The following is a 262,390-nucleotide window of genomic DNA, read 5'->3' as shown; positions in this document are numbered from 1 at the left end:
ACCTACCTACCAACCTACCTACCTACCTACCGTACCACGGAGAATGTGACGTGAACGTTTCAAGGTTTGCTTTGATGAACGGTGGTAAACGGTCTGAAAAAAGTGGAGAACTTCCGTCCTGAATATAAAAGCCGGACTTACGTTTTTCATCATCAGCGTGCACCAGAGATGCTGCTCGTGACAGAACATCCAAAGGTGTTTCCATCCTCCGAGAGACCCTGCTAAAAATAAAAAACAGGAAGCTTCAGAACCACAGCGTGTGCAGACGGTGTTAAGCTTAAAGCTCTGTGGCTTTTCCTCACAATCCAAAAGAACCACAACTGGGTCATCAAAGGATTACAGAGCTTATACCATAAAGTAAACACCACAAAGGCTCCTGGCTTTGTTCCTCTGAGAAACATTAAAGATTAAATGTAGAACTTCAGCTCAGAATCAAAAGCCACAAAGAAGTGCAAATCATCTAAATTATTTTCTCAGAGTTTTTATGCTCCCGTGGTGGAACTTGTTACTCATCTAAAAACAACCCTGAGTTTTTGGTTCCTAATCTGACTGAAGATCATAACAACACGTCACGATTTAGCCGTCCGTCCTGCCCACAATCTCACGTCCGTCTCGCACATGTTTATCAGACTTTCCTCTTTATGTCACATTCCAGACTCTCTTTAGGATTCCAGGCTCTGCATTTTTCCCAGCATTCCACATTCCTGAAATATCGGCGGTGTTTACACAGGAAAGCATGAGCACCATGGAACACATTTTCTACTCGTTTTAGAAACGAACGACCAGAGGAAACCTGCCGTTTCATTTCTGTAATCTGTGATTATACACTAGAATTATCTACACTAGTAAATCATAGATATATGGATGATCTAAACATATCAGATACACTATATGGCTAAAAGTATTTGGACACCTGACCATGAGCTTGTTGGATGTCCAATTACAAAATTTGTGCCCATTCTGTCAAACAATTACGGCATTTGTATGACTGGACAATGATGTCGGTCAAGAAAGCCTTGAGGCTGAGGTCAGGGCTCGGGAGTTTCTTTATACCGAGCTGTTTTTATAGAGCTTGTTTTTAAAAAATTAGAAGGTGTGTCCCAATACTTTTGTCCATATGTGTTTTACATACCTTAATAAAATATTTAATGTGCCATATTGTTGTACACACCCCCATTTTATGTTTCTACTATACTATTAAAGGTGGAGAATTTAGCAAATAAACAGTAACTGTGTGTTTATATCTGTAACATTTGGCTCCCTGTATATAATTTACTTATTATCACTTAGAACTATCACCAGCGTGTCCAAACTTACATAAGAACAGCATAAATAGATATTTATAATCTGTAAATAATGTGTGCAAATTGTTCTTGAAAAAAAATGCATGAATTTTAGGATTTCTTAATATTTACTGTGTCTGCAAATGCAAATCCACCTGCTGGAAGTCGTCTGAAGGAATCATACTGGAGGAAATCTGATCTGCCAGATGTGTTTACTTGCTTTTCAGTAGCAACAAATACCATGACACACTAAAATTCATGTAGTCTGTTATTAAAATTGTATAATATTGTATTCAATTGGAGAAAATGAAAAACAGGATCAATTTAACTAGCGGTCCTGGATCTTTTGAGCCCACTGTATATTTGTAGGTTTACATTTGTAGAATTTAAAAGACGCTTTTTTTATCCAAAGTGATTTATAATTGTGAATGAATACAATGCAAGCAATTGAGGGTTAAGGGCCTTGCTCAAGGGCCCAGCAGCAGCAACCTGGCAGTGGTGGGTCTTAAACAGGCAACGTTCTGATTATTAGTGAAGTACCTACAACTGCCTATGATACAGAAACAGTTCATATAGTTGGATTTAATCTAGTAAATATAAGTATAAATAACTTTAGGTGTGTTTATATATATTGTACATGTGTTATTGTTTAGAGGTCAGAACATTTAGATTTAGTCCAGATGTGGAGTTTATTCCAGTGTTTTTCTATTTAATCCTACAGAAACGAACAGCACAACCCGAACCTATAATCCCATCTAATCCACTAACTCACCACTTATCAGCGCCACTTTGGAAATCTCTCCAGATATCCAAACAGAGCAGAAAGAGTTCGGACGCGGTGATATTCCACAGCTGCTCCTGAATCCACGCAGATGTAGTGTAAGTGTAGGTGTAGGTGTCGCTCGGACTGCGCGCTGCTGTTCGGTTCGGCGCACACTGACGAAGAATGATCGGAATGAGGGAATTCTGTTCCTGGCAGGTGGCGCAAACACTCGATCCTGATTGGCTGAGAGCAGCTCGATGACATCAGAATATATTATGCGAAAGAAAAGCGGTGACGTCGCCGGCTGTAGTAGCAGCAAGTAGTAAGCAGGGAGTCGATTCAGTGAGTCGAATCTTTTTGATCGGTGCTTCGAAATGGTTTGAATCCTTGACTCACTGAATCGTTTAAATGAGAGTTTGTTTGTTTATAAGGATTATAACGTCATGTTTTACACTTTGGTTCCATTCATGACAGAAACGGAGGTTACTCATTACACAAGATTCATCAGTTCACAAATTCAATATCAAACACAGTCATGGACTGTGTAAGGAAACCCTCACAGACACGGGGAGAACATGCAAACTCCACACAGAAAGGACCCAGAATGCCCCAACTGGGGATCGAACCCAGGACCTTCTTGCTGTGAGGCGGCAGTGCTACCCACCGAGCCATCCCAAATCCATCAGTGTGTGTGTGTGTGTGTGTGTGTGTGACGGTAGGTGTAATGCAAATGAAAACAGCACAAAAGGGAGGAACTGGTTTACCTTGAATTCATATTTATTATTGTTATTATTTGTAGTATATATGCAAATTATCAGACTAATGACAAAACACAGTCTGAAAACTTTACACAAGACAAAAAGCCATGAGACGGAATGCCACCCTGTGTAGGATGTTCCTGCCTTGGGCCCAGTGTTTCCCCAGCAGAACTGGACTCAACAAGACCCTGACCAGGATATTTATTTATTTATATATTTATTAAGATTTTAACCTCATATTTTACACACTTTGGTTCCATTCATGACAGGACAGATAGTTACTGCTCACACAAGATTCACCAGTTCAAGTTTTTAAAATCAAACACAGTCATGGACAATTCTGTATCTCCGGTTCACCTCACTTGCATGTTTTTGGACTGCTGGAGGAAACCGGAGCGCCCGGAGGAAACCCACACAGACACGGGCAACCTGACCAGGACAAAAATATAATCGAATGAAAATAACACCCTCAATTTAAACTACAAACACCAAAACAATATGCAATATTTTTTCTTCTTCTCCCATATTTAGGGGTCACCACTCTGGATCTGGTCCTCATACCAGACTTGGCAAAGTTTTTTTTTTTTTTTTTTTTTTTTAATTTTTACCCCCCTTTTTTAGCGCATCCAATTGTTCAATTAGCATCGTGCTTCCTCTCTGTCTATGCCGAACCCTGCCCTGACGGAGGTGATTGAAGCTAACCCATATCCCCTCCGAAACACGAGCAGCAGCCAGATGCATCTTTGCCACCCACACATTGACGAGTTTGGCGCCACCTAGCGTTGCATGCGGAGAGACACACCCCCTCCCATCTCTGTGTAAGCGCCTCCAATCAGCCGGCAGAGAACGCAATCGCATTCTGACAGAGAGAGACCCACATCCGGTTCTTTGTCCCACCCCCCACATGAGCAACCGGCCAATCGTTGCTCATATAGCCACTCAGCTTCGAACCGGTAAAGCAAGGCTGGATTCGATACCACGCTCTCAGAATCCAGCCCTGGTTGCACTCGCGTTTCTTTTTACCGCTGCACCACCTGAGCGGCCTTGGCAAAGTTTTTAACGAAATAAAACAACAACGGTTTCATGTGTTAACAAGAGTTCAGCTAAAAATGTAACGTGACCCTATTACAGAAGTGTTTACATCATATATTGTTTAATACTGTTGGAATAAATAAAGAAATCATTGTTGACTAGTTCGTGGTGAGGTATTATAAGTATGACACTTAAACAAGTTTTAAAAAATCATATTTTATGAATATTTCATTCCACAAACAACAAAAAAACACAAAAAACTAAGAATAATAGCTCGGTGGACATGACAGAGTGTAAACAGGATGTACAGATCAGGTTTTCCTCCTCCAGCCTTTAAACATCTTCCTCAGCTTCTTAACGCTGTACGAGACCGTCTTCATCAGTCCTTCAGAAACAATCAAATCAGTTATTCACATCAAATAAACGATTTACATCAGACTTAGTCAGCTTAGGATGGTGGATGAAAAGGCCTGGCTGGCAAGCAGCATTCCAATTCATCCCAAAAGGTTGAGAACAGTGCCCTTTGTGCTCAAACTCATTAAATGGAACCATGCTGGGACAGGAAGAGGACCTTCCTCAAACTGTTGCCACAAAGTTTAGAGTAAACGACTAATGATTAGTGATATTATATATCCGTTAGGAAAGGGGGTGTGGCTCAAGTCCGAGAACTCATTAGGCTCATATACGTAGTGCTTAGAAGTGAATGTATATCTTTGCACCATACTTGAATACCTTCATTTCATTCATCAACCGTGTTATCCCGGTCAGGGCACCAGTGGGTCCAGTTTCACCAGGAAACACTGGGCACCAACAGAATTATGTCTGTGTAGACTCCTGGCTGGCTAATAGCACCGTTAAGATTCAAACCCAGATCTCTGAGAAGGTGGGCTAGTGTAATAAGCTGCTGCACCACTCGGCGCCTACTTAAATTCCAAATTTATTACAGATATTTAATTACTATTAATGTCCTATTAATGCATTAAATCTCTCACCTGCTGTGGCGATTCCTTTGGCACTTTGTGTTATGCTGGAGGTTTTCACTATTGATGAGATGCCTTTAAAATAAAGATAAATATTTATAGGGTATTAAACTGGTCATAAAACTCAACATAAAAGCACTGAGAACACCAGGAAGGACGAGAAAGGCTGGGTGAGGTTCCTGCAGGACTCAGCAGCCACATGGCCGTGCCCCGGAAAGCCGGTTTGTCAAGGCAAGACAAAGATACTAATCTTTTATTTCACAGCCCGCTGCAAAAACACTGAACGTTCGTTATTACGCTGTAAACAGTCGTACGTTTGGGCATGAGCAATAGCAGGTTTGGCAAATTTCATCAGGTGGCAGAAACACAGCCTGCTGAACCTTCAGGGTTTTAGGAGATTGGCACTCGGGCATCGGTACCTTGCTGTACGAGCAGGCCACAGTCTGGGTCGTGGGCGAGCTGTAGCAGGATCTCCTCCACGTCCCGGTTCTTCCCCGGAGGATCCACCAGTCGGGTGATGTGCTGCTGCAGAGTCCGGGGGAGAGCCATCAGCTGGGTGAACTGCCCCTCTGGACTCTTATCGACCTGCAGGAGGAACGACAGCAGAACGGCTGAAATCCAGACTCACGTTCTCAGAGCTGTTCGCATTACAACAATCAAACAACATGTTTAAAACCACGAGTGTTAATGTGAAGCTGCTGTACCAGCCTGTCACCAGATTTTGGAACAGTACTGAAACATTAGGACGCAAGAGCACTAGTAACGTCGAGCACTGGGGTTGAGTTATGAGGCCTGGCTCACAGTCAGCATTCCAATTTGGTCATTTCAAGCTCAATCAAGCTCTTTTACTCTTAAAAAAGGAAAAGAAAATGATCCAGGTACTCTGGTTTCCTCTCACTGCCCAAAAATATAGGTGAATTGGAATCCACTGTAAGTCCAAACCATTATTTTTCCTTTACCAATCCTTCGGACTGTCGGACGGTAAAGCGTGACCTCTTACTATAAAAAAAACTTATTTCCACTACTCCAGGGTCCACACCACCACTGCTGACACTTGGCATTGCGCATGGAAAACTTAGGCTTGAACAGTTTTTGTGATTCCAGAGGCAGTCTGGGACTCGGTAGTAAGTCCTATAAACAAGGACAAGTGTTACATGCAAGCACAAGCCATTCAATTTGTGTTTAGAGGACAAATTGGTGACCGTAATGCTTTATGTATGGCACTATTAGCCGTTAAAAAGGCGAAGCTGTTTTGAATAACTCACACTGCATATCATGGAGCTTTGCACTATATAGAATTCAAGTCCTCAGGCAAGGGGGGCGGTTATACAAATTCGATTAAATACAACATACTGAGGAACCTTCTGATACCTTTCATCTGCAGACACAAAGACGTGACCCCTGTGCTTTCATTCTTCTAAACCCAGATGTGTTTGGGCCCAGAGGCACCAGTTACCCGGCTGGCTTTGTCTGCAGCCCTACAGACCATTAAGCATCGCGGTGTGCAAACACACGGCTTTGTCCAGGTAAGAGCGCTCGGCGTAATTATGCTGAGCACCGGACGTGTCCAAACAGCTCTCTCGAGTTCTAAATGAAAGGAAATCTGCCTTGGAGAAGAGTCGCGAGCAGTCTTTTAAAGTCAGCGAGACAGAACCGCTCATGAAAAGCAGTAACGACAGGACACAGCGCTGCTCAGTCATGCTTTTGTCCATGAAAGGAAAGGTAAAAAGAAAAACGAGCTCCTAGATTTGCATAGTCGCAGGGGTGGCCGATATAGCCACACGTATTTATGGTATTTACGTTTTTCTTTATAAATAAGTACGGACGATCTGTTTATTTTGAAAAAATTCTCAGTTTAGAAAACTAGCAAGCAAGACAAGGCTGATTTACATTTACACACACTATATGACCAAAAAGATTTGGACACCTGATCATGAGCAGTATTAAAACAGAGTGACTTCTATGTGATCTTTTCAGCTTTTGTATAGCTGGGCACTGATGTCGGTCAAGAAAGTCTCAACTGATGTTCCGATTCATCCCAGAGCCATTGAGTCAGGCTGAGGTCAGGGCTCCGTGCAGGACACTGGAGTTTCTTGGTTTTTAAACCAGGCTTTACTTCATAGACCTTGCTTTGTGTCATGCTGGAACAGGAAGGGCCTTCCCTAAACTGTTGCTGCAAAGTTGGAAGCATAGAATTTCCTTTATATAACTGATTTAAAAGAATTCAGAAATTAGAAGGCATGTCCTAATACATTTATCCAAAGTGCATGCGATTTATGCTTTAAGTGGCAGTACCGGGACTTGAACCAGCAACCTTCTGATCAATAGTCCAGTACCTTATCTGGTTTCTTCAGAGTCCCTGTTCACCTTTCCTGTTAATTACACGTTCTAATCATTAATGAACAGATTCAGGACATAGGGTTTGTGGTCAGTGGCTCAGTGGTTAAGGTACTGGACTAGTAATTGAAAGGTCGCTGGTTCAAGCCCCACCACTGCCAGGTTGCCACTGTTGGGCCCTTGAGCAAGGCCTCTAACCCCCAACTGCTTAGACAGGATACTGTCACACTACTGTAAGTCGCTTAGTGCTGAAAATGTAAATGTAACTTGAGCGCCTCCTGATGGACAGTGAGTATAGTGCAGGAACTGAAATCTGACCCCACCTGATCTCACCTCTAGTCTCCCCTGCTGTGGTTTGTAAACGGCCTGTGGACATTCCTGCAGAATGTTGTTATATAGGATGCGAAAGTGCTCCATGTTGTCCCTCACAATGTTGGAAACTTTGGATTTGTCCTCGCCGATCACCATCCTGAAATCCCCTAAAACACATCAAAACAAAAAGCACTTAATGTAGTGATTAAACTCATAATAAACATAAAGCATCAGTCACAGGGAATCCTGATCCAACATTTCTCAGCCGTTTTTGCTCATAACGACACTAAATCTGTCAAGGGATTCATAGTTCCAGGGAAACGTTTACCAGCGTAGGAGAGTCCGGCGATGTTGAGGAAGAGTTCCTCCTCAGAGAAGCTCTCCGGCAGCATGAGGAAGGAGGCGGTCACGGCGCTCTTCAGATTCGACACCAGGGCGGCCCTCAGCCTCCCGTTCTCCTTCTGCATCAGAATCCGCACCTCAAAAAACCATCGGGACAAAATAAACATGATGGGACTGAAGAAAGGTGAGACATGTACGTACAAACGTTTCATTTCACATCGCAGCCCTCTGAAACTGTGCACAATTTTACGATTACACACAGAGCAACAAAGTTAAATGAAATAAAATAAATGATGACGTTGCAGTCTAATGCACTAGACCCGGGAGAGTCACAGCGGTGGTAACGACCTGATCGGTCGCTCTACTGACATAATTAGCCTTGTCTGAGGAAGAAACGGCCAAATGCAGAGTCACATCATTGGTCAAGGCCCTGGTATGAGCGATGGAGAAAAATCCGCCACTGACTGGTAAAAAGAAGCGGTCGGTGACTGCAAACGTGCCTGAGGTGGCAGGTGCAATTAAATCAGAGGGGGAAAATAGACATTTTTAACTATAGCTGGTTAAACTGCCAGGTTATAATCATGCAAACTTCAAGTACATTTGTGAATCTATATCAACACAGATGAACAGGATGAGACTTGAGGAGCACTTACAGGTTTGTGCAGTCTGCCTGCTACGTACATGGTTCTCCAGTGCAGCAGGTCGCCCATCAACACGTCCGTACTGATAACGCCGTACTTGATCAGCTGAGAGAAAATGTTCAGAGCTGTTTATTAAGTTCACAACTCTGTTCATCCACTCTGTTCTGGCAGCTCATTAATGTTTCTACATTGTTGCAGACGTACAATCACTGACTGTAGTCCTGCTGTTACTGATAGTCATGGTGTAGGAGGGTAATATACGTACTGGACAGAGCAACACCGGGGCTATGGTTAGTAAACCTTCTCCTCAGTAAACCTCTACTCAATGTACCTATAGAATATACAGTGTATCACAAAAGTGAGTACACCCCTCACATTTCTGCAGATATTTAAGTATATCTTTTCATGGGACAACACTGACAAAATGACACTTTGACACAATGAAAAGTAGTCTGTGTGCAGCTTATATAACAGTGTAAATTTATTCTTCCCTCAAAATAGCTCAATATACAGCCATTAATGTCTAAACCACCGGCAACAAAAGTGAGTACACCCCTTAGTGAAAGTTCCTGAAGTGTCAATATTTTGTGTGGCCACCATTATTTCCCAGAACTGCCTTAACTCTCCTGCGCATGGAGTTTACCAGAGCTTCACAGGTTGCCACTGGAATGCTTTTCCACTCCTCCATGACGACATCACGGAGCTGGCGGATATTTGAGACTTTGCGCTCCTCCACCTTCCGCTTGAGGATGCCCCAAAGATGTTCTATTGGGTTTAGGTCTGGAGACATGCTTGGCCAGTCCATCACCTTTACCCTCAGCCTCTTCAATAAAGCAGTGGTCGTCTTAGAGGTGTGTTTGGGGTCATTATCATGCTGGAACACTGCCCTGCGACCCAGTTTCCGGAGGGAGGGGATCATGCTCTGCTTCAGTATTTCACAGTACATATTGGAGTTCATGTGTCCCTCAATGAAATGTAACTCCCCAACACCTGCTGCACTCATGCAGCCCCAGACCATGGCATTCCCACCACCATGCTTGACTGTAGGCATGACACACTTATCTTTGTACTCCTCACCTGATTGCCGCCACACATGCTTGAGACCATCTGAACCAAACAAATTAATCTTGGTCTCATCAGACCATAGGACATGGTTCCAGTAATCCATGTCCTTTGTTGACATGTCTTCAGCAAACTGTTTGCGGGCTTTCTTGTGTAGAGACTTCTGAAGAGGCTTCCTTCTACGGTGACAGCCATGCAGACCAATTTGATGTAGTGTGCGGCGTATGGTCTGAGCACTGACAGGCTGACCCCCCACCTTTTCAATCTCTGCAGCAATGCTGACAGCACTCCTGCGCCTATCTTTCAAAGACAGCAATTGGATGTGACGCTGAGCACGTGCACTCAGCTCCTTTGGACGACCAACGCGAGGTCTGTTCTGAGTGGACCCTGCTCTTTTAAAACGCTGGATGATCTTGGCCACTGTGCTGCAGCTCAGTTTCAGGGTGTTGGCAATCTTCTTGTAGCCTTGGCCATCTTCATGTAGCGCAACAATTCGTCTTTTAAGATCCTCAGAGAGTTCTTTGCCATGAGGTGCCATGTTGGAACTTTCAGTGACCAGTATGAGAGAGTGTGAGAGCTGTACTACTAAATTGAACACACCTGCTCCCTATGCACACCTGAGACCTAGTAACACTAACAAATCACATGACATTTTGGAGGGAAAATGACAAGCAGTGCTCAATTTGGACATTTAGGGGTGTAGTCTCTTAGGGGTGTACTCACTTTTGTTGCCGGTGGTTTAGACATTAATGGCTGTATATTGAGTTATTTTGAGGGAAGAATAAATTTACACTGTTATATAAGCTGCACACAGACTACTTTTCATTGTGTCAAAGTGTCATTTTGTCAGTGTTGTCCCATGAAAAGATATACTTAAATATCTGCAGAAATGTGAGGGGTGTACTCACTTTTGTGATACACTGTATATACAAAAGTATGTGACCCCACGACCATGAGCTTGTGACTGAACACCAGTCAATCCCCCCTCAGACACAGCCAAGCATGTTTGTATGTCCAGCTGATAGCACAACTGGGTACTCGAACCCTGGATCCCAGCAGTAGTGGGCTAGTGTAATTTACCACGGCACCACCCCACAGCCCTTGCTGCACATTCAATTCCAAAAACATAGAGATCACACATCACCCCCTTGTGGCTATAACAGCCTCCACTTTTTATGGAAGGTGTGTGTCTGTGGGCATTTGTGCCCATACATACAGTAATCCATGTAGCGCATCTGCTCTGTATCGGCTCAGTTATGTTATAGAAATAGAAGAACGGGTGTAATTACTATAAGATGTTTCATTTAATATTCTTTGTTTTAATTTCGGCCACGTTTGGTTTGTGTGGAGTCTCAGCCAGCATTTTCAATAACTAGAATTAGGATTCACATACTTCTGACCATAAATAAACTGGCTTAATCAGAGAACAAAATATTGAAAATCGATCAAGACAGCCCCAAAACTCGAGTTCTGCTGGGTCTGGACACATGAACAAATAAAACCTGCCCATAGAACGACTCACTGACCCTTTCATCCAACGGCACTAGGGTGTTGTAGTACACCCCGGCTCCGTACTCATTCTGGATTCTGGCGATCTGATTCGGTCCCATATATTTCAGAAAAGAGTAGTGCTTTCTGTTTTCTATGAGGTTCATGGTGTGCCATGTAACAGGGTCGTCCACGGCAAAGACGAAGTCCAGCATGTTGCTCTAGAAATAATTATGAAAAGAAATAATCAGTTATTATTAGGATGCTGATGTTTTACAAGTAACCTTGTTTTAACAGTCAAAGCATAAACAAACATAAAAACATTTCTGGTTCTGTGAATACGTTTTGTATTATGAAATAGTATGGACTGGAAATAGTTTTAATGAATACAGAATGGTATTAGAACCCAACTGATGTGTTGGCTGGCTGATATTCAGCAAATGTATGCATTTTTCAGCCAGGCTCTGAGACTGGGCGCAGTTAGTGCCCCCTTTCCATGGCACATTATGTCCTTATGTCTGTGGATGAGCACCCTGTGAGGTGTTCTGACCCTTCGGCATACACACTGGTCACTTTAAAATGCCCTTAGCTTCAGGTGTGAGTGACTACATTCATGAGTCAGTGATTCCCTGCATTGGATATGTCCAAGATGTGCTTTTATGCTCACTGGTGGCAGGGTGGAACCAAACCCACAGCAACCCTGACCAGGACAAAGCAGGTCGTAAAAAATATGAATAATAAATGCTGAAAATGAGAAATAAATAAGCATGAACATGGGTGCAGTTTAGGATGTAATGAGTAGCAAATCAATTGACGGATTAAACTGTACGGATTACTGTTAACACTAACAGTACAGCGAGACAGTCAGTAAATATTGGGGATTATATTTAGCTTGACTGGTCAAAACTCAACAAATCAGAGCTTAAAATGTATGTAAGACTCTTCTTCAGAGATTTAAGCCGCTAGTCAAACTTCTGTCCTGTCACACTGAAAGAAATGTAGAGAATTATTAAGCATGTACGGAACACTGTGAATGATGTTGCCTGATCTTCTGGCAACTGTGTGTGTGTTTAAAAGAGATCAGAGAAAACTAATACGGCACAAAAACATCAAAAATAATGCATATTTAATTGAAAGACACAAGTAATAATAAAACATAACCTATTCCTTACCCTCATCTGACCTTGAGTAGTACCAGCTTGTTTAAATACACCTGATCCATAAGCAAATGCTAAGCTAGTGTCCTGAGGAAACTGAGATAAAATCCTCCTATAAAACACACCGCTGTTCTGCAAAGCTGCAAGCGCCATTATAAATATAAATAGAATTTACAATGTACATCTACATCTCTATTTGCAATAATGTAATGTCAGTCATGGTTTATTGATAAATATGTAATATTGTAGCTAGCATGTGTTAGCATGAAGGCTGTGTTGCTACTGCTGCTGCTTCAGTAACGTTGTTCAGTTTCAGTAGTTCGGTTCAGGATTCATCACTGCCATCTAACGAACTGGAGTGTGGAGTTCAGCTCTCATTCATTCATTCATTCATTTATTTATCCATTCATTCATTCATTAATTTTCACCAACTGCTCCTCCCTGACTAGAGTTCTGGAGGGCTGAAAGGAATCTAGAAACACTGGGTGCCGGGTGGGAAACACACCCTGGACAGGGTGATTTAACTCACATGAAAGATAAGATTCAGATAAGATAAGATCCCTTTATTGATCCCCATGGGGGAAATTCGAGAAATTTAGTGAAATCTCTTTTTCTTAGAGTGGCCAATCTACCTTCTGCATGATTTTAGGTGGTAGGAGGAAGTTTAAGTATCTGTAGGACATTCTTATAGACAAACAAGAAGCAAGAATTGAAATCAAGTCAGGACCCACGTTGTTAACACGACCTGCATTAGTATTTCATTGTCATGTTTTACCACCTCTTTATCCTGGTCAGGGTCGCAGTGGGTCTGGTTTCCAAGGAATCACCAAGTGCAATGCATTAACAATCCACCATGGGGCTACAGCCATGCATCTTCCATCAGACACAACCAATAATGTCTGTATTTAGATGCCCAACTGGCTGGGATTCGAACCCTGGATCCCAGCGTTAGTAGTGGCACTCACTCATTTACTCACATCCACCTAGGGTGACCCTGTTCTGAGAGCAGCCAATTCAACCTCTGCATGATTTTAGGAGCTGGGAGGAACTCGGAGTACCCTGCAAAACAGCAAGAACATGCAAAACTCCTAACAGACAATCACCAGACACGAGGATCAAACCCAAGTCCTCAGTATCCATGATGCCCACATACATTCAGATTCATGTATTTTCACTAAGCACTTAATCCTGGTCACTGCATTTAATGTGGTGATATTGCCTCCTAAGTCCTAATGGTGTGTGAATAATTATAATCATATGGCTGGGGACTTCCCTGTGCCCATATAATCTGGGCTGGTTTGACTGCACCCTTTGCAAATGATATTAAATCATGAAATATGACAAAATGTCGAAGGGTTTTTAAATGATCATAATAATAAATCATTTCTGCAGGACTTGAGATCTTGAGTCTGTTTTCTCTGGTTTGTGCTCTAAATTAATACAATTGAGGTAAATTCGAGAATCGAACTAGATCTGTTAAAAGGTCTAAATGTGATATTTATTTATAAAATGATAAATAAAACTATAGGTGACAGTACTGGAGTTGTTACTGTTATGTGTGGGGGGGGCGGATGCAGAACTGTTCTTCACCACTTGAGGGCACGAACACTTTTAATTAAAAAAATGAAGCTGCAGTTTATTAATCCGTTTATTAATCCATTATTATCATTAGTTGAGAGAATATGTTGGTGTTGAAGTTAATCAGCCTGCATAATTACAGTGTTTTTTATATACAGCCATTTGTTTAAATCGATTTTTAAATGCTGTGGGCTTTATAGACTTATGATCAGTTCTACAGTAACATCACTGTATTCACTACACTGTATGGTTTTCAGGATTATACTGCCTAAATAAACTAGATTTTGAGCAGTTTGTAAAACCCCAAATAAACTATATAAATATATAAATAATTAAACAGAAGCACTGGAATTTCTGTGTATACATCCAGGACATAATTCTGCCCTGCATCCAGGTTGCTGTGTTTCTTGGCTCCAAATCCACCTCTCATATAAATAAAGTGGTTAATAAATATAAAAAAATAAAAACATGATAATTTTCAGCTTTCTGTTACAATTCAGCTTTTTAAAAATATTTTGGATATTCATACCGAATCACACCAAGAAAAAGTGAAGGCACATGTAAGACACCAATCATTTAAAACGACGGCTCGTTTTTGTCAGATCCCTCCTGTAACATCCCACCTGACATGAAATTAATGTTCCATAAAATTAATGGAACGAATTTGAAATATATTGATCTGCAGTGGAGCTGAAGATGGGATTGAGTGAGGAGACTGAATGTGAGTCCTGCACTCTCCATCACCACTACGGTGCAGGAAAGAAGAGAGATGCTCATGCTTTGGAGGCTGTTGCCATGGTGACGTTCTTCTAATCAGTGTTTAGAGTATCGAGAGCTCTACAACCGCAGCACACTTCACACTTACTCCTGCATCCATTCACTGCTGAAACATCACCGAAATACCAACACAACACCACAGTGGCATCACAGAAATACCACCTGTCTTAAGCATTATGGGGGTGGGGGGGCTATTTAGAAAGAGGCAGACACAAGAGAGAACACTGAGTTTTACAGTGATTGAACACTGGAATTAACACCAGGATTTGAGGACTCATGTTGCTGGGCAGCACACATTCTGCTAGCTAAACACCACAGTAACACCACAGTAACATAACAGAAATAATATCAACACAACAGCACAACACAGGCAACACCACAAAAGCATCACAGGAACATAACAGAAACATCACAGGAACACCACAGAAACACCACAGAAACACCACTAAAACACCCCAGGAAACACCACAGAAACACCACAAAAACATCACAGAAACACCACAAAAACATCACAGAAACACCACAAAAACACCACAGAAACACCACAAAAACATCACAGGAACACCACAGAAACACCACTAAAACACCCCAGGAAACACCACAAAAACACCACAGAAACACCACAAAAACACCACAGGAACACCACAAAAACACCACAGGAACACCACAAAAACACCACAGGAACACCACAAAAACACCACAGAAACACCACAAAAACATCACAGGAACACCACAGAAACACCACTAAAACACCCCAGGAAACACCACAAAAACATCACAGAAACACCACAAAAACACCACAGAAACACCACAGAAACACCACAGAAACACCACAAAAACATCACAGGAACACCACAGAAACACCACTAAAACACCCCAGGAAACACCACAAAAACATCACAGGAACACCACAAAAACACCACAGAAACACCACAAAAGCACCACAGAAACACCACTAAAACACCCCAGGAAACACCACAAAAACATCACAGGAACACCACAAAAACACCACAGAAACACCACAAAAACACCACAGGAACACCACAAAAACATCACAGGAACACCACAGAAACACCACAAAAACACCACAGGAACACCACAAAAACACCACAGGAACACGACAAAAACACCACAGGAACACCACAAAAACATCACAGGAACACCACAAAAACACCACAGGAACACCACAAAAACACCACAGGAACACCACAGGAACACCACAAAAACACCACAGAAACACCACAAAAACACCACAGAAACACCACAAAAACATCACAGGAACACCACAAAAACACCACAGGAACACCACAAAAACATCACAGGAACACCACAAAAACACCACAGAAACACCACAAAAACACCACAGGAACACCACAAAAACACCACAGGAACACCACAGGAACACCACAAAAACACCACAGAAAAACCACAAAAACACCACAGAAACACCACAAAAACACCACAGAAACACCACAGGAACACCACTGAAACTCCACAAAAACACCACAAAAACACCACAGAAACACCACAAAAACACCACAGAAACACCACAGGAACACCACTGAAACTCCACAAAAACACCACAAAAACACCACAGAAGCATCACAGAAGCATCACAGGAACACCACAAAAACACCACAGAAACACCACAAAAGAAACGCCACAGAAACATCACAATAAAACCACAAAACACAACAGAAACATCACAGGAGCATCACTAGCATTGCGCTTTGTGCCACTGTGTTGAATACCATGGTAACACTCACACCTTGTTCGTGACAGTTCACACCCCTGAGTGTGTGAGGGACGCAGCGTGCTGTTGTGCTATTTCTGCTCTGTTATTAAAAATTCAGAGCAGGAGAAGGTTGGTAAGTCAGCGTGGCAACAAACATAACACACACTGACGTAACTGCAACGCCATCAACACCAGCGACGCTCTAAACACCGTAAACACTTCTACAGTCAACACCCTTAATCACGAGGGTGTTTGTATAACATCACTCAAATATACAAACACCACAGTGGCATCACAGAAACACCATGAAAACATCATAGAAACATACAAACATCACAGAAACATACCAACACCACTGAAACACCACAGAAACACCACGAAAACACCACACAAATATACAAACATCACAGTGACATCACAAAACACCATGAAAACATCACAGAAACATACCAACACCACTGAAACACCACAGAAACACCACGAAAACATCACACAAATATACAAACATCACAGTGACATCACAAAACACCATGAAAACAACACAGAAACATACCAACACCACTGCAACACCACAGGAACACCACGAAAACATCACACAAATATACAAACACCACAGTGATATCACAAAACACCATGAAAACATCACAGAAACACCACAAAAACACCACACAAATATACAAACACCACAGTGACATCACAGAAACACCACGAAAACATCACACAAATATACAAACACCACAGTGGCATCACAGAAACACCACGAAAACATCACACAAATATACAAACACCACAGTGACATCACAGGAACACCACGAAAACACCACACAAATATACAAACATCACAGTGACATCACAAAACACCATGAAAACATCACAGAAACACCACGAAAACACCACACAAATATACAAACACCACAGTGACATCACAGAAACACCACAAAAACATCACACAAATATACAAACACCACAGTGACATCACAAAACACCATGAAAACATCACAGAAACACCACAAAAACATCACACAAATATACAAACACCACAGTGACATCACAGAAACACCACGAAAACATCACACAAATATACAAACACCACAGTGGCATCACAGAAACACCACGAAAACATCACACAAATATACAAACACCACAGTGACATCACAGGAACGCCACGAAAACACCACACAAATATACAAACATCACAGTGACATCACAAAACATCATGAAAACATCACAGAAACATACCAACACCACTGAAACACCACAGGAACATTACAAAAACACCACACAAATATACAAACACCACAGTGACATCACAAAACACCATGAAAACATCACAGAAACACCACGAAAACACCACACAAATATATAAACACCACAGTGACATCACAGAAACACCACGAAAACACCACACAAATATATAAACATCACAGTGACATCACAGAAACACCACGAAAACATCACACAAATATATAAACACCACAGTGACATCACAGAAACACCACGAAAACATCACACAAATATACAAACACCACAGTGACATCACAGGAACACCACGAAAACACCACACAAATATACAAACACCACAGTGACATCACAGGAACACCACGAAAACACCACACAAATATATAAACATCACAGAAACATACCAACACCACTGAAACACCACAGGAAAACTACAAAAACACCACACAAATATACAAACACCACAGTGACATCACAGAAACACCACGAAAACATCACACAAATATACAAACACCACAGTGACATCACAGGAACACCACGAAAACATCACACAAATATATAAACATCACAGAAACATACCAACACCACTGCAACACCACAGGAACACTACAAAACACCACACAGATATACAAACACCACAGTGACATCACAAAACACCATGAAAACACCACAGAAACATACAAAATACCACCACATCACAGGAACACCACAAAGACACCACACAAATATACAAACACTGCAGTGACATCACAATAACATACATACACCACAGAAACACCACAATAACATCATAGAAGTACCATAACAACACCATGGTAACATCACAATAACATCACAGAAACATCACACAAATATACAAACACCACAGTGACATCACAATAACATACATGCACCACAGGAACACCTCAGTAACATCACAGAAACACCACAGTAACATCATGTCCAGAAGCATGTCTGGGGTGTTTCCTGTCTTGTGTTCAGGGATTCAGACCCACCGTGACCCTGACCAGGATGAAATGGTGGTAAAACAGACACTGAATGAATGAATGAATGAATGTTATTTTAGGTATTAAACACTGTAAATACCCGGACATTTCTCAGCTCGACTGCAGAGTCTCAGACAGAATCTATAAACCTGGTGTAAAATATTAAAACTTAATAATATTTGTAAGATAAATGTTTTCTTTTAAAGGTTTAAATAATGTAAAAGTCGGCGGGATAAAAAATATTACAACGTTTTTATCGCTGCTTTTATTGAGAAAAATGTTTCACTGCTGAAATGTGACACGATCGTTTTTCATGTTACAATCAGCAACCGAAACCAGGCTGAAACTTTTCATCACTGAGTACAAACTCATTCATCACAATATTATAATATAAACGCTTTTCATAACCCGTTAATATTTATTATAATCTCAGCTGTTTGAAATGATTAATACTGAAGTAAAATGTGGTCACATGAGCTTCACTCCTCAAAGGAGCCTTTAATTTTAATTCATTTTAAATTTTTAACCAAAAAACATGCAGGATGTGAACTGACCCCTGTAAACTCCCCTAAATGTGAATGAATGAGTGAGTGAGTGAGTGGGTTGTGATACCCTGCAGTGGACTGGAACCCAACATGTTCAGGTGGCACCAAGTCCATCACAACCCTGACCAGGATAAAGTGTTTAGTACAAATATATAGACAAGTTTAGTTTGCTGGACGTCTCATTAAAATCTCCTTCACCTTTGTAGCAATATTTTGGAGAGTGACTGTGAGAATTTGTGCTCATTTTTGAGAAACAGGTTTTTTTTTTAGGTTGGGCACTGAATCACAGTCAGTGTTCCTATTCATCCCACAGGCTCCTGTAGGCAAATCGAGGTCCGTAAAGACGTGCTTTGGTCCAACCAGAGCAACATTGGGAACATCGACGTCCAGGGTTGTTATTTGTTGGAGGCTTTGCATGAGACACACTATAAAGCCAAAAGTATGTAGACACATTTCATCTTCCTAATTTTTACAGCAGCAGTTTGGGGAAGGCCCTTTCCTGCTCAAGCATGAATGTCCTTCAATCCATAAAGACCATAAATCCAACGGCCTGACCTCAACTTGACCTTTTAATACCTTTGGGGTGCATTTGAACATTGATTGTGAGCCAAGCCTTTTTGACCAGCATCAGCCCCTGAGCTTACAAATACTCCTGGAACTGAATGGGTACAAAATCTCCAGGCAAACCTTACTCAAAATGTGAAGGCTGTTATGAAGTGGGGAAATCTAAGTTACATTCAATGTCCAGCTAACGGTTTTGGAATGGAATGTCTGAAAGGCTCATGGTCGGGTGTCCGTATACTTTTGGCTATACATTGTGTTTTGCAATATGAGAAGAACTGTTGGATCTTATATTTTGACTAGCAGAGAATTGTTGAGGTCAGAACTCCATCATGTTTTTATAAGCCCTGGTTTGCATACATGGGCACAGTTATGTGTCCATATACTTTTGTCCATATAATGTATATAATAATTATAATAATAATAATAATAATAATAATAATATATTAATAAACAGTACAATTGTTTTTATTTAGCTTGAAACGCCTGAAGGTGACACAGCATCGGTGCTCCAGCATCACTGAGTCTCACTTTACCCATGAGAACTGAGGAGGAGGCTGCGAGTACGAGGGACGAAGCGGAAGAACCAGGAAGCCACGCCCAGTTTTCCCTGCGCTCGGCCGCCCGCGGGTCTCCCGTAGGTAAGGCTGAGGAATAAAAGGGGAGAAAACGAGGAGAAGGGGGCGGCTGGAGGGGAGCGCACGTTTTTATATGTGTATTAATCGGAAACTCCTGTTCACGACTGCGGTATAACACTGCTACGTAGGTCGTGACGGATGAGGGGGAGGGGGAGCGAGTGTAAAGAGAGAGAGAAGAAAAAGAGAGAGAGCGCGAGAGAGTGAGAGAGAGGTTGAGGCAGAGCTTTTTGAATTGAATTGAGTGAGAGAGAGAGAGAGAGAGAGAGAGAGAGAGAGAGAGAGAGAGAGAGAGAGAGAGAGAGAGAGAGAGAGCGAAAGAGACAGCGCGAGCGAGAGAAAGTGAGAGAAAGCAGGGGAAAGAGAGAGAGAGAGAGCAAGCAAAAGCAAAAGAGAGGGAGAGCCAGAGAGAGAGATAGTGCGAGAGAGAGAGAGTGAAAGAGAGAGAGAGCAGGGGAAAGAGAGAGAGGGAAAGAGCAAGCGAAAGCAAAAGAGAGGCAGAGCCAGAGAGAGAGATAGTGCGAGAGAGAGAGAGTGCGAGAGAGGGAGAGGTTGAGCATCTCTGGATCAGGCGGAGACTGAGGAGGAGAAACAGCAGAGCATCGTTCAGTCCAGCTCCTCAGGAGATCCATCTCGGTCAGCAGCGACCAGCGAGCGTCAGCGTCTCCGTCCTCCATCTCCATCGAGCTTCGACCCGCAGCCATGAACTTCCTGCGCCGTCGCCTCTCCGACAGCAGCTTCATCGCCAACCTGCCGAACGGCTACATGACCGACCTGCAGAGACCAGATCCTCCTCCACCTCCTCCTCCCAGCGCCTCCTCGGCCCAGGCTCCGTCCTCCACCACTCCGGGTCAGGCCACGTCCCCTGCTCCTCCTCCTCCCGCCGCATCTGCTGCTCCCGCTGCCCCCGCTGCTGCTCCCGCCGTGCCTCCGTCTGCCTCTCCGGTCCCCGAGCGCCGTCCCCAGGCCGCTCCGACCGGCTCGGGCTTTTTCAGCTCCATCACCAACGTGGTGAAGCAGACGGCAGCCTCGGCGGGTCTGGTGGACCACAGCAGCGTTCCCACCTCCAAGAAGTTCAAGGTGCTCCTGGTGATCGACGAGCCTACGCAGGAATGGTCAGTACACCCTCTGCATGCTTACTTTCCTTTCGCTTCATCTTTTGACCTTGTCAGGAGAAGGTGGTGCTGACCTTGTTTAGGAGAAGCTTCTGGTTGAGATGGTTGATGATGTTGATGATGGTTGAGTTCCTGTTGGGTTTTCTCAGTAGATCATATCGCCAAACGTATGCGCACACCCGTACTAATGACTGAGCTCAGGTCGATTTAGCCACACTCAGGTGCTTCTAACTTTTTTGGCAACAATTTGGGGAAGGCCCTTTCCTCTTTTAGCATGACTGCGCTCCTGTAGGCAAACCGAGGTCCGTAAAGACGTGCTTTGGTCCAACCAGAGCAACATTGGGAACATTGGCTTCCAGGGTTGTTATTCGTTGGAGGCTTTGCATGAGCTACACCATGAAGCCAAAAGTATGTAGACGCCTGTTCTACTTTTTAAGCTGAGGTAATTTATGCTTCTAACTTTTACAGCAGTAGTTTGGGGAAGGCCCTTCCCTGCTCAAGCAGATGTCCTGACCTCAGCGTGACCTTTTAATACCTTTGGGGTGCATTTGAACATTGATTGGAAGTCAAGCCTTTTTGACCAGCATCAGCCCCTGAGCTTACAAATACTCCTGGAACTGAATGGGTACAAATTCCCACACTCTTAAAAATCTCCAGGCAAACCTTACTCAAAATGTAAAGGCTGTTATGAAGTGGGGAAATCTTAGTTACATTCAACGTCCAGCTATCGGTTTTGGAATGGAATGTGTGACAAGCTTATGATCAGGTGTCCATATACTTTTGGCTATACATTGTGTTTTGCAATATAAGAAGAACTGTTGGATCTTATATTTTGACTCACAGTTTTATGCCTATTTTAGTCTCTCTCTTTTGGGTTGGTTTGGATGTTTCATGACGTGGTTTGTGGTTCTGGTTGAGATTAAAGATTTTGGAATCACACAGTGATTAAAACGGCCTCCTATCTTCTGGAGGAGCTTCCACACAGTTCTAAAGTGTGTCTGTGGTAATTTGTGCCTATTTAATCAAACGAGTATTTGTGAGCTCAAGCACTGATGTGGGCGCAAAAGCCCGGCTCGCAATTGTCCTTCCATTCCAATTCATCCCAAAAATATAACATGGGATTGATGCCAGAGCTCTGCTGTGCAGGCCACTGAAGTTCCTGTAGGCCAAATCAAGGTCCAAGAACCTCACTTAGTGCAGAGAGGCACAACCATGCTGAAACAAGGAAGGACCTTCCCCAAACTGTTGTTGCAAAATATAGAGGTCAGAGATCTTTGCAGGCCACTGAAGTTCATTTAGTATGAAGGCCACTGAAGGTCTGGTCCTTTAGATGGACCTTGCTTAGAGCACAGTGGCACAATCATGCTGAAACAAGGAAGGACCTTCCCCAAACTGTTCTCACAAAAGCTAGAGATCAAAGGTCTTTGCAGGCCACTAAAGTTCCTTTAGTCTGAAGCCCTCGGAAGGTCTAATCTTTTAGATGTTGTCCCAAAAGCTAGAGGCTGAAGGACCATCTGTGTAGCTTGAAAAGCTGCTGGTGGCTTCATATGTCTACGAGGAAGCACGTGCTAGCCCCTACCATCCAGGTCTACACAGGGAACCAGTTAGTAGATCAGAACTGACCATTGCAACATGAGGTGGCTTTTGGTTCCTATCAGGGTTTTTTTTTTTGGCTATGCTTGATCTTCTTGATCTTCTGATCTTCGTGGCATCTTCCTGCTTTGCTTGAAGGGTTTACTTGTGATTAAAGGATCAAGGGTTTGCAAAGCCAGTGTTCCAAGATGGTTTATCAATTATTGTGATTAGCTCAATGAAGCTGCTGTTAAAAACAGGCTGTAGCATCACGTCTTTCCAAGAAAGCTCATGCTAGACCCAGATGAAGGGTAAGAACAGACAGTTTGGGTTCATATCAAGCTTTATTGGTTTTGTTTGTGTGATTCTTGGTTTGGTGAACATCACATCTTTTTGATCTTCTGATCTTTGCAGAATAAGCTTAGGGTTTCTGTTAGGTTTTCCTGGCTTTGTTTACAAGCTGGGGTTCATACAGGAGCAACCGTCTCCCATATCTCATTCTGGATGAATCGGAGTGACTTGACAGCTACAGATGCTGTAGCACCTTTAAATAAGATGGAGTTCCTCCAGGCTCTTTCTGTGCTGCTCGTAAACTACTTTTAGGGTCGTTTTATTTGTGGGAGAAGAAAAACGACCCCAGAGAGGGTTCTCCTGATGCCAGATGCTAAATGCCAGCGGGGCGGTAAAATGCCTGCTTGTTTGATGGCTGGTAGGTCTCCGAGCTGAAGCGGGAGGAGATTCAGACTTGCATCAGCACCACATAAACAAACAAACAAACACTTGTGTTATTTGGGGGGTCACCACAGTGGATCCTTCTGGTTCACATACCAGATCCGGTACAGTTTTTATCCCTTCCTGACGCCGCCATCATTATTGTATCCAGGCTTGGGACCTGCACTGGGAGTGTACCAACAAGTGCACCTCCTAATGACCAGGCTGTTTGGATACCCAGTGCTGACCTGTGGCAGTGTGCCAGCATATAGGACTACTGTACCACCCAAACTTTTGGGTTTGCAGCTGACCGCTTCAAAGCTCCCCCAGTGAGACAAACTGTTTGATATGAGGCGGTAAAAGCAACATAAACAAATGCAGATTCGTCTCATATTCACACTTTGATGACGTTTTACCACTCAAGCCGAGCGCTGAACGAAACGGCGATTCGCGCCAAAGCTGCAGAAGTGCTGGCTGTCTGATGAACACCACAGTGTGAACAGAAAATCATTTGAGAATTTGAAACCAGCACCACTTACTGACCTTTAGCCATGGAGAGTTATTGTTGCTGGAATGCGATGGGTCAGCCGTAATTCTCTTGGCCGTATTTCTCTGTTTATTTGGCGGGTGAATCTAAGAGCCCTTAGACCTCGGAACAACCGCAACCTGTCCATCTTCCTCCCCTCAGACCATTAGCTTTATTAGTAAAGAGTTTTCCTCCATAACCACTCCGCCACACTGCCCTGCTAATGCGCCGATGCAGCTCTATCACTGTTACCACACTGTCCAAAAATAACTGCTCACTGCCGCGCCCACGCCGGCATTTTAGCTGTACGTGCACTGTACGGCCGAAGATACTCGGACACATAAACAAAACCTTGTTGGACATCACGTTCCAAGAAGAACAAACCAAAAAGTTGGGACAGGAGCAGATTTAATAATCATTTAAAGTGGCTTGGTGTGATTATTTTGAAATAAACATGGACACCCATGAAACAGACATCGTCCTCTGAAGAGGGCGACATGTGTTCTTCCAAAAGGTCCAAAATGTGGAATGTTTGTTACAGATGGTCAGATTGGTATCACTTTAATAAGACACAGCAGCACTGCTGGAGTTTTTAAACACCTCACTGTCACTGCTGGACTGAGAATAGTCCACCAACCAAAAATATCCAGCCAACAGCGCCCCGTTGGCAGCGTCCTGTGACCACTGATGAAGGTCTAGAAGGTCAGTAATTGTAGAACTACAAAGTGCTTCTATATGGTAAGTGGAGCTGATAAAATGGACAGTGAGTGTAGAAACAAGGAGGTGGTTTTAATGTTATGGCTGATCAGTGTTATTCACATTTTTTATAAGTCTGGACTGTTTAAGTTTAAGAAGTTGTAATAAAAAAACAATTTTGTTGTCACTATAATGTATATTTTTACATGAAGCGGCTTCTCAGAGGTTAATTACAGTACAGTGTTTAAATAAATGCATCTTTTTAGCCACTTACATGGCGCAGCAGTCAAATACTCTTCGCCAGCGGCTACGTTTTTATGACTTACACTAATAACACGCTCAGGTTGCTATTAACTCCTCACCCTGTAGCTGTGAATAATTATTTTATGAGTATTTAACATAAATAGTATTTTCATATAGAACTGAGTCGCCGCTCTTCTCTTAACCGCTTATCCAGTCAGAGTCATGGGGAGTGCTGGAGCCTATCCCAGCTTTTCAATGGGCGCAAGGCACACAGTAACACCCTGGGTGGGGCGCCTGTTCATTACAGGGCAAACACACACACACACACATTCACCTATAGGGCAATTCAGTGTCTCCAATTAACCTGACTGCATGTTTTTGGACTGTGGGAGAAAACCCAAGCAGACACGGGGAGAACATGCAAACTCTGCCCTGTCTGGAGATCAAACCCAGGACCTTCTTGCTGTGAGGCGACAGTGCTACCCACCGAGCCACCGTGCTGCTACATACGTACAGTATAATGAATAAAGAGTGCAGGGTCAGGGATTGTACAGCGCCCCTGGAGTCAGGAGGGTTAAGGGTCTTGCTCAAGGGCCCAACAGTGGCTGAGTAGCAGAAAGGGATTTAAACTCTCAACCTTTTGGTTGATAGCCCAAGGCTACCGCTGTCCCACTACAATCCATATTCTGTTTTCTTCTGCTGGCTTTTATTTCTTCTATTCTGTGAGATTCTTTAAACTGATTCTTTAATCTGATGTTTAAATTTACAACATTAATTTCTGTATTTTTTTTTCAGCAGAACGATAAGACGATACAGAAAACAGGTTCAACATAAACTGTTGTTTACTGTAACTGTAAATAAACAACCTGTTTCAAGCCCTACCACTGCCAGGTTGCCACTGTTGGGCCCTTGAGAAAGGCCCTTAACCCTCAATTGTTTAGACTGTACACTGTCACAGTGCTGTAAGTCGATTTGGATAAAAGCATCTGCTAAATGCTGATATTGTAAAACGTTTAACCAGATCTGCTTCATGAATAATCGATACACACCCGACAGCCAATCAGAAAGCAGGAATTTCCATGTCCAGCGTAGATCAATTAAATATAAATGACATAATTTTCATATACTTGCAGCCCTTCTTAAATCACACCCCATGTATAAAAGTATTAGTCTGCTTGGATTGTTCTCAGGCCGCCGGTTAAACGAGCCGTCCAGTCCAGCAGTCCCCACACTGACAGGTCAAGCTAATGATCCAGAATCTCTGTACGATAATAAACCAGACCTCAGACCCGCCTGAGCACAGATCAGATCGACTCCAGCCAGGATTCCGGCTCGGAGGAGTGAGCCGACACCGGTTTCCTTTATCTGTATGGATTTAGATTTCTTTATGCGGGGTAGTGCAGACCTTCCAGCGTATCGACCCAGATCTCTGGCTCACGCTCGCCTACAGTCGTCTTCACTAAATCAATAAAGGATCCATGTTTATGTTCTAATTCCTTCCATTTGGGAGATGACGGTGTGTGTGTGTGTGCGTGTGTGTGTGTGTGTGTGTATATTGTTCTGCTTTTAATTACACAGACGTGTAAAGATGATTTCATTTTTACTTTTATTTACTTTTTCAGCATTTAGGCAACACTTTTATCCAAAGTGACTTACAGAACAGTGACAGTGTTAAATCTAACCATCTGAGTGTTAAGGGCCCGACAGTGACAACCTGGCAGTGGTGAGGTTTGAACCAGCAACCTTCCGATTACTAATCCAGTACCTTTACTGCTAGGCTACAACTGTAGACCCACTGATACGTCTAATGACACTGAATTACCATATTTTGATTCAGTAAAGCATTTATTAATTCATTCATTGTCTGTTTTACCACCGTTTTATCCTGGTCAGGGTCGCGGTGGGTACAATTCACTGGGCGAAAGGCAGGAAACACCCCTGACAGGTTGCCAGTCCATCACAGGGCACACACACACACACACACACTCCCAGAACCTCACTTGTATGTGAATTGGTTTACTGATTAAGGTACTGAACTAGTAATCAGTAGGTCACTGGTTCAAGTCCCACCACTGCCAGGTTGCTGCTGCTTGGCCCTTGAGCAAGGCTCTTAACCCTCAATTGCTCAGACTGTATACTGTAACTGTAATGTAAGTCGCTTTGGATAAAGGTGTCTGCTAAATGCTGAAAATGTAAATGTTATGGTTTGCCCTCCTGACCTTGGATTAGATCTCTGTAATAGGGCAGTAGTAGCCTAGCTGTTAAGGTACTGAATGAGTATTTAAAAAAGCTTAGACTGTATGCTGTCACAGTACTGCAAGTCGCTTTGGATAAAAGCGTCCGCTAAATGCTGAAGACGTCAATGTAAATGCTGAGGCTGAGTGTCCCAGGGTTTTCCTGATTAAAATATCTCGAATCTTTAATGTGCAGGCTGGCGATGCCACGTTTATGTGAATATTATTCTAACGCCATCTCAGAAAGACATGAAAGGTTTTCAGGTTTTACTGGAATACCCTTGAGAAGCACCTCTGTGGAGATCTGGTGAAGGACGGCTCTCTGAAGGCCCGATCACGTGACTGTGGGATAAAACGGGACGTGATGAATCATGGCTCGGCGCGGGGAGGGGTCGCATCTGTGCCGAGCGTGTGACGTGTGGGTGGATAGATGCGCTCGTGACTGTGTGTGTGAGTGTGTGTGTGTTCAGAGCCTGTACATGCGCTGTACGTTAAACGGTGGTGTTTGTGTGTGTTTGGTTCAGACTTCCTCACTGTCTGTGTTTGTAAGAGCGTGTTGACTGCCGGGGGAGCAGGTGCCGGGGCGGGGCTCGAGTCTCCCCACGCGTCCACACCGAAGCCATGACGTCCGTCTGACGTCCATCAAGACACACACAGTGGAGATCATCACACACACACGCACAATTTTATTTGACTACTACTTACATATAGTACCATTATAATTTTTTTGATGTTACTATTCGCACTGCTATTGTTGTTGGTATTTTAAAATGTTTTTTTCTATATTTTTAAAATTTTATTATTATTATTTCTATTCTTATTATTATTATTATAAAGATTTTTATTAATTTTATTATTATTTTTATTATTTTTATTAATGTTATTAGTATTACTATTATTTTTTATTATTATCATTATTATTACTATTTCTATTTTTCTTATTATTAGTATTATTATTCTTTTTTATTATTAGTAGTAGTTTTTTTTAGATATTATCATTATTACTATTACAATTATTATTATTATATTATTGTTATTATTATTCATTTTCATTTTCATTTTCAGCATTTAGCAGACGCTTTTATCCAAAGCGACTTACACAATGAGCAATTGAGGGTTAAGGGCCTTGCTCAGGGACCCAACAGTGGCAACTTGGTGGTGGCGGGGCTTGAACCGGCAACCTTCTGTTTACTAGTCCAGTACCTTAACCACTGAGCTATCACTGGCCCTATTATTATTATTATTATATTATTATTATTTCTATTTTTCTTCTTTTTCTTCTTTTTATTACTATTATTATATTAGTATTATTATTATTATTATTATATTATTATTATTATATTTTTAATCTGTTTCTTAAACCCTTAACCGAGCTTTTGCAATATGAGCAAATTAAATCATTTTAAAGCTGTTTTTGGGCAAGGAAGCATATAATTCAGTTCATGCCCTACAGTCGTCAGACTGCCACTGGTGGGCCCCTGAGCAAGGCCCCTATACCTGTTATATTTGTTCACAATCATAGGTTGTACCTTAAGCACTGAATGTGAATGTACAGCAGCTGAGATCCAGAGTAAATAAAAAGCTGCTGGAACTTGGGTGACACTGCCCACAGTCAAGCAAGCGTTACATTAACATGACTTTCCATAATAAAGCTTGCTTGACTATGGGCAGTGTCACCCATGTTTTGCCAGCTTTTAATTAACTGCAGACCTGTTTTATTTCCCAGAGTCATTTCTTTTCAGCGTGAGGTGACGGTTTGGGGTCTCGTTCTCAGGATTAAAGATCCTCTCCACCCTCGCGTCTCCACCCTAACGGCTCCGGCTGCGCTCAGAGGTGCTGTAAAGCTCTCAGTAAGCATGACGACCGATTGGACCCTTAGGAATAAACACTGTGCATATGGGACTCCCAACCCCCCTAACAACACACCAGAAAATCAGTGAAGTCCAGTTACAGTTTGTCAGGGGGTCAGTATTTAAATCATGGATCTTTAATCTAATCAGAGCGGCACAGAACTGCGTTTGGCATTTTTATTTATTTATTGATAATAAAAGTGAGTTCTTTTATTACAGGTTTTTTGCTGGATTAAACTTCGTGGCAATGCCTCAGTTTTCAGGGGTGCGGGTGGCAGCAGTGACAAAAAAATATACTTCAATTGCTCAACTGTACTGGGTGCAAAATGAGAAGCAAAAGGCTTAAAAATAAATAAATAAAAAAAATAAAAAATAAACCAACCGAGCATCCTGATTGGATTAGAAGTCACTTTCTTGCCATTGAAACAGCGCCTCCTACTGTCTGGCCAAGAGAAACGGCTTTATATTAATGTTACATAAATATAGATTTACATTTTCAGCATTCAGCAGACTCCTATATCCAAAGCGACGTACAATCAATGCTGTATACATTGCAAGCAATTGAGGGTTGAGGGCCTTGATCAATGGCCCAACAGTGGCAAGCCAAGCTGGCAGATGTGCTGCTTGAACCAGCGACCTTCTGATTACTAAGCCTCTACCTTAACCGTTGAACTATATGACGGCTTTAGTTCTGCAGAACTTTCAGTTTGAAACGATCTGTGCAGTCAGACGTGGGATGTAACGTGTGTATCGGCTGTGTTCCGAAACACAGCGCTTTGTCTCTGTGTGCTCTTTGTGCAGTCTTTGCAGGATTTTTTGCAAGATCGCCGTGCGTTGGTGTAATTCACTTCAGTCGCTCCATCATCCGTGATAAATGAGCCACAGTAAAAGCTTTTACTCCACACAGCGCTGAGAGGGAATCAGACTCGGTGCACTCTTCACTCTCAGTAAACACCACACGGCCAAAAGTATTCGGACACCCGACCATGAGCCTGTTAGTCTGACGTCCCATTTCGAAAACAAACAGTATTACAACAGAGTGTCAACTAGAATAACAGCCGCTCTTTTGCTAAGGCTTCTCACAACCTGAGACTTTGAAGTACGTCTGTGGGGATTTGTGCCTGTTCAGTCAAAAGATGTCAGCATTCCGATTCGGGTTCATTCCAGAGATCAGGGGTCTGTGTAGTCATGCCTTTCCTAAACTTAGGACCTTCCCTAAACTACATATAAAGTGTATAAAAACACTGAATTATATAAAACATCAGGTGCATTTAGGTGAGTGTGGTGTGAGAGTTAGCGCCGGATTCATTTTGTACCCGTTCAGCAGCTTTATTAAGATTTAAATGGGAAGAAAACCATAAACCCGCCTCATTAATTTAAATCTAATCCTGTTAACCTTCAGCGTCGATGGTCTGGATATTGATTCTGTATTGAACTGAGTTTTTAGCCTCACTGACCTCAGTGCACGGAGGGTCAGACCCTGATGAAGAAGAAGCCTCGTTTAGAAGACCTTCAGATCCGAGGTTGATCCGGTTAATAGAATCAAGTCTATTCATTACACGTTCGTTTATTATGGGTACACCTACATTCAGCAGCGTGCATTTATAACCATAAAACCCTTAAACTGTTGTAACAGGACAGAATCCAGACCTAATTGCAGCTTATTAAATCGTTTCCAGACTCGTTTGACCCTTGGAGTTGTGTTGTAATAACACAACACAGACATCATTTTCAGACACTTTAACTGGTAATGCCTAGTTCACACTACACGATTTTTGGCCAGATTTCGCTCGGCGACTGGTCGGCGATTGATTTTCCGGGTCGGGAGCAACTCAGCGTTCGCTCGGCGATCAAAACTCGGCTCTCAGTCGCTATGTGTGAACTATCCAACAACTCGACCCAACCGGCTCGCCGAGCGCTCGGCGACTGGATCGAGTTTTCTAGCAAGCCAGATATCTGATCTCAGATGTACGACTGGAAATGAGTGACATGTCGAACAGCCAATGAGAACGCAGGATACAGCGTGAGGGGAAATGCAGGAGAGGATATAGTTTATATCAGGATACACCGGCACACACACGCGTTTTACAGTATTTCTGATTTGATCCTCTACAAAACATAACACCCACGCTGCATTACAAAATTATTAATTAACCTCCAACTTACTACAGAACCATCTATACTGTTTGTGTTGCCAAATCCACTCAGATTCATTTATTTTCCTCTTTGATTTTACGCTGCACATCAGCTCACAAACTTTGATCACTCGCTACTTGTTGACGTGCATTTTTGGACGTGGTATCATTAAACCCCTCGTCACTTCTCGCGTTTGTTCTCGTGACTAAACGTAGAGAAGCTCACCTGCGATTCCAGTTGGTGATGGATCGTGTAGTGTGAAACCCCCGATCGCCGATCAGTCGTGTAGTGTGAAATATACACTGACTGAAAGACTCCCGAGTGCAAAAGATTCAGTCGTGTAGTGTGAACTGTACAGCGACCTGACGACTGGGAAAGTCGTGTAGTGTGAACTTGGCATAACGTGAAACATAAAATAATAACCAAAAACAAAATTCTCCTCTTCCAGAACCAATCCTTTACAGCTGGCACTCAGTGTGCACTGTTCTTTGGGAAGCTGCAAAACCTGGAATCATAATTCAGGGTCGTAGGTTCCAGAGAACACATTCCCACCACTCCAGAGTATAACAGGAGTGTTCTTTATACCAGCGCTTCCCAACCTTTTTTGCACCATGGACCGGTTTCATATAAAATATAATTCCACAGACCGGTGGGAGGAAAATTTTAAATAGAATACCTACACTGCTCACACATGAGCTTTTTTCACTTCAACGAGACGCTGCTTCCACCTGGGGGTGATATGAGATGATAAACACCCGTGTGTTGGAAATAAAAGCAGCGTTTTAATGGCTGATGTAGCAGCTCTAATTATTTATTCTTTCTTTTTATTTATTATAAATGACCCATGGACTGGTACCGGTCCGCCGTTGGGGACGTCTGCTTTATACCACCCCATCCAATCCGTTCTAGACTTTCTGAGCTAACGTATAACGTAGGACAAACTGTCGCTGTTGAGCAAAAATAACAATAAATAAAATAACAAATATAATAAAACACTGTAATTTAGAAGATCTACACACGTTAGTCCACATGATGAGTGTTTTGTCTGTATTGGACGTGACATTAACATTAATTCTGTATTTTAACAGTAGAAACGTTCAGTCCTGGCAGTGAGGAACGATCTGTAATGACTGGATTTGACAGGAGCTCATAAATCACGTCGATCTAATCGTGTCTGAGAGGCTCTTATGAAAACCTGATGTGAGGAAGCCTGTGAATTGTGCAGCGTGCTGATTCTGTTCGGGGCGATAACATTCAGAGACGGCAAACACACATTCACTTTGTTTTGTTCAACGTCAGAGCTGTTCAGCGTCAGGCCGCTTTAATAAAAAACACGTCGTCCAGCCGGTCAGTCACGTCCTGCAGGTACAGTGGCTCTGAACTGTGAAACTAAATTATTTAAAAATAATCAAAACAACCAATCATTATGTTTTTTCTATTTATTTATGCATTTTTCTCCCGATTTAGCGTGGTCAGTCTGTCTTCCGCTGCTGTGGATCCCTGATTGCATTCGAGGAGGGTTATACTGCTGCTCATGTGCCCTCCGACGCATGCTCAGTCCTAGCAGACCCCTTCTTTATACCCATGCATTCTGCACAGGCGCCTTTATCTGCTAACCAGGGTCCTTACACAGCGTTTGAAGACCCCACCCACTTGGTCCGGTCATTTTCCCACCCAGCAAACACGGTTGCCAATTGTGCCCGCTAGATGCCGCCCAGGCGACCGGTAGCAGAGCCGAGATCGAACCGGGGTGTTCAATATCCCACTGCGCCACCCGGGCACCATTAGTATGGGTTTTTATGTTGTTTATTGTTTTTTTTATTTATTACTTATTATTTGTTGTTGTTGTTTATAGTTTTTTTATTTATTACTTATTATTATTTATACTTATTATTATTACATATTTATTACATGTTATTATTTAAGGTAGATTAGCCTATTAAGCTGCTACGCCAGGGCATCCTTCATCCTCTTCATTCTTCCAGTTTAAACCAGATGTGTTTTGGATTTTTAATGCTGATCTGTGGTTGGCATGTTCACCAGCATTACTAATGCACTTAAAAGCAAATAACGCAAATTTAGATGATTATTTATCGTATTAAAATGATCTGACCTTTGCAGAGTGATTAACCCGAGTGTCCTGTAAGATTTTGCTGATTAACTGGCGCACGGTTGGCACGTCAGTGTCGGTCCCAAATGAGCCGCTCTGACTCAGCGCTACGTGACTCCGGGCTGCCTGTTAATAACCCACAAGACACCCAAACATTATGTGTGCTGCCCCCGCCGGGCCCTCGTGGGCTCTACATGTGTTCATCTCAGCCCACAGTGCCCCCTGACACCCCCCAAACGTTCCCACCCCCCGTTTATCTGGGCCAAACTTAACACTGTTTTGTCTTTAATCACATTTGTGTTGCTGGTTATGTTAGATTAGATTTTTGTTTACTTTGTTTACTAGGTTTTTGTTTACTAGAGAATGTAAAGAATCTTTAGGTTTATATCAGACAGGGGACTGAACCTGGTTCTGACCAACTATAGTGAAACAGGTTAAATATAAATTGATTATTAAAATCTATTAAAATAAAAAATTATTGGTTTAAAGGGAATTGAATGGACGAGGGCGGCACAACAAGAGGGTTTGGGTCCTTTCTGTTTGGAGTTTGCATGTTCTCCCTGTGTCCATGTGGGTTTCCTCCGTGTGCTCCGGTTTCCTCCCACAGTTTTAAAGACATGCAGTCAGGCCGACTGGAGATACTAGAAATAACCGTAAGTGTGGATGTGTGTGTGAATGTGTGTGTGTTTCCTACCTTTCATCTAATGAATCAGACCCACTGCGACCCTGACCAGGATAAAGAGGTGCTAATACAGACAATGAATGACTTAATGAACGGACATGTAGTGTGTTCCGATTCCCTCAGTTTTCCGCTGCTCTGCGTTCATGTTGGTCCTCGCTGCGTCCTGAGGCCTCGTCACGATGTCAGAGTCTGTCAGCATGGCTTCACATCAGCACATAATCCAGGTCACGCGTGTCCTCGGCATGTCCTCGCCGTGTCCTCACCATGTCCTCGCGGTGTCCTCAGGCTACGTTACAGCTGTTTTCTTCAGTCACGTCCTGCTAGGAAAAGCTGAAATGATTCACCACAGGGTTCACTTTACTGCCTCCAACATTTTCTTTTCTAATGATGCTATTAATTCTTACAAAATCTCAGTGGTTTTTGCTTCTAAATGCTTCTAAGGCTTCTTTAGTTTTAAAATCAGCTGTGCTATCGACCTACCTGGGCGCTCAACAGACACAACTGGCCGTGTCTGAGGTAGCGAGGACGACCGGGTTCCTCATCACTGCTGCAGTCGCGACCTCTGGTGGCTGGTCGAGGCTCCTGCACAAAGGAGTGTGGACTCCACCTCCTGGCGGGTGAAAAGAAGTGACGGTTTTATATTTAATATTAATTTTATATGGGGTCCAAATACTTTAGGCCATGTAGTGCATGAAACTCATGTTGCACATCCTGTAAAGAAAACACAGCACAAACAAAATCACAACAAACGCTGAGCGCTAGTTCACGCTGCCAAAATAGAAATAACGAAAAAACACACTGGCATTGGTTCGAGGAGATCGCCATGGCAACACACTTCAGAATTAGTGTGTGTTTGCATACGAGACTCGTTTAACGTTGAATAACGGCGCTGGTTTATTGCACTATTTCAGTCGTGAGGGGAAACGCACTCACTAATCTCACTAATTACAGTCAGTGATCTTTTATCGACGCCTCCGCAGTTCACCTCCACATTTTATCCTCCGTTCCACATCCTCTCCACCTCCCCTCCACCAACAACGACTGAAATACGAAGGTTAAAATAAACCGGTCCGTCTGGTTAGACTGGTAATCGTGGACACAGGGAGAGACACCGGTGATGGATGGACGACACGTGAGCGCTCGTCCATCAGCGATTATATCGAAATAAAAACACCGACACCAGCGTGTGAGGCGCATCTGCTGCAAAAAACATCTGCATCTGTGTCGCAGAACATCTGCAGCTCTGTGACAGCAGGTTCTTCATCCCCAACCATGCAGCGCTGACAGAACATCATAGAAGATCATCAGCTGAATCTAAAAATGAAGTCAAGCTACTGAATATACTGTCAAACATCACAAGAGAAGCTTTTATTAAAAACATGACGTGATAAACAGCCCACAGAGCTAAAAAAAATAATAAAGACGCCAGTTTCGGTTCCTCAATCAGGGCCAAAAAGAACCAGGTTTGTTTTGTGAGGCCGTTAGAGTATAGAGTATCATTTCAGATTATCAGATTTTTTTTTTAGAAAAGCCTTGTCTATTTTGGGGGGGGGGGGGGGGGTGAAGAGCACTTAAAGAAAACCCACATGTTGGAAAACATGCTAAACCTCTTATGGAGTGTGGGGCTTTGTGGGTTCAACTCTTGACTACTCACTTTTATAATATAATAATTACAATAAGGTAATAATTCATCATCATTAAATGTTATTACTTTTTATAAATAAAATCATTTGGGTCACATTACACGCCAGGAATCAAGACATCGTGTAATAATACTCTTGTGCCCCAGAATCTACCAGAGTACATCCTTGGAAAGCGCGAAGATAGAGGTTATTGTAACGCTGCAGAAATAGCTCGACTGATGAACTATTTTATTTGTTGTTATTATAGTTTAGGACTAAACGCTGAATTAGAATTATTAAGATTATCTGACGATAAATGCATTTGTTATGAAGTAGCTGTTTATTTATTAAAGTTTATCAGCATAGTTGGATGGTTATTGATGCATTTGTCAGATATTTAAACCCTGATTTTGCCAAAATATGGTCACCATAATTCATACCACTGCTGTGAGAAATGCTGAAAATTTTACAGCTCCACATTTTACACGACTGAAAATAATTGGACATTTGGACTGCGGTGCTTGCAGTCACTCAGCCGTGATTCATCAACTCATTATTTGTCACACAAAGTCCAGACTTAATGTCAGATCACTGAACACAGAAAAGCCGCACATGGCGATCAAACCGCAGTGATTTTCGTGGTGCATTGATTTCCTTTTCCTGCTGGATAAATAATTCCGATTTCAGAGTGCCGTTCGGCCTCTGTACTGTCACCACAGGCGAAGGTGTGAGGCAGCAGATTGGGCATCGATCCGAAACAAACAGAGAGAAGAAGGAGCTTTTGTTGTGGCAGGAGGTGAGAGGTCTGGTGGGCAGTGATGTGGCACATGGGCTCGCTCATCCTGACCAAATGTCACGTACCGGGTCCAGCAGGACAAGCAGGAGGGCTCTGGATCTGCCGAAATGCAGGGCAGTGAATCACAAAAGTGAGTCTGGCCACTTTTTGGACCGCTTTTCCTTCATAAGGAGCTGTAATATTTGGGTTTTGGAATCAGTCGTGCAGCTGGTGGAGTGGGTGCCACACAGCAGCATGGGTCCTGGTGATCTAGGTTCGAATCATGCCTTCCAAATTGCTTTTCTGGCTTGCCACTGACATTGTAACATCAAGTCAGGTCTTTTCGTCCCATATCAGTCACTGAACGGGCACAAATTCCCACAGACATAGGTCAAAACGTCACAATAAGCCTGGGTAGTAGGTGGGAAGTTCCCCACTGATGCCCACAGTTTGTGGTTATTGAAACTGGATGTCCAACTAACTCATGATCAGGTGTCTTGTAGTTTTGAGTTGTTGTAAATTGCCTTTTTGAATTGCCACTGACATTGTAACATCAAGTCAGGTCTTTTCAACCCATATTACTCCCTGGACGGGCACAAATTCCCACAGACACAGGTCAAACCATCACAAAAGCCCTCCTAGTAGGGTGGAAGCTCCACACTGATGCTCCTCTTTATTATTCTTTAAAAGAATACTCTTGAGACATGTCCACATACTTTTGGCTGTATACGTGAACGAACGTGTCTTGCTTTGGCGCAGGGTTCAGTCACGACGCGGTGCGAGCAGACGGCTTTTACTGGCAGAGCAGCTTATCTTGGCCGATGCTCCTTACAGAACCAGGGAAGCTGCATGAGAAATGAGATCCGTCCTTCTCCTCCCCAGGAGCCGCTGCCAGTGTGCTTCTAAAGATGGCATCTGATTGATTTCTGGGCTCGTCGTTATGCCGTTCTGACTGGCGTGGAAAATAACCAGAGCAAAACAAATGCGGTACCGCAGTAGACCTGCTTCTCTCCAGGATTTAGTGTTGGTTCTTTATTAAAGACTCTAAATTTGGCAGAATTTATTGGGGTTTTACTGCCAGTTGGATTCCTGCCAGGTCTGAGATAAACAATAAACTTACTCATTTCCTCTTAGGGAATAATCAGCAGCTCTTTTGTTTATAGACACTTTAACTGACTTTAAATTAAAGTCAGAGGCAGGAGGATGGTCATACAATATTGTGTCCGAGGCCAGGGGCGCAGGAACCAGGGGGGGGCGCGGGGGTCTGGGGGTGGGACCACATACTAACGGCCATAGTTCCAGAATAGGATGATTAATAAACCCATAGTAAGGTGTCCACAAACTTCATGGACCACTTCTGCTAAAATGGAAATGCATGTTTTACTCATTAAATCAAACTTTATGTACAAAAGTATGTAGACGCCCGACCGTGAGCCTGTTGGCGTTAACAGGCAGCATTAACAGCCTCCAGTTTTTGGAAAGGCCGTCCACAAAATTTGTAAGCGTCTCGTTGGGCGTGGAGAGAGAATTTGTCAGGTCAGGCACTGATGCTAAAACAGAAACGCTGCAAAATCGTCCATAAAATCACCTTAATTTACACATAACATACACACTGGGTCTGTCTAAAAATCTACTGAGCTGCCTTGCTGCCTACTGCCTACCTAGAGAGGATTCTAATAAGACATGGAGCTCATACGGCAGATTATTTAGACACTCTACTTATACAGAGATTACATCACTGCGGTTTTAGCTTACTAAGCTAACACAGTTAGCCTCAGGATGCTCAAATCGCCGTCCTCCGTGTACCAAAAACGCTTAAACTGTCCCTGACGAGCCTGAATCTACAAATAAACCACACTCGTATAATTACACCTTTATACAGATTAAACATCAATGACAATTTATTTACATTTGAAAGGAACTCTGTTGGTTGCTCCGCATTATATTCGTCCGGCACGTTTGTAGTTTTTGGTGAGAAAAGTCGTGCCGATTATGGCCTTACGACGGCTGAACTTCCTCGGTAAACAGCGTGACGTTATTATAACGTGTCTCTTCAAATTAAAGACGCTCACCAGACGAGACTGATTGGACGTGTCTGATCAGATGAGCTTCCGCCGGAGAGGCTGTCCTGACACGTCACGCACAATTAGTTTTAATAAATGTTAATGTTCTGATAGCGGCCAGTCGGATTCAACGAGATTCCATCAATCCCGTGTCTAGATGATTTTATGCTGTGTGCTGCTGATGGAACATTTTACACAAACGCTCACGGGTCAGGAGGATGTTGGCACATTGTGTTTGAGTCTGGGGGTGGTACCACATACTAAAGTTGACGTTTGTGTCCACAGTGATGGACAGTGGTCGATGAAAATGGACGCTTGTTTTACAGCAGCGTTCTCTGCTTTTTTTCATTTGTTTGTTTGTTTGAATAAGTAATGTTGACCGAATCCTTATGGATATTTAAGCAGCTTTTAAAAGCTAAGTCGGTGTTTGTTTGGATGCCGGTACATTAGCAGGTGATTGCACTCTTTGCTTTTTGCTATTAGATAAGTGCCAACACTGGTGCCAACACTGGTGCCAACATGTGCATCTTCTCTGTGATTCTACATTTATTTCAAACTAAAATTCCACCAGGTTTATTTCACCAAGTCCATTTCTCCAGGTCCATTTCACCAGGTCCATTTTACCTGATCCCTTCCATCAGGTCCATTTCACCAGGTCTCTTTTACCAGGTCCATTTTACCTGATCCCTTCCATCAGGTCCATTCCACCAGGTCTCTTTTACCAGGTCCAATCCTCCAGATCCATTCCACCAGGTCCATTCCTCCAGGTCCATTCCACCAGGTCTCTTTTACCAGGTCCAATCCTCCAGATCCATTCCACCAGGTCCATTCCTCCAGGTCCATTCCACCAGGTCCATTTCACCTAATCCCTTCCATCAGGTTCATTTCTCCAGGTCTCTTTTACCAGGTCCATTCCACCAGGTCCATTCTACCAGGTCCATTCTACCAGGTCCTTTTCACCGGGTCATTCCATCAGGTCTATTCCATCAGGTCCATTCCACCAGGTCTCTTTTACCAGGTCCATTCCACCTGGTCCATTCTACCAGGTCCATTTCACCAGGTCTATTTCTCCAGGTCAATTTCACCAGGTCCATTTCATCAGGTCCATTTTACCAGGTCTATTCCACCAAATCTATTTTCTCCAGGTCCCTTCCACCAGGTGATGGTTCTACGTTCTACAGCAGCACCACAGGGTGCAGATCTTACTACACAGCTCACATTTAGCTCTGCCAGAATCCACTAAACTTTTATTCTCCCCTGCTGATCTCCATGCAGGTTCGTGCCCTCCGGTGCCAAGGAAGCATTATATTTATGTAACAGTGAACAGACAGGTCAGGCACAGACGAGATAAAAAAAAATTTCTCCTCTGCTCAGAAACAGAGCGAGAGACGTGATGCAGAAATAAATAAACAGAGCTGAGAATTAAATGTAATAATATTTAATATCACACACTACATAATGTTTATTTTATCTAAACCTTCATCCTCATCAGGTCTGAGGGTTTCATATTTATAAAAATGTAAAACATGCACTGAGCCCTGACTTAAGCCCAGCTGAATCATTCTGGGATGAATATGAATGTTGATCATGATCCAGGAATTGTGCGAGGTATAGCGAGCTTCTCAGAAGAGCAAAGACTCATTATTAATGCCCATGATTTTGGAATTAGAAGCCCACCACACTCATGCTCAGGTGTCCACATACTTCTGGTAACTTACATTATCTGAACACCAACACTTAATAGTCAGATCTTCATCCTTTCACCAGGAGACCAAACCAACACATCGGAAAATCTGTTGGGTTTAAGTTATTAATGCCAGGAGGGGCGGATGGACCCCTTCTCCCCACCCCCCACTTTAATTTCCATCTCATCACCAGTATAAATCTGCTCATGGAAACCAGTAAATGTTTTCCAGTAGACGTGTTTGCAGTCTGATGATCCCCTGAGGTTCTAATATGCTAAAACTTAATTACACCCACTGTTCCACTCAGGGTGGATGATCCACTCTCCCTGTATTCGATTTTATATTTTGCCCTTGACAGTCGGCTCCTGCCCTGCAGTGAAAGTGCACTTAATGGCCAAATATATATGGACACCCATTTTAACTATTCAGTGTATAATAAACAGCTATATTAAATAATGTGCTTTAGAATGGATGGCAACAGTTTAGGGAATGCACTTTCATGTTTAATGAGGTCCAAAAGAACATAGCCTAGCGGTTAAGGTACTGGATTAGTAATCATAAGGTTGCTGGTTCAAAGCCCATCACTGCCATGTTGCCACTGTTGGGCCCTTAACCCTCAATTGCTTAAAAACTGCATCCACCACTAAATGCTTGAAATGAAAATGTCCACTCTTAAAGTTAATGCTGCTCTCACTGTGAATGCCAGCGGGCATAGAGACGTGTCAAATTCCGCTGCTAGACTGTCCCTCCACCCACGACTGCACCGCCACACACACATCCTTTAATGATCCCTGAGAAGTGTCCGGAACAAGCCGTGAAGTCCAAGGAACTGTCGCCGTTTCTCTGCGTGTCCTCAATAATTTTAAAACAGAGGAAGGTTGGCACAACCTCAAACCCTCCTGGAGCTTTTTGTTCTGCCAGATTGGACATCCAGGCAGAGAAAAAACACTGGTCAGGGAGGTAAGATGAACCCATTGTTCAGTATGAAAGATTATAAACATCTTGAGAGGTTCTGCATGGTTCCAGACTTCAGCTGCTCAACAGTCCGGCGGCATCTTTGACTTCTTCTCTTCTTGACGGTCTATACATTTTTAATAGGAGACGGAGCTTGACTTCAGACAGACTGGTTGTTTATTTTCTCTCAGAAAACAAGCTGGAACGTGGATTCATCTGTCCTCTGTGATCTCAGGCTCAGTCCATTCGGCGGCATTTCTCTATCGCATAACAGAGTTTCAGGTTGTGTTTCCTGATGCAGCGGCGTACCGTGTTAAATGACAACTGTTTTTCCGAAATACTCCCGAGCCCACGTGGCTCAAATTTAGCGCAGTAGCATGACGGTTTATAATGCAATGCCAACTGGATTTGTTAGTGCCTTCTTCTGTCCCCCTAAACTGCATTTAGAAAAGATTTGGTAGCTGGTAGCTGGAACATGTCTTTAAGAAAGCACGTGTTGTTCCCATATGCAGCAATTACAGACCACAGCACCCCTGGAGTACAGTTCTAGAGCTAGAGATCATCAACCACTGCATGAGGTTTAGAAGATCATAAGGATATGATAAATGTCATGGTTCCTACCTACTGTCCCAACTTTTGGGAATTTGGGTTTGTTGACGCTCTACTGATCAACATGAGTAGCAATTCATTCATTCATTCATCCATTCATTCAGTGTCTGTTTATCCCGGCTTTATCCTAGTCAAGGTTGTGGAAACATCATGAATACACAGGAAATACACAAACTCCACCCAGGCCCTCCTTACCAAGGCGTACTGCTACCTATTAACATGGCTTTGGGGCTTGAGCTTTGGTCTATCAATTGAAAGCTTGAGAGTTCACATCCCAGCCCTGCCATGCAGGCACTGTTGGACCCTTGAGCAAGGCCCCTGACCCTGCACTCTGACCACAGCTTCCAGACAAGCTGGAATATGAGAAGAACGAATTTCGTCGTACTGAACACGTGTAGACAAGTAGATGATAAATAAAGGCGTTCCGTTCCATAACATCTCACCTCACTGGCACTGAAGCCTCCAGACTTTCACTCACTCACGTCGGATCGTTTGTTCTACGCAGCTTCATGAAGTTCCCCACAGGAGAGAAACGACTTTTCACGCCTCAGTGCAGGACTGCACGTACAAACGCTTCATTCTCTTCATATCACACTTCTCTCAAACTGGATACGAACGTGGGAGGCGAACGCTGTAGCGGCTCGGTGGTTCTGCGTCTCCGCTTCATTCGGTCCTGGTACTTAATAATACCGGGTTGAAAAAAAGTTAGTTGGCGGGTTTTCTCAAAACACATCAGCCTGGTTCTTCCGTGACCTTCTGAGATGATCTGATTTTGGCGCAGGGACTCTCTGTTTGTACGTTTTGTTTACATTCAATTGGCTAATAAAAGATCTACAGGAGGAAGAGAATCCCAGTTAATGCAGAACAGCGGAGTGAACATTAGCAACGATGTGGTAACTATCAATAGGAATTGAAAATTGACCAGAGTGCTACATGCTTTATCTCCGCCACTGTGAGGCGCTATGCTGTTTTTGGTTCCTAGATAATCGTTCCTACTAGAGATGGAAGAGAAACTCATCATAGTGTCAATTAGTTTCACTAATAGATGTAGTGATTGCAAAGAACAAACACAGTGTACTAGTCATATTAATGCACAGACAGTGATTGACTACACAGCGATGAGATTTACGGAGTACATGTCTGTCTTAAGCCATTGCAAAATGTTGTTAGCACATAAGGACCAACAGTTACTACAGAATGGTTGGTTCCAAAGGCTTACACCCAAACTTAAGAGGAAGTGCTGAAACTGGTACGTGACTAGAGCAGTATGAAGGGTGGCCCACAGTTCTGTTCTTGGTTCTTCAGCTAATATACAGCTGTAAGAACCAACAATTGTGTTTTAATAAATCTTCTTCACTCCAGTCCGTTGGTACTGTTTGACTTCTCGACCACATTTTTCCATACGCAATGATGACACTGCCAGTGTGAACACAGGGCGATCAGCAGTTTGGCCGGAAAATCGCTGCCGTCACATTTATTCAGTCCAGGGCCGTCCAGAAAGACCGGACACGAGGCTAGACGGGGCAGCAATCCATCACAATCCTGTCCGGAGTGTTCCTGCCTTATGCCCAGCGTTTCCCAGTGGAACCAGACAGACCTGCTTTAGCTCAGTGGTTAAGATACTGAAGTGGTAATCAGAAGGTGGCTGGTTCTGTCTCCGCCACCGCCAAGTAGACACTGTTGGGCTCCTGAGCGAGAACCTGAACCCTCCATTATGTGGATGGTCTTCGGTCACGAAAGTGATGAAAGTGTCTCCTAAACGCTGTAAATGTAAATGTGACTGTAGTGAACATATTCCTGACTCAGCTTCAGCGAGAGTTCTTTAGAAATGTTTCATCCTTCTGGTCTCCACGGGAGATAAATGAATTTTTCTCCTTCAGTGCTCGAATGCATGTCGAGCTTTTTTAACACACCGGCTGTGTAACACCCGACACACACAATCATGTAGTGGAGGAACGTACAAAATAGCTGCACTTTATCACACGTACATTTTATCTTCATCGAAAACTACACGTCCAGAGCACTCAGCTCGTAAAATAGTAGAGGGAAAGTTTAGAATTTTTTTATAGAATAGAATAGAATCTTTATTGTCACTATACACAGGTACAATTAAATTCTGTATAGCATCTCTCCAGTAGAGGTAGTACCAGCAGCAGAGAAAAATAGTAGAGGTAAAAATCACAAAAAATATTTATACTCTGGAACATAAAAATAAAACATTTCATTTTTTAAATTAATTAAATTATTTTTTATTATTTTATTTTATTTTTTAATTTGTACAATTGTATTTTTAAATTTGTACAGTTTTATTTTAAAAAGTGTATTTGATTTTATTTATTATTTTATTGTTTAATTAAAATTTTTTAAATTGTATTTTATTTATTTTGTTATTTTATTATAATTTTTTTTTATTTGTATTTTTTTCCATTGTTTTATTTTTTTTTATTATTTCATTTTATTAAAAAAAAATTTTTTTTTTTTTTTTTTTTTACGTTTTTTTATTTAATTTTTTTTAATTTTTTTTAATTTATTTTTTTTTCAATTAGATTTTCCTCCTGATCAAGTCATATCCAGTTCCCCGATCGTATTTCACCACTGCTGCTGCAGATCTCCACTCCTGACTGAGAAGTGTGCTGTACGTGTGCAGGATCCGACTGCTTCTTTTCATACGGAGATCCGTATCGCGCACAGAGAGTCTGTGTTAGTCACGGCCCTCCTCAGTCAGTAGTTAAGGTCAAAAGAAAAAGTAGAAGAGATACAACTGGGTAATTTGATATGACTAGGTTGGGATGGGGGACATGGGGGGAATGCATAAATAGAATTAAAATACGTAAAAATGGATCATGAATGATGTGACACCAGTTTGCAGTCTTGATTTCTATTCTAAGTTAATTATTAAAGATGTTTGCAGTGATAAATAAAGCACCGACAGCACCGTTTCATTACTAACACGTTCACAAAGCACTCACACCACAGACAACAATAATAATATAGAAAATAATCTTTTCCTCATTTGAAACAGAAATAAATAATAAAACGTCGCCCTGGAAAGTGAACGGCTTTATTTTCCCGTCTGTGTCAGAGCCTAAACGGTGGATCGGATCGAACACATTAGTCATTAGTGCGACTCTTTCTCTCCCTGCGAGTGAATATGAGCCTCAATCAGGCAAGAAAAACAATGACACTGTAGAGCGATCAATCTCACCGCTCGTGTGTCTGAGGGATCTGGAATCGGCTGCACCCGTCGTACTCTCCTGCGATTCATCTACACTGAGCGTGGCCTTTACGGCGCGTTAGCACCCCGGTCACGAACGCCATGCACTGGAGATGTGGCGGTGAGTGGTGATTGAAGTGCTTCAGAAACAGACTCCACACACGGTGGAGCTCGAGCTGATCACTCTCTGTTCTCTCTGTTCTCTTGGTGCGGCCGACATTTTTGACAAGCTTTCGGAACTCAGATCTGACAGATGTCAAACTGCCACGGTGTGACGTGCCTCCTTAATACGGCGTGTTTATACCTAACAGGCGTACAGAATCATCTCAGGGAATCATTTCAGGGACAGTTTGCCTCCTTTAGCATCTCAGGCCGGTCTGAAATCATTTCTTCACAGATACGCCTGCGGTTTTGGTTCTGTATCGTCCAGTACAGTCCAGTGTCAGGCTATCAATTGAAAAATTAATAATTTTTGAGTCAGTCTTGTGTGAGAACAATCTAAGTGTCTCGTTTGAGGGATCGACATTGTTTAAAGTCCAGGTTAGTCAATATTCCTGGACGGAAGAACGTCAATAATATCGGTCATAACAGCTCAATACAAGATGATGAAACTGACGTCTGCAGGAGCGGCTCTCATTATTTCTTTCTCTTTGACCCCCCCATGTTAAAACCCTTGACACGGGTTATTATATTATTCTCATGCTTTCAGCAAGGATGACTAAAGGTTTTGTGATCTACATCGACAACTAAATCAGAATCTGTATCCACGAACCTATATCCACATTCTGGCGACACAAACAATGCACAAAACACAAAACTAAATATACTTCATTAATTAAAATAGTGACAATCTGGTCCCACTGTGGTTTACAAGATGTAAACTAAAGCCTCCACAATGGGGAGCACATTTTATTTACATTTGCGGCATTATCCAAGGCACACAGATGTGTTTTTAATGATTTGCTTTTCTTTTTCCCTCTCAGGGCGAAGCTGTTCCGGGGGAAAAAGATCCAGGGAGAATACGACATCCGAGTCGAGCAGGTAAACACATTATCGTTTATTTTAATCATTTCAGACAAATAATCAGTAAATCAGGGTTCTGATCATTATTATAACTTTTATGTAAATGGAAAACTGAACAGCAGAGGCACAGTGGGTAGTGCTGTCATCTCACAGCCAGAAGGGTTTGGGTTTGATTCCCTGGCTGGGCGACCAGGGTCCTTTTTATGTGGAGTTTGCATGTCCAAAGACCCACAGTCAGGCCAACAGGAGCTACTTACAATTGATAAAACAGACACTGACTAACTGACTGACTGAATGATTGAATGAATGAACTAGTAATCAGAAGGTCACTGGTTCAAGCCCCACAACTGGCAGGTTGCTGCTGTTGGGCCCTTGAGCAAGGCCCTTAACCCTCAATTGCTTACACTGTACACTGTCACAGTCCTGTAAGCCACTTTGGATAAAAGTGTCTACTAAATGCTGTAAATGTAAATAAATGAATGACTGAATAAATGACTGTATGAATGAATGAATGAATGAATGAATGAATGAATAAATGAATGACTGTATGAATGAATGAATGATTGGATAAAAGAGTAAATGAATGAATACATGAATGAATGAATGACTGAATGGATGAATAAATTAATAAATTAATGACTGACTGTATAAATGAATGACTGACTGTATGAATGAATGAATAAATGAATGACTGACTGTATGAATGAATGACTGAATGAATGAATGACACAGATAGAATATATTACTAGAGATATCAGCAGTGTTTTCCTGCAGGACTCTCCACAGCACCACACCGCAGCTGAACCCAGTATAACCAGTATAATAAACCACATGAAGAGTTCCAGAACGTGGGCGGCACATTCAGCTTTAATTACCAATCAGATTCATCATGATGCACAATCAGACCCTTAGACTGTAACGGCGTCACCGCGAGACCTTGTGTTTCTGAGGATGAGGAGATGAGAGGATGAGGAGATGAGGAGATGAAAGGATGAGGAGATGAGGAGATGAGGAGATGATGAGTGGAGGGTTTGATTGTGGAGCTGCTGCTGACTCCAGCTCACGTTTTATAAAAAGAACAACGAGCGTTTTTATCAGGACTGAGACGCACGTTTAGATTTTAAGGATAAAATCTTAGACACAGCGGCATATTTTACTATCTTAGATAAAATAGCTTCTTATATTTTTGTTCTGTGGGCTACAAGATGCTGTATAGTAATGCAGTCTAGGTGGCGCTGTAGTCTTACATCAAGAAGGGCCTTGGTTTGATTCCAAGTGCACCTTTTGTGCAGGTCACAAGCCCGAATGAACAGGAGGGGTGCGTCAGGTCAGGCATCTGGCATAAAAACTGTGCCAAATCAAATATGCAGTTGAATGATCCTCTGTGGCGCCCCCTAATGGAAGCAGCCAAAATGAATCTCCATCACAAAGAAGGTGAAAATACCTTATAATGTTTCAGCCACAATTATATAAAATAATATTTATAAAATACGATAAATAAACACGTGGTCTGATGAGTTTGGTGTGCAGAAGCTTCCCTGACCTCAACCTTGCTGAACACCACTGAGATGAACTGGAATGTAGACTGTCAGCCAGGCTTTGTTGTACATCAGATATCAGTGCCTGATCTCACACATGCACACATTCTGAGACTGTTATAGCTGCAAATAGGGGGGGTGGAGAGGGAGCTCAATTTTAATACTCATGGTTTCAGAAGGAGGTAAAACGAGCTGGTCGGGTGTCCTATGGTGTCCTATGGCGCATTTGTAATGTATAGATACTATATGGGCAAAAGTATTGGGACACCATCTGTGCAGCCAACCATCACAAAGTGACGATGAGACGTGACGAACAGTTTAAATGATCTGGGATCATGATGAAGCACCAGGCATTTTTATTATGAAGCAGAATGTGCGCTTGTCTAAACTGCTTCCTGTTCAATTGAGCAAAATTGATGGTGGTTCGTGTTCAGAGTGAATTCCAGGCCGCTCAGATGTTCCACCCCCTTTATTCACGACGGCTGAGCGTCCGCGGGCGTCGATTATCATCACAGGTGCCCGTCGTAATTATCTCAGAGCTGGATTTACTCAACCGACTGCACGTCTGTATGTGCTCTGTTTCTCCCACATCACAGTTTTATGAACCGTGAGGTTAATACAACACTAAAACTAAAACAACCCGGTATTAATAGTGCTTATTATTCCTGTTCAGCCATAATTAACACGACTAATTAACTTTTTCAGTGTTTGTTTGAGGAGAGAAGCTGTTTTAATTAAACGTGGTCACTGGTGAAATTTCTACACTGTGGGAATAAATAATTACCTCAAAACAAATTCACTGCACATCCACGTCTGTACGTCACATTTTAAAAGTCATGGAAGACGACAGAGACATTTTTATATCTCGTTTACATGAATATGGTGGGCAGCGAAGTGGCCTCACAGCGAGAAGGTCCTGGGTTCGATACCAGGGCGTGGTCTGGGCGTGTTGGTGTTTGACATTGATGAATTATAGGTAATCTGTAACTACCTGTCCTACATAATTATGGAATATTTCATTAACTGCCTGACAGCAAGAAGGTCCTGGTTTCGACTCTCTGGCCCGGGCAACCAGGGTCCTTTCTGTGTGGAGTTTGTATGTTCTCCCTTTGTCCGTGTAGCCTTTCGCCCAATGAATCAGGCCTACTGCGACCCTGAATATCGCACTATCATATTCCAAGTATATTCAGTGAATAGTGCGTGTGTGTGTCCACCTTGTGTCCAGTGTTTCTGGGACAGGGTCCGGACCCACCGTGAACCACCGTGAACCCAATCAAGATGAAGAAATGATTTAAATCCTAACCATCATTATTTTTCCTTCTTGCTTCCTTTCTCCATCCCGTCCACAACATCCCATCTTATATTCCGACGGCGGATCGTTCCTGTCTGTCTGGTGCCACACTTTCTCTTTTAAGTCCTCGACTTTATGTGAAATACGATGGGGGAACTGGATACAACTAGATTGGGTAGAAACTGGTGTTTCTGTGGTACAGCGAAAAATGTGTAACCAACAAGCTCATACTCAGGCGTCCGAATACTTTTAGCCATATAGTGTTATTAAACTGTAATGTGTGAATTGTTTGTCGTGTTTCAGGCTGAATTCTCGGAGATTAACCTGGTGGCCCACACCAACGGAACGTGCAACGTGGACATGCAGGTCATACGCAACGGAACTAAAGTCGTTCGGTAGGTCAAACTGTAACATTTTATTAAATATTATTTATTATTTATTTATTTTGCTCTTATGAATCAAAAGGATTCTAAGACTTTTTATTAACAGTGAAATGAACAGAAGTGATAAACACGCATCAGCAGTGCTTTCAGATGTTTCAGCAAGAAGGTCTTGGGTTCGATTCTCCTGTGTGGAGTTTGTATGTTCTTCTAGCATCCATGAGGGTTTCCTACAGAGCTCCGGTTTCCTTCCACAAGTCCAAAAACAGCTACTAGACATTACCCTTAATGTGTGTGTGTGTGTGTGTGTCGGACTGGCAACCTGTCTGGGCGGTTTGCTACCTTTTTGCCCAATGAATCAGACCCACTGTGACCCTGACCAGGATAAAGCGGTGATAAAACAAACAAGATATGAATTAATATGAGTTGATAGAAATCTCAGTTGTGTTGTTTGATTTTGGAATGCGTCTGTGAGAATTTGTGCCAATTAAGTCATTAGTCAGTGAGTCACTGAGGTCAGGTAGTGATGTTGGAGGAGAGGGTTTGGCTTGTTCAGTTGGGTTTCATATGGAGATCCGTATCACGCACAGAGAGGCAGGCACCGATCTCCACTATCCCCCGTCTCTGTGCTGTGCCATCGAACAGCCAGCAGAGCCACATGACTGATTAATGCCGTCATTTTAGGTGGGAAGATTGGTATGTTCTCTTTATATCCTCAAAAAGCTGCTCCAGCTCTGCACAGTGAAAAAGAAAACGGCTTAGAAACCTGCAGCTCCTAAATCTAGAGACGCCACGTCGTGCGTTTCCTCTGAAGCTTCATTAGAATTCTGTGTGCGCCGAGGTTTTCAAACAGTGTTTCATTCCCACTCATCCACCGGCACAAAAGAGAAAGCAAAAGCGCTCGTCTCACACAGCCGTCGTCAGCTCGGTGACCTGAGGAGACCTCGCTCTCCATTTCACCGCTTTTCTCAACTCCGGCGGCCGATTTTCAGTTTCTCCGCCCGCTTTAAACCCTCTTACGTTCCTCGTTCCTGAATCAGCTTTACATCTTTTATGTATCTCATCTGGTATTAAAAAGAGACGCTATATTTTCAACAGTATGTGGGTACCTGAGCATGCTCTTGTTAAGCTTCAATATTTATCAGCCCCACTTTGCACCCAAAACAGCATCCGAGCATCTAGACTGCACCTGTGGGAATCTGTGCCTATTCATTCACAGGAGCTTGGACCAAAGTTTCTGTGCAGGCCAGGTCCTTCACACCTTGACACGCTTGTCAAACTTCAAAAAGCCATTTTTCTTTAGGAACTCATCCTGAAACCAGGAAAGAGCCTTCCCTAAACTGTTGCTGCAATGTGAAAGGCAAATGTTTAAAAAAATATCAGATTCTGGGCCGCTCAGGTGGCGCAGTGGTAAAAACACACGCTGGAACCAGAGCTGGATCTCGAATACATCGTATCGAATCTTGGCTCTGCCTGCTGTCTGAGGCTGAGCGGCCACATGAACAACGATTGGCCTGTTGTTCAGATATGGACGGGACTAAGCCGGATGGCGTCTCTCTCTCATGACTGGTGCAATTACGACCTCTGCTGGCTGATTGATGGTGCCTGCACAGAGATGAGAAAAGAGTGCTCTCAGGGTGTGTCTCTCCGTACACAACGCTGAGCTGCACTGCACTTGTCAAAGTGTAGGTGATAAGATGCATACGGCTGCTGCCCACGTGTCTCCTTGGTGGAGAGGAAGTATGACGCAATCGGGCAATTGGACACACTAAAAGAAGAAAAAGGGAGAAAATGCATAAAACAAATATATAAAAATATCTGATTGTGAACATCTCTGAGCAGTAGCTGTGGCTGAAACATCAGACGTATTTCCATACAGCTTAATCCAAGGGGCACAGTTATGCTGGAACAGGAAAGGGCCTTCCCTAAACTGTTGGTGCAAAGTTGGAAGCATGGAATTCCTTTATATCAGTGATTTATTACACACGTTAGCAATTGTTGCATATAGTAATATTATATACAGTATATTTTGAACCATATATGAGGGATTGAGGCAGTTTTTCCCTACAGTATTAAAACACATGACTGTTAAACTGACGCTAATTAATCAGGGTTCTTTTTTCTACAGGTCCTTTAAACCGGACTTTGTGGTGGTCAGACAGCACGCGTATAGCATGGCTCAGAACGAGGACTTCCGCAACCTGATCATCGGCCTGCAGTACGCCGGGATTCCCAGCGTCAACTCACTCGAGTCCATCTACAACCTCTGCGACAAGCCCTGGGCGGTGAGTTCCCTCTCTGTGAAGATTCAAGTGATGAGGGTGTATTTAGTGCTGCAGTTACGACCTCTGCTGGCTGATTGATGGTGCTGCACAGAGAAGAGACGGGGGATAATGGAGAATGTTGTGTGACTCTCCGTGCGCGATACGGATCTCCTTATGAACCCACCTGGTGCAGGTAAAAAGAAGCGGTGGAGCGGTGCACATGTGTCGAAAGCGGCGTGTGTTAGTCACGACCCTCCTTGGTAAGAAGTGGAGGTCTGCAGCAATTGAAGGATGATTCTGTTTAAATTGGCACTACAAATAACTTATAAGACCCCACGTAGCACCAATAATAAATTAGAAAAGTTGCAGGACAGTGAAGGGGGCGCCAGAGAGAATCATTCGTCCACATATTTGATTTGGCACAGTTTTTATGCCCGATGCCCTTCCTGGGGGCAACACTCCTATGGGACCGGGGCTATGGGTGCAGTGATATGTCCCCATCATGGCTAGGTTCACGTAACGGCATGCAGCTTCTCTATTTGTGAGCCCAGCCCGGTATTTGAACCCCTAGAACATTAACAGCAGCCACAGCAGCTCGTCCATGACAATGACAATAATTAAATATTATTTTTTAACATCTATTTAATTATTGTTTCTAAGTAAAAGGTTTTTTTTTGGCTCTGAGATCTCGTGTTTGATTAAATCTGTTTTTTTATCCACAGTTTGCTCAGCTGCTCAACACCTACAAGAAGCTGGGACCTGAGAAATTCCCCCTCATCGAGCAAACCTTTTACCCCAACTACAAGGACATGGTACGCTAAAATCACACCAATATTCTTTATTTTAGGAGCTTTTAAGCAGGAACAGAACTTTCAGAACAACAGAGGTTCACTGGTTTTTGTGCTCTACATCATTTTGTGGATAAATGTTATAGAGAAATGATAATAATAATAACAATAATAATAATAATAATAAATCACGGTGGCTCGGTGGGTAGCACTGTTGCCTCACAGCAAGAAGGTCCTGGGTTCGATCCCCAGGCGGGGCGGTCCGGGTCCTTTCTGCTCCGGTTTCCTCCCACAGTCCAAAAACATGCAATCAGGTTAATTGGAGACACTGAATTGCCCTATAGGTGAATGAGTGTGTGTGTGTGTGTGTGTGTGTGTCTGCCCTGCGATGGACTGGCGCCCCATCCAGGGTGTTACTGTGTGCCTTGCGCCCATTGAAAAGCTGGGATAGGCTCCAGCACCCCCCCACAATCAGCAGCACGGTTTAGTTACACCGGCTCGATTCATTACAGTGTATTATTAAATATGTACGCCACTTTCAAAAATATGTGGACATCATGAAGAATTAAAGCTGGTTTTGTGAAACCAGGGTAGAAGCTGCTCGTAAGGATAAGGATTAACAAAGTTAGAAGTTATTGTGGGGTGAAAACGTCATTTAGATGCTCAGGGGTCCAGGTAATGTAAGCCTTACACCATCTGCCTTTAATACCAAAGGTATTTTTAGTTGTTAGGTCACTCGGGTGGCGCAGATATACGACGCACTAAAACCGGACAATGCTTGGCTTGTCTATGGGAGGGACTGCTGGATGGGATTCCTCATAACTGCTGCGATTACGACCTCTGCTGGCGGATCGATGCCGCTGCACAGAGACGGGGGATAATGGAGATCAGTGCGCATTACGGATCTCCGTATGAACCCGTCTGGTGCAGGTGAAAAGAAGCATGTTAGTGTTAGTTACGGCCCTCCTCGGTCCTGGGTCTGGAGGTCTGCAGCTGCAGAGGAGGCGAAATATGAATCGGGTAATTGGATATGACTAAATTAGGAGAAAATCAGGGAATAAATGTATAAATAAAGCAAAAGAAATGTTGGTTATACAGCGGCGATTCTTTTATTCGACCGTTTCACATCTGAAATAAAGATTAAACATCAGAGTGCTGCGTTACTGCTGACTTTCAGGGGTCTGCGACAACTTTTACATGATCCAGCCGCATGAACCGTTAGCGTGTTTAGTGCACACGCCGAAGACCGTCTGCTCGCTGTACGGATGCCACACACACTTGTTTTTGGTGGCACGGCAGTGATGTTCGTAACAGCTGGAAATCTGAAACCACGAAGAAGAAGAAAATAAGATGTTAAAATAAGCTGTTTTATGAGAACGAGCACTTCTGTAGATGCAACAAATAATGACGGGTCATAATTCCTTCAAATGGTTTAATAAAATGATCAGACAGACAGGCGTCTCACCTCACACTCGCAGCCTTTCTGGTATCTGTGGAGGTTCTTCCTCTGTGCCAGTGGGAGCTCGTCCCAGGGCTCAACGATGCCACACAGTTCAACTTCCACTTTCCCTTGGTTAAACAAAGATCCTGTGAATAAACAAGCAAGCAAATGAATCACTAACATTAAGACATTAATAAAGACGTTTTAATTTATCGATTTTACCATCAGTGTGACATCAGATAAAGTAAAACAACCAGTAAAACGTTCACATCGTCCTGAAATAATATACGAGAGGAACAGTGGGTGAAGACGCCCGTGTTCCTTCTCAAATGATGCTCAGACACAATTTTATTCTAATTCTACTCTTCCTGCTGGTACGAATTTCTTATACACCATAAGGACAAAAGTATCTGGACACCTTTTTAATTACTGAATTCACATGTTCCAGCGACTGTTAACAGGCTTAATAAATCAATTATATTGAGGAAATTATATGCAGTTGTAGCCTAGCAGTTAAGGTACTGGAATAGTAATCAGAGAGTTGCTGGTTCAAGCCCCACCACTGCCAGGTTTCCACTGTTGGGCCCTTAAACAAGGCCCTTAACCCTCAACTGCTTAGATTGTATACTGTCATAGTACTGTAAGTCGCTTTGGATAAAAGCATCTGCTTTTAAATACAAAAAAATATACTCTTTGCAGCAACAGTTTAGGGAAGGCCCTTTCCCGTTCAAGTATGACTGCGCCCCCCTGTGCACAAACCAAGCTCTATAATATAAATACTTTCTTAACCGCTTATCCAATCAGGGTCGCGGGGGGATGCTGGAGCCTATCCCAGCTTTTCAATGGGCGCAAGGCACACAGTAACACCCTGGATGAGGCGCCAGTCCATCACAGGGCAGATACACACACACACATTCACCAAAGGACAATTCAGTGTCTCCAATTAACCTGACTGCATGTTTTTGGACTGTGGGAGGAAACCGGAGAACATGCAAACTCCACCTGGGGATCGAACCCAGGACCTTCTTGCTGTGAGGTGACAGTGCTAGCCACCGTGCCGCCCACCATAAGATTTGTTTTGGTAAAATTAAATGTAGAGAAATCCAGGCTCCGGGGTCCAGCGGGTGAATGCTTACACCTTAAGGTCTTTACCTGAAAGCAAATATTGAACCTTGTTCTTGGCGTCCAGCCTAACGCCACACAGAGATTCATGGACTGAGGTGTAGACGTACGTCAGGTTATCCACCTTGTCGAAGCCTTTAAACATCTGCGGGAGATAAAAATAATAGTTATAAACTTAATATTTATTTTTTAGGATTTTAACGTCATGTTTTACACTTTTGGTTACATTCATGACAGGAACGGTAGTTACTCATTACACAAGATTCATCAGTTCAGGTTTTAATATCAAACACAGTCACAGAGAATTTTGTATCTCCAGTGAACCTCACTGCATGTTTTTGTACTGTGGGAGGAAACCGGAGCTCATGCGGGGAGAACATGCAAACTCCACACAGAAAGGACCCGAACGGCTCCACCTTGGAATCGAACCCAGGACCTTCTTGCTCACCTTGATAAGTTTGATCTTGTATTCGATCATCTCCTCGCCGTGTAAGCTGTCTGTGGGGAATACGGTCTGCTCTCCAATCACCTTCGCTCGGATCACTAAAAAACATAAACTTTTATTATAAAGACAGAAATTAGGACCAGATCGATAGGTCACAGCGTGGTGCCTCGTCCTAACCGTGCATCGTCGCATAAAAAACTCAATCTGCATATGCAATATGCATTAAATCAGGGGTGTCCAAATTGCGTCCGTTACCATTTTTGAAATGGCTCGCGAGATATTTTAGAAATAAAATTAAAGCTAAACCAGCTATTGATGAGGTTTTAAACAAACTGCTTGAACTGTTTGACCCCTCTAAATCAGATCTAAACCTCTCCCCGTCTTCTTTCCCCCGACTCAAAACGTTAACGTCACACCTACATTAACCTTCCCCAGTTTTTGGATAAACGCAGCAACTCCAGAGAAACCAAAACTGGACGCAGAACGCAGAAGATTTTAGATGCGCTGAGAGTTCAGAGGGAAGTGGGTATGTTTAATATAAAGAAGTATAATAATCTTCCCGTTATGATTATAAACTGGTGAGTGAAATCACGGCACTGTGGATGATAGATCATTAATCACTCAGATAAACAGGAAGTGGAATTGTTATTAATCAGGAGCTCTTATTATTATATTTTTATTTCTTTATTTCTTTTTATTTCATTACTAAAGACTGTGTCCCCCTGGTTGTGTACTTTTAACCCAATTTTGCCCCAACAAGTAAAAGTTGGACACCCCTGGGTTGTAGGACATCAGAGTTAAAAGCTGTGACCATTAATATGAAGTCGACGTGTCCTGTGCAGCTCTTTACGGCCGTTAATACTCGACTGTTGGAATTCGTGGAAGACGAATGCTGGACATGAAGGTCTGGTTTGCATTTAATGTTTGTTGCCCCTGTCAAATCATGTCTGATTTTATGCATCTATAGGCAGTACATGTGTCTGAAATGACATTTTTAATAAGTAGAAGAGGCGTCCACATACTTCTGGCCACATTGTGCACGTCTTTTAAAGGTGTATGTAAACTTTCGACATTTTTACACACCATGTTAGACCACAGCAGACCTTCTGTGTAAACGCATTGTGTTTAGTAAGTGATCGAGTTTTATTAAACTCAAACAAATTCTTTCCTCTGAATTTAAACCAGCGCCTCTCAGCGTGGCGCGGCGCTCGGGTCACTTCTTATGTAACTACGGACACGTGGTGAATCTGGCCGGGTTTCCTAGTAAACGATGTTGAGGCAGGAAGAACCAGAAGCTTCATCGTTCCTCATGAACAAGTCTCAGCTCGTTTCGGCAGCCAGAAGCTTCAGGAATGGAAATTATGAATTTCTGGTATTTTGCAGTAAAGAGGAGATCGGGCTTTAAATCTGAGTCGTGCTATCGGCCATCGGGGCGTCTACGCAGGCAGAATTTGCCCTGTCTGAGGGGGGAACGGATGGCCAAAGCCCTGTGACGGATTGGCACCCTGTCCAGGGTATCCCTGCCTTGCGCCCGGTGTTTTCTGGTCGAACCCTGACCAGGATGAAACAGTTGATAGAAATGAAATAAATATGTTACATTTATATTTTTTAGTTTAAAAGTCGCTTTTATATCTTATTAAACTTTTATATTTAATATTTTGTTGTAATACTTTGTCAGTTTGTTTGTTTATTAGGATTTTAACGTCATGTTTTACACTTTTGGTTACATTCATGACAGGAACGGTAGTTACTCATTACACAAGATTCATCAGTTCACAGGGTTATATTAAACACAGTCATGGATAATTTAGTATCTCCAGTTCACCTCACTTGCACGTCTTTGGACTGTGGGAGGAAACCGGAGCTCCCGGAGGAAACCCACGCAGACACGGGGAGAACATGCAAACTCCACACAGAAAGGACCCGGACCGCCCCACCTGGGGATCGAACCCAGGACCTTTGCTGTGAGGCGACAGTGCTACCCACTTAGCCACCGTGCCGCCCTAACCATAACCGTCAGTTACAGGTTTTAAATGTCTTTATCCTGGTCAGGGTCGCGGTGGGTCTGATTTATTGGGAAATAGACCAAAAACACCCCAGACAGGTCACCAGTCCGTCACACACATACACACTGGGTAATTTTTAGTAGCTCCAGTTGGCCTGACTACAGATCTTTGGACTGTGTGAGAAAACCGGAGCACCCGGAGAAAACCCACACAGACACGGGGAGAACAACTCCACACAGAAAAGACCCTGGCTGCTGGAATAGAACCTTGCTTGCTGTGAGGCGACAGCGCTACCCACCGAGCCACCGCACCCAAAAATAGACCTAATGAATGTTATTATATATCTAAAACATTATATATCGCACCTCAATTACTCAAGTATGTTTTAATATTTACGCTCACTATTATAAATACAGTAAAAACATCTGAAACACAGAACGAAAACGATTGTGATTAAAACACGTGTCTCATGAGGCCAAGCCCTAAAGCACAGAGAGCGGTGCTGGCATGTTTACATTCCTGTTACTGACATGCCCAAAAAGAACACATCACTTCACCACTAATAAAACCAGGACGAGTACGACGGCACTGTTAGAGCTGCGAAAAACACAGTCTGCACTTGTAATTCAGCTTCTGACCACTAGAGGCAAAATTATACCCAACTGCTATCATTTAGAGCCTGAAAAATAGATATTCTCTATTTTTTATATTCACTTTAATAAATCACATCTAAATAAAATAGAAAAGTAGTAAGAAAATATTTGTCTGTGTAGAAAAAAAATTAATTTCCAAAAATCCAAATAATTAAAATTCTGATTTTTCTTACAGCAGAACAACATTCTGTCCTCTTGGCTTTGCTATGCAGTGTGTGTGTGTGTGTGTGTGTGTGTGTGTGTGTGTGTGTGTGTGTGTGTGTGGTACATACCTATGTCAGAGTAGCAGAAATGCTGTTGCAGATGTGCTTGTGCACAGCTGCATCCCTCTACTCCAGGTTCTGTGATCCACAGCGCCAGAATCAGGAGCAAAATTCCCGTCTGGAATGTAGCCATCGTGCCCGAGAAAGAACCGACGCTCTTTTACTGACACTTATATAACACACACACACACCGAGCTTCCTTCCTCCCTTCACGTTGCCTCACTGTGTTTTATAGGCCACGGTGGCTTCTGCTCCTCCTACACACTGCTCACTGCTCTGAGAGGTCTGCAAGCATTAAAATAAATAAATAAAAAAAGTAATAAAACCCACCGGATAACTCGTTTATCTATTATTTACACTCAATTAGCTGCAACAAACTCTTACAAGTTTATTATGATTTTCATTCCGTTCATTTCATGATTCTTTAGGGACAGTGGTTGCCTAGTGTGTAGAGCTTTGGGCTATTAATTCTTCTCTGAAGCCACTGTTGGGCCCTTGAGCAAGGCCCTTAACCCTGTCTGCTCCAGTAAGCAGTACAATCCCTGACCCTGCGCTCTGACCCCAACTTTCAAAACAATCTGGGATATGCAGAAAAAGAACTTCATTGTACTGCACACGTGTATCTGTATTTATGACACATAAATGCATTCATTATTCATGCATTCTTTTAAGGTCCAGGCTTTTTTAATTCGATTAAATTCCCAGTAAAGACTCGACCCATCTAAAAATCCGAGTACGTCTCACATGGTTCGAATTACAAGGGGTCTGACCCTCCTAATTAATACTTGGGGGGTTGTTAGTTAGCTAACATAATGTATTGTCACGGTTTGATTTGCACTGTTTATTTAGATCCCAGTAAAATGAGCAATAAACCAAGATGTCACACTGTCAGTGATGCAAAGCACAAGTGTGACGCATAAACTACGAAATTATCAGCGATTAGATTAATATGCACTATATGACCAAAAACAAGCTGAAACTTGACTGCAGGCTTGTTGGACGTACCAAAACGTGCCAAAACAATGCATGGTAATATGGAGCTGTGGTTAAGTTTTAAGTTTATTTGTCATTTGAACAAATGTTTGCAGCTGTTGTACATTGAAATGTGTGTTTGGAGGTTTAGGATCTCTACAAATGTGTAAATGAAATTAGAGAAAGACAAAAAGGGAGAACAGAGAGGATAAAATGAGGGGTAGGGTCATTTAAAATAATAAAAAGTAAAACATAAATGTGTATATATACATATATATTTAAACATTGGAAAGTGCAGAGATGATCATTATTACATGTAAACGATGAAGATTAAACAGATATTTGTGCAACAGGTTCTAGTGCAACTGATGAATAATACTGAACAGGTTTTTAGTCCAGCTGAGGTGATAATCTGAGCTGATATGATGGTGTTATTGCACATGCCCAGTGTGTGTGTGTGTGTGTGTGTGTGTGTGAGTGTGAGTAGTGGTGGAATGAGTGAATAGGAGGGTGAGTTACATAATGTTCAGCATTCTAATTCGTTGTCATAAACTAGTCTGGTGGTGCATTGGGTGGAGCTGTCGCCTCCCAGCAGGAAAGACCTGGGTTCGATTTGGAGATTGTATGTTCTCCCTGTGTCCGTGCTCCGGTTTCATCCCACAAGTCCAAAGACATGCAGTCAGGTTAATTGGAGCTTCCACAATGCCCCAAGTGTGTGTGTGTGATGGACTGGAGACCTGTCCAAAGTGTTTCCTGCCTTTTACCCACTGAATCAGACCTGCAGAGTTCAGTTTTTAATCCTCATTAATGGTTTTAAATCCCTTTCTCTGTGTAATTGATCACTGATTTCTGGCAGCACATTTGTCATCTTCTTTTCATAAACGAGAGAGTAAATGAATTCATGGACGTTCTCTGATTGTGTTTCAGATCTCCATGCCTACGTTCCCTGTGGTGGTGAAGATCGGACACGCCCACTCTGGCATGGGGAAGGTGGGACAGCATGTTTAGTGAATGTGTTGGACTTATAATGAGATTGGAAATGGTGCTCATGTGAATACTTCCACTTTATCAATGGCTAAGTTTATCTATAAATCGATACTGTTTTTGTTGATGTTAGCTTAGCAAATACGACACTCATTTATCTTATTACAGCCCCCTCTAACTGCAAATCATTTTACTGTATTTATATAATAATGAATTGTCATTTAAGTAATTTAATGCAGGCAGGCTTGTGCTAATTTGTGCTAATTTAAACTCATTATGATTAATGATTAAAAATTATTCATCAAGAAATTACCATAATCACTCTGGTAAAACTTGCTATGAATGAATTAATAAATGCTCTGAAATGGTTGCAGGTTAAAGTTGACAATCACAGCGACTTCCAAGACATTGCCAGTGTGGTCGCCATCACGCAGACCTACTCGACTACAGAACCTTTTATCGACGCCAAGTACGACATCAGGGTCCAGAAGATCGGAAACAACTATAAAGCCTATATGTAAGTGTGAGAGTCTATAAGATGAGACTGTTGATATTATTTACGGTAATGTTGTACGTACTGGCATCATACGTATGTTCTGTAGGAACTACTTTTAATAGTTTTGCAAACGTAACTGTACTGAAATTCAATCTAAAATCAACTACATCTACTCCGACTACGTCCACACTAGCAGTGTGATGAGTTGTACAAAAGAGCTGTGACTTCTAACCCTATGTTAAAACCAGCAGCAATTTTTGCCCCAAAATTAACAGTTACAGAAATTACTAAAATCCTTGTAGTAGAGTGCCATACAAGCCTCTGATGAACAAAGGTAAACGTTACATTTCTGTCCAGACCTTCTACAGATCCTGTGGCTGGACGACCTTCTGTATTAAACTGAACTGTTCCAGTGTTGTTTCACATTTACTCGTCCTGGCTCCTAATTATACATCCATGAGTTCGTACATCAACTTCACCTTCAATATAATGCGTTTCATGTGTTTTTTAAGGTCTGGCAGAGTCACTGATGTTCTGAATAAACTGCTGTATTGTATTTAATTCAATCAAACTTTATTGTGTCACAGGAGAACGTCCATTTCTGGCAACTGGAAGTCAAACACTGGCTCAGCCATGTTGGAGCAAATAGCCATGACAGACAAGTGAGTACAGTTTCTGTCTTTTAGTTCTCCCACATCTAAATCTGTTAGCATTTTGAAACAGGCAAGTTTAAGTCAGGTTATAGAACTAACATCAACTCCTGGATCATACAGCAGAAAAAAAAGTGCTCACTTTAATGTCTGTAAGCTTTCTGTGGCCTGGAACTGGTCAGGCGATGCTGGTCAGTCCCGAGCATCTATAAACACGGGGCGGAGGGGTCCTGCCATTCTAAAACACTCGTATCATAATAACTGATGGGAACACTGACGGATCCTAACATTACCCAAAACTAGTGAGTGGAATATGTCTATCATTTTCACAGCAGTATTTGGTGGGTGTGACTACACATGTCTTGGAGGAAGCAGGTGTAAGCCATCCTCTGAAACTGTTGACTGTTGTGTAATGATGAGACTCGAACACGATCATGATTTTCCTTTGATGTCTTACAAATGCCAAAAAGGACACACAGTCCCTGTAATACCAGATTTTATGTATTCTTTATAGATTATCATATATTATTATTATTATCAGAGTCACTACTCCACTTTTTAAATACTCCCCATAAGTCCTCTGACTTCTCCTGCCCTTCTTTTTTTTAACATCACTGCTTTTAATTTGTGCAGTTTGGGATCAGTTCTGCTTTACACGTTTTACAAGGGGTAAAATACCCAACAGTCCACACATTTCCACAAATTCTCATCTCGTGACTTCCAGACTAGTGTGTTTTTAGCTGAATAACCTGTCGCCTTGACACACGGGGCTGATCTGTTCCCTGCAGGTACAAGATGTGGGTCGACATCAGTTCGGAAATCTTCGGAGGCCTGGACATCTGCGCGGTAAAAGCCATACATGGGAAGGATGGGAGGGATTACATCACTGAGGTGAGACCACACCCAAATTACAAGTCAATGATCTATACATTTCAAGGAACAGACCCTGTTTTCCTGGAAGTACCTCTGTGGTTTACTGAACTCCAGGGCTCTGCTGTCTGTGGTGATTTACTTCTAAAATAAAATATTCTGGGCTGAACATCACAACTGTGAAATACTGTAAAATCAAACTTTAAATAGATCAAAGAAAGACATAATAAAGACGTAGGGTTATGAGAGGCTACACATGGAGTTAGCTGACATATCCTGGCTGATCTTCTGAATACTCAGTGGGTGTAGACCATGTGGGCTGCAGTAGGAGCATGGTCCAAAAAAAGGTCAAGAGCAGAGGGCGTCTGACATCATTGATTTTTGGAATGTAAATTGGCTGCTTATAATAATAATAAACCATGTCTGGCTCCTGCGCCACCAATGAGGTTCAAAAATCCTAGATCCCATTTTGGATCTTTTTCTGAGCAGTGCTGGTTCTGGAACCAACCCCCTTGATAAGAGGTATTTTGTGCCATAAATTATAGACATCATTCATAATGCTCTTCATGGCAGACACATATCTTGAATTTGTCCCAGAATTTAAGAAGACGGCCTCAAATTGAAGCAACGTAGACGGTTGTTGTTTACATTTACCTAAAATGGTGCCGTTTAAATTGTGCTTTATTAGTCTGGTGACATCTGCTGGTGGAGCAGGTTCACTTTTTACAACACAACCAATTAAAACACTCAGGCAACCAGAACTAATGGCTTCCTAACACTCGGTCGCATGTTTGATTGCATGCTTAATTAGTTTAAACAGGTTGTCAAAATAATTCATATAATAATGTTCAACCTGAAGTAGCCAGTGTTCCAGCACCAGTAAAAAACAGGCTGATGGCATCATCTGTGCCATTTCTCACCTGGAAAGTGTCAAGAATCCTTTTTTATCTGCACATTTATGTAAATACTCGCTGCACAGCCTGCTCTGCTCTGCTCTGCTGGCAGATTTCTCATAGATCACAAACATTGTGGTTCATGAATGTTCTCCAACGTCCGAGTGCACACTAGATCTAAGTAAGCTGAGGTTCTGCAGCTGGTTTCAGAAACGCACATGGAAAAATGACATTTACAATGCAAAACTGTTCTTTTAAATATGCATAAGCAGAAACAAAAATTGAGAGGCCAAGAAGCATGTTAACACTACTGAAATGTCATATTTGCATAGAAATAATAAAGAAATTTCATCATAAAAGACTTTGCCATTGGTTGGATGTTTCGTGCATCAAGAAGCAGTCATGGTGAAGGTAAAGGAGACAAAATTAAATGATACATCAATGCTAAAAGCTTCAGTTAAAGCAAAACACATAAAACCATCCTGTCAGTACAATTGATTTGAGAATCCCTGACCTGACCCCCACCCCATCATCTTTGGAAGGAAAAGGGACATCAGAAACATGCCAGTAAGTGGATACAAACTGTCCCTGGATGTAAACAAATTCTGAGTGTGATGCCTTGTGATCAATCATCCACCCTGCACCTAAGCTCCAATTAAACACGACTGGATTGGGCAAAAAAAGTAGAAAAATAATAAGCATTTATTTCTTTAGGTGGTGGGTTCCTCCATACAGCTGATCGGCGAGCACCAGACCGAGGACAGGCAGATGATAGCCGATGTGGTTCTGGCAAAAATGAACCAAGTGCCAACTCGAGGACCTGTTCGAACTCAGAGGGCACAATCCCTGGTCGAACAACCACAGGTTACAACACTTGGTATTCTTGATCAACATCAGTGCCCAGTCATACAAATGCTGTCATCTTTTGACTAAATGGGCACAAATTCCCACAGACATACTTCAACAAAGTTTTGTGAGAAGCCTTTTTAAAAGAGTGGCTGTTGCTCTAGCTTAAAAGATCAGTTAGAAATGTTTTTACTGTGTTTACTTTGTGTGTATTTACAGAGCTCTGTCTCAAAGGAAGGCCATGCTGACCCCAACAAGCCTCTATCCCAGCGTGTACCTCCCCAAGGTGATTAGGTTTTAAGATCTTGCTTGTGACGGTCTGTGTTAAGTAACAATGGTTTTACGAAATACTCAGTATTACAGTAGCGTGACGATTCATCCTGCAAAGCCATCCGAGCGCTCGAAGGTCTCACAAATTCAACAGTGGTGTCCAACATGTCACTACATGAATCGAGATTCCACTAGATTTCCTGAATCTTTTCACAATATTATGCATAGTAGATGGTGAAAGGTGTACTTTTTTTGCAATTTTGCTTTGAGAAATGTTCTTTTTGAACTGAGGGGTAATTCAATGTTTGGCTCAAAGTGGTGACCAACAACCCATCTTTACCTGCAAAGGCTGATCCTTTGGTGGACTCACCTGGTTATTTGATTTAATTAAAAATGGGAATGACAACAGGTATAATTATTATACTTGGTATAATAAAAATACTTTTGTTTAGTGCAGCCTAAAGAAAACCTGTCCTGTTGCTGAGAATGAATTTTGCACTGCTGTAATTATGTACTTTTTTATTTCTAGGTGCACCAGCAAAACCTATGGAGCCAAAACCTAGGAATCAAGAGCCTAAACCCAAAAATCAAGAGCCTCCATCCAAGTCGACTTCCAGTGCTCCTGCTCCGGATCCCAAACCTAAATCAGCTCCGTCTGCAACTCCTCCACCCACAACCCAGCAGCCTAAAGCCAACACTCAAGCTTCACCGGCTCCAGCACCAGGAAAACCGACTGAGCTGCCCCCAAAGCCTCAGCCTCCAAAACCACTGCCACCAAAACCTGTGCCTCCGGTGCGGAGAAACTCTAAGCCTCAGCTCCAGCCCAAGCCCCAGACCCCACCTCCGGTCAAGGCTCCGGGTAAGGTCCAACCTGAGGCAGCGGATCAGGGACAAACCCAGTCGGATTCAGCTCCGGGACAGGTCCAGTCCTCGACAAAGGTCTCTGCTAAATCTCAGTCTCCCACTAAACCCCAGGTCCAAACCAAACCTGTGCCTAAAGAGCAAGCTCAGGCCGAAGTCCCGGCTCAACCCATGGCTTCATCTGAGTCAACACCCCCAGCTCCTGCACCGTCAGCTGTGGAGGAACAGCCTGGACCACAACAGAAGTCATCACATCCTTTCTTGAAGTAATTTTTATTTTTAAGATTTAAGATTTAAGATTTCTTATGTGCGCTAGTAATGCATTTTGCTAGGGTGTTGTGCTACAAATTACATTTAAAAACTAGCTTATCCATGCACGAAGCTGTTATGTATTTCTTGTTCATTCCATTGAAAAAATCTACATGAAAAACCACATCAAAGCAAAAAACTAAGATCACAAGCTATATTTTATATTAGCTATTCAATGCAGTAACACCCCTATCATGCACTTAGCTATGATTGCTTATCAATGAATGTTAGGTTTTAGCCAAACACATATTTGCCTTGCTTTACATGCTTTTGGACAATCTTCTCATTCTATGATGTGTCCTTTTTTCCCAGTAAATCCCAGTCCCTGACCAATGCCTTCAATGCCTTTGGAGAGACCTTCCGTTCCAGTAACGAAGACGAGGCCAAGGCGGAGACCATCCGAAACCTGAGAAAGTCTTTCGCCAGCCTGTTCTCCGACTAATGACAAGTCTGTTGGCTGTGGACTTGATTGAGAAAAAGTGTGTCCTGGTCCGAGGTTAACTCTGTGTAGCTGTACTACATCATACCCTCCTCCCAACTCTGCTTTAAATGTTCGAATGTCAATAAACAAGTGAAGCGTGACGTACAGTGATTGTCCTGGCAAGCTGTAATGTGAGATTTGCACTGGACTAAAAAAAACACACACCATTGTCATGCATATAATGGGGAGGCCATTAATGTTCAGATGCATGGTTGTGACTAAATGGATGTCTAAGGCAATCAAGTGCAAAGAGCCAGACGAGTTCTGATGTTGTCTGTTACATTATCCCTCGATGTTGTAGCCTTATTGTGGAAGTGTGTTTCAGTTGCCCAAAGACAAAATATTTGTGAGTAGTTTCCCCTCGTCTCGCCCATGCAGTGTGTATATCTAGCTAATCTGTTGTAACATGAGATATTAGTTTGACAATACCTCGACTGGACATTTATACAAGCACTTTCCGATCCAAGTTTCCGACCATATGCAGTGCTTGGACGGGTCTGATTTTAATGCAGTAGTGACGTTTCAGTGGAATGCCTGGTGTTTTTTAGGTGTGGCTTGAGTTCCTCACGTATCACCATGTTAGACTGCTCATCAGTGCCATGTAGTAACTTTACATATTGTGTTGTATTGTATGTTCGGCATCTCAGGAGGTTCGTTTATTTCTGGTGTCATATAGTGTTCATGTTGTGTTTTCTTTGGTCAAAGTATTACTTGCTTTGCATGACCAAGTGACGGTTGTTTTTCTGTACAGATGTCAATAAATATGTGGCACTTTATTCCTCTAATTTAGTGCTGAACCCTTTGTTCATTAATATACATTGTAGTGTCAATACATTATTTGTATTCATTTCACAAATTTGATTAGACAATATGTCAGTATTCTGTACTAACTTTTTCTCAAGACGTAGGATGTTCCAGATTATGAAAAAGCATTAGAGATGTGGGCTGTAATTGTACCTCACCCTAAGGAAAAAGCACTTAATGTAAACCATGACCCAATGAAAACAGAATTCAGAGCTTAGGAGAAGCATTGCAGAGATGCTAAAAGAGCTACAAAGACATGGGTATCAATTCGTTTAGAATAAACTTCACTACTACTCTTGCTACTCCTGGATTGGGTATTCTGCAAACATCACAACAAGAGCACAATGAGCTTTGCTAAACAGGACCGTTTGGTGGTGAGGACGACAGAGAAAGGCTCACCACCAGACTGATTCTGGTCCTATGTGAAAGAAACTGGACAGAATCATGCCGAATAAGGGAGCTTTTTAAATAACAGTGCATGAAAATATGTATATAAATGCATAGGTAAGAATCATGGGACACTAAATTTAACGTAACACAGTCAAAACGACTCTAAAATTAGCGGTAACTCAATCTTAACCAACTAGCAGTTTAATATAGCGAGAAAAAGATTCACTGAATCGACTCTCATCGTGATTCTCTCGCCGAAGTCACGACAGCTCATGGAAGAAAGCGCCAAGTGGAACCGCGACCACAGCCAGCCAACTAGTTACTCGGTCCACCAGTCGACCGACATGCATGTCATCGTTCTCATGTATGAAAATTCCCTATGCTTCTCATCCAAATCTAGACTATAAAAGAAATGAAACGAGAGAAGAAACGAAAACAAGGAGTCAGTTCGTGGAACCGATACAGCAATGAGTCAAATGCTTGTTTCAGAGATGGCTACCAGTACATTGAAATTAGCTCAGTGTGTGCAAAGCATTCGTCTGGTCGATAAAAACAGATTAAGGGAGTAACACACACCGGCAGATTACTTTACTAACTGAGAAATATAACTTAGTACAGGGCGATCGTCCGGGGTTCTTTTAAACAACCCCAAAATCAGATGGTAATTGTTAGCTCTCATTAGCGCTACAGCTCCTGGGATTTGTAGTCAGATTTGGACTACAACATGTCGAGCTGATCTTCCTAGGCGTTTTGTGGACAAGTTAAGGTTAATTCTTTATCCTGTCAGTAAATCATGGTGGAACAATGAATTCTAAATGATACTACTACATTTTACTAGAGAATATCTGGTTACTGGTTCATTACCCGAAGCTTAACTGAAGACGAATTATGTTATATCAAGTCAAGACTAGCTAACTAGGACATGCAAAAACAAAAAATAGTGGTGCACAATTGCTTTTCATGATTACACACGTCAAACAAACAGCTAGAGAAAACATCATTGCTCCTAAAGGAGGTTCAACCTGTTATGTACATGGGTTCACATACTTTTTCACTCTGGACTGTAAATGCTAATTGATTTGACTTATGACTTGGATAAACATCAGACCACATTTTATAAGAAATGCAGAAATCCATTTATTCATTGATTCACTGTCTGTTTTAACACTGCTTTATCCTGGTCATGGTCGTAGTGGGTAAGTAGCAGTCATGTCAAGTATTAAATAAAACATCAGTACAAATGGATTGATGACTCCAGTTAAAGTAAGCACTTAAATCCATCCTGGTTTAATAATACAAAGGTGAAAACTTCACAAAGCCACAGATTTTCGCTGGACTGGTGCACCATTCAGGATTTCACCACATGCTCCCAGACTAACGATGAGGAAAGTAAAAGAGAATACATCAGTTGTTTATTATGAAGAACAGAAAGCAAACAGAACTAAACTAAAGCACTGTGGAAATTTAGCTTCTGCTGTGATGAATTAGAGCGCCTTCCAGCCCTCCATCTGGCCCAAAAGAGGCCTGGTGTTGTTGATCTTGCTTATGTAACCACTCTCAACGTGACTGGGAGTGGTTTTGATTTCCTGCCCTCAGCAGCTGGGAGCTTTAAACTTGAACAAGATGAGAATTATAAAAAGATCCTTTTTTTACTGTCAGAGGGCAGATTTTGGATGTTGTGCTCTCCCATCCGATCCGTCTCAAGGATTTTAGGTTTGGCCACACGTTGCACATGCCACTCCCAGTCACTGTTATAGATGAGAGTGTTTAGTAATCTGTGTTAGTTCAGGGCCAGGTCCACTTTTGGCCATACAGTGTATCTCATGTAAATGTTAAAGGCTTTAAATAAATACAAAACAGGTTTTACATTAAATGCATTTATTATGCATCTTATGTTTTTATTCTTTTTAGTTCAGGGCAGACTCACTAAACAGAGCAACACACACCCTGCGGTTCAGGACAGAACATTCTCGTGGACGTCTCATCACACGTGTCCACTTGAAGTACAACAAACGGAGTGTATAGTAATGAGAGAAAGTGCACTTGCTTATCAGCAACAACGATAGCTGAATCTTTTTGGTTGTTTGGTTTGTTTTCTTTAAACTACATACATATGGACATCAAGCTATACAGAGAATACATGACACAGTTTGCAAGCAAGCTGACAATAAAAAAAAACATCACATCAGCCATCGTGGTGGGGCATTTGGCTAAATGAAGCCCACTTTGCCATGGAAATACATTTTATTGCTTCTTTTCCGTAATTTCTGATTGAAGTGTACACGAGTGTTGAATTCAGACATGAGGTTTTTGTCAGTGTTCTCTCCATCACCACTTCCTCCTGCGCTACTTTCCCTGTTCCCACTTGTTTCAGACTCCTGAATCACATCATTCTCATGCGGGTCATGTGTGTCTGTAAACCACTGACATGAACCACTGACACCTCTCATGCAAACATGCTGGCTGGTTTGATCTCTGTATGGATCGCTCGTCCACATACATTCGCTTTCTGAAGGAGCGCTACAGGAGCTGCTGTAACATCTGGAAATCTGTAAAGTAAGAGCACAGAAGCACAGAGATCAAAGTTTAGATCTAAAATTAGTCATTTATTTTTAGCTGTTAATACATCACACAGTGACCAGGATGCATTATCCTGCAAAAATTCATTTCTACTGTTTTAACGGCAGATGGAGCCAGAATTCAAGTCCACTGTATGGCCAAAAGTATTCGGACACCTGACCATGAGCTTGATAAACATTCCATTTGGATTATGTCTGTGGGAAGCTGTGCCCATTCAGTTTAGTCAAAAGATGACAGCATTTGTATGACTGGGCGCTGATGTTGATCAGGAAAGCCTCAGTCGATGTTCCAGTTCATTCCAGAGCTGTTGATTGAGGCTGAGCTCAGGGCTCTGTGCAGGACGCTGGCGTTTCTTTCAACCGAGCTTTTTTTCATGTCTTTATATTATTGAGTTGCTTTGTGATGCTGAAACAGGAAAAAGCCTTCCCTAAACTGTTGCTTCAAAATATAAAGCATATCATTTCCTTTATATAATCGATTTATTACACCTGTTAGCAATTACTGTGGCTGAAACACTTAAATTCAGTCATCAAAAGGAGTGTCCCAATATTTTTGCCCATATAGTGTATATGATGTGCTGTATTGTGAAGAACGTACCGTGCATTCACATCCTTTCTGATATCTGAATTTCAGACTCTCTGTCTGAGCTGACGAGAGTTGATCCCACGGAACCACGATGCCACACAGTAAAACTTCCACTGTTTCACCGTCCCTCATACGACCTGTTAAACAACAAACAGAAACAAAACCAGGACTGTAAACTTTATAACAAGAGAAACCGAAGTCGCTTGTCTTCAGTTACACCAGGTTTTAATTTACTAAAAGAAAAGCACTGTACCTGAAAGCAGGTATTCAGCATTGTTCTTGGTGTTCAGTTTAACACCACACAGAGAATCGTAGGGTGGGGTGTAGACGTACTGAATATCATCCACTTTATCAAAGCCTTTAAACATCTGCAATATAAAAATATAAGTATTAGTATGTTTGTGGAGGCGGCACGGAGGCATAGTGGGTAGTGCCTAGCCGGGCAGCCAGGGCCTGTTCTATGCGGAGTTTGCATGTTCTCCCTGTGTCCATGTGGGTTTCCTCTGGGTGCTCCATTTTCCTCCCACACATCCGAAGACATGCAGTCAGGTTAATTGTGATGGACTGGTGACCTGTCAGAGGTGTTTTGCTCAGTGAATCCGACCCATCGTGACCCTGACCAGGATGAAGTGGTGGTAAACACACATTCTTACACACACTCACACCTAGTTACATTTCAGTAGCTCCGATTGGTCTGACTGCATGTTTTTGGACTTGTGGGAGGAAACCGGAGCACCAGAAGGAAACCCACACAGACACAAAGAGAACATGCCAAACTCCACACAGAAAAGACCCTGGCCACTGTGGCGACCATTTTCACATATTTGAGTTCTTTTATGACTGTAGTTATTGTTTTTTTAGTGATTATGATTTATTTACTACAGCTGGTGACTTTGTGTCCAAATTGATGTAAAGATAACCTGCACCCATTAAAAATGAGATGGAAAAGTGGTGTCCTGCCAAGGTCGAAAAAAAAAACAGCAACGTTAAGCTTTAATTGGAAATTCATCTGGATGTTCGGCAGCAATCCAAGAACTACAAAAAAGCAGCCATGTCCGGAATAAACCAGAAGCTGCTAAAACAGACAGGTCACACTGTTCCCGGTCCTGCACGGCTAACCCTGTTTACACTGCCTATATAAAATCATCTTATTCAGTCAAGATTGTTACGCATTGTTAAATTACACACAGCTGTTTTACACCTTATAAACCTTATAACACAAACTAAATGTCTAAGACAACATCCACACAAGTGCTCACCTTAATTAATTTAATTTTATACTGAATCCTCTCGAAGCTGGACCATGGAACCATTTTCTCTTCAATGATCTTTGCCCGGAACACTAAAAACAACAAGTTTAGTTGTAGAGACACAAAGTAGAAGAAAGCTCCTAAATATCAGCTGAACGAGTCTCACTGTATAATAATAATGAGAGATGAAAGGCTGGGTGGGTTTAAACCCCGTCTGCACACCAACAGCACCTCCTACTGGCTGCTTATGGTGCCGGGGAATGCGTGGCGAGGAAATACTCGAGGAAATATAACGTGTTCCTCTGCAAGTATTACGGCTCTGTGTAGGAATCTGCCTCTGGTTGGTGAAAAGAAGAGGCCGGCATTGATGATGCAATGTGAGGAGTCTGAGGTTAAAGAGGACCCGCACTAAGAGTGGCCTTTCTGTATCGGACATTAGTCCGTCATGTGTACGCAGACGCCCGACTGGTCGATAGCACTGCTGAGGTTCGAACTCTGGATCACCAGAACTCAGCAGTAGGGGGCGAGTGTACTGTAGTTTACCACTGCTCCACCTGAGCGCCCAGGTCTCTTTATAAATACAGCCCTTGTATTTGTATGATAGAGTTCAAGAGGTTATTAAAAATAAATCATAATCAGACAGATCTATATTTCATCTGTAATAATAATCCATTTCACAGAGTGACCACCTGATCTTGACCCGGCTGGTACCTGTGCGTGTGGTACGTACCTAAGTCAGCGTAGCAGAAACGTCTCTGAAAATGTGAACGTAAACACATGCATCCTTCGACCTCCGGCTCCGTTATCCACAACGCTAAAAGGATCAGCACCAACGGTTCCACTTTTACCCCCATCATAGCTTCTGTAAGTCGTAAAAAAGGTCTTTTAAATAAAAAATATATCAAATAGAAAACACTGCTGTCCGAGACTCGACTGTGATGTTTTACTCAGAGCTTCTTTCTGACTCCTCTCTGCCTCTTTCTCTCTTATAGTCCCCCTGCTCCTCCTACATCGTCACTATGGTTGCTCGATGGTGGAAGAAGGAGGGGAAGCTCTGGGTACCAAGAATGAAATGTTTCCCGCCCATTTCTTTGCCGCTGAATTCCTCCACGTTCTTAAATAAATTCTAAATGGATCTGGTCCCGAACCTCAGGCTTGAAAGTTAACGCCGCACCAGGAGTCACTCCTGGGGTTAATGAGACCCGAGTAAGTTCCAAGTTTCTCAGCATCGATCCCTTCGAGAACCTGACGTGTACAGACCACGTGACCACGGCAATCAAGCAGGCCTAGCGACTTCCCCCCGAGAATGAGGAAATCTGAGCTCCCCCTGCGCCCTCTCGATAACTTCTACCACATTGCCGCCGAGGGCGTCCTGACGAGAAACATCACTGCCTAAAACGGGAAACTGCTATGACCAGGCGCTGTGAAGGGGTGGTGCGGTCAGGCGAGTGTACCATTGGTGGAGGGGCTCTCCCACGCCCGCACTGATGACCGCAATCCTCCTGACCACAGCCTCGCCTCGAGAAGAGCTTCGTCCGTTCTGTATGAGGTCACTACACACTAAAATATATCGGGACACCCCTCAATTTTTCCATTCATGTGTTTCAGACAGTGGCAACAGTTTAGGGAAGGCCCTTTCCTGTTCCAGCATGTGTCCCTGTGCTCTATAATATTAAGACATGAAGAAAAGCTCACTTTAAAGAAACTCCAGTGAACTCTCAGCTCCACCGAACAGCTCTGTAATGAACCGGAACATCAACACAAATCCTCTTTTGACTGAATGGGTACAGATTCCCACAGACATACTACAAAGTTTCGAAAGGCAGAGGTCTGAACAAAGCTACCAGTCAGCGATGCCAGTGTGAGTCAGGTTTGTAAACAGTAGCTTGTGTAAATATTTAACTCCAAAAATATTTACATTGGCGCTTCATTTCCTCCAATCACGTATAATAACACGGTTCCAAAAACAGGTCAGTGAATTGATTTAATTGAGAGGGGGGGTTGGTGTTTTTGGTTACGTAAGCATCCCTTCTTTCTTCAAACATAATCCGAGCTGAATTATTAATAAACATTTTTATCTGAGCTTCGTTCTGCAAATCGGTGCCCACTTGTGTCCACCTGTTACAAAAACTAATATCATTTATTAAAAATAATGAACTTTTCTTTTTTAGTTGCAGGTTTATGGATCTTCATAGCGCTGTCGCCTCATAGCAAGAAGCAAGAGGGTCCTTTCTGTGTGGAGTTTGCATGTTCTCCATGCCCTGTGTCTGGTTGGGTTTCCTACGGGCGCTCCGGTTTCCTTTCAAAGTCCAAGTACGAGGGATCTTCAAAAAGTTTCCTCACTTTTATATTTAGGTTATAAGCGGTGAGGCTGTAGTAGGAGGAGTATTCGGTCGTGTCTGAGAGACTGAGAGACGCTTATAGTCCGGATTTAGCTCCGTCTGATTTGCACTTTTTTGGACGCTCAAGGAAGCTTTAAGAGGAAGAAGATTATCATGTGATGATGATGTGAAATCAACGGCGCGTCAGTGACTCAACCAAAAACGTTTTTTTGCTGATGGCATTAAAAAGTTGGTACGACGCTGGTGGGAAAAATGCATTGGAAGGTGACGATGTAGAAATGTGATGTGATGTACAGTAGTTTGTTTTTGTTATTGTTAATAAATAGAGTTTTTTAAAAGTGAGGAAACTTTTTGAAGAATTCTCGTACATGCAGTCAGGCTAATTGGAGCTACTAAAATTGTGTGGGTGGGGTGTTTCCTGCCTTTTGCTCTAAGAATCGGTCCCTGACCAGAATAAAATGGTGATAAAACAGACAATAAATGAATGAACGTTCACAGATCCTTGTATTTTTTCCCCCCCTTTTTCTCCCACTTCAGCGCATCCAATTTCTGCCCGTCAATCATCCTCTCACTAATGCTGGTCCCCGCTCCTTATTGGGGAGGACGAGGCCGCTCCACACCCCCTCCGACACGTGCACATCAATCGAACATCTTTATCACCTACACTTGACGAGTGCAGTGCAGTACAGCGCTGTGTACGGAGAGCCACATCCTCTACCGCACTCCTTTCCCATCTCCATGCTGGTGACACCAACCAGCCAGCAGAGGTCGTAATCGCACTAGTCTGAGAGAGAGTCTCCCATCCGGCTTAATCCCACCCCTATTTGAACAACAGGCCAATCGTTGTTCATGTGGCGGCTCAGCCTTACCCGGCAGGCAGAGCCGAGATTCGATGCGATGTATTCGAGATCTCAGCTCTGGTTCCAGCGTGTGTTTTAGCGCTGTGCCACCTGAGCGGCGATCCTTGTATTTTTTTATGAGAGTGAGGGCAGCAGTTTTATTCTTTTTATAATGGTATAAACCATAAAGTATAAATAATAAATTCTACACAGTTTATGTTTAATCGTTTATATTTAGTTCAGGTGTATTTTATTTGACTTTATTTAACTTAATAAAAAATAAATGAACGTTTTATCCTGCAGCTCTTAATGATTTCTCAGAAATTGCTCATATTTAATGAGTAGGTTTGAGCTAATTACGGCGTGCATGACGGATGATAAATAACGAGCCTCAGTACGTCTGTGTACAGTAGCATAAAACAGCGGCCGCCGGGACATGAAAAGCAAACCGCCGCTGTTACATAATCACTACAGTAAACACACTGGAGTTGTGCAACACCTTACTGGAACACTCGGCCCTCGCTATTCCTTTTTCCCTGACAGAGTGAATCAGAACTCTGAATGTTTTACAGATGTGTTTCTGTTCCTCTTCCTGTCTAACATTCCTGCGGCGGAGGGGGTTTGGCGCGCCCACTCTGGCGTATCTGAGACTCGCTTGAGGTCGTTGCACTACACGTGGAATGCTCACGTGCACCAATAAGTCAAAAATGTTGTAAATGTGCCATAATAAATGTTTTTTTTCTTCTGCTTTTTTTAGATTGTGCAGGCAGGGTCATGCTGAAGGCAGAAAGTACTTCCCTAAACTGTTTCAACAAATTTGGAAGCTTATAACTTACTTAATATTACGGTATTACACGTATTATACGTATTTCTAATAGACGTAGCTGAAACACGCTATACATTTTATGGACAAAAGTATTAAATTCATGTGAATTCTGTCAGCCACGACAGCTGCTAACAGGTGTAATAACTCAGCCATATAAAGAAAACGATATGCTTCCATCCTGGCAGCAACAGTTTAGGGAAGGCCGTTTCCTGTACACAAAGCAAGCTCTATAAAGACATAAAGAAAAACACAGAGCCCTGACCTCAGCCCCACTCAACAGCTCTGGGATGAACCGGAACCCTACAAACACAGTCATCTTTTGACTAAATGGGCACAAATTCCCACACACGGACATACTTCATGTCACTGGGTAGCATGATGGCTCGGTGGGTAGCACTGTCACCTTACAACAAGAAGGTCCTGGCTTCGATTACCAAATGGAGTGGTTCGGGTCCTTCCTGTGTGGAGTTTGCATGTTCTCCTCGTGTCTGTGTGGGTTTCCTCCGGGAGCTCCGGTTTCCTCCTACAGTACAAGTGCATGCAGTCAGGTTAACTGGAGATTAACTAAAGTTTCTCTACATGTAAATGTGTGTGTGTTTGCTGTGTGATGGACTGGCGACCTGTCCTGGGCATCTGTCCTTGTTTTTCTCCCAGTAAATTGTACCCACTGCAACCCTGACCAGGATAAAGCGGCGGTAAAACAGACGATGAATGAATGAATGAATTTCTGTCTCTGTGTCTCCCTGAATGAACCAACGATCCTTTTTATATAAGAAAAAAATAAAAGCAGGCAGTCGTTCTTTTGCTGACGTCTGTCTGCGTTCTTTACTGGTTAGATGATTTTATACTGGCTCCTGCTGACCAAAAAACATCCCAGTCTGGCTAAAACTGGTCTGTAAAAACCCACCGGTCCTTTTTTAGTCGGTCGCGGGTTTCCTCGGCTCGCTCGCCAAGTATGTGTCCTTTTTTGGTCCGTATAAAATGTGATGTCTTGTGCCTCCAAAATATTTAGACAAGGCGTCTTCGTGGCACGACGAAAGCTGGTATTTATTTTATTCAGACTGAAACCACAACCAGTCAGAACAGAATAAATTCTCTGGGAAGTGAAATTCCAGGACCGGCTCTCTGCTACACTGGAAGTTTACTGAAATCATTTTTGTTCTGTCCTCATTTTGAAGACGTTTTGTGCAATGAATGCGAGCGAGAGTCCTGTTTGTTTTTGCGAGGCCTGTTTGCAAAGCAACTCCTCCAAACATCTTGGTCAATTTCCAGCATCACCATTCAGACGTGCAGGCTGGAGTCAACGGTAGGAGACTGCTAATCACATCCTGGAGAAACTCAAACAAACCGGCATTATTAAGAGGAAACCTCTGAAAGGATTCAGACCCCTTGATGTGGCGCCTCAAGAAGTGCTCATGTTCCTCCTGTTTGAGATGTGTCAAGAACTCACCTGGATAAGACATGCAAAATATGGCCAGAAGTATTTGGACACCTGAGCATTGACATTTGCAGCATTTAGCAGACACTTTAATTCAAAGCGACTTACAATTGTGACTGAATACAATTCAAGAGACTGAGGATTAAGAGCTTTGCTCAGAGGCCCAACAGTGGCAGCTTGGTGGTGGTGAGGCTTGAACCTGGCAACCCTCTGATTACTAGTCCAGTCTGATTACCTTAACTGCTGAGCTACTGATGCTATGAGCTTTGCTGATGTTTGCTGGCTGTCCAGTTTCAAAAATAACTGGTATTAAAAAGGCTTCTTGTAAGATTTTGAAGTACGTCTGTGGGAATTTGTGCCTGTTCAGTTAAAAAATGACGGCTGGGCGCTGGTTTATTCCAGAACTGTTGAGTTCAGGGCTCTGTGCAGGTCACTGGAGTTTCTTTAAACCAGGCCTTCCCTAAACTGTTACTGCCAAGTTAAAAGCACGTAATTTTTTTGTTATATAATAGATTTATTTCATCTGGTAGCAACTGTTGTGGCTGAACGCATTCATTCAAAAATAAGAAGCTGTGTCCCAATACTTTTGTCCATATGGTGTAGTTTGGATAAACACACAGCGGGTCTGTAAAGGACCACAGTTTACACCCCTGTCAGGACAAAAAACCAAGCAGTGCGGTCCAAGAAACTGTCTGCGGGACTCCACGATCAAACATGTAAACAAATCTGAGGCTTTGAATGTTCCCAGGACCACGGCAGTCTTAATCATTTCAACCTGAAAGAAGCTTCTCACAACCTTTAACCCTCCAAGAGTGGGCTGTCAGGTCAGACCGGGCATTTGGCCAAATACAGGAACGTCCTTAAAGAAAACCTCCTGCAGAGGGCCCACGGCGTCAGACTGGAGACAGAGTCTGAATGTCTTTGTGTGGACCAGCCAAAGGCCAGATTCAAACCAGTATGACATCGCTCGAGGGGATCTGCCATGAAAAACGGGATAAACTGACTAAAGCCACGTGGGCAAAGCTTATAGATACAAATCTGAAGAGTTTATTTGTTTGTTTATTAGGATTTTAACGTCATGTTTTACACTTTTACATTCATGACAAAAGCGGTAGTTACTCATTACACAAGATTCATCAGTTCACAAGTTTATATCGAACACAGTCATGGACAATTTAGCATCTCCAATTCACCTCACTTGCATGTCTTTGGACTGTGGGAGGAAACTGGAGCAGCCGGAGTAAACCCATGCAGACACGGGGAGAACATGCAAACTCCACACAGAAAGGACCCGGACCGCCCCACCTGGGGATCGAACCCAGGACCTTCTTGCTGTGAGGCGACAGTGCTACCCACTTAGCCAACGTGCCGCCCAATCTGAGGAGACTTGCTGCTGTAAATGCTTCTACCAAACAAATAAAGGGTCTAAATAAGAGATTCAGTTTTTAATTTTTAATTTATTTTCACTTCTTCTTTTATTCATTCATTATTTTATCCTGGTCAGGGTCACGGTGGGTCTGATTAATCGGGCGAAAGGCAGTAAACACCCTAGACAGGTTGCCAGTCCAATTAACCTAACTGCATGTCTTTGGACTTGCAGTGGGAGGAAACCTGAGCACCCGGAGGAAACCCACACAGACACAGGGAGAACATGCAAACTCCACACAGAAAGGAATCGAATCCAGGCCCTTCTTACTGTGAGGTAACAATGCTACCCACAGTGCTGCTTCAAAGTCCAGGCATCTTTTTTCTGGTATGACCGAGGGTCCTTAGACTACATCTGACCATCCATGTACACTTACTTGCCCTTTTAGTCCCAGCACCCCTGGGCTCAGAGCACGGCATAGGCTTATTATTAACGTTTAATATTTATTTAGAGAACATTAGTACCTGACCTAACTAAAGCTCCCTTAATTGAATGGGCACAAATTCACATAGGCACACTCTAAGATTTAGTTTAAAGCCTTAAGGGGGTGTATGGATTTGTTCCTTTTGGAATGGGATGCCCAACAAGCTCACGGTCAGGTGTTCACATATTTTTGCTTATATTGTGTATTTTTCTTTTGTTTTTATCTCGATCCTAGGTGTCCTGGAGCTGTGTGGCACTACAATCACCTGATTCTTTCCAGAATTATTTTAAAAAGACAAAACACATAAAAAATGTCTTAGAAGCAACAGATAAATACAAACTAGTGTTATGAATGTAATTCACCGCTAGATGGCAGCACCTGATTTACAGTTAGATATCTGAGCTCTAAACGCTGCAGGTTTGAATCCCAAACTGGCAGCAGCTTCAATTCACCTGATAAACTCTTCAATAACTTAAAACCAGGACCAGCTGATTAAGGAATTAGGGATTACCTCCAGCTCCTGCTTGCTTTATATTAAAACATGCAGCCAAACCCAGATCTTCATATATATGAAGTGTAATCCAGAAATCTTGGCAGGGTGAAGCAGCAGATAGACCGGGTTCTAGACTGCTTCCTAAAAACATGCAGAAGGTGGGTTGGCTGTTCTATATTGCTCCTGGGTGGAGTGAGCGTGTGTTGCACTGTGATGAATTGGCACCCTGTCTCCTGGTGGCACCAGACCCTCTGTGACCATGATGGAGATGAAGTGGTTGACAATCATGCCATTCTCTGAAGACACTCAATCTATTTATTACTTTTCTCCAACAGTTCAGGTTTGGACATTCACACCATGACATGTCTGGACTGTGGAATGCAAAATGCATAAAATAATTTATTTATTTGTTTGTTTAATAGTTTTTCAGCAATTTCATTAACTTTGACATAGAAATGCATGTTGATTGTTGGTCGGTTACTTTTATTTCAGTGCATTACATCTGTTAATTACTGTGTTCAGGTGCTTTAGTCAGACCTGTACTAGCCGTTGTATCTCATGGTGTTTGGAATATAAGTATTATTGCTCTGATCTTGTGGTAGTAGTTTGGTGAAGGCCCTGTCCTGGTTCAGCATGACTGAGTCCCTGTGCACAACCTGTTTCATTCATAAAGACCTTGGTGTGGAGGGACTGCATTGGTCGGTCCAGAGCTCTGAATTCAGCCAAAATGAACTTTGTGGATAAACTATAGTGTTTATTGCATGTCAGGTCTTCAAAAAGTAGACACAAATGTTCACAGATATACTGCAGAGCCTTTCCAGTAGAGTGGAGGCTGCTATAGCTGCAAGAGGGGAAGCCAACTCTGTATTAATGACCATGTTTGTGCAATGTGATGTCCAGCAAAGAGCCACAAGCTTCATTCATTCAGCATCAATCATCAATCATTCATTTTCACTTACCGCTTTATCCTGGTCAGGGTTGCAGAGGGTCTAACTAACATTTACTTTGTCACTTTCACCTAGGGGCAATTTATGTAAATTCATGTAAATGACCGAACTTCTAGCAGACAGTAAAGTGGGAAGAGAGTCAAACCCACCTTTCTGTGTGGCACCCCACCCGGGTCTGCACACCAATACATGCAGCAGGTGTATTGGCTACTCTAGCTGTAACTCTAGCTGAGAGACACACTATGGAGTAAATGTGTGGTGCTCAGTCCAGGGCATATACTCAGTGTTTGTGAGGGTGGGGGCATTGCTGTACCCACTGTGACCCCGATAACCTGACTGGAATGAACCTAAATAAATGAATGAATATATGAATGTTGTACAGTATATACAGAATATATTTGAACCCTTGTAGTGGACCCCTGCGCTACCATTTAATTTGCCCTCATTTGTGTGTTGAAAGGTTTATCAGCTGGGTGAGGTGTGTTAGAGCAGGGAAACCCAAAAATGTTTCACTAAAAACACTGGAACTGGTGACACTGATCCACATGAACTGTTTTAACCTTAACAGCATTGCTTCACATTAGGGTGGAGAAAGGACGGGGTTGCCAGATTGGTATTTTCACTCCCGTTTGGCATATTTTAAGGGAAAACAGTCAAATTTGGCAGCTTTTATATACGATTTAAGTCATGCAGCCCAGAAAGCTGCACAAATACCCTCAATGTGTCTGTATGAAGCACAGACCTTTATTTCCTACATTAATTTACAGTCTTACAATTTACAATTGCTGCCACGCTGAATCTTGAGAGGCGAGTCTGAGACTGTTCTCAGTTTGTGTTTCAGACACAGTGATGTGATCGGTCCAGTTTTCTCTGGCCATCAATCAAAAATAACTGGAATAAAAATAATGCATTTATTAAAGAATGATAATTAGCTTTTTGTGATAATAAAAAAGCTTTCCAATTAAATTCCATGTTTTAGTTCCATCTGAGGTAAACCAGCTAGCCTAAAGTGATGTAGTTCTGTACTAGCTAACCGAAATTTAAGGCATTATACAAATATTTTGGCTGCTAGAACAAATATGTTTGCACCACAAAAATGCTAAATAATATTGTTTCTTTATTCTCTTATCACCTGTAATTACACTCCTTTTTTCTTGAGTGTTAAACTAAATTTCCTGGTGAAAACAACAACAACAACAAAACAGTAGCATTAGCTGGCTGCTCAACTAGGTTAGTTTCTGATCTCTTGCTGGTTGAACTGGGAAGTGCTGGTTTTACACTGGATTCACTGGTAACAGAGCACTGGTTTGTGAACCGTATCTATGTGACTATTTTATAATGGTTCTTTGAGGCGCCAACCAGTATTAGCAGCGTTTTCAATGGTGTTTATGATGGTTTTGGTTGCTTTTTTACCACGTTTATGATGACTTTGTGATTTGATGACTTTAATACCTTTTGTTATGCCATATTTTTTTTATTTTATCTGGTTTAGGAAAACAGTTATCGATTATATTATGTTTTATTGTTTAAGAAAAGATTTAATGGTTTCACCTAAAATGTTCCTTCATGCATTATAACAATAGCTGGGAAATATTGTTTTGGCAAACAGTAACCAGCCATTGCAAATTTTCATGACAGACTATAAACACCCCTGGTTTCACAACACGAGGACGAGCTGGACGTTGAAGTGGAACAAATTCAGCACAAACAAAACAGCAATCAAAATAGAAATAAAATAAACAAATACATTAAATTAAATCATGCAGAAGGTGGATTGGCTGCTCTAGCTGGGAGTAAATGAGTACGTGTGTACTGGCACCCTGTCTAAGGTGTATTCCTGATTTGTGCTCAGTATTTTCAGGCGCTGCAGTGACCCACCTTGACCCTGATCAGGACGAAGGTAATAATTTATTAGTAGTAGTGGTTGTGGCAGTGTTTGTATTTCATTCACGCACAGGTTCGTATCTTACTTCTGACCACTTTCTTTTCTCCCCAGTGTATCTGTTGGTTTGGCGCCTAGAATCCACCGCGACCCTGACCATGACGCTTCATTCCACTGGTAAAAACCGTGTCCAGTGCTAAGTGTGTAGACAAGTCGCTCGGCCACGTGGTTTGGATCGGTGGGCAGGCTGTAATAGCTCTTGAGGGTGTAAATAGTGGACTCAATCTGGCAACCCTCAGTCAAGCAGTCCTGTGGCGAGCATCAGCGCATCGGCAGCACCTGCCACCGGTCACACACGACTCCAACCACTTCATGCGAGCGAGTTCGGAGAAGTTGGCGCAGATTTTGGCGCAAACACGGACTGTTACGGCGCTGCGGGAGGGGCAGGAGGAACAGTGGACGCAACCGGAGCGGAGAACCAAGAGCAAAGAGAAAGTGACAGACGCACAAGCTCAGGTAAGAAGATCATCCACGAATTCAGGTGCGCATCTCATTCAGCGTTAATTCAGCATAGCAGTGAAGTGCAGACGCGTTCATACTGAGCTCTGGTTCATAATAAATTAATGTCAAACCACCAGACTGATCCAGAAAATACTCAATTCAATCTCGGTTCGAACTTCAGATTAACTTTGTGAATTTTACGCACAGCATTAACAGAAGCGTTCTGCATCATAAACATGAGCTCCTGATATTCAGACTTTAGTATTCTCTCCTCTCTTCATTGGTTGGTGTAATTAAACCTGCTGTCGGTTCGAATCTCTTTGGCTCGAGGTCTGGACTGGACTCCGGGGTTCAGGTTGGGAATGTGGCGCAAACAAACACCTGCAAGCAGGAAAAGTTGCATGTCAAGGAGTTTGCACATGACTCAGCATTAAAGCAGAGCTGTAAAAGAGACGCAGTCAGTCATTCATCAATCATTCATCCATCAGCAAAGCAAAGGGCAAAAGAGTTCAGATCAGCATGTGCAATCCATAAAGCAGACGATCCTTACAGCACCACACAGGTTCTGAGAGACAAAATATGCAAATCTGAGGCTCTAAATCACTTTACAACTATTCGAACCATGTGAAGATTTCCTGAGGAGCTCAAACTATTCACAGAAATCAACTTTTCTTTGCTTTGACACTTACATGTTTTGCTCAGAATGTATTTTGTGTGCACAATGTGTTTGGATTCTGATGCACAGCGACAACCATCCAAAAAATTCACATGGAACCATTTCAGTGTAGAAATAGAAGCTGCATGTTCAGTGTGATTGTTGGCTTGTTTAATTTGATGCATTGGAAGTAAATGAAACCTGAAACGTGTTCTCTAAGGGCAAAATGGAGCAATATTCAATATCATCAATTCAGCAATTAAACTGTGCACTGCATGCACCTTATTTTAGGAAAGAACAAAGGTGTCAGAAGATTTGCATAACATGCTTGTGCACAGAGAAGCTGAAAGCGTTCATTTCCGTGCACAGTGCATCTGTGTATCACATCAACAACAGAACTTATGTAGAGCTGCAAAAGACTTTGACCACCCAAACCAATTAGAGAAAAAAGGCCTAAAGAAGCTGAACATGTTGTGATTACAAGCAGGAGCTGAAAATCTGGTGTGGCTTTAAAAAGCACTTTTATTTTCTGTATTTGTAATAAATAATCGATAGCAGGTCTTGTATCCATGCAGATAACTCCTGAGGAATCGTTAGGTTCAGTATTTACAGGCAAGAATGACAAATACAACAGGCTTTAAATTAAAGAGAATATAAATAACATTATTATTATTATTATTATTATTTATTTAGTATCACTGTATTTTAGGGGCAAAAAAATAAGAGCAACATCATTATAATAAACATATATAACAACAACAACAAAAACAATTAACAAACAAAAAAATGGACTAAACAGTTTGAGGCGCAAAGAACAATTTAGTGCGGCATCTTTTATTAATTTTAATAATGCACAGTAATAGTAGTTTAGTAGCTACTGTAGTCACCATGCAGTTACATATTTTTACACGCCTTAAGAACATTTAAATATACTATATATCCATACTATTTCTATTTTATTACATTTCTATCATAATACATTCTATTTTTATTTTTATTTTATTGTATTTAACTTTTATTATATTTTATTTAGCTTGCTTTAAACTGTGCTTATGTTGTGTTTATGTGTGTGAGCAACTAAAAGGTTCTAATTTACCTTCATGGATTAATGAAGTGTTATTTAATATTAATATACATTAATACATACAGCAAGGCTGAAGGTTCACATTATTGTACACATTATTTAAAGGTGCCTATTTATATATAGTATATATAAATGTTAAATATTCAAACATTTAGACCATCCAGAACCTCTGAGGAAGCCTTGATATTTAATATTTACAGAAATATTTCCATCGTTCAGAATAAACACGTCATTCAGAGGTGGATAATATGTTCAAAAATATAATATAGCACTGTTAGCCAGCCGATGGAAGCCTCCTCATGTTATCTCAAGACAGCAATGGATTTTGTTTACACTGGACATTATTGCTTTGGAACTCTCGGTTGCCCGTGTACATGAAGCTCAGTTAAGAACTGTCGATGCTTGGAAGAAGGCGCTCCAATCAGTGGAGTCCTTACTAGGCTCTCGCTAGAGCTGTTATTTATTTGCCATTTTTATTTGTATTTTGTGTCTCTGGTATTTTTATGAAGCTAGTGTTCTTATGTGTACGCTTTGCAAATGAATCACGCTGTGACTTTTATTACACTTATAATTAATAATAATTTGGAGCAGCAAGGAACTTAGGAAAATATTCTTTAATTAATCTTGGATGGATATATAGTAGATATATAACTGACCTCACACATCTTTTCTATCTTTCTTCTTATCTTTTTCGTTAAATGCATCAATCTCAGTTTTGTAGCACCACATAGATGTTAATGAGTCCACCGCTGGACAGACGCTCAACAATCTGAACTGCAAATACAGAGAAAAAAATATTTGGGGTTGTTAACACTGGCAGGATGGTTAAACTCCATCGTTTTGGGTGGATTGGCTTTCGCCTCGTCAGTGTTTCATTCACTACATGCTAAATATTATGAGGTAAAAATGAATTTGTTGGTACAAGTTTTTTTACTTAGTGTGTAATAATAACTATAACGTATATATAAACTATAATTTGGCCCATCATAGCAGTATCATTTTGTTCTCCCAGTCCTGGCATCTCTGGGTTGAAATCAGCCTGGCATAAGGTCTGTGATCATTAATTGTTCTTCTACACCAATTAAATCACATTTGTGGGTAAAATGCAGTCATGTTGTTGTCAAGAAGGTCAAATTCTAACGATTGTTTAATGTTTGATGCTTCTTTGTTAATAAAATAGTTTTGATTTTAGAAGATTTAGAAGAAAGGACTTGACATAATGCAGAGATCTTTTATTTGGTTTGTGAAGCTCTTCGTTTCTTCTCGTAACGCCTGTTGGTGTTGCATTAACTGTTTGTTTTTATCCAATACTAAGTCTGTCAGACCGAAAATCATCATTGAGTCGTACTTTCAGAACTTTTCACCGTGTGTAAGGATATTTTTGGTTAATTCTAGACTGCACATTCACTTCTGAATATAATTCTGCGTCTCAGAAAAGCCTTTACTGGCAGCAGCCAGACAGAGCGAGTATCAGTTTGACCGAGCTGTCTGATAGTTCAGCCGACCTCAGCAGGGCTGATTTTATAGGAAACAGAGACGTCAGCAGTCCTGAATTACAGCTGATGACTGTACGCTTAGAAATCTGCTTAGAAATCTATAATAATCATAAATACACAACATAAATCTCAACATAAATAAAATTAATCATGTAAAGAGTGAAATGTAAAAGTGTTTTTACCGTCCGTACTTATTCATACACAGATAATACATTTAGTCAGGTACAGTTCAAATTTGGCATGATTTGAGGTGTAAAAGTTAAGCCTCTAATGCTGGGATCGAGGGGTTCGAATCCGCAGCGGTGCTATCAGCCGGTCGGGCGGCTACGCACAGACATGATTGACTGTGTCTGGGGTGTGTTACTGCATCGTGTTCAGTGATTTCAGCGAAACCGGACTTGCGGTCGTGAGGTTTAGCTTAGAAACATGCGCTGAATTAAACATTTATCATTTAAATCTATATACAGATTTCCAAATTACAACATTTTCTATAAATAGATAAACTATATGGTCAAAAGTATTCGGACACCAGGCTGTGAGCTTGTCGGACGTCTCATTTTGAAAACAAACGCTATTCAAAATCGAGCGACCTTTATGTGATCCTTTCAGCTAGAACTACAGCCGCTCTTTTGAGAAGGCTTCTTAGAGAAATTTGAAGTAGGTCTGTGGGAATTTGTGCCTGTTCAGTCAAGAAATGGCAGAATTTGTACGGCTCGCAGTTCAATGACGAACGTGACTCAGAGCTTAACAAGATCATCTTTTAGATAATTAGATAAACTAATTGGATGATTTAATAATTAAAAAAAGATAACACTGGTGATTAACATCTCTAAATGACTGAAAAAAAATTGCTCCAGCTATAGTTCAGTGGAGTCCTACTGACTTTAAATTACACTGTATGGCCAAAAGTGTTTGGACACCCGATCATAAGCGTGTCGGACGTCCCATTTCAAAACCATATGCTATTAAATCAGAGCTAGAACTCTTCTGAGTAGGCTTCTTACAAGAACTTGAGGTATGTCTGTGGGAATTTGTGCCCATTCAGTCGGGAATTGACAGCGTTTGTATGGCTGGGCCTCAATTGATGTTGCAGTTTAAGCTTTTCTTCACGCCAGGAACAGAATTAGTTTGTTTATTAGGATTTTAACATCATGTTTTATACTTTGGTTACATTCATGACAGGAACGGTAGTTACTCAATACACAAGATTCATCAGTTCATAAGGTTATATCAAACACAGTCATGGATAATTTTGTATCTCCTATTCACCTCACTTGCGCTTCTTTGGACTGTGAGATGAAACCGGAGCACCCGGAGGAAACCCGATCCGGCGAGAACACGATCAAACCCAGGGCCTTCTTGCTGTGAGGCGACAGTGCTACCCACCGAGCCACCGTGCCACCCCAGGAACAGAAAAAAACATATAATTGATTTATTTCACCTGTTAGCAGTTGTTGTAACTCTAAAATTACAAGTGATAGCTCAGTGGTTAAGGTACTGGACTAGTAAACAGAAGGTTGCCGGTTCAAGCCCCGCCACCACCAAGTTGCCACTGTTGGGTCCCTGAGCAAGGCCCTTAACCCTCAATTGCTCATTGTGTTCCGCTCAGTGTGTAAGTCGCTTTGGATAAAAGCGTCTGCTAAATGCTGAAAATGTAAATGTAAATGTAAAATTAGATCAGATGTTGTTCGTACAGCGTACTGTTAATGCAGCGAGGACTCTGTTGAAAGTCCAGTCGGGATTTGCAGCGTGAGGTAAACGTATCAGACTCTGATTATCAGGATCTGATTGTGAGATGAGATCACGGTAGGCGTGCAGCGAAGGGCGTGAAGGTGCAAATCACAGCAGAACTACAGTCACACTCTTGTGACACTAACAGGACTGAAGTTGAAGCGCCTGTCAGAGCTATTTAAAGTCATTTCTGAATAACGTGTGACGTCTGATTGTGAAACCGCTGACTGATGGAGAAGTTCATGCTATAGAACAATATGGATGTATCACACGTCATGTTCGGATAAAGCTTCAATATTTTATCTTTCTGAAGACACAAGGGAACAAAATAATTAAAACCATTTGATTAAAGCAGGTAAATCCCAGCACTGAGAAGTGAGCACCTTGCTTGTTTACATTCCTCCTGCCAGTCGTGTTATTGATGTTCCCTCAAGAGCTTTTCACCCATCTCCCAACTGCTTCCTAACAAAAACAGTGCTCGTTTAACTGATCGGGCACAAATTCTCACAGACACACCATGAAATCTTATGAACAGCCTTTCAGAACAGGAGGCTGTTATAGCTGCGACAAGGGCGTCACTGTATTATTAGCCGTGTTTTATAAACCATATCGTGCAGTTCTCATGTTCTTATAAATAAAACAGAGGTTTGTTTCATGTTTTTTTGTGGCTTTATACTGTATGATCGCTGTACTTTCCCACGTCAGGTAAATGTATGAAAGTTGTACCACCGAGGGTGATACCACAGCGCCAACAATGGGTACATCTCAGTGTGTGTGTTTTTATTTTTGTGCCCGTGAGCATAACTAGTTTTATTATTGTGTATGTGTGTGTGTGTGTGTGTTTTAAGCATACAGCATGTTGTTAAATGTAATTACTGGTATTTATATTTAAGTATACACAGTGGCGTGTGTGTGTGTGTGTTTTAGCATATAGCGTATTGTTTTATGGGAGTGCTGTTTTATATTATAGCATACACACGGGATAGTGTGTGTTTGTTGATCTGTATTGTGTGTGTTTTGTTTATCATGTAGCATGTTAAATGTGATTTCAGATTTTATATGTTAGCATACACAGTGTGTGTGTAAGTGTGTGTGTGTGTGTTTTAGCCTATAGCATGCTGTTAAATGGGATTACTAGTTTTATATTAGAGTATACATGATACAGTGTGTGTGTGTGTGTGTGTTTAGCATATATCATATTGTTGTATGTGATTACTGTTTGTTATATGATAGTATACACAGTACAGTGTGTGTGTGTGTGTGTGTTTGTGTTTTAGCATATAGCATGTTGCTGTATGTGAGTACTGTTTTTTATGTGATAGCGAGTGTGTGTGTTTAGCATGTAGCATGTAGCATGCTGTTAAATGTGATAACTGGTTTTTATTTACGCACATACACATGGTACAGTGTGTGTGTTTGTGTGTGTTTAGCATATAGCATGCTGTTAAATACACACAGTACAGCGTGTGTGTGTGTGGTGTGTGTGTAGGTGTATTTAGCATATTGTTGTATGTGATAACTGTTTGTTATATGATAGTATACACACAGTACAGTGTGTGTGTGTGTGTGTGTGTTTAGCATGTAGCATGCTGTTAAAAGAGTGAGATATGCTTGTACAGTGGATGTACCGTGTGTGTGTGGTGTGTGTGTGGTGTGTGGTGTGTGTGTAGGTGTATTTAGCATATTGTTGTATGTGATAACTGTTTGTTATATGATAGTATACACACAGTACAGTGTGTGTGTGTGTGTGTGTTTTGCATGTAGCATGCTGTTAAAAGAGTGAGATATGCTTGTACAGTGGATGTACCGTGTGTGTGTGTGCAGATATGCTTGTACAGTGGATGTACCGTGTGATGGACTTTGCTCTGTAGTTATGAATGAGCTGCGCTGTGTGAAACGTGTAACGTCGTTTGTATTTGGTGCAAATCTGAAGGTCTGAGTGTTGGATTAGGACGAGACCGGAGGGTCATGCTGTGTTTTTTTTTTACTTGGAAGTAGAATAAACGGCTGTAAGTGAGAGTGTGTGACTTCCGGGTGTGAATTTGTCTTGAATGATGGGATTAAATGTGTGATTTATTTAATCTGAAGGTTAATTTGTTGATTTGTTGATGCAGCTGATCGAGCCTGTTTCATTGTAGGAACAGATTTGAATCAACTGTACGTCTTAAAGAGGAACAGGTACATTCGGTTCACGTTTCATCAATGTAGGTCACCAAATTCAAGTCAAAAGGCTTATTGATTGTGTCAGATGAAGAAGTGCATGAGAAACATGTTGAGCTATTTTTTGTGCAGATTTAACTGCATATTGGTTAAACAACAGCAAGTTCATGTGACTCACTTTTGTGATTAACATGATGAGGTTATGGTGCTCCGATTCAAATATGAAACCCTGTTTGGCTTCCGAAACACCAGCAGGATCAAACTTACACGTTCTACTGGTGGAACTTGCAAAAATTGATGCCCTACAATAAGATCTGCACCCATATGAAGCAACCCAGACTAGTTATAACACCATGTGACACATTTATAATGTTTATGGTTTATATCTAAACCTAGAATCCAGAACTACCTAGAATAATGATATAGATAGATAGATAGATAGATAGATAGACAGACAGACAGACAGACAGACAGACAGACAGACAGACAGATAAATAAATATACCAATAGATAGATAGATAGATAGATAGATAGATAGATAGATAGATAGATAGATAGATAGATAGATAGATAAATAAATATACCAATAGATAGATAGATAGATAGATAGATAGATAGATAGATAGATAGATAGATAGATAGATAGATAGATAGATAGATAGATCTATCTCCAGTTTGCGTTGTGAGTTACAAATTACTCAAGTATTTTAAATAATAATTTTCAGAAAGTGTGAGAAATCATCACTAGACAAAATAACAGTTATTAATTAATTAATTAATCTCAATTAAAATTTTTAATCACGTGACAGCCCTAATATAATATATATATATATATATATATATATATATATATATATATATATATATATATATATATATATATTAAGTTATCTGAAATATCTGGACGCCCTCCTCAGTTTAGCGAGTTGCACCACCTTCAGCAGCATCGAGTGCAACCAAACACTTCCTATAATCCGCTATCAGTCTGTCACGTCTCTGCGGAGGAGTTTTTTAACCACGCTTTTCTCTGCAGAGTTCAATTCAGACACTGTTTTTTGGTTCAGACTCATTTGTTTCGACCGCTCGTTATACCTACATCATCTTGCTTAGGGTTCAGCTCAGGACGTCACCTAGAATTCTCCAGAATCTGAGTCGTTTCATTTCAGAGTATCGACGTTCCTCTGGGTTAAAAATGCTTTCCTCCGTTTGATGCCATTTCCATTTTCTTCTTTTGTTAATTGTTTTACAAATTATTTGTGTGTTTACTCAAGTTCAGTCTGTGTAATATTGTTATGTTTAATATTTTATGAGCTGGAATCATTCAGTGGGACAGATATAGAATAAGAGAGGCGAGCAGAAAGGGGGCGATTAGTTTCTGACTTTAGTGTATATAGGGGTGTATGGTGCGGCATCTTTAGGGACCCAGTTACTTCTGGTATTGTCCTAATGCTCTCCTGATGTCCATGAGGGGTTCCTTCAGGTACCACAGGGTGCTCAGTATGTTTTGGGGATTGTGTTTTATTTATTTTTCTTTTAAACACTTTATTTACGATGATTGGATCTGACGTGTTAAAGCCAGTCGCGTCCCGATTATCACTTCCGTAAGACATTGTGATATTCAGGGCTTGATACTCTTCTGCAGAGGACAATCGAAATTACCGTCAGCGTCCCTGCCTTTCAGTCGGGAGGAGACTGTCTAGGTAGGCACAGCTTTTTTTGTGTGTGCTGCTTTTGTCCTCCTGAGACAAAGTCTGTCTGTCTCGTTTTGAATGCACAACAACGAGACACGTCTGTCACACGTCTGTGTCCTCCAGGCTCCATTCATGTTAGACGGATGTGAATCGAAGCTGCATGTGTGCTTTACCATAATTTGATAAAAAGAACGTTTGTAAACAAAAATAAAAGATGGTAGACAGAAGTTTCTGGTTCAAACGGCAGCACATGAGGACAGGTACAGGTAAGAGTGTACTGGTTTCCTTCTGCTAATCTTTACTGGTTTTAATATCTGTGTAGGCATGCGAACACTAAACCCGTGCAGGAATTCTGGTTTAATTGCTGTACGGCAAGTCCTGACATTTGAGGAAGTTTTTGATAAGTGATGTTATAAAGTCTGCACATGTTTAATGATTTAATTCCACCAGCTAGAAGAGAAGCTTCAAACTCATTTAAAGTGAGTTTTATTTTTAAGTTAGTGTTTTTAGGTTGTGTGTAGATGTTTAGATTTCTGTCTGAAAGATCGTGAGCCATTTTCGTAGTAGTGGTCTCAGCAGTGTTCTCGTAATGACTGTTCTGTACTGTGACTCGATTCTTACATCGTCACCTAATCACAGTTAATATTAGTCAATCGTTATTAACAAAAATTCACATACAGTGTCATTTTTATTACTAATGGCTTTATTAATATGACGTGTATTCATTTTAATCATCATTGTAAGTCGTAACCTTCTGATCTGCAGACGGTTTTCAGTGGTGTTTAACCTCAGTATGTATTTTTTATAGTTTACAAAGACACTAGGTGAGATTTTATCTTCAGATAAAATGATATAATCAGGACTGGCATCATTGTACCATAATAAAACATGTAAGTCTGGCAAGACCACAGTAACCTGCTCCCGACACGGGTGAGTGTTTTGCACAGATTCTGGTATTGAGTGAAGTTGAAACATTTACACTAAAATCAAATAAGCATATTGAAATATATGTATATTAAAAATACACACGTGTACACGTGATGGTTGCATATTTACAGCATCGTGGGCCTTTTCATGGCACTTTTCGTCTCCTCTTTTGTGTAGCGTGTAATTACTTAATAGATTGGGTGATTAATAGTGACCGGTCTGACCTGTCTGATCCACTGTCTGACTTTGTTTAGGCACTTTATTTGGGCAATACTTTTATTAATTTTCACTGTGTGTTCTTGTTAGGAATTTGAGGTGTGATTTGTAATATTAACCTGCAGATTTGCTTAATATCATGATTTACACTTTTGTTTCCTGGCTATTTATGTGTGCAGGAATATAATTAGTGCTTTATTTTAGTCCTATTAATGATTTCTATATAATTTACTCACACTGATGATTATTTAAGCATGTCATGATCATGGATCATGAATCAAGGTGTTGAGTTCTCTGCACAAACTGCACTTATTGATAAAGTAAAAACATTAACATCGTCTACAGTGAATGAATGTAAATGTGTACAACAGAGATTGTGCATTAGTATGTACAGAAGTTTGTTCCCTGTAGATTAAGATTGATTTATGAACATGGATTTTAGCCAGGAGTGTCCACACTTTTGCATAAGAGCAGAAAACTACACATACAATGAAATAAATATAATATCAGAAATGATAAAATCAGATTATTCTTTATCTCAATGTTTAAGCCACAAATGTTGAATATAAACCTTCATACTTTATTAACAAAAGCTCAGCAGAACCAAATATTCTGATTTCTAATGTATATTTTTATTAGTTTCTGGATCTTTGTTGGTTTTGGTTAAAAAACTACATGTTTTTGTTTATGTATTTATTTATTTGAATGTGCTTTATTATAATTCTGCAATAATAATGTAACTACAGCTGAAAAACCGCTGATGATAAAAATGACATTAATAATTCTTAAAGTTCATTAAAGCAGTAAATGTTGATTTTAAAAAAAGGTTTTTTTTCCACTTTAGTAAAATATTGACTGTTTATACAGAAATATCAGCTGGTATTTTATCTTTGTTTAATAAATGAGAGCAGTTTTTTATTTAGCAAATAAAATAAATGCATAACGAGCATGAGCATGAATTTCTCATTTCTATAATAATTCAGTAATTATTAATGATATCGTAGAAAACCTGCTGAATTAAATGTATTTATAGTATTAATTTATGTATTTACATTTGTTTTTATAATCAAAAATATTACTAGAAGAAAATGCAGAACCATAAATAAAGTAAACGTTTGATTAAAAACATTTATTATTTATTTTAGGTTGTTGTTTTTTGGCAATTTGTATTTTGAGCCTCAGTAAAACAAGTATTTTTAATAATAATAATGATAATAATAATAATTATTATTATTATTATTATTTTGCTTTTATAACTCAGGAACTAAGAAGTAAAAATACATGTAAAATGACTGACAATTAATATACATATATACATTTTATTTATGCCATAGATAAATATACATTTTATTTTGTTAGGAAAACTGAGTAATCATGTGTATTAGATGTATTTTATAAATGTATTTATCTCAGAATGTTTACTAAATATGAACTGCAGGGTTCGACATCTCTGCTTTGGTGCTGCAACAGTCGAATCGTAAACTCAGGATCTCACTATAGATATTTCATTTAATTTAATTAATACAATATTTGCATTGAACTTAAGCGTTTACAGCTGAATCACGTAAAACACCAACATTTAGTTTCCTTCTAATAATCAAGTAGTTAAAATAATTCATAATGATTCATAATAATTAATGACACCAACAATTAAATCAAACTTTGATTTTTCTTAACATGAAAATGTCGAATCACAAGTGCGGGATTAGTGACAGACAGGAGTGATTGATGTTGGAGACTCGGAGGTGCTGGGGTGTCGTGAAGAGCGCTGATGTGCCTCAGTGTGTTTGTGGTGTGTGGTTTCCATTCAGCGTTTGAATTTTTCACTCGGTTCAGTTTTGGGTTTTTGTAGCGTGATGAAGACAGACGAGTATCAGAGGAGCGTCGTCTACAATCACACACACACACACACAAACAGGTGAACCATCATTAGTCGAGTGTGATGCGTTGGTGCTTGCGGTGGATTGTGAGTGTGTGTGTGTGTGTGTAAGTGTGTGTGTGTGTGTGTGTAAGTGTGTGTGTGTGTGTGTTTGTGAGTTGAAACATGCTGTTAGAAAATTTGTGATAAGATTAATAAAACATAACGTGACTGACTCAGGGATTAGATTAGTGGGGAAACTCCTTAGAGTCGCATTACAATTCTACAAAAATAAAATTGGTTTTATGTGTTTTAGTCACACACACACACACACACACACACACACACATTAGTAAAACTTTAAGATAATAACAGCTCTTATGTTCAGTTCAGTTCATTTCAACAACAGACAAGCGAGCGTTTATAGCTGCAATGCTGATCGGTGGTGTATTGAAGTATTAAATTCTAGTCATTTGTTAAACTGTGGTAGCAGGTTGTAAAAAAACAGCAGTATGTGGAGCTTTTTGTCTACTAATTAGCAAATTACACGTTAAGATACCAAGATACCAAATATGATGTAAAACTCCCAAACTGTCACTTAACGAGAGAAAAAATTGGAAGATTGTTGCACGTTGGTTGAGCGTCCTGCACACTGGGTTTGTCTTTAGTTATCGCAGATGTCTGGGGGAGAGAAGGCCAGACGGTGAGAAGACAGATCGTGTTCGTGAACCTTCACGTGTTTTAAATCTCTGTTGGAAAGACACACCCACCAACATTGCAGAGGTGTCCACTGGATTTGGGGTCAGGGCCCTGTGCAGGTCACTGGGGTGTCTTTATGGACCTGGTGTGGTTTAAGCACGTGAGCTTAATCATTAGAAGCGGTGCTATAGTGCGGTGGAGATACTAAATTGTCCATGACTGTGTTTGACATTAAACTTAAACTGATGAATCTTGTGTAAGCAGTGTAAACCTTGTGTTAACATGATGTTAAAATCCTGATAAATAAATAAATAAATAAGCCGCGTCCACATACTTTAGCTATATAGTGTACATACATGCAGCAGGCTGAGTAAGGAGCCTCGGTTGACTGTTAGTGATTCAGTGGACTTAACTGGACGTTTTTTAAACCGAGCTTTTCTTCATCTCTTCATAGATCTTGCTTTGCAAGGAACAGGAAAGGCCCTTCCCTAAACTGTCACTGCAAATTTGGAAGTTGATTTATTACACCTGTTAGGAACTGTTGTGTCTGAAACACATGAATTTCATAGAAGGGGGCGTCCCAATACTTTTGTCCAAATAAACTCAGCGAGCAGAAACTTCCAGTGACCCCAAATAAAATCCGAGGGTTTAAACTGGGGGCCCGCGGAGACCCTCCCAAAGACTCGATTTTTGATGCATAACATTTCAATCGTCCTGACTTTTGCACAGAATTGTCGGAAATGATAGTAAACACTCTTTGAGGGCACGGGGAACGTCGTTCGGCCGGATGACCTCTCTCAGAGCGTTTCGTACAGGAACAGCCCGGCCGCATGGCTCCGGTCAGAGATGTGAATTCCCCCTCCTGAGCGTCCCTCCTTTTTCCTGTCCACCTCGAGGAATGAGGGAAGAGCCCCTCTTCTCCTTCACTGCGTCCGAGGCCGTGCTGACTCGCATCGAGCTCCTTCCTCATCCGCCGAGGGAGCCGAGGAAGCGGGCGAAGGCTCGGGGGACGCGCCAGCCCTCCGCTCGTTCCTAATAAAAGCAATTAGGGGAGAGTTCATGTCCTCAGATGTTGCGCAAGAGTGAATTCCAGAGGAGCTGCACAATAAAGATCCCATAGATCAAAACGCACGGCGGAGAAGTGCTGTTAGGTCCTGTGAGGAGGGTCAGGTGAGGATCTCCCCTCAGCGTCCACCCTCGGGTGTGTTATTGTGTTTAATGTCCAGGGCTTTACGTTCATGTTGCTCATGTGCTGGAGCCACAAAGGAGTACACAGTGACCTTCATGATGCTTAGTGGGGGTGTAAAGTATTTGGACACTTAAGCATGAGCTTGTTGGACGTCCCGGTTTAAAAACAAACTCTGTGTGATCTTTTCAGCTAGAACAACAGACACTCTGTAAGTCTGTGGGAATTTGTGCCTGTTTAGTCCAAATATGACAGCGTTTGTATGGCTGGGCCTCAATTGATGTTCCAGTTTATTTCAGAGCTTTTCTTTGGAGCTGCACACTGGAGTTTCCTTAAACTGAGCTTTCCTTTACGTCTTTATAGAGCTTGCTCCAAGCTGGAAAAGGAAAGGGCCTTCCCTAAACTGTTGCTGTTGGAGCATATAATTGATTTATTACACCTGTTAGCAACTGTCGTGTCTGAAACACATGAATTCTGTAATTAGAAGGGGCGTCCCAATAGTTTAGTCCATATAGACCTGAAGTGGTTTATCAAGGTGTAGCTAAAGTATGTAGACTTCAATATGCTTCCAACTCATCAACAGTTTTGGGAAGTTCCTCTTCCTGTGTGACTGGGGTCCATTAAGACTTAAGGTCAGTGGCCTGCACACAGGCCACTGGGATGAATTAGAACGTCAACTGTGAGCCAAGCCTGACCTTACAAATGCTCTTTTGACTCAAAGTTCCAGGAGACACACCCAAAAGCTTTTCTGGAGGAGTGTAGCCTGTTAACGTGGCATTAATGCATGTGGTTTTGGAACGGGATATTCAACAGGCTCATGCTCTCACAGTCAGGTGTCCACATACTTTTGACCATAAATTGTCATTTTAAAGATCTTGGTTGTGGCTCCGATTGCCGAATCCACTGTTAGCTGGACTGTCCACAGTTGGCGACACGGGATGTGTAGCTTCACCCGTTATTGGCACATGATGGACGTACGTCATGCATTCACGGATTATAAAATTAGACGGTTATTAATAAACCTGCGTTGGCGTGTCACCCACGTGACTTATCAAACTCATGATCGAACCTTTGACCTTTGTGCCACACATCCCAAAAAAAACCTTAAACTCGTGCCAACCCCTCCACTTACGGTCAGTTACGTCCGTCCACTACGAGCATCATTATTCATAGGAGGAAAGTTCACGCACTCATCGATGATGAGCGTCGGCGTGTAGCGAAAGCGGTGGATTACGTCAGAATCGCTGGATTTAAAGCGCCGCGCTGGAAGGAAGAAGCGATTCCACCAGCTTTCGGTAAAGAGAAGTGGAAAGCAGGAAGGCAGCGGGTGAAGCAACAGGAAGTCATCTGGCTAGCCGAACACTTTGCAGCGCGACCACATGATGGTTAGCTGGCAGCGCTTCTGCTGAGGTGTGAAAAAGTGAGGGGGAAAATGTTAGTTCCTGTTTAGTTTGGTGTAACCACAGAAATAGCCGCTCGCTCGCCCAGTCGCTGAATTCAGTCTCAGCGAGGAACTCCAGCAACGGGCTTCTGGTTCAGGGTTCAGGTTCGAGGGTGAGTGAAGATTTTATGTCTGTCAGATTCAGGTTTATTCGATTTTACATTCAATTTACATTCATTATGGAGTTTATGCACTTTTGGGGGGGGGGGGGGGCAGTACATGACTAGAATAAATAAATAAATAAATAAATAAATAAATACATAAGGTGCATGTGGGTGCTTGGGTGGTACAACATTAGCTCCGTGGGTCGAATCTCAAGGGTGCTATCTGCCGGTCGTGCATTTACACAGACGTGATTGTCTACTTCGGAAGTGGTGGTGTCCAGAAGTAGTCATTGGGAGGTGCACTTGTCAGTGCGCTCCAGTGCAGGTCCCAAGCCCAGATATAATAAGAATCAGTTGCATCAGGGGGATTCGGCGTAAAAACTGTGCCGGATCAGGTGTGAGGACCTGATCTGGTGTGGTGGTGGGTAATGTGGAAGCTTGGCCTCGTCATTCGCTTGGTACCTGGGTTGTGGCTGTGGCTGTTGATGATCAGTTGCATCAATATCAGGAGTTTATCAGGAATTCTGACGCCTCTATTCCAAAATGATCAGAAACATGAAAAATAAATTTAGAACGACGTGTTGTTATTATTTCATTAACTGTCCTGCTGTCTCAGTGTTTTTTAGTATTGTTCGATTTTTTATTGATCCACTTCATCCTGGGCTGCTGCACTTTAAATAAATTCTGCAGCTTGATCATGATTTTGTGTCTCAGACGTGTTTCATCCTGAATGCCAGGCTGAGATTAACAGAATTATTTATGACGTGATTATAAATGCGAATCAGCTCGTCGTTACGCTCTGTATTCTTCACCGCTTCACACATTAAACACGAGTCACAAAAAAATCTGGTTTGATTTCACTCGTCCCAGACTGAGATGCTTTCAGATGGAGGCGCGTTTACAGAAATGAAGAGTTCCTGCTTCCTTATTCTGATCCTCCAGACTCAGACGTGATCTAAAGTCTAAAACTGCATCCTGTCAGTTTCTGTTCTAGAAGTTGTTTTTTTCTTCATGTAGTTAAATGTTAAGCTTTTACAATTCTCACCTCAAATTCTTATTATTTTCTAACCAGACACAATTTTATATTATAAAGAACTATAATACAAATACTGCATTTACTTATCTAAGTTTATCCAGCCTCAACACCCCAATACTGAGCAAAACACTCAATATATATTCAAAAATTCTGCACTATATAGCAACATTAAATAAAATGCACCTCCTGGATGCTATACACACCACACACTGCTGTCTGTATATATCAAAATATTGTGTAGATTCTTCCCAGTACTGTATAGACACTTGTGTTTATTGTAGGTCTGTGTATTTATTACACTGTTTTTAATCTGCACTGTGTATATTGGTCCCGGTCCTGGTCCTGGTCCTGGTCCTGGTTTCATTTCAGTTTGTATTTGTTTGCAGATGAAGTGACAGATGAAGTAAATCCTCTTGAATCTCAAATCTCCTCTCACAGTTTCTTTATCGTACCTTTATTGTTTCTTTGCTGTACACTCATGCTCATGCATATATAAACGTCCCGTTAACTCAGCGCCTTTAAGTGGTCGAGCAGCTTGTTTGTTTATATTCCTTCCTACTGTAAAATATGGACTTTTGTCGTGTTTGAATGGTGTAGAAACTTGATTGACGTACTGTAGAGAAGAGTAGATCCTGAGCTTGAAAGTCACACAATCTCTTTATTTAAATAAATAAATAATTAAGTAAATAAATAGAAGTGATAAATAAAAAATGTTTTACGTACATACAACCTCAACACTCGAAAACGCAATGATTAATAATGATTAATAATGTAAGTAAATAAATGTGTTTGATTTTAAAGGGTCATTTTCAGGTCAGCAGCGGTGTGATCACTTTAATTCATTTGTTCATTAATTCTACTTTCATTGATAAATTAATTTTTTATCTGGCTTATATTAAATTTCTAAATATTTAAATGTATTGTGTGTGTAATCATGTGCACAATATTAATATTTTTCCATGCTGAGTGAAATATGGCTTAATGAAAAATTCTGTACATGTGCATACTACTATTTATTATTTATTATTATTTATGAAGTGATATTATAATATTATATTAAAATAAAATTTGTGATGTAACTAGAAGCTAAAGTGGAGATTTTTAGCCTGAAATCGTGACCTCAGGTGCTAGGATGTGACTAATACCCCTCCGTTTGCTCGTATATATAAGAATAGTGATTAATTTTGGACCGTCGGCTCTGTGGAGATCGAGAGATGAAAGGAAATCAGGAGGCTTTTTTTCCTGACAGCGTGTTGATGAGACGGACCGTAAAGGTGAGACGGTCACGAAGGATTTCCCCACCAAGAGAGTCTGACAGAAATCAGAGTTCACGTGTGCCACATCCATGCCAGACAGATTGTGGTTTCTTACTATAATCGCTGCTCTAAAGTGAAAAGTGGCGCTTAGTAAGCTGTGTAGTAGCCGTGTGGGTGGCGGGACAGCTTTATTGTCTGGGTTCGATCTCAAAGCGAGAGGGCACGGAGCAGACATGGGCACGCATGTAGGCGAGAGTTTTTTTCTTTTTACCACTCGCGCTGCCACTGATGACAGGAAGTGCCATTTCTCTTTCTGTAGTGCTAGAACAAAGCCTGGAGGTCATGGCCTTTACTGATGAAAGTTACTCACCGGAGGAGCAGCGTACTCGTAAACACTCGCCGAATTTCTCAGAAACCTCACGTTTTTTTCTTTGATTCAAAGAATAAAAAAGTGCTTTAAGGGTTAGTGTGGAACAATAATGACCTGTGTACATATAAACACAATACACAGAGGTGTACAGGAGGTAGAAAAATCACCCCAATTCACCCAAACACTGTGAAAACAACCGAGAAATGGATTTATTACACAGAAAAAATTAAAAACAACACAATTAGCAAAATCTTAAAACTTTAAAACTTAAAATTATTCACTAAAACAAACAAATCAATGTGAAAATAACACGACAAATTCTAGAAAAAATACAAATAACAACAAACCCAAACAACAAAAAGCAATCGGGAATAAAAAATAAAGAAAGAAAAAATAAATCTGATGTAAATAAAATAAAACAAAATAAACTCAAGACAAAAATTACAAATCTTGGGCAAAGTTTTAATTGAAAATTGTTTTTTAAAACAAATTAAAAATAAATAAATTAAAGTAAGTTTTAATTGGAAAAAAAAATTGAAATTTTTTTTTTAAATAAATACATTAAATACATCTAAATTAACAAAAGAAAGAAATGACAAATAGAAATATATAATACAGAAAGATCAAATGTATTTTACGAATAAAAAGCTCACTGCGACATTCTGATTTAATTCATAAAATCTTATAAAAAGCAAAACGTAAAACATTAATATTATTTTTAATACTGTGAAAATTTCTGTACTGTGTTTCCAGTCAATGCAAACAATAAAAAACACATTATTCTTTGTAAATGTTCATGTGAAGTTACTTAATATTAATGCACATACACACATGAACAAACAGTATTTGTGGCGTAGGCAAAAGTTTAAACACTCCACTGAGTTCATACTACTTTTAACCCCCCTCCCAAACCATCTTTGTCCCCCCAGGCAGGCGCGTATCACAGTGTACGTATATTTTTGCAGCAACTACTTTTGCCCGCTCTGCTCTTCTTTGCTGAAGGTTTCTGTTTTTGAGAGATTTCGGGGCCGTCCTGCATGTGCATCATGTTTCAGATCTAACCACAGATTTTTAGAGATGCTTGAGGCAGGGAGCCGTGATCCCCGTTCTAAAATCTTATGTGTGTGTTTTTAAGTAGTTCAGGGTAGATTTTGTGGTAGGTTTTGAATCATTGTTGTTTAGCTTTAGGTTCATCTTTTCTTTCTGTATCAAAATATTCTGATGCTTTAATATTTACTGATATTTAGTGGAACACACTTTTCTAAGTGCTTAACTTTATACTTTATCTTTTCTTTTAGTTGTTATTCTTCATGTACAGCGTTTTATCTCTCTGGTTTTAATTTCATGTTCGTTTAATTGTAACTATATTTGCAAAAAGCCTTTCTGAGGTTCTAGATCTCAGGAATGTTTTATGAAAGGTGCTATACAAATAAACTTGCCATTCCTAAGTATCTATTTAATGTTTCTAGTGATACTGGATGCCACACAACCCCAAAGCATAATGGATTCACTCTATGATTAACATTTTTTCTCCTAACAAACTTTTGGTGCTTCTAAATGTTTGTTTGCGTCCTCTTTAGTGATGCTTTTGTGATGAGATTTCTTATTTCTATTTCTTTATATCCATCCAGTCGAAGGGGATACATAAACACTTTTATTTACTCGCTCGTTCACACCCGTGCTCAGTTTTTGTGCTCGTGATTGTGAATTTTGAATCAGAAGAGCTTATCACTCGGCCGGACTCTCTGATGAAGGTGTAGATGTAGATGAATGTCGTCCGGCAGGTTCTTCTTGCACGTTCTCGAACGCTCTATGTGCAAAACTCCTTGACACGTTTGCTTAGTCATCCAGTTATGAGACGCTTACGTTCGGTGAGTGACTTGTTCTTTAATTTTGATGTTTATTGATTTATTGTCGACAGGCTGGATGAGAAATTCTCTATATGTGATGCAGTAAAAGTAGTCATGTGACGGGTGCATCAGAATACCAGATATTAAATGTACTGGATTTTTTATAAATTTTAGTCAGCCTGCTCACATCAGGTAGTTTGTGTGTAAAATTCTTTAAATTTCTTTTAATAAGATTTACAGTGAAAAGCAGACTCTGAATAGAAGTGAATAGAATTTAGCAGATAAACTGGGTGTAATTCCATGCTGAGTTTGACTTGTTGTTCATTTACCTCTGTGAGCTCGGTTGACTTCTGAAGGTGCGATTTTTTGGTTGATACTCATTCCATCCAAAATGATTGAGGTGCCTAAAACTTGATCTAAAGCTGAGATTTAGTACAACATCATGCATCCAAGTAAAAATATGTTTTAAATAACATTAAAGTGACATGAACGGCTGAATTAAATGTGTAAAAAACTCTCGTATTTAGAATCCTTCCTCAGTTTAATTGTGGAATTTCTCTGCATCAGACTGGAATGAAGGCGTGACAAGCGTATTGTTGGAAACGTTACGTCCTCGGGTCATGAGGCTCATATTTGTCTTCTGTTTTGTTTTGAATGCTCTTTAAAGACTCCTTGACACTTCAGTTCTGAGAATTATTTGTGAATAGAGAAACAGATATGGAACAATCTGAGCCTAAAATGACTGATTATTTGTTTTGACAGAAGTAAAATAATCATTTATTGATTTTTGAAACTTGCTTTATGATATTAAAGTGTAATTGAGACAGAGATGTTCACAAGTCCGAGTCAAGTCACGAGTCTTTAGGCTAGAGTCCAAGTCTCTCGTCACGAGTCAATATAATCTACACAAAACATATATTGGAAATGTAGCGTAGAAATAAACAAATAATCTGTAAATTTAGATAAAAAACAACAACAGATTAGCGAGTGTATTTAGCCGTTTTACTTCGTGCCTTTACTTTCCTAGGTACCAGTTAAAAGCTTAAACTGACGTTTTGTTTTCATTGCAAATTACGGCACAGCGACCAAAATCCCAAACACGGCAAAATATCCATAACCGCTGCTTACCTTAGCTTCTGTTCTTCCAGATGCTATTACATTTATAAGCGTGCGTCCCATCAGGAATAGAATCCGTTATTTTGTAAATGTGCTTATAATTAAAAACCTCCAAACTTTTCCCGGTTGTGAAGTAAAACACGAACTCGTTAGAAAGCCGATCGAGCGTTTCATTACCACGTCATCTGTGTGACGCAAACTGAATAAATGCAAATAACAGCATTTCTTACTAACAATTACAATCAGAAGCTCTGATTGGTTCAGAAAGCGGTTCTTACAATTATTAGCGCCAATTCTGTAGGAGCGTTTCATTCACATTATCTGTTCCTGTGAAGTGCACTACGTAGGGTATGCCACCATTTTAAGTAGGGAGCGACGCTTCATCACTACGCCGGAAGCTGGAACATTTAGCCATTGCGTGTGTTGTGGGTTAAGACGGCCGGAGTGTTATTATTATTATTAGAGAGCAGGAAATGACACGATCAGAATGATGTCGGATCATATATATATATATATATATATATATATATATATATATATATGCACGTCACACGTAACTAATGTTGCTGACTTTTGTTGTGCACAAGTCTTTTTTTGCGAGTCACGAGTCGAGTCCGAGTCATTTGAAACGAGTCCGAGTCGAGTCTGAAGTCGCTGTGTGTCCCCATCTCTGAATTGAGAATCAGCTGGTTTGGTGTTTGATGCCCACACTAAGCAAACTATGGCTTAATAAAAAGCATAAATTAAAAACTCATGCATATATACAGTATATATATACGTATATATATATCTATATATCGAATGAATTATGGAGCTGCTGATGTACCGGTGGAGTTTGAGAGCTTGTTAATACAAATCGTACTGAATAGAAGCAGAAAGCTCTAGAAAATACCGCAGTATTGAGTTCCATCATCAGCCCAGAAACAAACCAGTGTGTGATGGGTGTAGGAGGACCAGAGCCACGACTAAACACACAGACTAGGCCAGAAACACTGGAAGAACCACGGCTTAACACCAGCGTCCCACTATTACTCACAAGTACTACACACATTACTCACTAAATACTCACTATCAGACTGGAGTCTACAAACAGCAGTCTAAAGTATTTTATTAACTATATACCTATATATATATAACCTTTACATTTACCCTTTGTATTCAGGTGCTACATCGAAAGCTTACAGTTATATTGTTTACCAGACGCTTTAATTCATGTTTTTATATTATTACAGGTGAATAATAAAGGGTCGATGATGCGCATGCATCTGATGGGGCGTGTGTCAGGCGAATATACCCTCCTCAGATGGGATCAGGATCCCCAGCATTGGAAAACTAATTGGCTTTGCTAAATTGGGAGAAAAAGAAAGAAAATGCATCAGTAAAATAGTAAAAAAAAAAAATGAAAAAGTTACACACAGGCCTCCGATGTGAATAAATCTGCATTTATAAAAACTAAATCTCAGTTTGTTGTGTTCTGATGAGATATTGTGGACACGGACGGACTCCTCTGATGTCATGAGTTAGTGGTGAGCGCTCGGTCATCGTGGCTGTTAGGAAACATTAATGGAAAACATGATGTTCTTGTTGCAACAGCGTCCCTGTGGAAGGGATTTCACATCGCAGTGTGAGCAACTTTTTTCCATCACTTTCTCACGTGAACAGAAGCGAGAGAGAATCCTCCATGGCTTCACTGTCAGAAACAGTGCACATGTACAAAAGTATGTGGACACCTCTGCTAATCGTTGAGCTCGGGTGGTTCAGACACATGGGGGTATCAGTGACTGTACCAAGCCTGTACTGTGACCTCTACAGCTTTGTGATGAATTGGATCATCGGTGCCTGACCTGACCTCTTTTCACTAAACGGAAATTTCTACAGACGCACTTAAAAGCTTTTACAGAACAGACTGTACAGATACACGTGTACAGTACAATGAAGTGCTTTTTCAGCATTTATGTGGGATATCTTTATTGTACGGCGCCCCAGAACCGAGAGGGTTCAGATCCCAATCATGACTGCATGGCAGAGCCAGCAGTTTGCAAACGTCCAACCCTCCAGTTGATAACCCACAGATCTATCCACTAGAACACCACTGTTTCATTACGAGGGTATAGGAGGGCAACTCCATATTAATTATGGTCAGATGCCCCACTCATGAGTCTCATGTGAACATAAAGCAACACAGATGATACTGCAGTAGTGTAGAAAGTTCCCAAATATAATTTAAGTATGTAGTATGACCCCCTCATTCCTCATTAGTGATTATGATTGATTACAGATGAGGATTTGTTTCAGTGCTTATAGAAACAGGCCTCGTCTGACTGGACTTAATTTTAAATAAAAGTATGTATAACTGTGGTCTCCTGCCAAGAAAACCCAAACTGTCACCCCATGCTGGGAGTAAATACGCCTGTATTGTTAGATTTAATCCCCAAAATCCTAAAGAACAGACGGACACGAATAAGAAGCTGCACGAGAGACTAACGAGATGATACGTTGATGATAATCAGGTGATAAATGATGTTGGACGTGTTTAGAGTAGGTAAAGAAGGTTAGTTTAGTTTGCGGTTAATTACATTACATTTACATTTGACATTTTCTGCATTTAGCAGACGCCTTTATCCAAAGCAACTTACATTACAGTATACAGTCTGAGCAATTGAGGGTTAAGGGCCTTGCTCAAGGGCCCAGCAGCAGCAACCTAGCAGTGGTGGGGCTTGAACCAGCGACCTTCTGGTTACTAGTCCATTACCTTAACCACTAGGCTATGGCTTGCCCTAAAGAGGCCCTGCTTATTACTGCTTATTGCCCTGCTTATTACTAAGCAGCGTTTGTAGGGACCCTGCAGGGTCAGGCCTGACTATGACGTATCCGTTTCCATCCAGAGTTGAACCACATGCAGTTTGGCGTCCTTTGTTTGTTTGTGCAGTACGAACTTTGATTGTTATGTATTGTCGGTCATGTTATGCTGATGTCACCTCGATGCCTACAGACTCGTACAGACAGCGTTGTGATATGATGAATCTATGATCTCTTTATGTAGGAATAATTCTACTTTAGCTTTGGAAAGTTCTGGTTTATATATATATATATATCTACAGTGTATCACAAAAGTGAATACACCCCTCACATTTCTGCAAATATTTCATTATATCTTTTCATGGGACAACACTATAGAAATGAAACTTGGATATAACTTAGAGTAGTCAGTGTACAATTGTATAGCAGTGTAGATTTACTGTCTTCTGAAAATAACTCAACACACAGCCATTAATGTCTAAATAGCTGCAACATAAGTGAGTACACCCCACAGTGAACATGTCCAAATTGTGCCCAAATGTGTCGTTGTCCCTCCCTGGTGTCGTGTGTCAAGGTCCCAGGTGTGAATGGGGAGCAGGGCTGTTAAATTTGGTGTTTTGGGTACAATTCTCTCATACTGGCCACTGGATATTCAACATGGCACCTCATGGCAAAGAACTCTCTGAGGATGTGAGAAATAGAATTGTTGCTCTCCACAAAGATGGCCTGGGCTATAAGAAGATTGCTAACACCCTGAAACTGAGCTACAGCATGGTGGCCAAGGTCATACAGCGGTTTTCCAGGACAGGTTCCACTCGGAACAGGCTTCGCCAGGGTCGACCAAAGAAGTCGAGTCCACGTGTTCGGCGTCATATCCAGAGGTTGGCTTCAAAAAATAGACACATGAGTGCTGCCAGCATTGCTGCAGAGGTTGAAGACGTGGGAGGTCAGCCTGTCAGTGCTCAGACCATACGCCGCACACTGCATCAACTCGGTCTGCATGGTCGTCATCCCAGAAGAAAGCTGACGCACAAGAAAGCCAGCAAACAGTTTGCTGAAGACAAGCAGTCCAAGAACATGGATTACTGGAATGCCCTGTGGTCTGACGAGACGAAGAAAAACTTGTTTGGCTCAGATGGTGTCCAGCATGTGTGGCGGCGCCCTGGTGAGAAGTACCAAGACAACTGTATCTTGCCTACAGTCAAGCATGGTGGTGGTAGCATCATGGTCTTGGGCTGCATGAGTGTTGCTGGCACTGGGGAGCTGCAGTTCATTGAGGGAAACATGAATTCCAACATGTACTGTGACATTCTGAAACAGAGCATGATCCCCTCCCTTCGAAAACTGGGCCTCATGGCAGTTTTCCAACAGGATAACGACCCCAAACACAACCTCCAAGATGACAACTGCCTTGCTGAGGAAGCTGAAGGTAAAGGTGATGGACTAAACCCAATTGAGCACCTGTGGCGCATCCTCAAGTGGAAGGTGGAGGAGTTCAAGGTGTCTAACATCCACCAGCTCCGTGATGTCATCATGGAGGAGTGGAAGAGGATTCCAGTAGCAACCTGTGCAGCTCTGGTGAATTCCATGCCCAGGAGGGTTAAGGCAGTGCTGGATAATAATGGTGGTCACACAAAATATTGACACTTTGGGCACAATTTGGACATGTTCACTGTGGGGTGTACTCACTTATGTTGCAGCTATTTAGACATTAATGGCTGTGTGTTGAGTTATTTTCAGAAGACAGTAAATCTACACTGCTATACAAGTTGTACACTGACTACTCTAAGTTATATCCAAGTTTTATTTCTATAGTGTTGTCCCATGAAAAGATATAATAAAATATTTGCAGAAATGTATATATGTATATATATATTATTTATATGTATTAAATTATATTTAATTACTAATTATATATATAAATTTAATACAGATAAAATGGTATTTTAATAATTAATTAGTTATTATGTGCTTTAATATAATAAAAAAAAGGAATATAATAAATTAATTAGTGTATTATATTCCTTTTTTTATTATATTAAAGCACATAATAATTACATGAGCAATTATTTAAAATACCATTTGTTCTATATTAATTATATACATTTATTAAATTATATATATATGTATATATATATATATACAGTGTATCACAAAAGTGAGTACACCCCTCACATTTCTGCAAATATTTCATTATATCTTTTCATGGGACAACACTATAGACATGAAACTTGGATATAACTTAGAGTAGTCAGTGTACAACTTGTATAGCAGTGTAGATTTACTGTCTTCTGAAAATAACTCAACACACAGCCATTAATGTCTAAATAGCTGGCAACATAAGTGAGTACACCCCACAGTGAACATGTCCAAATTGTGCCCAAATGTGTCGTTGTCCATCCCTGGTGTCATGTGTCAAGGTCCCAGGTGTGAATGGGGAGCAGGGCTGTTAAATTTGGTGTTTTGGGTACAATTCTCTCATACTGGCCACTGGATATTCAACATGGCACCTCATGGCAAAGAACTCTCTGAGGATGTGAGAAATAGAATTGTTGCTCTCCACAAAGATGGCCTGGGCTATAAGAAGATTGCTAACACCCTGAAACTGAGCTACAGCATGGTGGCCAAGGTCATACAGTGGTTTTCCAGGACAGGTTCCACTCGGAACAGGCTTCGCCAGGGTCGACCAAAGAAGTTGAGTCCACGTGTTCGGCGTCATATCCAGAGGTTGGCTTTAAAAAATAGACACATGAGTGCTGCCAGCATTGCTGCAGAGGTTGAAGACGTGGGAGGTCAGCCTGTCAGTGCTCAGACCATACGCCGCACACTGCATCAACTCGGTCTGCATGGTCGTCATCCCAGAAGGAAGCTGACGCACAAGAAAGCCCGCAAACAGTTTGCTGAAGACAAGCAGTCCAAGAACATGGATTACTGGAATGCCCTGTGGTCTGACGAGACCAAGATAAACTTGTTTGGCTCAGATGGTGTCCAGCATGTGTGGCGGCGCCCTGGTGAGAAGTACCAAGACAACTGTATCTTGCCTACAGTCAAGCATAGTGGTGGTAGCATCATGGTCTTGGGCTGCATGAGTGTTGCTGGCACTGGGGAGCTGCAGTTCATTGAGGAAAACATGAATTCCAACATGTACTGGGACATTCTGAAACAGAGCATGATCCCCTCCCTTCGAAAACTGGGCCTCATGGCAGTTTTCCAACAGGATAACGACCCCAAACACAACCTCCAAAATGACAACTGCCTTGCTGAGGAAGCTGAAGGTAAAGGTGATGGACTAAACCCAATTGAGCACCTGTGGCGCATCCTCAAGTGGAAGGTGGAGGAGTTCAAGGTGTCTAACATCCACCAGCTCCGTGATGTCATCATGGAGGAGTGGAAGAGGATTCCAGTAGCAACCTGTGCAGCTCTGGTGAATTCCATGCCCAGGAGGGTTAAGGCAGTGCTGGATAATAATGGTGGTCACACAAAATATTGACACTTTGGGCACAATTTGGACATGTTCACTGTGGGGTGTACTCACTTATGTTGCAGCTATTTAGACATTAATGGCTGTGTGTTGAGTTATTTTCAGAAGACAGTAAATCTACACTGCTATACAAGTTGTACACTGACTACTCTAAGTTATATCCAAGTTTTATTTCTATAGTGTTGTCCCATGAAAAGATATAATAAAATATTTGCAGAAATGTATATATGTATATATATATTATTTATATGTATTAAATTATATTTAATTACTAATTATATATATAAATTTAATACAGATAAAATGGTATTTTAATAATTAATTAGTTATTATGTGCTTTAATATAATAAAAAAAAGGAATATAATAAATTAATTAGTGTATTATATTCCTTTTTTTATTATATTAAAGCACATAATAATTACATGAGCAATTATTTAAAATACCATTTGTTCTATATTAATTATATACATTTATTAAATTATATATATATATATATGTATATATATATATATACAGTGTATCACAAAAGTGAGTACACCCCTCACATTTCTGCAAATATTTCATTATATCTTTTCATGGGACAACACTATAGACATGAAACTTGGATATAACTTAGAGTAGTCAGTGTACAGCTTGTATAGCAGTGTAGATTTACTGTCTTCTGAAAATAACTCAACACACAGCCATTAATGTCTAAATAGCTGGCAACATAAGTGAGTACACCCCACAGTGAACATGTCCAAATTGTGCCCAAATGTGTCGTTGTCCATCCCTGGTGTCATGTGTCAAGGTCCCAGGTGTGAATGGGGAGCAGGGCTGTTAAATTTGGTGTTTTGGGTACAATTCTCTCATACTGGCCACTGGATATTCAACATGGCACCTCATGGCAAAGAACTCTCTGAGGATGTGAGAAATAGAATTGTTGCTCTCCACAAAGATGGCCTGGGCTATAAGAAGATTGCTAACACCCTGAAACTGAGCTACAGCATGGTGGCCAAGGTCATACAGTGGTTTTCCAGGACAGGTTCCACTCGGAACAGGCTTCGCCAGGGTCGACCAAAGAAGTTGAGTCCACGTGTTCGGCGTCATATCCAGAGGTTGGCTTTAAAAAATAGACACATGAGTGCTGCCAGCATTGCTGCAGAGGTTGAAGACGTGGGAGGTCAGCCTGTCAGTGCTCAGACCATACGCCGCACACTGCATCAACTCGGTCTGCATGGTCGTCATCCCAGAAGGAAGCTGACGCACAAGAAAGCCCGCAAACAGTTTGCTGAAGACAAGCAGTCCAAGAACATGGATTACTGGAATGCCCTGTGGTCTGACGAGACCAAGATAAACTTGTTTGGCTCAGATGGTGTCCAGCATGTGTGGCGGCGCCCTGGTGAGAAGTACCAAGACAACTGTATCTTGCCTACAGTCAAGCATAGTGGTGGTAGCATCATGGTCTTGGGCTGCATGAGTGTTGCTGGCACTGGGGAGCTGCAGTTCATTGAGGAAAACATGAATTCCAACATGTACTGGGACATTCTGAAACAGAGCATGATCCCCTCCCTTCGAAAACTGGGCCTCATGGCAGTTTTCCAACAGGATAACGACCCCAAACACAACCTCCAAAATGACAACTGCCTTGCTGAGGAAGCTGAAGGTAAAGGTGATGGACTAAACCCAATTGAGCACCTGTGGCGCATCCTCAAGTGGAAGGTGGAGGAGTTCAAGGTGTCTAACATCCACCAGCTCCGTGATGTCATCATGGAGGAGTGGAAGAGGATTCCAGTAGCAACCTGTGCAGCTCTGGTGAATTCCATGCCCAGGAGGGTTAAGGCAGTGCTGGATAATAATGGTGGTCACACAAAATATTGACACTTTGGGCACAATTTGGACATGTTCACTGTGGGGTGTACTCACTTATGTTGCCAGCCATTTAGACATTAATGGCTGTGTGTTGAGTTATTTTCAGAAGACAGTAAATCTACACTGCTATACAAGTTGTACACTGACTACTCTAAGTTATATCCAAGTTTCATGTCTATAGTGTTGTCCCATGAAAAGATATAATGAAATATTTGCAGAAATGTGAGGGGTGTACTCACTTTTGTGATACACTGTATATAATAAATTATACAAATTTAATTTAATATATATAATAATTAATTAGTGTATTATATTCCTTTTTTTATTATATTAAAGCACATAATAATTACATGAACAATTATTTAAAATACCATTTGTTCTATATTAATTATATACATTTATTAAATTATATATATATATATATATGTATATATATATATATATATATATATATATATATATATATATAATACATTATAAAAATTTAATTTAATATATATAATAATTAATTAGTTTATTATATTCATTTTTGTATTATATTAAAGCACTATTATTTTATCCGTTAATTATATACATTTATTAAATTATATTTAATTTAATATTTATATATATCTATCTATCTAATATATATATATATATATATATATATATATATATATATATATATATATATATATATATATATCAGTGGCGATTTCTCTAAGACTGTAAGTGAAGCTCAGCTTCCCCTAAAATGTCAAAAATTAAATGGTCAAATATGTACAGTTGTGTTAACATTTCATTGACTACAAATGCGTTAGAACACGTTCATCTCGAAGACGAGTTCGTTCAGAATCAGCTACTTATCACAAATCGACTGACTCGATTTTGTTAACTTCTCATACATTCCTGTAGCGTCGATGCATTTGCCCGCAGAAGCTGAGCGTCTATTCACTTCAACGGGGCTGCATGGAACGTTCGTTTTTTTCATTGCTTCGAAACTCGCCGGTCATTGGATAAATGCCACGATTTTGTCCCGCCCCCGGACGCTGAGCGTCTCTGGGGGTGAACGGAGCTGTGGGCGGGTCTGGACACGGAGCTTCTGCAAGATGATTGGAGGATCAGTCGAAAGGCTGAATCCCGTTTTGATTGACAGCTATTTTGAGATCTACACCATCACTTAATCACTGGGAGCTTCAGTCCCATCGCGGATTTTGCGAGTGAAGTCGAAGGACAAACTGTAACCCACTTCAGGCCATTTTCTTGAAAAGGAACGGAGGGCAGAATTTATATATAAATAAATTGACAAATTTTATGATGTAAGCCAACAATGAGCTTCCCCTCTTTGAAAGACCAGCAGTTGCCACTGATATATACTGTATATAATATATAATAATTAATTAATTGATTATATTCATTTTTTTATTATATTAAAGCAGATAATAATTACAAAAACAATTATTTTGGATTTTTTTTTCCAGCAGTTCAGACAAATGTCTGTTTAAAACAAGAAAGATATTTATTTTTAATGAAATATTAAAGTAATACATTCTAAATATATAGCACTGTGTTAACAGATAATATAATAATATAAATATTAAAACGTCTACACAGGTAGAACTAGAGTAACTGAAGGTTAATTAAGGTCATGTTGTTTGTTGTAACACTCATATAACACTGTGTAGGTGTTTGCTGGTGTAATGTGAGTAAATACTGAAGGAACATCTGTTACTCTGAAGTTTCTTCTAACCAAATTCATGAACCGTGTCTTTATTAATGTGGTTTGTGCACAAGGAAACATTTTACACTCCTGTTTGCAATGGATGTAGCTAATTAGTCGAGGTGTCCATATATTTTTGCCACATAGCCATGACTTAGACAGTGTGCATGCCCAGTATTGGGTTCTCATATATTTCTAATTTAGGAAACTAAGAGCGCAGCTGTGGCCCAGATATTTTTTTAAAAAGCATACCCCACTAGCGCTGAGGTCTGCGGATTCTGGGTTTCAATCTGAGCGGTGCTATCAGCCGGTCTAGCATCTAAACAGACATGATTGGCTAATATCGTGCCAGTCCCAAGCTGGAATGAAATAAGACAGTCCGTCAAGAAACTGTGCCAGTCTGGTATTCGGACCAGATTTGCTGTGCCAGCCAAAAAGGTTGTTTTGTTCTTTTTTGTTCTTTCAGCCCTAAAATAAAGTCTCGTATCTGTCATCACATGAGAACTCAGTGGTTTCCACCCGAATGTGATGACTGTACACGTCCAGCACTGAGAAATCAGGGAGGCGGCGTATCACCAAGCCAAGCATCTGACCCCAGATCGTCCCTGTTTTTCCTCCAACTGGTGCAAAAGTCCCACAAGGAACATGTTTACCGCTTTATGTTTACGGGCAGGTTTAAGAACAGAAAACCGAAGCTCAGCTAAAAATAGACGCCCATCACTGCCCAGCGTTTCCACAAAGGGTCGGCGTAAGCGTGCCCAGGTATTCCAGTCGATCTGTCTATTCATTCGTTCACATTCCATTCAGGTGAGAAGGGAAAAAATAAGTCGTTGAACAGAGGATGTTTTTCCGTGTTGGGGTATTTTGGGAATGCCTCTGGGAAGCGCTTCAACAATTTGGCTATTTTTGAACCGTTGGAGGATCCAGTGGGCACCGGCTGAGTGGTTTGACACCTGGAAGCTTCGCACGTCTTTTGTTAGCTGTTGGACTCGGAAATTGAATTGCCGTGTGGATTAAATAGAATTCAGGTGGAAGGTTGATGGAGCCTGCATTAACACACACACACACACACACGCACCAAGTGAAGCTCGGACAAATGAGTGCAGATGATTCAGGGGTCACCTTATGTTTACATTTTCCACATTTAGCGGACGCATTTATCCAAAGTGACTTACAGTATACAGTTTTTAAGCAACTCAGGGTCAAGGGCCTTGCTCAAGGGCCCAACAGTGGCAACTTGCAAGTGGTGGGGTTTGAACCAGCGACCTTATGATTACTAATGAAGTACCTTAACCAATAGACTACAGCACAGTTTTGTTTCCACTTTCAGACTGACCACCTGATCAACATGATTAAACGTTTTTATGTTGGTAGCGGAAGGTGGCACAGCTGGTACAGTCGGTGTTATGCAGCAGCATAGCTCCTGATGACCTGATTTTGATTCATAACTTGGACTGTCTGAGGAGTTTAGCATGTTCCACTCATGTCCGTGTGTTTATTTTTTAATAGGGCAGGTGTAACCTAGTGGTAAAGGACTAGTAATCAAAGGGTTACTGGTTCAAACCCCACCACGGCCAGGTTGCCCCTGTTGGGCCCTTGAGCAAGGCCCTTAACCCTCAACTGCTTAGATAGTATACTGTCCCAGTACTGTTAGTCGGTTTGGATAAAAGCGTCCGCTAAATGCATAAAATGTAAATGTTTTAATCTACTTCATGAAAAACATGCAGAAGGTGGATTGCCCCTACGTGTACGTGAATGAATGAGTGAGAGTGTCGTGCCCTGTGATTGGCTGGCACCAGGTCCAGGGTATGAACATAAACCAATGTTGTATTTCAGTCTGACACTTCGTCAGCATTTCACACAATCACACCTCACACACGCACACACACACACAAGCTAAGCTAACTCGTACTGACTGACATTTACGAAGACTTTATTAATCACAGACCTTTATCATTCTAATCAGTCTTATTGATCCTCCTAACTGACTGTAAACAGGCACATTTTCACAGAATATTAAACACTTGCCTGTTTTTGTTTGTTGTTTCTTGTTGTCTCTAAGCTAGCATGAGAAACAAGAATGCTAAATGCTAAGCTAAGTACTGTAGCTTGAGAAATATCAGATTGCAGTTCTGCTCATTGCTAGGAAGTATTTCAGAATAAGTGCGCTGTAAATAATAAATAATTGGTTTTGTTTTTGTTTTGTCGTCTCTTAGCTGTGCGACTGGAATGTTAGCTTTGTAGCATTGCGCACACGTAGCATCAGAAACAAGCGAACAAGCGATGACTCAAAGCTGCCTGGGAAATTTTTTGACACGCCAGGCTAATCCCGTCGGTCCGCTTGGCCTTTCCCCTCGTTGCCTTTCGCCTGGTTCTAACCCCACGTGTGTTTCTCTCGGGCAGATATGGTGGACACGCAGACGTTCTCCTGGCCCGTGGGATTCGGCCTGAGCGCTCTGGAACTGGAGGAACTGGACGACAGCTCGCACTCCCTGGACCTGAAGCCCTTCTCCACGCTGGACTACGCCACCATCTCCGGCGTGGAGTACGCGCCCAGTCCCGGCCAGAGCGAAAGCACGCACATGATGGACCTGACGCACGTGTACAACCAGAGAGCTCACGAGAACAGCTACAGAGGCCACGAGAACAGCTACAGAGCTCACGAGAACAGTTACAGAGCTCACGAGAACAGCTACAGAGCTCACGAGAACAGTTACAGGCCGCAGGAGAACGGCTACAGAGCCGAGGACAACGGCTACAGAGCCGAGGAGAACGGCTACAGAGCACAGGAGAACGGTTATAGAGCACAAATGAGCATCTATAGAGCACAAGAGAATGGCTACAGAACTCAGGAAAACAACTACAGAATTCCAGAAAACCAAAGTACGCACCAAATCTCATTAAACACCACAAAACAGTCAACTTAAATTTATATTAAATTATTGTTTATTACACACAGTGCTAAATTTAATTCTTTTGTGCTAATATATATTCCAATATCTATTTAATGCTGGTCAATATGAGCTATTTCCTTGGACAATCATTTTAGAACGTCCTTCTATACTGAAAAAAGAAAGCGCTTTTTTTATCCAAAGCAACCTACAGTACTGTGACAGTATCCTGTCTAAGCAACTGAGGGTTAAGGGCCTTGCTCAAGGGCCCTACAGTGGCAACCTGGCAGTGGTGGGGCTTGAACCAGTAACCTTTTGATTACTAGTCCGGCACCTTAACCACTAGGCTACAACTGCCCTGTTTTTACACGGTTTTGCAACCCGTGATATATACAGAAGTAGCCGAAAGAAATAAAAATACATTCTTGTTTTAATAGTGTTTTTCTAAACAAATTTCTGAACTTGTTTAGTCATTTCCAGTTCCCTATTACAAAGGTGGTGCAGCTGTAAAAACACACGCTGGAACCAGAGCTGGATCTGGAATACATCGTATCGAATCTCAGCTCTGCCTGCCGGCTAAGGCTGAGTGGCCACAAGAACAACGATTGGCCTGTTGTTCAGATATGGGCGGGACTAAGGCGGATGGGGTCTCTCTCTCATAACTGGTGCAATTCTCTGCTGGCTGATTGATGGCGCCTGCACAAAGATGAGAAAAGAGTGCTCTCAGGGTGTGTCTCTTCGTACACAACGCTGAGCTGCACGGCACTCGTCAAAGTATAGGTGATAAGATGCATACGGCTGCTGCCCACGTGTCGGAGCGGGGACCGGCATTGGTGGAGAGGAAGCGTGATGCAATCGGGCAATTGGACGCGTTAAAAAGGAGAAAATGCATAAATAAATAAATAAAAAAGCATGGTCACAGGCTAGCACACGCCTAGCACACGCCTGGTGGGGCTTGAACCAGTGACCTTCTGATTACTAGTCCAGCACCTTAATCGCTAGGCTACAACTCCCCTACTGTCAGGCTGTCAGGTGTCCAAATACTTTTGGCCATATAGTTTGTTGTGTTCTATTCTATTTAATAAATTGCTAGTTCTCTCTAGAAAAGAAAGCGATCACATCACATGTTTCTACACATTCATAGATCAAACACACCTAATGGCATGTTAAAACGTTCCATAATAAAAACGCTTTCTGTTTCATCCATGCAGGTTCCATTAAGCTTGAGCCCGAGTCTCCTCCGCTGTACGCAGAGAACAGCGTGGCGTTCCCCAAACAGCCGGAAGACTCGACGCCCTCGGTTTTAAACATAGAGTGTCGTGTCTGCGGTGACCGAGCCTCGGGTTTCCATTACGGCGTCCACGCCTGTGAAGGGTGCAAGGTAGGCATCACTATCTGTATTCATGTTTGTAAGGAAACGAGTCGCGCCTCGCCACTGATGCGCCAAGCGAAGCCCCCGCACCTGCACGAACTGAAAATGAGCCCGATTTGCAGGAGGCTTGACCAAGGTTGAATAAAACTGGGACACAAATGAAAAGGGGTACAGGGAGATTAAGAGGGGTGGCCAAAATATCAGAAACATTTGCAGTCCACAACGGAGAAAGTGGAAAGAAAAGTGAAAGTGCAGAAATGAAAGCTAGCAAGGTCTCAGAAAGAAAGGAAACCCAGAAGAAGCAGGTGGACAGCAGTGCACAAGCAGCACCCCAAACTAGTGTGGGTCCAAAGTTGGTGCTCGTCCCGAAAAAGGGCCACCACACCTCCTCGACACCGACTGAGTTACCTGTAAGACACAAAGAACCGGACTAGCGATCCCTGCTCTGATTGAGGAGAACGAAGCTAACACACTGCCCGACACGTGGGCAGCAGCCGTATGCATCTCATCATCTACACTTTGACGGGTGCAGTGCAGCTCAGCGTTGTGTACGGAGAGACACACCCTGACAGCACTCTTTTCTCATCTCTGTGCAGGCGCCATCGATCAGCCAGCAGAGTCATGAGAGAGAGAGACCCCATCCGGCTTAGTCCCGCCCATATCTGAACAACAGGCCAATCGTTGTCCATGTGGCCGCTCAGCCTAGCCGGCAGGCAGAGCTGGGATGCGATACGATGTATTCCAGATCCAGCTCTGGTTCCAGCATGTGATTTTACCGCCGTGCCACCTGAGCGGCCCAGAATCACGGTTTTAAGAAAATAACAGGTTGCCAACAGAGGAGCTCAGTCATGATCACTTTTTATTGTTTATAGGAACGATTATGGTGCTCGGGTGGCACAGCGGGCTAATATGCTTGCCCAAATTTGCCAAAACTCAGCTAGCTGGGCACTGGAGACAGGCCTGATGGGGAGCAGTCCTCAATCAGCACAATACAAAACCGTGTTTCATTTTATGTATTTTTTTAATAATAAAAGTAGGTTTTCTTTTCCCTTTTTAATAAATATTAGTAGAAGAACATAGTACAGATTTCATTCTGTTAAATATAATTGATGGGGGGTGATGGTGTGTTTCCCCACCCACCAGGATCTACACCCACATTGAAAACTCTTGAACCTGGTGTTGATCGCTGGGTAATTCCACCTCGACTCAACTCCTGAAACCCCGCTGAACCTTTTCGGGTTTCCAGAGGTGTACCTTTAAAAACCACCCACCCAGCTGCCTGCCTACCCTCACCTGCTCCTTCTGTTCAGGGCGAGGAACGGAAACGCAGTGAAGCACGGAGGCCGTCTGGCTCACCCACTCGCATGATTATATTTATTCAGACGCAGCTCATCTCTGCCCATACGTGTGTGTTTTTTCTAAGTGGAAACTTGCAGTGGGGGGTTTTGTGGTTTATGTGAAAGACACCGAGGGAGAGATAGCCTGACACCATTTGACCTCGTCTGCATGTCTGGAACGCATGCTTAATTTATCTAAATAAAGAGAAATGAAGGTGTTTTTGGGCTGCATGCTGTGGTTACAGGTCTGTGCAGTTACAGGACGTGCATCTACTGTTCAGCATCACCTCTAAGCATCCCATCCCATTTCAGAATATCGTATCTGTATCACTCCGCTGACCACAGGGTGCTAAGTAATGCCAACGACCCATGAAACTTCAGCAACCGATTTAAATATCAGTTTAGAAACTGAATCCTTGGTATTAAAGTGTGGACAGTAAAACTGACTTGACTTGGCAGTGCCATCCTGATAAAGAGAATCTGACATTGGGGCGCTCGGGTGGTGCAGGGGTACATCACCCGTGCCACTGGTGCTAAGATCTCGAGCTCGAGCTGCTTTCGGACGGCCGAGTACCTATACAGACGCACAGCCACGATTAGCTAACATGACCTCTGCTGGCTGGTCGGTGGTGTTGCACAGGCTGAAACCTGCCGGCCAAAAGTATGTAGACACCAGACATCCCTTTCTAATCCATGGCCTTTAATACTAAGCTGCCAACTCTTTGTATCAGTGAGATCAGACCTGTATGTTGGACGAGAAGGCCTGACTCACACTCCACATTCCGATTCATCCCAGATTTGCTTAACAGGAGGCGTGACGGCTCATCACATCATGTCATTATGGACCTCGTTTAGCGCAAATGGGCACAGTCATGCTTTTCCATGCTCTCTTTTACACTGTTGACCAAAGATAACGTGGGCACAAGCTCACCCAATCAGAGTGAGCAGCAATCCAGCTCATAAAGTGTCGTAACATGAGCGTATCTTAGCGTTTATCTGGATCACCTGACTCAGGTGTTGGCTTGACGCTATATTAACAGAATCTGAAAGCTGACGACTGGAACGTTTATTCAGGTGCACTTGTGTCTCTTTAACCATGGTGTATTTCTGGTCAGGGTCGCAGTGGGTCTGATTCATTGGGCGAAAGGCAGAAAACCCAGGACAGGTCTCTAGTCCATCACAAGGCACACACACACACACACTTAGGGCAGTTTTAGCAGTTCCAATTAACCTGACTGCATGTCTTTGTATTGTGGGAGAAAACCGGAGAACCCATGTTGACACGGGGAGAACATGCAAACTCCATACAGAAAGGACCCTGGAAACCTGACCAGGGAATTGAACTCAGGCCCTTCTTGCTCTTTATTAAAATCACAGAGCTTGAAAAAAACTGCTGTTAAACCCGGTACTGATCAGAATTGAATGAAAGCGGATCTATATGGCAGCGTATGGCCTTTGCAATGATCCTTCTATATTTATGCTCATACCGGCTGTCTGGAAGCGCTCACGTATACGGTCGACTCTCTCAAGTAAAGTTCGTCCGAGCTTTTATCGGAAGCCGAGTGATTGGCGTGAGGAGAAAGTTTGTATTGATACAGGTCACGCTGATATAATCGTCAGCTCATCAGCCAACAATGGCCGAGTGAGGTTCAGCCAAGCAGGTTAACACATGAATTGTTCTGTAATATAATGCACGAGCCATTTTTGGGTGGAGTGTGAGTCAGTCAAGCTTCCTCTTTCTATTTATAGTCCTAAATGCTGCTAAAAATAGCAGTGAAATCGTTCTACGGGACTGAAGGTTCTCTGCAAACATCCTCTCGCGTTTGTGATGTTTTCTGCATGTGCGCCCGCTTCATGAAGGCAGCAGAGTTCAAATATATAATAATTACCTGTGAATCAGAAGGGCATTTATTTTTCACACCTCTCAGCTGGTACTTTAAAACATGAAAGATAATCTGTATGATATAATACTGTAAAACAATCAAATTAATATGTCGCTGTTACAGATCAGTCATTTTAGTAACAGATCTATTCAGTAACAGGGTTTAAATCTCAGCAGTGCTAGCAGCCAATTGGGCGTCCCAATGGATATAAGGGGCGTGGCCGAAACAGCCCCACATGTCAGTGCGCTCTAAGTGCCGGTCCCAAGCCTGGATAGAAATAGGAGGCTTGCATCAGCATCAGGCAGGGTAACTGGTAAAAAAAAACTGTGCCCAGTCTGTAACCCAGTTGTAGCCTAGTGGTGAAGGACCTGGACTAGGCTCTAGCCCCCACCACTGCCAGGTTGTCACCTTTGGGCCCTTGAGCACGGCCCCTAACCCTCAATTGCTTAGACAGTATATTGTCCCAGTACTGTAAATGTAAATGTAAAGTCTGGTATGTGGATCAGATCTGCTGTGCCGACGCCCAAATACAGGAGCAGCCAGAAAAAATATTAGCACTCGCCCAGTTAGTGTTTGTTTAGATATCAAAGTCTCTATTTACACCAGCATATCTCTAGTGATTTATTTAACAGCCCGTTATTTTACTAATGAGTGTATAATCACAAATACGTTTACATTCTCAGCATTTAGCGGACGCTTTTATCCAAAGCAACTTACACTACTGTGACAGTAAACTGTCTAAGCAATTGAGGGTTAAGTGCCTTGCTCAAGGGCCCAATTGTCACAGCCTGGCAGTTGTGGGGCTTGTACCAGCAACCTTTGGATTACTAATCCATTATCTTAACCACTAGGCCACAACGATCAGTTCATCTGGATACAAAGTTTGGTGGCCCTCTGTTTGGACCTTTCTACAAATTCCTCACAACTAAAGCACCCAAAACAGAAGAGCCACGCTCCCCACAACAAACCACCACAATGTCCGTGCAGCGCACCCGATACGCAGAATAAAACCTACAGAAAAAACATGAAACATTATAAACATTAAGCAATAAACCACCCTGGCCCCACTGTCATTATACAGCCTCCACCGGAATGAGATCAGACTTCAGTGTAGATTTCTTAGTTTTTATTGATAATTCACTCTGGAGACACGGTGCTGCAGTCCGGGTCCAAAAAACTAGAAGAAACATGAAAAAACTAGAAGATTGACACCCTGACCAAAGTCCAGTCGAGGCGGTTCTGCCGTGGGTTAATGGTGGACTGGACAGATAAATATTGCGGTGTGGTGTGATTACATTTATGTGAATAATGACTCTGCAGTTCACTGGAGTGCCGTTACTGAGTGCTGAGCTCTAACTGTAGGACTGAGACCTTGTCCAGACTTGGATTATAATTATAATTCTAATAAAAACATGCCATTTCTTTACAGTTCTTGGATCACATTTGACCATCCAGGGAAATGTTCTGTCAGCATAAAATGGCAGTTTGGATTTTCTTTCCAACCTTAGTAAGAGACCACTGTTCCATGTGCTTTCTAATTGATGCATTTAAAATAGATAGACGAAGACGTAGTTAAACAATCACCAGCCAGAATAAAAGGCCAGAATAATATCGGAATGAGGTTTAAGTACACAAAATAATCTAAAGTTGGTGGCTGCTCAGGTGGCGCAGCGGTAAAACACACGCTGGAACCAGAGCTGGATCTCGTATACATCGTATCGCATCTCAGCTCTGCCTGCCGGCTAAGGCTGAGCGGCCACATGAACAACGATTGGCCTGTTGTTCAGATATGGGCGGGATGGGGTCTCTCTCTCATGACTGGTGCAATTACGACCTCTGCTGGCTGATTGATGGCGCCTGCACAGAGATGAGAAAAGAGTGCTGTCAGAGTGTGTCTCTCCATACACGACGCTGAGCTGCACTGCACTCGTCAAAGTGTAGGTGATAAGATGCATACGGCATGCTGCCTACATGTCGGAGGGGGCGTGTGTTAGCTTCGTTCTCCTCAATCAGAGCGGGGATCGGCATTGGTGGAGAGGAAGCGTGACGCAATCGGGCAATTGGAGGTGCTAAAAAGGGATTTTTAAAATATTCTTAATATTTAGAACAGATTGCTATTTTATTCAGTAATCAGTGCTAAATTAATGTGACTCTGTATTAGATGGCCGTGAGTTTAACACCCTTGTGATGTCTTGGTTGTGTTTACAGGGTTTCTTTCGGCGCACCATTCGGCTAAAGTTAGTGTACGATCACTGTGACCTGCACTGCCGCATCCACAAGAAAAGTCGCAACAAGTGCCAGTACTGCCGCTTCCAGAAGTGCCTGATGGTCGGGATGTCGCACAACGGTGAGTCTTCGACGGTTGTGAAATGAGCGAGTGCAGAGCAGTCAGCAGTTACAGCTGCAGGTCTTCTTGGGTACACACTTTGCACACCTGTATTTAGGCAGTTTATCCCATTTTTCATGGCACATCCCTTGAACTGCCATCTGTAGGTCTTTCCAGAGGTAATTAATGGGGTTAAGTTGGCTTTGACTGGACCACTCGAGGCCACTCTGCCATCAAGGCCTGATATCATGGAGACTTGCAGACATGCGCTTGATTGGCTGTTGTTCAGGGCGGGTGTCAGAGGGGTATTCCTCTTAACTGATGTAATTACAACCTCTGCTGGCTGATCGATGGTGCTGCACAGAGGCGGGGAATAATGCGGATCAGGGTGTGTCTCACATATGAACTCACCACGTGAAGTCGGCTACTGCACACGTGTCGGAGGGGGCGTGTGTTAGTCAAGGCTCTCCTCAGTCAGGGTGAAGGAAGCGGGTAATTGGATACACAAGTGCTAATCACTCTCTCGCCGGTTCCTCTAATGCTAACACCCGAGGGCTGCTTGAAAGACGAGGTTTCCGGCAAAGCTGCTAAAACGCGTAAATTCTACACGTTAGCTTGTGTTAACAGCGAGGCTTTAGCATTAGCAGTGAAGCAGCAGCGCGTTGGCCTGCACACTTTGTTGCTTCCTCTTTGTGGTCTGCAGCTGCACGGCTGCGGCTTTTGCTCTCAGAGTGTGCAGCGTTCAGGCGTGCACCACCACACAACGACGCAAACGTAGCTTCTCGTGTCGCGTCCTCGTCCCTCTGCAACCCAATGATTTCGGATTCACCGAATCTGTTAAGGTAGCGGATTAGCAACGAGGCGTCCGGATGCTGATTTTTTGCTTTGTTTCTGAGCTGAATGGTTTCCGTAGTTTGTAATGAGTTAGTCAGCGGTATGTGGCGGCTGTGAGACAAATCACAACGTGATGCCACGTGATAGCGGGTTTTCCACCAGCGTCCAGCAGTTCAGCACATTCTTAAATGTGAGGAACGTTTCAGGAATGTCGCTTGAATCCATTTCTAAGTAACTTCAGGTGTACAAACAGCTAAACTGAGGAAGAAAACCACACCTTAGTAGTAAAAAAGTGTGGATAAATCACCTAAATCTAATTATGCGGTGCACATTTACATTTTGGGCATTTAGCGGACGCTTTTATACAAAGCGACTTACAGTTGTGACAGTATACAGTCCAATTGAGGGTTAAGGGCCTTGCTCAAGGGCCCAACAGTGGCAACCTGGCAAAGGTGGGGCGTGAACCAGCGACCTTTCGATTACTAGGCCAGTACCTTAACCACTAACTACAACTGCCCCTAATCTTGTTCCGAGATTACTTTAGGCTGGCATAGATGCAAAGATGACCATCTTTATCACTGCATGTGGTTTTGTGTGGGTAGCACTGTTGCCGCACAGCAAAAAGGTCCTGTGTTCGATTCCCAGGTGGAGCAGTCCGGGTCCTTTCTGTGTGAATTTTGCATGTTCTCCCTGTGTATATGTGGGTTTCCGTCCACATTCCAAAGATGTGCAAGTGAGGTGAATTAGAGATACCAGATTGTCCTTGACTGTCCATAAACCCAGCAAGCTCATGATCAGGTGTCCGTATATTTTTGTTCACATGTACGTTGTATAAACTGAAGCTCTCGTGTGTTTCAGTGCCAGGATGTGTTTTTGTATGAATGCTGAATGTGAAGATCAGGTGTAGCTCTGAGTTTATCACCGTTTGTGCTTATCGGTTTGTTTTCCCTGCGCCGGCGTTGCGTGCTCGACCCGCCCTCCTTCGCTTTCACGCTGGTTGGGCGAAATCTCGCCTGGCATTTCTTTGTCTTTTATCAATGATTGATGAAGGGCCCGGCCTGGAAATGCGCCGTGTCACCCCCGCTGGCTCGCTGCCCTCGTGTACGGCGCAGGGGAGGCCTGTGCACATTACCGAAAGGTGCCAGGCGACTCGATTAATCTTAAAAGTCTCAACAAGTCGGGGCAGACGGAAAATAAAACACGACGTCAGCTTCCTGCTCTTAAAAATGTTAGATAAGTATAAGCCACTGGTTTGTCGGCTTAAATGCGCCGGTGCTTCAGACGTCATCCTTTCAAACGCTTTCTAGCCTCCAGACAAATAGCTGCGTGTGGATCAGAAGACAAATTACAGGCTTTACATGAAGCGTCTGCGTTTCTACCAAAACCAAACCGAGAAACGTTTAAACAAATAAACTTTATTCCTGCTAATCAGTACTGATAGTAACTGTCTCGCTACAACTGAGAAATACAGTATATATATACACTGATCAGCCATAACATTAAAACCACCTCCTTGTTTCTGCACTCACTGTCCATTTTATCAGCTCCACTTACCATATAGAAGCACTTTGTAGTTCTACAATTACTGACTGTAGTCCATCTGTTTCTCTGCATGCTTTGTTACCCCCTTTCACCCTGTTCTTCAATAGTCAGGACCCCCACGGGACCACCACAGAGCAGGTATTATTTAGGTGGTGGATGATTCTCAGCACTGCAGTGACACTGACATGGTGGTGGTGTGTTAGTGTGTTGTGTGCTGGTATGAGTGGATCAGACACAACAGCGCTGCTGGAGTTTTTAAACACCGTGTCCACTCACTGTCCACTCTATTAGACAACTCTACCTAGTTGGTCCACCTTGTAGATGTAAAGTCAGAGACGATTGCTCATCTATTGCTGCTGTTTGAGTCATCTTCTAGACCTTCATCAGTGGTCACAGGACACTGCCCACGGGGTGCTGTTGGCTGGATATTTTTGGTTGGTGGACTATTCTCAGTCCAGCAGTGACAGTGAGGTGTTTAAAAACTCCAGCAGCGCTGCTGTGTCTGATCCAGAGAGATTTTAAGCTTTAAAACAATACATTTTGTGTCTATATGCAACCTAAAGATCGTCAGATGTACACTTTTTTCCCAAAAGTATTTGGACACCCGACCGTGAGCTTGTTGCACTTGTTTGAAGTATGTCTGTGGGAATTTGTGCGACAGCATTTGTATGGCTGGACACTGATGTTGATGTTCCAGTTCATTCCAGAGCTGGGGCGGCACGGTGGGTAGCACTGTCACCTCACAGCAACAAGGTCCTGGGTCCAGTTCTCAGGTGATGTGGTCCGGGTCCTTTCTGTGTGGAGTTTGCATGTTCTCCCCGTGTCTGTGTGGGTTTCCTCCCACAGTACAAAAACATGCAGTCAGGTTAACTGGAGATACTAAATGTGATATTAAACTAGAACTGATGAATCTTGTGTAAGCAGTAATTATATGTAGTGCTTGTATGTACACAGTAAGAATCCTTTCAGGATTTTGCTGAGCCTGGTTGCTAACATATACACGACTGTAAACGTGCGTTAGGATGCGCAAAAATAACCTAAAAACCTCAATTATTTAGGCAAACTGCCTAATATAAAATCTGTTATTATAAATATGTTTAGGCATTGTACGCCTCGCCTACATCTGAGCTGATGTACATTTGCATCATCGTCCTCAGCTCTGTATGTTACATAAGTAAGTAACTGTGACCAAAAATTGACCTTTTTTTCTCAGCTCCTGAGAAATGTTGGTACTGCCACAGAACAAAGTGCAGATTAGGCAGGTATTAGTGAGGTATTGATGTGGTGTGGCTGGTAAATTAAAGGCTGTGTACGCTCATACTTTAATCAAATCATTTCAGTCACGTTGCATCATTTCAGAACTAAATCACCCAGTGAATTGCACCCACCACGACCCTGACCAGGACAGTGTGGTGGTAGTGGTAAAACAGACAATGAATGAATGTTTTGCAAGTAATTTTTTTATTCCTAATGGGCCACGTTTTCAGTGGGAGTCAATCAGTGGGAGTCTGGTTGTCTGGTTAGTGGGAGTGGGGTCAGTGGGAGTTGAGTCAGTGGGAGTCTGGTTAGTGGGACTCTCATTAGGAGTATGGTTAGTAGGAGTGGAGTTAGTGGGAGTCAAGTCAGTGGGAGTCAAGTCAGTGGGAGTCTGGTTAGTGGAAGTCTTTTTAGTGGTAGTGGGGTCTATGGAAGTCTGGTTAGTGGGAGTCGAGTCAGTGGGAGTCTGGTTATTGGGAGTGGGGTCAGTGGGAGTCTGGTTATTGGGAGTGGGGTCAGTGGGAGTCTGGTTATTGGGAGTGGGGTCAGTGGGAGTCTGGTTATTGGGTTATCACCCTCATACGCAAAAATAACCTAAAAAAATCAATAATTTGGGCAAACTGTGCCTGCAATATGATTATATCTTGATATTTATTTAAAATCTGTTATTAAATACCACTATACTGTTAATATCATTCAGAATTAAGTATGCCCTCAAAGGTGGGCACTAATTCACCCTCATATAATGACTTTCTGTAACTAACTGGATGGTATGAGGATGTGAGGCAGCATGGATCCTTCATCAAACAAATGAAACTCAGGACACAAACTCCTGGATCAGGTCACCCTGACATTCCCGAACATGCCCAAACAAACTCCCTGTATCTTTTCCACTGATCCCTGGCGTGACCCCCGTTAGAACCTTCGCTGGACTTGGGATATTCGGGGGAGTTTTGTTTGAAAATTTTTTTGGCCTGTTTGTCTTTTTCCCAGCCATTCGATTTGGCCGCATGCCCCAGGCCGAGAAGGAGAAGCTCTTGGCCGAGTTTTCCACCGATCTGGAGCACATGCACCCGGAGGCGGCCGACATGAAGACCCTCGCCAAGCATCTTTATGAGAGCTATCTGAAGAACTTCCCTCTGACCAAAGCCAAGGCCAGGGCCATCCTCTCGGGGAAGACCAGCGACAACGCTGTGAGTTTTACATCTTCTTTTAATAATAATAATCCAGACATGGCGCTTTCAGACCAGCGTGAGCACAAAAAATCAGCGATTACAATCTGAACTGTTGTATTCATTTAAAACGAGGTTCCTCAATTATTTTTGAGGTTTGATGGCAGGAATTACAGCAAAGCTCTCACGCCTCTGCCTTATGTAAACAGCAGGTACTAGTCTCATAAAATGTAATGCAAATGTAAATCAGCTGTAGAATAAGTTCCCAGCCTCAGTCCTCCTGAAATCTGAAGCAACCTTCCTAAATCCTGGAACTAAAGGTGCTTTTTTAAACTGTCCATCAAGGACGTTTGGAGGAAAGAAATGTAACCAAAACAAATAAAAAAACAATATTTAGGGTGCAGGATGGGACTTTATTATTTGCTGCGTATTTAGAACTATACACTTTATAAATAGCTTTATGAAATCCAAAAATGTCGAGTCAGCAAAATGCAACAGCACAGGAGCTCCATTCTGGTTTCAGATTTCAGATAATCGGGGGTCATGTACCAAGTTTATCACAGTGTCAGTCTAGAACGGCATGTTTTGGCAGAGGAAATGTGGATATTCAGGTTTTTAACTGTAATGAAGATGCCGTTCTAGATCGATATCTGTGAGATGATTAGATATATACATGATCACATGACCACTTACCAGACAGTATCTGAAATCTTATACCAGAATCTTCAAATACACTTTATTTATTTTCACTAGCCAATTCATTCAGGTAAGGGTCATGGTGGATCTGGTTCCACCCTAAAACACTGGTAGCAAGGTGGAAATGTAACAGTGCGGGTTGCCAGATATAGACCTGCAAGGTCGCAAAATACGAACCGAGTTGCAAGTAGAGCAAAACTGTGGCTAAAGAGCCACAAAAAGGTGAAACGGTGATAGTTAAACCAGTGGCCAAAACCAACATAACCAGTGCCCAAAATAACAGAAACTAGAAACAAAAGGAAACTAAATAAAAATATGCAGCCCGAAGCAGAAAGATGAACAATTAATATATTCTTAATTAATATATACTAATAATATATTATGTATTTATTATTTAATTACAATACAATAATTAATAGATTGTTAATAAGTGAGTGCGCTCGCCCAGAAGAGTCAAAAGTTTATACACACACCCACAATCCTGTAATTTCCACTGATCATGTCTGTCTAGATGTCTGACAGGCTGATAGCACCTCTGAGATTCGAACCTCAGACTTTAGCGTGAGTGGACTAGCGTGTTTGACTGCTGTACCACCCGAGCACCTTTATTAATGGATAGAGCTAATATTGATAGATTGTGGGTTTCAATCCCGAGCCCTTAAGCAAGGACCTTAATGCAGTCTGCTCCAGGGGCGCTGTACCACCTCTGTGGCAAAATAATTATGTTATACTGTACACGTGTATCTGTATATATGACAAATAAAGGCGTTCTATTCCATTCTAAATGATGAAATACATGTATTAAATTAATTGGCTAAATTAACGAATGTATATTTTTGACCAGATTTTCCAAAAACCCACATTAAATGTATGAAGAAACTGAAATGTATGGATTATTTTGAAGTAAGAAGTCTTGCGTTCTTTACACGTTCTTCACGTGTGCGTATAGCTTCGAGTTTAAACAAACGACATAAATAAGAAATAAAAACATTGCTGCAGCTCAGCCGAGAAGAGATACGAGCAAGGCTGTTGGGTGCTTGTTTTGACTGGCGAGAGCGACTTTACGGGCCGAATGATACCGAACATCTGCTGGCGCGGAGAATGCGGAAATATTTATGAAGGCCCGGGCTGCACATTAGCACCAACATAAACTTCGACGAGCCAAAAACACATCGAACAGTAGGCTCGGCTCTTAAAACAAATATATATATAAATGTACGGATCATAGCAGGCTCGGTCGTAAATCCGCTTCAGAACGATTCCTAATTCCTAATTCTGTTTTATTAGCGTTCTATAACGTACACAGACACGTCCACTCCTGCAGGGCAAGGTCACGCAGAGGTGCTTCACCTCAGGAGAATCGTTTCACCTTGGGATCTCAGACAATCCGAATATTTATAAGAGTAAACACCTCGGGGATGATTTGTCTAGATTCCCAGACAGCATTTAAACAACTAATCCCCGCCTTGAATGTGAGCGTCTGCGTCAGATTCAGGTAATTTGGTAAGCGACGACAAACGGAGGACAAAAAGGACAATAACACGCCCCGAGTGAAATCCAGTCCTGCTATTCAGTACGTGTTTATACCTTTCATCTTACGAAACAAAACCCAGGGCTGCTCAGAGATCTGAACCATGTCATTCACCTGCCAATAATAATTTAACATCGTGTTAAAGATATTAAAATACGCCACACATTCAAATAAATAAATAAATAAAACTATTATATAATTACAAGCTTAATATCTGAAATAAATACATTTTACGACTTAGTTTAACCTCACGCTCGTGAGAATATTGTGAAATAGGGACGTGTGTGTACAAGGTGGAGCAGAGACATCCAGAGGGGTCGATAACGAGGCATTAATATGCGTACGATTCTGAATATACACTACATAACCGAAAGTATTAGGACGCCTGACTGTGACGTCCTATTTCAAAAACAATAGATCACAATATTACAATAGAGTGATTTCTGTGTGATCTTTCCAGCTAGAACAACAGCCACTTTTCTGAGAAGTCTTCTCACCAGACTTTGAAGCATGTCTGTGGGAATTTGTGCCCATTCAGGTGACAAAAAATGACAGTATTTGTTTGCTGGATTGTTGCGTGGGGCTAAGGTCAGGGCGGATAAAACGGATCACGGTCAGACCTAGGATCTTTAGATCTTGCTTTATTAAAAATATAAAATTAATAATACTTTTAATATCGTTTTAACTGTACTAATTATATTTAACATAGTATAGTATAAAGGAAGCTTTGTTTTAAGTTGTTTACTTTATAATGAAATAATCATTAATGAGACGTTAATTCCTGAATTCATTTCATTTGGCATGACTGTTGTTTTTATCCTTTATTGTGTCATTATATAAAATAAATGATAAAATAATACGTGAACCTTTAACGTTGCGTTCTGTTTTTTGGCCGACAGCTCTTTGTTATTTCTAGCGCCTCATTACAAAGTAAAATTTTGATTTATTTCTCAATTGTTAAAGACCCGACGGAATAAACAACCTTTTCTCTCTCTCACCCTTCCCCCCCACGCAGCCGTTTGTTATCCACGACATGAAGTCTCTTCTAGAGGGCGAGCAGTTCATAAACTGCCGCCAGATCCCGCGTCAGGATCACCTCGGCCGTCCGAGGGTCGGCGCCGTGCAGTCGGACCTGCAGCGCGAGGTGGAGCTGCGCTTCTTCCACAGCTGCCAGTCGCGCTCGGCCGAGGCGGTCAGCGAGGTCACCGAGTTCGCCAAGAGCATCCCGGGCTTCCTGAACCTGGACCTGAACGACCAGGTGACGCTGCTCAAGTACGCCGTCATCGAGGTGCTCATCATCATGATGGCGCCGCTGATGAACAAGGACGGCACGCTGATCTCCTACGGCCAGATCTTCATGACGCGCGAGTTCCTCAAGAGTCTGCGCAAGCCCTTCGGGGAGATGATGGAGCCCAAGTTTGAGTTCTCCGTCAGGTTCAACACGCTGGAGCTGGACGACAGCGACATGGCGCTCTTCCTGGCCGTCATCATCCTCAGTGGAGGTGAGCCAAACGGGAATCAGGGCCAAATCCAAGGGGAGGTTTGGGGTTTCGACATCACAACGAATCTGCTGTCAGCCGGCCGGGCGCCTACACAGACACTGATAGGTGTATGTAAACTGTTGACCTGACACAGCTAGCTTTAGAGCTTCAGGATAAGAAGCAGTGTTTTAAGCCGAATTGTTTTCTAACCACCACATGAGTGTGTCGTATCTTCCTGACCTTCAATCAGACCCTAGATTTGCTGATCAAGCTCATCGCAGATTATTAACCGCAGCCCGAGACGTTTATTGGTCAATTTTGTACGGCTGTTAACTGCTGGACTTTGATGTTTCTGATTTACATGAGTGAAGTAATAAGCATGAGGACGAACGTGACTCAATAACACGTGTTATCAGAGCTTCCACAAAGATGAAACCACAAAGATAATCGTTTTAATCTTTTAATGCACTAATTAGCTGATTTTATTGTCCAAGAAAACAATAACTCTGGCGATAAACGTCTCTACTTGACCACTCCTGGGGAGATTCACAATAGTTCCTAGTTTTTCTCCATTTGGAGGAAATCGTTCCAGCTATAACTCCGTGGAGTCCTACTGACTTCGAAATACAGTACATGGTCAAAAGTATTTGGACACCAGACCATGAGCGTGTTGGATATCCATTTTCACTAGACTTTGAAGTACGTCTGTGGGAATTTGTGCCCTTTCAGTCAAAAGATGACAGCATTTGTGTGGCTGGGTGCTCATGTTAATGTTCCGGTTCATCCCCGAGCTGTTGAGTGGGGCTGAGTTCAGGGCTCTGTGCAGGCTTTTCTTCATGCATTGCTTAAATAGTAACCGATTTATCACGCCTGTTAGCAACTGTTGTAGCTGGAACAAATGCATTCAAAAATATGACATGGTGTCCCAATACTTATGCACATATAGTGACTGAATACAATGCATGAGGGTCGAGGGCCTTGCTCATAGGTCCAGTGGTGACAGCTTGCCAGTGGTGAGCTTTACCCAGCAACCTTCTGATCACTAGTCCAGCGCTTTGATCACTGAGCTGCCACCGCCGTCCTAATCATAAAGGGGGGCACTTACTTTTTCCACATGTACGAACAGTGAAGATTAGTGAAGTCTGATCGACCTCGTCTGATTTGTCCGTACAGATCGTCCGGGTCTGCTGAACGTGAAGCCGATCGAAGACCTGCAGGAGAACGTGCTGCATTCGCTGGAGCTCCACCTGAAGGCGAACCACCCCGACTCGCTCCACCTTTTCGCCAAAGTGCTCCAGAAGATGACGGACCTGAGGCAGCTGGTGGCCGACCACGTCCACCTGATCGAGCTGCTCAAGGAGTCCGAGGTTAACATGTGTTTACATCCACTGCTGCAGGAGATCATGAAGGACTTGTACTAGTGTGGGGTTTGTGTGTTTTTTACTGCTGATGTTTTATTTGTGTGTGTGAGGAAGCTGTAAGAGGAGAAGAGGCATCATACGAGGCTGTGTTCACACTAGCTGGTTTTGTGTTAATAAGAAAGTCAAAGTCTGTTTATTTTGTTCTTAACAATACTTATAAGAAGAACTGAATCCCTTCCCCTAAACCAGACATGCATATATGAACCATTACAGTCAAGTTACATAAATTAATTATGTTGTCTTGTGGTTAGCCCCCATCTTCCCAATATACACAGGGCTTGGAGTTCATCATTTTTATTTCATTTTTTTTATTCTCCTTATTTTCCTCCCGATTTAGCGACTCAATTTTGTCTTCTGTTGCTACCAGAGATACCAGATTGCATCCGAGGAGAGCACATCGATGTACACGCCTCTTTCAACAGGTGTACAGCCCTCCGCTTCTCTTCTTCCGCCAATCAGGGTCCTTACACAGCGTATGAAGACCCACCCACACCCACACATAGTCCGACCCCCACCCTGCAGATACGGTGGCCAGTTAGGTTCTGCAGCAGGCACTGCCAATTATGCCTGCCAGATGGCGCCCAGCCGACCGGAGGCAACACCGAGTTTCGAACCGGGGAGTTCAGAATCTCGGTGCTGGGGTGCAAGCGGAATATCCCGCCGTGCCACCTGGGCACCAGGAGTTCATCATTTTTACATTATTTTTTAATGCAGCTAGTAAACGTGAAATTCTTCCTGTCCAGAACGCTGTCCTGTGTTTTTTTTCTAATGCATGGCACAAAGAGGCGAGACAACTAGTGAGCATTTTATTACGTAGCCTGATCAAGACACAAGAAGACGAATAAACATAAAACGAATCCAGAATCGTTAGTCAGTAACAGGCACATCAAAAAGCAAGGTTCCTAAAGGGCTTAAATACAAAATATGGAGGGGAAGAGTTCAACAGGTGAGACACATTAGGTCGTAATTCCACCCATAAACAAACAAAAGCAAAATAAACCGAACTAATCCTGAGACTGACACCAGGAGCCGCGGCGCCAAGCAGAGAGACTGAAATCATCACATAGTGGCTAATTATGTGTCATTAATAATGAATAAACGCTGAACCATAGTTGTGTTTAGCTAAAGGAAGAGTGATTCATTGATTTCACAACTCTGTACCATCCTAACATACGTACAAACCTTTATTTAAAACGTGCGTATAATTCAAAACCAAACGTCTAATGTCAGCATAAATGTTAAAAGTTTGGTCACGTATTTGACATTTCCATCATTTAGGAGTCACTTTTATCTGAAGATCTGAGGGTTAAGGGCCTTGCTCGGGCTTGAACCAGCAACCTTCTGATTGATAGTCTAGTACCTTGACTGCTGATCATGTTTTATTAGTGTGATTGCAGTAAGGCAATCACACTATTGTTATTCGATAGTCATATTATTAGTGTGATTGCTATAGACAATATATTGTATACAGGTTTTCGATTCGCCCGTTCGCCTGCCACACCCGTTTTTCAGACATTTTTTTCCCATAGACTTCCATTCATTTTTGAAAAATTTTGAGATATCGACGCCGTTCCAACTCGAAATCGTCCGGCCCGTTATTGACATCACTTCTTGAAGAAAGCTCTTTGATCCGCCCGCCCGTTTGCTTTAACCCTATTCACTTCCATTCATTTTTTGACAGTTTGAGATATCAATGCCGTTCCAACTCTAAATCGTAAAGCCCACTGATGTAACCCCAACTTGGATAAGGCATTGGGATACGCGCACCTGCTTACGCGCTGCACTGCAATCACACTCGCATTTTCTGCAGGAAATGCACATCTCTAGTTATATTACCAATTCTAACATAACAGGTCCTCCCTCATCTGTTAGGACAGTTGTAGCCTAGTGGTTAAGGTGCTGGACTAGAAATCAGAAGGTCGCTGGTTTAAGCCCCACCACTGCCAGTTTGCCAATGTTGGGCCCTTAAGCAAGGCCCTTAACCCCCAATTGCTGAGACTGTGTAGTGTCAGAGTAGTGTAAGTCGCTTTGAGTAAAAGCGTCCGCTAAATGCTGAAAATGTAAACGTCATCAGGAATCTATTCTGACTATGTATGACCAGAGGGGTGTCCAAACGTTTAAACCCGCCACAAATACTGTTTTTGAAGTTTTACCCAAAATGCATAGTGTGAACACAGCCCTTCTGTCTCGATGCCCATAAAATTGTGAACTGTTGACGGGAATGCAAAAGCATTCGAGGCTTTATTGGGTTTATTAACCAGCGCTGAGACATCAAGCTCACGAGTTCAAATCTCAGCTCTGCTACCGGCCACCCGGGCGCCTACACAGGCTGGGTTGGAGGGCCGAACAGATTCCACGTCACTGCTGCAATTGTGGCCTCTGCTGGCCGGTCGAAGCGCCGCACAGTGACAGTGAATAACAGAGAGCAGTGCGTGATTCTCCGTACGCGATACTGATCCCTGTGTACAGGTGAAAAGAAGCGGTTGGCAACTGCACACGGCCCTCCACGGTCAGGGTCGGGGGCTACATCAGTAAAGGAGAGATATACCAGGGGAATTGGTTACGACTAGATTGGGAGAAAAGGATCAAATGCATGAATAGAATTCTTTTTAATGTGACGCACATTTATTTATGAAGCTGCGCATAGATGTTTAATAAGAATTTTAAGAAGCTGCAGCTTTCAAGTGTTGAAGAGTTGAAATAGTGAATAAAAATGTAATCGCTGAACCCAGAATGATGCCAAATAATCACCAAATATTTTGTAATCGATTCTTTAATGACATGAACAACATTTTGTACATAAGAGCGTTTTTTCATTGTAATTCTATATAAAAGTTAATTCCTCTGTAAATATATGAGATTTTTATCTGCAGCCTTGGTGGAGGCTTGTCGTGTGTTTTGCATTGAAGCTGGTTTATAAAAATGCTTGAATTTTAAATGTGTAAATAAATATTTTCAACACACACACACACACCTTGTTTCTGACCTTGACTGGCACCCGTGCAGGACGGAGCATGTCACCTTCTCACTTTCATTTGTTTGAAATGGTTTCCTCACAAGTCGCATGACCTGCAGGCTCACTTACACGCGAGGTCGTTTTTTTTTTCAGGCGTTACGTCAGTGTTTTATTGTGTGTCTCTAAACATGCCCTGCCCAGATTGCAAAATCCGAATTCCACCGCTCCCTGTGACCGATCCATCCGTCTGCAGCTCCAACCTATCATTTTCAGCTGCTGTGCAACCGCCACACGATTTGTTTGTGAAATTCATTTTATTGATTTCGAAACGCAACAGTCACGCCATAAACTGGAATTCAGCTTTTATTGTTTTTAGAAAAACTTAAATGTGACCTGCAGTGATTCATTTCTTTTTATTTCTCCTTAAGGGAATGAAATTTACATAATTAATGAACAAAAGTTATGCACGTATGCACTTGATCAGCTGTGACATGTTGAATGAAGCTTGTTTCTAGTTTTTTACACTGGAATTAAAAATCTGATACACAAAATAAGGAAGAGTATAGAGACAAAAAGAAAATATACCTAAACTTCTCTGCAGAGCTCGATTTTGCTTTAAATGACACTTTTATTAGTTAAAAGATGCAACAAGTGAAGAATGAATATAAATGATGTATTTTAGAGCAGTGGTCCCCAACCGCCGGGGATCCGCGGGTCATTTATTACCGGGCCGCACAGAAAGAATAAATAATTAGAGACGCTAGAAGAGCAATTACATTTCCAATACTATTCAGGTGTTATTGTCCCCAATCACCACTAGGTGGAAACAGCATCTCAATAGGCTATTGGAATATAGGAGATTTCTTGTGATATAGATCATATAGATCTATTATAAAGTGCCTATAGCCTATTTTGGGTCTTCCGATTGGGATTCCAATTGAGTTGTTGATGTATATCACATAACCTTTTGTCATCCTTGCTGAAAGCGTTAGAATAATCCCATAACCTGTGTCAAGAGGGTCCTAGAAAGGTGTTTGGAACACAGGGGGGTGTAATAGAAAAAAAAGGTTGAGAACCGCTGAAGAATAAATGAATCAATAAATCAATAATGATTTTAGTGATTGGTTAACAGGACCTAATGAGCTATATATGAGTGTTTTGGGGATATAAACATCCTGCAGAGTAGAAATATTGTGTGAGATGAATTCTCAGTTCCATCTCCCCTAAGCCGTTGTAAACGTGTAATTAATAAGATCGTTAGTTGAGTTCACACTGGGGTTACATCTGCACCAAACGTATTTCTCTTGCGTAACACCGAAACTGTTTCAGTCTGAGTGATAAAACGTCCAGCGTATCCTCCGCGGACCATGTGGGAACGCACGAGGAACAAACGGGGCTGCAGAACGTTCTGGAGCGAGACCCATGGCCTGTTTTGATGATGATGATTTAATGTGTTTTTTTGTGTTGTCAGCATATCCTCACTTTGTTACTACCGAGTCTCTGATGACCGAGTCCTGCCAAGATCCTCCGCACATGCTGCCAAAACGTAAAAAAAATCCTTTCCTCGCTTTAAAAATCCTTGAAGGAACTCGGCCAACGATAGCACTCGGTGTAGGAAGCAGCATGTCGGTACATTTGTGGTCGGCTTTCATCGCTTCTCTGTTTTTAAAGCTTGCAGAAGAATCTGAACGTGTTAGTGTGATGATTGAGACCGAACACCTGCAGCTATACAGACCTGTTCTATAGTCAGAGCTAAATCATACAACCAAGACGAACCGGGCTCACTTACAGCGTTTAAATTCATTCAATCATTTTCACTTGACGCTTTAGTCTGGTCAGGGTCATGGTGAATCCAGGATCACCTGGAAACACCGGGCTCAAGCCTGTTTGTGCTACTGCCACGTGACTGGACGGTTGTATAGTTACACAAATAATCCAAGTTCCTAATAAGTGTTCCTAATACCATGTAAAAAATAGCAAAAAGTTTGTGCACCCCCGGTCAAAATCCATATGAACGTGTTCTCGTGTGCACAATTACTGTTTACTCACTGAGTTTAACACATCCGAGGATAGAAACTATCATTCATTCATTCATTGTTTTATTACTGTATTATCCTGGTCAGGGTTGCAGTGGGCTGATTAAATAGGCGAAAGACAGTAAACACCCCGGATAGGTCGCCAGTCCATCACAGGGCAAACTACTATATGACAGTTTTATGGCTATATCAATATTTGGCTACATTAATTTATGACTATATGAATGTTTTATTACCGCGTGTGCCATGTGCCCAGTGTTTCCAGGTGATCCTGGATTTACCATGACCCTGATCAGACTAAAGCGTTAAGTGAAAACGATTAAATGAATTAAAACAAACACTGTAAGTGAGCCCGGTTAGTCTTGGTTGTATGATTTAGCTCTGACTATAGAACAGGTCTGTATAGCTGCAGGTGTTCAGTCTCAATCATCACACTAAGACGTTCAGATTCAACCTGGGAATCAAACCCAGGACCTTCTTGCTGTGAGGTGACAGTGCTACCCACCACTCCAATAAATAAATTCAAACTGTGCAGTTACTGGTATATTACTGGTTTATGTGGGGTCGTTCCATGTAGATAATGTGTTAACTGGTATTCACAGGTGTGAGTGTGTAATAATACCCCATCCTGTTCTGGGTGGTTCTAGACTCACTGCAGCCCTGATCAGAATGAAACAGTCACTGAATGAATAAATAAACATGAAACTGCATTTGCTTGCTTGCTTGCTTATTTCATTTGATTCTATTTAGTAATAAACTGGTGGCTTTGCGTACAGCAACCTGCCGATCTAACACAAACACCTCTAATGCTGTTGTTTCAGAAAACAAGTTTTTATATAACACAGTTAATTTTTGGGAGGAAACTGAGACTGAGAGTCACCACGTTCATCTGCATAAACACGTCGATTTTGGAATTGTCTCCTTTTGCAGCACGTCTTTCCACAACTGATTGTTCATAACCACACAGTGGTTTCACACTAAACTACTCAAGCTAAAAGAGTAACCACAATGGAAAGAAAGTGCTGTTTAAAGACAAGCAGATGAGTTGTTCGCGTTAACATCATCAGATCTTCGTGCAACACCCACATGAAACCAGCACGGGACCAGGACGGCTCTTATGTGTTACTGCTGATGTGTTAAAGTTTTAGTGCAGAGGCTTCATGCTGTACCAGACCTGTATATCACTGCTGATTAGAGTCAACAAGGATTCAGGAAATGGTCACTCCACTACATCATAATTATTTAGAGAAGCTTTTTAGTGGATTCAGCTATTTTAGTCACACTCATTGCTTAGAGGTGCATAAAATCAATTACACAGCCATGCAAAGACCGAAGACCTGAAGGCTCAGTGACTTTATTTTATTATTATTTACATTTTAAAATACAGTAAAAAAAAAAGAATCTGTGATTTGTTCATTCTTTATTTATCTGATAAAACGAGAAAGAAAAGATGTTTTTATGGATCAACATTTAAAATCTGACATCTGCAACAACCTTGGGAAAAAAGTTGGGACAGAGGCGTGTTTACCTGTGTGTTCCATTAGTTTTCCTTTTAATGAGGCTTTTTAATGCTTTAGGAACTGGGGACACTAATGGTCGGAATTTTTTTCCAGTCTTGCCCAACATGAGACTACAGCTGTTCATCAGTCGTGGTTGTTGTCGTCTAATTCTCCTCTTTCTGATGCACCATACATGAACTGCAGGCAGGCCAGTCAAGCAAACACACTCTGCATGTACGAAACAACAAAATGTCTTGCTGATTAAACCATGGACTTCCTGAAAAAAAAAAACATCACTGATGGCAACATGTGTCTCTCTAGAATCCATGTATTTGCCTCTGTATCAATGGTCATCTGGGTCATTTTTCCCAACCCATCCCACCCTGACCCGGGTAAAGCAGTCATTAAATTCAAGTAAATGATCAATCCCTATCTTATACACAAAACTCAGATACTTTAGTCATTGTTAAAACATTTAGATGGAAGTGATGGACCTCACTTCTGTGTAAAATAAGCTAAATGGAACATTTCATATGGCCTGTGCCATGTATACATGGTGCCCAAACAGCTTCAGAAGTGCCTGTGAAGGAACACATTGGTAAAGAATGGTAAAGAATACCCCCTGCTGGCTGGAGCACAAACTCCATTGGCTGAGGAAAATTAAATTAAATAATTAAACAAGTTGCTTTTTCCAGTTTATTTTTATCTGGGGTTCTGTGGAAAAACTGCCACCGTGTTCTACTTCACTTAAAGTTAAACTTGCTAATCGTTGCTAAACGCTTGTAAAAAAAAAGCGACATTGCCCTAACAAGTCCCGCCTTCTAATTTATGATTGGCTAAAACTCTGTTTACTTGATTAGACCCACTTGTTTTCAGGTAAGCCCCGCCTTCCTAGCGAGGATTGGCTAATAGTTAATACCTCCCTAATATGATTGGCTAGTATGTCCAGAAAAAATAATACTAGCCAATCGTAGCATAGGATCCACTTGCGGATAACGGGTGGAAAATAAACAGGCAAATCCGATGCATTCTTTACCTCGATAGGGACCAAAATGTATATATTTTTTCATGCAGATGTAGTGAATTAAAAATGGAAGCGATATTTCACGCTCCAAAACGGAGACCAAGGGTTTACGAAGCTTTTGAAGCACCTCTTCCTGTCCCGTTCGGTACAGACTCTGGTTTAGAGCGGGTTGAAATATATAAAGCTGAAATTATTAATCAGCATGTGATAGTCAGAGACAGCGAACACATTCAGGCTCTGTATGGAAGGGTAAGATCATGCTTATTATCTTTAATTAGGTTATTACAGATGAGCACGTGTGTGTTAATTCACCACGTGTGTGTCAGAATAACCTGGTACATGTATTTCAATCTCATGTTTCTGTTTATTTCAGTTTTGTGTTTAAAGGACGAGGTTTTAGCGTCTGTGTTTTTATATTTATACCTTTTTGGGGGCTAAAGGGGCTTGTACATGCATACATTCGAGTCGCAGGTGCGCATGCTCTAGCTGCACGTGCGCACTGACTTCCACATGCATGTAGGTAATAAATATGCGCATGCGCTCCCGTTGCACATGCAAACATCGCGTCATCGTAGTTCTACAATTACTGACTGTAGTCCATCTGTTTCTCTAGATACTTTAACCTGCTTTCACCCTGTTCTTCAATGGTCAGGACCACCACAGAGCAGGTATTATTTAGGTGGTGGATGATTCTCAGCAGCGCTGCTGGAGTTTTTAAATACCGTGTCCACTCTTATTAGATAATTCTACGTAGTCGGTCCACCTTGTAGATGTAAAGTCAGAGACGATCGCTCATCTATTGCTGCTGTTTGAGTCGGTCATCTTCTAGACCTTCATCAGTGGTCTAGGAGGACAGGACGCTGCCCACGGGGCACTGTTGGCTGGATATTTTTGGTTGGTGGACTATTCTCAGTCCAGCAGTGACAGTGAGGTGTTTAAAAACTCCAGCAGCGCTGCTGTGTCTGATCCACTCATACCAGCACAACACACACTAACACACCACCACCATGTCAGTGTCACTGCAGTGCTGAGAATCATCCACCACCTAAATAATACCTGCTCTGTGGGGGTCCTGACCATTGAAGAACAGGGTGAAAGGGGGTAACGAAGCATGCAGAGAAACAGATAGACTACAGTCAGTAATTGTAGAACTACAAAGTGCTTCTATATGGTAAGTTGAGCTGATAAAATGGACAGTGAGTGTAGAAACAAGGAGGTGGTTTTAATGTTACACTCCAATGTCTATTTGAAAGGCTTCCCAGAGAAGGAAAGAGGGAGCGATTCACTAGAAACACTCATGGTTTTGGAATGGGACGTCTGACAAGCTCATGGTCAGGTGTCCCAATACTTTTGATTATATAGTGTATTAAAGTGCTTTTTGCTGGAGCTCCTTTATATCTGATATATCTTGTTAATTAACGTTAAACATGTATTACTACTTTTCATGCATTCTGTTTGTCATTTTAGGGTTATTTTGGGAAAGGAGTTCTGTCCAGAAGTAGACCAGCACACAGTTTATCCAAACGGTGGGAATGTACGTACCTATCACAAAAATATATGGTTCCTTGTTAAAATTAAAATAAAACAGTAACAAACGCAAACCACTGGTTCTTTATTATTTCTCTTTTATTTAGACGTAAGTGACAAATGTTTACCTGTCATCTCCTTAGAGAAGTAAGTCGTTTAAAGCATATTGATTGTTATTGTATTTGTTGGTTTTTACTGTACACCTCATGCTTTTAACGTTAACATTATTTGAACAGTTTGATTGTAGTGAATTATTTGGAATTTGAGTTTCAGGCAGCCAGTAACACGGCCATTCCTTTTCCACAGATACCAGAAGCATGTGAGGTGGGCGCGCTCTGCTCTCCTGGCTCAGGGATTGGATGAAGATGTTATCAGTCAGGTCCTAAGTGAGCTCACACACCCCATACAGCCAGATTTACAAGAACACCACGGTGAGGTCAGCTCTGAGGAAATTCAAGAACCGGGAGCATCTCGGGCACCGTCTTCACATCAGGACCACCCGATGGAGGATGCTTTTACTGAACAAGACTGTGAGGACTCCGAACCTTCTAAAGCTAAGAGACCTCGCCGACAGGGAGATCATCGGTACGATCCTCTAGCTGAGCTCTATCCTGAAGAACCTGAACAGTTGGACCCGAACGTACTGGCCAGGATTAAATGTAAACGTCACGATGACTGGATCGTTCACTGTGGCTGTCGTGTGGATGAGAGTGAATTAATACGTGGTGCATCAGTGTCGGCTTCGCAAGCCTGTGCTGCATCCATCGCTCATGGATATGTTCTGGTGGAGGAACCTGATGAAGATGATGATGATGGAGAATCTGATCAGAATGTAAATATGTACACATCAGTATGATCTCTGTCTCAGTGATTTTACAGCTTATGTAGTGTCCAAATATTTCTGTAATGTTAAGAACAGTTGAAGTTTTGCACGAGGGCCGCGTCGAAGGGCCAAACTGTGGCAGCTTAGTCATTCTACGTTTTTGATGGCTGCAACATGTTCCAAAAAAGCTGGGACAGGAACATGTTTACCACCGTGTTCTGTCACTTTATCTCTAAACTTCACTTTTGTCTCTGCCTGCCAAAAATTGAGGCCCATGAACAACGATTGGCCTGTTGTTCAGATATGTGCGGGACTAAGCCGGATGAGGTCTCTCTCTCCCATGGCTGGTGCAATTACGACCTCTGCTGGCTGATTGATGGCGCCTGCACAGAGATGAGAAAAGAGTGCTGTCAGGGTGTGTCTCTCCGTACACAACGCTGAGCTGCACTTGGCATTAAATTCCTGTAAAAGTCAGTTTACAGAACATTGTTTCCCATTTTTATTTGCATTTTACCTGCTGTCCCATCTTTTAAATCCATGCATCCTTTATTTCTTTTGTGTGTAAAGGACAGGAAGTGCAGGCTGGTTTGCAGAATCAACCCGTTCAGCATGATCGAGTATCTGCAGCTCAGTTATGAAGAGGTGAGAGAATTAAGCCGGTACCGAGATGGGAGGTGCTGCGTTCTGTCTTTTTAATGTTTGCACCATAAGGTGCACCTGATCATGTAAAGTGGGCTTATTTCTGTTGGTCATGCTGTCGTACTCAATGCTAGACAGCTGACGTTGGCAACTGGGCAATTTTATACATTTACATTTTCAGCGTTTAGCAGACGCCTTTATACAAAGCGACTTACAGTACAGTTACAGTAAACAGTCTGAGCTACTGAGGGTTAAAGGCCTTGCTCAAGGACCCAATAGCAGCAACCTGACAGTAGTGGGGCTTGAACCAGCAACCTTCTGATTACTAGTCTTGTACTTTAACCACTAGGCTATGGCTTGCCCATTGCTTATCCAAAGCAGTGTACAATTGTGAACTAATAGGATGGTTAAGGGCCTCGCTTTAGGGCCCAAAAATTGAGGCAGTGATTGAGGCACGTTCCTTTTTTGGAAGTGATACACCTGCAGTCTGGGGACCCATTAATTGACTTCTTTGAAGCTCTGTTAGTTGCCTCATGCTGCTTTAAAACTTACATGCACTATATGGCCAAAGTATGTGGACACACGGCCTAATGATAAAAGTAATTGTGTGTGCCACATCCATTCCTAACAGGTGTGTAAAATGGTGGCAACAGTTTAGGGAATCCCCCTTTCCCTTTCAGCATGATTACACCCCAGAGCACAAAGCAAACTCTTCAAAGACGTGTTTTGTCTAGTTGGGTGCAAAGGAGCTCCAGTTTAGTCTCAACACTTTTGGGATGAATTGAACTTGGACAGTGCGCCAGGCCTTCTCTTCTCTTTCAATATCAGTGCCTGGTTTCCAACAAGCTCATGGTCAGGTGTCCCAATACTTTTGACCACATAATGTAATAGTCTGTGATAGCAATACAGCGATGTATTTTTTCTGTGAAGGTGGAGATGATCAAAATAATAATAATAAATAATATTAAGTTGTATTATCACAGCTGGATGTGATGGGTGTGAACCAGAACTCTGATCCAGTAGAAACAATTAAAGAAGCCTCCCTGATGGCGACACCCACCGACATTAATATTTTAGTCCATTAATGTAGATAAATCTCATTTATCATGAGCTGCTTTTACCCGGGAGTGTTATTACAGAGTCGTAATGTGAGCGTGAGCAGTTTTATTAGTCGTTATTTACGACTCGTGCTGCAGTTTTTCATCTTTTGGTGTTGATTAAAGTCAAAAGCCGTCGCCGGGTTAGACCTCACGCTTCACGATGCTCAGAAATCCTCAAGAGAACCGGTTTCCTCCCAATAATTCTTGTGGAATTTTAAATATTCAAGTTTTTTAATATTGATTTCTGATTTACAGGCTTTCTTCCTGCTTTATGCACTTGGATGCTTGTCGGTTTACTCTGACGGGGTAAGTTTTCCTATACGCCAGTGCCAAATACAGGCAAAATGTGTTTAATACTTCACTAAGTTTAAGACGTCACTTTACTGTATTGATTTAAACAACAGCTCTAGTTTATTTAACAGTTTGGAGGAAACAGTTTCATTTACAGTTAAAGGACGTGTGCTTTGGTTTGAGCTCGTGTCTGTGAGGGAAGGATGCACAGGGTTTCTCTTCTCTGCTGCTGTGAGGCACCTGCACGAACAGGTATCCATGTCGAGGAAGGTCATGGTCAGGTGCCCACATGCATCAACAAAATAGATGTTTGAAATAATCAAACTTTAACATAATTTGATCAGAAACAAGCGGTAATGCATGCTAACCCACTAGTGCTGACATCTCAAGCCTGCAAGTTCGAATCTCCACTCTGCTACCGGCCAGCCGGACGCCTACACAGACAGAGATTGGCCGATCTGAGGGTGGAAGGGCTCATAACTGCTGAAGTCACGCCCTCTGCTGGCTGATTGATGGCGCTGCACAGAGACAGGGAACAATGGAGGTCGGTGCATGACTCTCTGTGTATGATACGGATCTCCATATGAATTCGTCTCGCGCAGGTGAAAAGAAGCGGTCGGCTAATGCACACGTGTTGGAGGGGGTGGGTGTTAGTTACGACCTTCCTGGTCAGGAGTGGATGTCTGCAGCAGTAGAGATGAACTACAATCTGGGAAGTGGATATGACTAGATTGGGAGGAAAAGTAATTGAAAAAATACGTAAAATAATTTTTTATGCTTTTGCTATTAGTAGTGTTAGTGTGTTGAGTATTTTTATGAAACGTGAAGCTTGTACAGAAACAGCACCTACATCCACCCTGCTGGTGTAGGCTGATCTGGACCTGTTCACGCAGTCGTTCAGTGCTGTTCTTTGTTTTGTCTGTGTTTTTCAGAAACATCTGACCATTCTTCAGGTTTGGGAGTTGTTTCGGTCGACGCAGCCCAGCTTCGACACCACGTACGCGGCCTATCATTACTTTCGCAGTAAAGGATGGGTGCCAAAGTCTGGCGTTAAATACGGCTCAGATTTTGGTAAGAAACCCTGACTGAAGCTATTACTGAAAACTACAGACTTGTTAGGAATTTAAAAAGTGTTAAAATGTTAGAAGAGAAGCTCCAGCCGGTGTTATGTACAGACAGGCTGGTCTGGGCAGCGAGTGAATTATTCAGTTAGACTAAGCATTGCTTTCATTGATTCCATTACCGCCTCGTCTGCTGTGTGAAAGTTCGGAGACCTGACCCTGGACCCTGGTCACCTTACCTGGAGTGTGAGATTGGAATCTTGGCCTCTTATTGGCTGCGTTTCTGACACATGACGCTGAAGTTTGAGACGGTATAGAGTTACTGTTTGTTCCATTTGTTCTAGCGATACTGAGATTTTCCTGTGTGTGTGTGTGTGTGTGTGTGTGTGTGTGTTTTGCAGTGCTCTATTGGAAAGGGCCGCCATTTTATCATGCAAGGTTCGTACTGGTTTAATAACTGCTGCTGTATTTGTATTAAGATGAGATCTGGATCATGTCCTGTGGTGGCTTGGCGCCTTGTTCAACCACCATGGCTTTAATTGGGATAAAATTAAGATAAATGACTTATTATTTTTATATTACATTAAAAACGCAACAGCTATGCTTTAACAAGCATATCAGACCTATTAGATAAGGTCCTTAGTGCAGGTTGATATTTTAAATAGCTTGTTATAGGGTGCGTTGGTGGTTCCACAGCAGCATGTGTCCCAGAAACCCGGGTTTGAGCCTTGCCTCCTCTCTCCTTCTCTAAATTTGCAAGAGTGTCCATTCTGGTTACCTCCCAAAAACGTGCAGAAGGTGAACTGGCGTCTCTAAATTACCCCTGGTGGTGATGAATTAATGAGTGGATAAAGTTTGGGGAGTTTCGAGGTCTGACGGTGTTTGTGCATGTGGTGTGTAGTTACTCGGTGGCCGTGGAGCGAGTAAACGAATCGTACCAGGGTGCCGGACTGAGACCGTTCAGCTGGAGATCTCTGGCTGCTCTGAGTAGAACCACCGCTAACGTCTCGAAGGTAAAAATACTCACCTTCATCTTCCTCAGCTTCATCAGTAATAATGTAAGCATGGTGGGGGTCTGTAATCTGTTTGTGTTCCTGTGCAGGAGCTGATGCTTTGTTACGTCATCGTCCCGTCTGACGTGCAGCCTTTATCATCACCGGAGCTCCTGAGGCAGGTCAAAGTCCAGGTCAGATGCGGTTCAGTTTGGGCTAACGCTAAGAGGTGTTGTTTTTTAGCCACGTGTGTTTTATAAACTGTGTGTGGTTTGATTACAGGAGATCATCGTGAGCAGGTGGATTTCTTCACGAGAGCGAGCAGAACAGGAGGACATTTAGAAATTCAGCTTCTGTCCTACAGTGAAATGTACCAACCAGCTCTTTAATAAACTCCTCCTCACCAGTGAGCCTTGATATCAGCTCTGTGGTCACCAGTCAAAACAAAGCTACAGTAAAGAAGAGAAAGAAGGGCGCCGGGGTAGCGCAGCAGTAAACTACGCTAACCCAGTGCTGCTGAGATCTAGGGATCCAGGGTTTGAATCTCAACGGTGCTATCGGCCAGACGGGCGTCTACATGGACGTGATTGGCTAATGTCTGGGGGGGAAATGTGCACTCTCAGTGCCGATCCCAAGGCTGGATAAAAAATAGGAGGGTCAGGAAGGGCATCCAGAGTAAAAACAGCACCAGGTCTGGTATTAGGACCAGATCTGCAGTGGCGACGCCTAAATACAGGAGCAGCTGAAAGAAAAATATAAAATATAGGCAGTATTTCACTTGAATCTTAATTTTTCTGCTTTAAATAGTGTACGCAGCAGTCAAAAGAAATTTTACAGCCTGATCAGGGTCACGGTGGGTCCGGTTTGCCTAGAATTACTGTGCGCCAACATAGCCAATCACGTCTGTATGTAGACACCCGACCAGCCGACAGCACCACCCGGGATTCGATCCCTGAACACTGCTGGGGAGTTGCGCTACAGTGGGCAAACCAGACCCACCGTGACCCTGACCGGGCTGTAAATTTTTTTTGACTCCTGCTTACACCACCTGAAGCTCTGAAATTTTATTCTGTAATATTATGTTTAGTTAAATATACAGACAGAACGGGAAGGAAGGGGGCGAATACTTTTTCACACTCCTGTATAACACGAGATGTCATGTTAGCGCAGTGCTTGATCCTCACAGCGATGCTAAGAATCGAGGTTGGTTTTAGGACACTTGTCCACCCCGTGACTCTCCTCTCCGCCTGTCCGTGATGTAGAAGTGATGTTTGCTGATCTCCTGACACAGTGCGCTGTATTTTGAAGCTCTCTTGACCCGCGGCAGGACGAACGTCTGGGTGAACTCGTCCTTGCCGAGGGCTTTCTTGGTCTGGGTGGCCAGGACGCAGTTGATGAACGTCAGTGTGAAGGTGTAGCAGTTATGATCCTCCTCGTTAAAGCTGCAGAGGAACCACGGAAATAATCAGAGTCTGAATAAACCTGGCCAAAAGTATGTGGACGTACCTCTGAATTATTAACTTCAAATGTTTTAGGCTAATTTTATGTGAACGGGGGTTTATAGAACTGATTATATTAATTTATATGCTTTGATTGTTGTGACAACAGTTTGGGGAAGGCTGTTATCTGTTATACCATGATTATACCCCTGTGCATGAAGCAAGGACCTTCACAGAGCCCTGACCTCGACCATACTGAACACCTTTGGATTGAATCAGGCCAGAATTCCCACAGTTACACTTTAAAATCTTGTAGAAAGACTCATAATAATGTGGTTTTAAAATAGAATGTCCAACAAACTTATGGTCAAACTTACACACCCCCATTTTTTCCCTCCAATTTAGTCATGTCCAATTCCCCAGTCAGACCCCAGCTGCTTTGTTTCACCTGCCAGAGGGTGGAGTCTCACAGAGAGCCTGTATTGCATAGAGTCACGGACTGCTGTCTGTGAATGAACCATCTCTCGTGCAGGGACCTTGACCAGCCAGCAGAGACCGTAATTGCAGTAGAAATGGAACCCAGTCATCCCACTCCATCAGGTGCCTGCTGGATGCCCAGCCAGGTCGATAGTACAGCTGAGGTTCGAGCAGTCGCATTAGCCTTACTAAGAGATGATTATACAATACAGTACAGTAGCCAATGGTTGGTGTGAGGTGTCTCATTTTCACACACTGATTTAATCACGCGTACCTCTTCCAGACTGGATCCCACATCTGATTGGAGGAGAATTTCTCCAGATACTGATCCCACTGATTTATCAGGTTGTACATGTCAGGTTGAACCAACGGGATGCTGATGCAGCGCTCCCAGCCCTGTCGGTCCCTCCTCACGCCCTCCTTCGTATAGTTATATACCGCACCTTTAATAATACAAATACACACACTGTACCTTTAATAATACACACTCACACACACACTACACCTTTAACAATAACAAACACACACACAGTTTTATACACCGCACCTTTAATAACACACACACACACACACACTGTACCTTCAATAACATACACACACACACTACACTGAACCTTTAATAACACACACACACACACACTACACCTTCAATAACACAAACACACACACACTACACCTTCAATAACACACACTACACCTTCAATAACACAAACACACACACCACCTTAATAACACAAACACACACACACTACACCTTTAACAATAACAAACACACACACAGTTTTATACACCGCACCTTTAATAACACACACACACACACTACACCTAAAATAATACACACTACACCTTTAATAACACAAACACACACACACTACCTTCAATAACATACACACACACACTACACTGAACCTTTAATAACACACACACACACTACACCTTCAATAACACAAACACACACACCACCTTAATAACACAAACACACACACACTACACCTTCAATAACACAAACACACCACCTTAATAACACAAACACACACACACCACCTTCAATAACACACACACGTACACTGAACCTTTAATAACACACACACTACACCTTAATAACACAAACACACACACACTACACCTTCAATAACACAAACACACAGTACACCTTTAATAATAACAAACACACACACTGCTTTACACGCAGCACCTTCAATAACACACACACACACTGTACCTTTACTAACACACACACACACACTGTACACACACACACTGTACTTTTACTAACACGCACACTGCACCTTTAATAATAAAAAACACAGTTTTATACACTGCACCATTAATAACACACACACCGTACTGTTAATAACACACACATTACACCTTTAATAACCCAAACACACACAGTTTTATACACCGCACCATTAATAACACACACACACCGTACTGTTAATAACACACACACTACACCTTTAATAATAACACACACAGTTTTATACACTGCACCATTAATCACACACACACACACACATTGCACCTTTAATAATAACAAACTCATACACTGAACCTTTAATAACACTCACAATGCATCTATAATAATAACACAAACACACACACTACACCTTCAATAACACAAACTCACACACACTGCTTTATACATCACACCTTTAATAACACACGCATCTTAATCTTAAATTAATTTACACACCGGTAGTGTCGGTGATTCCAGTGTGCAGATCCGATCCACCATCAAATTCCCTAAAAAATACGTCCACATTTATTTGCAGTGAGTAACTGGTTCCAGATGTGTTTGCATCAGGACCTGATGTGAGTTTTACCTGAGGATGTTCTCCTCTGCTGGGGCGATCAGGAAGGCACATGGTACCTTATGGCCGTTGGTGAAGGGGTTTGGGATGCTGACGGGTGCCTCCTCCAGCCTCCTCCCGCTGAAGCTCACCCCACACTCGGGACATTCCTCCGGTACAAAGAAACAGAAGATGTCCTTGTCACAGTGACTGATTTTAATCACGCTCCTATCCATGAAGGACGAGCTCGGGCCGCCTGTGGACACGCCGTGGTCTCCAGCACCTTCTGCTTCATTCTTGTCACCTAGATGCTGAAGAAATGGAGGCCAGCAGGTGTGTTTCTGCAGTCTGACGTGTACTGTTCATTTGTAATGTTCCTATCAGGTTACAGCTAACCCTAAACCTATAGAACAGTGGTGTCTGTTTGCACCTGAGCTTCCTTTAATGCTCATTTACATGCAGGCTGTAACACAAACTGCTCGCCGCCGGACACGTGCGAGGAAGAAAAGGTTTGTGAAGCCTGTAGTGTGACCTGGATGGATTGGTGTCCTGTCAGGGGTGTGTTACTGCATTGTGCCCAGCGATTCAGGGTAAACTGGACCCAGTGCATCATCTGACCAGAATAAAGTGGTGGTAAATCATAAACAATAACTAATATTTATGTTCTAGTTTGTTTCTAATTTACTGATTGATTTTTGGTTCCTGTCTGCTCCTCTTCATCGGTTCCAACATGTTTTGTGCTATTTAAACAAAATAAAATTAAAATTCATGGCATTAATTTTCTTATATAGAGAGCTTGCAAGAAGTGAATGTAAATATTAATGCTTAGTTTAACGATTACTAACGATTTAGAGCGGTCAGTAAACTTTTGACTTGATCTACTTTAGAGCTGCAATGATATAAATGACCACACACCTACCAGCCAATCAGAAACAAGCATTTATTGTAATTGATATATTTACATTTTCAGCATTTAGCAGACGCTATTATCCAAAGCGACTTACAGTACTGTTATAATATACAGTCTGAGCAATTGAGGGTTAAGGGCCTTGCTCAAGGGCCCAACAGCAGCAACTTGGTGGGGATTGAACCAGCGGCCTTCTGATTACTAGTCCAGTACCTTAACCACTAGGCTACGGCTTGCCCCTATATATATTTTTGAAAGCTAACAATTTGCTGAAGATCTTATGGAGGAAGATGACAACCACTGAGCAAGTGTGTGAGATGGCCAGAACAGAAAAGGAGCTCCTGAATCATTATGACAGGTGGTATTAGAGCAAGCTGATCCATCTGTGCAGCAAATCATCACAAAGCAATGAAGATGTACCGACGTGACCTCAGGCAACATGGATTATTAACACTTTAGCACTTATTTCTCAACAACGTAAAATCCATTTTGTGAGATTTTCTCGTACACCCTGATGTACATGGAGGCCTGGTTCATTCGGGGTAAGATATGCTGACCGGTGAACTGGTTTCTGCTCAGAGATGGTTTATTGTCCAGCGATCTCATGTGATTTATGAACGTTAGTGCAAATCCATAGCAGCACGATCCAGACTCTCTTTCCTCGTCAAATCTGGAAGAACAAAAACATCAGAATCATTAAAACATTTTCTGCTAGACATGCGTCTTCACGTTTAGAATTTGTTTTTTTGTTTATGCATTTCTCTCCACTTTTTTTAACGCGTCCAATTGCCCGATTGCGTCACGCTTCCTCTCCACCAATGCTGATCCCCGCTCTGATTGAGGAGAACGAAGCTAACCCACGCCCCCCTCCGACACGTGGGCAGCAGCCGTATGCATCTTATCACCTACACTTTGACGCGTGCAGTGCAGCTCAGCGTTGTGTACGGAGAGACACACCCTGAGAGCACTCTTTTCTCATCTCTGTGCAGGCACCATCAATCAGCCAGCAGAAGTCATAACTGCACCAGTCATGAGGGAGAGACCCCATCCGGCTTAGTCCCGCCCATATCTGAACAACAGGCCAATCATTGTTCATGTGGCCGCTCAGCTTTAGCCGGCAGGCAGAGCCGAGATTCGATACGATGTATTCGAGATCCCAGCTCTGGTTCCAGCGTGTGTTTTTACCGCTGTGACACCTAAGCGGCACTAAGTTTAGTATTTGTAATTGCAAAATATGTTTTAAAGTATATGGACACCCTAATATCACATAAATATTTGTCTTTTTAACGTCTTATATCAATAACATGGAGCCTGTGCCTGTATTTTCTTCCTTCTTCTGGAAAATGTTCCACTAGAAATATTTACTTCCATTTAACCACAAGAGACGTTTGCAGTCTCTGATGGATGGAGTTCAGGTCAGACGTGTATGAAGCTTCGTTGTGCATGGGAGCTTTGCCATACTGAAACAGAAAGGGCATTCCCCAAACTGTTTTACAAGTATAAAAACTCCAAACTCTCTGGAATGACAGCGTATGCTGTAGCATTAAGACTTTCCTGTACTTGATCCACAACAGTCCCTGATTCTGAGACTGTAGCCAACTGTAGTGTTCTCATGGCCTTCACTAACCCCAAATTCGACAATAATAAAATGGAATTAATTACTCTGGGGAGCTGTGAGCAGTTCATTATGACCCCATAAAGTCCATTGTTTAGTCTCTAGACATATAAAGGACTGTTTGGTAGGAATGGTCTGGAGGAAACAAGTTTTAGGGGGTGTCTATTAATCATTTTCCATGTTGTTTAACTAGACAGAACATCTGAAAAACGGTCCAGTACCTCTCTCGTGTCCAAGCTGGCAGAGATGAGAAGGTTTTCAGTTCTTTATCCCATAATTCTGTAAGGTCGTGTCTCAGTGGTGGAACCAGACTGATGCACACACACTGTTCCCATCCACGCTCGTCCTTCTGTACCCCTGCCAGTGTGTAGTTATACACCAAGCCTAACAGACAACGTTTAATTTGGATTACAAAGACATTACGTTAAAAAGACCGTAGTTCACCGTAGTGAAGAAAAGTAAGTGCCCCCTTTTGTGGTTGCCTCTATTATTGCATACAGTATTTGTCACATGATGTTTACCAAAGTGTGTTTTCGGGACAGCAAGGTGAACCTTGGGGACTTGGAGCTGTGCCACCTACATTTTATTTACATGTTTATGTTGGTTCTTTTGTTTACTCATTATGGCTTAAATGGCTATAATACAATTAGCAGTGTGGCACAGGACCCGAGTTCGATCCTCACCTCCAGTCACTCTCCTCGTGTTTGTATTAGTTTCCCATCAGTATCCCAGTTCCCTGCCACCATCGTAAATCATGCAGAGGGTGGTTTGGCTACCTTGAATTGCCCCATGGTGTGACAATCAGTGGATGTGTGGCACCCAGTAAATGTCTTGCACCCAGTGTTCTCAGGTGGTACCAAACCCACTGTAACCCTGACCTGGGTTTAATGAAACTCATTAGTTGTGACGAAAGCAATAACAAAGGCAATTTAAAATGGGGCCATTACTTTTTTACACCACTGTATTTAGTGCATATGAATTGAGATGATGAAATCTGGGTTTACCTTTTGAGTCGGACAAGCCAACATGTAACTCAGTGTCGCTCCATTCTCTAACAAACAAACAAACAAACAAAACACCATATGTGTAGTAATTGTATAGTATAGTATATATAGTGTGTAATAAGTATGTAGTAAATAGTGTATAATCATTAAAATGAGAACAGCCATGTTGGGCTGATCAGAAAAGGCTTTCTAACACTAGGGAAAATTGGACCAATGACATCACTGTGCCTTCAGTAAAAAGGGTAAAAATTCAGCTCTATTTTCCAGACTACATCTTCATTTGTAATTGTGTACTGTTCTGTCCATGCTTCTTACAAATCCAGTCATGTAACAGGTCCAGGTTTTAAGCAAACAATAATCCAAACCTCTAGAAACAGTCTGTTCTGGTGTTAAAATGTACAAAATGTGACTGTTCGTATTTAAAAGTATAATATAATAAAATGAGAGGTTTATTCCTCACCCTATAGTCCAGACTCCACTGTTCGCTCCTATGAGAAACGCACACGGAGCTCTGTGTCCGTCACTGAAGGGACAGGGAAGGGCTACAGGTGCGTCCAAAAGTCCCAGGTGAAGAGGGTTACAGCATACAGGACACACATTACTATCGTTATAACCTTCTCTCTGTTCATCTAATAAACTACATGAGACATTTGGCTCTGAGAATCTGTAAATATCCTTCCCACAGTGCCTGAATCTGATCACTGTTTTGTTCATGTCGGAGCTCAGGTGAGCAGAGAGAAGCAGCTCAGGTAACTCTGGTGTTTGTTGTGTCCCGGCCGCCCCCTTGTGGACATGCAGAGCATTACATACAGTCAAAGTCGAACGTCATAGGGAACGTGTAAATTACGTGTACAATTAAAATAACTAAAACGAGTAAGTTCTCGAATCTTAGAATTAACTTAGAAAATATCTAATTGTGAGTTTTGGAAGAAGTGTGTTACAATTACTCACTTACAGAAAAGAATATTTGCAGAATATACTAAAATGCTAAGTCTTACGTGACACTGGAGAAGAATTAATGCCTTTCTAGTACAAATATCTACTACAACGTACACAGAGAATGTTTTTACTTTGTAAATATAAACAAAAATGATATATTTAAAAGCATTAACAAAGCTATTTTATTTAAAAAGCAAATCGTTATCCTCAAAACCGACAACAGCTTGAAAACGAATTGCTAATTACTTTTCCTCCATTATTTTATACACATACTCTAATATTTTTTACATGTATGTGCAAAGAAAAAAGTGTATGCTTTAGAAATATATCAAATAATAAAAACAAAAGTGATTAAATACTTTGAGTTTGTGTTTGACGGCGCGGAACTAATCATTACAGAGTGTGCTGTGCAGTCGGCGGAAGTTAAAGGTTGCGCAGTAACGCAACTGAACGGGAACAAAAATATATAGTGCGTATGTGTGAGGTGAAAGATGTCAACAAAACAGGTCACCTGCAGGTAACACGCGTTTAATTCTAATGATATGGGACTAAACCTTTATAATTAGATAAACTATACTGTATCATACGATAATGGAGACGGTTTGACTTAGAAGTTATGCTGAAATGCTGTCGCGTAAGCGGTGTTAGCAATCTGGTTAGCTACATGCTAACATGCTGAATTACCCGCGTTACAGTCTTACAGGTCACATCACTACGTTGTCAAAACGTGATGAGTTTATTTAGCTGTTTTCACCACATCATGTACTAACAGGTCCATAAAATGAAGCTGCAGGCAGGTAGACAAACACTGACAGTACAATACAGTTATGGGGAAAATAAAACATCTTATTATTATTTCCCACCTGGATTCTCAATGTCAAGTTAAATAAATAAATATGGTCTCAAAGCAACTGGACAGGAATCCATGTCCAAAACCCTTAATGAGAAGCCAATGGTGACAGTGACAGGGTAATAAATATTATAAATAGGAACCAGGCTCAACAGGGAGTTCCAGACTTCTTGGATTGGAATAAAACATAGAATTTAATAGAATTTAACTGTAGGAGGTTGTGCTTTCTTTCCCCCATGATTGACCTTCAACATGGCACCATCATAGGATTCATCCATTCCAGCCAATCAGTTTGTTAAATTTCTGCAAAATCATGATATTGAAAACATTAAATTGAAGCCTTCAGGATAAACAACAGCTCAGCTGTGAAGCTTTGCACATCGCCCCAAACTGCCTCTGAAAATATCAGTATTAAGACTGTTCATTGAAAGCTGCTCATAAGCTTCATTGTGATATGATCATGTTTCTTTTTTGTAGGTATTTTGTTCATGGTGTGTGTCGAGAGGGGAGCAGGTGCATGTTCTCGCATGATCTGGCGACTAGCAAACCTTCCACAATATGTAAATTCTATCAGAAAGGCATGTGTGCTTACGGCGATCGGTGCAGGTAAGATTGTCAATCATTCTCTTTTTCATTTTGATTGTCGCATCCGACAGTTGATCAGTGTGGATTTGGCTTTATGACTGGGGAGGTGAAGGTTTATATATTTTTAGTGGCTGTAATCATTTACTTATCATTTTAGAGATGATCGTACAGCCCCAATTTGTATAAAGCTGCCTTTTGTTTTAGATATGACCACATCAAACCAGGCGGTCGTGGAGGTGGAGCGCCGGCTGATCACACAAACAGAGACAGCATGACGGGAGCCTCTGTTCCGGGACCTGGACCGCCACCAAGTGCCCCCAGAAACACTAAGAAACCGCTAGTGCTGAGAGACAGAGGTACACTGAGGTCTTATTTTAATAGTGGGTGCCTTACTTAGAGACTGCGTCTTTCAAAAATGTGCAGAATTATATTTATTAAGCTGCAGTCAGTTGACACAGTTTATTATATAATATTAATGCTGAAGGGCCCAACAGCGGCAGAAGAGAGGCTTGAACCAGCAATATTCTGACTTTCCGATTACTAGTTTAGTACCTTAACCACCGAGCTCCTGTCTCACTACACTACAATACAATAGTAACAATAAAGTTTTACAAAAGGCTCAGCAGTTAAGGTAATCAGAAGGTCACTAGTTCAAGCCCCTCCACTGCCAGGTTGCCACTGATGGGCCCATTACGTTTTATTAGGTTCAAAAAAGTCCTTAGAACGTCCATGTGCGCTGATTGAGGAGGATCCTCATCAGAACGAGTGCGTCGGGATCATGCACCACTCCTCGGTTAGGCCGGTTTGTGTCTCTCTAACCCTCCTCTCTCTCTCTGTGTGTAGTTCTACGCAGCGACTGTCGAGCACCGCCGTACAGCGCAGAAAGCGCGGAGGTTCTGGACAGCTGGGATTACACGGACGCCATCTCTCAGGCCAAACCTCACAGCTACCTGGACGCCATTCGTGCTGGACTGGAGGGTTCGGCTGCAGCGAGCTCGTATCCTGATGCCTCCCATCAGCCCCTGCTTTGCCCTTACGCCGCGGCTGGTCAGTGCAACTTCGGCGATACGTGCCCGTATCTACATGGTGACATGTGTGAGATCTGCAGGTTGCAGGTTTTGCACCCGTATGACCCTGAGCAGAGGGCGGCACATGAAAAGGTGAGCGAAGGTGCCTAAGTATGTGGACACTTGACCTTGAGTTTGTTGGACGTCCTGTTCCAAAACTGTTGATTTTAATGTGCAGTTGTACCACCCATCTATCCCAGCAGCTGTAACTGTTTTCACTCTTGTGTGATGACTTTCTTAAAGATTAGGGAGTGTATCTGAGGGGATTTGTGCCCATTTAGTCAGTAGACCATTTATGAGGTCAGGCACTGATAAAATGTGGATGCAGGCTTTCAGGTGGCACAGCTAGCCCACCAAAGCTGAGATTCGAGCCTGCTATCGCCCAGCCAGGCGTCTACACAGACATGATTGATGTTTGTAGGGGTGGGTGAAGCCCTTCGCTGGATTGGCGCGCTGTTGTTTGTGCACAGTTTTCCGGTGTAACCAGACCCACTGCGACCGTGACCAGAAATGAAACCATGCTACACTACATCAGCAGGTATCTTCGCTCCTCAGGTGTGTATGGTTGCGTTCGAGAAGGACATGGAGCAGGCGTTCGCGGTGCAGCAGAGTCAGGACAAAGTCTGCAGTATTTGTATGGAGGTGGTTTACGACAAGGCGTCTCCGTCCGAGCGGCGCTTCGGCATCCTGTCCAGCTGCTGCCACACCTACTGCCTCGCCTGCATCCGCCAGTGGCGCTGTGCCAAGCAGTTCGAAAACAAGATCATCAAGTGAGTAGCAGCTTATTATAGCGGTGAACTGTTGGGACGGAGGTGCTGATGATGGTAAATAAAACAAAAGCAAGAGAATAGGATGATGCTGGAATAGATGTAATGCGTGTTTACATGTGCAGGTCGTGTCCAGAATGCCGTGTGGTGTCGGAGTTTGTGATTCCCAGCATGTACTGGGTGGAGGATCAGGAGGAAAAGAACCGTCTCATCGAGGAGTTTAAATCTGGTGTAAGGTAGGATTAATAATCATGACATTTCATTTTTACTTAGCAATAAGAGGCGGGTCGGTGGGTAACACTGTCGCCTCGCAGCACGAAGGTCCTGGGTTCGATCCCCAGGTGGAGCAGTCGGGGTCCTTTCTGTGTGAATAATAAATGAATAAATACATTGCAATATGAGGTTTAACTGATCTGTAGCTCAGTTACACTGACCAGTCTGGCCATTGGGAGGTGCACTTGTCAGGGTGCTCTCAGTGCCAGTCCCAAGCCCGGATAAAAGTAATAAAACTGAAATGTGAAGACACTGCTCCCAAACACAGGAGCAGCTGAGCTAATTGATTCTAGATGTTATGAGTAATGCTAGACTCTTTATTTTATTTTAAAAAAGCTTTATTTAAAATGCTCGTTTGTTGTGTTTTGCAGTAAGAAGCCCTGCAAGTATTTTGATCAGGGTAGAGGAACTTGTCCGTTTGGAGGAAAATGTTTCTACATGCACGCCTACCCGGATGGAACCCGGGCCGAACCGGATAAACCCAGAAAGCAGCTCAGCTCAGAGGGAAACGTCCGGGTAACTCTGTCCAAACTGTTCAACACTACAAACTGCTCAGAGGCTAGTAGTTAGACTGGAGCTACAATACTAATGAAATAAAGAAAATAGAACATATGTGTTTAGTTTACTTAAACCGATGAGCCAGATTATTAAAACTACGACCCAGAAGAGCAGCAGTCCTGCAAGTGACAGTCAGGCAGATAATAAATGTTGTGGCCGTATAGAAGTATCTCCGAAACAGCAGGGGCCGTCACAGTAAGCCGTCTCGAGTACCAACTGACAGGTTTGAGGAGGGATGACTTAGTCGGTGCTTGCTTATAAAGTTTAAGCTACTCTATCCACATTTTATAATATTTGTAATATACATATACAGTGGGGGCCAAAAAATGTTGATACACTTCAATAGATCTTATCTATAGACTTTTTAAGTTGAGTGGAAATAGCAGTGTGTAGCACGAAGTTCAAAGCTGATTTACTCATCCCTTGATGTCTAAAATTTAGTATTACAGCAAACTTTTATGCAGCTTTTCTAACTTTTCTTGGCCTCTTCTGTATATGATTAAAAAATGCTGGGGATGTTACTGCACACTGAGGTTCTGACATGTTTTATTCTATTAGGCAGCATTTTAGACTCAGTTTAAATCGAATCTGACTAGTTTACACAGGCAAAATAAATCTAAATAAACATAACTATACATTTATGCAGTTCCTGAACTCCGTGCGGCTGTGGGACTTCATCGAGGAACGCGAGCACCGGGGTGTTCCGCAGTTCGAGGATGAGATGAATGAACTGGGAGAACTGTTTATGCAGCTGTCCGGAGCTGGAGAGGAGAGTGGTACATCGGCATCGCACTGATCCATCTATCCGTGCGTCGGTCCTTCAGAGCCGTACGCCCAGCCTGCTCTGCCTGGGTAACTGTGTACGCTGACGAGGCAATAAAAATGTACTCACTGGTAATTCTGTTTGTAGTTTGAGGTGATTTTCTAGCTAGAAAAAAAGAACTGTTTACCTGTGGTACATTTTTGTGAACGACACTATTTATCAGTAGTAAATGTATTGTTTCTGTAAGCTGCTATATTTTCCTGATGTGTATTAGTACGACATCCAAAGAAAAATATATCAAGAAAATCATGAACCGGTATTGTGTATTAAAATAAGGTATTTGTTGCACTTCGATCAGTTTACAAATACACATGGACTGTAACATTTTTTAGAAGAAAAGGTGTTTTATTGTAACCACTCCTTATTTATGAATGATTAAGACCTTATTTAAATACCACCATACATTTATAAAAGTTAATAAACCTTATAAGGCACGTCTACACTTGGATTTAAGGACGTCAGACTTCATTACCAAGAACTGTTTATCAAATGTTTATACAATGTTTTACAGGTTGTATATTTAATGCAGTATTTTATCTTTAATATTGAAAGAAAACTCCGGATCCAGACTTAATAATCTAAACATTCTAAAAATCAAGTTTTTATTGAGAATCGGTTCACTGATAGTCACCAGCAGTTCTTGGTAACTCATTTTCAGATCGACAGCATTATTCCATGCTACAGTTTGTCTTGTTGATTGACAATGAACTGACACTAATAAAGAAAAGGTCTGATTCTTTCCTCACACTAAACTACATCTTAATATTGCATGGTTCTCTCATCTCTGCTGGGAAACCACGTTTATAAAACATGCACAGTGAAGCTGCATCGCAAACGTTTGCTTTAGCACGACATTAAAAGGAAAACGGACAGTTTTCCCAGTTAAGAGAGAAACACTATTCATGATGGTGAATTCCAGTTGTCCTCTTGTTTCCTTTCCTTCATTCCCAACTCCTTTCAGGACGCGAGTAAGAGAAGCAAGAAAAGGAAACGAGGACGCAGGAATCAAGGTTGAATGTATTTGTTATATTGCTGATGAAACCTTGAAACCGACGTCACTTATTGTCGACGTGTTACCAACCGTGTCACAACACTGGCATCAGTCAAAATAAATGAAGCATTATTAAATACAAATCAAGTGTTAGACTCTACTTTGTTCGTCCCGGCGATCACGTGCTGATCGCTTCGTTGCAGATGTGTGGAAGGGGGCTGAAGGATGTCGGACCTACTGATGTGTCCTCGCATTTAGAAAGCCTTCTAGTTTCCTGATTTCTTGGAACGCATTTAGAAAAATGAGATAGTACAGATGGCAGATTGGCAGAAGGACGTAGGAGCAAGAAATCGGAGGCATCAGTTAGTGTTAAAACACATTAGTCAAGTAATAGAGGTGGAACCGTTTGGCTGATTCAGATGGTGCAGGTTTTTCCTGACTTCTAGATTTCACATCATTTATAGACCCGTCAGCATTCTGTGTAAATAGATGAGTGCACCAGAAGGCTCATCTGCAAGTTGCTTACAGTAATGTATCTTCATCAAGGACTCGATAACTTGTCAATGAAATGCACTCACTGCCCGGTGCTCTGACATAACCATGGAGTCACATCTGCATTTAGCAGACACTTTTATTTAAAGTGACTTACAGCACTCTGACAGTATACTTTCTAGGCAATTGAAAGTTAAGAGCCTTGTTTAAGGTGGGGCTTGAACCCATGACCCTTCGCTTACTAGTCCAGCACCTTAACCACTAGGCTACAACTGCCATAAAAGCTCGGTTTAACATTTTCCGCATTTAGCGGACGTCTTTAATCCAAAGCGACTTACAGTACTGTGACTATACAGTGTAAGCAATTGAAGGTTAAGGGCCTTGCTCAGGGGTCCAACAGTTACAACCTGGCAGTGATGGGGTTTGAACAGGTGACTTTTCGATTACCAGTCCAGCACCTTAACTGCTGACTGAACTGATGAAGAGAATTCAGACATGAGGCAAAACACGATCTGACTGTAAATCAATACGGCAAAACGAGTGCATCCAAACTTTTGCCACTTTTATTAAAATAAAAGGAAAATCCATCACACAGTCTTTGAAGTGCACAAGGTAGTCATCACTGACAAACAAGAACATCAAAATATATCACAAAAATGCCATAATTATACAAATATTCATTAATGCGAAGGCTCTTTCAGATCCTAAAAAAATAAGTACAACCCTAGACAAACAAAATCAAATGGATATTTGTACAGTACCTGATGCTGTACCTGCAGAGGTGCGAGGATATTTTGTGGATCTGTAATCTGTACACTCACGTCACTACCATCCTCACCTACCTACTAACAGACTGGAGGAGGGGATAATAAACAGTGCTGGATCGTCCCGTTAGTTTTAGCACGCGTGAGGAATTCCAGATCAGCGGGTGCTGCACAACAACACAGGTCCTTTAGAAATAAAAACATTGTGCCAGGAATGAACTAGCACTTGTGCCCAGATAGAAAGTGATCACCTGAAGTGTAGCTTATGAGCAGCACATTTACTAGCATGCTGTATCTCACAGCACAGACTTCAAAGCAGGAAGAATAAAAAAAAAAGGTGTTTTTTTTTTTAAAAACAAAGTGCCTTGTGGACGTGTCCATGGTCCGCTCATGTGGTATTTCTGTAGGCTTTTCAAACTAGACGTTCAGTGAAAGATCAAATGTATGGTTTTCCCGTTACTCCAAATGTACTCGATGTGCAGTGTAGTGTTGCTGTAATGCTAACAAAGCTAAAAAATAATGGAAGTTTATTGTATTAAAATGTTTTTTAGAACTTCATGGCAAACTCAAGCCAGTGCCGGGTAATGCCAGACGAACCTGGTGGTGGGACAGTGTTTCTCAGCTGCTTTCTACTTGTGGATGATTACAAAGAACTAAAATTAAAAAATAAAAGCATACTGCTTAAATAAAATAAGCAGTACTACTGGCGGCGCTCGGCCGTCCATTCCACTAGCCTGCAATCGCCGAGATCCTGATTTGAATCTTGGTGGTGCTACTGCCAGGCGTCCACACAGCTTTGATTGGCTGTGTCTAAGGGCTGGATGGATTGCGCTAAGTGTTCCCAGTGGAACCGGACCCATCACGACCCTGACCAGGATAAAGCGGTTGATAGAAATGAAATCTCTAAACCCTTTAAGCTTAATTCTGATGTCATTTTATTGATAATGAACCTTGATGAGCACACACACAACAGAACTGTAGCAGGAAGTTAGAAGTTACTGTATGTACAGATCATAAACATGTCTGTAAACTCTAGAATTTACCACTATGTCAAGTATTTCTGACACTACCTGGTGACTTCTCTGTGCCCATATATACATATGGCTTGTTTGGCTGCACCCAATTAAAAAAAACACATGGAACAGTGGTCTTTTTTTTTTTGCCAAAGTCAGGAGTAAAACTTTACAGAACAGCAACAGGTCTTCCACGAATCAGAAGCTGGAACACGGAACACTTTTCACAGTCGAGCAAGCTTTAGGTTTACCAAGCAGCTGTGCAAAAAAAAGAAGCTTCTTGGTTTTTTAAGTTTTACTTTAGTTAAATTGTTTTAATAATTCTGTTTCACTGTGCCACCAGATATTTCCAGCTTATTTGCAAGAGTAAAATATGGACCAGTCCACCTTAAAAAATGAGATTCTGGAATGTATATATATGAGAAATAGTTTTACTGATTATGTTGAAGAAGCTAATTTAAAAACAATTACATTTGGAGTAAAGGGAAAACTATAAACATCGTCACCAAACTTTTCCTGTAATAATTAAAGCAATGCCCAAATTCCCTCGTTTACTACCTCCATCACCGAACACTGCAGGATTCTACCCTGCCTTTTCCACAGCAGCGCTCCTTGTGCTCAGAGATTTAAAAACAGTCAGTGTGCTTAGCTGGAACAAGTCTCTTTCCAGTAAAAGTCCTAGCAACGACGCTTTCAATGCTTTGAACGGTGTCCAGTTTAGAAGACAGGCATCCTGGTGGAGGTGATGGTGCAGATGTTGATGTCGTCCGTGTGAGAAGCTCGGTGGAGTGACGGCTCGGATGCGCTGCGGTTGATCTTGGGTAGCGAGTGCTGTAGCAGCTCCACGGAGGCCAGAATCTACAGAACACAGAAACAGTCGCAGTGAAAGATTTCCCCTTGCGGTATTCAGCGTGGCTCAACACAGTGGTATTGGTTTTTTGAAAATTACTTAATTTATCTGGATTTTAGAGCTATATAAACAAGCTTTACTGTTAGGCTACGATTCGGTATATTATTGCTTTATAATGACGAAGATGAGACGGCTTTAAGACAAATGAAATGCGTGTTTAATGTTAAATACAGAACAGAGCAGGGACGCGCGTCTTTTCTCTATTAAAAAAGGTTTAAATTTAGCTTCTAGCCTGGGCTAGATATACACTGTGAAACAAAAAAAGTGTTTAGGCTAAATATTTTAAATGCACATCTAATCAAAATAGAATTAAAAAAAATAGAATAAAGAATAAAGTCTGTAAGACCTTAAACCTGCGTTATCATGCGCGCTAGAAGAACCAACATGTTCACCTGATGTGGTTCCAGAGAGGATCCGAGTGGGGTAGCGATGTTCCCGGCGGCACTAACAGTCTCTCTGATGGTGCTCGTTACACTAATACACACGTGTACTGTACCTGCATGCGACTTTAGAGAGCCCGGTTATTAATGCGCCACTATTAACCATCTATTTAGTAGGTATAATTAACATAACAATATAAACTACATTTCAAGTTATTATTCGTTTCAATACATTTTTATTCAACGAAAAAATACATCTAAATCATTCCAGCAAGCCAGTAAGAGAATATTTGCAGGCTGCAATGCCATATTAACCGTCATTAAGTGCTTTAGTACGCCGAGGCTGTTTGAATATAGTCTAAATTACAAGTATTTATTGTGTGTGAACTCAATTTGATCATTAATAAACTTGCCTATAATTCCTGTTGCCATCGTTTCCATTTTAAAACACAAACTCTGACACTCAGCAGCAACGCATGAGAACAGGTTGTGGGAAAATGATGCTCTTAGCTCAATTTCATTATGAACTTATTTAACATTTATTACGCCCGAATGTAAGCGTATAAAACAAGATGGAACCTGCAACAAGAAAGAAAGAAAGAAAGAAAAAAAGAAAGAAAGAAAGAAAGAAAGAAAAAACATGAACATGGCGGTGTTGCGGTTGCTTGGCATGCCCTGCGGTTGGCTGATCTATACCGCTGTATTTCAAAACTGCGGTTAGTGCGACAGCCACACACGCAAGTCCCTCAAAAAAGTGAAGAATAAAGAATTCAAATGACAGGAGATCCAACCGTCATTCCCCGTTACATGCCAAAACCTGACCCAGTGATCCTGTTAGTTAACAAACTGGTCACACCCTAGATAAGACACCAATACATGAAAGATGTACGTTGTCATTAGGTCATGTAATGACACTGATTCACCCAAAATATCCTGTTATGGCAGTGTAACTACAGGTTCCTTTTCAAATCCACTCAGTGTGTCTCCTATTAATCAAAAATATATGAAGTGAAGGCACTCGGCGTTGGTGAACTAGTGCTCAAGACCGAAGCACCACCTGTGATTTAAAGCTCTTAACTTGACCAGGCGATCAGCAGGCACAACTGGATATACACGAGGAAAGGAGGTTCGACAGGATTCCACGTTGCTGCTACATATGTGATCGTCTGAGGACGAAATTTCTAAATATCCACCAGGCAGGAACTACATCTGAAATAACTTGATTTGATGACAAAGATGACCTGATCTGTGTGTATCTCCTGCCTGGTCAGTATAAAAACCTGCAGCCACACTCCATGTATGTGGAAGAGCAACCTGGACTGTCCACGGCTGTGAGGTAAAGCTAACGTTATTCACATTAGAAATGAGAAAAAAAAGATTCAGTTACTTGAAGGAACAGTGGTCTGTCGTCTTTGGACTTTTTGATGCAGTCGGCGACGAGTCTCTTCATGGCTTTAGGGCAGCTTTTATACAGCTTACTGAGGTCTGGAGACAGGTACCCTCTTCCTACCCTGTAGATGATCTACCACAGAGAGGAGAACGTGACTTCATTATACGTTTACGTACATCATTTAGCAGACGGCTTTATCCGAAGTGACTTACAATTCTAGCCAATTACAATGACAATTGGTGGTGGCATGAATGGTATCTTACAGAGTACTAACAGTTCTCATAATATGACATACTGATCTACTAGAGTATGATGTTTCGTTATAAATGATTGTGGTGATGGTTCCGGTAGGTACCTGGTCTCTGTCTGCAGTCATGGCGTAGGGAAGTTCTCCGGTCATTAGCTCGTACAGCACAATGCCATAGGAATAAACATCCGACTGGAAACTGTAGGGGTTCGGATCCTGCATGCGGATCACCTCCGGAGCCTGGAGCACGGGACATTGCGTTTACCGAGGTTAAATAGACTTGTAGGCGCTCATTACTGTGTAACGTAGTGTACTAATGTATGTATTACGACACCACTGTGTCCGTTCAATTAAATAGGAGGTTAACTTCGATAAACTTCGTTATTATACGTGCATATGTGATCAACCAGACCAGGATGACACAATACCTGTAGGCCAGTGTGTCCCAAAATCAGCGTGGCTTCGTTTAACTCTACAGACTAGCAAGAAAAACACGGGTCCTGGATTCCGTCCACGTACTGTTTTTCTTCCACTTCCAAAAAACATGCTGTACTTGGGCTGCCTGCTTTAACCCCCCCTCAGGTGTGTGTGTGTGCAAGCATTTGGGTGTCTGTTGCCCCTGTCCAAGTGTTTCTGGGTGGCTCCATTAAGGCAGTAGGTGAAAATAAATGCGTCGGTGCACTCAGCATGTTTTTGGACCTACCATCCAGAGGATGGATCCTGAGGGCTTCTCGTCTTCATTGGATCCGCTCCACCTCGCCTTCACTGTTGCTAAACCAAAGTCTCCGATCTTCACCGTTAAACCTTCATGAAGGAAAATGTCTGGAGACAGGATTTAAGGATGATGTCTGGAGACAATGTGTCATGAAGGTTTTGTTCTAGGGATGCATCACACCTCTGTTGTTGATTATTTTATATATGACGGCCTATTCCTCATGCTTTATTCTCTAATTATAAAAACGCTTGTTAATAGCCAATTATCAGCACAGTCGAAAACAAACAGAAAATCAGAAAACGTTTCTTTATGTAAAGGATACTGTTTGACTTCATGTCCCGGTGGATGATATTTTTGGCATGCAAATAGCTAGAAGAAAGAAAAGATTGTTGTCAATGTGATACAAAACACACTATACACACTATACACACTGCTTAGTGTCTCCATTTTTGCACAGTGCAGCATAACTGGCCAACTCATCTCCGTCTTTAGCCTGAAGTGCAGAAAATCCCTCCATGTTTTCATATAAACACGACTACGCCAAGCTACAGTGAACTCAGGTCATTACTAAAAATAAATGCATTTACTTGTTGTAGAGGTGGAAAAAGTCCAAATTTAACCTGCTGCGTTGAACACAAAAGCTGCTGTTGAAGCTGCTGACTGTTGAAAATGCCTCTGAGCCTCATTAACCACAGCACACACGCTTCCCTAAGTCACACAACAACCCTCAACACGTGCTGATGAATATACGAGCCTAACGTACTACAGTGTCGTGAAAAAGCAGTTGCGCCCTTCTCGAATCTTTATGTTAATATTTATTATATTCATGGGTTTTTTTTCCAGATGAACAGATACTTGGACAGTATGACAGAATGGCATTAATGCAGAATTACCGAATAAAGTGTCTATCAATAAAAGCTGGAATTCTCTGTTGGCATTACAAACTCACTCCATGCCTTGTGCGGTCTGTCTGGCGATGTCGATCAGCTGGAACATCTGCAGTGTGTTCTCCTGGACATGCAAATGTTTGTACAGGCTGCTTCCTTCACACCACTGGGTTACAATGGCCAGGTTATCTTTGGTCATGTAGCCCATGAATAATACGATGTTGACATGCCGTGTCTTCCTGTAGCAGACATTTACATACAGAGAAATATCAAAAGCATAAATTACTACCACCCACTTTAACTACACACACACACACACACAGATGTCACAGAGATACACATCAGTGCTCCCTTTAGTTGCGGTCCTATGCCCGGATATATTAAGTCTGGCATAAAAACTGTGTCGACCCAAATAATAGGCTATAGTGAGTGAACCCTAATGAGAGCTGCGAAAATGAATCATTGATTCACTGCATTTCCCACCTCAGTACTGCCACCTCATTGCGAAAGGCCTGAAACTGCTCCGGCGTTGGATTCTTCACCTTTAAAATCTTCACTGCAACATCACCTAAGAGAGAAACGTACAGAGAAACAAGTTGCTTTACCAACTCTTCAGCATGGCGATTAAAGACAAGATCGGAGTGGTGATACCTACCGTGCCACTTCCCTTTGAATACTGTGCCAAAAGATCCTGATCCAATGCAGGTGTGCAGAACCACTTCACTGGCATCGATCTCCCAGTAGTAACTGGAATCTCTCTTCTCCCTCGGCCACTAAGGCAGAGCAAAAGGTCATTTTCTTCATTTATGACAAAACACTTTTTCCTTCATTCATTTCACTAGTCCCTTCATCCTCGTCAGGGACAGGGTGAATCCGGTGCCACCCGGAAATAGCAGGCACGGGGCAGGGTTTAAAAGGTTGAAGAAAACCAGATTAGCCAGAGGAAAGCAGTGTACACATGTACCATAGACTGTGACCTAAAGCAAGGATCAAATCCAGGTCACATGCACTGTCCCTGAATTGAATACGTTGCTAAGTATTTAAGAATAATGTTCTTTTTTCAATAACATGGTTCATTCACTTCATCCTGATCCAGTTCTTTGTAAGTATGGACAAGGGGGTTAAAAGAAAAGGGCGGGGTAAATGTGACCAGCCGATACTTACGATTCTGTTTTTATCCTGAGTGTTTGCTGTCGGGGATTTCTCTCTGTGAATGAGGTTGTTGGACTGGGACCAGCCTGTGGGACTGAGATTTGGAGCTTTTCCTGTGTGGGGGTCATAAAGTAAAAGATACACAAACACACAGACATGACAACCAGTCTTTATGCCAGGAGATACAACTAGGTAATACTAGGATACGACTAGATTGGGCTAGATGTATTTAAAATGCATAAATTAAAAAATACATATCTTACCTGTGTCCTGACCTTTTAAAGCATCCTGTTGGCGAAATAGAACAGGATGGGATGTTTGGTTAAATATAATAGCTTAAAAAAAAAAACTGTTGACCCGTACAGTGATGTTACAGTTTTGTTTAATTACACATTTGGAAATGCTGTTAATCCAAATTTATTGACCAAAATAATACAGTCCCATATTGTTGTTGCGATTGTTATTGTTTACAGTTACAGTGGCGTATGTGGTCTCATCAGAGAATGCCAACACACGTGACTGTAATACTTTAGTGATGTGAAAGTTTGATCGTATTACCTCGAACGGAAGGGAGCCTGCAGGCAGGGTGCTGCTGATCATGTGGACGTTAGGAGTGGAGGTGGAGCGCTGTTTCTGAGAGAGCGAGCCACTGGAGGGGGGCAACGGTTCTATATAGTTAAAGGCGTGAGGCGTGGAATGTCTGTAATGAGAACTGAAAAAAACAAGTGGGGAAAAAATTAGCTAAATTGCCTGAATACGAGTACTGGTTACACCTTTTAATTTACGCGATTGCCCTGAGCATTCTGGTGATCCCTGTCGCTTGGATGCCGTCCTCGCTGGCTCGAAAAGGGCCGCAGACTAGCACGGATCTCTTTCGACACGTGTGAAGCCGCTGGCCTGGCCACTCCTTTACAGATTCTTAAGATGAGCCTTAATATATGTAGGAACTGGCTATCTGGCCTTTCCTCCCTCAAACATGCCTATTTGTACATGTTGAGTGTCCAACTTTTCAACCAGCCTGGTGGCATCACTGAGACTTAACTTGGATCTTCACAGTGGTGGGATAGCACTGCAGTATGCATTTTGGGTTTAAGTCCTGCCTCTAGTCACTTAGGACTCTATATACACGTGTCCTATAAAAATAGAATTCCTTTAGGAACTCCAAAACATTGCAAAAGGTGAATTGGCTGCTTCTAAATTGCCCTCCGAGGTGCATTTCAGCTTTCAGCCTAGTTTTTAATAAACACAGTAAACAAAATCTGTTTGAATGCAGCACAAGATCACAGCATGTAGGAATACAATCGCAACAGCACTAATGCATGTATAGATTTTATCTCTGTGTCTTCTGGGTTTCAGCTTCAGCATTATCCTAAACCAACTATTCGCACAAGCCCCAAAGCACTATGTGAAATATTTTTAAAACAATGACTGAGCATCTACTGTGCCATAGTGAAGCTAATGCATTCGTGGCAGGAATGCGATACAAACCTGGCAGGCGCTCTGGAATGCTTCCATCGAGGTGGTAGTGATGGAGCGCCACCCTCTCCAGGTGTGGGGAACAAACTAGGAGAGGACAACAAACAAAACAAACATAAAACATACAATGTACCACCTCAGCTTACTAATACACACATTATAATAATGCTTTATGTATGCAGTGCTTTTTACAATCTTACGGTCACTTTACAACAAAACTACAGCAGATGACGGTAATTACCCGAAGAAAGAGAGAAAAAACTATATGATAGAAGAAGGACAGAAGTACTGATCGAGAAGTTCCAGAGTTTAGGGGCTGCAGCACTGAAAGATCTGCCGCCCAATGAGGAGAGTCTAGTACATGGAACAGTGAGAGACCTGCGAGGAGGAATGTTGGGATGCAGGAGCTCCACAAAAGTCCCTCACAAGATAAACTTACAGAAGCTGTCGAATGTTGCTCCAGTCGACACACATGGTGGGAACTTTGGTGCTGCAATGCTCGTGGAACTTGTACCCGCACGTCTGACATCGGAAGCCGTGCAAGAGAAACTTCTTGCACGTGTCACAGAAGGCCAGCCTCAAAAAGGTTTTTCGTACCTGTTAAGTGTTGAGGAAAAAAAATGATCGGTCAAAATATATCAGGCTCATAGGATCATAGTGCAAATACAAATCGATTAAACCCACACGGACATAGGTAGAACATGCAAACTGGCCGCCCAGCTTGGAAATCAAACCAGTTCCTACTTGATGTGAAGCGACAGTGCTACCCGTTGCTTCACTGTGCCACCAAAAGAGCTTTTATCTTTGCAGCATGGCCACATATTTACTCCCAATTCCTCAAAATAGGGCTATTTGACACCCACTAAAAATGTGTCCTCACTGCCCAAAATTATCTGCTAAAGCTCGCTCGACGGTAAAAAATGACATGACAGACCCACGCCTTTGGTGGTCCTTGTGCTAAACGAATGGACCATTCAGGCGTCTCTGAAAGCAACTTACAAAATTATGCGTGGTCAGGGGGACGTGATCTAAGACTTCAACCAGCAGCTCCTCTCCGATGAGCGAGGTAGAATCCGTGTTCCAGTCCATACGGGATGCTTTGCTATAATCAGATGAAGAAAGACTGAGCATGTTGAAAGATATTTTGTTTAGTATTCTGTCCAATCACTGCTGCGCCGAGAATGATTCAGCTGATAACTGTCCGCTCAGCGATGGTCCTGTGGTGGTCGCTGAATATCACAGGCTATTAATCTTTTTGGTTAGTTGCCTTACTTTAAAGATCAAAAGATCGATACCATTTATGACTTTAACACAACCCCATTTCCAAGATTAAACACCTATGTACTGAAAAGGTTCCAGCCATCAACAACACTATATCTGATTAGTTGAAATATTAATAACAAGCATAATTCTGCAGTATTATACATTTATCAGTATGAATACACCTCCAAACATGTTTTACCTCCTGGGCTGTTCTGGTCGGAGTCTGAACACAGCGCAGCACTCGGGCTGAAGGCCTCGTACTTTAAGTGCTTTAATAAGGCAGTTATGCAGGGTCATGCCTGGACGCACGTTTACCTAACGGAACACAAAACAACACTGAAGTAGCTCAGCACTCAGCAGGGCATGCACAAGAGTCAGAAAACATTCAGATAATTACTGTATTACAGCACAAGCATCACAAAATCCAGCGTACGGAAATATTTCAACAAAAGACGAGAGAGTTTCAGAGACACATAAAACAGGAAGTTCACTTTCCAACTAACCACAGTGCGCTGATGGTTGGGCAGATAGACTCGAATAGTGTTTGCCTTGGATGCGTCTGGGATTTTCCCGTCGTCTGATGAGCGTCTGCGATATGGAAAGCTCTTGTTGATGGGGGGAGACATGCATGAATCTTCGAACACGGAGTCTCTGAATCCGAACCCATTACCGAGGGTCTTCAGCGCGCCTTGAAGTTGCTCCATCACGCTGGACAGTGACGATCTACAACGAGCAAAGACGAGCAAGACGTGACAATCACTCGATTTCACTGCTGCGGTCAGCACAGATTAGGAGGATCAGAGCTGCTGAAATTATAAAATAAATACATACATACATTTTTTTTGCTACCTTAGAGGCTAACTTTGCTGGCTATTCAACAACCAACACACACACACACACACACATACACTTGCTCTATTGCCTTTTTAAGGGCAGATTAAATATTCTGTATACAGATACATGCTAAATATAGTTCCACAGTACTGTTTTTAAATGGAAAATTGGTCCAAATGTACCAGAATCAGCATTTAATCATCACAGAAACAGCTACAGCATTACAATGTGAAGAAACCACACAAAAAGCAAAGTCCTGCAGCTTATAAAGTCACAATATTTCAGTGGTTCTACCAGATTTACCACACAGAACTTGCATTAAACTTGTGTGACATTACATTTGCACTTTAACCTATGTGGCACGTTTCTTTGCACTCACCCATTAGTAAAACCAAAAGGAATGCAAGAGCTGAATCATCAGATGAGAAATGTAGCTCTACTGATTATCATCAAGTCAAAATAATTAGCATGTCACACAAAACACACCGTGTACACTATACTAGTTCAGGACGAACCGTTCCTTTTTTTTTTAGGTCACTTTGTGCACAGGAAAGGACCTTCTAAAAACTGGCATTTTTCGCACTGCATGCTGTGGTATGTGTGCTTCTCCTGCTCTAGCATCCAGTGGTGGTGACCTTACACCACTTCAGCCAGTGCTCGCCATTGCAAATGGTTAATTTGGTTTTGCATAAGACAGCTCGGGGGTGGAAACCCTGAAACCATGAAGCTAAATATTAACACATCTTGTGATGTCGCATGCAGAAACAGTTTGGTGTTGCAACCAAGAAACAGACAATATTCTATGTGGTTTCACACTCAGCCTTTCTATTGTGTGGCTCCTACACAATGTCACTTCACAATAACAGCACTTTCAGTTAACTGGGGCAGCTCTAGCAGAGCAAGAATTTGAGGAAGTCATTGTTGGAAAGGTGGCAGCCTATGACATGACTATGACATGACAGTGCACTGTTAAAAGTCTCTGAGCTCCTACGTATAAAACAATCTATTGGCACTGTACTTGTATATGTAGATTGCATAGCTCTATTATTATATGCAAATGGTACGGCTGAAGGAGCAGAACCCACTGTTAAATATGCAGCAACATGACGTGTAGTGTAAATATGTAAAACATCTGTAAGAAATTCGTGTTTATGAGGAGTCACCATGGTACGATAGTTTCAGTATCAGTTCCTTTGAGCTTAAGTTCTCTTTACCAATCTGTATACATGTAAGCACAGATAGGCATGACTACCAGAGAAATCACAAATGTCATCAATGATCAATATCCCCCTAATCCAATCCCCTAATCAGGTCATTCAAATAAAAAATAAAAAAATGCACATTTCTATAACACACATCATTTAGAGGAATGGAACTTTATCTTTTGCTTCAAGATGAGTGAAATAAAAATGTCTTTTGCATGACTTGCTCAGCTATCATTTCATATGCATGAACCACTTTATCCTGGTCAGGGTCGCAACAGGTCTGTGTAGATCATGTATGTGTAGACTCCTGGCCGGCTGATAGCATCACTAAGATTCGAACCCTAGTGGTGGGCAGTCATAATAGGCCAGAAGGCCTCTAAGCTCCCAGCCTAGCTGTAAAAGACAAATTTTAAGTGACAAAATAGTCATCTGCAGCTCATATTTTAAAGCACCGAGATGTACATCAACAATGTGCACGCAGCAGAACAAAAATAGTACAGATGAAACAAAACTTCTGCTCGTCACGTTTAGAGGGAAAAAAAGCACATGACCCCAAGAACTCCGAACCCACGGATGTATGTGGGTATGAAGTTAGAAGCATCATAGGAAACTGCTTATCCAAAAATAGAACTTTTACATCACATGCAATTAAAGGAAGCATAAAAGGGACACATTAGAGAAGTATTAAGTGTTGGTCAAGAAAAGAAATCTGGACGTTTCCACAAGTCAATAACCTCTAACAATGCTAAAAGTCAAGGGTTGTTAAGTGTTATCTTATCTTATAAAGAAGGTAAAAGAGCTTGTATGGCATGGCCGATTTTCTGACTTTAATCGTGCAGTAAATTTATAACGAGATTTAAAAGTAGCAAGGCTTTATGGGAACTAAAGATTAATTTTGTTTCTTCTAAACATAAGCATCTATGCTTATTGGCAGATATTTCTTAAGTATCTAAGAGAAGGTTATTAAAGAACACAAAAGTGGTTGAATAATTCTTTGCCCTTGCAGTGTAAGGCAGTGACACACCCCTACCCACCCACCAATCTGTGTAACCGAGCCTCCCGTCCCCACCCTCCATCATAATGACTACTCATTCATTTTTCTGCCGAGTACTCAATCTATCAAAGTGCCCAAAAGCCCGTCCCTATTATACAGCTGGAATTGTTAGAGAATGCTGTACCAGGCTTGCTCTTGCAGAGCCCTGTGGGTGACATTTATAATGTCTTCAAAGTTAAAGTTTTACTAAAAGCTTCATAATTTATTTAAGCGTCAGGCCACTATTATCAAACAGGTGCATGTACTTTTCACTTATCTCAATCAAGCTTGCAGAGCCACAAAAGTGCAACTCTCAGACACGACAAACTTGTTGAGCTGGTCGGCGCACTCGCACAAAAAAGAGGAAAAAAAGAAGGAAAAAAAATGCAGAGTTGCAATGTTGATCTTTCCATCAGCATGTGGTTGCACTGCAAGTCAGGATTTTACCCACACCAACCTGATCCAGCAGACCAGCGTGTAAAAATAGCATATAGGAACGGAAACTGGAATGTCAAACTATTTTAGAGAAATAAAACCATTAATCACACTAGTTAGTGATGGGATCTTACAGTGAGCACGTCACTCACTGCATCACTGCACTCTCAATTAGAATCATGCGGCAGTTAAATGTTAAACTACAAACAATTAAATAAATTCATTGACTATCAGTTAAAAAAATAATAATTTTGATGGGGTCGTCCTACTTTTGGCCATAACTAGGTGGTTGATGATTTTCTTTTTCAGGTCTAAGCAGTGAGACAATATGATTCCATCACTCCTCTTGAAGCCTGCAGAACTGTATGGACAGACAATACAACCTGTTTACTACCAAATCACTTGTTTAGGGCACTGATAAACCATGAAAGCTGCAGTTTATTCGAGACAGTATAAACCAAGCTTATGAATTTAGAGCAGTCTGAAACAACAATGCTGAGGATTAAGGTCACTTACACATCTAAATAAATACTTCACGCTACCCGCTCTCTGTAAACAAGTAGATAATGAGCCAGTCCATACACAACAGGGGGGTAATATTTCATGCACTGACAAAAACTAAATGCACTTTTAGATCTTTATCTCAGCTCAAGCTAAGGTGCAATTACACTGTGAATTTAGCTTTCCAGTAATGCATGAACAGAATTATACCAGGGATCATGTGAGAATCTATTATTTAGAACAATAGTGGAATAAAGCCGACTGCACAAAGGAGAAAAAAAAATCAATGGACAAATTTGCTTATTCACGTGATCACTTGACAGAAATGATCAGAACCAGTTTTGCAGCTCTTGCGTCACAAATTTAAACATTAGAGTCTAGGTCTAGTACTAAAACAACTTGTGCTACTTTCTTGCAGCTAAATGAATGCTGCTTCATACTAACTTCCTAAGAAACAAGATGAAAAATAATCACTTAAACTTTTGTATAACTTTAAAACACACATTGCACCCAAAACACCTGAAGTATATGCTGTTCTAATTAATAGATAAGACGTACATACAGAAATGCATTATCTATTTTAACTTATCAGCACGAAGGAAATATTTTCAATAGTCAATGTTTTCTTTCTGCTTTTTCTATCCTTTTGATTTGGTGAATTAATTCCACAGTTAACCACAGAGCATTACGATTTCTTCAGTATTGAGCAGTGGAGTGTTTAGATAACAAAACAATCTGATAACAACCTGCAAATCATCAGATGCTGGAAATAATCTGATCAACCTATTTACAACAATTTTTGCAAGTCAATCATGGAAACTCAAAATCTACAATGTCATTTCCAGGAAAGTTGGGACAGAATGTAAATTGCAAAAAAAAAAAAAGAGCAGTGATTTGTATTCGACCTGTTTTTCTAATCAACTTTATTTGTAAACACTGTTTTATAAAATTGATGTTTTTAAAAAAGTGAAGATAAGAACTTAAACACATGATGCAATCACACATTTATGAGAAAGGAAATCCAGGAAAGACCAAACGTATTTAGTCCTGTATGAGCAAGGATGGGTTTAAGCTCACTAAAAATGTACAAGCGAGTAATCTAACAGTTAAAGAAAAAGAGTTGCTTAACAATTGATTGCAAAAAAGTATTTTACCCACTACAGGGCATATCAGCCTCAAGGACAAGCCATTTAATAATAAATAATAAAAAAAAGAATTCTGTTGTGAATTAGCTGCTGCAAAGAAACTTTCAGAAGTCTTTGTGAAGCCATTGCTGCACCAGTTCCTGTAAAATTGACTTTTTTTTTCTTTGGTCATCATTGAACCTAAAAGTTTTTACAAATCGGCATGCAGGTGGTATTTTTATGACCCCATCTGTGGGATTTTTCAAAGTGTGTGTCTGTGCGGGTTTCCTCCGGGAGGTCCGGTTAGTAAGTGACATAAATTGGAGATACAGAATTGCCCATGAAGGCGCTTGACATTAAACTTGATCATGAATCAGGGGTAACCTGTATCTACCTGTCCTGTCATGAATGGAACCAAAGTGTGAATCATCACCTTCAAATCCTTGTAAAACAGACAAACACTATTCATTGCTCAGGTGTCCAGGTTATGTGCTCTTTACACCAAGTAATATATTAAATGATTATTTGAATGCCAGGAGTCTAATTTTCTATCAGCTTTTGTTTTGATTGGCTGAGAAGTGTTCATTTAACTTTGTTAGTAAACTTATAATGATGTAAAATACTGATTAGTTATTAATTTATAACAAATCACGTTAAGTGTTTGTTATTGTGATCAAATTAATGAGCTTTCCAATGTTTTCTCCACCAGCTTCCAAATATATCAAAGATGTTGTTAGATCATTCTTAGCACAAAAACATACTTAATAAATTGCTATTCTGTATAACTATTAAAAATTCTTTAAATATTACCTGGGTGTTGGTATTTTATCGATGCATTTAAGCTGATATTGTATTATTGATCGTGTTATTTAGTATAACAGACGACCGGTGACCGTTTTAACCGTTACTGTTTAAATTTGTGACCGTTAATTTTAAATAACGATTTGATCTGGTATCAACTGAATCAAACTCGGGCGACTCGACTCACTTTTCTGATTCGATTCCTCTAAAACAAATATGTTGATTGACGAATCAAATGCGTATAATGATTCGAAATCACTAATTGATTCACCAATCAGAAGAATTGTTTGGAGGATTCGAATCCGTAAAGGGATTCTAATGAACATCACTAGGAAACATGTACGCAAAGTAAACACCATTTTTTCCCAAGTTGTCTTTCCAAACGTCAGTGTTGCTCTAAAAATATAAACATTATCAAACACTGCCGCATAAAATGCTCTTTTTATTCCAGAAAAACGCACAACGCTACATGGCAGCTGATTTGATCTGAGCAACATCCATTATTGCACAATTTGCACTATACAATCCGCTGCATCTCTTCAACGCATCCGCGTTTGTTTAAGCACGTCTGCAAGTTTGCACTTACATGTTAAAAGTTCTAAAACAGTTTAAAGTGCTTTTTAATAAGACCAGCGTGTCAGAAACAAGAAAATTGAACTACTCACCAGGAAAAAGTTGGAGAAATGTCGCTGCACTTTTTCCCCCACCCGTATTCCGATAAAGAACGCCTCCTGCGCTGTGATTGGCCTTCCGGCTCCGAGAGCCGCACGTGAGAACTAAGTAACAGCCAATCGGAGCTGAGGAGGCGGGCTTTGTTGCTTTTGAGGATCACGCCTTTTTGGAATCATTTGGCACACGCACCAATCCATCTTTCATTTACCCTCTCACATATACAGCCAATCCACCTTCTGCATAGTTTTGGGAGCACAGTACCACGAAAAAACCCTGAGGTCCTTACAAAGTGACTGATGTGCGGCAGCCACACTACTAGCTGTGTCACCTCTCGAGAACATGTGGAAGGTGGATTGGCTATTCTTAATTGCACCTGATTTGTGCCTAAGTGAATGGATGGGTGAGTGTGGTGTCCAGCGAGGAATTGGTGCCTGTCCAGTGTACGCAGTGTTTACAGGCGACTCATTTTACATTTACATTTTGGCATTCTAAGCAGGTATGGGTTAAGGGCCCTGCTCAAGGGCCCCAAAGTGGCAAGCTGGCAGCGGTGGGGCTCGAACCAGCAACATTATGCTTACTAGTCCAGTACTTTAACCACTAGGCTACAGATACCCCTGTCTCTCTACACCAATGACCAGGACTGACCACTAGTACCTAAATATTGTTAGTAATGTATAAATGTTAAGTTTTTATCATATTAGTATGTGGATACTGAGGTTGCCAGCTGTTCGAGGTTGACAGTAGTTCTCTGGTGATGAGCCTCTTAATTAATTTATTTTTACTGACCTTTTGTATGTTTTAAGCGTTTAAGTGTTAGGGTGTAGCAGCGTTGTTAGGAGGTGCATGTTCAGTACAAAAATACAGCAGTAATATATTACAGCACCCATAATAAAACAGTCCAGTGTGTTTAAAGTGACCACATATCATCCTGTTCTACTGAACTTTTAATTTTAGCGTTTAAGGTTGACGGCTAACAGATTAAAGAACTACTGGACTGAACGTTATGTACTTTGTAGGTCATCTAGTTCTGCCTCTGAGCTAGCAGTAGAAATGAGCTTTATTAGGATTCATCCTACGCCTGAATAAACTAGATCGACTAAATCATTTACATTTCATTTTTATTCATTGCTTTATCATGGTCAGGGTTGTGGCGAGTCCATTTCCTCTAGGAAATACTGGACACAGGGCAGGAATGCCCTGGACAGAGCTCCAATCCATCACAGGGCTAGACTGTGTATTACATTAATAGAACAATTAAATATAAAGTCACATTAATTAAAATACTGAATAAACTAAAATCTTTTTTGACGAACATGCTGACACAAGAATTTATATTTTAGCATGTAAATCATTTAATAAATCAAATCACAAGGAACTGATTAATTTGTAGTTGGTGAATCGTAAAACCACTTAAACCAGAAGTTCTATCTTATTATCAATCATCATATTAAAGATTCATTTTTAGATCCAGACATTAGAGAGTGAAATGCAATACCATACATGCTTTAGTGCTTTTCATTGACAGATGTTTAGTTTACATCATTTTACACACAGAAGAAGATTCTAGTAACAAGAAGCAAGGAAACAAGTCAACAATTTAATATAAAAATAAAGAACCTAAATAAAATGAGGGAAAAAGAAAGTGCTTTTAGAAGCAAGTTTCTGCTTAAATATGAAAACTCCACTTACCAGAATCATTCCAGAAAATCAGCCCATCTTAACAACCAGTCCATCTCAGAAACACCCAAGAACCCACACGGCTCGGATCTTCTCTTTTACATCCCACAATCTGTAAAGACCTGATTGAATAAAGCAGTGAATGCATCCATGGTTTAGCCAATATTTCAGATCATTTCTACAAAAAAAGTATTTTCTTTAGTCATGAAGGTTCACTGAAAGCCTGAAACTCTCTAGTCATTACAGGCTCTTTCTCTCAGTGTAAATCCCAGGGCATCACTAATGCACCCGGCTCACATGGCAGGAGGGAGCAGCCCGAGGAGGAGCCATCAGTTCCTTACCAGAGAGGTTTAAGGTTCTCCCTCAGGCTTGCATCATCTGAAAAGCAAGCTAGGAAATGCTCAGATGAAGGGAATACATAGATACTGGGGATTAAAGTAACATGGAGCCTGTGATCTTAAACCATTTAAAATGCTTTACGGCTCATTACTACTAAATATACCATCAATACCAGAATCCCACTTCTAATTGCTAAGGATTTATTTTATTATTGTCTTATTTACATTTACATTTATTGTGTCTTTGAAAACTTAAACTTACATACTTTGTGGAGTTTAAATCCAGGCTCTGCAAAGCAGTCACAGTTGAGCCCTTGAGCAAGGCCATCAACCCTTTTGGCGCCCTGTAATTGGCTGACCCTGCGCTCTGACCCCAGCTCAATCAAGCTGGAAAACAGTATCTGTATACAGGTAATGTAAATGTTCATGCATTTTATACATTCTACAGCTGCACTGCTGCATGACTGTCAGTAGACAGTGAGGTGAAAGCACTGATGTGCAAAACCACCTTAAGAGTGAGAGATGAGGAGCTGAGTGCAGTATTGATTTGGTGTTTAGTGAGAGAGACGGTGATGAACACACATTGCATCTGTAAGATGATTCCTCTCTCTCTCTCTCTCACACACACACACTATTTTAAGTGCTTCATGTTCTTATTAAGAACACACATGTGTAGAAGTATCATACTGAAATATTCTAGAATGTTTTAATACATGGAGCTAACGTAGGGTATGACCACAATTTAAATCTCGAAACACTTTCATCACACTGGGAAAGTCCTGAATGGTTTGTGGTGGTATACTGGAGCACTATTGTATCGTGCACCAGAATTTCCTATAAAATCTCAATGGACTTGACTTCATCCTGGTTTTTTTTTCAAACCACACAACAATAACAATACATGCCATCCTTATCATCATGGAATATAGAACATTGTCTTATCCTTGCCTCCTGAATGTGGATCTTAAAGAAACAGCTGTGATTCATACAGGTGTTCCAAAAAGCAGACTAACTAGTATTTCTAACTAATTTAAATCACCTGGAGAACTAAATGAAATGGTAAGCCTATAGGGATTTTTTTTCCAAGATTTCTGTTGGTTGTGTAAGTTGTATTTGTTATTTTATGTTGAGGATCAAGCTTGTCTGACAGTAAACGGTGCAGATTTGAGAAGGCCTTGCTGCGGTTGTTTTTGTTTTGTCTTGTTTTTTTTCCCCTCCACTGCTGTTCATAGCCAAATATTGTAAGAACTTTTTCCAGAAATAATCTATTTAGAACCTTTTAAAACAAAAGGCAACTAATATCTTATTTTTACCAGATATAAGTGAAGCTGTATGTTCACAGATATTCTCTGAATTGTTTCCAGCAAACAAAATATACAGCACTCATTATTTATTTAAGTATGCCATGTTCAGAAACTATGTGCTGCATTTATTATGAATAATTTAGCTTGAGGCAAAAACCACACAGAAACCAGGTACAAAAGTGAATGTTTTCATGGAAATGTGATACCACTGGCCAGATGTGACTCTTGGACAAATTTCATTTGTCTCTCTACAGATGGTTATAGCCGAGTACTAATACAGTTACGGTAATTAGAATGAATAGAATGCCTTTATTTGTCATATATACACATACAAGTGTACAATACAACGAAATTCTTTCTTCGCATATCCCAGCTTGTTTGGAAGTTGGGGTCAGAGCGCAGGTCCAGCGATTGTACAGCCCCTGGAGCAGAGAGGGTTAAGGGCCTTGCTCAAGGGTCCAACAGTGGCTGCATTCAAACTCTCAACCTTTCAGTTGTTGGCTCAAAGCTCCACCCATTAGGCTACCACTGTTCTTATTAAAGGTGGATATTCTCAACACGTTCATGTATACATGTTCTCTCTTAAATGTATTTATTACCTGTTTTTAAAGGAATTGCTGTTGTTGGAATAGTTTAATAAGTGGTATTTTTAAGGAAAATGTACATGGGACCAAATTAATAATGAATATTATGGTTCTGAACATGTTGTGCTTATGTACACTGAAGCAAAGTGAAACGCTGCAAATATATATATATATATATATATATATATATAATAAAGTGTTCTATTACAACTTTTTCAAATACATTAACACAACATTGCAAATGTTAAAACTGGCCATCGTACCAACGTCTCCAGCATGTAGTTGTTTGCTTGGTACTGTCATAATAAAATCCCCTTGAGAGTTGCTGTTTTATTTAGTACAGTAGGACGCAAATCAAAAAGAATGCGACGATTATGGTTGTAACTATAATAAAATAATTAACAGGGAATTAATATGATTAAATCTATTAAAATGAACAGTATATGAGAGGTTTGGTTTGTTTACATGGAGGTGTGATGGACTCCACCGTTAGTGTGCGCGTGTGCGCGGAATGGCTGCTGGTGAGCCGTGTGCAGTGCTGTACAGTGTTGCCAGATTGAGCGTAAATCCTCTGGTAAGTGTCCTTCATCATACTCATCCCCCCTTACAACTGCCTGGTTGCCAGGTCCGTGACAAAGGATATATTCAGAGTTTATTACACTAGCCCACCACCACTGAGACCCAGGTTTGAATCTCAGCGGTGTCGGACCCACCGTGACTCTGACCAGGAGAAAGCGGTTGATGAAAATTATTAAATGAAAATAATTAGTTTAGTCAGTAAGGCAAAAAAAAAAAAAAAAGCAGTGAGAGGATTTATCACGTTAGGGATGAATTGCTTTTTACAGGGGTGAGATGGGTGTCAGTGCCAGACCCACTGCAACCCTGACCAGGATGAAATGGCAATTACGTTTGCAGGTTTTTGCAGACTCCTTTATCCAAAATGACTTACATTACATATTATGATTAAATACAATGCAAGTACTTGCTCAGGGGCCCAATAAAGTGTCTATCTATCTATCTATCTATCTATCTATCTATCTATCTATCTATCTATCTATCTATCTATCTATCTATCTATCTATCTATCTATCTATCTATCTATCTATCTATCTATCTATCTATCTATCTATCTATCTATCTATCTATCTATCTATCTATCTATCTATCTATCTATCTATCTATCTATCTATCTATCTTTAGCAGAGGTGGGGTTTAAACCGGCAACCTTCTGACTGCTAGACCAGTACCTTAGGCACGGAGCTATCCTTGTCCATAATGTTTATGGGTGAGGGACCCACCGCAGCCCTGATCAAGAGGATGCGCTTAGTAACTACTGACTTAGTGACTAGGAGAAAATTATTACATGAAAATTAATAGTTAGTTCAGTGGGTGAAGCAGAACTGCTTTTTCACAGGGGTGAGATGAATGTCAGTGCCAGACCCACTGCAACCCTGACCAGGTTGAAGTGCTAATTAAAGATGAAACAGTGGGGTTATTAATTTTAATGTCTCTTATGTGTAGGTGAGTAAGTGTGTGCTGTCCTGAGATGGTTCAGCACCTTGATCATGCTGTATTTCTGACTGGCTTCCAGCGTTTCTGGGTGGAGGACCCACCGCAGCCCTGATTAAGAAGATGCGGTCAGTGAAAATCGTTAAAGAAAACCAATCTGGCAACATTCGTAAAATAAGCATTTGACCAGGCTGTGTCGAGGAAGCACAATGAAGCGGTTACTAAAAATACTTTAAAAACCTCAATCTGGCAACATTTGTGAAACGGGTTTCTGCCTATCTGGGTGGAATGAATCGATCACTGATGAAGACACGAGGTCCACCAATCTGGCAACCTGTATGAAATGAGTCATTGCCAATCTGGCAACCCTGGTGCTGTGAGTGCCGTGTGCAGCAGCGCAGAGGGAGGAGGAGAATCCAAACACAAACCTACAGTACAGCGATTCACCGAGGTGAGTGTGTTTTTATACTCAAAACAGACAAAATAATCAACGTAGAACACAACAGACACCCTGTGAAACACCACAGCACTGTTTCAGAGGCTCACAGCGCCAAATAACAGCTTATAAAGGCTGCACGGAACGGTGTTTTGGCCAGAAGTGCTGAAGTGAATGTGAACGTTGGTTGGGTTGCCATGTTTTTATCAGACGGCCTACTGGGCCGTGCTCAGCGCGGGATTCTATTCTGTCTACAACTATCTATAATTAAACCTTCATTAAATCCACATTGCTGCTGCTGGCGGGGTACTTGGCGTTTTTCCGGGGCAGAATTAGTTTGCTGAGGGCTGTTGTGGGGGTAAAAGTGGTGAATAGTGGGGCTGAAGGCTCTTCTCGGTGGGGACGGTACTTTGACTGTCTGTGTTTATAGAAGGCGGCGTGGCGCAGCTCCATGCGGTCAGTCAGACAGAAGGCAAAAATGAGCCAAAAACAAGGTTATTACTACATATATTTAATGTTTAAAAGGTAAATAAGACTTTTAAAGACATTATTAAATTCTATGAATGAATTAAAATCTAGGTCTGACTTGGAAATTCGTGGTATTGTAGCCACCAAACTCGGTGCACCTTAAAACTTTGTTTCAAATGGCCCAAAAGTCATTATTTTAATCAGATTTATACATTGCAAATGAGTAATTGATTAATTAAATGTAAGAAAGACACCTGACCCTGAAACAGACTGATTTGCTTCCTATTTTGTCCTCATCAATATTATTCTTGATTGGGATGCAGTAGGGCTGGGCGGTATGACGGTACATTCGGTATACCGGGTTTAATTCCTTATACCGTATAGATATTTTAAATACTGCCATACCGTATCATAGTTAATACAACAGCAAATCATATCATATTCCTCTATAGACAGTCGAGAAAGAATTGAATTTGTTCTAATGGGAGCACAAATAATAATTCTTAATGTGTGACATTATGGTTTATCTGAGCAATATTCGTTATTCATATGTGCAATAATAATAATAATAATAATGTAAGTATTTTAATTATGTGTGATAACTTTTTAACTTTATTTGCACATTTTTCTTCTTTTTTCTTTGTTTTAAATGATTAGAGTGTTTATTCTTCTACATAAATGGGTGCTACTGTAAGAACTGCAATTTCCCTCTGGGATCAATAAAGTATTTCTGATCTGATCTGATCAAATAGCTTTAATGATATTCTGTGCATTTTTTTAATTGTTGCTCTAATACAGTCCTGTGACACGAAATATAAACAGATATTAGTTTGGCATGTTCTTATGTCTGATTTCTTTTGATGGCACAGAACATCAGCAGCTTCTCTACGTTTGCATCCAGGCTTCAGTCTTTCTAAGTTGTTGTAAGGCGTTTTGATTCAGCCGTCAGTAGGAGTTGCCGTATGAAGCTCATTTTAACCCTTTTCGAAGACCTGACGGGTTAAAACGCCCCCCAGTTCTCAGACGGCGTCTTTATTTGTTTCACTATGCTAATCTGTTTTAAAGTCGAGTGTGTGGTCGAGCTTGGGTGATTTGGTCATGCACCAGTGGGAAGTTAGTGCCCAGGAGTATTTTAATAACGACTTATCAGCAGTTTATGGTTATTCTGGTCAAAACAAAAGCTTGGCGGGATTTGGTGTGTTGATGGAGTAAGAAATTGCCGCTCTGAAAGCTGATCAGTGTGTTTTACGGCGAGTCTGAAACCGTAAGCTTCACCCCCGAGCTGCTTGGAATTCGTGATCATTTGCATGTTGGACTCGATTGGGCGACACGTGTCCCCTGAACGTCTGGGTGTTAGCCAGGTTCTAAAATTATACTCGAGTGGGATTTCTTCCTGGAAATCAGTTGAGTAAATCTTTATGACTGGAAGGGCAGCGGTAGTGTAGTGGCAGCAATCGAGTCGTTCAATTCCCGTCACAGCCAAGTTGGCACTGTTGGGCCCTTGAGCGAGGACTTTATGTTTAGCGTCTTCACCAAGTGTGGAACTTTAATAGCAGTGGTAGCTCAGCGTTTGAGTTGATGGACTATTGATCGAAAGCCAAGTTGTCACTATCAGACCCACGAATAAAATTGCTGATAAGTTGCTTTAGCATCTGCTAAAAAATTAAAGATGAATTAAATAGTACTTACAGCATTTTAATACCAATCCGTTGGGTACGATATTTATTTTTGCTGGGTTTCTGACAGCAGACCAACGGTGCCACATTAAAACGTCTAAACAGTTCAAGGAATTTAAGGTTATAACATGTAAAAAGAAACGTCACGATACTGAAACACATCCTGACTTTACAGATCGATACTAAATGGTCAAAAGTGTGCAGACACCTAAACGGAAGCTTGTTGGGCGTCCCATTCCAAATGAATGCATTAATATAAATTAAATAACAGACTTTACTCTTCCTTCAGTGTTTTTTTTACAAGGTTTTGGCGTTAGTCTGGTGGAATCTGTGCTCATTCAGTTGAAAGAGCATGAACGACAAGGACTTTCTAGTAGTCGAGGTTCCAAATGTTCCCACCAAACTGGTTAGCCATGGGTGTGGCTGAAACACCTAAATTTAGTAATTGAGGTAGGGTAGTCCAGATACTTTTGACAGTATAGTATATATCAGCCCAGCCCTGGTTATTCCACGTGTTCCTCAGCTCTTGAGTCATTTTTGTTTACATTTTATTTAACAGAAATTTCCCCTTTTGATTTAACAGTGTCGGCTGAAATTGGAGAAGATGAGCAGCAATGAGTGCTTCGGTTGCGGCCGCACTGGTCACTGGATCAAGAACTGCCCCAACGCCGGGCGTGGCCGCGGCAAAGGTCGTGGAAGAGGAAAAGGTGAACGTTTTTCCTGTTTACCGCTGTGTTGATATTTTCGAGCTGTTTTGCATGTCAGTTAATCATTTTTCTTTGGGCTTTTTAATGCAGATCTGTTCTGCTACCGGTGTGGTGAGCCGGGTCATGTGGCAAGAGATTGTGAAAGAACTGAAGATGGTAAGGCTTATGGTGTAGTATAAGGGTTGGGGATGCAAGGTCCGGGGTTCAAATCTCGGCTGTGCTTTTGGCCAACCGAGGGTTTAAACAGACATGATGGGCTGTGCTTGGCTTAATTTGGGAAGGGGGGAGTTTTGGCATCCAGGTTGTTCCTGTTTTGCTCTCAGGGCTTATTGTGAGCCTGATCGGGGTAAATTCTGAAATTCCCTATTACATTTACATTTTCAGCGTTTAGCAGACGCTTTTATCCAAAGCGACTTACACAGTGAGCGGAACACAATGAGCAATTGAGGGTTAAGGGCCTTGCTCAAGGACCCAAAAGTGGCAACTTGGTGGTGGCGGGGCTTGAACCGGCAATCTTCTGTTTACTAGTGCAGTACCTTAACCACTGAGCTATCACTGGCCCTATTGCACTGGTGACCTCCGCCACATGCAAAATGACCACGCCACTGTTAGTGAGCCTCACTGCAAGGCTCATTTTGAATCCTGCCCTTGTTTTATTTCTAAATTCCTTCATTTTTCTTTAATTAACATCTTGCACTGAATCTCGTGCAGCCTGTTACAACTGTGGCAGGAGCGGCCACATCTCCAGGGACTGCAAGGAGCCCAAGAAGGAGAGGGAGCAGGTCTGCTACAACTGTGGCAAAGCCGGACACGTGGCCCGAGACTGCGACCACGCCAACGAGCAGAAGTGCTACTCCTGCGGCGGATTCGGGCACATCCAGAAGGGCTGCGAGAAGGTCAAGTGCTACAGGTAAACGTAATAGTCACGCTAGGGAATTAAAAAAAGCCAGGAGCCATTTTCAGCATTTTTCGGTAGCAACCTGGCAGTGGTAGGGCTTGAACCAGCGACCTTTTGATTACTAGCTTCGTACCTTACCTGCTAGACTACAACTGCCCTAACGATATGATATGATCTGGATATCCTTTAGTAATGCCTAATGTAGACAGGAGAGGGAATTTGTGATTCAGCAGCGGTTGCTTGGTGGTTAAAGTACTGGAATAGTGATCGGAAGGTTGCTGGTTCAAGCTGATGTTGGACCCCTGAGCGAGTCTCTTCACCCCCAGTTGGTTGCATTGTTTTTAGTAAATTTAGAAATTTACACGCATCATTTGCGGATCTTTAATGGCAGCGGTAGCTCAGCATTTAGGTGCCAGGCTGTTGATTGGAAGGTCACCGGTTCAAGCCCCACCACTGCCACTTTTGGGCCCCTGTGCAATTCCTTAAAACATCAATTACTGACATTGCTTTGAATAAAAGTGTCTGCTAAATGGCAGCAATGTAAATTAACCAGTAAACATACTCATGGTTTACTATAAGCTCTATTAAACCGTAGCCTTTTTTGGCTGTAATACACTTGTGGTTAGAATGTGAAGAATTACAGTCAGTACCGATCACTCAGGCAAAAACAAGGTCCGTGTAATTAAGCACATTTTCCTGTGAATTTAGTAGGGCTCTGACTATAAGTCTTGCCTCGTCTGTATGGTCATTTCCTTCTGTCGTCTGTGCAGGTGTGGCGAGATCGGCCACGTGGCCGTCCAGTGCAGCAAGGCGAGCGAAGTCAACTGCTACAACTGCGGCAAATCCGGGCACCTGGCGAAGGAGTGCACCATCGAGGCCACGGCTTAGTCCCGTTTCTCTGGTCGCCCCTCCTTTTTCTGATTGATGGTTGTATTATTTTCTCTGAATCCTCTTCACTGGCCAAAGGTTGGCAGATAGAGGCTAGTCCCAGGCCAGTGAGCTCTTGACACGTTAAAAGAAGGAAAGGGGTGGAAAAATCAAACGGATTTCCACTTTCTGCATTTAATACAAAAAAGTTTATGTTTAGTTTGGTAGAGGTGTAATGTATAATGCTTTGTTAAAGAACCCCCTTTCCATGCCACTGGTGAACAGGGATGAGTGAGTTTGGTGGGAGTACGCAGCTAGGGAATGATGTCGAGTCGCGACGGCCTCTCCGGGCCTCGGCGGACGCAGCCTCGGCGAGAGATCGGTAGCGAAATAATCGAGGAAATGTGAACTTCCGGGTATGATTTGCTTTTTTGAAATTTTTTTTTGGTTTGCTTTATCGGTGGGGCGTGCTGAGGGTGTTTAAGCTGGTAAAGCAGTACAGGACTCTGGTCAGAATCTTCCGGGCCCGACCAGCAGCGCGTGAAGAAACCAGAGATGAAGTGACAAGCAGATTTACAGCACATGAAACAATTTATTCTTTGGAACATTATTCTTCATGAGGTGCAGGTCTAGCAGAGCAGTTTAGAAAAGTAAAAAAAAACCCAACATGATGAGTGTGGAATCCAACTTTTGCAGGTCATTTTACTCAAGATGGGAAATAATAAAAATGTAGTGGAATCGTGGTGGGTGAGATCAAACGATTTGGAGTCAGGAGGAAGGTGAACGTTTTCACAGAAATCAAAATGTTATTTTTGTACAATATCACGTAGACTACTGTAAAAGAAGAAAAACTGATCATTCGCTTGTACTCAGTTTTTAAGTCGGAAGGTAAAAGCAACTGAAGTCCTAGATACATAGAAATTGTAATTTTAAACTATCAATAAAGCTGGAGGAGGAAGGGGAGAAAGACTGAAGCTTTTTTTCTGTGTGGCCTCTTATCTTTCATTAATTATCATTTTTTATATTTATTTTTGGGGAAAGCGAAAAGTGAACTGGTCTTTTGAGGTACTATTGAACATGTGACGTTCATTATTCAAGTCAAAAAGTCGAGTCCAGTTTATTTGTATAGCGCTGTTTATACTAGACACTGTCTCAAAGCTACTTTACAGCATCCAGGACCGACAGACCAAAAACCCTCTTGAGCAAACCAAGGAAAACCTCGAGAGGATCCGGACTCCACAGCGACCTCCATCTTTCTTGGGTGGCCTGATGGCTTATTGCATCACAAAGTTCAACAGCCAATCATGTTTCAGTATGCAAATGAATTAAAACCAATGACAGATGATGATTCTCTCATTTCACAACATTACTCGGTTGCCTGGTACGAATAATAACAACACTTCCACAACTGGGTCATTCCTACAGTTCGGTACCTTTTGTGTCCCCTGTACTGATCATTGTATTTATTAACACTTTTAAATACTAAACACAATGTTTTCTCAGTCTTTCAACACTGTTTAACAGGTTTTGATTAAGTCCGTCTAAACCCTGGATTTTATTTCTTTATGAGTTTGATTTTATTGCTGATTATAAGGGTTTTCACGCGTCCCTCAAGCTGCCGTCCACCCTGTTATCTCTTACTACTGTCTCTTAAAATGAAGAGCTGTTTTACATCCTGACATCATTTCCTGAAGCTCACATGATCTTTTTAGAGGGAAAACAACTGTGGAAGATGAGCGGCTCATTAAACTCCTCATTTTAATGTTGTTTTTTCCACATTTTATCCTAAAAGTCTTATATGGTCAACCATAACATGGTCCACCCTGTTACGGGATATATAAGAAATAGCAAAACGATTTGATCATTTTAACAATTATCACACTAAAAAGCTGAGAATTCTTTGTCTGGTTTTGCTCACTTGCTAGCTAATGGCTAATTTTATGTCAGAAAGTCCACCCGGTTATGGTCCACCCTGGTACGACCTAATACGTAACAGGCTGGACGTCACAGTGTATACGAGGTTCGTGTGTAATTTAGCTTGACCAGTATTAGTTTGTAAAAGTAAAACACGTCCTTTTTATAATAAAACATGAAAAACGAATGAAAACAGTGTTTCGTTTTCAAAAAGTTTTAAGATCCAAAAGGCACCGAATCCCAGGAACGACCCTAATAATAAAGTTCACTTTGAGCTCGATCATGGATTTCAGGGAGGACAAAGAAGGCCAGATCTTTAAGACTGACGTTGGGGAAACCTAATCTCACACTACAGCTGTTGCCTGGCATTGTGCACGGTAATCTTAGGCTTGTGTGCAGCTGTTTGGTCGTGGAAACCCAAGCTATGAAGGTCTTGATGAGCAGTACTTGTGTTGAATTGAATTTGGTGGGCCTGTTCTGGGATCTTGTCCGGTCCATTGTCAGGGAAGAAGGAACAGTGGTGCAGGAAAGAAATGTGAAAAGCTAACTGTTTGTAATGGTGCCATCCCATGACAGTGCCAACCTGAAAGCCACTGAGCTCCTCGGCGTGACCCTTTCTACAGCCAGTGCTTCTCTATGAAGATTCCTTGCTTCTGTGGTTTGTTTTTTATTCATTTGATTATTCATGTGCATTATGAATCATTCTGCACATCCGTCGCAGGTCTCCATCAGCATATTTTTATGTACGATAATTACTTTGAACCTCACTGTGACCTACATATCAGTCATTTCCACCTGGACTGGTACCCCACCAAGGAGAGTCTGGAACGAAGAGCGGTAAAACCCCTCATGAATGGTTCTCGGCTGCTCGGTGCTTCTTTCTTTTGAGAGCAAATGAAAAGTGTTTTCTAAATTTAACCAGTCTTCTGAAATTCAGGATCAGTTTCAGCGACGGGCCTTCCTGATGACACACGTGTAAAAATAGACAACCTAAAAAAAGCTCCTGGCCTCTCATGGTACCACATTGGAGCCACACAGTGATGAGGGGGGTCTGTGAACCCTTTGGAATGAATCCAGTTTCCTAATGTATTAATATTTGAGATCCGTATAAAAAGTCATAATATATTTTTCTTATGTTCTTTGTGCTGATCAGTCACCTGAAAAAACACAGCGCTCAGAGAATAAATACAGCCGGGAATTGCCGGTTAATCACAGCGCATCACACACGTATTCACACCTAGGGGCAATTTACAGCAGCCAGTTTGTGCATCTGAGTTTGGGCGGTTTATCCCATTTGTCATGCCGGAGTCTCTGTAGCTCTTGTGTCTGAAATAAAGCACATCCCTGCAGTCATGTTCCAAAATCCAGAGAAAAAACTATTTCTCTGCATGCTTCGTTACCCCCTTTCACCCTGTTCTTCAATGGTCAGGACCCCCACAGAGCAGGTATTATTTAGGTGGTGGATGATTCTCAGCACTGCAGTGACACTGACATGGTGGATCAGACACAGCAGCGCTGCTGGAATTTTTAAACACGTCACTGTCACTGCTGGACTGAAAATAGTCCACCAACCAGAAATATCCACCCAACAGCGCCCCGTGGGCAGCATTTTGTAACCACTGATGAAGGTCTAGAAGATGACCGACTCAAACAGCAGCAATAGATGAGCGATCGTCTCTGACTTTACATCTACAAGGTGGACCGACTAGGTAGAGTGGACAGTGAGTGGACACAGTGTTTAAAAACTCCAGCAGCGCTGCTGTGTCTGATCCACTCATACCAGCACGTCAGAGTCACTGCAGTGCTGAGAATGATCCACCACCTAAATAATACCTGCTCCGTGGTGGTCCTGTGGGGGTCCTGACCATTGAAGAACAGGGTGAAAGGGGGTAACAAAGCATGCAGAGAAACAGATGGACTACAGTCAGTAATTGTAGAACTACAAAGTGCTTCTATATGGTAAGTGGAGCTGATAAAATTGACAGTGAGTGTAGAAACTCTTATGACCTGATTATATACTGTATAATAATGATAACTGGTGAAGAGCCGTTAAGGTTAATGTCTGAAAATGGAAAGTAAACATTGGTGTTGTGCCAGTTTAGTGGTTTTAAGATGATAAAATGATCATACAGTGACTATAAATAGTCTGAATGTGAGCAAATGTAAGTGAATCCTCCTCTGTAACAGCTGCCTCTGGAGAGAATTCAGTGTCATTGTCAACGTATTCATTTCATCTGTGAATTATTCAACAATTTAAAGTCAAGCTAAAATCACTCTATAACTGGTGCGTTAAATGGGGTCATCTTTCTGTAGGCTAAAAGATTCTGGGGGAAAAACCCCCCCAAAAATAGGGATTTATAACCCCTAAACTGCTCACTTGATTGTAACGTTATACACCTTACATTACGTTTACATTCAGCTTTTGGACAGGAAACAAATAAGAAGCGGTTTTATTGGTAAGTTCTCTAAAATATCCAGAAAAACATATTATTTGTATTTATATTTATTAGGATTTCTACATCATGTTTTACACTTTACTCATTACACAAGATTAATCAGCTCACAAATTCAAATGTCAAACAGTCATGGACAATTTAGTATCTCCACTTCACCTCACTTGCACGTCTTTGTACTGTAGGAGGAAACCCACACGGACACGGGGAGAACATGCAAATTCTACACAGAAAAGGACCCGGACCGCCCCGCCTGGTAATCGAACCCAGGACCTTCTTGCTGTGAGACAACAGTGCTACCCACCGTGTCATCCGGAAAGCGCATTAAGTTATAAACAATAAGTACAGTGTAATGTAAAAAAATATTTAAAAAACCTGCTCAGCATATTGCCTTTGATTATTTACATTTAACTTCATTAAGAAATGAATTGGAACGTCTGCTGTGAATCACCTCTGAAATGCTCTTCAGACTGAATGATTACAGATCAATAAAGGGATCAATAAAGTATCTATCTATCTATCTATGTTAATACTAAAATACTCACATACTCAACCATTTAAATTCACACATGATTGCAGAATTCCAAAACAGTGACCAAGCAAAACTAAATACAACTAATGTGAAAACATTGCTGTGCGCCATCAAATATAAATGATAAATATTGACATTTTTCTACTTTTGAGTTCTGCGATTAGAACAAGAGAAGTAAACAGACAGGCCGTGGGTGAAATTCAGTGCTTGGATTACCGGGATTACAATAGTGGATGAGGATTGATGTATAGCAATGTGTAACCGGAGCCCAGAAGCCTTCAGCTTTTCAACACCAAGGTCGCTCTCTCAAACGGCAATGAATAGGATGAGCCTGGGTGATGAGCCTTCAGGTTCATGATCCTTCCTCCAGGTGAAGGTAACGGAATGCTCGCCTTGTTTTCTGCTTTAGATTGCGAGTTGATCTTTTTATTAATAAAAGGAATATCGATTGTAATGCAAGCGGCTGTGTTTGCATATTTAACGTCTTCAATTGCAGAAAATGTTAATGATTTGTTGGGGTTTTTTTTAGAGGCCGGCTCGCTTTACTGGTGATTAGAAGATGCTATGATCATGGCGACAATTAATTTAAAAGAACATTTAGACTTCCTGAATAAAGACCAGTTATCAGATCGAGAACCGTCTGACCCGGACATCCTACAGACCCAGGAGGACGTATTCAGTCTTAACTCATCCAGCCTGTGTTTGATTGAGGCGGCTCAGGCTAATTCTAAAACCAAATCAACCGAAGTGGACAAGTCAGGAATCCTGGCCCATCTACACCATGGGTCACCTCTAGAGTCCATAACCGAACTGGCAGAGGTGGAGGATACCAGTGAACATCGCAGCCCAGGCGACGGAGAGATTAGAATGAAGGAAACCACCGAAGAAACATTCTCGACACCAACTGCAAGACGTGCATCATTAAGCACAGATGGACGTTGCGATAGCCTGAACCTCACCGATTTTGAACAGGTCCACCACATGGATTGTACTGCACGTTTAGAAAGCCTGATGACGGATACCTGCGACCACATGCCTGAGATTCCAGTTGGATCACGTCCCCAGGATGATACCGCAAGTCTGCAAGTAAAGTCATACACACCCGATTGGACAGAAGCACCCCAACACCATCTGACCAGCTCTAACTCCTGCTCTGGAGTTCTAGAGGTCCGGTTGGATAGCCAGACCTCCATCACACCTCAGCAAGACCTTCAAGAGCCCACAGAGGAGCCCTTGTATCCCAAAATTAGTGCGAACCGCATAGCAACACTCAACGATGGGTTATCGGACTCAGACGACAAACCGAAGTCTGAGATGTCTGACGATCGGAAGTGTGAAAACAAAGAGGCAAACCAGAACCTGATCGAGATCCTCTCGACATGTGAGGCTAAAGTGGATCAGCTCGAGCAGCTCAAATCTTCTTCATTTGAACTGTCTGCTCAGGTATGTAACTGGGTATAATAATGATAAGGCACAATAACAAGTACTGCTGCGTAAAAAATAAAGTACATGGCCAAAAGTATGTGGACACCCCTTGTTATTATCGAGTTCAGGTGTTTTGGTGTATAAAATTCGTTGTATAAAAGTGAGGTACATGAAGACAGGGTTTGACCAGGTGTGAAGGAACTCCAGTGACCTGCACAGAACTTTGACCTCAACCCCATTAGACACCTCTGCGATTCATTTGCACATGGATTGCGAGCCAGGCCTTCTACATCATCAGTGCCTGACTTTACAAAAGCTATTATTTATTAAATGGGTATAAAAAATGAAGGCTTTAATAACTGTAGTGTATTACTGCCTGTAGTTGGAATGTGCAACAAGCTCATGGTCAGTTGTCCACATACTTTTGACCATATAGTGTAAATAGTTACGTCGAGGTAAGGTCGAGGTGGATTAAGTGCCACCCGGCACCCAGAAACACTGGACGCAAAGTCGGAACACAACTTAATAGCAAATTAAAACACTTATTTATTTACTTACTTACACCTAGTGACAATTTAGAATAACCAAACCACCTCCTGCATCTGCATGGTTTTGGGAGGTGGGAGGAAACTGGAATGTCCGAAGGAAAGCCATGCAGACAAACCCTAGATCACAATGCTTTGAGTTTTGTACTGCACCCACTCCACCTGCTGTGCCACAATGCTGCCCCCTGTTGTATACATAATTTAAATAAAAATAGCTTTTACAAATGCTCAAAACCTAATTAGTATTTTAGTCATAAAACTGCTCTAAAACTCAATTAATTTTGCTTTCATTATTCAGATATTTAAACACTTGACGGCTCTGATTAAATATGCTGTAATGTTAGTGATTTTTAATTCGTTTTTCTTGCCTGACTGTGATTTTTATATTTTATATGAATTCCCTGTAGCTGCATTCATCTCGGGCTCTGGCATCCAGGCTGCATCACAGAGTTCTTTACCTCGAACACCAAAGTCATCTTAAAGATAAAGAACTCCATGAGCTGACGATGAAGCTGGAGAAGACAAGTGAAGCTCTGCGAGCAAGGAACTCAGAAATGTCATCCATCACTGACGAGCTGCACCGACTGGAAGTGAAGAACATGCCAACTTCTGCCAGGACCATTAGTGTGAACGGACAGGTTGCTACTAACTCGCACCACCTTGACCACAGCAGCTCCAGGGTGTGCACACTGTTATGAATACAGAATGCGTCCCATTGGGACGAGAGGTGCAAGATGATGTGAAACCCTACTGATTACAGTATGGTGTACAGTCTCAACCACTTTAGTTTTTGTTACTTAATATATATACAAAATTTCTTTGAGTTTTAACTTATAAATAAAATGTTTTTTTTTCCACCCTAGATATATTTTGGGGGAATAAACATGATTAACATTAATTTGTTGCAAAAATATTGTTGGCAATTGCAGTTTTAAGGTTTATTTTTACAGCATTGTGGTTCATTTTACCCCAAAAATTGGGGATATTTTTACTTTAGTAAAGCTAAATTTCAGTTTCTTATTTACTGTTATTTATCGTTCCAGTTTCCTTTTTTGGGTCCTTTTATTGTCCTGTCTAATTATAACAAATACATGTAATAAATGTTTGTAAAAATTTTATCTCTTTTTTATATATCTTTTTTTTTTTTTTAATATAAATCTAATGTCATATATTCTCACCATAAACAAAGTGTCTTTGGAATTGAATAATACACACAGGGTTATTTAATCTGTGCATATGTATTCCCTGTATATAAAGTATATACAGGGAATTAGTATATTGTTATTTATTTTTGGAATTCTTGCTGAATTGTGGTTTCTTTATAGAAAGTAGTTGTGGTACTTGTATTGCTCTAAGTGCACACTAACATTTTCAGAATTTAGTGGAAGCTTTTATCCAAAGCGACTTACAGTACTGTAACAGTATACTGTCTAAGCAACTATGGGTTAAGGTCCTTGCTCAAGGGCCCAACAGTGGCAACCTGGCAGTGATGGGGCTTGAACCAGCAACCTTTCAATTACTAGTCCAGTACCTTCACCACTAGGCTACAACTGCCACAACAACAACAACAACACACACACCATTTTAAAGTCCTCTTGCTAATGAGGCATACAAATAAAAGTCCATCCGTGTATCTGTTCTCCTTCATTAAAATTGAAGGAAGGAACCTGAGTCCCCTGTAGGAGTCCGTGCCCTGCCTACCCTCCCTGAAATCGAAGTTACGTTCAGCACAGCTGCTTGTGAACCTTTCACTTTTCAACACATTCTATTCTGGAGAAAGCTCTTTGTTTGGCTCTTGTGCCGAGTACATGAATTATTTATTGTGGATCAATTACAGTACAGCTTACAAAGAGTCGTGCTACAGTTCAGCACCAAGATGTGTTGCACATTCCATAAATTCACAATATTGTCATATTTATAGTGTACAGTTAAAGTCAAAACGTTTCATACACTTACTAAGATTAAAATTGCAATTCTTTTTTTTTTGTTCTTTGTGACAAACATTTTGTGTCTTGAAACAAAAGTATTGTGAGGCGTCACGAAGTCCATGACAGAGCATCACACACTAACCAATACACTTACTCATCTACACCTAAATGGACATTCAGAGCAGCCGATAGTGTGAACAGCACTGGGGTTTTATCATTTTGGATCCTCTGCTTCCATCTAGTGGACAGTTCATGGAAAGTCGTCCTCCAATTTTTGCTGAAGTATTCGGCCCAACTAGGATTTTAAGGTTTGAAAGGAGGAACTAGGTCGTATCCCCAAATACCAATCCCAAACCTCTCACTGACGTGGTGGTGGTGTATTAATGTGTGTTGTGCTGGTATGAGTGGATCAGACACAGCAGCGCTGCTGGAGTTTTTAAACACCGTGTCCACTCTCTGTCCACTCCTACCTAGTCGGTCCGCCTTGTAGATGTAAAGTCAGAGACGATCGCTCATCTATTGCTGCCGTTTGAGTCGCTCATCTTCTAGACCTTCATCAGTGGTCACAGGACGCTGCTGGCTGGATATTTTTGGTTGGTGGACTATTCTCAGTCCAGCAGTGACAGTGAGGTGTTTAAAAACTCCAGCAGCGCTGCTGTGTCTGATCCACTCATACCAGCACAACACACTAACACACCAGCACCATATCAGTGTCACTGCAGTGCTGAGAATCATCCACCACCTAAATAATACCTGCTCTGTGGTGGTCCTGACCATTAAAGAACAAAGCATGTAGAGAAACAGATGGAAAACAGTCAGTAATTGTAGAACTACAAAGTGCTTCTATATGGTAAGTGGAGCTGATAAAATGGACAGTGAGTAGAAACAAGGAGGTGGTTTTAATGTTATTGCTGATCGGTGTATAGGAAGTGGGCTGCAGCTACTTTCTAATCAAAACATAAATAAAGAGGATTTAATTACAGACGGGGAATCGAGACGTATTTCACTGCTGCCTAAGATCCATCCAGTCTTTTTATTTACCATCATTTACGGTGTTCTGTTCATCATGGACTGATTAGTCTGAACCAGAACAAGCACATGGCACAAAGATTGGATCTGTGGGCAAGTTTAGGACTGACTGAGTAAAGAAGATTTCTCATTGAAGCATGGGTTCATGGATCGTGCAATAAAGCTTTACACTGTAAATGTTGTAAACGTGTAAATACGTTTATCATTTCTGTGGATTCGTGTTCCTACATCTGATCAACATTTATTGTGAAGAGCATAAGAAAGTAGCAGGCAGACACAGGCAGGATTGTAGCACATCATAACAGTTTTATTTATTTATCCTTCATGTAGAAAATCGGCACTCACTCTTTAGGTACGAGTGTAAAACAGAAGACGTTTAGTGTAACACAGAAGGAGTCCACTGAGGTGGTGCTAAATAAAAGAACTTAATAAAAGCAAAAGTATCTGACCTCCTCTTACCCAAGTGAAAACTCATCTAAGAAAAGAACAGAAAGAAAAACTGTCTACGCTACTCTTACCTGGCTAAAGAAAAACACACCACGGGCACACACACCTGCTTACCTAGTGTGTATAGACATGAGAAATACCTACGTGCAAAGTAGGTTACCTATCGGACTCCATAGGTACACAAAACGCTCTACAACAAGATGGGGTTTTTCAGACACATGGCAACACTTTAAATATTACAGATAGCTTATAAACAATAGTACAGACCACACACACACACCGAGCAAGGCCTCCTAACCAGCGGCGTATCAGCTCGGTGACCCTGGCGTCTCTGGGTCAGATCTGCTGCTTTCATCTTGAAGCTCCGGCCCATCCGAATCAGCAGTGAGACCTGGATGGAGCACAGCAGCAAACACGTCTGATGACGTAGGAACCAGAGGATGTGGGACGTCACATCGACGCCTATCGACCTACAGAACGGACGATTCCTGGACATAGAAGAAGCTGAACGAGGTTCACCACAAGCATCGTGAAATGACTGACTTCGGCTCTTCGTATTTAGGCAGAGCGTGTTGGATTTTGCACCAGGAATACTAGTAAAGAAAAATCTAATGGCTTCATGGTTTAGATCTCTACACAGTCGTGGTGGAACCAGTATAGAGCCACAAGGGCACCACAGATTTAGCTACACCATAATAATAAGTGACTGTCTTCACTATGGGAATCTAAAAAAATTCAGTCTCTCTCTTTGCTGTCTGAAATCCTGAACGGATTATTCTACAGCTGGACCAGATCTCAAAGTACCTTCTTTTTACTGTCCACTGAGCCAAAACATTAGGACCACCCTAAAATAAAAAGATGTTACAGCCTTCAAGTCTCTCCAACTTGAGATATGAGGGAAAAAATGATGGAGTGGAACATAATAGAAGTTACAACCTCATTTGTAAAAGCTTATGGTGTCTGGAGGGAACATCCTTGGTCTGGTCTGCAGCAGTACAAATACCATCAGGGAAGTGGATATGACTAGAACATTATTAAATGCAGAAGACTATTTTATCACTGACAAGTGTGTATGCATAAAAAAATAAAAATAAAAATAAAATAAAAAAAAAGGGGGGGGGGGGTTGTAAGCATCACTTTTACTTGTAAGATGTCTGACGGTCCACGTTCCTCTCGTCCTTTGTCCTAAAGGTTGAGGTCATGCCGTGGAAACTAACGGGCAGTAGTTATTCACCGCCTCACTTCCGGCCGGCAGGCAGCCACTCGGTACATGTTCCATGCCCTGAATGGGAGACACCAAGCTAAGGCTCCTGTAGCCATAATGGAAGATCTTTTTGGTGACAAGGCTGGAGGTCACATCCCCCGAGGACACCTCAATGTCATATTTACCACCCAGATAGGGGTGCAGGCTCTGCTCCAGGCATGCACACAGGAGCAAGAGGAGGACAGCGTGACCTATTTTAATACGCCCAGCAAGAGATATAAAAATAAGAAGGTAAGCACCAGCGCATTAGCTCATTCTAACAGCTTTATATAAACTCTAAAAAAAAAAAAAAAAATCTATTCTTCTTATGATGAACTCCTCACATGGACCTGCACGCTGCACTCCAACCAGTCTGCAAGTCTGGAGGACTCCTGCAAGGCGTTCCTCGGGGGAGTTCCTTGTGACCTCAATGAAGCCGGGTTACTAAATGCCTTCGAGGCCTTTGGGTCATGAAAGGTCCAGTGGCACAGCAAAACTGGAGGTCACGTCTCCTGAGGACACCTCAATGTCATATTGAACACCCAGACAGGGGTGCAGGCTCTGAGCAAGAGCAAGAGGAGGGCAGCGTGACCTTTTATTTTAAAATGTCCAGCAAAAGATATAAAAATAAGGAAAGCACCAGCGCATTAATTAATTCTAACACAGCTTAACATAAAAAAATAAAAAATTTTTAAAAAGGACCAAATACTTTTGCATGTTTTTAGCATGTCGCACTAAACAGTTTCAGATTCTTACGATCATAAACACTATCAAATCAATATCTAATAGATCCCCCCCCCACCTCACACACACCCTCAGAGTCGGTAGTGGTAAAGACCACCAAATTCTCCAGGAAGGTCTGCCCGAATCGTTTTACTGCCATTATCTGAACAAGCGGCACACGGCTGAAGTTCTGAGGAACCACGTTCCCATGATGAGAAAGTCCAGTGAAATCAGTGCTCTGAGCTCAGAGGAGCTTCAGATCTCCACACACACCCCCAGAGTTCAAATCAAGCATCTGCTGCTGACCGCTGAGGGCGTAGGTTTGTGCTACAGGGACAAAGTCTAAAGTCAGCGTCACTACTGCAGTGTGTCCAGAACAGAACTGGGAGCCCAAACACCACGACTAGCACGACTGATATGAGGTGATCCCGTGGTGAAGGCGATTAGTGAGCAGTTCCAACGTGCTGCCTCACGTCCAGCTAGCGGACAGCCACTCCGTACATGTCTGACCTCTGCACGGGAGACTCCACGCTAAGGCTTTTGTAGCCATAATGGAAGATCTTTTTGGTGGACTCAAGGTTCAATGGCACGACAAGGCTGGAGGTCACATCCCCCGAGGACACCTCAATGTCATATTTAACACCCAGATAGGGGTGCAGGCTCTGCTCCAGGCTTGCACACAGGAGCAAGAAGATCTAGGGGGCAGCGTGACCTATTTTAATGTGTCCAGCAAGAGATATAAAAATAAGAAGGTAAGCACCAGCGCATTAGCTCATTTTAACAGCTTTATATGAAATCTAAATACTTTGTTTTCAGCATGTCGCACTCAACAGATTCAGATTCTCACCATCAGATCAACATCTAATAGATCCCTCACCATCACAGACATTTAAGGGTCGGTTTGAATGTTTTGCTAGTTAATAACCGAATGCATCACGTGCTGCACCATGCAGATTTAAACACACAGTACTTTATTTGTGGCTTTATTTTTTTTAACTGAGATCTACATGTGAAAATGGAGCGAAATAGAATAGAAGTTACAAACTCATATTCGTACAAGCTTGTCGTGTCTGCTCATCCACACAGTTCTATAACTGAACCTTAGCAACTCCATGGTCTCATGGTACCACCAGACTCCACAGCCTTCATTTCCTTTAACAGCTATGAGACCTGGCCACCCAACAACCCGTCACCATCAGATCAATCCCTCCTCACACCCACCATCAGACAACACTGTTCATACCGACTACATATACAAAAATAATTATAATATTGTAATCATTTACTGAGGTTTAATCTGTTAATCGAAAACTAATTCTAAAAGTGTATTTTTGCTCGTTTTAAATAGTCATTTAAAACCTGCTGCACTAAATTACAACAAATTTACACTGAACTCTTACATTACTAATCACAGTTTCATTAACTAACGACCGCTCTCAGGGCAGAATGCTGGTGTAGCCGAGTATAGCCGATGTACAGTACTCAGACGGTGACTATGGGTTATGGACTGAACAAGGGCAGATGTGCAGCACTTACACCATCGTGCCACCCCGAAGGCAGGCACTGATCACAGAGATAATCAAACTTCGACTTGCCGTGATGGAGGTCAACAAACCTTATGTAAGGCTAAATAGGAAAGGCCCGGGGTGGACACATACCTGTCCTGCCCAAGTGGTTCTTTGTTATCACCGCTAGGTTACCCAAACCACCTGAACAGGACCTGTAGTTATGTACGGTCCTCTTTCAGACGAAAAGCTTCGTACATCAGCTTCCAGAGAGTCCTTCATTGTGCCAGTCCTCCTACAAGAAACAACCCATCAGAAAGATATCAGGCATCTACAGGGATGGACCAGAACGCAATCTACACACCGTTTCAAGTAATAAAATAATATTTTGGATCATTAAAACTGCCATATAACATGCTTACTGTGAATCCACACTGCTAAAAGTCCTATTTTGTTATAATAAATTGTAAAAAGGCTGACACGACTGAGTTTTTACTGTATTTAATATTCCAGTCAAATCAAATCAAGGTTTATTTATCACAGTATAACAGGCAGTGAAATGCTTTTGTGACTGGAAATGTTTTAAAATTAAAAAAAAAAATTGTAGAATACAAACATTTTAGAATTAAAATTAAGAAAGAAGCTTAAATATAATTTAAAAAATAGAAGTATTTTAAAGTGAACCAAGTGTGTGAAAGTCACGTTATCGAAAACATTCATGAAACCAAGAATACAACTATAATTATGTACTTTAATGCCCAAACACTGCTTAAAATTAAGATTAAGCTTTTTTTATACTAAAAACACTTTATATATTATACTGTGATACTAAAGAATAACTTAATAAAACGAATAAATAAAACATTTTACCTCAGTTTCTCCTGCAAGTTTCTGTGAGGAAATGAACCTCACCTGGCAGAGGAACTTTCCCGCCTAAACAATTAACATCAGCTGCAGTTTAATTGGTCAGAAATCCGAACGGCTGAAATTGATTGGATATTTGGATTCGGTTACTAGGCCGCATAGTAACGGAAGATGTGGCGGTGTTCCAAATCGCAAAATGCATTCATTCACGGTTTCACACACTTCTGACTTACCTCATTAGAAGATTATTTAACTCTCCATTACTGCGGCTGCGCTCCAATCCGACTGAAATAAAGAACACAAACTCTCATTATAACTGGTTTATACTTCGTGTTTTAAACTTAGCTCATATTACTAATGCACTGCGCAATACACACAGGCTTACAGAAAAGTTAAAGTTACTGAAATAATAGTAAAATATTTTACCTCAGTCTCTCCTCTTTAAAGTTTATATGAAGGAATCAGATGAGTAAGCTTCCCAGCTCTGGTTAAAATAAACCGTTTGATTTCGTCAGTCGGTGAGAGAAACCAATCAGATCAACTGTAGGCTAATTGACATAAATCTGATCTCTGATTGGACGCTGAGAAGCAGAAGCAGGAATTCATTGGACAGACTCTCATCAGACGATTTAGTTTCTAAGCCAATAACCGAACCTTTCGTATCCCGCTGTTCTGATCAAATCAACGGAAGGTTCTTTAAAGTAAGTAAAGTAGTAGAGCTGGGCGGTTCCTGAATCAACCGGGTTAATGATTCGAATCTTTGTACTGAATCAGGAATCACGAGTCCGAAATCTCAATTAACCCGGATCATACGAGTCCTGGCTAGTGGTGGTAAATTCCGTTCATTTTATGGACTCGGTTAATCTGAGTCACTCAGTAATGTGATCCGGTTCACTTGGTTCAGTTGAGTCACTTGAGTCACTTGTACTGACATTCTGATTGTGATTGATTTACTGCATGAAAATGCATCCAAATATTACTTATCTTCTGTGCTTTCATCTTCTGTAAATAAATCCTTCTCTCTTAATTCTCTTGGCACCTCACACTTCTCTTATCAGTGACAAGTTGACACTTTTTTTAAAGTGGAATCGTGATCATGGAGGAGGAGGGGGGTGGACTCACCTACCAATCAGATGGGTATATTAATGGGTCAAGGGTTCAAGGGGGATGGTCAACAACAAATTGCCATGGTAACTTCACCCAGTTAGGCAGCCACAGTGGCACAAAAACAGTCAATAAATTACCATGGGGGCTATGATACTCCTTAAGTGGTACAGCGCTAAAGTAGCCTGTAAGCGTTTGCATTTTAATAATAATATAACCATATTTTGTTGTTGTTTTGCTTACAAGAAAATATGCTGCATTACTAATCTATACCACTACTACTGATAATAATAATAATAATAATAGCATGTGCATAAAATCAGCCACATAATGAACACCAGTGTGTTTAACCGCTTGTTTGTTGGAATATTTAACTTATTACTTAGATTCACGGACAGGAGTGAAGTCGGTTCAGCCAAATCATCTGACTCCGGTGAGTCTGATCACTCGCCTTGTGAGCTTGTGAGCAGCCAGTCAGAGGACTCATAGGATCCGGGTTAATTGAGATTTCGGACTCGTGATTCCTGATTCAGTACAAAGATTCGAATCGTTAACCCGGGTGATTCAGGAATCGCCCAGCTCTAGCACACACACATCTACTTTTTGATAAATCGGGAGGAACGTGCTGAATGTAGTGGAGGAAAAATCCCATCACGCTAGTATCGATCCGATTCCAATACCAACGTTGGTATCGATACTATCGATATTTGGATCGATCCGCCCACCACTAATCAGAAGATTTAGTTTCTAAGCTAATGGTCGAACCTTCTGTATCCCGCTGTTCTGATCAAACCAACGGAAGGTTCTTTGAAGTAAGTAAAGACCCTGCAGCCACTGAGACTGACCGCCTGTGAGTGCTTTTGGATGGCGGAGGGGCTCACGGCAGCACCCGCTGCTCATTGAGGACAGGTACTGCAGAACGATGTGTGCCTTCATGTCCGAGTCTCCAAAAGTCTCCAATAACACCAGAAAAAGTTGCTAGATTTGTCTCTAGTCGCTAGATGTGTCTGAATGAAATATAGCGACAAAGTAACTAAGTTGGCAACACTGGATCAAACTGAACATTTCACCCATTTTGAACCCCACAGATCAGTAGTCTGATGCGTTACCTCAACATGACAGAACCGTGTCAGTCCCAGCGGCAGCATTATGGATCATTACGGATACTGATTTGTACATGGTGACATGAATTGGCCTTTCCCAAACTGTTGCCACAAAGCTAAAAGCATTTCATACACCTGCCAGCTACGGGTGTGACTGAAACACCTCAAATGCTTGAATTTTGGCCACACAATGTTCATACGCATACCGCAGAAGTGTGTGTCACTTCATACTGTCTGGAAATGAGACGCAAAACTCGTACTCAAGTCAGATTCTGCAAACACCCGTTTTATCCTGATGACCAGAGGTCATCGTCCAGTGAGTCACATTAAGTGATGTTTATATGATGTGGACTCAGATGCCAAATCTGGCAAACTCCGCACTGCTGCTGATTCAGTGTCTGAAAAAGAGCATTTATACAAACCTGCTTCCAAAAAAAGTTGGGACAGTAGGAAGATCATGAACAAAAACAGACCACATAGCTTTCATAAACGGTGCAAAGGTGATCTATCTGTATGTACGTGTATATATACACACTATGGCTAAAAGTATTTGGACACCTGATCATGAGCTTGTTAGACATCCAATTTGAAAAGCAGATAATAAAGTAGAGCGACTTCTTCTTTATGGCTTCTCACAAGACTTTAAAGTATGTCTGTGGGAATTTGTGGCCATTTAGTCAAAAGATGACAGTTTTTGTATAGCTGGACACCGAGCTTTTTCTCATGTCTTTATAGAATTGCTTTGTACACAGGAGCATGACCATGCCAGAGCAGAAAAGGAATATCATTTTCTTTATAATGTCGATTTATTACACCTGTTAGTGATTGTTATGTCTAAAACACACACATTCAGTACTTTTATTCATATCAAAAACATCAGCGTCTGATGTCACACATTACCACAGACGCACTTCAAAAATCTTGTAAAAAGCCACTCCAGAAGAGGGGTAAAAGCAGGTGTCTAACACTGTTAAGGACCTAACAAGGATCGACAGGTCTGAGGTGGCATTGGTAAGAAACATGGGAACCTCTGATTTCTCTCAGAGCAGCAGTTTGGGTTTTTCTGGTTGAACAGGTGGATCTGAACCGGCTCTGGTCCTGCCGCGGCTATTCTGGACATGCACCGAGGTTTAAATAACAGCACAGGCCACATCTGGAAACCATTTAGAAGCAGAGTTTGGGTCATTTGGTTTGTTTAAGTGTGGGGTTTCTCTTTTTCAAACAAATCATAAGTAGGTACCCGGTTTGCAGATTCCACGTCTGAGTTCGTAGCTGCTCTGCATCAAAATTACAGCTTTGAGGACCAAATCAAACAAGCAGCGTTTAGCTGAAGTCACCGCGGACTTAAATAAAAGGAAAAGTCAAATTTCCGAAGGCTTGGCGCCTCATTTAAGCAAAGCACCTGCTCACTGATTTTATCGAGAGAAATTGAAGGCATCTGTAAAAGCAGAAAAAAACATAAAACATGGACAGGAAACACCTGTACACAGGAAAATGCTATTTGTTTCACACAAAGAGGAAGCGTCTCATGACTGGCAATGTCGTGGCGGCAAATGCCAAACATGGGCACACATCACCACCAAAGAGGAACCGTGGGTGCAAGAAGAAGCTCACTAACAGAAAGAGATACAACTTCACACGGTCTGATTGCTAAACACCCGAAAGTACCACAGCCGATTACCGAATGAGCACCAGGATGCTCCAGGATGGTCTCATCACAGACCTTACATCATGAGTTAGTTAGAACTTAAAAGACACACAACTGGTGTAAAAAGCACCAAAACTGGACCCCTGAGTAATGGACCTTGAAGACACAACTTCTGATGCGTTATTCTGAATAATTATTTTCTCGTTTCTGACCAGCAAGCTCATGGTTTTGTCACTTGCCCCACTCAAGATTGTGGAGTGTGTCTATGGGAATTTGTAAGCATTCAGTCAAAATTGTCAAATTGTGAGGTCGGGTATTGAGTTTTCATCCTAATGGGGTTGAAGTCACGGCTCTGTGCAGGCCAGAGCAACAGCTGTCACTGACACACCTGAAGTTAGTAACTGGCAGGTGGTGTCCATAAACTTTTGGTTATATAGTGTATGTGTTCCAGTCTTTCATTTACAGGAAAAGAACACCTGCTGACGCCACTAAAAATCCTACAATTGCTGTGACACACATGTTCCTTACAAGTGTATGTAAACTTTGGACAGGTTTTGTGTTGTTCCCTCGGTACAGGTCACCGTATTGAAATGATTGTCTGTGGTAACAGGCTGCAGGCTCGAATCGTGAAGGCTGAAAGTGCAGGAATATTTCTTTTAAGTGTGGAAAGCAGCAGAAAACCTTTCCACGTTTGAGCGAGTTGTAACACATGGACTCGGATGTAAATCTAGTAAATCTTCCTCGGCTCTCTGGCCTGCAGCTCGTCCGTCCCTGCCAGACGGTAAACATGCGGTTCGGCTCGTCTGGAACCCATTTACGGAAGTTTTCCAGCAAGTAGAGACGAAGCGTTTGCGCAAAGTAGAACTCTGAGCATTCTCTGGTCAGGCTGAGTGTGTTGTGGACGTTTCAGTGAGGTCAGGAGGAGAGCAGTTTCACTTCTGCTTTGCTGTAGCTCACAGGCGTTCGTGTGGGGGAGTGTACTGACGAGCTGGAGGAGAACATCCTGCAGCTGCTTGGGTGTTGGACAGCATTAAGTGCTTGTAGTCACAGGAAATGCATCAGTGCAGCTCAGCAGGTCTGGAGATGAGTCACTGAGCTCTTTGACTTTAAAACCTCCTGCAGGAACCGTCACCGCCGGGAGCGAACATTCTCACAGCTCAGACATTTCCACGTGAGACCTGAAGCCGGCTTTTCTCCACACGCTTCCATTCAAAGCACCATGGATGGAGTGAACATGGAAAAGTTGATGCGTTTAGCAGTGCTGCTTGTCGTTGGGTTTTACGCAGCGTCCTCTAATGTCCTGCAAAGAAGAATGGATCTTGTAGAAGCTGTGGTAAGAACTTTACTTAAGTTTTAACCCTGTCTCTTTCCTCTATACACTTGTAAGACACATGCATGCTGTGCTGGTTTTTGGCTTCTAATAATTTCTGCACTTTTTTTGGAACACAACACTTTTGTAAACCACATCTTTAGGTTCTCAGATTCTTCCTACAAACTGGTTCTTTTAACAAAAGCAAAAAAAACAACAATCCAACCCATCTCTCCACTCATGCTCAGGGAAAATAGGTTTGTATGCTTAGTAGTAATCATCACTACTACTCGAACACAGGTGGGACTGTTCAGAGTTAAGTGAGCTTCATGTGCCATAAATTTAGAACCCCTTGCTCCAAAACCAGCACCATAAAGCTAGAATATTATCGAGATTCGAGTAGATTCAAGATTTCGGCACCTACACACAGACACGATTGGCTAACGGCTGTCAGGCTAGAAGGACAAATGGATTCCTTGGTCACTGCCGCAACAGCGGCCTCTGCTGGATGGTCGAAGTGCTACACGGAGATGGTGAAAAATGGAGAGCAGTGCATGACTCTCTGTACATGATACTGATTCCTGTGTGACCTTGTACAGGTGAAAAGAAGTGGTTAGGGGGTGTGCAGCAGTGGAGGAGAGATATAACTGGGGAAATGGATATGACTAGATTGGGAGAAAAAAGGGAAAGCTGCATAAACAGAATAAAAATGCACTTCCATCTACACTAGCACAGATTTAAACATTGTTTACTATTTCCAGTACAGAGATACGAGTGGAAATTCTGCTCCCAGCTAAAAGCATATATGCTACAGACAATGGCGATCAGAGAGAAACAGTAATCATAATAATAATAAGTCCATAAATGATGTGTGTGCAGAATTACCTGCAGAAGTTCGGGTACCTGGATGTACCGCTGGACACAAATTCTCAGGTGGACATGAGCGAGAAGATGGTCAGAGAAGCGCTCAGGTACAAATACAAACATTCCAATCACGCATCTTTATTTAATAATATCAATAACTAATAAATTTTAATAATAATCCAACATCAGACACGGTCGGTCACATGTGGCTCCAACATACACTATAGTATTGGTGCTTATTACACATTCATTCATTCACTGTATCATCACAGTATCATCACTCACATTTACAGCAATTTCTAGTAGCTCCAATTGGTCTGACTGCATGTCTTTGGACCAGCGCAATCACAAGAAAGTACCCTGGCTGCTGGGCCAGGGAATCAAACCCAGACTCTTCCTGCCGCTTTTCAGTACTTGTGTAATCGATGTGATGACGCACAGTTCTGTAAATATAAAGGATTTCAATATTTATCTTTTGTTGATGCCAGTCTCTTTCAGAGCGTATCGGGTCTGACGGTGAGCGGAAAACTTGACGAAGCGACTCTGGCGAAGATGAGGGGGCCACGCTGTGGTGTTGAGGATCCGTTCAACCAAAGATCCAATAAATACAGACGATTTGGTGGTAAGAAACATCGTTAAAGGGTTTTTTTTAACTGTACAAAGAAAACAAGAAAGAAATTATTTCCGGAGTTTATTGTGTGGAGTGTATTGGTAGAGATTGGTAGAGATTGGTAGAGATTGGTAGAGATCCGCGGCATCTCTGGCACACGTGGGTGTCGGCCAGCCGACAGAGGTCACCAATATTTCACAGATTCAGAAATTGGCTGTACGATGCGATTCCTCTTAGTGTGTGATTTATTTTAACTGGTGTGTGTGTGTGTGTGTGTGTGTGTGTGTGTGTGTGTGCGTGCTCCTGTCATTGGTGGACGTTTTGAGCCCAAAGTTAAACTTTTGGACCCAGAAACTTATTTGCTTTGTTAACTTTAGGCAAGACTGAACCTGAGTGGCTGAAGATCTTCAGATCCTGGCAGTGTGAAGCTCTGTAGGCCAAATTCCAGGAAAATGACTCAGGCTGAACAGCGGGGGAGTGTTGTGCTGCAGACTGCAGATTTTTTCACCTCTGAGAAGCTAAACACTTACAAACTGCACGAAAAACCAAACAACGATGAAAAAAATAATAATTACACAGTATCACAAATCCAGCTGAATTTAGCATCAACGCCTGGGTCAATCTTGACATGTTCAATTCCCCCCTACACTCACGACCTCCTTATGCGCCACGCCTATCAGTCATCAGACATTGTACACAGGTACAAGTACACAGGAAAATACTTTCTCCTTATTTTTTCGTCACTCGTGCTGGTGACTTACTAGGAGTCGCTGTTGCAGGCGTGTAGGAGGTGACTGGCCTTTACTGCATCAGACAGCCCATTTTGTCTATAGAGTGACCAGGTCGGCGGCACTGCTAAGAACCGAAGCCTCTTTTTGGTTATTACTTGAGTGCCTTATTCATAATCATTTAGTTAATTTGTGTAATAGAGAACATTCCAAACAGCGGTGGTTACTGAAAAAGTGCTTACTAAAAAAGAATGATCAAACGTTTTGGGGATTTAAGATCAATGACAGATCAGAACGGTGACTTGTTCTTCTTCTAACGTTGTAGGAATTTGGAGGAAAAGAATCCTGACCTATCGGCTCTATAACTTCACTCCAGATTTGGGGAAGGCAGCGACTCAGCGGGCCATCAGATCCGCTTTCAAGTACTGGAGCGACGCCACGCCGTTGATCTTTAAAGAAATCGATTATGGGCGTGCAGATATCAGGATCTCGTTCCACGACAGGAAGGGATGTCCTTCTCCCTTCGACGGGCCTGGTGAGTCCCACAATGCCATGTGTAAAATTGTACGTACTTTTAAATAAAACGTTCAGTGTCAGTTCTATGTTGGCTGGGTTACGTTACAGGGTTAAGGTGGGCAGTGGAAGCTTAGGGGTCAGGGCCCTGATCTATTGTTGAGGGTTCAAATTCGGGTGCTTGCACAGACATGATTGGCTCTGTCTGAGGGGGGAGGTTGCACGAAGCCTTGCAATATTTTGGTGCCCTAACCAGAGTATTCTCAGGCAGTGGTAGTTCATTGGCTAAGATACTTGACTAGTAATCAGAAGGTTGCCAGTTTAAGGCTCACCGCCACCAAGTTGTGGCCCTGATCGAGGCCCTCAGCACTCATTTGCTCAAATTGTATTCAGTCATAATCGCAAGTAGCTTTGGATAAATGTAAACATATTCCTGCCTTGTGCTCAGTGTTTGCTGGTGGAAACGGACCCGCTGCGACCCTGACCAGACTAAAGCTCTAGATGAAAATGGACCGGAGTCTATGCTCAGCTTATTTTACATCACGTTTATCTGGAAACTGAATTTAACGAAGCGCTGTAGGTCCAGAATGACAGAACCAGCATCTTTGTATGAGTGTACGTAACCGGGTTCGAATCTCAAAGGTGCTATCACCCAGCAGGGCATCCACACAGACGTGATTGGCTATGTCTGAGGATGGCCGAAGCCCTGAGATGGATAAGCACCAGGATAAAGTTGATTTTTAAACTTGAACGTGGATCAGCTGTGTTAGCAACTTCTGTCCCGTGTATTTTTCTATACGTTGAGCCACGGTGGGTTATTTTGCTGTAGAATAGAACTACATAAACACAGTTTGGTTTGTGTACATTTAAACGCGGCCTGATTTAAAGGCACGGGCACAATTTTACGACTCTCCAAAACGGGTTTGTTTGACGAAGCCGTTCCAGCCGATTCAGAGCGTGTTATTTCGGCGCGGCTCAGACGACTCGGTTGGAAAGTTTTGGAGATGATGCGAGAGGTGCATTTCCGTGAAACCAGAGTTTCTTAAAGGGCTGAGCTCAGATGCCGAGCCAGTGCCAGTGGTTAACCTTGGAGAAGCGGGACGGCACAGCAAAAAAACATTTCACGCCAGAATGATGGAAAATGACCTGTAATGATCGTGTCTGAGGCTTTCGCCCGCCGTCGGCCCACAGGTCTGTGGTCCAGCGCACCTAATTTAAACCCACCTGCAGTGGTGACCGTTCAAAAATGTCGTCAGTACGCCTGTTTAAATCTTAGCAACAGACGTGTTCCTTCTGAAAGTCTCAACAGCAGGCGTGTTTGTATCCTGCATGGTTTGAGGAGGTTTGAACTTGTACTGACGAATCATAGGTAACCTGTAACTACCGTTCCTGTCATGAATAGAACCAAGACTGCTCTCTTTTGCAGGTCACGTTCTCGCCCACGCCGAAGCTCCTACGTCAGGTCTGGTGCACTTCGACGAGGACGAGTACTGGACAGAGGGGAAGTACTACGGCTCTAATCTGCGCATCGTGGCGGCGCACGAGATCGGACACGCGCTCGGACTGGGTCACTCTCAGTACAGCAGCGCCCTCATGGCTGCCCACTACAGCGGGTACAAGGCCAACTTCAGGCTGCACCACGATGACATCAGAGGCATCCAGGCACTATATGGTAACCATAATGGATAATTGAATTAATTATATAAAGTAAGTTCTATGATTCCATCCTTGCAGCAACAGTTTAGGGAAGGTCCTTTCCTGTTCCAGAATGGCTGTGCCCCTGAGCACAAAACGTTTGTTTTTAAAATGGGACGTCCAGCAAGCTCATTGTCGGGTGTCCAAATACTTTTGGCCATATAGTGTATTTTTTTGTTCCCAAATTTACACCGACACACCACAATGTTTTGTCACTCAGAGGATTGAAGCCTGTTATGGCTGCACATTAGCGCCTAAGGCTTTAAAAATAGACCTCCAAAAAGCTTGTGGTTAGGTGTCCTGATACTTTTGGCTATATGGACGTAGATGCTATTGTCAGGTGTGTTTATGTGGTTCTGTATCACCTACGTTCATGTTTGTCTTTATCAAGGTAAAAGAACCTCGGGTTCCTACGTGGAGGAGAACTCAAGCGTCATGGAGCCCACGACTGTAGCGCCGTTCCCACGAGGCGAAGTTCCAGACCCGTGTACTGCCAGGCTCGATGCCATCATGCTGGGTAAGGACGTCACTCAACATTCATCTCAGAGGTTCAGTTTAGAGATCAGAGTTCAGAGATGTTTTCCTTATCATCAGGTCCATGGGGTAAAACCTTCGCATTCAGCGGGGATTACGTGTGGACCATCTCAGATTTGGGACACAACCCACCCATGAAGATCAACCTGCTGTGGAAAGGTCTGTCCGGAAACCTGAACGCTGCCGTGCACTCGCCCCGAACCAACAAGACCTACTTCCTGAAGGGTACGCCTCCACTATCTGAGTGTTTTCATTCTCTGCACACTCCTCCTGCTGGAATGGTTCAGCTGAATCTGATTGGACTGGACGTTGTTGTAAACACCTCCAGTTCCTCTCCGTGAGGGGTTCGTCTGAGTTCAGGGTTTTTGCACTCACACATCTCAGACTCACCAAATAATAAAAAAATCCCCGAATGTTCTCATGCAGACTGACTCACAGTGTGAAACATCTGCTCATCATTAAACTCCCAAATGTCACGCTGATGAACTCACCCAGACGCTCCGAGCGCGAGGAACACGGCTCAACTACATTTCATTTCACAAAATCACCCGGCCAGGAAGATTAGCATAAACATCCTGTGCAATTGATAATAAGAACGGAAAAACCGACTTCAATTATTCACATTCTAAACAAATTAAAGCTGCAGTTCTTCAGTGCTGCATCCAAATTCACTGTTTAACTTTATGTTGTTTAATAAACTTTCCGTCCAAATATTTATTTCTTGCTCTGTTCCTCCGGACGCCAGTCCATCACAGGGCTTGTCTGTGTTGACACCAAGCTTTGTTGCATATACAGTGGTGTTCACGTGTGTACGTATGTTTCAGGTGATAAAGTTTGGAGGTTTACAAATTTCCAGCTCGACAACAGCTACCCCAAACAGCTGACCAGGATTCCTCCTAACATCGATGCAGCTCTGTACCTGGAGAAGAACAAGAAACTCTTCTTCTTCAAGGTAAAACACACTAACACGTGTCCCAACAGTTTCTATCCACCACCACGAGGGGGCAGACATGTTAACGATAGCAACACACACACACACACACACACACACACACACATTCTGCCACAGACTGATAGTGTCAAGGAAAATATTACAATTAAGCAAAACAGGGTCCAAAACTGACTCAGAAACCTAGGTTGGGGTTTCAGTGGTGCCACCAGGCTGGTCTGCAAACACTTGAGGAGTCACCGCCTTGCTCCAGCTTCTTTTGGGTTGAGCGACTGGCACCACTGGTGAAGGATACAGAGCACGGTGGCTCGGTGGGTAGCACTGTCGCCTCACAGAAAGAAGATCCTGAATTCCATTTCCGGATGGAGCGGTCTGGGTCCTTTCTGTGTGGAGTGTCTGTGTGGCTTTTTTCTGGGAGCTCCGGTTTCCTCTAATACAAAATGGAGATACAAAATTGGCTGAGACTGTGTTTGACATTGAACTTGAATAAATCATGGGAACGTGTAACTACCTGTCTTGTCCTGTCAAGAATGGAACCAAAGTGGAAAACATGATGTTAAAATCCTAATAAACTAATAAAACACATTCTGAAGCTCTCTGGTAAGAAAAAGGCAGATTGGCTGCACACAAAAATCGTATGAAATATTCCTGACCACACGCTTGATTTCTTTTTGCAGGGTTCGGGTTATTGGCAGTGGGATGAAATGGTGTACAACGACCTGAGCATCTACCCCAAACCCATCTCCCGTCTCTTCTCCGGAGTCCCTGCAAACCCAGACTCAGCCCTCACCTGGACCAATGGCAAGATTTACTTCTTTAAAGGAGACAAGTACTGGCGTTTAAATGAGCAGCTGGCGGTGGAACCGGGATACCCCCTCAGTAAACGAGAACGGTGGATGAGGTGCAACTGAGAGGGAACTAAGAACAGTTCATGTAGATCTATAAACACTTTGAGGTGCTGCTTAAAGACTGAATCACCAGTGCTGGTTCTGGTTTAAGAACACAACATTACATTACATACACACACGGTACATGAAGTACAGCTGTGTTGGGGTGTGTATGTGTGTGTGGGAGCTCAGGATCAGGTCTGGGTTTGTTCACTGATTTACTAAGGCAGGAAAGGCGTGTCAGTAATTACACACATGGTTTTTCTGTGTCCTTTCTTTTCCTCCTGGTCTTCCTCTTTTTAGCTGCACTGTATGGCCAAAAGTATGTAGACACCTGACCATAAGCTTGTTGGACATTAATATAGAGTCCACTTCCACGAGCCCCTTGTTCTGGGATGGCTTTTCACAAGATGAAACAAAAATGTGTCTGCGAGGTCAGACATTATTGTTATACGGGAAGGCCTGGCTTACACTTTTCCAGTTCATTCCAAGTGTTTGAGGACAGCGCTCTATGCAGGACACTGGAGTCACAGCAGTCCCGGTTCCACTAGGAAAGCTCTGGACACAACACCAGTTTATCACAGGCCATCCCCTCAGACATAGCCAATCATGTCTGTGTAGACGCCCAACTGGTCGATAACGAATCTGAGATTCAAAACCCTAGCTTAATCGACCGTTGCATCACCCCAGCGCACATTTATGTAATATAAGTTTATTTTACAGACCTGTTAGCAATAGATGTAAATAAAAGACCAGAAATCAATCATTAGGAGGTGTCCACATATTTTTGGCAGTGAAATTAATTGACTAAAAATGATGGATCTTTAATGTAACTATGACCATCTCTTTATTACATTTATACGATATCAACAGTATATTTCATTCACGCCTTAAAACTAGCAGGACTTGTTGGCAGGTTCACAATTACATCTCTTATTTTCACAGCTATTAATTTACTTTTAATTTCACTCTAATTATTAAATATGATGCTTTTAAATGAATCACAAAGGATTAAACATTAGCAGCATATATTACAAATTATATAACTTCATGTTAGCCTTTACCTGGTGCTATAATAATAATAATTCATAATATATACTGCAGTAAAAAGTATGTAACGAGGCATAGGTGATATTTTTGGCATTGCTGTAATTTTTGTACATTTTAATTGTATTTTTATGTATTTTTAAGTCTGGCTAATCTGGCAGTATTTACAGGACAGTTTTGTAAAGGTACACTAGTGTTAGCATAATGCTAATGGATTTGCAACGACACGATCTGACAGCAATTTTGCAGATGAAAATGGGCAAAAATATTAGACTCTGATTTCCAAAAGTAAAATAAATATTTCACAAAAGATGTGCAACTTTTATTCCAGCCAAATGTGGTTTAAATTGGCCAAATCATCAAGGCTTTTAAATTAATAATCAGTGTTATTTTACTGTGTTTTACTAACAAACAAAACCACCTCAGCGCTGTTTTTAACCTGTTAGCCATATAAAATATGGAAATGTTCAAGGGAGTGAAGACTTTGCAGGTCAGTGTAGCATAAATATTGAGTTATATTCGACAGAATCAAGGTTTTACCACATTATCAACTTAACTTTATTTAGCTGAACTGTAGTACATGCCGTTTCAGAACTTGACCACAAGGTGGCGCCACGCACTTATTTGCTTTTATTTGACCCGCCTGTGCTCAGCCTGCTCAGTACATTCAGTTATCGTTCAGCCACAAATCAAATTATTCTTACTATTCTTTCCTTTTTTTAAATAAATGTCAAAACATTTGCTGGTGTTGAAAGTTCTACAGTGTCATTTAACTCGATCCTATTAAGTAATTATGATTGACTGTAGCTGGTGACTTCTCTGTGCCCATATATAAAGACTTAGGCAAACTGCGCCTATTAAAAGTACATGGAACTGTAGCATAGATCGAAAGGGAAACCCAAACTGTCACCTTAACGCTGATGGAATTTAATTCCCTAATAAACTAATAAACACCACAACACAAACCAGTCTGCTGTGAATGAACAGTTTTGGGAACATGTGACAGTCTACAGTCGAGCAAGCTTTATATCATCACAGGCTTGGAAGTTCAGTCTGCTCTGAGGTGCTAATTTTGGGGCATAATGCTTTTTGTCAAAAATTGTATGTTTTTCTCTAAAAAAAAACATTAAACATGGACTCATCTGACCACAGTACGTGTCCACTGTCTTTCTGTTCATCTATGATGAGCATGGGCCACAGAGAACTTTACAGGACATCTAAGCCAAATGTCAAAAGATTTTTTTAACAGAATTGGGTGAATAGAATCCCAACAGACACACTACACAACTTTGTGTAGCTTCACAGAACATTGGAGGCTCTATAAACACCAAGGAAGGGAGTCCAGCTCCGTAGTAATGCTCACATTACTTAAGTAAAGCAACATGTATAAAGATGAGCATACGTACCTTTCAGCATGTTTCAGCCTGTATTTTTGTATTACTCAGCTTTAAATCCATTTCTTTTATTTTTTATTTTTTATTTTAAATGCCGTTCTTTCAAACAGCCGAACAAAGAACACAAAGGAAGAGAAGAGAGGAACACGGCATCTTTTATGTACGGTTGTGTACGTGGGTTTTGTTTGGTCTTGCGGTCGGATGATTGTGTTTTGTGTCCTGCCTCGCCTTGTGGTTTTCTCATACCTACCAGACGAAAATAACAGCAAAGACTGAAGGGTTCCTGAAGGGTGCAGAGACTCAGTTTTGGAACACGCTGCAGTGTGCAAATACTAACAGAGAATGGAAGACTGTCCTGATTCTTCTGTTATTTGTCCATGTTTGTTTTTTAATCCTAGATAAAAACATGCAGATGTTTCCTGTATGAGACGTGTGCACTTATTTTCAATTAAACGAGCAACAAGACGTGGAACGTGACCTGGTGTGTCCATACTGTTGCATTAGACTGTACACCTTCACTTTACGGTGCATTATCACCTAATATTTTTTATCACGTTGTTCCACTTTATCTGGCGTGTTGAATCATAGAAGTGCCGTTCAGAACCGAGTCGAGCAGTACGGGCCGAGCGCGCTTTATCAAACCTAGCCTTCAGTTCAGCGTGAACACACCCATGTCTCAGTAGGATCAGGGTGAGAGGAATGAGGTCAGAGAAACTGCTAGTGAGAAACAGTCTTCAGCAAGCAAGCAGAATGATCTCAGATAAGATCTGAGCCATGTGGTCGAGGAGCAGTTCCAACTGTATCTGCTCACATTTCCACGCTGGAACCCTTTAGTCATAGAACAGTTCAGCATGGATCTCTGACAAGAAGCTCTAGAGAACTGTGCATTGATCTGCGATGTCTAAATCAGGATTTCTTTAAAATCAAACCCAGTAAACAGTCCAAACCAGAGCTGATTAAAGGAATAGTTTAGTTAAGTTCTTTAATATTCCCACCAGTGATGGAAAGAACTCATAACATCAAGAAAGATCAAAGACACTGGACACTCGCTCTATTTACCTGCTAAATTGCTACCAATGCTTGGATACATGTGCACATATGAGAAGAATCTTCAAAAAGTTTTCACACTTTTTCAGCTCAGCTCACTTTTTCGGCGGTTTTTCAGTTTAGATTCTTTAACCCAGTCGTCTGGCCATAACGATCTGGTCCTTATCAAAGTCCCTCGTGTCTTTATGCTGATCAGAACTTTGAGGAACCTTCATCAGCCCGACATCTAATAGATCCCTGACACTCACATGCACCAGTGCTACCAAATTCAGCGTCTGGGAAAAATCTTCCAGCTTTCAAAAAGAGAAATTTAAAAAAAGGTCCAAAATCTGTCCTACATAAATAAATAAAATAAATAAAATTCATACAGACTCAATGACTCGACACAAATTCATTCAGCAAGACGTCTTTATGAATCTTTTATAAACAGTTTATACAAATTAAGATTCGTGTCCTAAGTGAGTGACAAAGACAGGTTGTAACACACACACACACACTGTATAAACACTACACACACACCATTCTGGATAAAAGCACTGACAATGCTTCACAGCGGAGATGAAGAGTTGAAGATCACAATTCAGATTCAGATTTTTTTAGTCAAATCACCAGGCTTCTTACACACACACACACACACACACACCATTCCTACTACAACCATCAAGAACCATCTAGGACTGATTTACTAGTAAAGCCGAGCACTTCAGTACAAATCCTGCAGTGGATCAGAAATAAAATTGAGGATTTATTATAATAAACAATGAAAGTGAGTCCAGATCTCCTACTGAAATGACGTCAGATGGATGAAACGTTTCAGAATAAAAATGCTGAGCACCTGTGTGTAAAACTGTACACGTGAATCGGAGCTGCAATTACACACTATAGTACAATCCAATAGCTTACAAGGAACTGCTTCAAACACACACACACACACTCAAAAGTATCTGAACACCCTATATTATTAGGCTCAAATGTTTGGGTCACACCCATCACTAACAGCTGTATGATATCAATTCTACAAAACAAATCATATGCTTGTGACTGTGGCAGCAGTTTGGGGAAGGCCCTCTCTTGTTCCAGCATGACTGCCTCCCCCCCCCATGCTTTGATTAGCTGGGGTGTGAGGGCACTTCAGTGGCCTGCACAGAGCCCCACCCTCAATCACATTCAACACCTCTGTGATAATTTGCGATGTTGATTACGAGTACAACATCAGTGCCTTACGCACTGACCCCCCAACACACACACACACACACACACACACACACACACAAATGCTCTTTTGAACTATGTGCGCACATTCTTAACGAATGCGCTCCAAAATTTTTGCGTTCAGAATGAAAGCTGTTGGGACTGGGAGGGAGAGCGGGTGTCCAGCAAGCTCATGCTCGGGTGTCCACATACTTTTGACCGTATGGTGTATACGCACACTGAGTCACTCACACACCGGTCACTGCTGTGTATAAGTTTACGAAGTAAATAAAGTCCCAAAACTTTAAAACATGACAAACATTCTCATGAACGGAGCCTCGTGGCGGCTTTTGAAGCCATGAAGGCGACGGGAACACCTCTGGTGCCGACGTCACACGTCATTTACACTCCTACACTTCATTTTAAGATTAAGAACATTATGACATTAAAAACAAACATGAAGACTGTATTTTCCGGAGTGAATGAAAGGCATATAAAATATTGAATGTGTAAATCGGTTCCGTTTCCTCTCAGTAGGTCCAGATTTTATGATTTAGCGATTATAACTGAATAACCAGCTGCTTGAGCATTACCAACCAGGGATTACTGAAAGCCTCAGTCTTGTGCTCCTTCCTGCTGCTTGTTCTTTGTTTTCTGGCTGGTCAGGCTGCACAAAATACGTACGCGGTCCCATAATCCGGAAGATACAGTACTAGCTTCGACATGCTGATAAATTTGATGGTATGCAGTGCATCAGTGACACTGATGAAGAGAAAATGTAAAATAAATATTGTTTAATTAGCTTGATGGTTATTAGTTTGCTGACTGATATTTATTAGTAGCCCAACTAATGTTGCGAACATATATCCATATGTAGTGTCATTAGGACGGCCTATTTTTAAGGGGTGGTCCTAATGTTTTGGCTCATGTCCCATACGCCTGCACGCTGATGTTAAAGGTCACTGTGGGTCCTGTGTTGATGTGGATGATTTGCATCTTGCCAGAAAATGTGTCAAATCCAATATCACACCCATCCAGCAATTAAGTGTCAGTATTGGTGTTGATACTGATACCGATACTCAGTATTGAATCGAGGCGTCCCTACACACCGACGTCGTGACTTGTAAGCATAAACGCTCACCAATGTGTGTGAGAGGCACAAAAACATACGAAACATCTATTAACCCAGATGCAGGTACGTCCCGATATCAGAAAACAACTAACGCAGTTCCTGATGCTGGACGTTTGACCTTGATCTGACCTTCCTTGCGAAGTACCGTGCATTACGCAGTCTCAGTATCTGTCCCGCTGTGGTACGCGGCTCACGTTCAGGCTCGTACGGCCGGGGTGGTGTGCGTGAGCGGGACGGTGGATCCGGTGTCGTAATCCATATCCACCATGGTGTGGTTGGCGGTGCTCAGGCTGCTCATAGACGTGCCCGTGCCGTTCTGCCGGTCCCGGAGACTCTGAAGGTAACTCTGAGGGACGAACATCAAACAAAAAGACAGTTAACACATAATACTGAATTACTATATACACTATATGGCCAAAAGTATCCGGACACCTTACAGTGACCTTGTCAGACACCCCAATCCAAGCATTGACAGCGTCTACTCAGCAGAGGTCACAACTGTATGACCTCCCTCCCTCAGGCACGACCAGTTGTGCCTTTTTGGACACCAAGCCAAGTAGATCAAACTGAAGAGCTACAGATATTAGTGACAAGTGGGCATTAGACCGCAGCGCCACCTTAAGCGCCCGCTTGATTAGAATTTGAAATGATTACATTATGGCTAAATGCGCTAAACATGCCACCGCTATCTTAAAGCTTTTCACCCTGACGTTATTACAAATAACCAGATCAGCAGAGTTGAACAGGCTGAATTGTTCCCTTATTACTCCCCCAAGCCTGGGGAAAATAAAGTCCAAACTCGAACAGGCTGATTCTTCTTATTCACGACTAAATCTGATTAACATACCAGCACGGCGATCGTGCATTCCTCACATGCATGCGACAGCTGAATTTACAGACATGAGATGCGTTTAGCCTCTAATAGATGCCGTGCATTTCAGTCATGATTCATATCTGTTGCATTGATTGCTGATCATATATAAAGCACTTGCTCAAGTCTGAGCTCGCTACATTAATAGCGGAGAGGGGCGAGGCCTCGTGAAGAATGGGCGTCCTGTCCGGGGTGTGTCACTGCATTGCGCTCAGCAATTCTGGAGTAATGGGACACACCGATACCCCTACCAGGATAATTTAGTAGTAAAAAAATTGAATTAAATTATTTCTCCCACTAAACAGCCTAGCAGTTAAGGTACTGCACTAGTAATAAACAGGTCGCTGGTTCAAGCCCCACCACTGCACGGCTGCCACAGTTGGGCCCTTAACCCTCAATTGCTTAGACAGTATACTGTCACAGTACTGTAAGTCGCTTTGGCTAAAATATGAAATGAGACAGTGTGTGTGTGTGTGTGTGTGTGTGTGTGTGATTGATCAGGATTAGGAGTGTTCTGCTCTGATGGGACTAACCGGTGCTAGCAGATCTCCAGCGTAGCGTTTTACAGGAGTGTGTTTACGGCGATACGTCCCGTCCTGTCCTGTGGCCAGAGGCAACTTTTTGCGGTCTTTCTGTCGTATTTTCATCAGCTGGACTCGCTTCTGTCTTCTGCTGAGGATCACTGAGACAGATAAGACATATATACTTTATAAGATATATTTACATTAAAAAATGACCGATTCTATTATATTCCATCCTGCAAAATAAGCCAGTTCATATTTGTGTCAGTAAGGACCCTAATCTTATTAGTAAAGATACTAGTCTAGTAAAAGTATTAGTAATAACTCCAGTTTAGTAGCAGGCCATAACCATAAATATACTAAGGGCCCCATTCACGTTACTATGGGTTCCTCTAATTTTATTAGGGGCCTTATTATTAATACTATTATTATTATTATTAGTGAAGGATTCCATTCAGCTGCGCCCACAGTTCGACTGCATGTTCGATTTGGTGCACCGGGTGCCCTTCCTGACTGAACCCTCCCATTTATCCGGACTTTGGACCTGCACTGAGAGCACCCTGATAAGCCCCCCCAACTCCCCCCCCCAACACACAAACCCACACACACACACACACACACACAATGGCTATATTTAAGTACCAACATAAACCTTCTGTATTTGTGAGCCCAGCCCGGGATTCAAACCCCCCAAACTACTACACCACCCATGCTCATGTCCCCTCTTATCATCCGTAAGAGCCATTATTATTATTATTTATTACTATAAAGGGCCCTTATCTAGTAATTAAAAGCCCAAACCTCGTTAGTAACGGCTCCATCCTTTATATAAAGAGTCTTTGTGTTGTTAATGAGGCCCCAGGTTAGACTGTGTTAAAGGCTCTAATTCTATTAGCAAGGGTCCCGATCTAATCTTCCTATCGGTCAGTCCTTCTCACCTTCAGTGTGTGAAAATCCCTCGGCCGTGAGTTTCCACTGCACCAGCGCTCCCATGACGCTGAGCGTCGGCCAGATGCCCAGGATGACCCAGCTGTACCAGCAGAGGGGCGCGGGGGACGCCAGGCGCAGACAGTCGTACACGTGCGTGACCAGCGCCAGCATCTCCACGAAATAATCGACGCACACGGTCATGATGGCGCCGCCGAACACGGCCGTGGAGAGGAGGGTGAAGCATTTCTGCCACTGCAGAGTTAGGACGGCGAAGAGCATGCCAGTTCCGAGGAGGGCACCGACGGGCACCTGTCACACAGAGACGCATGGGGAACGTCAGTGTTGATATGCTAATAGAGCAGTTCACAAGTCACAGACCCTGTATAGACACTATGTGGCCAAAAGTATGTGGACGCCCAATCTAAGCTTGTAGGACCATAAACAATAATGTGAACAAAATACAGCAGTTTAGTGGCCAATTAACTTTGTAGCATGATGTCCTCATTCCTAATGATTTACTACAACTGGCCACTTCTCTGTGCCCATATAAATAGTGCTAGTTTGACAGCATAGGTTTTCCTCCTGACCTTGGAAAGATAATAAGTGCGTGGGCGGTCAAATGAAATCCAGGTACCACATACCAATTATTAGAAGCAGCTAGAACATGAGTGACCCTGTCCACAGTCAAGAGAGCTTTACATTAACAAGTGTGTATGGCGTATCCGTACCCACAGTGTGCTGGGTGTGTAGAGCTGGTGTGTGAGCAGCAGGCCGGCGATGGCCAGCAGCAGACCCAGCAGGATGCCGGTCATGAAGAGGCCGACGCTCCGCACCATCATGGTGACCAGGCCGCACAGCAGGCCGATGCCCAGGCCGATGCCCGCGCTGGCCTCCACGCTCAGCTGGGTGTCGACCACTCGCTCTTTGTAGCAGAGCAGGAAGATGATCACCGAGCCGAACAGCAGGCCGGACAGGAACATGATGGCTTTGAAGCATCGGTAACCTGCAACACGTGGAGGATCGTTAACGACTATTATAAATATATAATCTTTACATTTTATATTATTTTTTAATTGGGATATAACTGTAGAGTTCATGCTAGTGTTAGAAACTCTCAAGTGCCCTGATCTCAACCCCACTAAAGAGCTTTGGGATGAAATGGAACGTTGGAACACTGTTCGTGAGTCAGTTAGTGCCTGAACGATGCTACTGGCTGTATCGAGGACACATGGACATTGCTGGGGACAAGCTGTTACTTCGGGCTTCACTACTGAACAGTAAAGTGGGGAAACTCACCGAAAAAGCAGTAGATGATCCCAAACAGGCAGCACATGGAGGAAATAACAGCGGGGATGATGTCATACTTCCTGTCGATCTCCAGCCGGCACGGATTAAAATCTTCTGGGCTGAACCTTCTGGGCTCTTCAGAGACGAGTCTCGCCATGTCCGCCATTCTCACCAGATCAGATCACAGGAGGTGATTGATTATGGTCCTGGATTCATTAGGACCTGATGAGCACCTGCATATTAAAGAAAAGAGAGTCTGGATGATGTTCTGCAGTAAAAGTTTGATGGTGATTTTACTCTACCATTAGTTTCAGACTTTTGACAGCCTTTACAGGGAGGTTGGTGGTTTGGCTCGAATCATCAACCTTCTGATCAATAATAACCACTGAGCCAACGCATTTCCATTTACAAAACACAGGGTGCAGCTCAGTCAGCTACTCGGTTCACCGCTGAGTACAACTCAGGTGCAAACCACAGGAACCATACAGGGGAACTCGACAAACAGACAAAATTCAGGACTGAAGGATGCTCATGAAGGAGAACCAGGATGTCGCTTCAAACCACTAACAAGTTGAAGCTAAAGGTTCACTTGTGTTCAAGTGTTCTCCCCAGTTGTAGGGTGTGTGGGGAGTAGCATTTGATGAGGTGCAGGCAATGCTTTGATGTGTAGTTCAAAGACTTTCTGTCCAACTGTGCCTCCTCTACCTGCCTGGCAAAAACTATGGATGGTGGAGGAGACGTCACATTATCTCTGGGATTCAAATCCATTTTTGGGACAGTGGTAGCCTAGTGGGTAGAACTTTGGGGTATTGTTAAGTGTAAAATGTCATCTCAGTTTAAAAATCGAAGAGTACTCGTGTTTTTTATTTAATTTTCCACACACCTAGCTACTTTTAATATTGGAGCACATTTGCTGATATGAAAGTTCTCAGCATTGAACCCCACAGTGGCTGGTTTAAACCTTGAGATTTCGGTGACACTCCATCACGATGATGTTCCTATATTTCAGAATGATACCGCCATTATCCGTCCTGCACAAACGCTTCGAATTTTCTTTGTGACACCATAACAGAACATTTAGGAGAAGCTCTGAGGCGCAGAATGCGGATCTCTGTAAAAGTGGATCAGCGTGTTCTGATGCCGCTCGGTCGCTCCGGGCAGAGATGGCACAGCCGTTCCCACATATATAATGTATCGGAGTGAAAGCTGCACTTCATGTTGCTCCAGGCTTTTCCTACACAGATACACTCTCACAGCTTCACTATTATAACCGTGTTTTACAAGCTGGCAGCAGAAATAATGATGGTGAAATCTGATGCATTATTTCGCTCTATAGTGAGCGAGCACCTCAGGAACTCTGCACAGCGTGATTCAAAAAGCTGGACATCACATTCAGAAACCCAAACCCTAGGAGATGCATAACGTGAAGTAAGGAACACAATATTCCTACATCTGGAGAATTTGAGAAACCATCTGAGGAGCCGTTTGTGGCCTGTGATAAATAGAACAAGGTGTGGTCTGCACTTCAATGCTACAGTCCTACTATACCTACTTAATGCTTCCAATGCACATCAGGTTATTTTACAAACCAAGGTGCACCCTATGGTGCAAATTCTCCTTCTTGGTGTATCTATAATATGTATATTTGTGAAATGATTCATGTTGTTAGATCCATCATATTTGATCATCAAAGAACATTTATTCTGCTTTGCCGTGCAGAATGTAGATCTCTAGGATGGTCCAAAATCCCACCACACACCCTTCAGGCCTGGTATGACTCTCACTCCGCATTAAATCGGCCTTTTTACGACTGATGTATATTTCAAACCTGAGCTAATCCCATTTCTCAGCCTATCAGACAGTCTGAGTGGGTGAGTGTCCTTTAAACTGGCCAATCAGAATCGATCTTGACACTTTCTCAGCGTGCTTCCAGTTTAACGGGGTCGCCGGAGAGAGATCAAAGCCTTTGTATCGCCCCATAATGGCTTCATTCAACTTCTCCACATCCCCACATTCATGCAAACACACACACACACACACAGAGTGCTTTTGTAAAGCAAGAGCAAGGCGGAAAAGTGGCCGAGTCTGTGCGTGTTGGACTGTGGAGATCATTAGAATCGTTGTGAGGTTGCCGGAGGCCACGATGCTCATACTAAACAACCAGGGACGCCTGAAAATTCTGAAACCATCTTCGGATGTCTCTGAAGACACATGAAGAGAAAACGGTTGAGAGGAAGAAAGGCTGGATTAAATCCAGACGCTGGTCATTTTTTTCCTTCTGCGCTCAAAGAAACGTCAGTTTATTGTAATCAGATGTTGAAAGGATGAGATCATCAGATTCAGAAAAGAAAAGGGAAGCGATGCCATTTTCTTCCACGCTTTATTTTAATTCTCTCTCAATAATACAAGCTTGTTTGCTTGCAACTCGATCCGCTGCTGGACTTGATCTGCTGGTTTTGAGATCTGCTGCTCTGGCTGTGAGCTCTCCAGAATAATAGCATCTGTTCCAAAAGTGTACAGGCTGTACTCAGATATAACGAGCGTAAAACTTCATTTCCATTTCAGTACGACTCCAATAAAATGAATCTCCAAAAAGTTTCACTAAAAAAAACACACTGACACACGACAGAAATCTGATCAAATGCTGCTCAAGCACTAGCTGAGCTCTCTGGTTAGATTGGGTTTGGTCTAATATTAGTCTATTAAGCACCAAATTAGACAGGATCGCACCAATTAAACTTTACTGGGCTGAGTGGTGAGCTTTTGGAGAACGAGAACCAGTCTGCAAATTAAAAAGTCAAGTAAAATTTAACCAAAGACCAAAGAAGAAGGAAAAACTAACCTGGAGAGTAAAAAAGGACCAAACCCAGAAAAATGAGAACAGTATATAACGGGGTAGTATGCAGTATACACTGAAGAAGTATGCAGTATATATTGGGGGTAGTATGTAGTACATACTGGGGAAGTATGCAGTATATACTGGGGGTAGAATGCAGTATATACTGGAAGTAGTATGCAGTATATACTGGAAGTAGTATGCAGTTTATACTGGAAGTAGTATGCAGTATATACTGAAAGTAGTATGCAATGTATACTGGGTGTAGTATGCAGTATATACTGAAGAAGTATGCAGTATATACTGAAAGTAGTATGCAATGTATACTGGAGGTAGTATAGAAGCCAATATCGAGCAAAAAAGGACCAAACCCAGAAAAATGAGAACAGTATATAACGGGGTAGTATGCAGTATACACTGAAGAAGTATGCAGTATATATTGGGGGTAGTATGTAGTACATACTGGGGAAGTATGCAGTATATACTGGGGGTAGTATGCAGTATATACTTGAAGTAGTATGCAGTATATACTGGAAGTAGTATGCAATGTATACTGGGTGTAGTATGCAGTATATACTGGAAGTAGTATGCAATGTATACTGGGTGTAGTATGCAGTATATACTGAAGTAGTATGCAGTATATACTGAAAGTAGTATGCAATGTATACTGGAGGTAGTATGCAGTATATACTGGAGGTAGTATGCAGTAAATACTTGGTGTTGATTCAAATCCAGGTTCTGCTATGCAGTCACTGTTGGGTCCTTGAGCAAGGCCCTTAACCCTGTCTGCTCCAGGGGTACTGTACAGTGGCTGACCCTGCGCTCTGACCCAAGCTCCCAAACAATCTGGGATATGCAGAAAAAGAACTTCATTGTTCTGTACACTAAGAAGGCAGTGCTGGACCAGCTGAGAAGTTCTAGGACCCCAACAACTGCCGTTTAGTCATACTGAAGGATCTCTCACTGACAGCTCTGAAGACTCCAGAGAACAACTGTGGTAGTATTTGGCATGTGAGGTTAATGGGGGATGCCACACATGGGCGGGTGTGATCTGTGTACCACACATGGAGTTCAGACCGAGAGGTCTGGGAACGGGGAGCCGTCTAACAGCTGGCAGACACATTCCACTTCCTGTCTGAGGCTCGCGCTGTGGAGTGGAGGTCATGGTGGAGCTACATGGAGGTTTTTATCTCTGTAGGCTTTCATTTTAATCTGGTCCAGATCGTTTCCACAAAGTCTTTTAATGCCGGGATGAAATTAAAGCAAGACGACATGAGCAGGACGTGCAGAACGTTTCAGGAGGGCATTTTCGTCAGCTCAGACTGAAAGACTGGCGGGAATTATTCTTATGTGGTGTCATGGTGTCCACGATCATGTACACAGCTGGTTGAAGGACCTGCTGATGCTTTCAGATGTCTTGTGGTGTCCATGCTTTAGCAGGTTATCCGTTGTACAATCATGTTATTTAATAAAAGCATAATTACTGCAGGGTTCGTTTCTGTAATCTGTACGTGTGGAAGCGGAGCGTATTTTCCCTCACATCGTCACACCGTCATGATTTAAAATCCCAAAACAGGAAATAAGAAGGTCTGAAAGGTTGCAGATTTAACAAACGTTTCCTTTAACCTTTTCCCGGCTCTTTATCTGAACGGGACTTTGATTCGTAATCCCTGACCCTAACCCTGGAAGCCCCTAGCTGAGCAGGAAACACATCAGCCCTGCCTGACCTTTCCCCTGAGCGATGGGAAGTTAAACAGGAAGAGGGGGACGCGAGGGGAAATGTCAGACGGTAAAACTCCCACCACTCCTGATAAACACTCCAACAGCAACCAGCTTCAAAAATATCAGCTCCCATCTTCCATCATCGAGAGAAACTACAGATCATCCAAAACATCTGCAAAGCATCCAACCTACAGCTGGATGATCTCCATCAACAAACAAATGCACTAGAACAAGTCTGAATGGTCAGCTCAGACACCTGTCCATGACTTGGTCAGTGTGTGGTATATACTGAGGGTAATATGAAGTACATACTGAACGTAGTATGCAGTATATACTGGGGGTAGTATGCAGTATATACTGAGTGCAGTATGCAGTATATACTGGGGGTAGTATGCAGTATATACTGAGTGCAGTATGCAGTATATACTGGGGGTAGTATGCAGTATATACTGGGGGTAGTATGCAGTATATACTGAGTGCAGTATGCAGTATATACTGGGGGTAGTATGCAGTATATACTGGGGGTAGTATGCAGTATATACTGAGTGCAGTATGCAGTATATACTGGGGGTAGTATGCAGTATATACTGAGTGCAGTATGCAGTATATACTGGGGGTAGTATGCAGTATATACTGAGGGTAGTATGCGGTATATACTGGGGGTAGTATGCGGTATATACTAAAACAGTATGCAGTATATACTGAAACAGTATGCAGTATATACTGAGTGCAGTATGCAGTATATACTGGGGGTAGTATGCAGTATATACTGAGTGCAGTATGCAGTATATACTGAGGGTAGTATGCGGTATATACTAAAACAGTATGCAGTATATACTGAAACAGTATGCAGTATATACTGAGTGCAGTATGCAGTATATACTGGGGGTAGTATGCAGTATATACTGAGTGCAGTATGCAGTATATACTGGGGGTAGTATGCAGTATATACTGAGTGCAGTATGCAGTATATACTGAGTGCAGTATGCAGTATATACTGAGTGCAGTATGCAGTATATACTGAGTGCAGTATACAGTATATACTGAGTGCAGTATGCAGTATATACTGAGTGCAGTATGCAGTATATACTGGGGGTAGTATGCAGTATATACTGAGTGCAGTATGCAGTATATACTGGGGGTAGTATGCAGTATATACTGGGGGTAGTATGCAGTATATACTGAGTGCAGTATGCAGTATATACTGGGGGTAGTATGCAGTATATACTGAGTGCAGTATGCAGTATATACTGGGGGTAGTATGCAGTATATACTGGGGGTAGTATGCAGTATATACTGAGTGCAGTATGCAGTATATACTGGGGGTAGTATGCAGTATATACTGGGGGTAGTATGCAGTATATACTGGGGGTAGTATGCAGTATATACTGAGTGCAGTATGCAGTATATACTGAGGGTAGTATGCAGTATATACTGGGGGTAGTATGCAGTATATACTGAGTGCAGTATGCAGTATATACTGGGGGTAGTATGCAGTATATACTGAGTGCAGTATGCAGTATATACTGAGGGTAGTATGCAGTATATACTGGGGGTAGTATGCAGTATATACTGAGGGTAGTATGCAGTATATACTGAGTGCAGTATGCAGTATATACTAAAGCAGAATGCAGTATATAGTGGGGGTCGTATGGGGTTCCCACCCAGGCAGAATTCAGTATATACTGGAGCATTATACTGGTAGGTTTTATCTGTTTGCAGTGATTAATGAGTAATGAAACCACTGAATCGCCTTCATTGTTCCTCACTGAGTGAATGGAGGGAAAAGCTTACTGAGAACTTGGAACTCACTCTGAACGCCTCTTCATCAGTCGTTCACAAAAACAGAGACAGAAAAGGAGAAAGACAGAGAGACAGGGGAGGGATTCATGAGATAAAAGGAGCTTTGATATAAACATGCTCAAAAATATAAGAACATTCACTTCTGAGTCTCGTTAAGCGTCCCCGTCTTTCCGGAAATCAGTCCTTAAGTCTTTTAAACATTAGTGGACGAGATCGTTTGTTCATTGTGTCCAAAAAGAAGAAAATTAGGGGAACGTGTTTACAGAGGAATGAACTGATTGAGATGCGGATTGGGACACAGCCTCTGAGAACACAGGCGCATTTATAAAATAGATTTCACCAAAGTCATCACCAAAATGCCTGATCAGCGCTGTTCATCATGATTGTTCACTTCGTAATAAGTGAAACATTTTCATCCTGGTCAAGGTCACAGCAGGTCAGGATCCACCTCGGTCACCCGAAACACGATGAACGTGGGAGCTCTGATGAGTGGAACAGGGTGCAGATATCAGCAGTGTGACCCGTGCAGGGGTTTCGCCACCACACCCACACATTTAACAGTCATTTGCATTTTCTCCTAAAGAGCTTATTGTCGCTGACCTGAGTGCACAACGTTTATTCAAATTCCACAAGAGCCGAGTCTGAACACACACACACACACACACACACACACACTCACACACACTCACACTCACAAGGTCTTTCTGTAGAGACTGAAGAGCTTATTACTCTGAATAAAAGAAAACAATATGCAGTAATGTGTGTGTTCATCACTCACATGTCCACACCCACACACACACAATCCTAAATGGTGTATTCACTATTTATGAGCTCTTTAAAGCCCCATCTGCAGGGGGTCCTACAGGCAAAAACATTAAAGAAGTGAGAATTTAAAAAAAGCCTGGTTTACACCGTGTACAACTAAAACTGTAAATAACATAATAACGTACTTCTATACACCAGAGAGAGAAATGATATAGACACGGTGCAGATACTGGTGGCTAGGAATGGAAGTATAATTGTATACTTTTGTATAGCTTATAGAAACCAACGCGTACATAATGTATAGTCATTAAATGTAAATATAGTTCGCTTAGTGTCCTCAGGAATCTCTCCAGCCAGCTCTGTCATTTTTTACCCCCCACACGATTTCTAAAACCAAGTAATTGCACATCATAATACTGCACAATAGTTTACAAATACAAACGTCAAACACTGGGACTGACTGGCCGAGACCGCGTCTCCTTCACTGGGACTGACTGGCCGAGACCGCGTCTCCTTCACTGGGACTGACTGGCCGAGACCGCGTCTCCTTCACTGGGACTGACTGGCCGAGACCGCGTCTCCTTCACTGGGACTGACTGGCCAGACAACATCTCCTTTACTGGGACTGACTGACCAAGACTGCGTCTCCTTTACTGGGACTGACTGACCAAGACTGCGTCTCCTTTACTGGGACTGACTGACCAAGAATGCGTCTCCTTTACTGGGACTGACTGACCAAGAATGCGTCTCCTTTACTGTGACTGACTGGCTGAGACCCCGTCTCCTTTACTGGGACTGACTGGCCAAGACTGCATCTCCTTTACTGGGACTGACTGGCCAAGACTGCGTCTCCTTTACTGGGACTGACTGACCGAGACCGCGTCTCCTTTACTGTGACTGACTGACCGAGACCACGTCTCCTTTACTGGGACTGACTGGCTGAGACCACGTCTCCTTTACTGGGACTGACTGGCCGAGACCACGTCTCCTTTACTGGGACTGACTGGCCGAGACTATGTCTCCTTTACTGGGACTGACTGGCCGAGACCACGTCTCCTTTACTGGGACTGACTGGCTGAGACCACGTCTCCTTTACTGGGACTGACTGGCTGAGACCCCGTCTCCTTTACTGGGACTGACTGGCCAAGACTGCATCTCCTTTACTGGGACTGACTGGCCAAGACTGCGTCTCCTTTACTGGGACTGACTGACCGAGACCGCGTCTCCTTTACTGTGACTGACTGACCGAGACCACGTCTCCTTTACTGGGACTGACTGGCTGAGACCACGTCTCCTTTACTGGGACTGACTGGCCGAGACCACGTCTCCTTTACTGGGACTGACTGGCCGAGACTATGTCTCCTTTACTGGGACTGACTGGCCGAGACCACGTCTCCTTTACTGGGACTGACTGGCCGAGACCACGTCTCCTTTACTGGGACTGACTGGCTGAGACCACGTCTCCTTTACTGGGACTGACTGGCTGAGACCGCGTCTCCTTTACTGTGACTGACTGACCGAGACCACGTCTCCTTTACTGGGACTGACTGGCCGAGACCACGTCTCCTTTACTGGGACTGACTGGCCGAGACTATGTCTCCTTTACTGGGACTGACTGGCCGAGACTATGTCTCCTTTACTGGGACTGACTGGCCGAGACTATGTCTCCTTTACTGGGACTGACTGGCTGAGACCACGTCTCCTTTACTGGGACTGACTGGCTGAGACCACGTCTCCTTTACTGGGACTGACTGGCTGAGACCGCATCTCCTTTACTGGGACTGACTGGCTGAGACCGCATCTCCTTTACTGGGACAGACTTTCAGAGATCACATCATCACATCACCATCTCATTTACCAAAACTGACTGACAGACATTTTAACTGACCGACTAAGACCACGTCTCTCTCATTAAAACAGACTAACCAAATGCCCGTCAGGCACCAGGTCACCTTTACTGTAACCGACTAGCAGAAACAACGTTGTATTCACTGGGTCAGAAGTATTTAGTAAAGAAGCCAAGATGAACATGCACAGATCGATTTAATCACCGCACTGAATTTCTCCTCATCCACACCGTTCTGCAACAGTTCCGACTGTAACTGGACCCTGAATATCCGAATAAGAATGTGAGACAGTGAGGGCGTAGAGGGTGTCGAATCAGGGAGTGGAGAGAAACCCGATCCAGTGATCTGGACTTGGACTGGAACACAGAGACGCCTTGTTTCACTTTAATGTTCGTTTTCCTCCCAAACATCCCAACACTTAGAGTGAAGTACCCTCTCAAGTAGAGTCTCAGTCCTCGGGGTGGGTCTGACCCTCTTTAAAGCCTCTGAAATTGCTAAATCAGCGTTTGGTCCACTCATGAAAGAGGTCAGAACATAGAAGCTCCTGTTAGGTGAGGTTCTACGCCCGAGCTTTGATGAATTCAAAAACAAACAGCAGTGAGAAGATATTTTTTTACTTCCTCACATTTCCATCCCACCTTAGGGAGGCAGCAGAAACTGTTGGTGCTTCTCATCTCCAGTGAAAGGTTTAGCATGTTCTCCAGTTTGAACTGACTAAACAAAAATCCCAACAGACACACTCCTTCGAATGTCCAGCTAGCTCAAGGTCGGGTGTCCACATACTTCTGCAGAAGATTTAAAGATCACTGAGCATATCTGGTAAGCATATTCTGTCTTGTATTACTGCACTGTTCCTATGTTTAGTAAACATGGCTGGAAATTGACAATTAGGGGCCATGATCAGGGGCCCAACAGTGGCGAGTTGGGTGGTGGAGCTTGAACGAGCAACCTTCTGAACAACAATCCAGCACCTTAACTGCTGAGCTACCGCAGCACTATGGACATTGTGGTGGATAGTAATGGTTCAGCGGTTGAAGTACTGGATTAGTGATAGGAAGCTGCCACTGTTGGGCCCCTGATCATGGCCCCTAATTCTTTTTTTATCTGAGTATTAAATCTCAGATTTAAAAGTAAGTTGCTTTAGATGAAAAGGATATTTCTGAGGAACAGCTTGGATGGTTTGTGACGATGATTGATGAATTAAGCCTCATCGGCTTCTGATCACGTAATTTTGGGCTGGAAAACGACACCATCCGATTTGTACCTGAGCGGTTCCTTTAACTGGCTGTAGTGAGAAGCTGTTCCAGCTGCTAAAGTTCTGAGAACATCTGGTTTTTACTAGAACTTCTAATTAACCCCATGTTCTCTTGATCTCTCTCAGACTAGGAAGGAACGCTCTGTATTTTTCTCCTGTTCTTCAAGTCGGGACCATCTGCTCCGTACCAACGGCTGGAGCTGCGTGTGTGTGTGTGTGTGTGTGTGTGTGTGTGTGTGTGTAATGATGTAACCGGAGATGCAGTGTGACTTTACTATGAGAACCTGGAGGTTTCCTGCACCTTCTGCACAAAGCCAGGAATCTCTCCACTCCCTGCAGCCAACTGACCATCAATCAGCTGTGGGTATGTACACAGCCGCCATAAAACACAGGTCTGTTGATTTGCGGAACAAAGTTATCCAACTGTCATATCACCCCTGAGGAAAATAACTGGAAAGCCACTGCTTTGACTAATTAAACACAGCCAGGCTTCATTTCAGCAACAATGCGGAATATAAATCTCACTAATCCCAAACCTTTCCATTCAAGTCACGCAGGATGGGGGCTCATTCTTGAAAGCCCTACACCTCTAAGTAACTGGACGCCATAGTGGCAACACCCCAAATATTTAGAATACAAATACAAAATGTTCCGTTGCTGATACATGTGCCCACCCAAAGAATGCCCAAACTAAGGTTTGGAGTGGGTAATAGGTCTGCTCCGGGTTCATGCATTATTTTCCCAAAAATGGAATGGATGGATCCCATGAACGTGTGCCTCATCCAAACACAGCTCACAGTAACACAGCAAGCCTGAGAAGTCCCTCACTTCCATACCAAAGTATATCAAGATATAGATTAATAGTAATAATGATATATAATGCAAAACTGTGCGCAACAATAGAAATGCGAGGACGTTAGACTTCTTGGAACACAGGGCATTACGGATGGATATGAAGAGATCTTCAGGTGTACATGAGGCTTCATTATATACTCATTAGGCATATATGACATTAATTCTTGCATTTTGTTTTCCTGCCCCCTGACGTGAAGTCGTCGGGCACTTCTTTACACCAGACGGCGGTGGATTCTCACAAACACCCATACACGTTGCTCAAAGGAGAAATACCGTAGTTCCTTTCTACTTTCTGCTGTCAGGCTATATAACCAGCACCGCCCCAAACGCAGATAATCACCATCACAATAATTTCACATTGTTTATAATATTCTCTGTGCAATAACTTCTTAAAATGTGTGCAATACCTACTGTACCTTGTGCAATACTTCTTAACAAATGTGCAATGATTTGGTTAACTTTCCTTAAAAAGATTTTTACATATTCTTACTTTTCTACATTTTAATATATGTGTAAATATGTGTAAACACTTTGTATTGTTTTTATTTTTATATTCTTGAAAGCTGCTGTAACACTGCAAATTTACCCCCCGTGGGATAATAAAAGGCTATCTTATCTTATCTTACCCTGTATGGAGACTCACGCTATGCTCTGTGTGTTCCTCCACCAATATTGCAGCAGCACTGAGGAGAAAAACTCTATTCAACTCTATCCAATCAGACCTGAGACAAGACTTAAATACTCAAAACGTTAAAGTCTCCACGATGGATCCAAACACTTACTGGCTATTTTCTGAATATAAAGTCTTGGAAGCAAGAACTCCAGAACCATATGCAGGAAAAGCCCGAGTATCTGCACCAATGAGGTCACTGTGTCTGGAACATGCATGTAAAGAGCATCAGACCAGACTCAAGATGCATTTGCAATTATTGCCATAAACCAGGAAGGAGTTCCATAATGCACCAGTGGAAAAGCAGGTCTGGAGAACATAGCTGAGTTCCTCTGGTGGAAAGAGACACTATGAGGTCACTGGTACATTTCCAGTTGGCCTTTTCCTCTTCTTGCATATGGTGTGAAAACTAAATGATAATTATGATAATTAAAGCTCTGGTATTAAAATCATTATTATTATTATTACTACTAATAATAATAATAATAAGCCATTAATATGGCTGTTCCAAAAGAACTCTATTATCACAGTGTTCCGTACAACACATTGTGGTTCATTATTTACATTATCTCCACAACACCAATAAAAATAACATACAAATACTGTTGCATATTGCTTTTAAAATGCTGGTGACATGGTGTTACTAAAATTAATATAAAATTATAATAAAATGGACATAATATCACTACATGGTGTACGGAACACCGTGATCCTAGTCTCATTCAACAGGTCTGCCGTTACAACACATTTTGCAGAGTAAACACACCCATATTAACGCTCTAAAACCAGTAAACAAGAGCTGCAAACACTAAACCAGTTCAAACCAGTGTATTTTGATGTAAATAAATAAATAAATAAAACACATAAACTAGTTTGTGAGATTGTAACGGTCACAGTTCAAACTTACCGACGTGGATCCTGTAACCGTCACACCACCAACTACAGCAGGAAACCTCCAAAACAGCATTAAAAAGTCAGCAAACCCGATTAAAAGCGCATAAAAAGACCCAAAACATTTGTAAAACTTGACATGTTGGTAATTTAACTGTAATTTAATGGAGTTTAGTTCGCTGGCAGGAGCGCAGACAGAGTTTGACAGAGAAACTCCGGTCAGTTCTGCTGAGAGAGATGCAGCAGCTCCACTTAAACTCATCTAAACCAGGGTTGCCAGATTGGGATAATCAACATTCTCCCCCATTTAAAATGCCAGCAGTCAATATTAAGCAGAAAGCATATACAAACTTATTTTCAGACAGGATCAGGCTTTACAGTATCAAAATAATGAACACCCCTTGCCAAAATATTATAATCATTGTTTAAAACATATAAAAGTATATACACAAATTATTAAATCATTCTTGTGGTATTAAACACCATAAAACTGGTGGCGTTGGTGCCACACAGCAACATGGTACCCAGATGGCTTACTTTTGAACCATATCTGCGTGGGTTTCCTCCAGGTTACCAGGTATCCTTTCAACTGATTCATTTTCACAAACTGCTATTCACAGTATATACTGGAGGGACATGTCAGATATGCTCAAATTGCCAAATTGCTCCCCAACACATATACTTCTTCTTCTTCCTCGGCCTTTGTCTTGTTCGGTTGCGGGGTCGGGATCCGCGTTGATTTGGCACAATTTTTACGCCAGATGCCCTTCCTGACACGACCCTCCCTATTTTATCCGGGCTTGTGACCGGCACTACAATGCACTGGTTTGTGCATCTAGCGGCTAGGTATCTATAGGACAATTCAGTGTTTCCACTTAGCCTGGTGGCATGTTTTTAGACTGTGGGAGGAAACCGGAGCACCCGGAGGAAACCCACGCGGACACGGGGAGAACATGCAAACTCCACACAGAAAGGACCCGGGACCTTTTTGCTGTGAGGCGACAGTGCTACCCACTTAGCCACCGTGCCGCCCCCCCCAACCCATATACTGATGTAGAAATTATGAATAAACATATTATCTTTGCATAATGTTAGGATCCGTTATGGTTTCCCATCAGTTGATATGGCAGAAATACTTTAAAATGGCAAAAACCACCCCAGCAATACTGTAAACTGTAAATTTGATGTAAACTTGTGGACTGATGAATCTTGTGTCATGAGTAACTACCGTTCCTGTCATGAATGTAACCAAAGTGTAAAACATGACGTTAAAATCCTAATAAACAAACAAACGCTTTATGGTCAATGCTCTAGAGTTATATTCAGAAAGTCGACCCTTAACTATTCTCTCTTTGGATTAAAGTTGCTGTCAAATGCCTACATTTAGATGTAAATGAATAATATGAATATACATATAAGTATATAATATAAGTATATATATTTGAATAATAAGACAAGCAAGCTGTAGCCTAGTGGTTAAGGTACTAGACTGACAATCAGAAGGTCGCTGTTGGCCCCTTAAAAAGACCTTCAATTGCTCAGACTGTAATGTAAGTCGTTTTTGATAAAGGCGTCTGTTAAATGCCAAAAATGTAAATGTAAAGACATACACAGCGCCCAAACCCAAGGTCAACTTACAAAGTGAAGAATCTAATCAAGAGTAGTGGTGGAAAATAAACTGAAGTAAGCTGAGAAAAGCTTTGAGCTGAGATTTAAAGGTACAAAGCGAAGTACAGGAGCAAATAAATGAAGATAAGGAGTTCCAGTTAAAAAGTTAAAACCCCAGCTAAAGAAAATATCTCTGATACCAAAATAAGGTCTGAAAAACTCAAACGTTGAGAAGGAAATATGACCAATCTGGCAACACGAGCAGATCCCAGAGGAAACTCCATTCCCTCCACAATCCCTCCTTCTCCCCCATCCCCCATCTTTCAAAAATCTTTGTCCCCCTCATGGTCTGAGTAAGGATTTATGGAAAGCTGAACTAATCAGAATGATTATAATGTCACTTACAGAAAAATAACGGGACATTCTTCTGGGCAGGTTTTCACAAAATTCTGGGAGCGCCTCTGAGGAAATTCGTGCTCACTAAGTCAAAATAGCATTTGTGAGGACAGGAACTAACTGATGCTGGACAAGGAGACTTAACTAGTACTCACTGTAATCATTCATCTCAAAGACAATTTGTTAGGGTTAAAGTCAAGGCCCCTGGTGTTTTATCACTTAAAACTTATCAAACCATGTATTAGTACCTCACTTTGTTCACAATCATGCTGGAACAGAATAGGGACTTCCCCAAACTATTGCCTTACGTTTGGAAAGATATAATTTATTATTTAACATAATTAATAGTATACACCTGTAAGTAACAGGTGAGGCTAAAACACCTGAACTCAGTGATTGAAAGACGTGCCCACAAACTTTTGGTCATTTGTTTATGCCCTACAGTCTTTGGCTGGTGGGTGGCACGGTGGCTAAGTGGGTAGCACTGTCACCTCACAGCAAGAAGGTCCTGGGTTCGATCCCCAGGTGGGGTGGTCCGGGTCCTTTCTGTGTAGAGTTTGCATGTTCTCCCCATGTCTGCGTGGGTTTACTCCGGGTGCTCCGGTTTCCTCCCACAGTCCAAAGACATGCAAGTGAGGTGAATTGGAGATAGAAAATTGTCCATGACTGTGTTTAATATTAAACTTGTGAACTGATGAATCTTGTGTAATGAGTAACTACCGTTCCTGTCATGAATGTAACCAAAGTGTAAAACATCACATTAAAATCCTAATAAACAAACAAACTTTGGCTGGTTGAGTGTTATTATTAAAATTAAAACATTTAAAAAAATATTTTAATCTAAAAAACATAGTTTTGAAGTTGTAAGTTATTAAAAATGACTTTTAATATTTGGAATATTTCTGTAAAGAACACGAATGTCACGAAAGTTTTGGGATTTTATTTATTTTTATTCCTTAATGACTGGAACACAAACTTCTTAGTACAGTACAAAAACCTTTAAGTTCTTTCCTAATTTGAGACACAATGGTGCAGTGGGTAGTGCTGTGTTCAAATCCCCAACTGGGCAGTCAGGATTATTTGTATATACTTTTTCTCCCTGTGTCCACGTACATTTGCAAGCCTTTCAAATAATCTGTTGGCTCAGAAGTGGTATCTGATGGTATTTTATACACTTGGTGACAAGAATATTTTAAGCTTGTTCTCTGACTTACCCAGTGATCCTTGGAGATTTTTTGTCTCTCTTACCATCCTCCTCACTGTGCACAGTTCCAGTTAACAGGAACGTTCTAGTTATAGTTCTAACTGTGGATCTGCGTGATTAGCTGTTTTGTTGTTATCAGCTATTCTCTGACGTTTGAAGGTCAACACTCATTCCTTATTCGAACCGTGTTCTCTTGTCCTTCCCATCTTGAAGTAAGACCAAAAGAATTTGACCTCGTTTGTTTGTTTATTAGAATTTTAACGTCATGTTTTACACTTTGGTTACATTCATGACAGGAAATCAAACACAGTCATGGACAATTTAGTGTCTCCAATTCATCTCACTTGCACGCCTTTGGACTGTGGGAGGAAACCGGAGCACCCGGAGGAAACCCACGCAGACACGGGGAGAACATGCAAACTCCACACAGAAAGGACCCGGACTGCCCCACCTGGGGATCGAACCCAGGACCTTCTTGCTGTGAGGCGACAGTGCTACCCACCGAGCCACCGTGCGGCCCCTTGACCTCTGTCACCTCAAATATACACCCCAGTGAAACAGGAAGTCGTGGATTACTGTCTGGAAGTCTGTAGATACTGAGCAATTTAAAAATGTTAAATATTAATGCAAAATGTTAGGTTTACATTATTCACGGGGAGCCAATAATTGTGGCACATGTACAGTATGTTTGTTATAATAATTTGATGAGGTATAAAGATAGGTTTATGTATTCGGTGCTAGATGAAGCTAATTTACCAGACAGAGAATGTCTCATAACCCTTTAATTTTGAAATTTATGGCATTTAGCAGACGCTTTTATCCAAAGCGACTTTCAGTTGTGACTGAACACCATTCGTGCTATTAAGGCCTTGCTCAGGGGCTCAACAGTGGCAATCTGGTGGTGGTGCTTAAACCAGCAACTGAGCTGCCACCTCTGCCCTGGTGGCTCCAGGCACTTGTACTTTCATCTTATTATTTTTACACTCTTGAAATATTGCAGCTCCAGGATGGCTACACAACAGACACAGTGTTTACACACACAGTGCAAACGCAACAACAAAGACCAGGAGCCGTGGGGGAAAAATACTTGACAGACTTGTTGGTTCGTGACTGCGGTGCGAGTTTTCCTGTCCCTACAGCAACAGCATAAACACCCCAGAAGAAAGAAAAAAAACACCACGTGGTGCCGTGTAACCCTATCACTCGTGTTTTAGGACGCCTTCCCTCTGAGGTGGTTCACACACCCACTTGTGGATACCCCCGAATCGGGAGCGCTGTGTAGGATGAAAGCCTGACCGGATGTGTGACTCAATCCAGATGTGTAGGATGAAACGTAGCTCACTAACAGCTGTGCGGCCAGCAGGAAACCCTCAGATACGGCTGGGAATAGAGGCGCCATATCTTCCTCTTCCCATGCCAATCTGAACCTAAAGAACAGCGTGCCACGTAACACGGTTCTGAAGGAACAAGGGCGGTTCTGTTGATGCAAAACACCAGTGTGACATGTCTCGACGTGTATACGACACCGCCGATGGCTTTCCCTCGTGGATAAACTTCTGTCTGGTTCATTAGGTGCCTTGTCCAGTAACTTATTGCAATGCATCTGACCACTGCATCACTCCACGCTGGCCGAGGAGAGCCCCAGACTAGCAGTCTGGAGCACTTTTTTTACGCAGGCCAATCCTCCACCTCTTATGTCGTTGCCTAGACGGGATGCAGAGAACCTTCATTCAACCTCCCCTCCTTCAGACACGACCAGCTGTGTCTGTTGGGTGCCCGGTCGGGTCAGCAGTGCCAAGAGTCAAACTGAGAGTCGACCAGAATTACGTCTCGTAGACACGAATTATTTTCTTTGTTGAATTTATCGCCTCTTTTTCTCTCAACTCCTCTATAACTGCTCTGACCAAGGAGATTCGCAGATTATCATGTACACCCTCCGGTCCAGAGGTGGATTCTCACATTTATGTCGTGTCTGGAGTGTCACACTACACCCTCCCTGATTTAACCACCCCAGTGCAGGCTGCTTTAGGCGTAAATGGGCACAAATGTAGACTATTGCCCACAGATTTAAAAGGGGGGATATTCAACCAGTTCATGGTCAATCATCCGAACTGCATGGTTCACTCATATCTCCAACAATATATTTCCATTCGCATTGTGTGAAAATAAAATGTGTATTTAAAAAAAAGACATCTTTATTATTATTATTATTTAAAGGTTTGAGCAGGATTATTTAATGAACACGACGATGTAAAAGGTTTCCAGGCACTTGGGCTGAATCAGCAACAGAAGAACATGCAAATGCAGAACAATAAAACAGATACAAAAAGTGGACGTTTAAAGTTTGAAGAAACAACTGTTTTATTAAGCTAACAAAGTTGAACTGTTCAAAAAATTAAGAGAAACTGTCCACTAAACAAGTCACTGGTGGTGGGGCGGTTAATGGGACCCAGTGGTGCTATCACTTGGGTGGGTGTCTACATACAGACATAATCGGCTATGTCTGTTGTCTGTCTGTCTATTAATGGTGGCCGAGGCATCACGATGAACTAAAGCCCTAACCGAGGTGTGTTACAGGGCATTATGTTCAGGGCAGGGATCACAGATCTCAACACGACTGAGCAACAGAACCGTTCCAGACACCGGAACCGAACACACAGAGTCACGGCTTCTACTCTTCATCCTCATCGTCACTGAGCACTCTCTGGCGCCTGCGCTTCGCCGGAGCGGAGCGCGTTTCAGCGTCCGACTGGTCGCCTCCTTCAGTATCTGCGTTCATGTTGGACGTAGAGTCCTTATCTGTGAAATAAAAAGCAGTATAGTGAGTATTAATCGGACGACATGTTAGGACAATAAAAATCAGCAACGTTTCACATCCCTTGATGCGCTCTGAGGCTCTGCGTACACAGCGCACACACGGACTCAACCCAAGGTGCCGTCGAATGATCAAATAATTGAAATTTCTTACATGCCCCTTTCTTAATGTTTTGTTTCTCCATATTACAACATAAGCGCTGCGGTCAGCCTATGGCTACACGAAGGCCGAACAGCCGAACACTCCGACACCCCTGAATCTGGGCTGTCAGTTTCATCATTCAGTGTGAGCTCGGCAGCGATGGTAGTAGAGGCCAGCAGCACAGCGAGGAAAACACAGACACTATTGGCTGTGTCTGAGGAAGAGAGGGATGTGTTTTTGGTGGTTTGAACTCGTCAGTGCACCCTTAGGTACCATCAGGAAGGGCATCCGGTGTTAAAACATATGTGGACCACAACGATCGGCTATGGCGACGCCCAAATACGGGAGCAACCAAAAGATAAAAGACAATTTTATCAACCTTACTGAATTTTGCAATGCTTTACTATACCTCTCTCATCTTCATCATCCTCATCACTGTCCAGGACACGACTTCTCTTCGCTGAGGTTTTACCTTCAATAGCAGCACCAGCAGTAGCAGCAGCACTACAACAAAAAAAATAGTAAAACATCTTTAAATTCGGGATAACATGCACAACCGAAGTGATTGAGAAAAAAAATTACATTCATTATTTATTTTGTTTGGTTCAGGTTCGCCTTTTGAACACAAACGGCTGGTGTAGAAGAAGCGGGGGTGCTAGTCTACGATGGTAGTTACATGGAGAAGAAGGTGTGGCAATGACAGTTGAGCATTATCTGTATCTGCTTTACTTTTATTCATATGCAGCTATTATTTATCCTTCTCAGCTGTTATGTTTTCTCATTTTTCATTCATTGCCTTTGCTACTAGGTTTTTTTTTCCAGCGTTGCCTTCCTGAGGGCATTTTACAAACATAATCGCAATAGGTAATACGAGCCAGACTGAAATGAAGCCGAATTAAACGAATTGAACGTATTATTATTAATGAAAGCGAGCTTCTTCTGAAGCCCTTTATTCATACGGTCATGAACATAATCTCTCTTTGATCTGCACCTCTAAGTTTGGGACGTGCTTTAGAGAAAACGAGGACCCACCTTGGTGCTTCGTGCTCGGTTGTGGCCGCCACATCAGAGGAATCGTCTGTAAAGGAGGAGAAATGTATTTAGTTCGTTAAATCATTCATCATCTGTCTAAAAACTAGAGATGCACGAGTACCGATACTGGTCTCGGGTATTTGCCCGATACCACGCTCATTAACTCGTACTTGCAAACGAGGCTCCGATACTAAACATCCGATACCGTGTGCCTAGTGCACGTCGCTGCGTTATGCCCGGTTCACACTACACGACTTTTGCACTGATTTTCGCTCGGCGACTGGTCGGCGCTAGATCTGCCGGCTCGGGAGCGACTCGGCGTTCGCTCGGCGATCCAAACTCGGCTCTCGATCGCTAGATGTGAACTATCCAACGACTCGATCCGACCGGCTCACCGAGCACTCGGCAACCGGATCGAGTTTTCCAGCATGTCAGATATCTGATCCAATAGGTATTGGTATCGGCAAGTACAAAAATACATGTACTTGTACTCGGTTGGGGAAAAAATGGTATTGATGCATCCCTACTAAAAACTATAGCCTTGCCAATCTAACCTAAGTTGTTTAGAGGTTTAGAGATGTTTTGCAGAAGTGGTTTCAAGTTAGCCTGGTCGCCTGCCAAATGTGGGTAAATGTTGGCCCTGGCAGATAACTAAATTACTTGCCCCATTGTGCTTAATAAAGACTGGTGATTTATGTTTAAAAACTATACCAATAGTTAAACACTTGATATAGATGCCGACTTCACCCATTGTGCCTATTTAGTGCCAGTGTAACTAAAGGGTTTTATGTTTATGTGATCACCAGTGTGCTAAAATATTTGTAATCATTAAAATATCATGTTAAATAAACTATGCCTTTACTGAGTGAGTGATGTGAGTACTTGGCATCATTACAGAGATTTTTCTAAAAAGGCTTTTTAGAAGATTTTGGAGTTTGTCTGTAGGAATCCATTCAGTCAGAAAAGCATTTAATTATGGAACAAAAAGGCTTGGTTTGAAATCAACATTCCAATTCACCGCCACTAAGGGGGGCCACTTACTTATTACTTTCCTTTGGCGAGCCAGCAGCAGGGCACGGAGGGCCTGAGCCCTCAGCTCCTGTGTGTCCTGGTCCTCTCCATCCTCCTGCACCGATTCGGGATCAGCAGCAACTCCTTCAGCGTCCTCCTGAGCATCCGCTTCCGGTTCCCGAGGCTGGTCGAGAGACGCTGCAGTGGCGCGAAGCTGATAGATGCTCATGGTGGCAGGAATCCTCCAAAATGACTCCTGGTCGTCAGTGAAAACAAGGCCGGGTTAAGAAAAAAAAAAAAAACACACAAAAAAAAAAAAAACACACACGTCTTTAAACAAAGATCCAGTCTGACCTGCTCGTCAGCCGGCGCTCGAATGCCGACTTTGCGGAGGAGCTTTTGGAAGTTCTTGTTCTCCATGGCATCTTCGTTCTCCTCGGTCAGAGGTACCAAAGCCACAGGATGAGAGACGCCTGAGGAGATTCGATCATTTGCTTGCGTCCAAATAAAAGCTTGTAGGGACCATAAATGTGTCAATATTTTTGATATCATTACCATCTTCTTCCCGATCATCAGCTGCTCTATTCAGACAGTTCTGCAGCCACAGGATCGGCCCCGACAGGCCTGTTTACAAACCGAATACACATCAGACATACAAATACAAATCAGTCACCTGCTCTGGTCGGCTTCACTTCTCACAATGGAACCCACCTTCACGGCGTAAGCTGCTCGCCAAAGATTCAAAACTGATGTTTCTATCCACAGCACTCTCTCGTCTTGTGGCTTTCCGAGCAGGCTTGACCGGCTCCTCTCTTTCTCCCTCATCAAAGCCATTCTCATCTTCCTCATCTTCCTCTTCATCCTCTCTGTCCATGGACTCATCTCTCGGTGCTTCGCTCAGATCAGTAAAAAACTCGTCCTCAGACTGGCAAACAGAAACCAACAGTGACAGGCTGCAATTGCACTGTTGTTCCAGCAGATGCCGCCAGAGCAATGAAACACCGGTTATTTATTTATTCTAATCTAGCTCATCGACCCTGGTCAGGGTACTAATGCACCCAGCACCACCACCACCAAGCACTGGGTGCAAAACAGGGACACGCAAAACATCCCAGACACTCCAGCCAAACAAATAAACCCAGCAGCATCCTGTGATCAGAAAGTGACCACTTATAAAAGACTAGAAGAACAAGAACACACTCTGTGATCTCTAACAGCCGGTATGTTAAAACGGGATTAAAAAGTCAGGACAGTTACGCATTGTTGCGACCCTATTTTATTGGGTTCAGAAATCAATTTCAGCCCAAATAATCAGATATGAACACAATAATATTTCTGGATTGGTCTAAATCTAATACAGCAAAAAGGTTTAGTTAATAAACGCTGTTAAACAAAAGAAATAATACACTGACACTTAAAAATACCTCTAAAAGCTTCTTCACTGGTTCAAATAATTGAAAGTTGTAGAGTTTACCATTCCTCTGCTCTTTCCCGGCCCTGGAGCGCTGCGTCGCCGTTTCTTGTACAGCTCTTTGCGTTCCGAAACCAGGCCCATGCTGATGATTTTATCCACGACGCGTGCTTTCGAACGCTTCGCCGTCAACCTCTTCAGAATGTTCCCGAGAACATCTGCAGATAGAGCAGATCACATCAACAGAAAATGGTTTCTTTCTATTTATTCATCGATTATTCATTCATTTATTCCTCTTTCCCAAGCTTACACTGGCTTGTCACCATGCCGGATATTAATAGCTAAATTAAAGGTGAATGAAACACTGCAAGTCACCTTCTCTGGTCTTTTATAAACAGTATGTCTTATAATTAGTCATGTGATCATGTAATCCGTTTTAACACACAGATGCTTAGAGGAAAACTTGCCATCCGAGTCTGTGTACTCCTCGAAGAGCCTCTGAAGCTCCTCTTCCTGCTCCTCAGTCCACAGCACGATACGAGTGCCCTTCCTTTCAAAAGAAAAGAAAGAATTTTTTTTGGTTTAATCGAGACCAGCAGATCTTACATTCTTCATTCACGTTCTAGAACGACGTTCACCTGTCTTTCTTGAGGTCCTTCACGCTGTCCACCAAACCCATGGCGACCATTTGGACCACAACCTGACGCCTTGTGAGATCGGGCTTTCTCAGCAATGGCAGGAGGGTCTCCACAATATCAGGCACTGAAATCAAGAAAATTCAGCCGATTTAGCTCGACTAGACTAGCTGACCTCAAAAGACCTATGGACCATTTTTTTCCCCACACCTGACCTATAAACCTGTTGAACACACCATTTCAAAAACATGGTCATTATTATTCTTTGTATGTATTTAACCAAGAGGGCATTTGAGCCTAGTTAGGCCTAGTTAGCAATCAACGTTCTAATTCATCCCAAAGGTGCTTAGTGGCCTGAACAGAGCTCGGACCGCAATCTCACCGCAGCTCATCCACACCAATCTCGTCTTCTCAGGTAAAGTGTGGGCCATAAAACAAACAAGCGGGCGATATTTAGACATTTAAATGGATATAGACTCACCCTCTGAGTCCTTGTGCTCTTCATACAGCTGACGAAGCTCCTCTTCCTCCTCCGGTGTCCATCTGGCTTTTTTCTTACCACCCTCGCTGATAGCACAGGGGAAAAAAAATCTATTTCTTCATAATTAAATGCATCAAATCGTCTCGTCTACACTCGTCATGTCTACAGACGTGCACACACACACACACACACTCACCCGTCTTCTGTGTAGCCCTCGGTCATCTGTCTCACAGCGCCAACATTCTTCCAGAACAGCAGCTCGATGAAAGCTTTGTTGTTGGTGGCAGCCAGGGTGAAGAACCGGTTCACGACGTACTTGGCGAAGGTAACCAGCTCCTATACATATAAGCAAAGTTTACATTTACATTCAAGGCAATTAGCGGACGGGTTTGAGGTCGCAGTGCTGAACAGTGGCAACGTGGCAGTGGTGGAGCTTGAACTAGGGACCTTCTAATCACTGGTATTGTAATCACTAATAGTGAACAGGAAACAGCTAGATTTGGAAAAGAAAAAGAACGTCAGCAGCAGATTCAGTTAAATTACCTTATAGGCAGCGGCTGCAGGGTCAGTAAGGATCTTATTAAAGAGGTGAAAGACCGAGAGCTGGTAGAGCAAGGCGTCCATCTTCAGATCCACAGCCACGCGGTGAAGCATGCGAGCGATGCAGTGGTTGGTGTGCGGCGTGTTCGTGCTGTATGTGCGCAGCAGCACCAAATACGGACGGACGATGTTCGGGTTTGCGAACCTGCCGGCCAGAACAAATCACATCCAGCAGTTTTTTTTTTTTTAATCTGCACAACCGATATGGAAGCTATACATCTTACAAAAACTATCTGAACCACCAAAATAACAATACTACTACTACCACCTACAATGACAGTAAAAACACTAATAATAAAATATACTAGAGGTGTACCGATCGGGGTTTTTGGCACCGAATTCGATCTCCGATCTCCTTTCAGGGCGATTCCGATTGGGGGGGGGTGGAGGTTACTTCTAAAACTAAAGCAATTAATTTTTTTCACCCACAGGAGACATATTTCATTAGTCTAACTGACACCACACACACACACACACACACACACACACACACACACACACACACACAGGTTTAATGTTATCCAGTTCAGTCTGAAAAAACTTTAAAAATAGGGCTCACAGTGAAGATAAACCGGTGACAGAAGCAACGGCGTGTGTGTGTCTTTCAGAGAGACGCTCTGTTCACAGTATTAAATAAACACCAGCTACTACAGAACATTCTGTGTGACTCTCTTACATTAATTAAACCGCTATTACCACAGAGCGGTAACCGAGTCAGACTCGTTCTGCCTGTGGCGCTAAACGTTTTCTGTCGGTCAGAGCAGATGATCCTGAACTAACGAATTTAGTAATGAATAAACTTTTGCCTCCGATTGGCTCCTGTAACGTTTTCTGTTCTCATCTACACCAAAAGCAAGAACCGCTCACGATTTACCAAAGTGAACCAGGAGTTTATATAACGTGCTGATAGAATCGGCTCAGATGGGATCGGGCTGTATTATCTTTTTAAAGTAAATATTTCAATCCGCAAAATTGCATCGTATGTATGATGCACAACGTTAACGACGTTATTTTAGGTTGTGAAATGCGATGGGTGACGAATGGTGATGCGATGGTTGGCGCTCTGTAGCTCAAAGTCTGGATCGATCCACTGAGCCGTTAAGCTCAACATGGAGGTGATCTTCATACATCACGCCATCGGATCTGCTGAATTTAGGAAATATCGACCATATTTTGATAAAAGATCGGCCGATTTCGATACATAGCCGATCGATCCTCCCATCTCTAACATTTACTACAACGGGAACACTCCTATCATCTGTCATCATCGATAAAAAAAGAATTATAATATATATTACTCTCATTTAAATGACAGGAAACAGGCATACATTAGTGCTACCATGAGTGCCAGGGTCCGGTGTCCAAAGTATTACCACTAGGCAGCTTGGCAGTGGTGGGGCAAACAAACAATCCTCAGAACGGTTTGTATTTATGTCGTTTTGCCCAAACATCACAGCATTTTCTTACTAAATATGTAGGCTGGCCAGATTATTCATTCAGCTAATTCATAAAAACCTTGAGTTTGATTCTGGTGAGTTTGATTCTCAGCTCCTGATCAGATTGAAGGTTGCGCAAAAGGCAGCGGATTCACAACTGGGAATTGGAAACGTCTAGATTGGTGGGCCAGAAAAAAAGTACACAACAGAATCACGGACCTTTTAATAAAGTCCAAAAAGTTGAACTCCGTTTCAGAGACGCGCACCGTCTCCAGCTCGTCCTCCTCATCCAGCTCTGCTTCCTCATCCTCCTCCGTGGAAGCCTCAGCCGGATTTGGTCCTTCACCCCACGAAGGAAACACACATTCAGCACACGCAGGAATGAACATGTTAAAGAGTGCTGCAGTTCTTATCGGTCGGCTTACTAGGTAGCTCGGCGAAGAGGATCTGCTTCAGAAGGTCCAGCTCGTCCTCGGGCTCCACGTCGACAGAGCCGAACGCGTCTCCGTCCGGCCACACCTCCCTGACAATAAATAAGTGAGTAAGAGGTATTAAGGAGCATGAAAAAGTCAAGGCCTGATACTAAGTTCGAAGCTTAGAGTCGAAATAACGGTTAAACCGAAGGTCACATGGTTTACCGTGCAGCTCGGAGCAAGCAAAGCGCCTCTGGTCCGGTTCGGGCGAGCAGAGCGTCCTGGATGCGAATCATGGCCTCAGACCTCTGCTCAGTAACAGGAATCTCAGATGCTGCATCAAAGGGCACAGCGGCCTCCTTCAGAGATTCTGACAGCTGCAACCAGAGGGCAGCGAGACGTTTTTGAACACTTAAAAACACCTTGCTTGCATTTTTAGTAAATAAAGAATATTAAATCGCCCCCATTTCTTTTCTTTCCGGATTTTAACCCTTTTATTTCCCCAATATAGTCATTTCTCGCAGTGAATGAAGGTCCAAACGCTCATCATGAAAAAACATCATCGTAGATCAAAAGACTGACCTGAAAGTTCGAGGCCCTGAGCTCCTGAGAGACGATTTGCCAGGTTTCCTCCAGCGCTTCAGGAGTGTTCTCTACCCGCGTCGCCGACTTCTTTTTCTGCTTTCTTTTTCTCCCCTTCTTTTTCTGTCAGAACGGAAATACAGATACGACACATTGCGTGCACTTAAAATATCGAAAATGAATCTAAGCAACAATAAAACAATATAAAGGCGAATCTGAAGAAGCTCGTCCTGTGCTCACCTGTACCAGCAGGTTGTTTCGGCCCTTGCAGAAGCGCTCGAGCATGCGCAGGAACAGATGCGTGGACTCCACCAGGTCGCGCAGGAAAGAGCGCGGCTGCATCCTCTCGTCAAACTTGCGCAGAAGAGTGAGGAAGATTTCTCGGAATTCCATCAGGTAGAAGACGTTACCTGCGGACGGCGAAGGGAAAGTCGTATCTAAATCACTCCTACTTTCAGACCCTGGAACATTTTAGACAATCCACCTTCTGTATGATTTATGAGGAAATCTTAAATGGCTTTAATCAAAGGGCACATTAAATCATATTGAAGAGCTACGAAGACACAGCAAGTGACTGAAGGATCAGAAAACATAGGGGTGCTATATAAAATGCAATCCCGGTCTCCTGTTTCATAACTCGCTGGTTACAAGCATCGACTTACTCTTAAGAACGTTTGCACTTTGGCGGATGGTCTCATCTTTTGACCGATCCATCTCATTCATAGTCATCAGGAGTTCTTGGTAGGCCTTCAAAGCCAAATGCATCCTACAAGATAAACAAAACGCACATTTTGTGTTAATAAAACGGCTTTTCGTTTCAGATTGTATTCGTCTACACGCACACAGAGCGCGTTCCGACCTGCGCGACCAAGACGTCGCCTCCTTGCGGTCCGTGAGCATCATCTCGTAGTAGTTCGTGATGTTTCGTTCTATGAAGTGAAAGGCTCGGAGGGACAGGGTCTCCGAGACCAGGTCGGGCCTGCAGCCGTTGCCGCGGTCGAAAGCCATGAAGAAGCTCAGCGCCCACAGGTAGTACATCTCGTCATGCTTCTGAGCGTGCTCACGAATCAACGACTCCTAGAAAATGAGAGACGGAGACAGAACAGGTTGACGGTAGCAGTACCTGACAGAACCTGGCTCTCTGGAGCCGTGCGTCACCAACATTACAATGCAGCCTCGATCGCTATGCTTGGATCAAACGTATTAACGTGCTTGTTCGGGTGCTCGGGTGGGCCAGCAGTCTAGGACGCTTGCTTTCCCACCACCCTCACCGAGACCCAGAGCATGAATCCGAGACCCGGCGGTGCGGCTGTGTATGAGGGAGGGAAGGCAGGATGGGGCTTCACCAGCCAGCTCAACGTCGCATTACTGTGAGGTCCGAGTTTAAACATTGTAAATGTGTGTATGAGATGTCGATTGACACGACAAGGATCTCTCACAAGGCATGATCTGGTACACCATAAACATCACATCACATCGGGTCATGCGCGTCCCTCCGTTCAGTTCGTTTGCCCACCTTGACGAGGTACATGAGGCGATTGTAGCAGTTATCCAAAAAGTCGACGCAGAACTCGCGCAGGAAGAGGCGAACGTTCAGGACCGAGCGGCGATGCGTCTCGGTGTCCCGCGCCACCTGTTTACGCTTGGGCACTCGCCTCACAGCCTTCCCGCAATCGTGAGAATAGTTCTTATACTGCGAAAATAAACCGGACAGTACAGAGACGTTTGTGAGGGAAAGAAGCCATTAAATACACATACACAGGATATTTAGGGATATACATTTATCAGCGTGTACTTACATTATGCAGTCCCTGATGGTAAATGACATCATTTTCACCAATGGACTTTAATCCTTGGACTACATATGAACCTCTGAAGCGCGAGTGCCTGAAACCAGACGATTTTACCAAACGACATGAGAACATGATGGTCACTGTCCGCAAAACCTATCCTCTCAACCATCGCCTCACAACTGGCCGTGTCTGACCATTAGAGACGACTAGATTGGGTGTATGGTACAGGATCCATATTGGTTCAGGCAGCCAATAGTTAGGTCCAATGATTGTTTAACATTCTTGTATAGGAGTCGACAAACATGAAGCAACCTGTTTCTTTTCTTATAATGCTTTCTTATTTATAACACCACCCCCTACGCAGACTGCTAACATGATACAAAAGTGGCTTGATGGACACGACATAATAGTAAAGCACGAAATGCAGACTGTGAGGTAGATCTCAACCGTGTTCGTCTCTTATTAAATGTTAGATTTACTTTTACGAGCTTCAACGTAGCACTAGAAATCATTAGAACATGCGTTCGCTCTATTTTCACCTGGTCCCTCGCTGCATGGTGCGGCCGTGTTTCTCCACCAGCTCCTTCTGTCTAAGAGCCTCCAGCTCTGAAGTGTCCTTCCGTTTCTCCTGCACCGAGCGGCTCTGTCCCGCACTCACCAGAAGCTCGGGAGTCTACGAGGAGCAACGGGGATGTGCAGAAAACAGACCGTCAGCAGCACGCTCATATACTCGTGTTCACCGGGAGGAGTGAGAATCGGGAATCAGCAGATCGTACCTGATCTCGGAACATGAGCGAGATGATCTCCAGAACGTGCATGCTCCACTGCTGGTCGCTCTGAGCGCTGGCCAGGAACTTCAACAGGTCGTCCATTCCGCTCACGTGGATCGCCCACAGAAGCTGGTCATGCAAGCTGGCATCATCGTCCACTTTCTGCAAAGGGGGAAAACGCCAACGTGACTCTATATTTCATCTTGTAATCAACAGCACAGAAGTTACAATCTGATTCAATTCAAATGTAAATGATCCAGGACAAGGTAAGATTAGGGTATAGATTCTAACTTTCTCCTCAGTGGGGTCGGAAGGGACGTGCAGCACGTTCCTGACGAGCAGCAAAATCCTCTCAATCAGCAGGTTGTCCTCCTCCTGCCTCTGCTCCCAATCCTGACAGTACAGGGAAGAAAATATTAAAAAACTGCAGCACTATTACCCCTTTTTTAATCAACATGGGGATTTCACAGCTCTGCGTTACTCACCAACTGCAGTAGGTTGTACAGTGTCTCGCTCAGCACAGTAAACACGTTCTCGTCGGCGAAGGCCTGGCAACAGAGCAGATAAAGACTCACTAGTACACACTAACATACGATATGCAGACAAATGGATTTGGTAGCCTGACCAGAACCATGTCGGACATCCCATAACCTTACAGTGTATAATAACGCAGCACTAAGATCCGTCTTACCTCTTTATACGCTTGTAGATGCGACACCACTTGAAGATAATGATGGCGAAATGTGGGGTCACTTGGGATTTTTCCAAAGCACAAAAGTGCCGGCTGGGTCAAATTCACCATCAGCCTTAAAGTTCATAACATACAAAACTATTAGAGCTTTTATTTATATAAAATTTTGGTTTAACATATAATGGATCATGAAAAAAACATGCCTAATACAGGCATCGAAGAGAGGCTTGTCTTTTCCGTGCTGTGTGATAATGGGAAGAAGATCATTTTGGAGAATCTGTCCGGCTCCCAGCTGCTGTCGGACGTCTCTCATATCATCCTCATGCCTCAGGTATCGAATCAGGTCTTTTACACTCTCTGAAAATGAAACGTTTGTGAATTAGCTCGGCTCCTGATAGAATTAAAAATCGACTGCATCAGGCTAAAGATGACTAAAATTAATGATGTTGAATAAATGATATGCACATATCCTACTCTTAAATGCTGATTCCACACATTAACCAAAACCAGATGTGAAGAGAGCATTTATATTTGTGCTGTTTAAGAAGACTGTCAGTTTACGTTTGTAAATGATTTGTGTGTTGAAACATTAATATTTAAGACCAGTGCACCTCTAACAGTTTCTACAAATCCATTTTAATAATTCCACAGATAGCGACTCACCCAAACAGTCTGGCTCTTTGTGGTATTCGTCCCCTTCCAAGTACCCGAGGGCACTGCAAGTGGCCAACAACTCGCAGTTCATATCTCACAAGTACGTGGGCTTAACTCTGGAATTCCGTCTCCAACTGCAAAAGAGGTAAATTACAGTTCAATAAAACATACTTGTGTTAGCTGACTTGGCCTCTTGAACACATCTGAAAAATTACAGCTTACATTTAGACACTTTCTTTGGGTCCAAACCAGCCATTCACTTAGTTCTAATGTTTAGTGATGCAAAGAAATAGCTGCTTAGCTCAGGTATCCCCCCCAAAACCAACCATAATCACATATTTTTAATAATTTTTAATGCTCAGATTTCTCTTAAAGTAAACAAAGATCATGTTGAACCAAGCTACCTCATGAGCCAGTTGTCACTTTTCTCTCCCAATCAGACGTAGAGAAATCCAAATTAAAGGGACAGATGTAAACAAAGAAGCTGCTCCATTGATGTGTTCACACTTGACATATCACATTATATACACTATATATATATATATATATATATATACACACATATTAAATAAGATTATACATATGCACTGACCATCTTATATAATCTATAATTTCAAGCTACATCTATAAAAATAAGAAATTTTTTTGAATGCTATAGTAAAATATTTTATAATAAAATTATGAAATCTATTTATTTTCCTGATTACAAAACAGAAGTTGAATGCAGTTTCAGACAAAACTAAACTAATGCTTGCTTCATTGTGCTATCATTCCGTAACAAACAATAATGTTGAACAGCCGAGGTTTTTTTTTTTTTATTATTAAAGAAAATTTAACTTTAGTTGTTTTTTTTAACAGCGTTGACAGTATAACCAGGGTCACTCATAATCTAAGGCTGCATCCCAAACCGCCAACTACTGTGCTAAATAGTGTGCTAGACAGGTGCACTACTAATGATGTAGCTGTACACTATGTAGTAGCTTAGTAAGTAATTTGGGACGCAACCCAAATTACTACAGACTTACCAGTGACGCGAGCAGACGAACAGATTTTTAAACAACCTAATATGATCAAAATACCCCTTCCACTTCTGTAAGCAACAAATATCTCCCAAATTAAGGATTAATAATACACTTTATATCTTCATATTTATCTGCCAGGCCGTTAGCTGTTAGCTCCACTCAGTCTCCACAACATATCTGGCGCGCAAAATAGTAGTTTGTGTGCGCGCGCGTGCAGCCGGAGTGAGGCCGTCTTAAAGGGACCTGAACAGATTTTTACAACTTGTAACAAAACTACCAAAATCTGCTGTTTTTTTAAATGAAATACTTCGCTCTAAATAATCATGTTAAAGTGAATAAAAATGTTAAGGGAAAGGGAAAAAACTGAAAAGCCTCAGAATGGACAGAAAACCCTCTTGTTTTGCCTTTCAAAATAAAAGTCCTCTCGCCTAGCTCTTCATTGGCCATTGTATTAACATTTCTTACCGTATAGATGCACTTTTTGGGTATACAATTACCAACCGTAGATCATATGTTGCTCTGTACACTTTGTGACCAACCTGCACCCCTATTATCAAACAAAAGGGATCCCCAAAAGACAAGAAGTTAGGGTGATTGACCGTTCTCAGCCCTGCAATGTGTTGTTCTTGTTCTGGGTTTCAGCTGCTGCTTTAAACTTACTAGTCTCTTGGTTTGTTGCTCAAAACTCAGAAACATCAGTGTAGAAACACAGAGAATGTTATTTTTTTTCTAGAAGAAACCCATGTCATTTGTTTTAAATGTATTTAGTTAAACTCAAGATTACGTTTTTACATATTATAACGTTGAATGGGGTTTTGGTCTGTTGGTCCTGGATTCTGTAAAGTTGCTTTTAGACAATGTCTATTGTAAAAAGCACTATATAAATACAGTTGACTTGACTTTACTTGACTTGAAAGCAGGCTGGATTGGAGAGACACAAAATACTGGTCTAAAACTTTGCGTTCCTGTCCTAATCCTTTCTGAAGGATGGGAGTCTGTCTTCAAAGTTAAGCAGACTTACCCTACACCAGATATACGATCATCTCTGGTCTGGTATTAACACTACAAGAGAACATCTTCAGTTGCGAGTAGTATGAGCCACCTATAATAGTAAAAGTATAAATGTAAAGAAGATTTGGACTGCCATAGTGTGATGGAGAAACACTTGCCAGGAGAAACCATCTAGACCAGCATATTTATAAAGTGAGACTTTCCATTAAGATTCATCCACACAATCAAACAAAAATGCGACTTAAAATAGATCTAGCTGTCATTATTAATAATGAGTCGCCACTTGTGGATTTATAGTGAATTAACTTAAGGTCTTTGGTTTGTGATGATTTTCCAGCTGTGTTTGCTATCAAAAGATGCAACCATCTGAACCAGTTTAACTGCCATTAATTATTTTTTAAATTTTCCAATGAAAAATGGTTCTCATTACAGTGTAGTTCCTGGACAGCACACAATCTTTAAACACAACCTTTGTTAACAGTAGAATCTGGAGAATTAGAAACCTCTACCACACAAGACTTGTTTGTTCCACTTTGCTTTATTTAATCCCACGTCTGTTCATTCTCAGTATGGCTGCACAAATCACATTCTCATCTTTACATTATGAGGGCCATTGTAGAATTATATAGAGCATGACGCAAAGCCAACAAGAGCCTTAATGATTTTTGTATACATTTAATAATTAGAAATGTTAAATTATAACTGTGGGTAATGTGAAGATATAGATCAGAAGGGCCAGAGTGTATCTATGAGTAAATGGTAAATGCGGATAAAGTGACTAGTTCACTACAGGTGTCAATTTTACATGCAAGGAAGAAAACATAGAGGTTTTCATAGGAGATTTTGCTGTAAATGAATAAAGGCCACTGCTGGTTTTTAAAAGGTGACTGGTTGAATTTATTTGGTTTATAATCATCATTTATAACAGTGGCAAGTGCTGAGTGATGATTTAAACTGTGTAACTGTAGGTGGATTTGAGGCGTCTGTAGTATTAACGTTTTTGTTCGTTAAGGCTGGTTAGGCTGTGTTGGTAGCACCATTGTGTCATAACATTTGCTGATCATATAAAGCACGCACCCCTTTTACAATCACAGTATTGAGTCACAACAAAAGAAAACATTAGATTTAAATAGCAGAAAGACAGATAGGCTTAAAGAGTTGAAAACTTTTTTTTTATATTTTTCATTTGAATAATTTTATGCTCCAGCCTGTACATTCTTCAATCTTCAGATCTCGAACTGGAACAAGTTAACACTCCTTAACATTATCTCAGTCAGATTCTTTGGCATCACGTGGGGTTTCTCTTTCCTTCCTCGACTCCTTCACCACCTGAACGGGAAACGTGAGTCTGTTAGTCTATAAGCATCCACACAGTCAAAGGTTTACACACATTTATAAGGAATGCATGACATGGCAAATCATTACAAAGTTTGTGCATGTTCTGAAATGATTAATGTGTGTGTAAAGTCACTTCACTTTGTGGCATGGTCTTTATATTTCATTTAGTGATTGTTGATTGTTTGACTACAGCTGGTGACTTTATCAATTTAAAATGATAATTAAAAATACATGGAACAGTAGTCCTTTTCAAGGTTGAAGAAAATTCAAACTCTCATCACTAGCTAATCTGACATTTGTGTGAATTAGCAGATGGAATCCAATAAAAAAGTATAAGAATTTAGTTTAAGCCCTCCCAGAAGAGTGGAGGCTTTTATATCCACAAAGAAAAATGGTAACTCCATATTATTGCCATTAGTTTCAGACTGGGATGTCCACCAGCTCATGGTGTGAATAATTTTAGATGGCTATTTGGGCCCCAGTTCTGAACTGGTGTGTATCATGAAATCATTTTGGGGGTTTTTCTGATTTACAGCTATAGTATTCCATTCCTCATAGACACAGGTGACGTGTGGCCCGACACTGGATTTAAATATAAATACAAATGCATCAAGTGTTTAAAATGCACCGGTGTGCGCATGTTAGGGTATAAATAAATAATACAATAGATAAAAATACTGTATATTCAGTTATATACTCCTACAAAAAGACATCTAACCTCTCCATCACGGGTCTCCACGGTTTTAATCACCACCTTCTTGCCATGTCCAGGGTCAGCAGGTCCATCAAAGTCTAAACAATTAGAGACAGACATGGTGTTAACCCAGAATTATTCAAACATCTTAATAAATTCAATCATGTATTAATGCTGACTGTATTTACAGCACTTACCAGTACTGCGTATGCTCATGGAGGAAATGTTCATAATGGGAACGGTAATCCTGCAAGAAATATAGAGAGCAAAACATGAGACACAAAACCAGACTGGTGCCCTGTGTTAAAGACAACAGAAATACTCAGAATTTTGTTGTTACCTGCTCTCTTCTCCTTCCAGTAACTTCCTGTAGGTGGCGATCTCAATATCCAGAGCCATCTTAACATTGAGCAGGTCCTGATACTCCCTCAGGTGACGAGACATCTCGTCCTTCAGATGGCGGATCTCCTCCTCCAGGCGGCCGATGTTGTCCTGGTAGTTGCCGGCCTCAACGCCAAACTGATCCTCCATTTCCCTCATCTGCCTCAACAGAGCTTCGTTCTGTTCCACACAAAAGCACAAAGGACAGAATAAGCCGTGGAACGGAATGATCTAAGCTACTGCTCGTGCCGGTGCTGATCTTAACAGGCTCAGAAGAGTAAATGTATTATTTAAATGAAATAAAGCCGAACGTATCTGGACTCACCGTGCTCTTGAGGGCATCGATATCACAGTTGACGCTTTGAACTTGCCTCCTGAACTCATTGGCCTCTTGCTTAGCCTGCCTCATGGCGTCAGCGTTACGCTTAGCCGAGTCAGTCAGGTCAGCGAACTGCAGGAAGGAACAGAGAGGAAAATAAAAAAATATATATCCAACTCAACCAGTCAATTTAAAGTTTCTACAGGAACACTATACCCTGATTTAAGAACATCCAGAAGGGTTGAGCAGAGTTACGAAACATTTTTGAAGCAATAGGACTACACTGAACCACAGTCAGAGCAATTATCTCCATTTCGATTAAACCCCAATTGCTTAGATTGCACAGTACTGTAAGTCGCTTTGGATAAAAGCGTCTAAAAATGCAAATGCAAAATACTATAAACTAAGGCAGCCAGAAAGGGGGACAATTACTTTTTCACACCACTGTATGTTATTTACTGTATGTAAAATTATTTGGCGTGTATTGTGGGCACTTCAGAAGTCGCTGACTCCTTCTTACCTTGGATTTGTACCACTCCTCGGACTCCTGCATGTTTTTGGTGGCGATGTTTTCATACTGAGCCCTGATGTCTCTCAAAGCCGCAGTCAGGTCGGGACGGACCGTGGCCTCGACCTCCATCTTCATCTGCTGAGTCTCGTAGGTCACCTGCACATCCTGGATCTCCTAATGGAGCAGAAAAAAAAAAAAAAATGTTTTATAATATACAGAACGTAATTCATCTCGTATTGGAAAGAATAAAATAGCCGTTAACAAACTGTTGTCGGGGGAAGATGAGCTCAAGTTTGTGAATCTTACCTCGTCGTGGAGCTTCTTGAGGAATTCAATCTCATCCATCAGAGATTCTATCTTCCTCTCCAACTCCAGACGAACCAGAGTGGCGTCGTCAACATCCTTTAAATACATGTGAATATTAGTACATGTTCTACACTTTAAAGGCTTCCCCAAGCTGTCGAATTGGAACACTGATTTCAAGCCTGGCCATTTCGTCCAACACCAGAGCCTGATCTCAGAAATGCTATTTTGACTGTATGTGCACAAATTCACAATAGACACACTCCTGAATCCTACAGGAAACATTACTAGAAGAGTGGAGGCTGTTATAACCGCAAAGGGGTGGGAAACTCAGCAACAAGCTTATAGTCAGGTGTCCACATACTTCTGGCCATTTGTTATGTCATTATCAAACTAATTTTCCAATCTAATGATCACATGGTGTCAGAATAAATATGGCTGGTGATCTCAAATAGTGTGTGTGTGTGTGTGTGTGTGTGTGTGCGTGTGTAAATGAGGAAAAACGCCGGTCGTCCTCACCTTTCGGAACAGGACCATTTGGTTCTCAGCGTCCTGTCTCTTCTGAGTCTCCTCATCCAGCCTGCACACACACAGAAAGTAAACAAGTAAGATTTTGGAACATGACTGCAAGGACTAACTTCCATTTGGAAACAGGAGCATATGAGGGTGGAAAGAGCAAAACCAGTTTAAAGTAATGATCTACTTTATTCCTCTAGTTTCTTTTTTTTTTTTTTATCAGTCCAGAGTCTGATGGCAGTGCTTTATATCAGCTTAGCTAACACTTGGTATTGATTGTGGTGATCTTAGGATTGTGGGCAGCTGCTGGAACTCGGCAGTGAGCTTGTTGTTGCTCCTAGACCTTTCCACTTCACAATAAGAGCACGCAGGGGTAAAACGAGTCTGCTCTATCATAAGGGCAATATGATCTGTTTGTTCTAGTGCCGATTATTTGTTGGTCTGTAAAGGAAACCAGTTAGTGACCGGTTAAACAAACTCTCTAATTAAAAGCAGTGTTTGTATACATTCGAGCATGAAGCGCTTTTAACCCCATGTGCTCATCAATTAACAATGGACGGCAGGTGCCGAAACATCCACGGAACTATCAGAAAACGTCATTTGTCCCATCTACGAATTGAGTCGTGGTCCCAGGCCTGCTGGTTTCATGCTTTAATGTCCCTGTCACATCGCATCTGTCCTGCCGTCCCAGGCCTCCAACCTGAATTAATGAGGACCCAGCTGGCCCAGAGCCCGGCGATCAATTAGCTAATGCAGCTGCTGTTAAAAGGAAATGGGGGTCAAGCCACCCGCTGAGCGAATTCAGTCAACCAGGCGTGCTGTGAAGGTGCCACACAGACCCCCCCATCCTCCTTCCCCAGTCTCCGAGCGGATTTCGCAATGCAATCGGGATGGATGATACGAGTCTGGCTAGACAAGGTGATAGACACACACTTAGCAAATCAGATCAAGGATGGGAAATGAGATGAGACCGGATCCAGCCGTGATTCGATTACTTAGACTTTAGGACAAACGCATTTTGTGTGTTTTGTATTAATAAGACTCTGTAATATCGCATCATATTTATTAAAAGTTTATTGCATTATGAGCTATATGCCTTCCTGCTATTTTTAGCCGTACCCCAGGCATTACGAGTGTGGTCTGGATGTGAATGTGGATCTAGGCTGTGGTCGAGCTCACTC

At 42.1% G+C, this 262,390-nt stretch overlaps 17 protein-coding genes across 27 annotated transcripts in view; 7 read left to right on the top strand and 10 right to left on the bottom strand.

Annotated features, from left to right (window-relative positions):
• vgll4b (vestigial-like family member 4b) overlaps positions 1-205 on the bottom strand; it is a 31,470-nt gene extending 31,265 nt beyond the window's left edge. Inside the window, exon 1 of the mRNA XM_062986967.1 lies at positions 142-205. Within this exon, the coding sequence (XP_062843037.1) occupies positions 142-205 (64 nt within the window). The remainder of the gene's footprint in view (positions 1-141) is intronic.
• A 2,594-nt stretch (positions 206-2,799) lies between these two features.
• tamm41 (TAM41 mitochondrial translocator assembly and maintenance homolog) lies at positions 2,800-12,410 on the bottom strand. 3 transcript variants are annotated; one of them, XM_062986926.1, is made up of 8 exons: positions 12,171-12,408; positions 11,037-11,219; positions 8,461-8,553; positions 7,794-7,944; positions 7,487-7,632; positions 5,236-5,401; positions 4,829-4,891; positions 2,800-4,221 (listed from the first exon to the last, which is right to left on the bottom strand). In XM_062986926.1, exons 1-8 carry the CDS (start codon positions 12,306-12,308, stop codon positions 4,148-4,150), a joined length of 1,014 nt encoding a protein of 337 aa, XP_062842996.1. In that variant the 5' UTR covers positions 12,309-12,408; the 3' UTR covers positions 2,800-4,147. The 3 variants fall into 3 exon arrangements, with proteins under 3 accessions (XP_062842996.1, XP_062842998.1, XP_062842999.1); XM_062986928.1 differs by lacking the exon at positions 8,461-8,553 and having other exon boundaries at positions 12,171-12,394; XM_062986929.1 differs by lacking the exons at positions 2,800-4,221; positions 4,829-4,891 and having other exon boundaries at positions 5,309-5,401; positions 7,477-7,632; positions 12,171-12,410.
• Positions 12,411-20,495: 8,085 nt separating this feature from the next.
• On the top strand, positions 20,496-66,639 carry syn2b (synapsin IIb). Of its 2 annotated transcripts, XM_062986683.1 has the most exons (13): positions 20,496-21,326; positions 45,992-46,049; positions 49,164-49,255; positions 51,369-51,525; positions 52,227-52,316; positions 60,122-60,184; positions 60,553-60,695; positions 61,262-61,336; positions 62,113-62,215; positions 63,802-63,951; positions 64,153-64,219; positions 64,733-65,330; positions 65,686-66,639. In XM_062986683.1, exons 1-13 carry the CDS (start codon positions 20,914-20,916, stop codon positions 65,813-65,815), a joined length of 2,139 nt encoding a protein of 712 aa, XP_062842753.1. In that variant the 5' UTR covers positions 20,496-20,913; the 3' UTR covers positions 65,816-66,639. The 2 variants fall into 2 exon arrangements, with proteins under 2 accessions (XP_062842753.1, XP_062842754.1); XM_062986684.1 differs by lacking the exons at positions 45,992-46,049; positions 49,164-49,255.
• Positions 53,379-58,402, bottom strand: LOC134301800 (metalloproteinase inhibitor 4-like). The gene is made up of 5 exons (XM_062986686.1): positions 58,232-58,402; positions 55,304-55,398; positions 54,886-55,000; positions 53,758-53,879; positions 53,379-53,614 (listed from the first exon to the last, which is right to left on the bottom strand). Exons 1-5 carry the CDS (start codon positions 58,353-58,355, stop codon positions 53,486-53,488), a joined length of 585 nt encoding a protein of 194 aa, XP_062842756.1. The 5' UTR covers positions 58,356-58,402; the 3' UTR covers positions 53,379-53,485.
• Positions 66,640-68,909: 2,270 nt separating the features above from the next.
• On the bottom strand, positions 68,910-82,184 carry LOC134301735 (metalloproteinase inhibitor 3-like). Its single transcript, XM_062986578.1, has 6 exons — positions 82,154-82,184; positions 72,194-72,325; positions 71,473-71,555; positions 70,467-70,581; positions 70,226-70,350; positions 68,910-69,597 (listed from the first exon to the last, which is right to left on the bottom strand). Exons 2-6 carry the CDS (start codon positions 72,318-72,320, stop codon positions 69,259-69,261), a joined length of 789 nt encoding a protein of 262 aa, XP_062842648.1. The 5' UTR covers positions 72,321-72,325; positions 82,154-82,184; the 3' UTR covers positions 68,910-69,258.
• Positions 82,185-82,473: 289 nt separating this feature from the next.
• Positions 82,474-135,990, top strand: pparg (peroxisome proliferator-activated receptor gamma). Its single transcript, XM_062986993.1, has 7 exons — positions 82,474-82,596; positions 115,692-116,171; positions 117,391-117,560; positions 122,980-123,118; positions 127,724-127,923; positions 131,145-131,631; positions 132,784-135,990. Exons 2-7 carry the CDS (start codon positions 115,694-115,696, stop codon positions 133,029-133,031), a joined length of 1,722 nt encoding a protein of 573 aa, XP_062843063.1. The 5' UTR covers positions 82,474-82,596; positions 115,692-115,693; the 3' UTR covers positions 133,032-135,990.
• Positions 135,991-140,608: 4,618 nt separating this feature from the next.
• tsen2 (TSEN2 tRNA splicing endonuclease subunit) lies at positions 140,609-148,474 on the top strand. Its single transcript, XM_062986366.1, has 11 exons — positions 140,609-140,795; positions 142,014-142,080; positions 142,181-142,220; positions 142,380-142,905; positions 143,464-143,538; positions 144,891-144,941; positions 145,859-145,997; positions 146,389-146,425; positions 146,889-147,000; positions 147,090-147,173; positions 147,262-148,474. The coding sequence occupies exons 1-11, from the start codon at positions 140,613-140,615 to the stop codon at positions 147,319-147,321; spliced, it is 1,374 nt and encodes a 457-aa protein (XP_062842436.1). The 5' UTR covers positions 140,609-140,612; the 3' UTR covers positions 147,322-148,474.
• Positions 148,140-150,924, bottom strand: mkrn2os.2 (MKRN2 opposite strand, tandem duplicate 2). Its single transcript, XM_062986367.1, has 4 exons — positions 150,722-150,924; positions 150,592-150,641; positions 149,170-149,338; positions 148,140-148,421 (listed from the first exon to the last, which is right to left on the bottom strand). Exons 1-4 carry the CDS (start codon positions 150,922-150,924, stop codon positions 148,190-148,192), a joined length of 654 nt encoding a protein of 217 aa, XP_062842437.1. The 3' UTR covers positions 148,140-148,189.
• A 1,125-nt stretch (positions 150,925-152,049) lies between these two features.
• On the bottom strand, positions 152,050-154,934 carry mkrn2os.1 (MKRN2 opposite strand, tandem duplicate 1). The gene is made up of 4 exons (XM_062987112.1): positions 154,675-154,934; positions 154,215-154,261; positions 153,432-153,594; positions 152,050-152,265 (listed from the first exon to the last, which is right to left on the bottom strand). Exons 1-4 carry the CDS (start codon positions 154,926-154,928, stop codon positions 152,058-152,060), a joined length of 672 nt encoding a protein of 223 aa, XP_062843182.1. The 5' UTR covers positions 154,929-154,934; the 3' UTR covers positions 152,050-152,057.
• Positions 154,935-155,587: 653 nt separating this feature from the next.
• mkrn2 (makorin, ring finger protein, 2) lies at positions 155,588-161,210 on the top strand. 2 transcript variants are annotated; one of them, XM_062986290.1, is made up of 8 exons: positions 155,588-155,670; positions 156,481-156,609; positions 156,793-156,944; positions 157,432-157,748; positions 158,211-158,425; positions 158,548-158,658; positions 159,067-159,211; positions 159,900-161,210. In XM_062986290.1, exons 1-8 carry the CDS (start codon positions 155,645-155,647, stop codon positions 160,047-160,049), a joined length of 1,245 nt encoding a protein of 414 aa, XP_062842360.1. In that variant the 5' UTR covers positions 155,588-155,644; the 3' UTR covers positions 160,050-161,210. The 2 variants fall into 2 exon arrangements, with proteins under 2 accessions (XP_062842360.1, XP_062842359.1); XM_062986289.1 differs by having other exon boundaries at positions 159,067-159,253.
• Positions 161,211-162,076: 866 nt separating this feature from the next.
• raf1b (Raf-1 proto-oncogene, serine/threonine kinase b) lies at positions 162,077-203,928 on the bottom strand. Of its 5 annotated transcripts, XM_062987057.1 has the most exons (22): positions 203,860-203,928; positions 203,667-203,718; positions 203,440-203,502; positions 202,723-202,864; positions 199,379-199,489; positions 180,051-180,160; positions 172,260-172,479; positions 171,956-172,071; positions 171,493-171,595; positions 170,933-171,090; positions 170,506-170,580; positions 169,576-169,729; positions 169,281-169,305; positions 169,030-169,130; positions 168,521-168,638; positions 168,349-168,433; positions 167,928-168,104; positions 167,301-167,347; positions 166,967-167,085; positions 166,372-166,503; positions 166,014-166,148; positions 162,077-164,194 (listed from the first exon to the last, which is right to left on the bottom strand). In XM_062987057.1, exons 7-22 carry the CDS (start codon positions 172,458-172,460, stop codon positions 164,054-164,056), a joined length of 1,887 nt encoding a protein of 628 aa, XP_062843127.1. In that variant the 5' UTR covers positions 172,461-172,479; positions 180,051-180,160; positions 199,379-199,489; positions 202,723-202,864; positions 203,440-203,502; positions 203,667-203,718; positions 203,860-203,928; the 3' UTR covers positions 162,077-164,053. The 5 variants fall into 5 exon arrangements, with proteins under 5 accessions (XP_062843127.1, XP_062843129.1, XP_062843128.1 ...); XM_062987059.1 differs by lacking the exon at positions 203,440-203,502; XM_062987058.1 differs by lacking the exons at positions 202,723-202,864; positions 203,440-203,502; positions 203,667-203,718; positions 203,860-203,928 and having other exon boundaries at positions 199,379-200,546.
• On the top strand, positions 184,148-188,948 carry cnbpb (CCHC-type zinc finger, nucleic acid binding protein b). Its single transcript, XM_062986848.1, has 5 exons — positions 184,148-184,224; positions 186,937-187,060; positions 187,151-187,216; positions 187,772-187,970; positions 188,729-188,948. Exons 2-5 carry the CDS (start codon positions 186,958-186,960, stop codon positions 188,844-188,846), a joined length of 486 nt encoding a protein of 161 aa, XP_062842918.1. The 5' UTR covers positions 184,148-184,224; positions 186,937-186,957; the 3' UTR covers positions 188,847-188,948.
• LOC134302124 (uncharacterized) lies at positions 194,295-196,419 on the top strand. The gene is made up of 2 exons (XM_062987172.1): positions 194,295-195,167; positions 196,102-196,419. The coding sequence occupies exons 1-2, from the start codon at positions 194,295-194,297 to the stop codon at positions 196,390-196,392; spliced, it is 1,164 nt and encodes a 387-aa protein (XP_062843242.1). The 3' UTR covers positions 196,393-196,419.
• Positions 203,929-208,368: 4,440 nt separating the features above from the next.
• On the top strand, positions 208,369-216,734 carry mmp19 (matrix metallopeptidase 19). The gene is made up of 9 exons (XM_062986249.1): positions 208,369-208,621; positions 209,477-209,568; positions 209,950-210,083; positions 211,125-211,334; positions 212,739-212,984; positions 213,399-213,524; positions 213,602-213,766; positions 214,366-214,493; positions 215,168-216,734. The coding sequence occupies exons 1-9, from the start codon at positions 208,508-208,510 to the stop codon at positions 215,399-215,401; spliced, it is 1,449 nt and encodes a 482-aa protein (XP_062842319.1). The 5' UTR covers positions 208,369-208,507; the 3' UTR covers positions 215,402-216,734.
• A 2,521-nt stretch (positions 216,735-219,255) lies between these two features.
• Positions 219,256-237,645, bottom strand: LOC134301519 (transmembrane protein 198-like). The gene is made up of 6 exons (XM_062986248.1): positions 237,458-237,645; positions 224,807-225,030; positions 224,239-224,513; positions 223,519-223,819; positions 222,593-222,741; positions 219,256-221,534 (listed from the first exon to the last, which is right to left on the bottom strand). The coding sequence occupies exons 2-6, from the start codon at positions 224,961-224,963 to the stop codon at positions 221,385-221,387; spliced, it is 1,032 nt and encodes a 343-aa protein (XP_062842318.1). The 5' UTR covers positions 224,964-225,030; positions 237,458-237,645; the 3' UTR covers positions 219,256-221,384.
• A 5,340-nt stretch (positions 237,646-242,985) lies between these two features.
• Positions 242,986-256,654, bottom strand: timeless (timeless circadian clock). 3 transcript variants are annotated; one of them, XM_062987086.1, is made up of 30 exons: positions 256,602-256,654; positions 255,124-255,248; positions 254,664-254,817; positions 254,461-254,575; positions 254,255-254,317; positions 254,061-254,162; positions 253,776-253,931; positions 253,539-253,672; positions 253,006-253,093; positions 252,723-252,899; positions 252,066-252,283; positions 251,869-251,972; positions 251,447-251,616; positions 251,207-251,329; positions 250,850-251,001; positions 250,637-250,734; positions 250,431-250,551; positions 248,719-248,920; positions 248,372-248,511; positions 248,176-248,261; positions 247,698-247,821; positions 247,527-247,609; positions 247,123-247,277; positions 246,360-246,573; positions 246,204-246,272; positions 246,003-246,121; positions 245,679-245,904; positions 244,638-244,683; positions 244,015-244,109; positions 242,986-243,448 (listed from the first exon to the last, which is right to left on the bottom strand). In XM_062987086.1, exons 2-30 carry the CDS (start codon positions 255,203-255,205, stop codon positions 243,321-243,323), a joined length of 3,744 nt encoding a protein of 1,247 aa, XP_062843156.1. In that variant the 5' UTR covers positions 255,206-255,248; positions 256,602-256,654; the 3' UTR covers positions 242,986-243,320. The 3 variants fall into 3 exon arrangements, with proteins under 3 accessions (XP_062843156.1, XP_062843155.1, XP_062843157.1); XM_062987085.1 differs by lacking the exon at positions 256,602-256,654 and adding an exon at positions 256,140-256,408; XM_062987087.1 differs by lacking the exon at positions 256,602-256,654 and adding an exon at positions 255,519-255,545.
• A 1,012-nt stretch (positions 256,655-257,666) lies between these two features.
• The window catches only part of prph (peripherin), a 9,789-nt gene continuing 5,065 nt past the window's right edge, over positions 257,667-262,390 (bottom strand). The window contains exons 2-9 of the mRNA XM_062987088.1: positions 261,213-261,273; positions 260,697-260,792; positions 260,400-260,564; positions 259,886-260,011; positions 259,520-259,740; positions 259,377-259,426; positions 259,204-259,277; positions 257,667-258,476 (exon numbers count right to left, since the gene is read on the bottom strand). Coding sequence (XP_062843158.1) covers positions 258,417-258,476; positions 259,204-259,277; positions 259,377-259,426; positions 259,520-259,740; positions 259,886-260,011; positions 260,400-260,564; positions 260,697-260,792; positions 261,213-261,273 — 853 coding nt within the window. The 3' untranslated portion in view covers positions 257,667-258,416. The remainder of the gene's footprint in view (positions 258,477-259,203; positions 259,278-259,376; positions 259,427-259,519; positions 259,741-259,885; positions 260,012-260,399; positions 260,565-260,696; positions 260,793-261,212; positions 261,274-262,390) is intronic.

Source organism: Trichomycterus rosablanca, chromosome 24 (genome assembly GCF_030014385.1).
Source record: "Trichomycterus rosablanca isolate fTriRos1 chromosome 24, fTriRos1.hap1, whole genome shotgun sequence".
Lineage (NCBI taxonomy): Eukaryota > Metazoa > Chordata > Actinopteri > Siluriformes > Trichomycteridae > Trichomycterus > Trichomycterus rosablanca.
Note: the sequence above shows the minus strand (reverse complement) of the source record. Positions and strands in the feature narration are given on the sequence as shown.

Excerpts from the sequence above, each read along its gene's own strand:
- raf1b (XM_062987057.1), bottom strand. The coding sequence starts at position 172,460 with ATGGAGCAACTTCAAGGCGCGCTGAAGACCCTCGGTAATGGGTTCGGA. Across the intron at positions 171,596-171,955 it reads CGACCAGAACAGCCCAGGAG|CAAAGCATCCCGTATGGACT; the intron begins GTAAAACATGTT and ends ATCTGATTATAG. Across the intron at positions 166,149-166,371 it reads TGACTGCAGACAGAGACCAG|ATCATCTACAGGGTAGGAAG; the intron begins GTACCTACCGGA and ends TCTCTGTGGTAG.
- LOC134302124 (XM_062987172.1), top strand. The coding sequence starts at position 194,295 with ATGGCGACAATTAATTTAAAAGAACATTTAGACTTCCTGAATAAAGAC. Across the intron at positions 195,168-196,101 it reads CATTTGAACTGTCTGCTCAG|CTGCATTCATCTCGGGCTCT; the intron begins GTATGTAACTGG and ends AATTCCCTGTAG.
- tsen2 (XM_062986366.1), top strand. The coding sequence starts at position 140,613 with ATGGAAGCGATATTTCACGCTCCAAAACGGAGACCAAGGGTTTACGAA. Across the intron at positions 142,081-142,180 it reads TTTATCCAAACGGTGGGAAT|ACGTAAGTGACAAATGTTTA; the intron begins GTACGTACCTAT and ends TCTTTTATTTAG. Across the intron at positions 146,426-146,888 it reads CCGCCATTTTATCATGCAAG|TTACTCGGTGGCCGTGGAGC; the intron begins GTTCGTACTGGT and ends TGTGGTGTGTAG.
- LOC134301519 (XM_062986248.1), bottom strand. The coding sequence starts at position 224,963 with ATGGCGGACATGGCGAGACTCGTCTCTGAAGAGCCCAGAAGGTTCAGC. Across the intron at positions 224,514-224,806 it reads GATCATCTACTGCTTTTTCG|GTTACCGATGCTTCAAAGCC; the intron begins GTGAGTTTCCCC and ends CACGTGTTGCAG. Across the intron at positions 222,742-223,518 it reads GGGATTTTCACACACTGAAG|TGATCCTCAGCAGAAGACAG; the intron begins GTGAGAAGGACT and ends TATCTGTCTCAG.
- mmp19 (XM_062986249.1), top strand. The coding sequence starts at position 208,508 with ATGGATGGAGTGAACATGGAAAAGTTGATGCGTTTAGCAGTGCTGCTT. Across the intron at positions 213,525-213,601 it reads GCTCGATGCCATCATGCTGG|GTCCATGGGGTAAAACCTTC; the intron begins GTAAGGACGTCA and ends CCTTATCATCAG. Across the intron at positions 213,767-214,365 it reads CAAGACCTACTTCCTGAAGG|GTGATAAAGTTTGGAGGTTT; the intron begins GTACGCCTCCAC and ends CGTATGTTTCAG.
- tamm41 (XM_062986926.1), bottom strand. The coding sequence starts at position 12,308 with ATGGCGCTTGCAGCTTTGCAGAACAGCGGTGTGTTTTATAGGAGGATT. Across the intron at positions 7,945-8,460 it reads CAGGCAGACTGCACAAACCT|GTGCGGATTCTGATGCAGAA; the intron begins GTAAGTGCTCCT and ends TGGTTTTTTGAG. Across the intron at positions 7,633-7,793 it reads CGCCGGACTCTCCTACGCTG|GGGATTTCAGGATGGTGATC; the intron begins GTAAACGTTTCC and ends GATGTGTTTTAG.
- LOC134301800 (XM_062986686.1), bottom strand. The coding sequence starts at position 58,355 with ATGGCTACATTCCAGACGGGAATTTTGCTCCTGATTCTGGCGCTGTGG. Across the intron at positions 55,399-58,231 it reads TTTCTGCTACTCTGACATAG|TGATCCGAGCGAAGGTGATT; the intron begins GTATGTACCACA and ends TATGTTTTTTAG. Across the intron at positions 55,001-55,303 it reads ACAAGATCAAACTTATCAAG|ATGTTTAAAGGCTTCGACAA; the intron begins GTGAGCAAGAAG and ends TATCTCCCGCAG.
- LOC134301735 (XM_062986578.1), bottom strand. The coding sequence starts at position 72,320 with ATGATGGGGGTAAAAGTGGAACCGTTGGTGCTGATCCTTTTAGCGTTG. Across the intron at positions 70,582-71,472 it reads ATAAAATTAAATTAATTAAG|ATGTTTAAAGGCTTTGATAA; the intron begins GTGAGCACTTGT and ends TTTATATTGCAG. Across the intron at positions 69,598-70,225 it reads AGAAAGGATGTGAATGCACG|ATTTCCAGATGTTACAGCAG; the intron begins GTACGTTCTTCA and ends CTTACTTTACAG.
- cnbpb (XM_062986848.1), top strand. The coding sequence starts at position 186,958 with ATGAGCAGCAATGAGTGCTTCGGTTGCGGCCGCACTGGTCACTGGATC. Across the intron at positions 187,061-187,150 it reads AGGTCGTGGAAGAGGAAAAG|ATCTGTTCTGCTACCGGTGT; the intron begins GTGAACGTTTTT and ends TTTTTAATGCAG. Across the intron at positions 187,217-187,771 it reads TTGTGAAAGAACTGAAGATG|CCTGTTACAACTGTGGCAGG; the intron begins GTAAGGCTTATG and ends AATCTCGTGCAG.
- pparg (XM_062986993.1), top strand. The coding sequence starts at position 115,694 with ATGGTGGACACGCAGACGTTCTCCTGGCCCGTGGGATTCGGCCTGAGC. Across the intron at positions 116,172-117,390 it reads CAGAATTCCAGAAAACCAAA|GTTCCATTAAGCTTGAGCCC; the intron begins GTACGCACCAAA and ends TCATCCATGCAG. Across the intron at positions 131,632-132,783 it reads CGTCATCATCCTCAGTGGAG|ATCGTCCGGGTCTGCTGAAC; the intron begins GTGAGCCAAACG and ends TTGTCCGTACAG.
- syn2b (XM_062986683.1), top strand. The coding sequence starts at position 20,914 with ATGAACTTCCTGCGCCGTCGCCTCTCCGACAGCAGCTTCATCGCCAAC. Across the intron at positions 49,256-51,368 it reads AACGGAACTAAAGTCGTTCG|GTCCTTTAAACCGGACTTTG; the intron begins GTAGGTCAAACT and ends TTTTTTCTACAG. Across the intron at positions 51,526-52,226 it reads TCTGCGACAAGCCCTGGGCG|TTTGCTCAGCTGCTCAACAC; the intron begins GTGAGTTCCCTC and ends TTTTATCCACAG.
- mkrn2os.2 (XM_062986367.1), bottom strand. The coding sequence starts at position 150,924 with ATGGATAGGAGCGTGATTAAAATCAGTCACTGTGACAAGGACATCTTC. Across the intron at positions 150,642-150,721 it reads GCAGAGGAGAACATCCTCAG|GGAATTTGATGGTGGATCGG; the intron begins GTAAAACTCACA and ends CGTATTTTTTAG. Across the intron at positions 149,339-150,591 it reads TGGAATCACCGACACTACCG|GTGCGGTATATAACTATACG; the intron begins GTGTGTAAATTA and ends GTATTATTAAAG.
- mkrn2 (XM_062986289.1), top strand. The coding sequence starts at position 155,645 with ATGTCAACAAAACAGGTCACCTGCAG. Across the intron at positions 157,749-158,210 it reads AGAGGGCGGCACATGAAAAG|GTGTGTATGGTTGCGTTCGA; the intron begins GTGAGCGAAGGT and ends TTCGCTCCTCAG. Across the intron at positions 158,659-159,066 it reads GAGTTTAAATCTGGTGTAAG|TAAGAAGCCCTGCAAGTATT; the intron begins GTAGGATTAATA and ends TGTGTTTTGCAG.
- timeless (XM_062987086.1), bottom strand. The coding sequence starts at position 255,205 with ATGAACTGCGAGTTGTTGGCCACTTGCAGTGCCCTCGGGTACTTGGAA. Across the intron at positions 251,002-251,206 it reads TCAGGGCCTCGAACTTTCAG|CTGTCAGAATCTCTGAAGGA; the intron begins GTCAGTCTTTTG and ends CTCTGGTTGCAG. Across the intron at positions 244,684-245,678 it reads TCGCCAAAGGAAAGTAATAA|ACGATTCCTCTGATGTGGCG; the intron begins GTAAGTGGCCCC and ends CCTCCTTTACAG.
- mkrn2os.1 (XM_062987112.1), bottom strand. The coding sequence starts at position 154,928 with ATGAACAAAACAGTGATCAGATTCAGGCACTGTGGGAAGGATATTTAC. Across the intron at positions 154,262-154,674 it reads AGTGGAGTCTGGACTATAGG|AGAATGGAGCGACACTGAGT; the intron begins GTGAGGAATAAA and ends TTTGTTTGTTAG. Across the intron at positions 153,595-154,214 it reads TGGCTTGTCCGACTCAAAAG|GCTTGGTGTATAACTACACA; the intron begins GTAAACCCAGAT and ends GTTGTCTGTTAG.